The sequence below is a fragment of the Oncorhynchus nerka genome, linkage group LG22, assembly GCF_034236695.1.
Source record: "Oncorhynchus nerka isolate Pitt River linkage group LG22, Oner_Uvic_2.0, whole genome shotgun sequence".
Classification (NCBI taxonomy): Eukaryota; Metazoa; Chordata; class Actinopteri; order Salmoniformes; family Salmonidae; genus Oncorhynchus; species Oncorhynchus nerka.
Genome location: NC_088417.1, coordinates 95611352 through 95899709, shown reverse-complemented (window position 1 = coordinate 95899709; position 288358 = coordinate 95611352). Strand labels below are relative to the sequence as shown.

General features: G+C 44.7%; 3 protein-coding genes and 1 long non-coding RNA gene across 8 annotated transcripts in view; 1 reads left to right on the top strand and 3 right to left on the bottom strand.

Annotated features, from left to right (window-relative positions):
* Positions 1–34259: 34259 nt before the first annotated feature.
* esm1 (endothelial cell-specific molecule 1) lies at positions 34260–36645 on the bottom strand. Its single transcript, XM_029626106.2, has 3 exons — positions 36131–36645; positions 35313–35462; positions 34260–34991 (listed from the first exon to the last, which is right to left on the bottom strand). The coding sequence occupies exons 1-3, from the start codon at positions 36435–36437 to the stop codon at positions 34909–34911; spliced, it is 540 nt and encodes a 179-aa protein (XP_029481966.1). The 5' UTR covers positions 36438–36645; the 3' UTR covers positions 34260–34908.
* An 18817-nt stretch (positions 36646–55462) lies between these two features.
* LOC115106027 (probable E3 ubiquitin-protein ligase HERC1) lies at positions 55463–179871 on the top strand. 5 transcript variants are annotated; one of them, XM_065007608.1, is made up of 81 exons: positions 55463–55744; positions 60900–61099; positions 61357–62148; positions 68754–68849; positions 69150–69335; positions 69789–69944; positions 70243–70398; positions 75661–75757; positions 76307–76450; positions 78505–78632; positions 79535–79679; positions 80216–80387; positions 80794–80928; positions 82261–82426; positions 82671–82796; positions 83266–83493; positions 83980–84132; positions 84836–84968; positions 91853–92053; positions 92629–92844; positions 94270–94443; positions 94960–95074; positions 95658–95784; positions 101945–102140; positions 102262–102559; positions 103096–103214; positions 104204–104460; positions 105105–105308; positions 108511–108631; positions 108959–109199; positions 109539–109705; positions 109966–110127; positions 110299–110396; positions 110918–111016; positions 111746–111913; positions 112557–112796; positions 112988–113071; positions 113243–113471; positions 117688–117997; positions 125033–125767; positions 125974–126137; positions 127535–127748; positions 128377–128555; positions 129703–129786; positions 131637–131823; positions 132052–132179; positions 137797–138005; positions 138267–138532; positions 140145–140197; positions 140463–140660; positions 140927–141107; positions 143425–143689; positions 143960–144185; positions 144373–144644; positions 144886–145013; positions 145225–145349; positions 145598–145816; positions 146031–146158; positions 149492–149691; positions 151546–151660; positions 151946–152077; positions 152227–152328; positions 152613–152786; positions 153912–154211; positions 154555–154620; positions 157211–157336; positions 157494–157632; positions 157712–157893; positions 158728–158883; positions 164336–164458; positions 164549–164651; positions 164935–165104; positions 165598–165736; positions 166654–166823; positions 167735–167904; positions 169733–169898; positions 170175–170251; positions 172648–172900; positions 175257–175409; positions 175497–175802; positions 176370–179871. In XM_065007608.1, exons 2-81 carry the CDS (start codon positions 60938–60940, stop codon positions 176553–176555), a joined length of 14670 nt encoding a protein of 4889 aa, XP_064863680.1. In that variant the 5' UTR covers positions 55463–55744; positions 60900–60937; the 3' UTR covers positions 176556–179871. The 5 variants fall into 5 exon arrangements, with proteins under 5 accessions (XP_064863680.1, XP_064863682.1, XP_064863681.1 ...); XM_065007610.1 differs by having other exon boundaries at positions 117685–117997; positions 125057–125767; XM_065007609.1 differs by having other exon boundaries at positions 117685–117997; positions 140466–140660.
* LOC115106028 (uncharacterized) lies at positions 94162–110957 on the bottom strand. The gene is made up of 2 exons (XR_003859962.2): positions 110875–110957; positions 94162–94406 (listed from the first exon to the last, which is right to left on the bottom strand). It is a non-coding gene; the product is annotated as an uncharacterized LOC115106028 (long non-coding RNA).
* Positions 179872–272443: 92572 nt separating the features above from the next.
* LOC115106026 (potassium/sodium hyperpolarization-activated cyclic nucleotide-gated channel 1) overlaps positions 272444–288358 on the bottom strand; it is a 197882-nt gene continuing 181967 nt past the window's right edge. The window contains exon 8 of the mRNA XM_065007613.1: positions 272444–278767. Coding sequence (XP_064863685.1) covers positions 277674–278767 — 1094 coding nt within the window. The 3' untranslated portion in view covers positions 272444–277673. The remainder of the gene's footprint in view (positions 278768–288358) is intronic.

Sequence of the window (288358 nt, the reverse complement as noted above, 5' to 3'; positions counted from 1 at the left end):
ACCCTTCTTGGCATTTTTCCTATTTTGTTGCCTTACAACCTGTAATTCAAATATATTTTTATTTGGATTTCATGTAATGGACATACACAAAATAGTCCAAATTGGTGTAGTGAAATAAAAAATAAAAAACTTGTTTCAAAATTAAAAATTAAAAAATGTAATGGAAAAGTGGTGCCTGCATATGTATTCACCCCCTTTGCTATGAAGCCACTTTAAGGACCACTTTATAGGACCACTTTAAGCTGTACACTCCACAGAGCTGCGCTTTACGGAAGAGTGGCCAGAAAAAAATAAGCAAACATGTTTGGTGTTCGCCAAAAGGCATGTGGGAGACTCCCCAAACATATGGAAGAAGGTACTCTGGTCAGATGAGGCAAAAATTTAACTTTTTGGCCATCAAGGAAAACGCTATGTATGGCGCAAACCCAACACCTCACATCACCCCAAGAATACCATCATCACACTGAAGAATGGTGGTGGCAGTATCATGCCGTGGGGATGTTTTTCATTGGGAAATTCTTGAGGGAAACCTGTTTCAGTCTTCCAGAGGTTTGAGAATGAGATGGAGGTTCACCTTCCAGCAGGACAATGACCCTAAGTATATTGCTAAAACAACACTCGAGTGGTTTAAGGGGAAACATGTACATGTCTTGGAATGGCCTTGTCAAAGCCCAGACCTCTATCCAATTGAGAATCTGTGGTATGACTTAAAGATTGCTGTACACCAGCGGAACCCATCCAAATTGAAGTAGCTGGAGCTGTTTTGCCTTGAAGAATGGGCAAAAATCCCAGTTGCTAGATGTGCCAAGCTTATAGAGACATACCCCAAGAGACTTGCAGCTGTAATTACTGCAAAAGGTGTCTCTACAAAGTATTGCTTTGGGGGGGTGAATAGTTATGCACACTCAAGTTTTCAGTTTTTTTGTCTTGTTTCTTGTTTGTTTCACAAGAAAAATTATTTTGCATCTTCAAAGTGGTCGGCATGTTGTGTAAATCAAATGATACCACCTCTCCAAAATTCTATTTTAATTCCAGGTTTTAAGGCAACAAAATAGGAAAAATGCCAGGGGGGGTGAATACTTTTGCAAGCCACTGTATCAGTTGGCTTTTCATAGCTGAGCATTCAGAGGTCGAGATAGCAGGTGTGGGACAAGGTAGCTGGTCAGGGTTCCATAGCTGCATTCACAACAGCAGACACTGGATCAGCAGAACGACAACGTTGACTTGGGACAGCCAGGAGGTTTTCAGGCCAGGTAGTTCTGAGACATGGTCCTATGGCTCCGGGACGGGAGAGAGATAGAAACATTAGAGGAAGCATCCCTAAGATCACACAGGACACCAGATAAGACAGACTGACCCTAGACCCCCGGCACAGACTATTGCTGCTGGAGACTGAGATAGGGGGGGTCGGAGGACACTGTGGCCCCATCCAAAGATAACCCGGGGCCAACTAGGCAAGAAATAACCCCACCCACTTTTCCAAAGCACAGCCCCCACACAACCAAAGGCATATCAACAGACGACTAACTTTCTACCCTGAGACAAGGCCGAGTATAGCCCAGGAACATCTTCCACGAGGACAGGAAGGATGTAAGAGCATGAGCAAGCCAGTGACTCAGCCCTTGTGATAGGGTCGGAGGCAGAGAATCCCAGTGGAGAGAGGGGAACCGGCCAAGCAGAGACAGCAAGGGGGGTTTCTCACTCCAGTGCTTTGCCGTTCACCTTCGCACCCCTGGGCCAGACTACACTCAATCATAGGACCTACTGAAGAGATGAGTCTTCAGTAAAGACTTAAAGGTTGAGTCTGCTTCTCTCACATGGATAGTCAGACCATTCTATAAAAATGGAGATCTATAAGAGAAAGCTCTGCCTCCAGCAGTTTGCTTAGAAATTCTAGGGACAGTAAGGAGGCCTGTGTCTTGAGACTGTAGAGTGTAGGTATGTACGGCAGGACCAAATCGGAAAAGGAGCAAATCCATGTAATGCTTTGTAGGTTAGAAGTGAAACCGTCGCTGGTGAAACCATTTCTGGAGCCATTTCTTCACTCTGGGAGAAGCAACCTCTTCTCTGGGAGTGTAGAGAAGCCAAATACATTTGTAGCCAGTTGTGAGGACCTGGAACGCTGGCGCTAGACCCTTCTCCAGTTGTGAGGACCTGGAACGCTGGCGCTAGACCCTTCTCCAGTTGTGAGGACCTGGAACGCTGGCGCTAGACCCTTCTCGGCCTCTCCCTCAGAGAGGATTTCGGCGTCTGGCATGACTTGAACAACACAGAAAGCAGAGACTGCCAGATGAAAACTATTGCTGAAAATCAGCAAATGAAATAACATGGGTAAGTTGACATATAAATACATTTTTATTTTTTTATTTCACCTTTATTTAACCAGGTAGGCTAGTTGAGAACAAGTTCTCATTTGCAACTGCGACCTGGCCAAGATAAAGCATAGCAGTGTGAACAGACAACACAGAGTTACACATGGAGTAAACAATTAACAAGTCAATAACACAGTAGGAAAAAAAGGGGAGTCTATATACATTGTGTGCAAAAGGCATGAGGAGGTAGGCGAATAATTACAATTTTGCAGATTAACACTGGAGTGATAAATGATCAGATGGTCATGTACAGGTAGAGATATTGGTGTGCAAAAGAGCAGAAAAGTAAATAAATAAAAACAGTATGGGGATGAGGCTATTTACCGATAGACTATGTACAGCTGCAGCGATCGGTTAGCTGCTCAGATAGCAGATGTTTGAAGTTGGTGAGGGAGATAAAAGTCTCCAACTTCAGCGATTTTTGCAATTCGTTCCAGTCACAGGCAGCAGAGAACTTGTACATCCCAAGGGACCAATTTGATTGAGAAAGAGGAAAACAATCATTGCACAAGTGAGCCCATAGGTTAAACCTCTCTGGGATATGTGGGACGATAGCGTCCCACCTGAACAACAGCCAGTGAAAGTGCAGGGCGCCAAATTCAAAACAACAGAAATCCCATAATTAAAATTCCTCAAACATACAAGTGCACCATTTTACAGTGGCTGTTGCTGGTTCAAAAATATATTCCTCCACAATCGCTAAATGAATCCTCCTACAACAATCTCTGTCTCAGCTCATCAATTTATTCTAAAATTGTGTGTTCATCTGTATATCTAGAATTAGATTTAGCTTTCCCTGACTTAGTCGCCATAATGATTGATATATAAACAGCTGAATCTGCGCGTTTACCAAACAATGCAATGCGTAGTATGTGTTTCTCCTTCCGGTATGAAACTTCAATTGGGAATGACTCACTTAAGCTGGAGATTACCACATGGGTTGGTCTTGCAACACATAAACAAGGCCTATTGCTGTTTAGCTCAGCTCATTGGCTATCTACCCAGCTAGATTTCAAGACGATCAGTGGTCATTGGGTTAAAAGACAGTCAATCAACAAAACAGCGGGCAAATCATTGGTGCACAATGATGTCATGACTTGTTGTCTTCAAATCGGTTTCTTTCAGTCAATACGTCCCGCGAAATGGCCCATCTTTTTGATTGTGTTACAAACAAACCAGTTGATTGCAGTGAAACCAAACTTGACTGGAAAAGTCACGTTCTGTGTGGGTGATTTACCTGGAATGTGTCGTCGAAAATGGAATGAGACGGAATTCACGACACAAGCGGTTCACAAAATGTTTCGTGTTAGGCTATAAAAACGGATTTTATCAAACAAAATATCTTTCATTGTGTAACAATGAGCATTGGGATTGCAAACAGACGAAGATCGTCAAAGGTAAACGATTTGTTTTAATGCAGTTTGTGAATATGTTACGCCTGTGCTGGTTAAAATTGTTGTTTTTTATGGGGCTCTATGCTTAGATAATCGCAACGTATTCTTTCACAGTAAATCCTTTTTTAAATCTGACAACGCAGTTGGATTAGCAAAATTCTAGGCTTTCGATACATGTGAGACACTTGTATTTTCATGAATGTTTAATATGACTATTTATGTAGCGATCAGCGTATGTTGTGGAATTTCAGCCCGCTAGCGGGTTCCGTGCGCAGGGAGGTTAACATAAATCTTCAATAATGTTTCAACCGGAGAATTCCTTTGTCTGTAGAAATGAAATGGAACGCAGGTCGCTCTCACGTGAGCGCGCATGATCAGCTCATGCCACTCTGGCAAACCTCTGACTCATTCAGCTCCCATTCCCCCCTCCTTCACAGAAACATCAAACAAGGTTCTAAAGACTGTTGACATCTAGTGGAACCCTTGGGAATTGCAATATGACCCCATGGACACTGTATTTTCGATAGGCAATGACTTGAAAAACTTCAAACCTCAGATTTACCCACTTTCTGGTGGTTTTATTTCTCAGGTTTTTGCCTGCCATATGAGTTCTGTTATTCTCACAGACATCATTCAAACAGTTTTAAAAATGTCAGAGTGTTTCCCATCCAAATCTACTAATTATATGCATATTCTAGCTTTTAGGACTGAGTAGCAGGCAGTTTACTCTGGGCACCTTTTTATCCAAGCTACTCAATACTTCCCCCCAGTCCTACAGAAGTTAAACAGCTTGCTTACATAGGATTGAATCCAGGTGGTGGGTCACATTTGTCATTTAGCAGACACTCTTATCCAGAGCAACTTACGAGTGCATACAGTTTTCATAATTTTACGTACCTCTAAGTCATAGGAAGAAGAGGATGAACCCTACACATAGATCCAACCCCTGAGGTCCTGTTCTGTCTGACAGCAAAACAAAGTGACGTGACACCAGAGATACACTTCCTACAGTTATGTGGACTACAGCTGCCTGAGAAACATGTGTCCTTGAGATCATGTCTAAGATGTTTCTTGCAGGCTCCACAAATCTACACCTTTAAAAATGTCATTGACAGCAGAACACACTACTTGTTTGGTAATAGCTCTCCCTTTAAAAAGAAAATACATTTGACTAAAATGACATGCCCAAATCTAACTGCCTGTAACTCAGGCCCTCTTGATACCATTTGAAAGGAAACACTTTGAAGTTTGTGGAAATGTGAAGGAAATGTAGGAGAATATAACACATTAGATCTGGTAAAAGATAATATGATGATGTACCATCATATTTGAATTGCATGAGAAAGGGCATCATGACTTTGTCTAGCCAAGGTGCAATTGAGACTTTGGCCGCTAGATGGCAGCACCACACGGGCAAAGTTTTAGAGTGAATCAGTGAAATTTTGCATATCTATTCAAAATGTTGTATCAAGACTGCCCAAATGTGCCTAATTGTTTTATTAATACATTTTCAAGTTCATAATTGTGCACTCTCCTCAAACAATAGCATGGTTTCTTTCACTCTAATAGCTACTGTAAATTGGACAGTGCAGTTAGATTAACAAGAATTTAAGCTTTCTGCCAATATCAGACATGTCTATGTCCTGGGATTTTTGTTTGTTTCTTACAACCTCATGCTTGTTTCTTACAACCTCATGCTAATCACATTAGCCTACGTTAGCTCAACCATCCCACGGACGGGATACCGATCCTGAATAATTAAATCCAAGATGTGCTGCTCTGTTTTGAGCCGGCTGCAGCTTTGCTTGGTCTTTCCTCGCTGCACTTGACCCTATTACCAGACAGTAATCATGATGGGACAAGACCAGAGTCTGAACACTTAGTAAAGTAGATTTTTGCATCAAAAACACCAAAGATAATTTTATAACCGACATACCCCTCCCCATCTTCACAACAACTTTGTCAATATGACTTGACCATGATAATTGACTGTCCAATTTTATATCTAGGAGTTTAGCTTCCTCAATTTGCTCAATAATCCCACCTTTTATAGACAACTCCAGTTGAGGTTTAGGTCTTCGAGAATGTTTTGAACCACATACAATGCTTTTAGTTTTAGATATATTAAAGACCAGTCTATTATTTATCACCCATTCTGATACTGACTGTAACTCTGTGAGGTCATTGGGTTTGGGTGCTGGATTGTAGAGTTTGGAATCATCCGCACACATAGTCATTATAGCTTTGTGTAAGACCAGTGTGAAATCATATGTAAAAATAGAAAAACGTAATGGCTCAAAGCAGGTGCCCTGAGGGACACCACACTGAACATACAGTATCTGATGTTCGAGAAGCTTCCATTGAAGAACACTCTCTGGATTATATTGGATAAATAACAATCCAACCATGTGATAGCAGGTGATGTAAAGCCATAGCAAGTTAGTTTCATGTATTAGGGAAGACACACATGCAGACAGTGTTGAAGTAACAAAGGTGTTTTACAAGAACAGGGGCAGACAAAACAACAGGTCAAGGGCAGGTTAGAGGTCGGTAATCCAAATCCGAGTCCAAAAGGTATAGAAAGGCAGGCAGTCTCCGAGTCAGGGCAGGCAGAGGTCAGTAATCCAGTGTGATGTGACAAGGTACAGAACAGCAGGCAGGCTCAGGGTCAGGGCAGGCAGTATGGTAAAAACCAGGAGAACTAGAAAACAGGAACTAGAAACAGACAGGAGCAAGGGGGAAACGCTGGTAGGCTTGACGAACAAAACTAACTGGTAAGAGACAAACAAAGAACACAGGTATAAATACACTGGGGATGATGGGGAAGATGAGCAACACCCGGAGAGGGGTGGAGACAATCACAAAGACAGGTGAAACAGATCAGGATGTGACAGTCAGTTTCTTCAATAAAATTGTATTATCAATAACATCAAAGACTGCACTGAAATCTCACAACAGAGCTCCAACTATCATTTTGTTATCCATTTATTTTAACCAATCATCAGTCATCTGGGTCAGTGCAGTACAAGTTAAGTGCCCATCTTTACTGTATATGCATGCCAACAGACAGTTAACTTGTTCTCTGAAAAATAACATTGTTTATGGTGAAACACAATTCTCTCCATCAGTTTACTAAGAAAAGGCAGCGAAGAGATTGGGCGGCTGTTAGAGCCAGCAAAGGGTACTTTAATATTTTTACGCAGTGGAATTACTTTAGCATCTGCTAAATATGTGTATGCGAAGCAATAAAATTGGATTTGATTTGATAGTCTGCTACCATTCTGAATAGTTTCCCATCAAGGTTGTCTATACCTGGTGGCTTGTCATTATTGATGGATAACAGTTTTCCACCTCTCACACGCTGACTTGACCAAATTCAAAACAGCAATCCTTCTCTGTCATTATTAGATATTTTACACAAAAATATGATGGTGCGCTGTTCCATGTTTTCATTTCACTTCTGAGTTTTTCCACTTTACTAGTGAAAGTAATTGAAATGATTGGCTAACATCGAAAGGTTTTGTTATAACTGACACATCAACTTCAATGAACGATGGAGATTAATTGGGTTTTCGGTACTCCAATTTTATAATTTTCGGTACTCGGTACTTTTTCCATTGTGTTTTATGTCATTTATCTTGGTTTGGTAATATAATTTATTTTTGTTAAGTTTAATCACAAAATGTCTTAATTCACTGTATGTCAACCAATCAGCGGAGCATCCTGACTCGTTTGCCAGCTCCATCATACCATTGTTCACTTCATCATCAATCCAAATTGCTCTAACAGTTCTACCAGTTAGTTTCTTAACAGGTGCATGTTTGTCAACAAATGGCAAGAATAATTGCACAAATACTTCCAGTGATGCATCTAGATTCACTTCCTCATACACATCAGACCAACATAGATGTTGTACATTTTCAAATCAAATCAAATTGATTTATATAGCCCTTCGTACATCAGCTGATATCTCAAAGTGCTGTACAGAAACCCAGCCTAAAACCCCAAACAGCAAGCAATGCAGGTGTAGAAGCACGGTGGCTAGGAAAAACTCCCTAGAAAGGCCAAAACCTAGAGAGGAACCAGGCTATGTGGGGTGGCCAGTCCTCTTCCGGCTGTGCCGGGTGGAGATTATAACAGAACATGGCCAAGATGTTCAAATGTTCATAAATGACCAGCATGGTCCAATAATAATAAGGCAGAACAGTTGAAACTGGAGCAGCAGCACGCCCAGGTGGACTGGGGACAGCAAGGAGTCATCATTGTCAGGTAGTCCAGAGGCATGGTCCTAGGGCTCAGGTCCTCAGAGAGAGAGAAAGAAAGAGAGAAAGAGAGAATTAGAGAGAGCACACTTAAATTCACACAGGACACCGAATAGGACTGGAGAAGTACTCCAGATATAACAAACTGACCCTAGCCCCCCGACACATAAACTACTGCAGCATAAATACTGGAGGCTGAGACAGGAGGAGTCAGGAGACACTGTGGCCCCATCCGAGGACACCCCCGGACAGGGCCAAACAGGAAGGATATAACCCCACCCACTTTGCCAAAGCACAGCCCCCACACCACTAGAGGGATATCTTCAACCACCAACTTACCATCCTGAGACAAGGCTGAGTATAGCCCACAAAGATCTCCGCCACGGCACAACCCAAGGGGGGGGGGGGGGGCGCCAACAAAAGAGTCCTGAAAAAACATTTTGTATGATCTCATATGAATAACTTTACGCCCAACCTTTGGCACCTTGGCTTTCCTTATTATTGCCACAATGTTATGGTCACTACAGCCAATGGGAACATGGGTGAAGATATGAACAATACAAGCGGATGTCACAGATCCAACACTATTGGTCTTGCACTCTAATTGGTTGATTGATAACCTGGGTCATATCACAGGCATCAGTCACACTTAGAAGCTTCCTCTTGAGAGGACAGCCAGTTGCTAACCAGTCAATGTTCAGGTCACCCAGAAAATAGACCTCTCTGTTAATTAACATCACATACACTATCAAGCATTGACACACAAATGATTCAAATACTGACTGCTAGCACTTGGTGGCCTATAGCAACACCTCAAAATAATAGGCTTTAGAGGAGGCAGCTGAACCACAACATTTCAACATTTGACATGAGATCCTCTCTAAGCTTTACATGTCTCTGAACATATACAGCAACACCTCCCCCATAGGCATTCCTGTCTTTTTTGGAGATGTTATATCCTTGTATTGCTACTGCTGTATCATCAAAGGGATTATCTAAGTGAGTTTCAGAGATAACCAGTATATGAATGTTATCTGACAAGTTACTGTTTTCATGAATTTAACTTCCAATGCTACATATATTGATATGGGCTATTCTTAGGCCGGTCCTAGATAACTCATTGGAGAAAGACACAGTAATATGGAGGGGGAAAGTCAAGTAACAACATTGTTTGGCTAATAGAGTCAGTCAGGAACTTGTGAGAGTCAGCTGATGGATGTCTGTATGTGTGTGTGTGTATGTGTGTGTGTATGTGGTATGTGTATGTGTGTATGTGTGTGTGTGTATGTGTGTATGTGTGTATGTGTGTGTGTGTGTATGTGTGTGTGTATGTGGTATGTGTATGTGTGTATGTGTGTATGTGTGTGTGTGTGTGTGTGTGTGTGTGTGTGTGTGTGTGTGTGTGTGTGTGTGTGTGTGTGTGTGTGTGTGTGTGTGTGTGTATGTGTGTGTGTATGTGGTACGTGTATGTGTGTATGTGTATGTGTGTGTGTGTGTGTGTGTGTGTATGTGTGTGTATGTGTGTACGCGTGTGTATGTGTATGTGTGTATGTGTGTATGTGTGTGTGTATGTGTGTTTGTGATGTTAGGCTGAAGCTACTACGACACCCTGGAGGCTTGGCTCTCTCACTCCTCCCAGGCTGTTGCGAAGGAGGGTGGACTTGTCGCAGCAGATGTAATCAATATCCCAACACTCTCTGGCAGCGTTTATAGCTGCGATAAATTATTTCCGCCTCTGGAGCGCAGTTTCAGAGAAGTCCTCGTTGAGGAAGATGTTGGTTCCTGTCAAGTTCTTGGCTCTCTCCAGAACAGCCATCTTGTCCTTCAACTTCAACTATCGGCCTGAGTCTGTCACCTGGGCTGGCTACTGGTTTTCCAGTCCTGTGGATCCACCTTGATATTCCTCTTCCTCCGCCTACAGGTTTACAGTGATCATTTTGCCCACTTTCTCCTCAGACTCAGTCCAGGTCTCATGTGGAGACTCTGGTATGCCCCATGGCAACAGAACACAGGAGGGGCCCATGGCAACAGAACACATTTCACTGACAGACAGTTACAGCTACTCATCTAGTCACATGATCATATTTCATATGTTTACATGAGTGTTAAACTCTGACAGGTTCATGCTTGATGAATGCTACTAACTGTACAGCTGTTACAACTCGCTACTCGCTCAAACCTACTCAGGTTACAGGGATCCTATAGTATCTTATATTGTTAATGAGAAACATACAGTATTTCCTGCAGCAGGGGGACACAACAATATTTATGATTCTTGCAGGGATTAAACCCATAATCTTGGTGTTGCTAGCTTCACGCTCTTACCAACTGGACGACTAGGAGATTACACTCTAATAACCTTCTTCCTGAATCATGCCCAGCCACAGCTATGATGTTTTGCTGTCATTTCAGTAATGGTTGAAGAGACAGTACGGTATGGAAGAGCTAGCATAACGTTACGACTACAGGCTATTTGCACTGCTGACTTGGAGGCACATTGAGGCACATTCCCTGAAGGAAATGAAGAGAGAACGATAAGTTAAACTATGACAGGCCAGCACCTTGAAAGAGTGGAGGGAGGAAACAAGCACAAACAAACCTGCACATATTTCAACATGACCTCAACTGGCCTCTACTGTCCTACAGAGCCAGCGAGAGGGGGGAGGGAGGGAGAGAGAGAGAGAGACAGGGATGGAGGGAAGGAGAGAGAGAGAGAGAGAGAGAGAGAGAGAGAGAGAGAGAGGAGGGAGAGTAAGAGAGAGAGAGAGATAGAGAAATGGGGGACAGAGAGAGAGAGAGAGAGAGCGAGAGGCGAGAGAGAAAGAGAGAGAGAAAGAGAGAGAGAGGTAGGTAGGGGAGAGCGAGAGAGAGGTAGAGAGAGAGAAGCGAGAGAGAGAGAGAGAGAAACATGAAGAAAGAGTGACCTTAAAGCAAGTGAATCTGATACATTTTCATTCAGGAAATATGTTGCTAAACAGAAAAGTCAGCTCACAAAAAACGCACAACATTGCAGTTTCTCAAGGGCAATACTGGCTATATGTTCTTAAGAGATAGGGAGAGAGAATGATAGAGGGAGAGAGATACTGTATGAACAATCAATCAATCAAATTTATTTATGAAGCCCTTTTTACATCAGCCGATGTCACAAAGTGCTATACAGAAACCCAGTCTAAAACCCCAAACAGCAAGCAATGCAATCAATGTAGAAGCACGGTGGCTAGGAAAAACTCCCTAGAAAGGCCAGAACCTAGGAAGAAACCTAGAGAGGAACCAGGTTATGAGGGGTGGCCAGTCCTCTTCTGACTGTGCCGGGTGGAGATTATAACAGAACATGGCCAAGATGTTCAAACGTTCATAGATGACCAGCAGGGTCAGATAATAATAATCACAGTGGTTCTAGAGGGTGCAACAGGTCAGCACCTCAGGAGTAAATGTCAGTTGACTTTTCATAGCAGATAATTCAGAGTTAGAGACAGCAGGTGCGGTAGAGAGAGAGTCCAAAACAGCAGGTCTGGGACAGGTAGCAAGTCCGGTGAACAGGTCAGGGTTCCATAGCCGTAGGCAGAACTGTTAACTGGAGCAGCAGCACGACCAGGTGGACTGGGGACAGCAAGGGGTCCTCAGGCCAGGTAGTCCTGAGGCATGGTCCTAGTGCTTAGGTCCTCCGAGAGAAGAGAGAGAGAAAGAGAGAACAAGATAGAGAAAATTAGAGGGTGCATACCTAAATTCACACAGGACACCAGATAAGACATGAGAAATACTCCAGATATATCAGACTGACCCCCGACACATAAACTATTGCAGCATAAATACTGGGGGCTGAGACAGGAGGGGTCCGACGATACCCCTGGACAGGGCCAAACAGGCAGGATATAACCCCACCCACTTTGCCAAGGCACAGCCCCCACACCACTAGAGGGATATCTTCACCCACCAACCTACTACCCTGAGACAAGGTCGAGTATAGCCCACAAAGACCTCCCCCACGGCATGAACCCTTAGGGGGGCGCCAACCCGGACAGGAAGATCACGTCAGTGACTCCACCCACTCAAGTGACGCACCCCTCCTAGGGACGGCATGGAAGAGCACCAGTAAGCCAGTGACTCAGCCCCTGTAATAGGGTTAGAGGCAGAGAATCCCAGTGGAGAGAGGGGAACCGGCCAGGCAGAGACAGCAAGGGCGGTTCATCGCTCCAGTGCCTTTCCGTTCACCTTCACACCCCTGGGACAGACTACACTCAATCATAGGACCTACTGAAGAGATGAGTCTTCAATAAAGACTTAAAGGTTGAGGCCGTGTCTGCGTCTCTCACATGGATAGGCAGACCATTCCATAAAAATGGAGCTCTATCGGAGAAAGCCTTGCCTCCAGCTGTTTGCTTAGAAATTCTAGGGAAAGTAAGGACAGTAATGAACACATATACTTCTAATGTTCATATTGGGTGTCACCCCAGTCCCCAGCTCAGTACTCTTTCTGAGTACTACAGCCTGCTTGTTCTCACTCAAGACAAATAACAGGAGACAGATTCACACACGTACTTAGACAGACACACTCACATGTATGCATACAGACAGACAGACAGACAGACAGACAGACAGACAGACAGACAGACATGTACAACTAAACTATCTGCATTGTGTCCCTCCACCCGCCAACCCCCTCTTTTACGCTGCTGCTACTCTCTGTTTATCAATCCTACATGTACATATTACCTCAATCAGCCCGTCTAACCGGTGCCCCGCACATTGACTCTGTACCGGTACCATCTGTATATTGACTCTGTACCGGTACCATCTGTATATTGACTCTGTACCGGTACCACCTGTATATTGACTCTGTACCGGTACCACCTGTATATAGCCTCCACATTGACTCTGTACCGGTACCACCTGTATATAGCCTCCACATTGACTCTGTACCGGTACCACCTGTATATAGCCTCCACATTGACTCTGTACCGGTACCACCTGTATATTGACTCTGTACCGGTACCACCTGTATATTGACTCTGTACCGGTACCACCTGTATATTGACTCTGTACCGGTACCACCTGTATATAGCCTCCACATTGACTCTGTACCGGTACCACCTGTATATAGCCTCCACATTGACTCTGTACCGGTACCACCTGTATATTGACTCTGTACCGGTACCACCTGTATATTGACTCCGTACCGGTACCACCTGTATATTGACTCTGTACCGGTACCACCTGCACATTGACTCTGTACCGGTACCACCTGTATATAGCCTCCACATTGACTCTGTACCGGTAACACCTGTATATTGACTCTGTACTGGTACCACCTGCACATTGACTCTGTACCGGTACCACCTGTATATTGACTCTGTACCGGTACCACCTGTATATAGCCTCCACATTGACTCTGTACCGGTAACACCTGTATATTGACTCTGTACCGGTACCACCTGCACATTGACTCTGTACCGGTACCACCTGTATATTGACTCTGTACCGGTACCACCTGTATATTGACTCTGTACCGGTACCACCTGCACATTGACTCTGTACCGGTACCACCTGTATATTGACTCTGTACCGGTACCACCTGTATATTGACTCTGTACCGGTACCACCTGTATATTGACTCTGTACCGGTACCATCTGTATATTGACTCTGTACCGGTACCACCTGTATATTGACTCTGTACCGGTACCACCTGTATATTGACTCTGTACCGGTACCACCTGTATATAGCCTCCACATTGACTCTGTACCGGTACCACCTGTATATTGACTCTGTACCGGTACCACCTGTATATTGACTCTGTACCGGTACCACCTGTATATTGACTCTGTACCGGCACCACCTGTATATTGACTCTGTACCGGTACCACCTGTATATAGCCTCCACATTGACTCTGTACCGGTACCACCTGTATATTGACTCTGTACCGGTACCACCTGTATATTGACTCTGTACTGGTACCACCTGTATATTGACTCTGTACCGGTACCACCTGCACATTGACTCTGTACCGGCACCACCTGTATATTGACTCTGTACCGGTACCATCTGTATATTGACTCTGTACCGGTACCACCTGTATATTGACTCTGTACCGGTACCACCTGTATATTGACTCTGTACCGGTACCACCTGTATATAGCCTCCACATTGACTCTGTACCGGTACCACCTGTATATTGACTCTGTACCGGTACCACCTGTATATTGACTCTGTACCGGTACCACCTGTATATTGACTCTGTACCGGTACCACCTGTATATTGACTCTGTACCACCACCTTGACTCTGTACCGGTACCACCTGTATATAGCCTCCACATTGACTCTGTACCGGTACCACCTGTATATTGACTCTGTACCGGTACCACCTGTATATTGACTCTGTACCGGTACCACCTGTATATTGACTCTGTACCGGTACCACCTGTATATTGACTCTGTACTGGTACCACCTGTATATTGACTCTGTACCGGTACCACCTGCACATTGACTCTGTACCGGCACCACCTGTATATTGACTCTGTACCGGTACCACCTGCACATTGACTCTGTACTGGTACCACCTGTATATTGACTCTGTACCGGTACCACCTGTATATTGACTCTGTACCGGTACCACCTGCACATTGACTCTGTACTGGTACCACCTGTATATTGACTCTGTACCGGTACCACCTGTATATTGACTCTGTACTGGTACCACCTGCACATTGACTCTGTACTGGTACCACCTGTATATTGACTCTGTACTGGTACCACCTGTATATTGACTCTGTACTGGTACCACCTGTATATTGACTCTGTACCGGTACCACCTGTATATAGCCTCCACATTGACTCTGTACCGGTACCACCTGTATATTGACTCTGTACCGGTACCACCTGTATATTGACTCTGTACCGGTACCACCTGTATATAGCCTCCACATTGACTCTGTACCGGTACCACCTGTATATTGACTCTGTACCGGTACCACCTGTACATTGACTCTGTACCGGTACCACCTGTATATTGACTCTGTACCGGTACCACCTGTATATTGACTCTGTACCGGTACCACCTGTACATTGACTCTGTACCGGTACCACCTGTACATTGACTCTGTACCGGTACCACCTGTATATTGACTCTGTACCGGTACCACCTGTATATTGACTCTGTACCGGTACCACCTGCACATTGACTCTGTACCGGTACCACCTGTATATTGACTCTGTACCGGTACCACCTGTATATTGACTCTGTACCGGTACCACCTGTATATTGACTCTGTACCGGTACCACCTGTATATTGACTCTGTACCGGTACCACCTGTATATTGACTCTGTACCGGTACCACCTGTATATTGACTCTGTACCGGTACCACCTGTATATTGACTCTGTACCGGTACCACCTGTATATTGACTCTGTACCGGTACCACCTGTATATTGACTCTGTACCGCACCACCTGTATATTGACTCTGTACCGGTACCACCTGTATATTGACTCTGTACCGGTACCACCTGTATATTGACTCTGTACCGGTACCACCTGTATATTGACTCTGACTCCACCTGTATATTGACTCTGTACCACCTGTATATTGACTCTGTACCGGTACCACCTGTATATTGACTCTGTACCACCACCTGTTATTGACTCTGTACCGGTACCACCTGTATATTGACTCTGTACCGGTACCACCTGTATATTGACTCTGTACCGGTACCACCTGTATATTGACTCTGTACCGGTACCACCTGTATATTGACTCTGTACCGGTACCACCTGTATATTGACTCTGTTATTTTCACTGTCATTTTACTGGTTTCTTTTTATTCTGTATTTCTTTACTTATCTATTGTTCAACTAATACCTACGTTTTACTTTAAAAATGACACTGTTGGTTAGAGCCTGTAAGTAAGGTCTAACTCTGTTGTACTCACTTTGATTTAACACACTTTGATTTAATTTGATGTACACACACACACACACACACACACACACACACACACACACACACACACACACACACACACACACACACTTACCTCTCCTTTCCGTTCACTATCGGACAATGGCCTGGTTGATATGTCTCACAAGACCATAGAAGCGTCCTTTGGAGGAAGGACATTTGACATTTGTATCTTAAAAGCATAATTGAGAAGTAATTAATTGAAGTTTAGTGACTTTTTGGCCTTACCCAGGCCTCTATTAAGACAGCATACTTGTTAACTTGGATGTGCTACAAATTGATGAAGGAATGTTAAATGAAGCTTTACTGCTTGCTATATAATATTAGTAGCATTTGTATTTAAATAAAACATTAATTCATGAAATTTAAAAAAAATATAAACATGAATATTCAAAATACACAAAAAAGAACGTTTGGCAAATGTTTCTATATATTGTTGGACATAATATACTCTACGGACATATCATAATTGCAGAGTGGGATGTCTGCTAGTTGTGAAGATATTGGTATAGTAGGCAAGATAACCAATCACTCCTTTTACTTGTATCAATGCACATCTTGCAAATCACCAGCAGAGGGCGACCATTTTGAATGCATCATTTAAATTTAAAAAATACACCTCAAATTACAACGCAAGGAAATACATTTCCTGCTTTGTAGCACCCACAAAGTAAACATTATGCTGTCTTAAAGGAGGCCTGGGGTATGCCAAAGTGTCACAAATATTCCAACTTCAATTAATTATTTCTCAATTATGCTTTAAGATACAAATTTCAAATCAACTAAGCAAAAATATAAACGCTGTATGTAAAGTGTTGCCCCCATGTTTCATGAGCTGAAACAAAATATCCCAGAAATGTTCCATACGCACAAAAATATTAATTCTCTCAAATATTGTGGACACATTTCCCTGTAAACAGAGCATTTCTTCTTTGCCATGATAATCCAAGACAAATCCAAAGCATTTTTGTGCTTCCTTTCCATTCTATAAGTAACATCATTGAGTTACACAACATATTTTAAGATACTTTAGGATGATTTGGACATGAAGTGTGAAAATGCTGAACATCCAATCAAATCAAATCTTATGTGTCACATACACACGGTTAGCAGATGTTAATGCGAGTGTAGCGAAATGCTTGTGCTTCTAGTTCCGACAATGCAGTAATAACCAACGAGTAATCTAACTAACAATTCCAAAACGACTACCTTATACACACAAGTGTAAAGGGATAAAGAATATGTACATAAAGATATATGAATGAGTGATGGTACAGAACGGCATAGGCAAGATGCAGTAGATGGTATTGAGTATAGTATATACATATGAGATGAGTAATGTAGGGTATGTAAACAAAGTGGCATAGTTTAAAGTGGCTAGTGATACATGTATTACATAAAGATGCAGTAGATGATATAGAGTACAGTATATACATATACATATGAGATGAGTAATGTAGGGTATGTAAACATTATATTAAGTAGCATTGTTTAAAGTGGCTAGTGATATATTTTACATCAATTCCATCAATTCTATCCTATTATATCCTATTCTATCCTATTCTATTCTATTCTATCCTATCCTATTCTATCCTATCCTATTTTATTCTATCCCATCCTATCATATCATATCCTATCCTATTATATTCTATCATATTATATCCTATTCTATTCTATTCTATCATATTATATCCTATTCTATTCTATCCTATCCTATTATATTCTATCCTATTCTATCATATTCTATGCGGACACCTGCTTGTCAAACATCTCATTCCATAATCATCTGCATTCATATGGAATTGGTCCCCACCTTTGCTGCTATAACAGCCTCCAGTCTTCTGGGAAGGTTTTCCACTAGATGTTGGAACATTTGGTGCGGGGACTTCCAACATCTAGTGGAAAGCCTCTATACCAGGCGGTGTGAATCAAATCAAATCAAATCAAATGTATTTATATAGCCCTTCGTACATCAGCTGATATCTCAAAGTGCTGTACAGAAACCCAGCCTAAAACCCCAAACAGCAAGCAATGCAGGTGTAGAAGCACGGTGGCTAGGAAAAACTCCCTAGAAAGGCCAAAACCTAGGAAGAAACCTAGAGAGGAACCAGGCTATGTGGGGTGGCCAGTCCTCTTCTGGCTGTGCCGGGTGGAGATTATAACAGAACATGGCCAAGATGTTCAAATGTTCATAAATGACCAGCATGGTCGAAAAATAATAAGGCAGAACAGTTGAAACTGGAGCAGCAGCATGGCCAGGTGGACTGGGGACAGCAAGGAGTCATCATGTCAGGTAGTCCTGGGGCATGGTCCTAGGGCTCAGGTCAGTTGAAACTGGAACAGCAGCATGGCCAGGTGGACTGGGGACAGCAAGGAGTCATCATGTCAGGTAGTCCTGGGGCATGGTCCTAGGGCTCAGGTCCTCCAAGAGAGAGAAAGAAAGAAAGAAAGAGAGAAGGAGAGAATTAGAGAACGCACACTTAGATTCACACAGGACACAGAATAGGACAGGAGAAGTACTCCAGATATAACAAACTGACCCCAGCCCCCCGACACATAAACTACTGCAGCATAAATACTGGAGGCTGAGACAGGAGGGGTCAGGAGACACTGTGGCCCCATCCGAGGACACCCCCGGACAGGGCCAAACAGGAAGGATATAACCCCACCAACTTTGCCAAAGCACAGCCCCCACACCACTAGAGGGATATCTTCAACCACCAACTTACCATCCTGAGACAAGGCTGAGTATAGCCCACAAAGATCTCCGCCACGGCACAACCCAAGGGGGGGGGGCGCCAACCCAGACAGGATGACCACAACAGTGAATCAACCCACTCAGGTGACGCACCCCCTCCAGGAACGGCATGAGACAGCCCCAGTAAGCCAGTGACTCAGCCCCTGTAATAGAGTTAGAGGCAGAGAATCCCAGTGGAAAGAGGGGAACCGGCCAGGCAGAGACAGCAAGGGCGGTTCGTTGCTCCAGAGCCTTTCCGTTCACCTTCCCACTCCTGGGCCAGACTACACTCAATCATATGACCCACTGAAGAGATGAGTCTTCAGTAAAGACTTAAAGGTTGAGACCGAGTTTGCGTCTCTGACATGGGTAGGCAGACCGTTCCATAAAAATGGAGCTCTATAGGAGAAAGCCCTGCCTCCAGCTGTTTGCTTAGAAATTCTAGGGACAATTAGGAGGCCTGCGTCTTGTGACCGTAGCGTACGTGTAGGTATGTACGGCAGGACCAAATCAGAGAGATAGGTAGGAGCAAGCCCATGTAATGCTTTGTAGGTTAGCAGTAAAACCTTGAAATCAGCCCTTGCTTTGACAGGAAGCCAGTGTAGAGAGGCTAGCACTGGAGTAATATGATCAAATTGTTTGGTTCTAGTCAGGATTCTAGCAGCCGTATTTAGCACTAACTGCCCAGGAAATCGTCAGACCCCAACCACCCAAGCCATAGATCTGATACCAACAGGCTCTTGAACAGCTTCTATCCCCAAGCTATACGACTGATAAATCGAATCAAATTTATTTGTCACATACACATGGTTAGCAGATGTTAACGCGAGTGTAGCGAAATGCTTGTGCTTCTAGTTCCGACAATGCAGTAATAACCAACGAGTAATCTAACCTAACAATTCCAAAACTACTACCTCATACACACAAGTATAAAGGGATAAAGAATATGTACATAAAGATATATGAATGAGTGATGGTACAGAACGGCATAGGCAAGATGCAGTAGATGGTATCGAGTACAGTATATACATATGAGATGAGTAATGTAGGGTATGTAAACATAAAATTGGCATAGTTTAAAGTGGCTAGTGATACATGTATTACATAAAGATGGCAAGATGCAGTAGATGATATAGAGTACAGTATATACATATGCATATGAGATGAGTAATGTAGGGTATGTAAACATTATATTAAGTGGCATTGTTTAAAGTGGCTAGTGATACATTTTTTACATCAATTTCCATCAATTTCCATTATTAAAGTGGCTGGAGTTGAGTCAGTATGTTGGCAGCAGCCACTCAGTGTTAGTGGTGGCTGTTAACAGTCTGGTGGCCTTGAGATAGAAGCTGTTTTTCAGTCTCTCGGTCCCTGCTTTGATGCACCTGTACTGACCTCGCCTTCTGGATGATAGCAGGGTGAACAGGCAGTAGCTCGGGTGGTTGTTGTCCTTGATGATCTTTATGGCCTTCCTGTGACATCGGGTGGTGTAGGTGTCCTGGAGGGCAGGTAGTTTGCCCCCGTTGATGCGTTGTGCAGACCTCGCTACCCTCTGGAGAGCCTTACGGTTGTGGGCGGAGCAGTTGCCGTACCAGGCGGTGATACAGCCAGACAGGATGCTCTCGATTGTGCATCTGTAGAAGTTTGTGAGTGCTTTTGGTGACTAGCCCGAATTTCTTCAGCCTCCTGAGGTTCAAGAGGAGCTGCAGCGCCTTCTTCACAACGCTGTCTGTGTGGGTGGACCAATTCAGTTTGTCCGTGATGTGTACACTGAGGAACTTAAAACTTACTGCCCCGTCGATGTGGATAGGGGTTGCTCCCTCTGCTGTTTCCTGAAGTCCACAATCATCTCCTTTGTTTTGTTGACATTGAGTGTGAGGTTATTTTCCTGACACCACACTCCGAGGGCCCTCACCTCCTCCCTGTCATTGTTGGTAATCAAGCCTACCACTGTAGTGTCTTGATGATTGAGTTGGAGGCGTGCATGGCCACGCAGTCGTGGATGAACAGGGAGTACAGGAGAGGGCTCAGAACGCACCCTTGTGGGGCCCCAGTGTTGAGGATCAGCGGGGAGGAGATGTTGTTACCTACCCTCACCACCTGGGGGCGGCCCGTCAGGGAGTCTAGTACCCAGTTGCACAGGGCGGGGTCGAGACCCAGGGTCTCAAGCTTAATGATGAATTTGGAGGGTACTATGGTGTTAAATGCTGAGCTGTAGTCGATGAACAGCATTCTCACATAGGTATTCCTCTTGTCCAGATGGGTTAGGGCAGTGTGCAGTGTGGTTGCGATTAGGTACCATAACCAAAGCAACCAAAGCTGAGGTTGCTGTCACACCCTGTCCATAGACAGCTTACAGGGTAAGGAAACCAACATGTCATTTTGTAATTTGGGTGAAATATCCCTTTAAAAAATGACCTACTAGCAGGACCAGAACCATCTAATGGTCAGACCCTGGTAATATCAGGATGTACATTGGGACATAAACCTAACAACTTCAATGACTAGTAGAAAAGAAGGGAGGAAGGGAATCGCTGCTAAGTAGATTTTGGTGGACAGAAGGTGCTCTTTGGTAAAAGGGGTAAATTGGTCATCAAAAAGAAAGGAGGACCAGGGCACGTTTCATATAATTAATTAAAATGCCTTTAATTGTATGGCATGTTCATTGGAAACAAAGTTTTAAAACTCTGAGGCGTTTAGGCTGCATTGCCTTCGTCAAAGAGTACTTCAATGTCTAATTTCTCTGAATAGGGGAAAATAGTGAATATTACATTGTATACTACAGTCATGTCTGCAAAAACACTACAGCATATACTACAGTATACTACAGTCATGTACGTGAAAACACTGCCTTAAGTACTACACTATACTAGTCATGTCCGCAAAAACACTACAGTGAATACTAGTATATAAATATAGTAATACTACTGTATTTAGACTATAGCATACTATAGTATCTTTTCATGTGGGTTAGCCGTAACATTTCGCTGTTTGAATTTCTAAATGCATTTTTTTTAAACAGGCAAGTCAGTTAAGAACAAATTCTTATTTTCAATGACGGCCTAGTAACAGTGGGTTAACTGCCTTGTTCAGGGGCAGAACGACAGATTTTTACCTTGTCAAGTCAGGGATTCAATCTTGCAACCTTGCGGTTAACTAGTCCAACGCTCTAACCACCTGCCTCACGAGGAGCCTGCCTGTTACGCGAATGCAGTAAGAAGCCAAGGTAAGTTGCTAGCTAGCATTAAACTTATCTTATAAAAAACAATCAATCAATCATAATCACTAGTTATAATACACATGGTTGATGATATTACTAGTTTATCTAGCGTGTCCTGCATTGCATGTAATCGATGCGGTGCTCATTCGCGAAAAAGGACTGTGGTTGCTCCAACGTGTACCTAACCATAAACATCAATGCCATTCTTAAAATCAATACACAGAAGTATATATTCTTAAACCTGCATATTTAGCTAAAAGAAAGGTTAGCAGGCAATATTAACCAGGTGAAATTGTGTCACTTCTCTTGTGTTCATTGCACGCAGAGTCAGGGTATATGCAACAGTTTGGGCCGCCTGGCTCGTTGCGAACTAATTTGCCAGAATTTTAGGTAATTATGACATAACATTGAAGGTTGTACAATGTAACAGCAATATTTAGACTTAGGGATGCCATCCGTTAGATAAAATACGGAACGGTTCCGTATTTCACTGAAAGAATAAACGTTTTGTTTTCGAAATTATAGTTTCCGGATTCGACCATATTAATGACCTAAGGCTCGTATTTCTGTGTGTTATTATATTATAATTAAGTATATGATTTGATAGAGCAGTCTGACTGAGCGGTGGTAGGCAGCAACAGGCTCGTAAGCATTCATTCAAACAGCACTTTCGTGCGTTTAGCCAGCAGCTCTCCCGCTGTGCTTCAAGCATTGCGCTGTTTATGACTTCAAGCCTATCAACTCCCGTGGATTAGGCTGGTGTAACCGATGTGAAATGGCTAGCTAGTTAGCGGGGTGCGCGCTAATAGCGTTTCTAACGTCACTCGCTCTGAGACTTGGAGTAGTTGTTCCCCTTGCTCTGCATGGATAACGCTGCTTCGAGGGTTGTCGACGTGTTCCTGGTTCGAGCCCAGGTAGCGGTGAGGAGAGGGATGGAAGCTATACTGTTACACTGGCAATACTAAAGTGCCTATAAGAACATCCAATAGTCAAAGGTATATGAAATACAAATCGTATAGAGAGAAATAGTCCTATAATTCCTATAATAACTACAACCTAAAACTTCTTACCTGGGAATATTGAAGACTCATGTTAAAAGGAACCACCAGCTTTCATATGTTCTCATGTCCTGAGCAAGGAACTTAAACGTTAGCTTTCTTACATGGCACATATTGGACTTTTACTTTCTTCTCCAACACTTTGTTTTTGTATTATTTAAACCAAATTGAACATGTTTCATTATTTTATTTGAGGCTAAATTGATTTTATTGATGTATTATATTAAGTTAAAATAAGTGTTCATTCAGTATTGTTGTAATTGTCATTATTACAAATAAATGTTAAAAATCGTCCGATTAATCGGTATCAGCTTTTTTGGTCATCCAATAATCGGTATCGGTATCGGCGTTGAAAAATCATAATTGGTCGACCTCTAGTGTCTAGTATAGTATTCTACACAACTATAAAACATCATAGGAAGCAGTGCATGATCGATGGGGATACTACAATGTGTAGCATAGAATTCTACAGAATACTACACAATTCTTAAGTAAGTACTACATATGATGAAGGGATAGTACAGTGTGTAGTATACTATTCTACAGTATACTACAGTTTACTACAGAATTCTATAAAATTCTATATTAAGTACTAGAGTATTCTATTGTAAACTGTATTTTTTTTTATGTGGGCACAGTCTATGATGTGGCACGCAACCATTGGCTGAAGCATGCAACGTCTGAGCAGGAGAACGCGACTGCTCGACACTTTCTCTCCTCCTCCTCCACCGATGCGACACCCCACTCGCTGTTTGTTTCTGGTTCAATGAAAGTGAATGAACTAAGTAGAGCAGACCCAGCAGCTACTAAATGGATGTCTCTGGGAGACACATCCAGTTAAGAAACAATTATTTTTCAAAGGTAAACGACCTGAGTGAGCTGTCTTCATTTATCCACCGTCTTTGGCACGTCTCTTGCCTTGTCCAGTCAATGTGCCTGATAGACTGTAAAAAGACTCCACAAAATACTTCTGACAGATATTTTTTATAAATATCTATGATCCCCAGATTTTGTGTTAAACGCTCTATAACAAATCTTTCTTAGTGTCCAACACGCTTTCTCTACCTTTAACCTTGTTCTGAACACCTCCAAATCAAAGGTAATGTGGTTTGGTAAGAAGAATGCCCCTCTCCCCACAGATGTGATTACTACCTCTGAGGGTTTAGAGCTTGAGGTAGTCACCTCATACAAGTACTTGCGAGAATGGCTAGATGGTACACTGTCCTTCTCTCAGCACATATCAAAGCTGCAGGCTAAGGTTAAATCTAGACTTGGTTTCCTCTATCGTAATCACTCCTATTTCACCCTGCCAAACTAACCCTGGTTCAGATGATCATCCCATGCTAGATTACAGAGACATCATTTATAGATCGGCAGGTAAGGGTGCTCTCGAGTGGCTAGATGTTCTTTACCATTCGGCCTTCAGATTTGCCACCAATGCTCCTTATAGGACACATCACTGCACTCTATACTCCTCTGTAAACTGGTCATCTCTGTATACCCGTCGCAAGAATCACTGGTTGATGCTTATTTATAAAACCCTCTCAGGCCTCACTCCCTACTAACTGAGATATCTACTGCAGCCCTCATCCTCCACATTCAACACCCATTCTGCCAGTCACATTCTGTTAAAGGTCCCTAAAGCACACATATCACTGGGTCGCTCATCTTTTCCGTTCGCTGCAGCTAGTGACTGGAACGAGCTGCAAAAAACACTCAAGCTGGACAGTTTTTATCTCCATCTCTTCATTCGAAGACTCAGTCATGGACACTCTTACTGACAGTTGTGGCTGCTTTGTGTGATCTATTATGGTCTCTACCTTCTTGCCCTTTGTGCCCAATATTGTTTGTACCATGTTTTGTGCTGCTACCATGTTGTTGTTGTTATGTTGTGTGGCTACCATGCTGTGTTGTCATGTGCTGCTACCATGGTGTGTTGCTACCATGTTGTTGTTATGTTGTGTTGCTACCATGTTGTTGTTATGTTGTTATTTCTACCATGCTGTGTTGTCATGTGTTGCTGCCATGCTATGTTGTTGGTTTTAGGTTTCTCTTTATGTAGTGTTGTCTCTCTTGTCATGATGTGTGTTTTGTCCTATATTTTTATTTTTAATCACAGCCCCGTCCCTGCAGGAGACCTTTCACCTTTTGGTAGGGCCGTCATTGCAAATAAGAATTTGTTTTTAACTGACTTACCTAGTTAAATAAAGGTTCAATCAAATAAAACAAATTTTAAAATGATTAAACTTGGGCTTAAAAATTAAGTAATTAATTTTACATCTGAAAAATAATAATAAATTGGAAAATGTGAGGCGGCATGTCCTTGTCTATGGGCATGGCGCTTCTGTGTTCAACTTATTCACATCTGGAATGAGAAGAAGTAACTGCAGAACTACAGCTCCATTTGATGTTGTTGGACAGCTCCTGTTTTCTGGTACTCTCTGCTACCCCCTGGTGGTGACTCACATAACTTCTATTAGTGGACCTTTTCAAAACGGGCCTCTCTTTGCTTTCCTGGCAATGACAAACTCTATAGAATGAAGAAATCTTGGAAGGAACTATTAGACAGAGTAGAGGACCATCCTCCTCAGGCTGTATCATGATACAGACATGCAGTAGTTATTCACTCTTCTCACTGATTCACAGTCAGACATCCATTAGGCTGAAGTGGACCCTGTGATCCCAGATCAGGTCTGTTCTGGTCTACTCTATTCTGCCACAGGTACAGCATGTCCCCACTAGGTGGTCCCATTAGACCGAAATATAAAGCAAGGGACCTAAAGGACACTACTGTAAGCAACATTAACCACACACACACACACACACACACCATGTCAAGGGATATTGTTTCTAACAAAGATATCTATGTATTTTTCAGGATGTTTTTGTATCCCTGGAAATAATCTGAATTCTTGTAAACATTCAGTTTTGAAAACATAGCATGCTAAAACATAGCATTTACCCATAGCCCCTGGTATGGGGTAATTTGAACATAAGGACGGGGTAAATTGAGCCGCCTTGGGTTATGTGGGTGACGGTGTCCTGTGACAGTGGGTGATGGTGCTGGTAGGTCAAAGTGTAATTAATGGAATGGGGGTGTGGCATATTGTATATCTTAAATGTATTATTTCATCAAGCTGTCCACTCAAGAAAAAGCTTCAAACTGTATCCAGTGCCTGCAATCTGGTTCAGTGCCTGCAATCTGGTTCAGTGCCTGCAACCTGGTTCAGTGCCTGCAACCTGGTTCAGTGCCTGCAACCTGGTTCAGTGCCTGCAATCTGGTTCAGTGCCTGCAACCTGGTTCAGTGCCTTCAACCTGGTTCAATGCCTGCAACCTGGTTCAGTGCCTGCAATCTGGTTCAGTGCCTGCAACCTGGTTCAGTGCCTGCAACCTGGTTCAGTGCCTGCAATCTGGTTCAGTGCCTGCAACCTGGTTCAGTGCCTGCAACCTGGTTCAGTGCCTGCAATCTGGTTCAGTGCCTGCAACCTGGTTCAGTGCCTGCAACCTGGTTCAGTGCCTGCAACCTGGTTCAGTGCCTGCAACCTGGTTTGGGAATGAAATCATCCACATGTATTGATCACAGCTTTACTAAAGCTTCAGACATCTGCTCTAAAGCAGTATCCACACCCATCAGATTATCATAATTTAGTAGCCATATCTAGAGAAAACCAAAGTTCCAAAGGATGGGCCTACTGTAGAGATCATACAAGACGTTCTGTAGTGATTCATATTTTCTAGTCTGTTGTGTGTAAGGAGAAGCAGCCAGACGTTGTTCTTAACGCATGCTTATTCCGGTTAATAATGAGTAACCAATAAGAACATTTCTGTAAAAACAGTTACATTTTTTTGTGGATCGCTGAGTGATTGAAACATTTTATGATTGAGAAGGATGAGGCAAAAGGAATGGCAAATAAGTGTGGCTGCAGAGCTAAAAGTATTGTATATTGAGAAATTATGTGACTAAACTAAACAAAAAGAAGAAGAAACTGTAATATAAATGATACATTATACAAAGAATGATAGGAAAAAGCTGTGGAGCACCTTAAATGACATTTTGGGTAAAAAGGCAAACTCAGCTCCGTCCTTCATTGAATCAGATGGCTCATTCATCACAAAACCCATTGATATTGTCAACTACTTTATTAATGATTTTGTTCTTTGGCAAGATAATCAAATTCAGGCATGACATTCCAACAAGAAATTCTGAATAAGTGACCAAATTATAAAAGACAAGCATTGTAATTTTGAATTCCGTAAAGTGAGTGTGGAATATGTCAAAATAAATGTTGTTGTTGTCTAGCAACAATGACAAGCCAAATGGGTCTGACAACTTGGATGGAAAATGATTGTGGACTACATTGCCACTACTATTTGCCATCTCTTCAATTTTAGCCTACAGGAAAGTTTGTTCCCTCAGGACTGACATTCAGCATGTTTATAGGTGGGGCTGTACGGCTCTTACACAAATGACTGATGATTGGCTGAAGGAAATGTATAATAAGAAGCTTGTGGGACCTGTTCTGTTAGACTTCAGTCAGTCTTTTGACATTATCGACCGTAGTCTGCTGCTGTAAAAACAAATGTGGTACGATTTTACATCCCCTGCTATAGTGTGTATGAGGAGTTACCTGTCTAACAGAACACAGAGTGTGTTCTGAATGGAAGTGGCAGGGTAGCCTAGTGGTTAGAGCGTTGGACTAGTAACCGGAAACCCCCGAGCTGACAAGGTACAAATCTGTCGTTCTGCTCCTGAACAGGCAGTTAACCCACTGTTCCTAGGCCGTCATTGAAAATAAGAATTTGTTCTTGCCTGGTTAAATAAAGGTACAAATATTATTTTTTTTAAAAAGCCTCTCCAACATAATCCAGGTAGAGTCAGGCATTCCCCAGGGCAGCTTTCTAGGCCATTTACTTTTTTTCAATCTTTACTAATGACCTGCCACTGGCACTGAGTAAATATTGTGTGTCTATGCATGCTGATGACTCAACACTATACTCGTCAGCTTCCACAGCAAGTCAAATCACTGCAACACCTGGTACACGTTAGCGTAACAAATTCCTCATCAACCTATCATAAACATTTCTTAAAATAGATCACCTCAGCCACCAGATGGATAAATGTAGAGTATACATGTAAACCTCCACATTAAAGCATTGGTTTGTGGAGAAAAAGTTTAAGATCTGTGATAGGCTGATGAGGAATTTGTTAAATAATCCCTTCCACCTGGTGAGGTTAGCATAGGGCTAACATCTCACATGTTATCTGATGAGACCAGCTACATTTATCACGTGACACTACAGTGCCAATTTTAATTGCCGGGTGCTTGAACTTCAACTTTCTTAAATAATCTTTGCAAGTATGGCCCTGGGGTCATCAGATAAGACCTTGTGTGCCTCTGCTGCTCTATAGTTAAGCCTCACTTTCACACAGATACACGTTTCTTTTCTTGTTTGCCAGCGTACCTCTTCAGTATCATTCAGTCTCTTGTTTTCATCCCTTTGCGGCTGCTCAAATGGACACATTCCTTTCTCGTACTTCCTTGGCTGCTCTCTCAAGAACCTCAAGGGGGGCTAGACCCTTTGCTTGTTTTACATTTGTATGTAGACATATACTGTATATGTTCCAATAAATCGAGAAATAGGTATAGGTCCCTGATCTGTCTGTGCTTGCTATGGCTTGAGATGGCAATTTTTTTTTTTAATTTAAAGTTTTTTTAACTAGGCAAGTCAGTTAAGAACAAATTCTTATTTTCAATGACGGCCTAGGAACAGTGGGTTAACTGCCTTGTTCAGGGGCAGAATGACAGATTTGTACTTTGTCAGCTCGGGGATTTGAACTTGCAACCTTCCGGTTACTAGTCCATCGCTCTAACCACTAGGCAACCTGCCACCTCTACACTCTAACCACTAGGCTACCCTGCCACCTCTACACTCTAACCACTAGGCTACCCTGCCGCCTCTACACTCTAACCACTAGGCTACCCTGCCGCCTCTACACTCTAACCACTAGGCCACGCTGCCGCCCTATACAGCAAGACATATACTCTAGGTTAGATTTACCAAAACGTAGGCCTACATTCTTTTCAGTTCCTGCCCTGACACAAAAAGATCAATTTATTCAAAGAAAAACATAATAATAAACTGTGAGAAAGAGATGTATGATTGTATAATGTCCGATATTTTCTGGAATTTGCATTTTGCGATCACCTCGAACAAGAAACATAGCCTAGAGTTTATGGTGAAACGTGCCGAAACCTCTTTCTAATCATGCGTTTAATGATTACAAGTTGTTAGGCTACTGAACCGTGCATACGTTTAATAATGAACTTGCTACCATCAAACATAAGCCTAAAGTAGGCTATTTAGTAGCTCTTATTGCCCCTTTATTGAAGAGCCTATCTGGCAGCTTCATGGTTTGACAGTCAACCAGTGTGCACTGTGCACTCATGAACGTACGTCTTCATTGACCATGATTGATTGTGATTGGTTTAAAATTGACGAAAATGTTAAATTTCAAACTAATCACAATCAAACCTGTGAGCACTAACATGTGAAAACCTCCAACCAGGATGCGCACAAATGCCTCTTTCACGTGCTAGTCGGACCTCTGGAATCTCCGACTTGCTAACTGGTTGTAGTTATAGGACACATGTGCTACGTTCAAGTAGTTAGCAAGTCGGATATTTCAGAAAGTACCAATGCTCCAATTGGTTCTCAGACTTTAAGGTCAAAAGTTCATCAGTGGGTCATATGGGTGAACTGTTGAAGAGCTCCAGGACTGTGTTCATTAGCCACCAAACTGAAGAAAACTGACTGAAACAGAGTAGGATCTACTTTTCAATGAGAAAAGCACATTTTTGTTTTCTGTTGAGGCATAGCCATCCCATATAGGAGTAGTATCACACCAGGCTAAGCCTGCGTGCAAAAATGTCACTTGTCACTTCAAAGCTAGACTGAAAATTGTTCAATGGCATGTTGTGCGTAAGCCAACTACCCTGGAATTCAAAACCACCTAATCAGTTTAAATGTTCTTTTGATTCCTGAATTAGACATCCGTCCGATTCATTGTTGTATTTAGTGGGAGACCCAGACATCAGTTAATTTCCTAGAAGGTCACGACATGTTGCCTTTTATTATCCACTTGACTGTGCTAATAAACAACCTGTTGTAGTGAACGTCAGGGGCGGACTGGGACCAGGAACCAGCCCAGGCATTTCTGATGCATCATTTTTTTTCTGGACCTGTGTCTGTGTAATGGGACAGCAGCCATTTGGCTTAATTCGTGCTCGCAATCCTTTCTCTCTCTCTCTCTCTCTCTCTTTTAAACAATGTTTTTTTTCTCCCGTGAGACCGGCCCATTAGCCAAATGATGGAATAGCCCACCGGGCAGTTGCCTGAATTGCCCTATTGCCAGTCCACTTCTGAAGTAAGTCCACTGTAAGTAATAGAAAGGAGGGCATTGGCCATAAATCAGAGATCTTTACTGCTGCGTTCACACACCTTTGTGTCTGTGAGGCGGCGCTGACGTGCTCGGGGAGTCAGATAAAGGCTATTTCTCACCAACACTTTCCTGTTATTTTGCATGGCCCTTTGTTTGGTTGTGAAGTCTCAGTGTGTTGGTTCTCAGGGGAATGACAGGAACATGCAAGGCTGAACACTCACAGCCCTCACCCCTCACAGATCAGTCTCTTATCAGACCTGCATCGTGGCCATTAGGCACCAAATGGAGAAGACAAAACACTGGCTGAAACAGGGAGGGAATAAGTGGACTACCTGATATAATAAGAAATACTAGTTTTTTCCGTTTCTGATTAATTGTGTTTTTTAAAAACGTTTTCTGTTGCAACCCTGAACTGTCTGGCTGTCACAGTTTGAGGCTTGTTGTTCTGGCATTGCATCCTGACATGCAACACGTCCTGTTTCATTGGCTCTTACCTTGACATGGCCCTTGACCAGGTCAAGGCTATCCACTCCTTAGCATTCAATAAAGTCTATGCTATCTTTGTCATGGGTGGCTGAGTTTAGACCATAAGAAGCTCTAAAGCTTTGTAGGTCTACATGAAAAGCTGGAAAACTTTGGATAGCCTACATACTCTGCCATCTTGACACGCTTCATGCTGTTTCTATACATATAAAATTCAGTATTAATTTTGTCTACTGAAAGAAACTGGTGATAATTAGATGTCACACGAGTCACACCCTTCAACAAACGTGTATGGTGTGTGCCCTCCAATAGCAAAAACAGAGATGCATTGACTGAAATTATGTCCTTGAAGTACATGATGGGTTCAGATACCTTTATTCATAACCAAAGGAGTCTATGTTAGCCTTACTGTAGCCTATGTGACTGCTGCTGCTGAGGGTTTGTAAGAGACTGTCCAGTCCTCCTTCCATGGAATTGTTGATGGTAAGAATAATGAAAAATTGGACCGGAATATGTCAAAAAGGAAAATGCCTTCCATCTGAACACAACATTTACATTTAAGTCATTTAGCAGACGCTCTTATCCAGAGCGACTTACAAATTGGTGCATTCACCTTATGACATCCAGTGGAACAGTAGTGCATCTAAATCTTTTAAGGGGGTGAGAGGGATTACTTTATCCTATCCTAGGTATTCCTTAAAGAGGTTATACAAGTACATTGTCTTTGTATAATAGAATAATATTATATCCTATTCTATTCTTCCTATTCTTTCTATTGTATTATATCCTATTCATTCTATTCTACCCTATTCTATCCCATTCTATTCTATCCTATTCTATCATATCCTATCATATTCTATCCTATTCTATCATATCCTATCATATGCTATCCTATTCTATCATATCCTATCATATCCTACCATATTCTATTCTATTCTATCCTATACTATCCTACCCCTATCCTATCCTATTCTATCCTATTCTATTCTACCCTATTCTATCCCATTCTATTCTATCCTATTCTATTCCATTCTATCCTATTCTATCCTATTCTATTCTAGCCTATCCATATCAAATCAAATCCAATTTATGTGTCACATACACATGGTTAGCAGATGTTAATGCGAGTGTAGCAAAATGCTTGTGCTTCTAGTTCCGACAATGCAGTAAAAACCAACGAGTAATCTAACCTAACAATTCCAAAACTACTACCTTATACACACAAGTGTAAAGGGATAAAGAATATGTACATAAAGATATATGAATGAGTGATGGTACAGAACGGCATAGGCAAGATGCAGTAGATGGTATTGAGTACAGTATATACATATGAGATGAGTAATGTAGGGTATGTAAACATAAAATTGGCATAGTTTAAAGTGGCTAGTGATACATGTATTACATAAAGATGCAGTAGATGATATAGAGTACAGTATATACATATGCATATGAGATGAGTAATGTAGGGTATGTAAACATTATATTAAGTAGCATTGTGTAAAGTGGCTAGTGATATATTTGACATCAATTCCATCAATTTTATTCTATCCTATTATATCATATTCTATTCTATTCTATCCTATCCTATTATATCCTATTCTAATCTATTCTATCCTATCCTATTATATCCTATACTATCCTATCTTATCCTATTCTATTTTATTCTATCCTATCATATTCTATCACATTATATCCTATCAAATTCTATCATATCCTATTCTATTCTATCAAATTCTATCCTATCCTATCCTATCCTATCATATCCTATCCTATTCTATCCTATCAGATTCTATCATATTCTATCCTATCCTATTCTATTATATCCTATCCTATCCTATTCTATCATATCCTATCCTATCCTATTCTATCCTATCCTATCCTATCCTATCCTATCCCATTCTATCATATTCTATTCTATCCTATTCTATCATATTATATCATATCCTATTCTATCCTATCCTATTCTATCATATTCTATCCTATCCTATTCTATCCTATTCTATCCTATCCTATTCTATCATATTATATCCTATCCTATTCTATCCTATCCTATTCTATCCTTTTCTATCCTACCCTATCCTATCCTGTCCTATTCTATCCTATCCTATCCTATTCCTATTCTATTCTATCATATTCTATCCTATTCTATCCTATCCTATCCTATCCTATTCTATCCTATCCTATTCTATCCTATCCTATTCTATCCTATCCTATCCTATTCTATCCTATCCTATTCTATCCTATCCTATTCTATCCTATGATGTGCCTTCTCACAACATTCCAATACGGTTATTGCAGACACTGCCGTGCAACATGTCTTTGCTCCCTGTGAGTGTGAGAACTTGTTTGTGTTTAGGTGTTGACTTGAAGTTGTTTCAGGAAAGAATTCAGATAAACTCAAGCAGCCAGGGAGGAAGCACGGTGTCTCCAGCTCTGCCGGGATGACGGTCCGACAGTCACACCAGTGACGTGTGTCACTTGACAAATTCCAAGCCTTTTAAATTCCTGGGCAGGCACAACAACAACAGGAAGAAGGACCATTTTCACAGGTGTCAGGAAGCCCAGGAATAGGAAACAAACAAGCCTGATGCTGGAAAACAGTTGTGTTGTGTACCGTGCTGATTCTCGGAGGTGAGGGCTAGGCTAATAACAGGCTATTTTTAACCCTGACTGGGGTATTTTCAGAGTCAGGGTGGACATAGGCCACTCAATGGAGGTCCAAGAGTTCCATGAGTTCCAAAGTGATTCAATTGAGAGACAATAATAGGCTTTTAACTTGGCTATAAACGGTGTCAATAAAGTTGGTAATTGGGAGACTTTTCAACCCTTTCTGTGTTTTTTTTTCAAGTAAACTTCATTAGCCCCAGAATCTACATGTTTTTTTTAAAGATGTGCCGTATGACCACAAACGTTTCTGTACATTATGAACATACACTTCATGTTATCCATTTGGGCCAAATCTTTAGCATTTGTCAAAAAGTAGTGTGACAACTGCAGTTTTGCAGCTTCCATTGTCAGGCATCGAACGCCTCGTGATATCAATATAATAATGTTGCATTCAGATAAGACATAGCTTTGCAGATTCATTTCATGTCCTTGTGGTTTTTCTAGAAAAGGTAGCCTAGCGGTTAAGAACGTTGAGCCGGTAACCGAAAGGTCGCCGAATCGAACCTCCAAGCCGACCATGTGCCCTTGAGCAAGGTACCTAACCCTAATTGCTCTTGTAAAAGACGCTCTGCTAAATGTATCTTTCTCTTTATGTAGACAGACATCTTTAATAACAGAGGAGGGAAATAAACCGCAATGACTAAACACAGGGCTTCAAACTGATTTTTTTACAGGTCAACTTTGGTTTATTTGTAAGACCATACTGTACATTGGCAGGTGTTATGACATATATATATATATATATAATATATATATTTATTTATCCATGTGGTCACAGGTGAAAGAAAAATAAGATATTCTCAGTAAATAACAATCAATCAATCAATCAAACAAACAAACAATTAAAAAGTGCAGATCACAGTAGATACTTCTAGAAGAAAAGGATGAGACAATATATGATTTATTATTTTATATCCCTGGGGGGGGGGGGGGTCATATCATATCAGCACAACATTTTCACATCATTTGATTGAACCAAATGATCTCAATTATGAAGAAGTGAATGCAGCATTGCTAGAATGTTAGCTCATCATAGACATTCTAGATATATTCATACTTTGTATAAAAGTAGAATAAACATATATTTGAACTTTGGTACATTTGACCTCCCTTCGTTTGGTACAACACAACTCTTATGACATGATGAGGCACCGGTACAGAATAGAAACACCACAACCGAGATGCTCAAAACATTCAATCATCTTGTAGAAAATGTGTTTTCTTAATAATACATAATAAAATATATCCTTCAATCATTTAATTTACTACTATGCTTTCTACATTTCCACAGAATAAACTAAGTCTTGATAATGAGTGTCAGCGAGGTGTTAACCACTTTGGAGCAGTGGGTCGTTCCCCATTCAGACTGGTGCCGTCATCTCCTGAACCAATCTCACCTCCTGAAAATGAGAAATATCACCAGGTCAATATCTATTTCATGTCATATGACAACTGCAAATACTTCACAGAGATACACAGGCTGCGTTTCTTTAACTGGGTTGCTTTTAATTGTGTCGTTGCTTTAGTGCTACTCCACATTGTGTATCCAAAACATGCTCAAATTAATTTGCTGTTTTAGCTCTACAGTTTCTCAGACAAAGACAAGACCTTTCAACCCGGATTTAAAAGCACTGGATAATCTCCATAGGAAGTGCTTCATAGTCCAGAATCTGTGTCCCATAAGGTGGCTCTCACATTGAAGTATTTTCTCAATCTCTTACCTGCATTGGGGTGCTGTGTCTTCAGCTTGCTGGCGATTTTGGTGAAGAATTTGAAGGTGAGGCAGGCTCCTGTCTCTCTGTCACAGATACCTCCAGCTTTGCAATGGCATGTTTTACCACACCCTATCCCATAGGTTCCATACATGCAATCTGTAAGGAAGGGAATACCATTCAATGTTATTGCACTTGCAGGAGAGGGACATGATATGTACTTACAGTAGGCAATTAAATGATCATCCATTAGACAAACAAAGTACAGAGTGGGGATGACAACGGGCCACATAGATGTATTTTCTATTCTATTCTGTTCTGTTCTATAGGTCCATGATCCTTTGCTCTTTATCAGATCTGCATTATAGTGATGTAAGACTACAGATACAGTTCTCTTCACCACTATCATCATGAGCAGAAATAGTAAACATTCCAAATTCGAAAAACTTTGCATCCAAAAAGGCCACAGTGAAAGCTAAGCATAGCTTGATGTAAATACTCATATTCTACATGAAGCGTGTCATAGTAGGCGTCGTTTTCATTACGGTAACTTTTAGGAATGCTATGAACACAGAAACTGTAGATTCCTTTGGAAAAACAGCAATGAAACAGTCAGGCTAAGCGTGAACGAAATGAAGCTTCCAGGGTTCCTTGGAATCGTTTTGGGAAGAAATAAACAGACGTAATAGTCAATATGTAACACAATATAAATAGGTATCACATGTATCTAGCCTGTTATGGCATATGTATGGACTATGTACAGATTAATCACACAATTTATGATGCGCAATTGCGCATTTGATGTGTCATGGTGAATATTAGCCTACCTTTGCAGATGCCATATTCATCTCCATAGTCGTCCTCATCTTTGTAGAACTCGCAGAATAATCCCGGTCCGCACTTGACTCCGTGCATCCCAGACACAGTGCGATAGCAGTGTTCCCCTCTGTCTGCCGCACAGACCTGGCAACAACCGCAGTCATCCAGCACTGTCCGTCTGCAGCGCTGCGTCAAGCCGCACAGATCCACATTGCACCGCTCCGGGCAGTTCACCGCGTACTTGACACTTGCTCCCCAAGCCTCAACATTACGCACTATGAATATGGAGAAGACTGTGAAAAGGAGAAAATACATCTTTGGATAAGATTTAGCACGGGGCGCCTTGGATGTTCAGAAGAGCTGTTCTGGGCTGACGACGTCGCTGCTTGGATGGAGTGGCTTAATACACGAGGTTGCATGGTTATATCGGCTTAAAAACAAGTTTGTTTTTTCCCCACATGGTTTGCCCTCGTCAATTTCCTCAATCCGGTGTTGTCATCTAGTCTAGTTGCCAGCCTGTCCCCCTGTTTTAGAAATCCGGCATGGAAGTGGGAATTACACTAAACTGCCATCCAGGAATTGAAGTCTGTACAAACTGATGTCATAGTTTGTTTGTGTAGAGGAGACAGTAAGATGCCCCTTTGACCCCCCAAAGTTCCTGGTTCCTTACTTGACCCCAAGGAGACAGACAGTCAATCTAACACATACACACACACACACACACACACTTCCCCCTCTCTCTCTTTTTCTGTCCTTCTGTCCGTCTGTCTATCTGCCTCTCTGTCTGCCCACCTGTCTGTCTGTCTGTCAGTCTGTCCTGTCCGCATGTCTGTCTGTCTGTCTGTCTGTCTGTCTGTCTGTCTATCTACCTCTCTGTCTGCCCACCTGTGTCAGTCTGTCCGCATGTCTGTCTGTCTGTCTGTCAGTCTGTCTGTCATGTCTGTCCGTCATGTCTGTCTGTCAGTCTGTCCGCATGTCTGTCTGTCTGTCTGTCCGTCTGTCCGTATGTCTGTCAGTCTGTCCGTATATCTGTCTGTCTGTCTGTCTGTCTGTCTGTCTGTCCGTCTGTCTGTCTGTCTGTCTGTCTGTCTGTCTGTCTGTCTGTCTGTCTGTGTGCATGTCTGTCCACCCGCCTGTCTGTTTCTCTGCCTTACTCTCTTACACAGACACTCTTTGTATCATAAGCGGTCACCGATCCTTAACAGTAGATGGCAGTATCATATAGAAATCTGTCGTTCTGCCCCTGAACAGGCAGAACCCACTGTTCCTTGAAAATAAGAATTTGTTCTTAACTGACTTGCCAAGTTAAATAAAGGAAAAATAAAAAAATGGGGCATGTAGGCTATAGCAGCTGTGCCGGAGACTTGTTAGAGAGAATCAAATGTTAATAGTCACATGCTTTGTAAACAACAGGTGTAGACTAACAGCAAAATGCTTTCTTACAGGCCCTTCCCAAAAGTGTAGAATACAATAAAAAATACAATTGAAATAATAATAATAATAGAACTGTTGATATGACACATGCTGCACAGGTATGTGCACATGTAGCCAGCAGATCTGACACACTTTCTTACAGCTGCACTAGGGCTTGCTTTGAAGATTAAGACACTGTGGAGCCATAGTTTGTGCGGATTAATGTTAATTTTCTCTTCCCTCTAGTAGAATGTACATTTTTTTTGTGTAATTTTAAAAAAAAAAAAATTAACCCCTGTCCAGTTGGTGGCGACAATGCACCTTTTGACAGGCCGCCCCCAGGGTTTAAGGGTAGGAAACAACACATCCACTACGCTGATCCTCAACACAGTGGCCCTTCAGGGGTGAGGGCTCAGCACCTTCCTGTACTCCTTGTTCACTCCTGACTGCACGGCCAGGTACAACTCCAACACCATCATTAAGTTTGCCGATGACACAACAGTGGTAGGCCTGATCACCAACAACGACGAGACAACCTATAGGGAGGAGGTCAGAGACCTGGCCATGTGGTGCCAGGACAACAAGCTCTACCTCAATGTGATCAAGAGAAAGGAGATGATTGTGGACTCCAGGAAAAGGAGGACCGAGTGCATCCCCAGTCTCATCGACGGGGCTGCAGTGGAACAGGTTGAGAGCTTCAAGTTCCTTGGTGTCCACATCACCAACAAACTATCATGGTCCAAACACACTAAGACAGTTGTGAAGAGGGCACGACAAAGCCTATTCCCCCTCAGGAGACTGAAAAGATGTGGCATGGGTCCTCAGATCCTCAAAAGGTTCTACAGTTGCACCAATGAGAGCATCCTGACTGGTTGCATACCTGCCTGGTATGCCAACTGCTTGGCCTCCGACCGCAAGGCACTACAGAAGGTAGTGCATACGGCTCAGTACATCACTGGGGTCAAGCTTTCCGCCATCCAGGACCTCTATACCAGGCGTTGTGAGAGGAAGGCCATGAAAATGGTCAAATACGCCAGTCACCCTAGTCAGTCTGTTCTCTCTGCTACCGCACGGCAAACGGTACCGGAGTGCCAAGTCTAGGTCCAAAAAGCTTCTTAACAGTTTCTACCCCCAAGCCATAAAACTCCTGAACAGCTAATCAATAGGCTACCAAGACCCCTCTTGTACGCTGCTGCTATTCTTTTCTTATTATCTACGCATGGTCATTTTATCTCTACCTACATGTACATATTACCTCAATTACCTCAACTAACCGGTGCCCCCGCACATTGACTCTGTACCAGTACCCCCTGTATATAGCCTCCACATTGACTCTGTACCGGTACCACCTGTATATAGCCTCCACATTGACTCTGTACCGGTACCCACTGTATATAGCCTCCACATTGACTCTGTACCGGTACCCACTGTATATAGCCTCCACATTGACTCTGTACCGGTACCCCCTGTATATAGCCTCCACATTGACTCTGTACCGGTACCCCTGTATATAGCCTCCACATTGACTCTGTACCGGTACCTCCTGTATATAGCCTCCACATTGACTCTGTACCGGTACCCACTGTATATAGCCTCCACATTGACTCTGTACCGGTACCCCCTGTATATAGCCTCCACATTGACTCTGTACCGGTACCCACTGTATATAGCCTCCACATTGACTCTGTACCAGTACCCCCTGTATATAGCCTCCACATTGACTCTGTACCGGTACCCACTGTATATAGTCTCCACATTGACTCTGTACCAGTACCCCTGTATATAGCCTCCACATTGACTCTGTACCAGTACCCCTGTATAGCCTCCACATTGACTCTGTACCGTAATACCCTGTATATAGCCTCCACATTGACTCTATACCGTAATACCCTGTATATAGCCTCCACATTGACTCTGTACCGTAATACCCTGTATATAGCCTCCACATTGACTCTGTACCGGTACCCCCTGTATATAGCCTCCACATTGACTCTGTACCGGTACCCCTGTATATAGCCTCCACATTGACTCTGTACCAGTACCCCTGTATAGTAGCTCCACATTGACTCTGTACCGGTTCCCCTGTATATAGCCTCCACATTGACTCTGTACCGGTACCACCTGTATATAGCCTCCACATTGACTCTGTACCGGTACCCCTGTCTATAGCCTCCACATTGACTCTGTACCGGTACCCCACTGTATATAGCCTCCACATTGACTCTGTACTGGTACCCCCTGTATATAGCCTCCACATTGACTCTGTACCGGTACCCCCTGTATATAGCCTCCACATTGACTCTGTACCGGTACCCCTGTATATAGCCTCCACATTGACTCTGTACCGTAATACCCTGTATATAGCCTCCACATTGACTCTGTACCGGTACCCCTGTATATAGCCTCCACATTGACTCTGTACCGGTACCCCCTGTATATAGCCTCCACATTGACTCTGTACCGGTACCCCCTGTATATAGCCTCCACATTGACTCTGTACCGGTACCCCTGTATATAGCCTCCACATTGACTCTGTACCGGTACCCCCTGTATATAGCCTCCACATTGACTCTGTACCGGTACCCCTGTATATAGCCTCCACATTGACTCTGTACCAGTACCCCTGTATATAGCCTCCACATTGACTCTGTACCAGTACCCCTGTATATAGCCTCCACATTGACTCTGTACCGGTACCCCCTGTATATAGCCTCCACATTGACTCTGTACCAGTACCCCTGTATATAGCCTCCACATTGACTCTGTACCAGTACCCCTGTATATAGTCTCCACATTGACTCTGTACCGGTACCCCCTGTATATAGCCTCCACATTGACTCTGTACCTGTACCCCTGTATATAGTCTCCACATTGACTCTGTACCTGTACCCCCTGTATATAGCCTCCACATTGACTCTGTACCAGTACCCCTGTATATAGCCTCCACATTGACTCTGTACCTGGTACCCTGTATATAGCCTCCACATTGACTCTGTACCAGTACCCCTGTATATAGCCTCCACATTGACTCTGTACCAGTACCCCCTGTATATAGTCTCCACATTGACTCTGTACCGGTACCCCCCGTATATAGCCTCCACATTGACTCTGTACCTGTACCCCTGTATATAGTCTCCACATTGACTCTGTACCTGTACCCCCTGTATATAGCCTCCACATTGACTCTGTACCAGTACCCCCTATATAGCCTCCACATTGACTCTGTACCTGTACCCTGTATATAGCCTCCACATTGACTCTGTACCAGTACCCCCTGTATATAGCCTCCACATTGACTCTGTACCAGTACCCCTGTATATAGTCTCCACATTGACTCTGTACCGGTACCCCCTGTATATAGCCTCCACATTGACTCTGTACCTGTACCCCTGTATATAGCCTCCACATTGACTCTGTACCAGTACCCCTGTATATAGTCTCCACATTGACTCTGTACCGGTTCCCCTGTATATAGCCTCCACATTGACTCTGTACCGGTACCCCCTGTATATAGCCTCCACATTGACTCTGTACCGGTACCCCCCTGTCTATAGCCTCCACATTGACTCTGTACCGGTACCCACTGTATATAGCCTCCACATTGACTCTGTACCGGTACCCCTGTATATAGCCTCCACATTGACTCTGTACCGTAACACCCTGTATATAGCCTCCACATTGACTCTGTACCGTACCCCTGTATATAGCCTCCACATTGACTCTGTACCGGTACCCCTGTATATAGCCTCCACATTGACTCTGTACCGGTACCCCTGTATATAGTCTCCACATTGACTCTGTACTGGTACCCCCTGTATATAGCCTCCACATTGACTCTGTACCGGTACCCCCTGTCTATAGTCTCCACATTGACTCTGTACCGGTACCCCTGTATATAGTCTCCACATTGACTCTGTACCGGTACCCCTGTATATAGTCTCCACATTGACTCTGTACCGGTACCCCTGTATATAGTCTCCACATTGACTCTGTACCGGTACCCCTGTATATAGCCTCCACATTGACTCTGTACCGGTACCCCTGTATATAGCCTCCACATTGACTCTGTACCGGTACCCCCTGTATAAAGCCTCCACATTGACTCTGTACCGGTACCCCTGTATATAGCCTCCACATTGACTCTGTACCGGTACCACCTGTCTATAGCCTCCACATTGACTCTGTACCGGTACCCCTGTATATAGCCTCCACATTGACTCTGTACCGGTACCCCTGTATATAGCCTCCACATTGACTCTGTACCGGTACCCCTGTATATAGCCTCCACATTGACTCTGTACCGGTACCCCTGTATATAGCCTCCACATTGACTCTGTACCGGTACCCCCTGTATATAGCCTCCACATTGACTCTGTACCAGTACCCCTGTATATAGCCTCCACATTGACTCTGTACCGGTACCCCCTGTATATAGCCTCCACATTGACTCTGTACCGGTACCCCTGTATATAGCCTCCACATTGACTCTGTACCGGTACCCCTGTATATAGCCTCCACATTGACTCTGTACCGTACCCCTGTATATAGCCTCCACATTGACTCTGTACCAGTACCCCTGTATATAGTCTCCACATTGACTCTGTACCGGTACCCCTGTATATAGTCTCCACATTGACTCTGTACCGTACCCTGTATATAGTCTCCACATTGACTCTGTACCGTACCCCCTGTATATAGTCTCCACATTGACTCTGTACCGGTACCCCCTGTATATAGCCTCCACATTGACTACTGTACCCACATTGACTCTGTACCCCCTGTATATAGTCTCCACATTGACTCTGTACCGTACCCCTGTATATAGCTCCACATTGACTCTGTACCAGTACCCCTGTATATAGTCTCCACATTGACTCTGTACCGGTACCCCCTGTATATAGCCTCCACATTGACTCTGTACCGGTACCCCTGTATATAGTCTCCACATTGACTCTGTACCGGTACCCCTGTATATAGTCTCCACATTGACTCTGTACCGGTACCCCTGTATATAGTCTCCACATTGACTCTGTACCGGTACCCCTGTATATAGCCTCCACATTGACTCTGTACCGGTACCCCCTGTATATAGTCTCCACATTGACTCTGTACCGGTACCCCCTGTATATATAGCCTCCACATTGACTCTGTACCGGTACCCCCTGTATATAGTCTCCACATTGACTCTGTACCGGTACCCCTGTATATAGCCTCCACATTGACTCTGTACCGGTACTCCCTGTATATAGTCTCCACATTGACTCTGTACTGGTACCCCTGTATATAGCCTCCACATTGACTCTGTACCAGTACCCCTGTATATAGCCTCCACATTGACTCTGTACCAGTACCCCTGTATATAGTCTCCACATTGACTCTGTACCGGTACCCCCTGTATATAGCCTCCACATTGACTCTGTACCGGTACTCCCTGTATATAGCCTCCACATTGACTCTGTACCGGTACCCCTGTATATAGTCTCCACATTGACTCTGTACCGGTACCCACTGTATATAGCCTCCACATTGACTCTGTACCGGTACCCCTGTATATAGCCTCCACATTGACTCTGTACCGTACCCCTGTATATAGCCTCCACATTGACTCTGTACCGGTACCCCTGTATATAGCCTCCACATTGACTCTGTACCGGTAGCCCCTGTATATAGTCTCCACATTGACTCTGTACCGGTACCCCTGTATATAGCCTCCACATTGACTCTGTACTGGTACCCCCTGTATATAGCCTCCACATTGACTCTGTACCGGTACCCCTGTATATAGTCTCCACATTGACTCTGTACCGGTACCCTGTATATAGCCTCCACATTGACTCTGTACCGTACCCTGTATATAGTCTCCACATTGACTCTGTACCGGTACCCCTGTATATAGTCTCCACATTGACTCTGTACCGCAATTTCTGTATAGCCTCCACATTGACTCTGTACCGGTACCCTGTATATAGTCTCCACATTGACTCTGTACCGGTACCCCTGTATATAGCCTCCACATTGACTCTGTACCGGTACCCCTGTATATAGTCTCCACATTGACTCTGTACCGGTACCCCTGTATATAGCTCCACATTGACTCTGTACCGGTACCCCTGTATATAGTCTCCACATTGACTCTGTACCGGTACCCTGTATATAGCCTCCACATTGACTCTGTACCGGTACCCCTGTATATAGTCTCCACATTGACTCTGTACCGGTACCCCTGTATATAGCCTCCACATTGACTCTGTACCGGTACCCCCTGTATATAGTCTCCACATTGACTCTGTACCGGTACCCCCTGTATATAGCCTCCACATTGACTCTGTACCGGTACCCCTGTATATAGCCTCCACATTGACTCTGTACCGGTACCCCTGTATATAGCCTCCACATTGACTCTGTACCGGTACCCCTGTATATAGCCTCCACATTGACTCTGTACCGGTACCCCTGTATATAGCCTCCACATTGACTCTGTACCGGTACCCCTGTATATAGTCTCCACATTGACTCTGTACCGGTACCCCTGTATATAGCCTCCACATTGACTCTGTACCGGTACCCCTGTATATAGCCTCCACATTGACTCTGTACCGGTACTCCCTGTATATAGCCTCCACATTGACTCTGTACCGGTACCCCTGTATATAGCCTCCACATTGACTCTGTACCGGTACCCCTGTATATAGCCTCCACATTGACTCTGTACCGGTACCCCTGTATATAGCTCCTGTATATAGCCTCCACATTGACTCTGTACCGGTACCCCTGTATATAGCCTCCACATTGACTCTGTACCGGTACCCTGTATATAGTCTCCACATTGACTCTGTACCCTGTATATAGTACCCCTGTATATAGTCTCCACATTGACTCTGTACCGGTACCCCCTGTATATAGCCTCCACATTGACTCTGTACCAGTACCCTGTATATAGCCTCCACATTGACTCTGTACCGGTACCCCTGTATATAGCCTCCACATTGACTCTGTACCAGTACCCCCTGTATATAGCCTCCACATTGACTCTGTACCGGTACCCCTGTATATAGCCTCCACATTGACTCTGTACCGGTACCCCTGTATATAGTCTCCACATTGACTCTGTACCGTAATACCCTGTATATAGCCTCCACATTGACTCTGTACCGGTACCCCTGTATATAGTCTCCACATTGACTCTGTACTGGTACACCCTGTATATAGCCTCCACATTGACTCTGTACTGGTACACCCTGTATATAGCCTCCACATTGACTCTGTACCGGTACTCCCTGTATATAGCCTCCACATTGACTCTGTACCGGTACCCCTGTATATAGTCTCCACATTGACTCTGTACCGGTACCCCTGTATATAGCCTCCACATTGACTCTGTACCGGTACCCCTGTATATAGTCTCCACATTGACTCTGTACCGTACCCCTGTATATAGCCTCCACATTGACTCTGTACTGGTACCCCTGTATATAGTCTCCACATTGACTCTGTACCGTACCCCTGTATATAGTCTCCACATTGACTCTGTACCGGTACCCTGTATATAGTCTCCACATTGACTCTGTACCGGTACCCCTGTATATAGTCTCCACATTGACTCTGTACCGTAATACCCTGTATATAGCCTCCACATTGACTCTGTACCGGTACCCCTGTATATAGTCTCCACATTGACTCTGTACCGGTACCCCTGTATATAGTCTCCACATTGACTCTGTACCGTAATACCCTGTATATAGCCTCCACATTGACTCTGTACCAGTACCCCTGTATATAGCCTCCACATTGACTCTGTACCGGTACCCCTGTATATAGTCTCCACATTGACTCTGTACCGTAATACCCTGTATATAGCCTCCACATTGACTCTGTACCGGTACCCCTGTATATAGTCTCCACATTGACTCTGTACTGGTACACCCTGTATATAGCCTCCACATTGACTCTGTACTGGTACACCCTGTATATAGCCTCCACATTGACTCTGTACCGGTACTCCTGTATATAGCCTCCACATTGACTCTGTACCGGTACCCCTGTATATAGTCTCCACATTGACTCTGTACCGGTACCCCTGTATATAGCTCCACATTGACTCTGTACCGGTACCCCTGTATATAGTCTCCACATTGACTCTGTACCGGTACCCCTGTATATAGCCTCCACATTGACTCTGTACTGGTACCCCTGTATATAGTCTCCACATTGACTCTGTACCGTACCCCTGTATATAGTCTCCACATTGACTCTGTACCGGTACCCTGTATATAGTCTCCACATTGACTCTGTACCGTAATACCCCTGTATATAGCCTCCACATTGACTCTGTACCGGTACCCTGTATATAGCCTCCACATTGACTCTGTACCGGTACCCTGTATATAGCCTCCACATTGACTCTGTACCGGTACCCCTGTATATAGTCTCCACATTGACTCTGTACCGGGTACCCCTGTATATAGTCTCCACATTGACTCTGTACCGGTACCCTGTATATAGTCTCCACATTGACTCTGTACCGTAATACCCTGTATATAGCCTCCACATTGACTCTGTACCGGTACCCCTGTATATAGCCTCCACATTGACTCTGTACCGGTACCCCTGTATATAGTCTCCACATTGACTCTGTACCGGTACCCCTGTATATAGTCTCCACATTGACTCTGTACCGGTACCCCTGTATATAGTCTCCACATTGACTCCCACCGTAATACCCTGTATATATAGCCTCCACATTGACTCTGTACCGTACCCCTGTATATAGCCTCCACATTGACTCTGTACCAGTACCCCTGTATATAGTCTCCACATTGACTCTGTACCGGTACCCTGTATATAGCCTCCACATTGACTCTGTACTGGTACCCCCTGTATATAGTCTCCACATTGACTCTGTACCGTACCTGTATATAGTCTCCACATTGACTCTGTACCGCACCCCTGTATAGTCTCCACATTGACTCTGTACCGGTACCCTGTATATAGTCTCCACATTGACTCTGTACCGTACCCTGTATATAGCCTCCACATTGACTCTGTACCGGTACCCCTGTATATAGCCTCCACATTGACTCTGTACCGGTACCCCCTGTATAGCCTCCACATTGACTCTGTACCGGTACCCCTGTATATAGTCTCCACATTGACTCTGTACCGGGTACCCCTGTATATAGTCTCCACATTGACTCTGTACCGGTACCCCCTGTATATAGTCTCCACATTGACTCTGTACCGTAATACCTGTATATAGCCTCCACATTGACTCTGTACCGGTACCCCTGTATATAGCCTCCACATTGACTCTGTACCGGTACCCCTGTATATAGTCTCCACAATGACTCTGTACCGGTACCCCTGTATATAGTCTCCACATTGACTCTGTACCGGTACCCCTGTATATAGTCTCCACATTGACTCTGTACCGTAATACCCTGTATATAGCCTCCACATTGACTCTGTACCGGTACCCCTGTATAAAGCCTCCACATTGACTCTGTACCAGTACCCCTGTATATAGCCTCCACATTGACTCTGTACCGTAATACCCTGTATATAGCCTCCACATTGACTCTGTACCAGTACCCCTGTATATAGCCTCCACATTGACTCTGTACCGGTACCCCTGTATATAGCCTCCACATTGACTCTGTACCGGTACCCCTGTATATAGCTTCCACATTGACTCTGTACCAGTACCCCTGTATATAGCCTCCACATTGACTCTGTACCGTACCCCTGTATATAGCCTCCACATTGACTCTGTACCGGTACCCCCTGTATATAGCCTCCACATTGACTCTGTACCAGTACCCCTGTATATAGCCTCCACATTGACTCTGTACCAGTACCACCTGTATAGCCTCCACATTGACTCTGTACCGTAACACCTGTATATAGCCTCCACATTGACTCTGTACCGCAACTTCCTGTATATAGCCTCCACATTGACTCTGTACCGGTACCCCTGTATATAGCTCCACATTGACTCTGTACCAGTACCCCCTGTATATAGTCTCCACATTGACTCTGTACCAGTACCCCCTGTATATAGCCTCCACATTGACTCTGTACCAGTACCCCTGTATATAGCCTCCACATTGACTCTGTACCAGTACCCCTGTATATAGCCTCCACATTGACTCTGTACCAGTACCCTGTATATAGTCTCCACATTGACTCTGTACTGGTACCCCTGTATATAGCCTCCACATTGACTCTGTACCAGTACCCCTGTATATAGCCTCCACATTGACTCTGTACCGGTACCCCTGTATATAGCCTCCACATTGACTCTGTACCGCACCCCTGTATATAGCCTCCACATTGACTCTGTACCGTACCCCTGTATATAGCCTCCACATTGACTCTGTACCGGTACCCCTGTATATAGTCTCCACATTGACTCTGTACTGGTACACCCTGTATATAGCCTCCACATTGACTCTGTACTGGTACACCCTGTATATAGCCTCCACATTGACTCTGTACCGGTATGTATAGCCTCCACATTGACTCTGTACCGGTACCCCTGTATATAGCCTCCACATTGACTCTGTACCGGTACCCCTGTATATAGCCTCCACATTGACTCTGTACCGGTACCCCTGTATATAGCCTCCACATTGACTCTGTACCAGGCACCCCTGTATATAGCCTCCACATTGACTCTGTACCAGTACCCCTGTATATAGTCTCCACATTGACTCTGTACCGGTACCCTGTATATAGTCTCCACATTGACTCTGTACCGGTACCCTGTATATAGCCTCCACATTGACTCTGTACCGGTACCCCCTGTATATAGTCTCCACATTGACTCTGTACTGGTACACCCTGTATATAGCCTCCACATTGACTCTGTACTGGTACACCCTGTATATAGCCTCCACATTGACTCTGTACCGGTACTCCTGTATATATAGCCTCCACATTGACTCTGTACCGGTACCCCTGTATATAGTCTCCACATTGACTCTGTACCGGCACCCCTGTATATAGTCTCCACATTGACTCTGTACCGGTACCCTGTATATAGTCTCCACATTGACTCTGTACCGGTACCCCTGTATATAGTCTCCACATTGACTCTGTACCGGTACCCCTGTATATAGCCTCCACATTGACTCTGTACCGGTACCCCTGTATATAGCCTCCACATTGACTCTGTACCGGTACCCCTGTATATAGCCTCCACATTGACTCTGTACCAGTACCCCTGTATATAGCCTCCACATTGACTCTGTACCGGTACCCCTGTATATAGCCTCCACATTGACTCTGTACCGGTACCCCTGTATATAGTCTCCACATTGACTCTGTACCGTAATACCCTGTATATAGCCTCCACATTGACTCTGTACCGGTACCCCTGTATATAGTCTCCACATTGACTCTGTACTGGTTCACCCTGTATATAGCCTCCACATTGACTCTGTACTGGTACACCCTGTATATAGCCTCCACATTGACTCTGTACCGGTACCCCTGTATATAGCCTCCACATTGACTCTGTACCGGTACCCCTGTATATAGTCTCCACATTGACTCTGTACCGGTACCCCCTGTATATAGCCTCCACATTGACTCTGTACCGTACCCCTGTATATAGTCTCCACATTGACTCTGTACCGGTACCCCCTGTATATAGCCTCCACATTGACTCTGTACTGGTACCCCCTGTATATAGTCTCCACATTGACTCTGTACCGGTACCCCTGTATATAGTCTCCACATTGACTCTGTACCGGTACCCCTGTATATAGTCTCCACATTGACTCTGTACCGTACCCCTGTATATAGTCTCCACATTGACTCTGTACCGTAATACCTGTATATAGCCTCCACATTGACTCTGTACCGGTACCCCTGTATATAGTCTCCACATTGACTCTGTACCGGTACCCCCTGTATATAGTCTCCACATTGACTCTGTACCGTAATACCCTGTATATAGCCTCCACATTGACTCTGTACCAGTACCCCCTGTATATAGCCTCCACATTGACTCTGTACCGGTACCCCCTGTATATAGCCTCCACATTGACTCTGTACCGGTACCCCCTGTATATAGTCTCCACATTGACTCTGTACCGTAATACCCTGTATATAGCCTCCACATTGACTCTGTACCGGTACCCCCTGTATATAGTCTCCACATTGACTCTGTACTGGTACACCCTGTATATAGCCTCCACATTGACTCTGTACTGGTACACCCTGTATATAGCCTCCACATTGACTCTGTACCGGTACTCCCTGTATATAGCCTCCACATTGACTCTGTACCGGTACCCCCTGTATATAGTCTCCACATTGACTCTGTACCGGTACCCCCTGTATATAGCCTCCACATTGACTCTGTACCGGTACCCCCTGTATATAGTCTCCACATTGACTCTGTACCGGTACCCCCTGTATATAGCCTCCACATTGACTCTGTACTGGTACCCCTGTATATAGTCTCCACATTGACTCTGTACCGGTACCCCTGTATATAGTCTCCACATTGACTCTGTACCGTACCCCTGTATATAGTCTCCACATTGACTCTGTACCGTAATACCCTGTATATAGCCTCCACATTGACTCTGTACCGGTACCCCTGTATATAGCCTCCACATTGACTCTGTACCGGTACCCCTGTATATAGCCTCCACATTGACTCTGTACCGGTACCCCCTGTATATAGTCTCCACATTGACTCTGTACCGGTACCCCCTGTATATAGTCTCCACATTGACTCTGTACCGGTACCCCCTGTATATAGTCTCCACATTGACTCTGTACCGTAATACCCTGTATATAGCCTCCACATTGACTCTGTACCGGTACCCCCTGTATATAGCCTCCACATTGACTCTGTACCGGTACCCCCTGTATATAGTCTCCACATTGACTCTGTACCGTAATACCCTGTATATAGCCTCCACATTGACTCTGTACCGGTACCCCCTGTATAAAGCCTCCACATTGACTCTGTACCAGTACCCCCTGTATATAGCTCCACATTGACTCTGTACCGTAATACCCTGTATATAGCCTCCACGTTGACTCTGTACCAGTACCCCTGTATATAGCCTCCACATTGACTCTGTACCGGTACCCCTGTATATAGCCTCCACATTGACTCTGTACCGTACCCCCTGTATATAGCCTCCACATTGACTCTGTACCAGTACCCCCTGTATATAGCTTCCACATTGACTCTGTACCGGTACCCCCTGTATATAGCCTCCACATTGACTCTGTACCGGTACCCCTGTATATAGCCTCCACATTGACTCTGTACCAGTACCCCTGTATATAGCCTCCACATTGACTCTGTACCAGTACCACCTGTATATAGCCTCCACATTGACTCTGTACCGTAACACCCTGTATATAGCCTCCACATTGACTCTGTACCGGTACCCCCTGTATATAGCCTCCACATTGACTCTGTACCGGTACCCCTGTATATAGCCTCCACATTGACTCTGTACCAGTACCCCTGTATATAGTCTCCACATTGACTCTGTACCAGTACCCCTGTATATAGCCTCCACATTGACTCTGTACCAGTACCCCTGTATATAGCCTCCACATTGACTCTGTACCAGTACCACCTGTATATAGCCTCCACATTGACTCTGTACCGTAACACCCTGTATATAGCCTCCACATTGACTCTGTACCGGTACCCCTGTATATAGCCTCCACATTGACTCTGTACCGGTACCCCCTGTATATAGCCTCCACATTGACTCTGTACCAGTACCCCTGTATATAGTCTCCACATTGACTCTGTACCAGTACCCCTGTATATAGCCTCCACATTGACTCTGTACCAGTACCCCCTGTATATAGCCTCCACATTGACTCTGTACCAGTACCCCTGTATATAGCCTCCACATTGACTCTGTACCAGTACCCCTGTATATAGCCTCCACATTGACTCTGTACCGGTACTCCCTGTATATAGCCTCCACATTGACTCTGTATCAGTACCCCTGTATATAGTCTCCACATTGACTCTGTACCGGTACCCCCTGTATATAGTCTCCACATTGACTCTGTACCAGTACCCCTGTATATAGCCTCCACATTGACTCTGTACCGTAACACCCTGTATATAGCCTCCACATTGACTCTGTACTGGTACCCCTGTATATAGCCTCCACATTGACTCTGTACCAGTACCCCTGTATATAGCCTCCACATTAACTCTGTATCAGTACCCCCTGTATATAGCCTCCACATTGACTCTGTACCAGTACCCCCTGTATATAGCCTCCACATTGACTCTGTACCAGTACCCCTGTATATAGCCTCCACATTGACTCTGTACCAGTACCCCTGTATATAGCCTCCACATTGACTCTGTACCGGTACCCCCTGTATATAGCCTCCACATTGACTCTGTACCAGTACCCCTGTATATAGCCTCCACATTGACTCTGTACCGGTACCCCTGTATATAGCCTCCACATTGACTCTGTACCTGTACCCCCTGTATATAGCCTCCACATTGACTCTGTACCGGTACCCCTGTATATAGCCTCCACATTGACTCTGTACCTGTACCCCTGTATATAGCCTCCACATTGACTCTGTACCGGTACCCCTGTATATAGCCTCCACATTGACTCTGTACCGGTACCCCTGTATATAGCCTCCACATTGACTCTGTACCGGTACCCCCTGTATATAGCCTCCACATTGACTCTGTACCTGTACCCCTGTATATAGTCTCCACATTGACTCTGTACCGGTACCCCCTGTATATAGTCTCCACATTGACTCTGTACCGTACCCCCTGTATATAGCCTCCACATTGACTCTGTACCGGTACCCCTGTATATAGCCTCCACATTGACTCTGTACCGGTACCCCTGTATATAGCCTCCACATTGACTCTGTACCAGTACCCCCTGTATATAGTCTCCACATTGACTCTGTACCAGGTACCCCTGTATATAGCCTCCACATTGACTCTGTACCAGTACCCCTGTATATAGCCTCCACATTGACTCTGTACCGGTACCCCCTGTATATAGTCTCCACATTGACTCTGTACCGGTACCCCTGTATATAGTCTCCACATTGACTCTGTACCAGTACCCCTGTATATAGCCTCCACATTGACTCTGTACCAGTACCCCTGTATATAGCCTCCACATTGACTCTGTACCGTAACACCCTGTATATAGCCTCCACATTGACTCTGTACCGTAACACCCTGTATATAGCCTCCACATTGACTCTGTACCAGTACCCCCTGTATATAGCCTCCACATTGACTCTGTACCGTAACCCTGTATATAGCCTCCACATTGACTCTGTACCGTAACACCCTGTATATAGCCTCCACATTGACTCTGTACCGGTACCCCTGTATATAGCCTCCACATTGACTCTGTACCAGTACCCCTGTATATAGCCTCCACATTGACTCTGTACCGTAACACCCTGTATATAGCCTCCACATTGACTCTGTACCGTAACACCCTGTATATAGTCTCCACATTGACTCTGTACCTGTAGTAACACCCTGTATATAGCCTCCACATTGACTCTGTACTGGTACCCCTGTATATAGTCTCCACATTGACTCTGTACCGTACCCCTGTATATAGTCTCCACATTGACTCTGTACCGCTACCCCCTGTATATAGCCTCCACATTGACTCTGTACCGTACCCCTGTATATAGCCTCCATATTGACTCTGTACTGGTACCCCCTGTATATAGCCTCCACATTGACTCTGTACCAGGTACCCCCTGTATATAGCCTCCACATTGACTCTGTACCGGTACCCCTGTATATAGTCTCCACATTGACTCTGTACCAGTACCCCTGTATATAGTCTCCACATTGACTCTGTACCGCTACCCCCTGTATATAGCCTCCACATTGACTCTGTACCGGTACCCCTGTATATAGCCTCCACATTGACTCTGTACTGGTACCCCTGTATATAGCCTCCACATTGACTCTGTACCGTAATACCCTGTATATAGTCTCCACATTGACTCTGTACCGTAATACCCTGTATATAGCCTCCACATTGACTCTGTACTGGTACCCCCTGTATATAGCCTCCACATTGACTCTGTACCAGTACCCCCTGTATATAGTCTCCATATTGACTCTGTACCAGTACCCCCTGTATATAGTCTCCACATTGACTCTGTACCGGTACCCCCTGTATATAGTCTCCACATTAACTCTGTACCGGTACCCCCTGTATATAGCCTCCACATTGACTCTGTACCGGTACCCCCTGTATATAGCCTCCACATTGACTCTGTACCAGTACCCCCTGTATATAGTCTCCACATTGACTCTGTACCGGTACCCCCTGTATATAGTCTCCATATTGACTCTGTACCGGTACCCCCTGTATAAAGTCTCACTATTGTTATTTTACTGCTGCTGTTTAATTATTTGTTACTTATATTTTCTATTTTTCTACATATCTATTTTTTTTTAACTTAACACATTTTTATTCTTAACTTCTTTAAGCATTGTTGGTTAAGGGCTTGTATTTCACTGTAAGGTCTACTACACTTGTTGTATTCAGTATTTCACTGTAAGGTCTACTACACCTGTTGTATTCAGTATTTCAGTGTAAGGTCTACCTACACTTGTTGTATTCAGTATTTCAGTGTAAGGTCTACTACACCTGTTGTATTCAGCATTTCACTGTAAGGTCTACTACACCTGTTGTATTCAGTATTTCACTGTAAGGTCTACTCCACCTATTGTATTCAGCATTTCACTGTAAGGTCTACTACACCTGTTGTATTCAGTATTTCAGTGTAAGGTCTACCTACACTTGTTGTATTCAGTATTTCAGTGTAAGGTCTACTACACCTGTTGTATTCAGCATTTCACTGTAAGGTCTACCTACACTTGTTGTATTCAGTATTTCAGTGTAAGGTCTACCTACATCTGTTGTATTCAGTATTTCAGTGTAAGGTCTACCTACATCTGTTGTATTCAGTATTTCAGTGTAAGGTCTACCTACACTTGTTGTATTCAGTATTTCAGTGTAAGGTCTACCTACATCTGTTGTATTCAGTATTTCACTGTAAGGTCTACTACACCTGTTGTATTCAGTATTTCAGTGTAAGGTCTACCTACACCTGTTGTATTCAGTATTTCAGTGTAAGGTCTACCTACACTTGTTGTATTCAGTATTTCAGTGTAAGGTCTACCTACATCTGTTGTATTCAGTATTTCAATGTAAGGTCTACCTACACTTGTTGTATTCAGTATTTCAGTGTAAGGTCTACTACACCTGTTGTATTCAGTATTTCAGTGTAAGGTCTACTACACCTGTTGTATTCAGTATTTCAGTGTAAGGTCTACTACACCTGTTGTATTCGGCGCATGTGACAAATAAAGACAAATGAGATTTTTTGCGTATATTTTGTATTTGTAATTATTGTGGCTCTCCATTATCTACCCTTCCTGTGATCCAGCAAAATTAACTTAAGGCAGTTTTATACAATTTAAAAACATTAGCTACAATACATTTCACAACAGATTTCACAAAACATTAAGTGTGCCCTCAGGCCACTACTCTACTACTACCACATATTGGGTTCCCAAGTGGCTCAGCAGTCTAAGGCATTGCATCTCAGTGCTAAAGGTGTCACTGCAGAAAGTGGTGCAGCAGTCTAAGGCACTACAGACCCTGGTTCAAATCCAGGCTGTATCACAGCTGGCTTTGATTGGGAGACCCGTGGGTGCATTTGGCCCAGTGTTGTTAGGCATGGGTAGGCTGTCATTGTAAATAATAATTTGTTAGTTAAATATAGGTTAAATAAAACATACAGTATGTGTATTTTGCCAATAAACCCGAAGAAGAATCTTGGTCTCGCGTTACTTTTTCCGTGTGTTCTCGCTGACGCCCAGGCATGAAGGGCTGTGCTTTTCATGGCAACCAGGCACAATACTGTTGTTTCGTCCTGGCGAGACCGAAAACATTTTGCCGGTGCCGTGTCGGAGACCGACTTAATGGAAACCTGGATGTCTTAACTTGTTACTCATTTGTATTCATTAATTCTGGATAAATAATTATTTGTAAAACTTGTTTTTTCCCGTTAGCTGTCAACTGCAGTGGCACTGTAACGTTAGTTGCCAGCTGTAGCTAACGTTAGCTAACTGAGCGTACGAGGAAAGCAGAGACCGGGTGTGAATAACACTAACAACAGAGGTAGGGTTTTATTTTGAATGCATTTGTGTATGCAGCGTGTGTAGCTATGCCAATAGAAAATCACTGTTACACAACATTTTGTGTTACAAAAACAACAATTGTTGATAGCTAGCTAACTTGGCTTGTTGCTAGCTAGCAATGCTGTCTAATGTCAGAATGACACAGTGCAGTCTGTACAGCCGTGTCCTATTAGTCAAGATGGCTAACTATAGCTAGGTTGAGTTTGGTTAAAGAGCAGTTGTCAACCTAGCTAGATAGAAAGCTAAGACCTGATAGGACAGTAGCTAGCTACTAGTTTGCTGCAACATTATACAGAGCTGCTAACGTTACACAATGCAGATCTGGTGCTGATTAGAAGATGACAGCTGTCACTCTACCACATCTGTGAGTAGTTTATGTATTGTATTGTACCTATGCAAGTTAGCTAGCTTTTACTGTAGCTAACTGTTTAGAATACCCAGCTAGTCAATGTGATTGCAAGGATAAAAGCGACCAGAATCCACTTTAGTCACCCTGTGCCGTGTATGCCTTGCAAAACAACTGTGATTTTTTTCCCCAGCTGAATTTGTTTTCAGGAGCACATGGTCATCTTCTAGTAGATTAGCTACACTTTGAAACAGAGGTGATACAGTATGTAAACACTTCCATACAGTCATTACACAGTAGGTAGTGTAAAACATAGAACACAGCATTTTAGTCCAACCCATCCTTCCTAAATTCGCCCACCTTTCTCAATCAATGAGAGAAGATTTGAAATAGTCAAGATGGCGGCATCTACTACATGTCTACTACATTAGCAGATGACATTTTCTCACACTCACTGATTGTTTTCTGCTTACTGAAAGCCTGTCTTCAATGCCAGGATACCTGCGGGAATAGCTGTCAAATTCAAACCTGTCTTTCAAGTCACAGTCATGTTTGTTTTTGAATGTTAGTCATGCACTCTCATATTGTGGTCTTCTGATGACAGAAGACTATTCAGAGAAAAGTGATCAGCTTTCCACAAACCTCTGTCACAGATTATTTGCTTCATGTGGCCTCAAGGTTAGAGCATTGGGCCAGTAACTGAACGTTTGCTGGTTCAAATACTGGAGCCGACAAGGTAAAAAATAAAAATAAAATAAAAATCTGTTTTAGTGCCCTCTAGCAAGGCTTAACACTAGTTGCTCCAGGGGTGCTGTCCAATAGTGACCCTGGCTGTGACCCCACTCGGGTGTCTCGGGGAGTTGGAATATGCAAAAATTTTTTTTTTAAATACAAGTTTTTTTATTACACACTTATAAATAAAGGCACCTCTCTAATAATAATAATAATTGTTATCTCAGTTGTTACAGTTGCCACTGGTTTGTTGACAATTAGAAATCATGCCATTGTTGTCGTGTCATTCGTCCCACCCCATCATGCATTGATTTTAGGCCATTTTGCAGCTGAATTTAACCGTACTGTAGCTTACTGTTGCATCTCGGCTTAGTAACTGTTAGCTAGTCCTAGGGTATGTTGAAATCTGACATAGGGATTGAGTGATAGACATTATTTACTGCTGTATGAGGCAATTCTCGTATGAAAGGCTTGCTTCCCGCTTATGGCTAGAAAGAAGCTTGTTCGGGCCACTGTTCTCTCTGTAATGGTTTATGGTGACTTGTTGTATATGCATGCAACCTCCTCCATCTTACAGAGACTGGACTCTGTTTATTATGCGCTTTATTACAAATGCCAAGTCACTCACCCACCATTGCACCTTCTACCAAATGGTGGGTTGGACCTCACTTTATATGCGCAGAAAGATACATTTGTATGTGTTCATCTACAAAGTCCTTTTGGGTCGACTCCCTCTTCACCTCTGTAGTTTGGTTTCCTTCACCACCAGCAGTTACCATACCCGGTCTGCTAGGTAAGTCCCCAGGACATTCACAGTATTAGACAAGACTACCTTCTCTTCTTGTGCACCAGAGGCATTGAATAATCTACAATCCATGCTTCATCTAGATCTGTTAGTGCCACTGAATGAATTTAATATATTGATGGGAGACGGGAGTTTTTTTTAGGCTGGATCATGTTGTTGTATTGTTGTATGTTTTAGTTCTGTAATGTACTGATTGTTGCTGCCTTCTTGGCTAGGTCTCCCTTGAAAAAGAGACTCTGGGTCTCAATGGGCTTTTCCTGGTTAAATATAATATATAAATAAAACTAACTCCATTAGCTAGTTTCATGAACACCAATTATGCCTGGTTCTAGACAATTATGCCTGGTTCTAGACAATTAGGCCTGGTTCTAGACAACAACAAAACAAAATACGTCGCTCCAATTGACAATTTGTATTGAACATACTTTTTAGGACTAGGCCTAATTAGTGTCTGTGAAACCGGCCCTACGGTCTGTTATTTCAATACTCTGTGTATGACGACCTAAGTGTTATTGCCACCGGTCATTATTAGTAACATGTAACCTAACCTGCACATTTTGCTCTTGCATATAGTAAATAATCAGAGACCGCCTGACCAGTCTGGAGCTGTAGGTCAACCTGATACTAGACAAAGTGTGAGGCCTCTCCAATTCACATTCATTTTAATAATGATACCCCCCCGCCCCCCCATGCCCAATATAGGTCTGTCTGTTGATCCAGATGGTTGGTCAGGTGCTGGTTCAGGGATGTGGCAGAGTCAGCCAGGGAGGGCTAGGTTAGGCCCGACTAGCTATGTCAAGAACTTTACTGTAACGTTGTTGCCTCTCTTAAAAGACGCTACCTGTTATTTTTGTCCACTGGAAACCATAAAGGCTCAGTCCTAGGGCTGTGCTCTAGGCAAGCTGCCTGCCTCATGCCTGGCTGTTGAGCTGCAAAAGAGAGAAGAGGCTCACTCTCAGACATTAGTCGGCCCATAGCTAGCTCTCACTTCACTAATGCTGCATCATGTTAATGTATTACAGTAAGAGTTCAAGTTCTATGAAGGCTGATGAAAGTCTTAATGCACTGTGCTGTGCAATTGTCTGTTGTGATGTTGCTGAGGAATCTCAACACTCCGCGTACAAGTACAAGGCAGAGTTGAGTGGCAACGAGTGTGGGTGGACTGAAGCTCCGACTATATCGAGTCACTGTCAGTCGATACTTGAAAAAAAAAAAGTCAAATCTTAAACCCTTACTTGTGTACCTATGTTTATCCTGTTTAAAGCTGGGCTCGTATTTGTTTGCTGAAATCCATAGTTTAAAAAATAAACTTGAGTCAAATACAATCACTGACTGTTTCCTAGTTTCTGTTGCTCTTAAATGGCTCTAAGACACAGTGTAATCGATGTAATCTGACAATCAGTTGACGCATTTACTGAGTTGTCATTTTAGAGCGAGGAAAACAAGGAAATGGTCGGTGGTTGTATTTGATGCCCCATAACCTCCGCTAGACCAGAGAGAGACTACTGTGCTGCACTGTCTCATCCAAGCTACTGTGTTGGCCTCTGGGCATTGTAGAGACTGAGGTAACCATTGAAAGGTTTGACTTTTATCTGTCTAATGGGAAATTAAGAGACTCTCAAGCTATTGACCAGTTCAAGGGGATGGTTGCAATATTACCCTAGGTGTTGGCAGCACTTGGAAAACAAGTATACTCCAAGACTAACAAAAACACAATTAAACTCTTATTAGCCTGCTATTACCTTATCAGCAATAATAACATCATTTGACATGCTTTGTTTGCTCACATGATCACGTCTTAGGCCTATTATCAATATTATCAATAGGCCTGCTGTGGTGTTTTGTTGTGTAGCTTAATGGAGTTCAAGGCTTGTGATCAGAGAGGGGTGTTGTGCTAAGCAGTGTTTGTAAGCAGTAGATTGTAGAACAAGACGTCTGGAAGGTTAGTTGGCTAGACATAGAGGGTTAAGAAGGGACTGGGTTCAATGGGATAGTGTGTCATACATTCATGGTCATGTGCCTACTGCCCTGCTGCTAGACGAAGCCTTGCTGTGCTGTGGCGTGACACTGAAACAGAATGTATTTAAAATGGAGAATCATATTTCCGTACTACTGGTACTTTCCAGCTGCTGACCAGTGACTGCTGCCACCAACTGTAATGTAAATGAATTATTTACAAGTCACAGCCCCATATCGATCAGATCAAGACGAGGGATTCCTTTACTGAAAGGCCTTGACTCCAAGGACATTTCAGTTAAGCTATTTTCATGTCATCTCATGTCCTAAGAAGACTTTCAGACCACTTTAAATCAGATTCAAGTTTCAGTGTTTTAATTAAGGATCCGCCCCTTCCTCCCCCTATTTTCGCCTAAAATTACATACTCAAATCTAACTGCCTGTAGCTCAGGACCTGAAGCAAGGATATGCATATTATTGGTACCATTTGAAAGGAAACACTTTGAAGTTTGTGGAAATGTGAAATGAATGTAGGAGAATATAACACATTAGATCTGGTAAAAGATAATACAAAGAAAAAACATGTACTTTTTTGTATTTTTTTTTGTACCAACATCTTTGAAATGCAAGAGAAAGGCCATAATGTATTATTCCTGCCCAGGTGCAATTTAGATTTTCTCCACTAGATGGCAGCAGTGTATGTCCAATATTTTAGACCGATCCAATGAACCATTGCATTTCTGTTCAAAATGTTGTATCAAGACTGCCCGAATGTGCCTAATTGATTTATTAATACATTTTCAAGTTCATAACTGTGCACTCTCCTCAAACAATAGCATGGAAATCTTTCACTGTAATATCTACTGTAAATTGGACAGTGCAGTTAGATTAACAAGAATTTAAGCTTTCTGCCAATATCAGATATGTCTATGTCCTGGGAAATGTTCTTGTTACTTACAACCTCATGCTAATCGCATTAGCCTACGTTAGCTCAACCTTCCCGCTGGGGGAGCCACTGATCCTGTAGAGGTTTTAATGTGCTAAGCTTTCGTTCAACACAACTTTCGTCGGGGCATACAGCCAAATACAGTGATAGGCCATAGCTTTTATAGCGGCAGTGTTTAATAATTTTACCTTTTATAACCTAATTATACTGTATGAACCAAGGTGTTTTCTCTCTCTCCTTCGGTCCCGTCCCTGACAGCTGCGATAACTCCAGTGTAGATAATGCTGCCTTGATTTTACCTTTATTAACCAAGGTGCTTTCTCTTTCTCCCCTTCATCTGTTCCTGACAGCTGTAATAACTCCACAGTGTAGATAATGATCAGGAGAAATGGTGCCTTGCCAGACCCACGTGATGCTGAAGTGGCAGGAGCATCTGAACAGCTCCTGGGCGGCGGAGGACAGCCAGACGGCCACGCGCCAGGGGGCTGCAGGACTCTACGCCAAACTGCTACACAATAAGGAGGTGGTGGGGGTGGCCCAGCCTGTAATGGTAAAGGGACAGAACGTGCTCAACTCCTATCCTCTTGCATATATTATATAGCCTGAGTTCCAGTCCGTTTGTGTTCTCATGCCAAACCCCCTGTCACTCATTGTCATGACAATAACAGCAATGGAGCAGGCAAGAGCACAGACTGATCTGGGACCAGGCTCAATATTAGGAAGGTGTTCCCAATGTTTGGTGTACTCTGTGTATATTAAAAATGCTTGAATATAAGTTGCAATTGAAGGGTTTGTTTTTAATTTCAGGACTTGATTGGCCCGCGCCTGCCAGACTTCCAGTATGAGTCCAGTGCTGCTGAGGAGCGGGAGGAGTACCTGTCGTCGTTACTCCACAGCCAGCGCTGCCTGGCCCACCGAGTGCTGGCCCGGACCCCCTATGCCCTGGGCCTGCACCACCGCCTTGTGGTCCTCCAGCGGATATACTACGCCCTCCACAGCAAGTACCACGACCGCTTCCGGGCACCTGCTCCCCCTCAGACCATGACTAGCCAGGACAGCGGGGCCATGGAGCCTGCCTCAGAGCCCTGGCTGCCTGGAGGAGGGTCCAGAGTTAAATCAGGGACGGACGTTCTGATCGAGATGGGCGTACGGACAGGACTGAGTCTCCTCTTCGCCCTGCTGCAGCAGAACTGGCGGTACGCCCGTGAGGACCCCGGAGTGGCGCTGTGTAACGATGTGTTGGCTACCGCTTCCTCTGTCCTAGCCTCCCTGCCCCCTCTCTCTCTGGCCAACGAGAACAAGATTCCAGCGGTGGGGTTGGACTGCCTGGCTCAGGTGGCAGACTTCCTGAAGAAGACGTCTGTGAGCTCTGGGAGTGGAGGGGCAGATCGGGCGGGACGCAGGCTGGCTCTGGAGCTGCTGCTGGGCCTGGCTGTACAGAGGGGCTCCCTGAGATTCCTGCTGGAGTGGGTGGAAGTGGCCCTGGCTGCCTCCTCTTCCTCTATAACTTCCTCCACGGGGTCACAACAGTTACAGTCAGAGGGAGGAGTAGGCTATGACCTCATCTATCAAACACTTCTTCAAATGAGGCAATACTCGGTACGTATGTTCCCTCACCTTGACCTTCTCCTTTCTATTCAGGGTAGGTTTAATCAATAATAGCAGTGATCATGTTCTGTTATTTATATAGATTATGGGGGCATCCCAAATGGTATAGCGGCTCAGGTAAAAAGACGTGTACTATATAGTGAGTGGGACTCTGGTCAAAAGTATTGTACTATATAGTGAGGGGGGCTCTGGTCGAAAGTATTGTACTATATAGGGAATAGGGGGCCATTTGGTACCCCTAAAGTCTAATCCTGGGGGGGTGTTCTACTAAGCTAACATATGGAATTATTTTACGATGGTCATACCCAAGGATCATTTAGCGGTTTAATTTAGTATTTTAGGACCCCTTTAGGTACAGTGGGGAGAACAAGTATTTGATACACTGCCGATTTTGCAGTTTTTCCAACTTACAAAGCATGTAGAGGTCTGTAATTTTTTATCATAGGTACACTTCAACTGTGAGACGGAATCTAAAACAAAATTCCAGAAAATCACATTGTATGATTTTTAAGTAATTAATTTGAATTTTATTGCATGACATAAGTACTATTAATTATTATTATTATTATTAACTATATAATACATACATACAAATACATATGGAATCATGTAGTAACCAAAAAAGTGTTGAACAAATCTAACAAAAATGTATATAATTTATTCTACAATGTAGAGAATAGTAAAAAGGAAACCCCTTGAGTAGTTATGTTCAAACTTTTGACTGGTATAAAAAAAATCTAAATAAAATATATATATTATAATAATTTGATCAAACATTGAATTTTGGCTTACTGCTATTAGCCAATAGAAACGCAATGAATAACAGATTCGTAGATAGAAAAACATAGTCAAAATCAAATCAAAATGATGTTATTTTTTAAATGTCTGTCCTATACCTGAGCGATTATAAGACGGATCAGTAAATTATTTATATACAGTGCTTTCGGAAAGTATTCTAAAATGTATTACATTTTTAAAAATCCTCATCAATCTACACACAATAGCCAATAATAAAGCTTAGACAGGTTTTTAGAAATGTTTGCCAACTATAACTATTCAGACCTTTTGCTATAAGACTAAACATTTGGCTCAGGTGGATCCTGTTTACATTGATCATCCTGAAGTTGTTTCTACAACTTGGTTGGAGTCCACCTGTGGTAAATTCAATAGATTGGATATGATTTGGAAAGGTACAGGTCTGTATGTGGTCCCACAGTTGACAGTGCATGTCAGAGCAAAAACCAGGTCGAATGAATTGTCCGTAGAGCTCTGAGACAGGATTGTGTCAAGGCACAGATCTGGGGAAGGGTACCAACTAGAGGTTGACAGATTATGATTTTTCAATACCGATACCGATAATTGGAGGACCAAAAAAGCCGGTACCGATTAATCGGCCGATTTTAAATAAATAATAAAATAAAAAACATTTTTATTTGTAATAATGACAATTACAACAATACTGAATGAACACTTATTTTAACTTAATATAATACATCAATAAAATCAATTTAGCCTCAAGTAAATAATGAAACATGTTCAATTTGGTTTAAATAATGCAAAAACAAAGTGTTGGAGAAGAAAGTAAAAGTGCAATATGTGCTTTGTAAGAAAGCTAACGTTTAAGTTCCTTGCTCAAAACATGAGAACATATGAAAGCTGGTGGTTCCTTTTAACACAAGTCTTCAATATTCCCAGGTAAGATGTTTTAGGTTGTAGTTATTATAGGAATTATAGGACTATTTCCCTCTATGCCATTTGTATTTAATTAACTGTTGACTATTGGATGTTCTTATTGTCACTTTAGTATTGCCAGTGTAACAGTATAGCTTCCATCCCTCTCCTCGCTCCTCCCTGGGCTCGAACCAGCAACACAACGAAAACAGCCACCATCGAAGCAGCGTTACCCATGCAGAGCAAGGGGAACAACTACTAGAAGGCTCAGAGCAAGTGACGTTTGAAACGCTAGTAGCGCTCGCTAACTAGCTAGCCATTTCACTTCGGTTACACCAGCCTCATCTTGGGAGTTGATAGGCTTGAAGTCATAAACAGCGCAATGCTTGAAGCACAACGAAGAGCTGCTGGCAAAACGCACGAAAGTGCTGTTTGAATGAATGTTTACGCGCCTGCTTCTGCCTACCACCGCTCAGTCAGATACTTAGATACTTGTATGCTTGTATGCTCAGTCAGATTATATGCAACGCAGGACACGCTAGATAATATCTGGTAATATCATCAACCATGTGTAGTTAACTAGTGATTATGATTGATTGTTTTTTATAAGATAAGTTTAATGCTAGTTAGCAACTTACCTTGGCTTACTGCATTCGCGTAACAGGCAGTCTCCTTGTGGAGTGCAACGAGAGCGAGACAGGTCGTTATTGCGTTGGACTAGTTAACTGTAAGGTTACAAGATTGGATCCCCCGAGCTGACAAGGTGAAAATCTGTCGTTCTGCCCCTGAACGAGGCAGTTAACCCACCGTTCCTAGGCCGTCATTGAAAATAAGAATGTGTTCTTAACTGACTTTTAAATAAAGGTATAAAAAAAAAATGGAAATTGGCGGCCAAAAATAGCGATTTCCAATTGTCGGCCCTAAATAATCAGCCATTCCGATGAATCGGTCGACCTCTAGTACCAACACATTCCTGCAGCCTTGAATGTCCCCAAGAACACAGTGTCCTCCATCATTCTTAAATGGATTCATTTTGGATCCACTAAGACTCTTCCTAGAGCTGGCTGTCCGGCCAAACTGAGCAATCGGGAGAGAAGGCCTTGGTCAGGAAGGCTAGAGTTCCTTTTTAGAGATTGGAGAACCTTCCAGAAGGACAGCAATTTCTGCAGCACTCCACCAATCAGACCTTTATGGTAGAGTGGCCAGACGGAAGCCGTTCCTCAGTAAAACATTTACATTTAAGTCATTTAGCAGACGCTCTTATCCAGAAAAAAAGACATGACAGCCCGCTTGTAGTTTGCCAAAAGGCACCTAAAGGACTCTGACTATGAGAAACAAGATTCTCTGGCAGCATCATGCTGTGGGGATGTTTTTCAGCCACAGAGACTGGGAGACTAGTCAGGGTCGAGGGAAAGATGAACAGAGCAAAGTATAGAGAGATCCTTGATGAAAACTTGCTCAGGACCTCAGACTGGGGCGACGGTTCACCTTCCAATAGGACAACGACCCTAAGCACACAGCCAAGAAAACGCAGGAGTGGCTTCGGGCCAAGTCTCTGAATGTCCTTGAGTGGCCCAGCATGAGCACGGATTTGAACCGGATCGAACATCTCTGGTGAAACCTGAAAATAGCTTTGCAGCAGCTCTCCCCATCCAACCTGACAGAGCTTGAGAGGATCTGCAGAGAAGAATGGGAGAATCTCACCAAATACAGGCGTGCCAAGCTTGTAGCGTCACACCCAAGAAGACTCGAGGCTGTAGTCACTGCCAAATGTGCTTCAACAAAGTACTGAGTAAAGGGTCTGAATACTTATGTAAATGTAATATTTGTTTTGTATTTGTAATACATTTGCAAAAACTACCCCATATGCCATTATGGGGAATTATATGTAGATTGTTTAGGGAAAAAACTACTTAATCCATTTAAAAATAAGGATTTAACAAGTGACATCCATAAGGAATCACATCTTTCACCTGGACTCACCTGGTCTGTCTCTGTCATGGAAAGAGCAGGTGTTCTTAATGTTTTGTACACTCAGTGAGTCTATTGTGGAGGGTACTAATGCAGCGAGTGGCAGCATAACATGTCCCCTCGTTGTAAATCATATTTACTTTTTCATTTGACTGTGTATCCTGGCCTGATGCCTGGAGCTAAAAGCCTGGGCCATTCCTCAGTGTGGTGGTGCTGCCTCGTCTGTCTGTGTGTCCACTTGATTTACTAGTCACTTAATCAATAGGAAAGGTTCCACAGAAAGCTTTTATCTTCTGGGTGATAAAGAACTCCACCAGCAACTTTTCAAGTGGATCTCGAAATGTAGATATATATGACAGGGTGGTAATGTCCCAACAGACTGATATTGAGATGTTATTTCTGTGGTACTGTTTTATGGTCTTCCAAACAGACTGGTATTGAGATATTATTTCTGTGGTTATTGTTTTATGGTCTTCCCAACAGACTGGTATTGAGATGTTATTGTTTTATGGTCTTCCCAACAGACTGGTATTGAGATGTTATTGTTTTATGGTCTTCCCAACAGACTGGTATTGAGATGTTATTGTTTTATGGTCTTCCTAACAGACTGGTATTGAGATATTATTTCTGTGGTTATTGTTTTATGGTCTTCCCAACAGACTGGTATTGAGATATTATTTCTGTGGTTATTGTTTTATGGTCTTCCCAACAGACTGGTATTGAGATATTATTTCTGTGGTTATTGTTTTATGGTCTTCCCAACAGACTGGTATTGAGATATTATTTATGTGGTTATTGTTTTATGGTCTTCCCAACAGACTGGTATTGAGATATTATTTCTGTGGTATTGTTTTATGGTCTTCCCAACAGACTGGTATTGAGATATTATTTCTGTGGTTATTGTTTTATGGTCTTCCCAACAGACTGGTATTGAGATATTATTTCTGTGGTTATTGTTTTATGGTCTTCCCAACAGACTGGTATTGAGATTTCTTTATGTGGTATTGTTTTAGTGTGTTTTCTATAATTGGCGGAAGGCTATGAGAAGTGGTAACTGAAGGATGTCAGTTGTGAACTGTTAAGGCTTCTCTTTGTAGTAAAACAGTACCTGTACCTCTTTGTCATTGTCCTTCGAGCCAAATGGGCTCAATTGTCCTGGAACAGTAGCCTATAATGTTCTGTTAGTGTCCTGGAACAGTACCCTCTAATGTTCTGTTAGTGTCCTGGAACAGTACCCTCTAATGTTCTGTAATTGTCCTGGAACAGTAGACTCTAATGTTCTGTTAGTGTCCTGGAACAGTACCCTCTAATGCTCTGTTAGTGTCCTGGAACAGTAGACTCTAATGTTATGTTAGTGTCCTGGAACAGTACCCTCTAATGTTCTGTTATTGTCCTGGAACAGTACCCTCTAATGCTCTGTTAGTGTCCTGGAACAGTAGACTCTAATGTTCTGTTAGTGTCCTGGAACAGTACCCTCTAATGCTCTGTTAGTGTCCTGGAACAGTACCCTCTAATGTTCTGTAAGTGTCCTGGAACAGTAGACTCTAATGTTCTGTTATTGTCCTTCAACAGTACCCTCTAATGATCTGTTAATGTCCTGGAACAGTACCCTCTAATGTTCTGTTAGTGTCCTGGAACAGTACCCTCTAATGTTCTGTTAGTGTCCTGGAACAGTACCCTCTAATGTTCTGTTAGTGTCCTGGAACAGTACCCTGTTATTGTCCTGGAACAGTACCCTCTAATGCTCTGTTAGTGTCCTGGAACAGTAGCCTATAATGTTCTGTTAGTGTCCTGGAACAGTACCCTCTAATGTTCTGTTAGTGTCCTGGAACAGTACCCTCTAATGTTCTGTTAGTGTCCTGGAACAGTACCCTCTAATGTTCTGTTAGTGTCCTGGAACAGTACCCTCTAATGTTCTGTAATTGTCCTGGAACAGTAGACTCTAATGTTCTGTTAGTGTCCTGGAACAGTACCCTCTAATGCTCTGTTAGTGTCCTGGAACAGTAGACTCTAATGTTCTGTTAGTGTCCTGGAACAGTACCCTCTAATGTTCTGTTATTGTCCTGGAACAGTACCCTCTAATGCTCTGTTAGTGTCCTGGAACAGTAGACTCTAATGTTCTGTTAGTGTCCTGGAACAGTACCCTCTAATGCTCTGTTAGTGTCCTGGAACAGTACCCTCTAATGTTCTGTAAGTGTCCTGGAACAGTAGACTCTAATGTTCTGTTATTGTCCTTCAACAGTACCCTCTAATGATCTGTTAATGTCCTGGAACAGTACCCTCTAATGTTCTGTTAGTGTCCTGGAACAGTACCCTCTAATGTTCTGTTAGTGTCCTGGAACAGTACCCTCTAATGTTCTGTTAGTGTCCTGGAACAGTACCCTCTAATGTTCTGTTATTGTCCTGGAACAGTACCCTCTAATGCTCTGTTAGTGTCCTGGAACAGTAGACTCTAATGTTCTGTTAGTGTCCTGGAACAGTACCCTCTAATGCTCTGTTAGTGTCCTGGAACAGTACCCTCTAATGTTCTGTAAGTGTCCTGGAACAGTAGACTCTAATGTTCTGTTATTGTCCTTCAACAGTACCCTCTAATGATCTGTTAATGTCCTGGAACAGTACCCTCTAATGTTCTGTTAGTGTCCTGGAACAGTACCCTCTAATGTTCTGTTAGTGTCCTGGAACAGTACCCTCTAATGTTCTGTTAGTGTCCTGGAACAGTACCCTCTAATGCTCTGTTAGTGTCCTGGAACAGTAGACTCTAATGTTCTGTTAGTGTCCTGGAACAGTACCCTCTAATGTTCTGTTATTGTCCTGGAACAGTACCCTCTAATGCTCTGTTAGTGTCCTGGAACAGTAGACTCTAATGTTCTGTTAGTGTCCTGGAACAGTAGACTCTAATGTTCTGTTAGTGTCCTGGAACAGTACCCTCTAATGTTCTGTTCTTATTCCCTTAGGGTTTCCGTGGAGACTCTCTCAATTCTCAGGCCCTGAAGAAGGATGCAGATGGACTCTGCAGTCTCTCCCACGTTGCTCTCTGCCTGTTTGAAGAGGTTGGTTGGACTAAAGCAATTAAGAATATCTGTGTTTTCTAGTTCTGGATCTGCATGATGACTGACAGTGTAAAGCTATGGCAGTATTGTACGGTTCAGTGAACTTCATTCATTCCCTGAGGGCTTATTATTTCTGTCAGTTATACTGTAGGATACGGATCGAAAGACAAACATACAGTAACACTTACTAAATATAATACATCAAGCAAGACAGACGGTTTATCTGTGACTTTTAGTTTAAGATTGACAGATTAAAGACACTGCAGCACTGTATGTAAATGTCCTTCCTTTCCCCATCAGATCTGTAACCTGGCGTCCAACTGCTTGTGTTCGTGCAGCGCGGGCTCGGCCACCCCTGGTGGAGTTGAGAACGATGCTGTCATGGTGTATGTGTGGGGCAGCAACAGCTCTCACCAGCTGGCTGAGGGCACCTTGGAGAAGATCCTACAGCCCAAACTGGCACAGGGCTTCAGCGACGCTCAAATGGTACTCTACAACCCTGTCGATCCTCTTTCACACTGTACGGTCAAATAACATCAAGCCGAGCTGTACTGGGCTAGCCTGGCTATGAATCCACCATAGTTACTGGAACTTTGCTGGAAAGGACAATGTGAAAAAGCAAATATTTGAGCCAGCACAGGACAGTACGGTTCAGGTGGGCTCTCTAGTGTGAATCGGGCATCTGTCTGACATAATGGACCGCAATCTGTTCTGTCATCTCCGAGTTATAGTATACACTTACCAAAGCGTATATTAAAAACACAGCTTCATCTGTCTCTTTGATCAGCTCACGGAAACAGGACAATAAGTTGATTACTTGCAGCTAAATGCATTTGAATGAATCAGAAATAATGTCATAAATGTCATGTCCAGTTTGAGATGATTAGTTCTGTTGAATGACATGTTTTCTCTTTCCACTTCCTCTTTCCTCCGTTCTAGATTGAAGCGGGACAGTACTGCACGTTCTCTGTGTCCGCGGACGGCTCAGTGAAGGCTTGTGGGAAGGGCAGCTATGGCCGGCTGGGTCTGGGGGACTCCAACAACCAGTCCATGCCCAAGAAGCTGGCCCTGGAGCCCCCGAGGAACATGTGTAAGGTAAAAGACTCACCATAACATTGGCCCTGTACAGTAGATCACCTGTTGCGTGTCGACGAACTCCGGAGATTCAACGTGTAGAATAGTTGGTAAATGTACAGAACATGACTGTGGATGGTCTGTGGTCAGAGGTGATTTTTGTCACTAAAATGACCACCGTTGTGATGAATCTTGCATTAGTAATATCACATTTGAAGTAAAACATAATCCAGTGGAGGTGCTGGACTAGTTAGACTGCATCTGTCTTGAGCTATGCTGATTTGAACTGTTTGTTGTGCTGTTCTGTTTTGTGCTTTAGGTTTCCTCGTCCAAGGGCTCTGATGGCCACACCCTGGCTGTCACAGGGGAGGGAGAGGTCTTCAGTTGGGGCGACGGAGACTATGGGAAGTTGGGACATGGAAACAGTGCCACTCAGAAATACCCCAAGATAATACAAGGACCTCTGCTGGGCAAAGTAAGCCTGCAATGGAGACTAACCCGTGCTCATTGTGTTTTAGGATGGATGTAGTCTCGTGGTACAAGACGTCACAGCGCGGTCTCGAGGTACAAGTCGTCACAGCGCGGTCTCGCGGTACAAGACGTCACAGCGCGGTCTCGAGGTACAAGTCGTCACAGCGCGGTCTCGAGGTACAAGACGTCACAGCGCGGTCTCGCGGTACAAGATGTCACAGCGCGGTCTCGCGGTACAAGATGTCACAGCGCGGTCTCGCGGTACAAGACGTCACAGCGCGGTCTCGCGGTACAAGACGTCACAGCGCGGTCTCGAGGTACAAGACGTCACAGCGCGGTCTCGAGGTACAAGACGTCACAGCGCGGTCTCGAGGTACAAGACAAGACGTCACAGCGCGGTCTCGAGGTACAAGACGTCACAGCGCGGTCTCGAGTACAAGACGTCACAGCGCGGTCTCGAGGTACAAGACGTCACAGCGCGGTCTCGAGGTACAAGACGTCACAGCGCGGTCTCGAGTACAAGACGTCACAGCGCGGTCTCGAGGTACAAGACGTCACAGCGCGGTCTCGAGGTACAAGACGTCACAGCGCGTCTCGAGGTACAAGACGTCACAGCGCGGTCTCGAGGTACAAGACGTCACAGCGCGGTCTCGAGGTACAAGACGTCACAGCGCGGTCTCGAGGTACAAGACGTCACAGCGCGGTCTCGAGGTACAAGACGTCACCTCGAGGTACAAGACGTCACAGCGCGGTCTCGAGGTACAAGACGTCACAGCGCGGTCTCGAGGTACAAGACGTCACAGCGCGGTCTCGAGGTACAAGACGTCACAGCGCGGTCTCGAGGTACAAGACGTCACAGCGCGGTCTCGAGGTACAAGACGTCACAGCGCGGTCTCGAGGTACAAGACGTCACAGCGCGGTCTCGAGGTACAAGACGTCACAGCGCGGTCTCGAGGTACAAGACGTCACAGCGCGGTCTCGAGGTACAAGACGTCACAGCGTCTCGCGGTACAAGACGTCACAGCGCGGTCTCGAGGTACAAGACGTCACAGCGCGGTCTCGAGGTACAAGACGTCACAGCGCGGTCTCGAGGTACAAGACGTCACAGCGCGGTCTCGAGGTACAAGACGTCACAGCGCGGTCTCGAGGTACAAGACGTCACAGCGCGGTCTCGAGGTACAAGACGTCACAGCGCGGTCTCGAGGTACAAGACGTCACAGCGCGGTCTCGAGTACAAGACGTCACAGCGCGGTCTCGAGGTACAAGACGTCACAGCGCGGTCTCGAGGTACAAGACGTCTGGCGCGGTCTCGAGGTACAAGACGTCACAGCGCGGTCTCGAGGTACAAGACGTCACAGCGCGGTCTCGAGGTACAAGACGTCACCTCGAGGTACAAGCGTCTGGTCTCGGTACAAGGTACAAGACAAGACGTCACAGCGGTCTCGAGGTACAAGACGTCTCGCAGACGCGGTCTCGAGGTACAAGACGTCACAGCGCGGTCTCGAGGTACAAGACGTCACAGCGCGTCTCGAGGTACAAGACGTCACAGCGCGGTCTCGAGGTACAAGACGTCACAGCGCTGGTCAGCGCAAGTCTCGAGGTACAAGACGTCACAGCGCGGTCTCGAGGTACAAGACGTCTGGCGCGGTCTCGAGGTACAAGACGTCACAGCGCGGTCTCGAGGTACAAGACGTCACAGCAAGACGGTCTCTCGAGGTACAAGACGCTGGCGCGGTCTCGAGGTACAAGACGTCTGGCAGCGCGTCTAGAGGTACAAGACGTCACAGCGCGGTCTAGAGGTACAAGACGTCTGGCAGACGGTCTAGGGTACAGCGCGGTCTAGAGGTACAAGACGTCACAGCGCGGTCTAGAGGTACAAGACGTCACAGCGCGGTCTAGAGGTACAAGACGTCACAGCGCGGTCTAGAGGTACAAGACGTCACAGCGCGGTCTAGAGGTACAAGACGTCACAGCGCGGTCTAGAGGTACAAGACGTCACAGCGCGGTCTAGAGGTACAAGACGTCACAGCGCGGTCTAGAGGTACAAGACGTCACAGCGCGGTCTCGAGGTACAAGACGTCACAGCGCGGTCTCGAGGTACAAGACGTCACAGCGCGGTCTCGAGGTACAAGACGTCACAGCGCGGTCTCGAGGTACAAGACGTCACAGCGCGGTCTCGAGGTACAAGACGTCTGGCGCGGTCTCGAGGTACAAGACGTCACAGCGCGGTCTCGAGGTACAAGACGTCACAGCGCGGTCTCGCGGTACAAGACGTCAGCGCGGTCTCGCGGTACAAGACGTCTGGCGGTCTCGAGGTACAAGACTGCGTCACAGCGCGGTCTCGAGGTACAAGACGTCTACAGCGGTCTCGAGGTACAAGACGTCACAGCGCGGTCTCGAGGTACAAGACGTCACAGCGCGGTCTAGAGGTACAAGACGTCACAGCGCGGTCGTCACAGCGCGGTCTAGAGGTACAAGACGTCACAGCGGTCTAGAGGTACAAGACGTCACAGCGCGGTCTCGAGGTACAAGACGTCACAGCGCGGTCTAGAGGTACAAGACGTCACAGCGCGGTCTAGAGGTACAAGACGCCACAGCGCGGTCTCGAGGTCACAGCGCGGTCTCGAGGTACAAGACGTCACAGCGCGGTCTCGAGGTACAAGACGTCACAGCGCGGTCTCGAGGTACAAGACGTCACAGCGCGGTCTCGAGGTACAAGACGTCTGGCGCGGTCTCGAGGTACAAGACGTCACAGCGCGGTCTCGAGGTACAAGACGTCACAGCGCGGTCTCGAGGTACAAGACGTCACAGCGCGGTCTCGAGGTACAAGACGTCACAGCGCGGTCTCGAGGTACAAGACGTCACAGCGCGGTCTCGAGGTACAAGACGTCTGGCGCGGTCTCGAGGTACAAGACGTCACAGCGCGGTCTCGAGGTACAAGACGTCACAGCGCGGTCTCGAGGTACAAGACGTCACAGCGCGGGTCTCGAGGTACAAGACGTCACAGCGCGGTCTCGAGGTACAAGACGTCACAGCGCGGTCTCGAGGTACAAGACGTCACAGCGCGGTCTCGAGGTACAAGACGTCACAGCGCGGTCTCGAGTACAAGACGTCACAGCGCGGTCTCGAGGTACAAGACGTCACAGCGCGGTCTCGAGGTACAAGACGTCACAGCGCGGTCTCGAGGTACAAGACGTCACAGCGCGGTCTCGAGGTACTCGAGGTACAAGACGTCACAGCGCGGTCTCGAGGTACAAGACGTCACAGCGCGGTCTCGAGGTACAAGACGTCACAGCGCGGTCTCGAGGTACAAGACGTCACAGCGCGGTCTCGAGGTACAAGACGTCACAGCGCGGTCTCGAGGTACAAGACGTCTGGCGGGTCTCGAGGTACAAGACGTCTGGCAGCGGTCTCGAGGTACAAGACGTCACAGCGCGGTCTCGAGGTACAAGACGTCACAGCGCGTCTCGAGGTACAAGACGTCACAGCGCGGTCTCGAGGTACAAGACGTCTGGCGCGGTCTCGAGGTACAAGACGTCACAGCGCGGTCTCGAGGTACAAGACGTCTGCAGCGCGGTCTCGAGGTACAAGACGTCACAAGACGCTGGCACAGCGTCTCGAGGTACAAGACGTCACAGCGCGGTCTCGAGGTACAAGACGTCACAGCGCGGTCTCGAGGTACAAGACGTCACAGCGCGGTCTCGAGGTACAAGACGTCACAGCGCGGTCTCGAGGTACAAGACGTCACAGCGCGGTCTCGAGGGACAAGACGTCACAGCGCGGTCTCGGGGACAAGACGTCTCGAGGGACAAGACGTCACAGCGCGGTCTCGAGGGACAAGACGTCACAGCGCGGTCTCGAGGTACAAGACGTCACAGCGCGGTCTAGAGGTACAAGACGTCACAGCGCGGTCTAGAGGTACAAGACGTCACAGCGCGGTCTAGAGGTACAAGACGTCACAGCGCGGTCTAGAGGTACAAGACGTCACAGCGCGGTCTAGAGGTACAAGACGTCACAGGGCGGTCTAGAGGTACAAGACGTCACAGCGGTCTAGAGGTACAAGAGGTACAAGACGTCACAGCGCGGTCTAGAGGTACAAGACGTCACAGCGCGGTCTAGAGGTACAAGACGTCACAGCGCGGTCTAGAGGTACAAGACGTCACAGCGCGGTCTAGAGGTACAAGACGTCACAGCGCGGTCTAGAGGTACAAGACGTCACAGCGCGGTCTAGAGGTACAAGACGTCACAGCGCGGTCTAGAGGTACAAGACGTCACAGCGCGGTCTAGAGGTACAAGACGTACCACGTACCTTCACTCACGCCGCTAAACTTACCCTAGTAAAACTGACTATCCTACAGATCCTCGACTTCGGCGATGTCATCTATAAAATAGCTTCCTACACTCTACTCAACAAACTGGATGCAGTCCATCACAGTGCCATCCGTTTTGTTACCAAATCACCTTATACCACCCACCACGGTGACCTGTATGCTCTAGTCGGCTGGCCCTCGCTACATATTCGTCGCCAGACCCACTGGCTCCAGGTCATCTATAAGTCTATGCTAGCTAAAGCTCCGCCTTATCTCAGTTCACTGGTCACGATGGCAACACCCACCCGTAGCACACACTCCAGCAGGTGTATCTCACTGATCATCCCTAAAGCCAACACCTCATTTGGCCACCTTTCCTTCCAGTTCTCTGCTGCCGGTGACTGGAACGAATTGCAAAAATCGCTGAAGTTGGAGACTTTTATTTCCCTCACCAACTTTAAACATCAACTATCTGAGCAGCTAACCATTCACTGCAGCTATACATAGTCCATCTGTAAATAGCCCACCCAATCTACCTACTTCATCCCCATATAGTTTTTATTTAATTTTCTGCTCTTTTGCACACCAGTATCTCTACTTGCACATCATCATCTGCTCATTTATCACTCCAGTGTTAATCTGCTAAATTGTAATTATTCGCTCCTATGGCCTATTTATTGCCTACCTCCTCATGCCTTTTGCCACACTGTATATAGACTTTCTTTTCTCTACTGTGTCATAGACTTGTTTGTGTTATTGGCTTGTTTATTGTTTACTCCATGTGTAACTCTGTGTTGTTGTCTGTGTCATACTGCTTTGCTTTATCTTGGCCAGGTCACAGTTGTAAATGAGAACTTGTTCTCAACTAGCCTACCTGGTTAAATATAGATTAAATAAAATTAAAATAAAACTACTGCCCACTTTTCATATGATTCGTCAATGTTTTCTACTTTCAGGTTGTGGTGTGTGTCTCTGCTGGCTACAGACATAGTGCTGCTGTAACCAACGATGGAGAGCTGTACACCTGGGGAGAAGGTGACTTCGGCAGACTGGGTAGAGTTCCTGTCATTTTCATTTCAAACCTTCATTTCAAACGTTGTATGGAATTGACACTGCAAGCCAATTCATATATCATCATCAGACAGAGAAATTTTCAGTGACTTCTAGATGTATTTGAAAACTGCTTTAGAAATTAAATGTATGATTATTATTATCAGACAAGTAAAAGTGATGATGGACGAGGACCATCTTTCCCTCTGTCTCTCCAGGCCACAGTGACGGACACAGCCTTTCTCTGTCTCTCCAGGCCACAGTGACGGACACAGTCATGACAACCTTTCTCTGTCTCTCCAGGCCACAGTGACGGACACAGCCTTTCTCTGTCTCTCCAGGCCACAGTCATGACAACCTTTCTCTGTCTCTCTAGGCCACAGTGACGGCCACAGTCATGACGATGTTTCTCTGTCTCTCCAGGCCACAGTGACGGCCACAGTCATGACAACCTTTCTCTGTCTCTCCAGGCCACAGTCATGATAATGTTTCTCTGTCTCTCCAGGCCACAGTGACGGCCACAGTCATGACAATGTTTCTCTGTCTCTCCAGGCCACAGTGACAGCCACAGTCGTAACGTGCCTACGCTGGTGAAGGATATCAGTGGAGTGGGTCAGGCGGCCTGCGGTAGCTCTCACACCATGGCTGTGGCTCAGGACGGACGCATGGTGTGGTCTTTCGGAGGGGGAGATAACGGTATGATACAGAGATTATGATGTAATTCGGGGGGATAATGTCCTTCTGAGGGGGAGATAATGGTATGATACAGAGATTATGATGTAATTCGGGGGGATAATGTCCTTCTGAGGGGAAAATAACGGTATGATACGATACGGAGCTGACAATGGTTCTCTGAGGGGAAGATAACAGTTTGATACAGCGATGATAATATCCTTCTGAGGGGGAGATAGCGGTATGATATGGAGATGACAATGGTTCTCTGAGGGGGAGATAACGGTTTGATATGGAGATGACAATGGTTCTCTGAGGGGGAGATAACGGTTTGATACGGAGATGACAATGGTTCTCTGAGGGGAAGATAACAGTTTGATACAGCGATGATAATATCCTTCTGAGGGGGAGATAGCGGTATGATATGGAGATGACAATGGTTCTCTGAGGGGGAGATAACGGTTTGATATGGAGATGACAATGGTTCTCTGAGGGGAGATAACGGTTTGATACGGAGATGACAATGGTTCTCTGAGGGGAAGATAACAGTTTGATACAGCGATGATAATATCCTTCTGAGGGGGAGATAGCGGTATGATATGGAGATGACAATGGTTCTCTGAGGGGGAGATAACGGTTTGATACGGAGATGACAGTGGTTCTCTGAGGGGGAGATAACGGTTTGATACAGCGATGATAATATCCTTCTGAGGGGGTGATAGCGGTATGATACGGAGATGACAATGGTTCTCTGAGGGGGAGATGACAGTATGATACAGAGATGATAATGTTCTTTGGCGAGGGAGATGACAGTATGATACAGAGATGATAACGGTTTGATTCAAATCAAATGTGATTAGTCACACGCGCCGAATACAACCGGTAGTAGACCTGTGACCTGTGTCTCCTGAGGGGGAATAGGTTTTGTTGTGCCCTATTCATGACTGACTTGGTGTGCTTGGACCATGTTAGTTTGTTGTTGATGTGGACACCAAGGACCTTGAAGCTCTCAACCTGCTCCACTACAGCCCCGTCAATGAGAATGGGGGTGTGCTCGGTCCTCTTTCTCCTTTATCTTGATCATGTTGAGGGAGAGGTTGTTGTCCTGGCACCACACTGCCAGGTCTCTGACCTCCTCCCTATAGGCTGTCTCATCGTTGTCGGAGATTCAGGCCTACCACTGCTGTGTCATCGGCAAATTGAATGATGGTGTTGGAGTCGTGCCTGGACGTGCAGTCATGAGTGAACAAGGAGTATAGGAGGGGCCTGAGTACGCACCCCTGAGGAACCCCCGTGTTGAGGATTAGCGTAGCGGGTGTGTTGTTACCTATCCTTACCATCTAGGGGCGGCCCGTCAGTAAGTCAGAGACGATAATGTCCTTCAGAGGGGGAGATGAACAGTTGAGACAGAGCTGATAATGTCCCTGGGCTGGTCCAATCACTTGTACAGTATATGACATTTCACTTAATCTCTCCTCTAAATACCAGACACTAACAGGACACATTATTGAAATACTCTTATCACGCATTCTCCCTTCCTCCATTTCACACAGTCTGTTTTACAGTAGCTATGGTCATGGTTAGTCTGGGCGCCAGTCTGGAATTGTCGTGTCAAACAACAATCTGCAACGGAATTGGCAAAAACCACAAACTGATCTGGGACCAGGTTACCAAATCAAATCCAAATCAAATCAAATTTATTTGTCACATACACATGGTTAGCAGATGTTAATGCGAGTGTAGCGAAACGCTTGTGCTTCTAGTTCCGACAATGCAGTAATAACCAACGAGTAATCTAACCTAACAATTCCAAAACTACTACCTTATACACACAAGTGTAAAGGGATAAAGAATATGTACATAAAGATATGTGAATGAGTGATGGTTCAGAACGGCATAGGCAAGATGCAGTAGATGGTATCGAGTGCAGTATATACATATGAGATGAGTATGTAAACAAAGTGGCATAGTTTAAAGTGGCTAGTGATCCATGTATTACATAAAGATGCAGTAGATGATATAGAGTACGTTATACCACGTTGTTCAGGGTGACTGATTTTGCTGTATTTGTGTGGCAGGTAAACTGGGTCACGGGGACACTAACCGTGTGTACCGGCCCAAGGTGATCGAAGCACTGCATGGGTTCATCATCAGGAAGGTGTGTGCCGGGAGCCAGTCATCTCTGGCTCTGACCTCTGCTGGACAGGTACGGTACTGCACACTCAACGCCCCCTAGTTCATGTTTTTCTACACATGTGATATCTGCTCATCCTGCTACAGTATGTCAGCTTTAAACCAGCTAAATAAACACTGTGTTAGGTCAAATATGAACATACATTTTACATGAACACATTCGGTCTTATTTTCACATGCAAAATCACAGCTAAAGGCCTCGTAATAATTTTGTCTACTGTTCTTGAACCGTGATCTCATTGTTCCCTCTCAGTCATTTTGTCTACTGTTCCTGAACCGTGACCTCATTGTTCCCTCTCAGTCATTTTGTCTACTGTTCCTGAACCGTGACCTCATTGTTCCCTCTCAGTCATTTTGTCTACTGTTCCTGAACCGTGACCTCATTGTTCCCTCTCAGTCATTTTGTCTACTGTTCCTGAACCGTGACCTCATTGTTCCCTCTCAGTCATTTTGTCTACTGTTCCTGAACCGTGACCTCATTGTTCCCTCTGTCATTTTGTCTACTGTTCCTGAACCGTGACCTCATTGTTCCCTCTGTCATTTTGTCTACTGTTCCTGAACCGTGACCTCATTGTTCCCTCTGTCATTTTGTCTACTGTTCCTGAACCGTGACCTCATTGTTCCCTCTCAGTCATTTTGTCTACTGTTCCTGAACCGTGACCTCATTGTTCCCTCTCAGTCATTTTGTCTACTGTTCCTGAACCGTGACCTCATTGTTCCCTCTCAGTCATTTTGTCTACTGTTCCTGAACCGTGACCTCATTGTTCCCTCTGTCATTTTGTCTACTGTTCCTGAACCGTGACCTCATTGTTCCCTCTCAGTCATTTTGTCTACTGTTCCTGAACCGTGACCTCATTGTTCCCTCTGTCATTTTGTCTACTGTTCCTGAACCGTGATCTCATTGTTCCCTCTCAGGTATTTGCGTGGGGCTGTGGTTCATGTTTGGGCTGTGGTTCCTCTGAAACCACATCTCTGAGACCCAGGTTCATCGAAGAGCTCAGTGTGACCAAGATTATTGATATTTCCTGTGGGGACAGCCACTGTCTGGCTCTGTCTCATGGTGAGAGACTAACAGATGGCCATGTTTGTAAAAGTTCTTCATGGGTCTACAATGATACCGTTTAGCCTACCATCCATCCTCCTCGTCATACGGATTCAGTAAATACCGACAATAACACATTATAAACTTTATTATTAACTGGATGGTTCGAGCCCTGAATGCTGATTAGCTGACAGCCGTGATATATCAGGCCGTATACCACGGGTATGACAAATTACGTTGGTAACCAGTTTATAATAGCAATAAGGCACCTCGGGGGTTTGTGGTATATGCCCAATATACCACGGCTAATGGCTTTATCCAGGCACTCCGCGTTGCGTCGTGATTAAGAACAGCCCTTAGCCGTGGTATATTGACCATATACCGCACCTCCTCGTGCCTCATTGCTGAATTATAACACATTTTAAAGCCTCCTAACATTAAAGTGTTTAGCAAAACGCATTACTTTTTCGGCTACTTGTAATAACATAAACTTGACTTGAAGACATTGAAAAATTGGACACATGCACATTCTTCTATTCCCTTCCTCCTGTCAGAAAACGAGGTGTATGCTTGGGGGAACAATGCCATGGGGCAGTGTGGCCAGGGACACACCTCTACACCCGTCACCAAGCCGAAGAAAGTGATTGGTCTAGAAGGAGTGTCAATCCAGCAGATCACCGCTGGCACTTCCCACAGCCTGGCCTGGACCGCTGTCCCCACCGACAGGTATGAAGAAGGACCTCGGGGTCTTTGTTCATTTGGAAAACAAGTATTTATTGGACAAGTTCAAATGGGTTTTTACCTCCCTGTTTCAGCGTTTTCTCTTCCAGTGATGACTCCTGAACACTACCCAGAAAGAGTAACCGTTTGAATTGAAAACAGTCAAGCTAGCTATATGCATTCAAAGCCACATTCTATCCTTGTTTGATGGATGAAAAAAACACAAAAAATATCTTCCGTCTGACAGCTATTTGTCCTCTTGTATCTGTGTTCTTCTGATCTTATCTTGCAGCTCAGGCATTGCATTATTCATTGATTTGTTTATAAAAATGAGTTATTCCTGGACAGGCAGGTTGCTTGTTTCATTATTTATTTCCTTATTAAATGTTTTATTTTCTCCTGGGCTGGACAGGCAGTTGGTGGCATGGCATAGACCGTTCTGTGTGGACCTGGAGGAGAGCACCTTTACCTACCTTCGTAGTTTCCTGGAGAGATACTGTGACGGGATAGGAGGAGAAATGCCCGCTGCACCCTTCACTTCCAGGAGGTAAAACAACATGCCCCCTGCACTCATCCCCTCCAGGAGGTAAAACAACATGCCCCCTGCACTCATCCCTTCCAGGAGGTAAAACAACATGCCCCCTGCACTCATCCCCTCCAAGAGGTACAACATGCCCCCTGCACCCATCCCTTCCAGGAGGTGAAACAACATGCCCCCTGCACCCATCCCCTCCAGGAGGTAAAACAACATGCCCCTGCACTCATCCCTTCCAGGAGGTAAAACAACATGCCCCCTGCACCCATCCCCCAGGAGGTAAAACAACATGCCCCCTGCACTCATCCCTTCCAGGAGGTAAAACAACATGCCCCCTGCACCCATCCCCTCCAGGAGGTAAAACAACATGCCCCCTGCACTCATCCCTTCCAGGAGGTAAAACAACATGCCCCCTGCACCCATCCCCTCCAGGAGGTAAAACAACATGCCCCTGCACCCATCCTCCAGGAGGTTAAACCACATGCCCCTTCCCCTCCAAGAGGTTAAACCACATGCCCCCTTCCCCTCCAAGAGGTTAAACCACATGCCCCCCTCCAAGAGGTTCCACATGCCCCCTCCAAGAGGTTAAACCACATGCCCCCTTCCCCTCCAAGAGGTTAAACCACATGCCCCCTTCCCCTCCAAGAGGTAAAACCACATGCCCCTTCCCTCCAAGAGGTAAAACCACATGCCCCCTTCCCCTCCAAGAGGTAAAACCACATGCCCCCTTCCCTCCAAGAGGTAAAACCACATGCCCCCTTCCCCTCCAAGAGGTAAAACCACATGCCCCCTTCCCCTCCAAGAGGTAAAACCATGCCCCCTTCCCTCCAAGAGGTAAAACCACATGCCCCCTTCCCCTCCAAGAGGTAAAACCACATGCCCCCTTCCCCTCCAAGAGGTAAAACCACATGCCCCCTTCCCCTCCAAGAGGTAAAACCACATATCCCTTTCCTCTCCAAGAGGTTCAATTTCTGCAGTGGTCCACAAACCTACTTGTGTATGTCAAAACAGAATAAGCATTTACACCTTGTCTTACTGTAATCACTTTCGGGATAACAGGGCCAATGATCTTACCAACACAACATTAGCACAAAGGCCTCTCCTGAGAGGAGTGATCGTTTTATATGGTTATGAACGCTCCCTCTGTCTCTTCCTCGCTCCCTCCCTCTATTCAAGGGGGAACTTGGCACAAGTCTAGAGGCATGTAGTGAAGCTGGAGGACATATGGCCTCATCTGAAGGGCAGTTACTGAGACTCACTATCTCTTGCTCTCTCTCCTCTCTCTCCCCTCTATCTGCCTCTCTCTTCTCTTTCTATCTTTATCTCTCTCTGTCTCTCTCTCAGGGAGCACCACCAGTTTGTCTTGCTGTGTATGAAGCTGCTGTCCATACACCTCTCTCTAGCCCATGCTGGGGGCACAGGGGCCACAGTACTAGGGGCCCAAGGGAGGCCCCTCCGAAACCTGCTCTTCAGGCTCATAGACTCCAGTGTACCTGAATCCATACAACAGGTACAACTGACACGATCAATGTCACCATATCAAGCATATCTTAATAAAGACACCGTAGCTAGATTTGTCAAAGAAGTAACTAAAATGGTAGTAAATATTCTAAGCTTTTCAATAGACTCATTAGAACTACTAATGCAATTGTTTGCAGGCATTCAGAGTCTACTATTTTCTGTTGTATATATCCCCAGAGGTACCCAGCCTGTGCTGATCTATCACTAAGGTGTGTGTTGTGTGTGTTCCCCAGGCGGTGATGAACACTCTGTCCATCGGAGCGTCTCTGCTGTTGCCCCCCCTCAGGGAGAGAACTGAACTGCTCCACTCACTGCTACCTCAGGGCCCAGAGAGCTGGGAGAGCCTCTCTAAAGGACAGGTAGCTAAACACACCTAGCCTAGCCTACTGCTACCTCAGTGCCCAGAGAGCTGGGAGAGCCTCTCTAAAGGACAGGTAGATAAACACACCTAGCCTAGCCTACTGCTACCTCAGGGCCCAGAACTGGGAGAGCCTCTCTAAAGAACAGGTAGCTAAACACACCTAGCCTAGCCTACTGCTACCTCAGGGCCCAGAGCTGGGAGAGCCTCGCTATAGGACAAGCAACTTAGCACACCTAGCCTAGCCTACTGCTACCTCAGGGCCCAGAGAGCTGGGAGAGCCTCTCTAAAGGACAGGTAGCTAAACACACCTAGCCTAGCCTACTGCTACCTCAGGGCCCAGAACTGGGAGAGCCTTTCTAAAGAACAGGTAGCTAAACACACCTAGCGCTACAGAGAGCCTCTCTAAAGGACCGGTAACTAAACACACCTAGCCTAACCCTTCATGTCCTACCGCCCTCTCCCCCTAGCGTCTGCAGTTGGACATGGTTCTGAACAGCCTCCAGGAGCAGTCCCATGTGGCCTCTCTGCTGGGGTACTCCTCTCCTGGGGAGCTGACTGCTGGGGCTGGCCCCCTGGGGCCACCCCTGACCTCCAGCCCAGACCGGCCCAGCCCCAGCCCAGAGGCCCTCCACGACCAGCTCCACCTGGCTGAGATGCTGCTCAAGACTCTGTTGCTCAGCATCGGATTCTACACGGTACAACTGCCATTTATTTATTTATTTATTTTACCTTTATTTAACTAGGCAAGTCAGTTAAGAACAAACTCTTATTTTCAATGACGGCCTATGACGGCCTGTTCAGGGGCAGAACGACAGATTTGTACCTTGTCAGCTCGGGGATATGAACTTGCAACCTTTCGGTTACTAGTCCAACGCTCTAACCACTAGGCTACCCTGCCGCCTCTACACTCTAACCACTAGGTGTACAGCATTAACACTTATTTGTGTGGAATAGATTAGAAACGTTGGTTGTGAGATCTATTAAATAGTTTGTGGACCATCACAAGTATGCGGTAGTTTTTCCCTTTTGTATGAATGAAACCTGATGGGTGTTTGTTAAAAACACCATGTCTCCAGCTTCTCATCTATACATGTGTCAGCAAAAGTTTAATAGAGGGTTGTATGTAAACTGGAGCTGGGTAATAATGAACTATCTCCTGCTGCTTCCTGCCTGCCCTGCAGGAGCGGGCGTTTGGTGAGCTGGAGAAGAACAGTGACAAGCAGCAGTCCAGCCAGTCCCAGAGACAGACAGATCCTCCCTCTCACTTCCACCACCTCTTGTCAGCCCTGCACAAGCACCTGCTGGCCCATTGTTACAGCCAGACCAACACAGAGGTACTGGTCCATTGTTACAGCCAGATGGAACAGAGGTACTGGTCCATTGTTACAGCCAGACCAACACAGAGGTACTGGTCCATTGTTACAGCCAGATCAACACAGAGGTACTGGCCCATTGTTACAGCCAGATGGAACAGAGGTACTGGTCCATTGTTACAGCCAGACCAACACAGAGGTACTGGTCCATTGTTACAGCCAGATGGAACAGAGGTACTGGTCCATTGTTACAGCCAGACCAACACAGAGGTACTGGTCCATTGTTACAGACAGACCAACACAGAGGTACTGGTCCATTGTTACAGCCAGACCAACACAGAGGTACTGGTCCATTGTTACAGCTAGACCAACACAGATGTACTGGCCCATTGTTACAGCCAGACCAACACAGAGGTACTGGTCCATTGTTACAGCCAGACCAACACAGAGGTACTGGCCCATTGTTACAGCCAGACCAACACAGAGGTACTGGTCCATTGTTACAGCCAGACCAACACAGAGGTACTGGCCCATTTTTACCTTCTACTGTACATGGTTAGATCTTCTTTAGTTTGACATTCTACAGATTTAGCGTGAGATACGTTGCTGCTGTGTCCTGGAGCCATCTTGGAAAAGTGATGTAATATATTATTGAATTCTAAAAGAGTATGCGAGTTGCTGTGAGGCGCTCAATTCCTTATTTCCGCCTGTCTTACCCCTCTAGGATGACAGCAGTGTGACGTTGCTCCACAAACACCTGTGTCTGCTGCTACCCTACACTGCAGAGACCTTCAGGAGGTCCACCATCTTACTGGAGGAGAGCTCTCTGGACAAGCACGTCATCCACAAGCTACACAGTAAGAGATCGATGCCTTATACACCCGTATGAATATAAGGGTTTATCCATATGTATAGGGCCTATATATGAGCCCAAGCCTGAAAAAAAAAAAAAACAGAATCAAATAATGATTGTGCCATTATACAATTACATAACCCCACCGCATATTACACCTGGCAGAGAAACATTTTTAAAAAAAAAGTCTGATTGAAGATATATTTGCTACATGAATGGTCTAGCCTAAATTAAATTCAGAGTTCGCCTACAGTTTTAGTGAATTAGTATTTGATTTTTGAATACCCTAGTAAATAGGGCATTTTTTGTAGTTTTCATAATGAATAGGCTGACCCAATGATGACCTTTAGCAACAGAATATCTCACCACCGTGCGTTTCCATCTACTCTCTGTCCTTCATTCCTTTCTCCAGTGTGCAGAGAGAGGGGATATCAACAGTTGTATTCTTCCCCTTGCCCTGTCCTTTTCCAGTGCGTACGGATTACATGTATTCTTCCCCTTGCCCCTGTTCCTTTTCCATGAAATATCTTTCTTTATGAAAACATGTTACAATCGATGTTCCTGAGCAGATTTCACTTAGTTTCCCAAATTAAGCGCTGGGTAGCTTCAGGAGCAGAGTTTTTTTAGAACACATGGCATAAAGAGTTTGGATGCGATTTATTTATTTTAATTTTATTTTACCTTTATTTAAATAGGCAAGTCAGTTAAGAACAAATTCTTATTTTCAATGACAGGAACAGTGGGTTAACTGCCTGTTCAGGGGCAGAACGACAGATTTGTACCTTGTCAGCTCGGGGGTTTGAACTTGCAACCTTCCGGTTACTAGACCAACGCTCTAACCACTAGGCTACCCTGCCGCCTCTACACTCTAACCACTAGGCTACCCTGCTGCCTCTACACTCTAACCACTAGGCTACCCTGCCGCCTATTCACCTGTACACTCTAACCACTAGGCTACCCTTCCCCTTGCCCCTGCCGCTTCCCCTCTAGTGCACTCTAACCACTAGGCTTACCCCCCTGCCCCTGCCTTTTCTACACTCATGTATTCTTCCCACTAGGCTACCCCCTTGCCCCTGTTCCTTTTCCAGTGCGTATTACATGTATCACCCCTGTCGCTCCTTTTCCACTTCCCCTGCCCCTGCTCCTTTTCCAGTGCGTAATTACATGAGTGAATTACATGATTCTTCCCCTTGCCCCTGAGGGAAATTCTTCCCCTTGCCCCTGTTCCTTTTCCAGTGCGTGGCATCCAGTCGCTCCTTTTCCAGTGCGTACGGATTACATGTATTCTTCCCCTTGCCCCTGCTCCTTTTCCAGTTCCATGTATTCTTCCCCTGCCCCTGCTCCTTTTCCAGTGCGTAGTGCGGGATTACATGTATTCTTCCCCTTGCCCCTGTTCCTTTTCCAGTGCGTACGGATTACATGTATTCTTCCCCTTGCCCCTGCTCCTTTTCCAGTTACATGTATTCTTCCCCTTGCGTACGGCCCCTGCTCCTTTTCCATTACATGTATTCTTCCCCCTGCTCCTTTTCCAGTGCTTGCCCCTGCTGTATTCCCTTTTCCAGTGCGTACGGATTACATGTATTCTTCCCCTTGCCCCTGTTCCTTTTCCAGTGCGTACGGATTACATGTATTCTTCCCCTTGCCCCTGCTCCTTTTCCAGTGCGTACGGATTACTTTTCCCCCTTGCCCTGCTCCTTTTCCAGTGCGTACGGATTACATGTATTCTTCCCCTTGCCCCTGCTCCTTTTCCAGTGCGTACGGATTACATGTATTCTTCCCCTTGCCCCTGCTCCTTTTCCAGTGCGTACGGATTACATGTATTCTTCCCCTTGCCCCTGCTCCTTTTCCAGTGATTACATGTATTCTTCTTCCCCTTGCCCCTGTTCCTTTTCCAGTGCGTACGGATTACATGTATTCTTCCCCTTGCCCCTGCTCCTTTTCCAGTGCGTCCTTTTCCAGTGCGGATTACATGTATTCTTCCCCTTGCCCCTGTTCCTTTTCCAGTGCGTTACGGATTACATGTATTCTTCCCCTTGCCCCTGCTCCTTTTCCAGTGCGTACGTATTCTTCCCTTGGATTACATGTATTCTTCCCCTTGCCCCTGCTCCTTTTCCAGTGCGTACGGATTACATGTATTCTTCCCCTTGCCCCTGCTTTACCTTTTCCAGTGCGTACGGATTACATGTATTCTTCCCCTTGCCCCTGCTCCTTTTCCAGTGCGTTTTCCAGTGCGGATTACATGTATTCTTCCCCTTGCCCCCTGTGCTCCTTTTCTTCCCTTGCCCCTGCTCCTTTTCCAGTGCGTACGGATTACATGGCCCCTGCTCCTTTTCCATTATTACATGTATTCTTCCCCTTGCCCCTGTTCCTTTTCCAGTGCGTACGGATTACATGTATTCTTCCCCTTGCCCCTCTTCCCCCCCCTGCCCCTGCTCCTTTTCCAGTGCGTACGGATTACATGTATTCTTTCTTCCCCTGCTCCTTTTCCAGTGCGTACGGATTACATGTATTCTTCCCCTTGCCCCTGCTCCTTTTCCAGTGCGTACGGATTACATGTATTCTTCCCCTTGCCCCTGTGCTCCTTTTCCAGTGCGTATTCTTCGGAGTTACATGTATTCTTCCCCCCTGCTGCCCCTTCCCCTTGTTCCTTTTCCAGTGCGTACGGATTACATGTATTCTTCCCCTTGCCCCTGCTTTTCCTTTTCAGTGCTTCCCCTTGCCCCTGCTCCTTTTCCAGTGCGTCCACGGATTACATGTATTCTTCCCCTTGCCCCTGCTCCTTTTCCAGTGCGTATTCTTCCCCTGCCCCTGCTCCTTTTCCAGTGCGGATTACATGTATTCTTCCCCTTGCCCCTGCTCCTTTTCCAGTGCGTAGTGCGGATTACATGTATTCTTCCCCTTGCCCCTGCTCCTTTTCCAGTGCGTACGGATTACATGTATTCTTCCCCTTGCCCCTGCTCCTTTTCCAGTGCGTTTACATGTATTCTTCCCCTTGCCCCTGCTCCTTTTCCAGTGCGTACGGATTACATGTATTCTTCCCCTTGCCCCTGCTCCTTTTCCAGTGCGTACGGATTACATGTATTCTTCCCCTTGCCCCTGCTCCTTTTCCAGTGCGTACGGATTACATGTATTCTTCCCCTTGCCCCTGCTCCTTTTCCAGTGCGTACGGATTACATGTATTCTTCCCCTTGCCCCTGCTCCTTTTCCAGTGCGTATTACATGTATTACATGTATTCTTCCCCTTGCCCCTGCTCCTTTTCCAGTGCGTACGGATTACATGTATTCTTCCCCTTGCCCTTTTCCAGTGCGTACGGATGCTTCCTTTTCCAGTGCGTACGGATTACATGTATTCTTCCCCTTGCCCCTGCTCCTTTTCCAGTGCGGATTACGGATTACATGTATTCTTCCCCTTGCCCCCCTGCTCCTTTTCCAGTGCGTACGGATTACATGTATTCTTCCCCTTGCCCCTGAGTTACATGTATTCTTCCCCTTGCCCCTGCTCCTTTTCCAGTGCGTACGGATTACATGTATTCTTCCCCTTGCCCCTGCTCCTTTTCCAGTGCGTACGGATTACATGTATTCTTCCCCTTGCCCCTGAGTTACATGTATTCTTCCCTTGCCCCTGTTCCTTTTCCAGTGCGTTTTCCACGGATTACATGTATTCTTCCCCTTGCCCCTGCTCCTTTTCCAGTGCGTACGGATTACATGTATTCTTCCCCTTGCCCTTTTCCAGTGCTCCATTTTCCCCTTGCCCCTGCTCCTTTTCCAGTGCGTACGGATTACATGTATTCTTCCCCTTGCCCCTGCTCCTTTTCCAGTGCGTACGGATTACATGTATTCTTCCCCTTGCCCCTGCCTTTTCCAGTCCTTTTCCAGTGCGTACGGATTACATGTATTCTTCCCCTTGCCCCTGCTCCTTTTCCAGTGCGTACGGATTACATGTATTCTTCCCCTTGCCCCTGCTCCTTTTCCAGTGCGTACGGATTACATGTATTCTTCCCCTTGCCCCTGCTCCTTTTCCAGTGCGTACGGATTACATGTATTCTTCCCCTTGCCCCTGCTCCTTTTCCAGTGCGTACGGATTACATGTATTCTTCCCCTTCCCTTTTCCAGTGCGTACGGATTACATGCCCCTGCCCCTGTTCCTTTTCCAGTGCGTACGGATTACATGTATTCTTCCCCTTGCCCCTGCTCCTTTTCCAGTGCGTACGGATTACATGTATTCTTCCCCTTGCCCCTGCTCCTTTTCCAGTGCGTACGGATTACATGTATTCTTCCCCTTGCCCCTGCTCCTTTTCCAGTGCGTACGGATTACATGTATTCTTCCCCTTGCCCCTGCTCCTTTTCCAGTGCGTACGGATTACATGTATTCTTCCCCTTGCCCCTGCTCCTTTTCCATTCTTCCCCTTGCCCCTGCTCCTTTTCCAGTGCGTACGGATTACATGTATTCTTCCCCTTGCCCCTGCTCCTGTCGATTTGATAATGGCCCCTTTTATAAATCATTCCCCTCCTTGCCCCTGTTCCTTTCCAGTGTGTACGGATTACATGTATTCTTCCCTGCTCCTTTTCCAAAACTCATTTGACATATTAGTAAAGACGAGATTAAAGTGAGAATAGTCTGATGGGTGAAAATATGATCACTTGATTAGAGAACAGCGTGTGCAGCCAGAGGCAAGGAGCAGAGAGCAAGCTTTTTTTTGTTGCTACTTTCTCAAATCCTCAATAGCCTGTAGTCAGACCATACAGTGCCTTGCAAAAGTATTCATCCCCCTTGGCGTTTTTCCTATTTTCTTGTATTACAACCTGTAATTTAAATATATTTTTTATTTGGATTTCATGTAATGGACATACACGAAATAGTCCAAATTGGTGAAGTGAAATGAGAAAAAAACCAATGCATATGTATTCACCCCCTTTGCTATGAATTCCCTAAATAAGATCTGGTGCAGCCAATTACCTTCAGAAGTCACATAATTAGTTAAATAAAGTCCACCTGTTTGCAATCACATGATCTGTCACATGATCTCAGTATATATACACCTGTTCTGAATCTGCAACACCACTAAGCAAGGGGCACCACCATGCAAGCAGCACCATGAAGACCAAGGAGTTCTCCAAACAGGTCAGGGACAAAGTTGTGGAGAAGTACAGATCAGGGTTGGGTTATACAAAAATATCAGAAACTTTGAACATCCCATGGAGCACAATTAAATCCATTCTAAGAAAGTTAAAGAATATGGCACCACAACAAACCTGCCAAGAGAGGGCTGCCCACAAAAACTCACAGACCAGACAAGGAAGGCATTAATTAGAGAGGAAACAAAGAGACCAAAGATAACCCTGAAGGAGCTGCAAAGCTCCACAGCGGAGATTAGAGTATCTGTCCATAGGACCACTTTAAGCCATACACTCCACAAAGCTGGGCTTTACAGAAGAGTGGCCAGAAAAAGCAATTTCTTAAAGAAAAACATAAACACACACGTTTGGTGTTCGCCAAAAGACATGTGGGAGACTCCCCAAACATATGGAAGAAGGTACTCTGGTCAAATTGAGCTTTTTGGCCATCAAGGAAAACACTGTCTGGTGCAAACCCAACACCTCACATCACCCAGAAACCACCATCCCCACAGTGAAGCATGCTGTGGGGATGTTTTTCATCAGCTGAGAATTGGAAACTGGTGAGAATTGAAGGAATGATGGATGGCGCTAAATACAGGGAAGTTCTTGAGGGAAACCTGTTTCAGTCTTTCAGAGATTTGAGACTGGGACAGAGGTTCACCTTCCAGCAGGCCAATGACCCTAAGCATACTGCTAAAGCAACACTCGAGTGGTTTAATGGGAAACATTTAAATGTCTTGGGATGGCCTAGTCAAAGCCCAGACCTCAATCCAATTGAGAATATGTGGTATGACTTAAAGATTGCTGTACACCAGCGGAACCCATCCTACTTGAAATGGCTGGAGCAGTTTTGCCTTGAAGAATGGGCAAAATCTCAGTGGCTAGATCTACCAAGCTTATAGAGACGTACCCCAAGAGACTTGCAGCTGGAATTGCAGCAAAAGGTGGCTCTACAACGAATTGACTTTTGGGGGGGTGACTGTGTCAATAGTTATGAACACTCAACTTTTCAGTTTTTTTTTTGTCTGATTCCTTGTTTCACAATAAAAAAATATTTTGCATCTTCAAAGTCGTAGGCATGTTGTGTAAATCAAATGATACGACCCGGTGGATACCTTTGCAAGCCACTGTATAGGTTTTGATTTCTAAGACATTCTAAGGTTTGTATCATTCACAACTAAAGTTTCCAAATAACTCTAAATCTAGCAAATAGAACCAGTTTCAAATCATCTATTTTTTTTGTTGCTCAACATAGTAACTTCATATGCGGATTCTCGCTCAGGAATGGGGAAAAATATCCTTCATTTCATTCTTCTTACTTTAAACTACATTTACATTTACATTTAAGTCATTTAGCAGACGCTCTTATCCAGAGCGACTTACAAATTGGTGCATTCACCTTATGACATCCAGTGGAACAGTAGTGCATCTAAATCTTTTAAGGGGGGTGAGGGATTACTTTATCCTATCCTAGGTATTCCTTAAAGAGGTGGGGTTTCAGGTGTCTCCGGAAGGTGGTGATTGACTCCGCTGTCCTGGCGTCGTGAGGGAGTTTGTTCCACCATTGGGGGGACGTAAACTAATTTAAAATAATGGCACAGGACTTATAAGCATATCTCATCTGGTGTTGTAGTAATACGGTCACTGCAACAGCCCTAAATACAACTTTTCCCTCATTTGTGTTACTCAACTGGAGACGTAGCAGCCTTGACGTACCACATAAACTGACAAAGCTCTTCTGAATCTCCCTCCCTCCTCTCTCCCTCCTAGCGGTGCTCCTAAGCTCTGTAGCGGGCAGCCTGCTGTGCCAGGTCATGTATTCCCTGTTGCTGCTACCCCTGTGGGTGGTACGCCCGCTGCTCACCCACCTGCTCTGTCTGCTGGAGCACCTCAATGAGTTCAACTGCCTGCTGCCAGACACTGCCCTGCTGGAAGAGAGGGAGCTGGAGGCAGCATGTTCCGGACAGCTGGGTAGGTGTCGACTGGGGGCCGTGTGTTCAGGACCGCTGGGTAGGTGTCGACTGGAGGCCGTGTGTTCAGGACCGCTGGGTAGGTGTTGACTGGAGGCAACATGTTCAGGACAGCTGGGTAGGTGTCGACTGGAGGCCGTGTGTTCAGGACCGCTGGGTAGGTGTTGACTGGAGGCAACATGTTCAGGACAGCTGGGTAGGTGTCGACTGGAGGCCGTGTGTTCAGGACCGCTGGGTAGGTGTTGACTGGAGGCAACATGTTCAGGACAGCTGGGTAGGTGTCGACTGGAGGCCGTGTGTTCAGGACTGCTGGGTAGGTGTTGACTGGAGGCAACATGTTCAGGACCGCTGGGTAGGTGTCGACTGGAGGCCGACACCCCAATGGCATTGTTCTGTTGGGACACTGAGAGACAGGAAGAAAGATGGAGATCATTTAATAAACAGGAAGGGAAATAACTTTTTGTGTGTTAACAGAATGTCTGATTTTAAGATGATTGCTGCTAAGAAGTAGAACATGTAGGAGAGTCCAGGAGCTCCTTAGTGTCATGATGTTATGGATTCATTCTGTGCTTCCAGATGACGCTGAAAGGGCAGGCCCTAGCCACGGAGGGGCGGAGGACGACGGATGGGTATGGCTTCTGGACCTGGAGAGATCTGTGGCGCTGGCGATTGGACGCTGCCTGGGTGGGATGCTGCAGGGACCGCCCCCCTCTGTCCAAGAGAGGACATCAGAATACTGGCTGTGTAACCCTCTCCTCAGGAACGGACTGGAGATGGACTTTGAACAACTGGGTGTGTAATGACACACACACAAACATTGACCTGTATGGGAATGTTTGTTCTAGTAATTATATTTCTATGACATGACACACGCCAACCATGATGACCAGCATCCGTTCAATCTTTAAAAAGATTTCAATCTCAAGTCGGCAGAGTATCCTAGTGGTTAGAGTGTAGAGGCGGCAGAGTATCCTAGTGGTTAGAGTGTAGAGGCGGCAGGTAGCCTAGTGGTTAGAGTGTAGAGGCGGCAGGTAGCCTAGTGGTTAGAGTGTAGAGTCGGCAGGGTAGCCTAGTGGTTAGAGTGTAGAGGCGGCAGGGTAGCCTAGTGGTTAGAGTGTAGAGGCGGCAGGGTAGCCTAGTGGTTAGAGTGTAGAGGCGGCAGGGTGGCCTAGTGGTTAGAGTGTAGAGGTGGCAGGTAGCCTAGTGGGTAGAGTGTAGAGGAGGCAGGGTAGCCTAGTGGTTAGAGTGTAGAGGCGGCAGGGTAGCCTAGTGGTTAGAGTGTAGAGGTGGCAGGGTAGCCTAGTGGTTAGAGTGTAGAGGCGGCAGGTAGCCTAGTGGTTAGAGTGTAGAGGTGGCAGGGTAGCCTAGTGGTTAGAGTGTAGAGCCGGCAGGGTAGCCTAGTGGTTAGAGTGTAGAGGCGGCAGGTAGCCTAGTGGTTAGAGTGTAGAGGTGGCAGGTAGCCTAGTGGTTAGAGTGTAGAGGCGGCAGGGTAGCCTAGTGGTTAGAGTGTAGAGGCGGCAGGGTATCCTAGTGGTTAGAGCGTTGGACTAGTAACCAGAAGGTTGCAAGTTCAAACCCCTGAGCTGACAAGGTACAAATCTGTTGTTCTGCCCCTGAACAGGCAGTTAACCCACTGTTCCTAGGCAGTCATTGAAAATAAGAATTTGTTCTTAAATGACTTGCCTAGTTAAATAAAGGTAAAATAAAAAAATTTAAAAAAAATCCTGGTCAAGTACAGTAGTAGATCAGAAAATAAACTAGTTGTGGGGTGTTTAGGTTGTATTTTTAAAATGTATTTTATTTAACTAGGCACGTCAATTAAGAACAAATTGTTATTTACAATGACAGCCTACCGGGGAACAGTAGGTTAACTGCCTCGTTCAGGGGCAGAACGACAGATCTTTGCCTTGTCAGCTCGGGGATTCGATCCAGCAATCTTTCGGCTTACTGGCCCAACGTTATGGATAACCACTAGGCTACCTGCCACCCCAAATTCTTCTTTCAACTCCTCACCATGGTATTAATACCAGTATTGTCCCCTCAGCCAGTAACTTGCAGGTAACAGGGTAAAAAAAAGTCATATTGAGACAAATACGTGTCCACACAGTGTTGAATTCTTCTACAGTTTATTGAGTGCAGAATTTCACCCCGAAGGCCTTCGTCAGGCTTTTCATTGTAATAATAAATGCCTGTGTTATTGTGTGTCTGTCCCTGCAGACTCCAGCACAGCGTGGCTCACCGAGGCAGTGCTGCTTGGTTGTCCTGATGCCAAGCTGGCAGACCTGTGTTTGAGCGAGGAGAACAGCATGTTGATGGAGCTGGCTCTAGGATCGTCTAGGGAGCCTGCCGGAGGCCTGTGGAGGAAGATGAAGGAGTACGCCATCAGCAGGGGTAGGGCTAAGAGGAGACAGATGCATGCACACACGCACGCACACACACACACACGCACATACGCACGCACGTACACACAGATGCATGCACATTCGCATGTACGCACACACACACAGATGCATGCACACACACACACAGATGCATGCACACACACACACACACACAGATGCATGCACATTCGCATGTACACACACACACACACACACACACACACAGTAACACTGTGACATCCTGTGTGGGTGATAATGACTTCAGTGACTGTGAGGGGCTATTCATAAAGTGTGTTGTTTCCAGAGGAAGGACGCTTTATCAGATTATAAAATCATAAAAGCATTATCTCTGGTCTACAGTGTCTTGTTCTTGGGTACCGTCATTCATTAGAGTTATCCTGAATGAATATGATGCTGACGTCACCATCAACCCAATACCTTTTTGAGACTTCTGATTTAGAGAGGTCGTAGGTCATTTGTGGCGTTGTGGTTTTGAATAAACCGTTCTGTGTTATAACCTTGGCAGACTGGGATAACAGCGGTCCCTCGGGTGACTCCCTGTTAGAGACGGCGTGTCGCTGCAGCCTGGCTGCTCTCCTCAAACACACAGGGCTACAGGATGAGGCCTACTGGCAGGACAAGTGAGTGGAGCTGCTTAAATATGCTGTGATAGGATTTTCAAATACAGAGATACAAGTTTTTCTTAAAGGGATACTTCAAGATTTTGGCAATGAAGCCATTTGTCTACTTCCCCAGAGTCAGATGCACTCGTGGATACCAATTTTATGTCTCTGCGTTGCCCAATTGCTGGCTAGCGTTAGCACAATGACTGGGAGATTATGGGTATCTGCCAGAATGGTAGTAGATCCCCATAGACTTCCAGTCATTGCGCTAATGCTAGTTAGCTTTGGCTCACCAAACAAACTCTATCTTCCTTCATACTGGACACAGAGACATACTAATCGCATCCATTAGTTCATCTGACTCTGGGGAAGTAGACAAAGGGCCTCGTTGCCAAAATACCAATGTATCCCATTAATTCTCAGGTACTGAAACCCTACATTTGATCCATTTCTGACTTCATTTCAATCTGTGGCTGGATATTTTATGAGATGTATCCAACATGGGTCTCTAGAGCAGATGAAATGGCTCCAGTCCTTCAATGTGTATTGTGTGTGCCAGGAGAAGGATGTATCATAACGTAATACCTCTTCTCCTTGTCAGGTACGAGCCGTGTGAGATGCTGATAGAGATCTATGAGATGGTGTATAAGATCAGGAGTGCTCTGCTGGCACACAAAGACTCTCCAGTGACTACAGCCAACACACAGGCCCTGGATAACAGTAAACAGGTAGGACTACAGCCAACACACAGGCCCTGGCTAACAGTAAACAGGTAGGACTACAGCCAACACACAGGCCCTGGCTAACAGTAAACAGGTAGGACTACAGCCAACACACAGGCCCTGGCTAACAGCAAACAGGTAGGACTACAGCCAACAACACACAGGCCCTGGCTAACAGCAAACAGGTAGGACTACAGCCAACACACAGGCCCTGGATAACAGTAAACAGGTAGGACTACAGCCAACAAGTAGGCCCTGGCTAACAGCAAACAGGTAGGACTACAGCCAACACACAGGCCCTGGATAACAGTAAACAGGTAGGACTACAGCCAACAAGCAGGCCCTGGCTAACAGTAAACAGGTAGGACTACAGCCAACACACAGGCCCTGGCTAACAGCAAACAGGTAGGACTACAGCCAACACACAGGCCCTGGCTAACAGCAAACAGGTAGGACTACAGCCAACACACAGGCCCTGGCTAACAGCAAACAGGTAGGACTACAGCCAACACACAGGCCCTGGCTAACAGCAAACAGGTAGGACTACAGCCAACAAGCAGGCCCTGGCTAACTGCAAACAGGTAGGACTACAGCCAACAAGCAGGCCCTGGATAACAGCAAACAGGTAGGACTACAACCAAACACACAGGCCCTGGCTAACAGCAAACAGGTAGGACTACAGCTAACACACAGGCCCTGGCTAACAGTAAACAGGTAGGACTACAGCCAACACACAGGCCCTGGCTAACAGCAAACAGGTAGGACTACAGCTAACACACAGGCCCTGGCTAACAGTAAACAGGTAGGACTACAGCCAACAAGCAGGCCCTGGCTAACAGTAAACCGGTAGGACTACAGCCAACAAGCAGGCCCTGGCTAACAGCAAACAGGTAGGACTACAGCCAACACACAGGCCCTGGCTAACAGCAAACAGGTAGGACTACAGCCAACACACAGGCCCTGGCTAACAGCAAACAGGTAGGACTACAGCCAACACACAGGCCCTGGCTAACAGCAAACAGGTAGGACTACAGCCAACACACAGGCCCTGGCTAACAGTAAACAGGTAGGACTACAGCCAACACACAGGCCCTGGCTAACAGTAAACAGGTAGGACTACAGCCAACACACAGGCCCTGGCTAACAGCAAACAGGTAGGACTACAGCCAACAAGCAGGCCCTGGCTAACAGTAAACAGGTAGGACTACAGCCAACAAGCAGGCCCTAGCTAACAGCAAACCGGTATTACCCATGAACAGATAGCTACTGGACAGATGTGCAGGACTGTTAGCCAGGATTCTTCCTATGGCATTGAGGAGTACACCACATCAGTCATTGGCTTCATCAATAAGGGCATCAATGACGTCGTCCCCACAGTGACCGTACGTACCCCAACCAGAAGCCATGGAGCAACATCCACACTGAGCTAAAGGGAGGAGCTGCCGCTTTCAAGGAGCGCGACCCGGAAGCCTATAAGAAATCCCGCCATGCCCTCTGACGAACCATCAAACAGGCAAAGTGTCAATACAGGACTAAGATCGAATCGTACTACACCGGCTCCGATGCTCGTCGGATGTGGCAGAGCCTGCAAACCATTACAGACTACAAAGGGAAGCACAGCCGAGAGCTGCCCAGTGACACGAGCCTACCAGATAAATTACTTCTATGCTCGCTTCGAGGCAAAAAACACTGAAACATGCATGAGAGCACCAGCTGTTCCCGGAAGACTGTGTGATCACGCTCTCCAAAGTCGATGTGAGTAAGACCTTCAAACAGATCAACATTCACAAGGCCGCAGGGCCAGACGGATTACCAGGACGTGTACTGCGAGCATGCACTGACCAACTGGCAAGTGTCTTCACTCCCTGTCCGAGTCTGTAATACCAAGATGTTTTAACAGACCACCATAGTCCCTGTGCCCAAGAACACTAAGGTAACCTGCCTAAATGTCTACCGACCCGTAGCACTTACGTCTGTAGCCATGAAGTGCTTTGAAAGGCTGGCCATGGCTCACATCAACACCACCATCCCAGAAAACCTAGACCCACTCCAATTTGCATAACACCCTAACAGATCCACAGATGATGCAGTCTCTATTGCACTCCACACTGCCCTTTCCCACCTGGACAAAGGAACACCTATGTGAGAATGTTTTTCATTGACTGCAGCTCAGCATTCAACACCATAGTGACATCAAAGCTCATCACTAAACTAAGAACCCTGGGACTAAACACCTCCCTCTGCACCTGGATCCTGGACTTCCTGACGGGCCACCCCCAGGTGGTAAGTGTAGGTAACAACACATCCACCACGCTGATCCTCAACACATGGCCCCTCAGGGATGCGTGCTCAGTCCCCTCCTGTACTCCCTGTTCACTCATGACTGCACGGCCAGGCATGACTCCAACACCATCATTAAGGTGAAAGCACCAATTTGTAAGTCGCTCTGGATAAGAGCGTCTGCTAAATGACTTAAATGTAAATGTTTGCCGATGACACCACAGTGGTAGGCCTGATCAACAACGAGACAGCCTATAGGGAGGTGGTCAGAGACCTGGCCATGTGGTGCCAGGACAACAACCTCTCCCTCAATGTGATCAAGAAAGATGAGATGATTGTGGACTACAGGAAAAAGAGGACCGAGCACGCCCCTATTCTCATCGACGGGGCTGCAGTGGAGGAGGTTGAGAGCTTCAAGTTCCACGTCCACATCACCAACAAACTAACATGGTCCAAGCACACCAAGACAGTCGTGAAGAGGGTACGACAAAACCTATTCCCCCTCAGGAGACTGAAAATATTTGGCATGGGTCCTCAGATCCTCAAAAGATTCTACAACTGCATCGTCGGTTGCATCACTGCCTGGGATGGCAACTTCTCAGCCTCTGACCGCAAGGCACTACAGAGGGTAGTGTGTTCATCCCAGTACATCACTGGGACCAAGCTTCCTGCCATCCAGGACCTCTATACCAGGCGGTGTCAGAGGAATGCCCTAACAAAAGACCCTAGCCACCCTAGTCATAGACTGTTCTAGCGGTACCGGAGTGCCAAGTCTAGGTCCAAGAGGCTTCTAAAACAGCTACTACCACCCAAGCCATAAGACTTTTGATAATCTAATCAAATGGCTACCCAGACTATTCGCAGACTATCCTCCCCCTCTTATACTCCGCTGCTACTCTCTGTTGTTATGATCTATGCATAGTCACTTTAATAACTCTACCTACATGAACATATTACCTCAACTAACCGGTGCCCCCACACATTGACACTGTACCGGTACCTCCTGTATATAGTCTCGCTATTGTTATTTTTGTTATTGTACTGCTGCACTCAAACTACTTGTTACTTTTATTTCTTATTCATATTTTTGTAACTGCATTATTGGTTAGGGGCTTGTAAGCAAGCATTTCACTATAAGGTGAAATGTGACTAACATTTGATTTGACTTAATGTCAAGACAGTTTTCTGAATGATATCTCCATTCAACCTGAAGAGCTAACCTGAAGAGCTGTCTCATGCTGTCTCTCATGTAACTGTCTCATGCTGTCTCTCATGTCACTGTCTCATACTGTCTCTCGTCACTGTCTCATGCTGTCTCATGTAACTGTCTCATGCTGTCTCTCATGTAACTGTCTCATACTGTCTCATGTAACTGTCTCATGCTGTCTCATGTAGCTGTCTCATGTAACTGTCTCATGCTGTCTCTCATGTAACTGTCTCATACTGTCTCTCATGTCACTGTCTCATGCTGTCTCTCATGTAACTGTCTCATGCTGTCTCTCGTCACTGTCTCATACTGCCTCTCATGTAACTGTCTCATGCTGTCTCATGTAGCTGTCTCTCATGTAACTGTCTCATGCTGTCTCTCGTCACTGTCTCATGCTGTCTCTCGTCACTGTCTCATGCTGTCTCTCGTCACTGTCTCATACTGTCTCTCGTCACTGTCTCATACTGCCTCATGTAACTGTCTCATGCTGTCTCTCGTCACTGTCTCATGCTGTCTCATGTAACTGTCTCATGCTGTCTCATGTTACTGTCTCATGCTGTCTCATGTTACTGTCTCATACTGTCTCTCATGTAACTGTTTCATGCTGTCCCATGTAACTGTCTCATACTGTCTCATGTTACTGTCTCTCATGTAACTGTCTCATGCTGTCTCATGTTACTGTCTCATACTGTCTCTCATGTTACTGTCTCATACTGTCTCTCATGTCACTGTCTCATACTGTCTCTCATGTAACTGTTTCATGCTGTCCCATGTCACTGTCTCATGCTGTCTCATGTTACTGTCTCATGCTGTCTCATGCTACTGTCTCATGCTGTCTCTCATGTAACTGTCTCATGCTGTCTCTCATGTAACTGTCTCATGCTGTCTCTCATGTAACTGTCTCATGCTGTCCCATGTCACTGTCTCATGCTGTCCCATGTCACTGTCTCATGCTGTCTCTCATGTAACTGTCTCATACTGTCTCATGTTACTGTCTCATGTTGTCTCTCATGTTACTGTCTCTCATGTTACTATTTCATGCTGTCTCTCGTTACTGTCTCATGCTGTCTCTCGTTACTGTCTCATGCTGTCTCATGTCACTGTCTCATGCTGTCTCATGTCACTGTCTCATGCTGTCTCATGTCACTGTCTCATGCTGTCTCATGTAACTGTCTCATGTCACTGTCTCATGCTGTCTCATGTAACTGTCTCATGTCACTGTCTCATGCTGTCTCATGTCACTGTCTCTCATGTAACTGTCTCATACTGTCTCATGTAACTGTCTCATACTGTCTCTCGTTACTGTCTCATGCTGTCTCTCATGCTGTCTCTCATGTAACTGTCTCATACTGTCTCATGTAACTGTCTCATGCTGTCTCATGTAGCTGTCTCTCATGTAACTGTCTCATGCTGTCTCATGTAACTGTCTCATACTGTCTCTCATGTAACTGTCTCATACTGTCTCTCATGTCACTGTCTCATGCTGTCTCTCATGTAACTGTCTCATGCTGTCTCTCATGTCACTGTCTCATGCTGTCTCATGTAGCTGTCTCATGTAACTGTCTCATGCTGTCTCTCGTCACTGTCTCATACTGTCTCTCGTCACTGTCTCATACTGCCTCTCATGTAACTGTCTCATGCTGTCTCATGTAACTGTCTCATGCTGTCTCATGCAGCTGTGTCTCATGCTGTCTCATGCAGCTGTCTCTCATGTAACTGTCTCATGCTGTCTCTCGTCACTGTCTCATACTGTCTCTCGTCACTGTCTCATACTGTCTCTCGGCACTGTCTCATACTGTCTCTCGTCACTGTCTCATGCTGTCTCTCGTCACTGTCTCATACTGTCTCTCGTCACTGTCTCATACTGTCCCATGTCACTGTCTCATGCTGTCCCATGTTACTGTCTCATGTTGTCTCATGTTACTGTCTCTCATGTTACTATTTCATGCTGTCTCTCGTTACTGTCTCATGCTGTCTCTCATGTCACTGTCTCATGCTGTCTCATGTTACTGTCTCTCATGTCACTGTCTCATGCTGTCTCTCGTCACTGTCTCATACTGTCTCTCGTCACTGTCTCATACTGTCTCTCGTCACTGTCTCATGCTGTCTCTCGTCACTGTCTCATACTGTCATGTTGTCTCATGTTACTGTCTCTCATGTTACTATTTCATGCTGTCTCTCGTTACTGTCTCATGCTGTCTCTCATGTCACTGTCTCATGCTGTCTCATGTCACTGTCTCTCATGTCACTGTCTCATGCTGTCTCTCGTCACTGTCTCATACTGTCTCTCGTCACTGTCTCATACTGTCTCTCGTCACTGTCTCATACTGTCTCTCGTCACTGTCTCATGCTGTCTCTCGTCACTGTCTCATACTGTCTCATGTTGTCTCTCATGTTACTGTCTCTCATGTTACTATTTCATGCTGTCTCTCGTTACTGTCTCATGCTGTCTCTCATGTCACTGTCTCATGCTGTCTCATGTCACTGTCTCATGCTGTCTCATGTTACTGTCTCTCATGCTGTCTCATGTTACTGTCTCTCATGTCACTGTCTCATGCTGTCTCTCATGCCACTGTCTCTCATGCTGTCCCATGCCACTGTCTCTCATGCTGTCCCATGTAACTGTCTCATGCTGTCTCTCATGTCACCGTCTCATACTGTCTCTTCTATTCCTTCCAGAGTCCCAGTGGGCAGGACCGGCAGGAACCGGGTCCCTCTGGTAGGGAGCAGCAGGCGGACCGGGGGAAAGATCAGGACCCTGAGATGGGGGGTCACAGTGGAGGTCACGGGACTCACCAGGGAGGGCAGTTCCTCCCCACGACTGCAGAACACAACCAGGAGGAGGGGCCAGAGGAGGACACACCCAGCATCAGCAGTATGTACCTGCCGGGTAAACTGGGCCATGTCCTTGGTCTTTGTTTGTCGCATGATGATTTTGAAGTGTAGTACACACACACTCTCCTACCTAAATCTCCCCATCCCTGTTTGCCAAATAGAGGTTCTCCAGTGCTTCCTGGCCACGCGGGAGGCCATGCAGCTACAGCAGAACGAGACTGTCTACGAGTCTTCCGGGACCTCCACCCTCCCCAGCAGCATAGAGAGCCCCGGTACCCCAGAAAGAGAGCCCCCTAACACGCAGGGCTGGGAGTGGCGGAGGGGGTCTGAAGAGGGCATGTCATTCCCTGTAGCCTGCCACCTGGTTGTGTCTCGCTGTGTGTTTCTCCTCTTGGGGGTCCGGCCCGCGTGGCAGGAACAGAGTGAAGAGACAGGGCAGGCGGAGAGCACTGGAGCCAGGTGAGTGGGTCTGTGGATGGGGGGAAGGAGTCGGGTGTGTGTCGTGGGTGGGGTTGTGGGTTTGGGCATTGGTGTCAATGTGTGTGTGTGGGTGGGGTTGTGGGTTTGGGCATTGGTGTCAATGTGTGTGTGTGTTGTGGGGTTGTGGGTTTGGGCATTGGTGTCAATGTGTGTGTGTGTTGTGGGGTTGTGGGTTTGGGCATTGGTGTCAATGTGGGTTGTGGGTGGGGTTGTGGGTTTGGGCATTGGTGTCAATGTGTGTGTGGGTTGTGGGTGGGGTTGTGGGTTTGGGCATTGGTGTCAATGTGTGTGTGTGTTGTGGGTGGGGTTGTGGGTTTGGGCATTGGTGTCAATGTGTGTGTGTGGGTTGTGGGTGGGGTTGTGGGTTTGGGCATTGGTGTCAATGTGTGTGTGTGTTGTGGGTGGGTGGGGTTGTGGGTTTGGGCATTGGTGTCAATGTGTGTGTATTTCAGTACATTAGCCCTAGTATTCATTGTTGTTTAATCTACTATAAATTACTGCTCTGCTTTCTACAGGAAATCAACTTCATCTACAGATTCCCTACTCAGCCCAAAGGCCGAACAGAGCAGATTCACCTTGGGCAGTAGAAAACCATCTGCAGGCCAGTCCAGAAACTCCTTCAAGAATAGAATGGGTACTAAATCACTCACCGAATATGATCTAACTATCAATCCAGGAAGTACAGTCACACACAATAGAAGATGGAATGAGAGGTCTAGGCCCAGTTTCTGTAAAGCACTTTGGGACAACTGAGGATGTAGAAAGGGCTTTATAACCACATTTGATTGATTGATTGATTGATTGGATGAGAGGTCTAGGCCCAGTTTCTGTAAAGCACTTTGGGACAACTGAGGATGTAGAAAGGGCTTTATAACCACATTTGATTGATTGATTGATTGATTGATTGGATGAGAAGTCTAGGCCCAGTTTCTGTAAAGCACTTTGGGACAACTGAGGATGTAGAAAGGGCTTTATAACCACATTTGATTGATTGATTGATTGATTGGATGAGAGGTCTAGGCCCAGTTTCTGTAAAGCACTTTGGGACAACTGAGGATGTAGAAAGGGCTTTATAACCACATTTGATTGATTGATTGATTGATTGGATGAGAAGTCTAGGCCCAGTTTCTGTAAAGCACTTTGGGACAACTGAGGATGTAGAAAGGGCTTTATAACCACATTTGATTGATTGGATGAGAAGTCTAGGCCCAGTTTCTGTAAAGCACTTTGGGACAACTGAGGATGTAGAAAGGGCTTTATAACCACATTTGATTGATTGATTGATTGATTGGATGAGAAGTCTAGGCCCAGTTTCTGTAAAGCACTTTGGGACAACTGAGGATGTAGAAAGGGCTTTATAACCACATTTGATTGATTGATTGATTGGATGAGAGGTCTAGGCCCAGTTTCTGTAAAGCACTTTGGGACAACTGAGGATGTAGAAAGGGCTTTATAACCACATTTGATTGATTGATTGATTGATTGGATGAGAGGTCTAGGCCCAGTTTCTGTAAAGCACTTTGGGACAACTGAGGATGTAGAAAGGGCTTTATAACCACATTTGATTGATTGATTGGATGAGAAGTCAACTATTATAACCCCTGACCTCTGACCCTCCCTCAGGTCTACCACTGTGTTCCCTGGGCATCATGAAGGATGCGTGGGAGCGGCTACGCCAGTGCATCAGCCCCACCACCAGCTCCATGTGCCAGGGCGGGGCGGGCAGCTCGTCCAGCGTGCTCAGCCAGGTCTTTCACTTTCTGTGTGGGAGCCTGCTCCGTCCGACCCCACCCTCCTCGTTACTGGAGAGAGAGGCAGGCAGCCAGGCAGACCCCAAGGCCATCACATTGGCCATGTACCAACAACAGCAGAGGGCAGAGGTAAGTATTTATAAAAACCGATACAGTTACACATCGCAATATTATTTTTGGACAATATTATTATTGATATTTGTCTGCAAGTAAACAATCAGTAAAAAATAATCAATAAAACTACTGTAGGCAGCGTTTGCTAGAGCTAGTCGGCTTTAGCAACGCCACTATTTCTCATCCCATTGCTTGTTTTCCAGCTTGTTTATAAATAGCGAGCTAATATGTTTTCAGCACTTTTAATTCCATGGCTGATCAAAACATGCTCTATCTTGTTTCTCTGCAGCAGACTTGGTGAGCGATTAAATTGTAATAAATACAAATTGCAGTATTGTACCGAAAAAAAAACATAGAATTGTGAGAAATGCAATACATATCGGTACCTAAGTATTTTTGATATATCGTAAGGTCCCTGGCAATTCCCAGCCCTAGAAACTAAATACCTTATTTTAAGTGACTGCGCTAAGTGGAGGGGCTATTCTCCCTGCTGCAGCATTGTAGAATCATGATCAAAGACTTGAATATAAGGATATTTATTTATTTTAACAATTTATTGAGAGCACATTCTCTTTTACAAAACAACCTTAGTTGTCCGTTCGTTCAACATGGAGGGTTACAATAATGCTAGTAAAACACTATGATTCTCTTGTGCTCAGGTCCGTCTAGAGGCGTTGTGCCAGATCTCTTCCTTCCTGTCTGAGATGGAGGAGAAGAGTAGTGGTTCAGGCTCCTCTCCTCCCTTGCGGTTCCCTGGCTTGTTACAATCTGTTCAACTGCAGTTCCTGTCTGGCTGCTTCGGACTGGGGACACCTATCACAGGAGGCCAGTCTGGAGACAACGACCAGATGTACCACTACACTGTGAGTTAGACCAGATGAACCACTACACTGTGAGTTAGACCAGATGAACCACTACACTGTGAGTTAGACCAGATGAACCACTACACTGTGAGGTAGACCAGATGAACCACTACACTGTGAGTTAGACCAGATGTACCACTACACTGTGAGTTGGACCAGATGAACCACTACACTGAGTTAGACCAGATGTACCACTACACTGTGAGTTAGACCAGATGAACCACTACACTGTGAGTTAGACCAGATGAACCACTACACTGTGAGTTAGACCAGATGAACCACTACACTGTGAGGTAGACCAGATGAACCACTACACTGTGAGTTAGACCAGATGTACCACTACACTGTGAGTTGGACCAGATGAACCACTACACTGAGTTAGACCAGATGTACCACTACACTGTGAGTTAGACCAGATGAACCACTACACTGTGAGTTAGACCAGATGTACCACTACACTGTGAGTTAGACCAGATGAACCACTACACTGAGTTAGACCAGATGAACCACTACACTGTGAGTTAGACCAGATGAACCACTACACTGTGCGTTAGACCAGATGTACCACTACACTGTGCGTTAGACCAGATGAACCACTACACTGTGAGTTAGACCAGATGAACCACTACACGGTGAGTTAGACCAGATGTACCACTACGCTGTGAGTTAGACCAGATGAACCACTACACTGTGAGTTAGACCAGATGAACCACTACACTGTGAGTTAGACCAGATGAACCACTACACTGTGAGTTAGACCAGATGCACCACTACACTGTGAGGTAGACCAGATGAACCACTACACTGAGTTAGACCAGATGAACCACTACACTGTGAGTTAGACCAGATGAACCACTACACTGTGAGTTAGACCAGATGAACCACTACACTGTGAGTTAGACCAGATGAACCACTACACTGTGAGTTAGACCAGATGAACCACTACACTGTGAGTTAGACCAGATGAACCACTACACTGTGAGGTAGACCAGATGAACCACTACACTGTGAGTTAGACCAGATGAACCACTACACGGTGAGTTAGACCAGATGAACCACTACACTGAGTTAGACCAGATGAACCACTACACGGTGAGTTAGACCAGATGAACCACTACACGGTGAGTTAGACCAGATGCACCACTACACTGTGAGGTAGACCAGATGAACCACTACACTGTGAGTTAGACCAGATGCACCACTACACTGTGAGGTAGACCAGATGAACCACTACACTGAGTTAGACCAGATGAACCACTACACTGTGAGTTAGACCAGATGAACCACTACACTGTGAGTTAGACCAGATAAACCACTACACTGTGAGTTAGACCAGATGAACCACTACACTGTGAGTTAGACCAGATGAACCACTACACTGTGAGTTAGACCAGATGAACCACTACACTGTGAGGTAGACCAGATGAACCACTACACTGTGAGGTAGACCAGATGAACCACTACACTGTGAGTTAGACCAGATGAACCACTACACGGTGAGTTAGACCAGATGAACCACTACACTGAGTTAGACCAGATGAACCACTACACGGTGAGTTAGACCAGATGAACCACTACACGGTGAGTTAGACCAGATGAACCACTACACGGTGAGTTAGACCAGATGAACCACTACACGGTGAGTTAGACCAGATGAACCACTACACGGTGAGTTAGACCAGATGAACCACTACACGGTGAGTTAGACCAGATGAACCACTACACTGTGAGTTAGACCAGATGAACCACTACACTGTGAGTTAGACCAGATGAACCACTACACTGTGAGTTAGACCAGATGAACCACTACACTGTGAGTTAGACCAGATGAACCACTACACTGAGTTAGACCAGATGAACCACTACACTGAGTTAGACCAGATGAACCACTACACTGTGAGTTAGACCAGATGAACCACTACACTGTGAGTTAGACCAGATGAACCACTACACTGAGTTAGACCAGATGAACCACTACACTGTGCGTTAGACCAGATGAACCACTACACTGTGCGTTAGACCAGATGAACCACTACACTGTGCGTTAGACCAGATGAACCACTACACTGTGAGTTAGACCAGATGAACCACTACACTGTGAGTTAGACCAGATGAACCACTACACTGTGAGTTAGACCAGATGAACCACTACACTGTGAGTTAGACCAGATGTACCACTACACTGTGAGTTAGACCAGATGAACCACTACACGGTGAGTTAGACCAGATGAACCACTACACTGTGAGTTAGACCAGATGAACCACTACACTGTGAGTTAGACCAGATGAACCACTACACTGTGAGTTAGACCAGATGAACCACTACACTGTGAGTTAGACCAGATGTACCACTACACTGTGAGTTAGACCAGATGAACCACTACACTGTGAGTTAGACCAGATGAACCACTACACGGTGAGTTAGACCAGATGAACCACTACACTGTGAGTTAGACCAGATGTACCACTACACGGTGCGTTAGACCAGATGTACCACTACACTGTGAGTTAGACCAGATGAACCACTACACGGTGAGTTAGACCAGATGTACCACTACACTGTGAGTTAGACCAGATGAACCACTACACTGTGAGGTAGACCAGATGAACCACTACACGGTGCGTTAGACCAGATGTACCACTACACTGTGAGTTAGACCAGATGAACCACTACACGGTGAGTTAGACCAGATGAACCACTACACTGTAAATTCAGTTACGTATCATCACTGCACAGGGACACGCACCATAGTAGTAGATAGTAATTACTTGAGCAAACACAAACAAGCTGGGTCAGCAGGTAGTCTAGTGGTTCGAGCGTTGAGCCAGCCAGAAAGGTTGCTGGATCGAATCCCAGAGCTGACAAGGTAAAAATCTGTCGTTCTGCCCCTGAACAAGGCAGTTAACCCACTGTTCCTAGGCCGTCATTGTAAATACGAATTAGTTCTTAACTGACTTGCCTCGTTAAATAAAGGTAAAATAAAATGCATTTTAAAATGTTGACGTTGGTAGTATGAACAATGCGTTAAGGAAGGGGACCCATCACATGTAGAAAAGTAGTTCTTTCCTGTGTGCTGACAAGGACGAGAGTCACTGGCACGCGCTAAATACTGCTGAGATCTAGTTCTGCCGGGTGACAATCGTCATTTCAAGTTGATCGTGTAGTATTTTAATGTTACGCCGATTGTATTTCTGTCCCCAGTCTGGGACCCAGTCGGCGTCTATGTTTACCCAGAGAGAGCTGCAGTCTGCTGCCCACACCCTCTACCAGCAGGTGGTCCGAGTCCTGAGACAGAAGGTCCTCACGGAGAGGGAACAGACAGGTTGGGGTCCAAATATATTATAGAACACATTTACTTTAGACTGGTTCAAGATCTGTTTGTTTCCCGGATAGCCAACTCTTTTGGCCATTGGCCAGACGGCACGAACAGATCTGGCTACAGTAACATGACTCCAGGGTCTGCTTCCGTACATTCATAAATCCATCCCTAACAGGGATTTTCTCTTGCCTGATCCCAGATATGTTTGTGATGTCTTACCATCTCGGTCATAGGAGTTGCCTCCACGGCATAAACAGGTCTGGGATCAGACTAGCAGTGTGTCCACCCAGACTTTATCTCTTTTTTTTGTGTATTCCCTCTCTTTCTCAGGCTCCTACCAGCCTCTACTGTTGGCCACAGTGTTTGCCTTGAATTTCCACTACCAGCCAGTAGATCTGGTGGTGGTCTGTAAGTCTGGCATCCTGGAGATCCTGTCGTTGCTGACAGACAACACGTGTGTTCTGATGAACCAGCGCTGGCTAGTAGCCTCTGTGTCAGGAAGCATGCTGCTGAATGGAGCCGTAAAACTGGCCTGTGCCCGGCTACTGCAGATACTGGCCATCGCTGCTAGGTGAGTAGACTCGACAGGGATGAGGAAAGGAAATAGGAAAGGAACTAGGACGCCAGGTGAGAATGCTGCCGAGTGGAGGTGTCGAGCTGGCCTGCTGGAGATGCTGGCCAACGCTGATCGTTATATAGCTGCCTTGTTTAGTGCACAACAGCAGGACATGACATCTAGGATACTTAGAATCCCACCAGATGTATTTATTTAACCAGCGACCTTCTAGTTGCAGACCTGGCTTCTCTAACCTCTAGACTACCTCCCGCCTAACTGATGTGTGTGTGTGTGTGTGTGTGTGTGTGTGTGTGTGTGTGTGTGTGTGTGTTGTGTGTGTGTTCTGTCCCCCAGTTCGTGTGAGGACTCCCTGCCTCTGGACGTGTCTCAGGCCCTGCTGGATGTGATGTGTGAGCAGCTCCAGAGTCTGTTACACATGGTCCACCAGCAGGAGGCGCTGGAGAACACGGCAACAGAGGAAGCAGACCAGGACACCTCCACCAAGAGGATCCGGATAGAGGGTGAGGCAACGTTAGAGGGGGAAATACTTACTTGTACTTAGGCCTTTAAATTCCATGGCCACATAGGGGGAGATGACCTATTTGTTGCATAGAGTAGGCTGGTTATGACTTTAATGTGTGTTTGTTCTGAGTAAAAAATAAAATAAAAAAGTATTCACTGTTCCTTATGAACGCCATTGTTGTGGCCCAGTATGAGATGTTAGCTGGAGTGGACATAATGTCAGGTGGGATGAACCTTCACAGTTTACATTTCTCTGTAGGGATGGAGATGGTGCGGAGCAGTAGGGTCATTGAGTCTCAGCTCGCTGACTTCTTGGTATTCCTGAGGCGTATCCTGTCGCTAAGGGTGACCAAGAGAGTCTCTGCCTTCATCAAGTGGATCGATCCACTCATGACCATCATCTCACATAAGTGCTCTTCTGGTAAGGGCTGAACGCAGTCAACTCCGTTCTGTTTCTCTTTACACTGCGGAAAATTGTAATTCAGAAGATTGTGGGGATGTGTCATGTCTCTGCACTTGTATCACCTTTTAAAATGTTTATCAAATATAACTTGATCACCTGCTTGAAATGGAGATGTGACCTTTCTATTAGGTTCTCCACGATTCCGGAACTTGAGAACCAAACTGTTAGCCTTCCACATTCTGGAAGGTCTGTTACCGGCCTGTTCTGATACAGCACAGATTGAACAGGTGAGACCACATATTAGTCTACTGTCTCTGTCTGTCTGAGACCACAGAGTAGTCTACTGTCTCTGTCTGATAAAGACCACAGAGTATTCTACTGTCTGTCTGATAAAGACCAGAGTATTGTACTGTCTCTGTCTGTCTGATAAAGACCAGAGTATTGTACTGTCTCTGTCTGTCTGAGACCACAGAGTATTATACTGTCTCTGTCTGTCTGAGACCACAGAGTATTGTACTGTCTCTGTCTGTCTGAGACCACAGAGTATTGTACTGTCTCTGTCTGTCTGAGACCACAGAGTATTCTACTGTCTCTGTCTGATAAAGACCACAGAGTATTCTACTGTCTCTGTCTGATTAAGACCACAGAGTATTCTACTGTCTCTGTCTGTCAGACCACAGAGTAGTCTACTGTCTCTGTCTGATAAAGACCTCAGAGTATTGTACTGTCTCTCTGTACCTACCAGTTATAAAGCATGGAACTTACTTGTTTTCTCCTCTTCCATTTTTCCCCTCCCTCCCCTTTTCAGATAGTTGATCAGCTGTTTGGGCTTCTCTCAGTGTGTATGTGGGAGGAGCCTTTAGCTGTGAAGAAGAACCAAGAGAAAACAGCAGAGAGCTCCAACAGGGTATTCACAGTTACAATATCATGGACATTTTATGAACTTTGTGTGGTGTTTGTTGAGTTTGAGTAATGTGGTCCTGTGTATCTCAGTTGGTAGCTTAATGGTCGTGGGTCAGGAACGTACTGTAAGGTCGTGGATTAGGAACCTACTATAAGGTCGTGGGTCAGGAACGTACTGTAAGGTCGTGGGTCAGGAACGTACTGTAAGGTCGTGGGTCAGGAACGTACTGTAAGGTCGCGGGTCAGGAACGTACTGTAAGGTCGCGGGTCAGGAACGTACTGTAAGGTCGCGGGTCAGGAACGTACTGTAAGGTCGCGGGTCTGGAACGTCCCTGTAAGGTCGCGGGTCAGGAACGTCCCTGTAAGGTCGCGGGTCAGGAACGTACTGTGAGGTCGCGGGTCAGGAACGTACTGTGAGGTCGCGGGTCAGGAACGTACTGTGAGGTCGCGGGTCAGGAACGTACTGTGAGGTCGCGGGTCAGGAACGTACTGTGAGGTCGCGGGTTAGGAACGTACTGTGAGGTCGCGGGTTAGGAACGTACTGTGAGGTCGCGGGTTAGGAACGTACTGTGAGGTCGCGGGTTAGGAACGTACTGTGAGGTCGCGGGTTAGGAACGTACTGTGAGGTCGCGGGTTAGGAACGTACTGTGAGGTCGCGGGTCAGGAACCTACTCTAAGTCACTTAGGATAAAAGCGTATGCTAAATGGTATACATGTTCATGCTGTGTTCCAGGTCCCAGGAAGTGAAGATGAGTCTATTCCTATTGGAGACTTCTCCTTTGACCCCTACAAGCTGATCTGCTGCTCGTTGGAGAGCGGCAACGTCCTGTCTCATGGATCAGGAGGGAAGGGGTATGGCCTCGCCACCACAGCCATCAACTCCGGCTGCTTCATATGGAAGGTAAGGGGGGGGGTATTAAAGTACTTTATTTAATGAGGAAAATGTACAGGATAATATAAGATGGCTCAGAAGGGAAGGTGTACGGCCTCGTCGCTACCGCCTTGCCACTTCATCACCTCAGGCTGCTTTTTATGGACGGTAGACTGTCTGTACTAGTTAATCAGTGTGTTTGAGAGGATCCATTTGAGCAAGGTGAGGCACAGCATCTCTAATCTGGATCGTACTGAGTAGTAGTAGTAGTATTTTAGGATTCAAGGTGAGGCACAGAATCGCTAATCAAAAATCGAATCAAATGTGATTTGTCAGATGCACAGAATACAACATGTGTAAACCTTACTGTGAAATTCTTACTTACAAGCTCTTAACCAACAATGCTTTAAGAAAAAAAGTAACAAATAATCAAAGAGCAGCAGTAAAATAACAATAGCGAGGCTATATACAGGGGGTACTGGTACAGAGTCAATGTTATGGGGCCACAGGTTAGTCTAGGTAGTCTTGATCATACTGAGTAGAAGTATTTAGGATGCAATGTGATTTGTAGATAAGTGATTCTGTACAGTTTGACTACAATGTCAATGATTAAATCATGAAATCGGGCAACATTGTATCCTCCTAATTCCACTTCTTCATCACCCTCCTCCAGTTCAACATCACCAAGGAGAACAAAGGGAACGAGGGCACTTGTATCGGAGTGTCTCGCTGGCCCATCCGGGACTACAACCACCGCACCACCACAGACATGTGGCTGTACCGGGCCTACAGCGGTAGTCTGTATCACGGAGGGGAGCTGGGCCGGGCCCTGCCATCTTTCACTCAGGGAGACACCATCACCTGCATCCTGGACATGGAGGCTAGAACCATCTCTTTTGCCAAGAACAACAAGGTCTGTATACTTTACAGCCTGGGGAGGAAAGGAATTCAATTCAACCCAATTAAATTCAGTTTATTATTATTAATTATTACGATACAATAAAATACTTTTATTGTCGATTTCCATGACATTTGTTGCTGGCAGGCATAGGATATTCGTCTGAATATCATTAGGACATGCCTAATATTGTGTCTTGTTGACAGGAGCCTAAGTTGGCTTTTGAAGGTGTGGAGGCCACGGAGTTGTACCCTTGTGTGTTATTCTACAGCAGCAACCCTGGAGAGAAGGTGTGTGTGTGTGTGTGTGTGTGTGTGTGTGTGTGTGTGTGTGTGTCTTTAATTGGCTCTTTTAATACAAGGTAGATGTCTATGTAACATTTTGAAGTTACAAGCATAATGCTATCAGTCTGCTTTCAATGGACTAAAGTAGGACTCACCACTACCCTGCTCTACCCCTAGGTGGCGCTGTGTGACCTCCAGATGAGAGGCATGCCCAGTGACCTGCTGCCTGGCGAACCACTGTGTTCCCCCCGCACCACAGTACTGCTGGAGGCCACGGTGCAGCTCCTCCGCAGGCTGCACCAGTGTGACGGCTACTGGACACAACACATCAACCAGCACATGCAGAGCCGGCTGGAGCTCATAGGACCGCTCATGAAGGAGGGAGGCCTGGGGACCGTCAAACATGGTCAGCCACTGGGCGCACACACTATAGCAGTATGATACATTTAGCATTTTAGTCATTTAGCAGACGCTCTTATCCAGAGTGACTTAGTTAGTACATTCATCTTAAAATAGCGAGGTGGGACAACTACATATCACAGGCATAGAAAGTACATTTTTCATCAATAACGTATCTATCAAATGCTGGTTGTTAGTTTTTGATTTGAGGGAGGGGGGTCGCGATGAGGAGGATTATTTAAGATACTGTTTGAAGAGGTAGGGTTTCAGATGTTTTCGGGGAGATGGGCAGAGACTGTGCTGTCCTAGCTTCAGGGGGAAGCTGGTTCCAACATTGGGCTGCCGGGACAGAGAAGAGCTTGGACTCGGCTGGAGGGTCAAGAGAACTGAGGTGGCAGAACGGAATGCTCAGGTTGGGGTGTAGGGTTTGAGCTTAGTCTGAAGGTAGGGAGAAGGGGCAGTTCCTCTCGTTGTTCTGTCGGTAAGCACCACGGTCTTGGTTGTGTGGAGTGTGCGCAGGAACGAGGTTACAGAACCTGGGAAGGTTGAAAACCAAGAGCGCTGCAGCGTTCTGGATCAGTTTCAGGGTTTGATGGCGCAAGCTGGGAGCCCAGCCAACAGCGAGTTTCAGTAGTCCAGACGGGAGAAGACAAATGCCTGGATTAGAAACCTGTGCCACTTCCTGTGAGAGGTAGGGTGGTACTCTACGGATGTTCCTCTTCCTGTGTGAGGTCGGGTCGTACTCTACTGATGTTGTAGAACATGAACCTGCAGGAACTGCTTTGATGTTTGCAGAGAACGACAGGGTGTTGTCCAGGGTTACGTCAAAGTTCTTTGCACTCTGGGAGGGTGACACTGGAGTTGTCAACAGTGATGGAGAGGTATTTAAGCGAGAAGGCATTCCCCCCCCCCCCCCGAGGAAGAGCAGTTCCGACATCCAAGTTGGGTGTCAGAAGGAGAAAAATATTTAAGTGTCACCCGCATAGCAATGATAGGAGAGACCATGTGAGGATATGACTGACTTGGTGAGAAGTGAAGAGGGACTAGAACCGAGCCCTGGGGGACACCAGTAGTGAGAGTACGTGGGGCAGACACAGATCCTCTCCATGTCACCTGGTAGGAGAGACCTGCTAGGTTGGATGCAATACAGGAGTGTGCAGAGCCTGAGACACCCAGCCCTAAGAGGGAGGAGGATCTGATGGTTCAGGGTGTTGATGGCAGCGTATAGATGTAGGAGGATGAGAGGAGAGAGAGTCAGCTTTGGCAGTGCGGAGAGCCTCCGTGACAAAGAGAAGAGCAGTCTCAGTTTAGTGACCCGTCTTGAAGCCTGACTGGTTAGGGTCAAGAAGATCATTCTGAGATGAGAAAGTTGATTAGAGACAGCACCCTCAAGTGTTTTGGAAAGAAAAGGATACAGGTCTATAGTTTTTGACGTCAGAGTGTTGGTTTCTTGAGGGGACGCAGCGCCAGTGGTGAGGGATGAGTTGAGGGAATTCAGGAATGGGAGAAGGTCTCCAGAGATAGTCTGGAGAAGGGAGGATGGCAGGTTGTCTGGAGGCCAGACCTCACTAGTCAAGAGAGAGTGGGAGAAAGAGGTCAAGGCTTAGGGTAGTTCTGTGTGAGTTGAGACCAGTGGACTCAGTAGACTGAGTAGCAGATGTCAGGGGGGGTGGAAGATTAAGGTAGGAGGAGAAAGTAGAAAAGAGTTTCCTAGGGTTCGAGGCAGAAGCTTGAAATGTAGTGATATAAAGTGGCTTTAGCAGCAGATCCAGAGGAAGAGAAGGTAGAGAGAAGGGACTGAAAGGATTATAGGTCTTCTGGAAGTTTAGTTTTCCTCCATTTCTACTTCCCTCAATTTTTGCTCAGCTACCCGCAGCCCTGTTCTGTAAGCTCGCAATCAGTCACTCAGCCATGGAGCAGGAGGGGAGGCCCGAGCCAACCTGGAGGAAAGGGGACAGTGCAAATCATGGGATGAGAAGTGTCGATGAGGTAGAATCAGGAGACAGGAGGGAGAAGGATTTAGCAGAAGGGAGAGATGATAGAAGAGGAAAGAGTAGTGGGAGAGAGAGAATATTGCGTCCGCACACGCCCATCTGCGTAGCCAGGATTGGAGGAATGGGAGACAGAAAAGGAAATCAAAGTAGTGATCAGAGACCTGGAGAGGCATTGCAGTGAGATTAGTAGGCGATCAGCCTCTAGTAAAGATTGTCAAGCGTATTGCCTGCTTTTTGAGTTGGAGGGGATTGGGAAAGGGTGAGGTCAAGAGGCAAGAAGGGGAAATAAATTAATCAAAGGCAGATGTCGGGAGGTTGAAGTCGCCAAGTACGATGAGCGGTGAGCCATCTTCAGGAAATTAGCTTATCAAGGTGTTAACTCTCCCAGGGTACCTGGTGGTCGATAGATGACAACGTTAATCTTGAGTGGACCCGTGACAGTGTGGAATTCAAATGAGGAGATGAGGTGAGGGAGAAAGAAATCTCCACTGAGGAGAAATGAGTTAGCCTGTGCCACCACTGCGACGACCAGATGCTCTCGGACTATGAGAGAAAACAATCAGATGAAGAGCAGCTGGAGTAGCAGTGTTCTCTGGGGTGATCCATGTCAGGAACAAGTCAAGAGACTGAAGGGCAGCATAGGCTGAGATGAACTCTGAGTTCTTGATCGCAGATCGGCAGTTCCAAGCGCTGCCAGGGACCTGAGAATTCCATGGTTGGTGCGCGCGGGGTACACTAAATTATAAGGGTAGCAGCCGAGAGATGTGGAGCGTCTGGAAAGCCTTCAGGTAGAGGAGCGAACAGTTATAGAAAACACACAGAGCTCCAAAAGATCAAAATGAGAATCTATAAATAACTAGGTAAGATACTGAGAGAGTGGTGTGGAGCCTTCCACGAACAACTCGGATGAACTTACAGCTGCCACTGCGAAACCAGTGGAGAATGAAGAACTAACACTAATTGCCAAATGCCTAGCAGCCGAGGAGAGAACACCTCCCTGTACTAATTGCTGATTGCCTAGGAGAGGTGAAACCACTCCCCCCTCCAATACAGCTACTGGTTACCAAAACAAGTCACACATTGCCCTGCCCCTTGATCCTGGTTGATGTGTCTATCAGCCAATGATGAGCAGTCAGCAGTTTATACACCAAAGTAGACCACTGGGAAGACAGTCAGCAGTTCATACACCAAAGTAGACCACTGGGAAGACAGTCAGCAGTTTATACACCAAAGTAGACCACTGGGAAGACAGGCAGCACTTTAAGTAGTTGGTCCTAGCTAGGAAAAAGACAGTACGAGACCACAACAAATAATCACTCCTGGAGATATCAGGAGTCCTCTAGATATAGTATATATATATTCTAGATATAGAATGAAGTACGCTGAGATGGGGGCTGAGAAGTTGATTATATATACTCAGAAAAGAGATGAAACCCCTCCCTCTCCAATACAGCCACTGATCACCAAAACAAGTCACACATTTACACACCTGAATACGTTCACAGAATAGAGAAAGAGCTCAAACTAACTGTAGCTATTCAGCATTGTCTGGAAGGCTAGTGGTATTTGAAGACGTTTTTACTATGCTGTGATCGTGATGTGGCTGTTGTACCTATTTTAGTTGAATACACTGATTTAAGTCTGTATGTTCTGTTTCAGTCTATATCTGACTAAAATGTAAATGTAGCCTTAAAAAGATGAAAAGTAACTGATTTTAAATTATTATTATTTTTAAAAAGTATTATTTATTTTTTTACCCCCTTTTTCTCCCCAATTTCGGAGTATTCAATTATTTGTAGTTACTATCTTGTCTCATCGCTACAACTCCCGTACGGGCTCGGGAGAGACGAAGGTCGAAAGTCATGCGTCCTCCGATACACAACCCAACCAAGCCGCACTGCTTCTTAACACAGCGCGCATCCAACCCGGAAGCCAGCCGCACCAATGTGTCGGAGGAAACACCGTGCACCTGGCACTGCACTGCGCCCGACCCGCCACAGGAGGCGCTGGTGCGCGATGAGACAACGATATCCCTACCGGCCAAACCCTCCCTAACCCGGACGACGCTAGGCCAATTGTGCGTCACCTCACGGACCTCCCAGTCGCGACCGGCTCTGGGCGGCCTGGGCGCGAACCCAGAGTCTCTGGTGGCTGCGATGCAGTGCCTTAAACTCCCAGGTGGCGCAGTGGTCTATCTGATTTCTTATCTGTCCCTGTTAAATCCAGCAGGCCCAAGACCTAAAGGAATTGATGAAAGGGAGAAGAACAAGGAGCAGGTCAGAACTTGTGTTGGGGAGGATACTGTAGAACCAGGAGACTTGGTGACGGGACCCTCAGGCCTCTCTGAGACCCAGCTGGGTGCTTTGTGCTCTGAAGTGTGGCCGGTGCTGGCCCTGATCGGAGGAGTGGACAGTGGGCTCCGGGCAGGGGGGCTCTGCCTGCACAAACCCAGTGGGAGAAGGGCTACCCTGCTGGGGGTACTGAAGGAAGGAAGCCCCCTAGCCAAGCTTCAATGGGAGGAGGCTGACCTCTCTGTCAGGTATTACAGTAGAGATTACACACACACACACACACTCAACTGTAGATAATTGTTTTCATGCACAGTGCTGTTTATTTCCAGACTTTTGTGTTCCATCCTGTTCTGTTGTGTCTGTCTCTCTACAGTTCCATCCTGTTCTGTTGTGTCTGTCTCTCTACAGTTCCATCCTGTTCTGTTGTGTCTGTCTCTCTACAGTTCCATCCTGTTCTGTTGTGTCTGTCTCTCTACAGTTCCATCCTGTTCTGTCTCTCTACAGTTCCATCCTGTTCTGTCTCTCTACAGTTCCATCCTGTTCTGTCTCTCTACAGTTCCATCCTGTTCTGTTGTGTCTGTCTCTCTACAGTTCCATCCTGTTCTGTCTCTCTACAGTTCCATCCTGTTCTGTCTCTCTACAGTTCCATCCTGTTCTGTCTCTCTACAGTTCCATCCTGTTCTGTCTCTCTACAGTTCCATCCTGTTCTGTCTCTCTACAGTTCCATCCTGTTCTGTCTCTCTACAGTTCCATCCTGTTCTGTCTCTCTGCAGTTCCATCCTGTTCTCTCTCTACAATTCCATCCTGTTCTGTCTCTCTACAGTTCCATCCTGTTCTGTCTCTCTACAGTTCCATCCTGTTCTGTCTCTCTACAGTTCCATCCTGTTATGTCTCTCTACAGTTCCATCCTATTCTGTCTCTCTACAGTTCCATCCTGTTCTGTCTCTCTACAGTTCCATCCTGTTCTGTTGTCTGTCTCTCTACAGTTCCATCCTGTTCTGTCTCTCTACAGTTCCATCCTGTTCTGTCTCTCTACAGTTCCATCCTGTTCTGTCTCTCTACAGTTCCATCCTGTTCTGTCTCTCTACAGTTCCATCCTGTTCTGTCTCTCTACAGTTCCATCCTGTTCTGTTGTCTGTCTCTCTACAGTTCCATCCTGTTCTGTTGTCTGTCTCTCTACAGTTCCATCCTGGTCTGTCTCTCTACAGTTCCATCCTGTTCTGTCTCTCTACAGTTCCATCCTGTTCTGTCTCTACAGTTCCATCCTGTTCTGTCTCTACAGTTCCATCCTGTTCTGTCTCTCTACAGGTCCATCCTGTTCTGTTGTCTGTCTCTCTACAGTTCCATCCTGTTCTGGTGTGTCTGTCTCTCTACAGTTCCATCCTGTTCTGTCTCTACAGTTCCATCCTGTTCTGTCTCTCTACAGTTCCATCCTGTTCTGTCTCTCTACAGTTCCATCCTGTTCTGTCTCTCTACAGTTCCATCCTGTTCTGTCTCTACAGTTCCATCCTGTTCTGTCTCTATACAGTTCCGTCCTGTTCTGTCTCTACAGTTCCATCCTGTTCTGGTGTGTCTGTCTCTCTACAGTTCCATCCTGTTCTGTCTCTCTACAGTTCCATCCTGTTCTGTCTCTCTACAGTTCCATCCTGTTCTGTCTCTCTACAGTTCCATCCTGTTCTGTTGTGTCTGTCTCTCTACAGTTCCATCCTGTTCTGTCTCTACAGTTCCATCCTGTTCTGTCTCTACAGTTCCATCCTGTTCTGTCTCTCTACAGTTCCATCCTGTTCTGTCTCTCTACAGTTCCATCCTGTTCTGTCTCTCTACAGTTCCATCCTGTTCTGTCTCTATACAGTTCCATCCTGTTCTGTCTCTCTACAGTTCCATCCTGTTCTGCTCTCTACAGTTCCATCCTGTTCTGTCTCTCTACAGTTCCATCCTGTTCTGTCTCTCTACAGTTCCATCCTGTTCTGTCTCTATACAGTTCCATCCTGTTCTGTCTCTACAGTTCCATCCTGTTCTGTCTCTCTACAGTTCCATCCTGTTCTGTTGTGTCTGTCTCTCTACAGTTCCATCATGTTCTGTTGTGTCTGTCTCTCTACAGTTCCATCCTGTTCTGTTGTGTCTGTCTCTCTACAGTTCCATCCTGTTCTGTCTCTCTACAGTTCCATCCTGTTCTGTCTCTCTACAGTTCCATCCTGTTCTGTCTCTACAGTTCCATCCTGTTCTGTCTCTCTACAGTTCCATCCTGTTGTCTCTCTACAGTTCCATCCTGTTCTGTCTCTCTACAGTTCCATCCTGTTCTGTCTCTATACAGTTCCATCCTGTTCTGTCTCTACAGTTCCATCCTGTTCTGTCTCTCTACAGTTCCATCCTGTTCTGTTGTGTCTGTCTCTCTACAGTTCCATTCTGTTCTGTTGTGTCTGTCTCTCTACAGTTCCATCATGTTCTGTTGTGTCTGTCTCTCTACAGTTCCATCCTGTTCTGTTGTGTCTGTCTCTCTACAGTTCCATCCTGTTCTGTCTCTCTACAGTTCCATCCTGTTCTGTCTCTCTACAGTTCCATCCTGTTCTGTCTCTCTACAGTTCCATCCTGTTCTGTCTCTCTACAGTTCCATCCTGTTCTGTCTCTCTACAGTTCCATCCTGTTCTGTCTCTCTACAGTTCCATCCTGTTCTGTCTCTCTACAGTTCCGTCCTGTTCTGTCTCTCTACAGTTCCGTCCTGTTCTGTCTGTCTCCAGTTCCGTCCTGTTCTGTCTCTCTACAGTTCCGTCTCTCTACAGTTCCGTCCTGTTCTGTCTCTCTACAGTTCCGTCCTGTTCTGTCTCTCTACAGTTCCGTCCTGTTCTGTCTCTCTACAGTTCCGTCCTGTTCTGTCTCTCTACAGTTCCGTCCTGTTCTGTCTCTCTACAGTTCCGTCCTGTTCTGTCTCTCTACAGTTCCGTCCTGTTCTGTTGTGTCTGTCTCTCTACAGTTCCGTCCTGTTCTGTCTCTCTACAGTTCCGTCCTGTTCTGTTGTGTCTGTCTCTCTACAGTTCCGTCCTGTTCTGTCTCTCTACAGTTCCATCCTGTTCTGTTGTGTCTGTCTCTCTACAGTTCCGTCCTGTTCTGTTGTGTCTGTCTCTCTACAGTTCCATCCTGTTCTGTCTCTCTACAGTTCCATCCTGTTCTGTCTCTCTACAGTTCCATCCTGTTCTCTCTCTACAGGTCCATCCTGTTCTGTCTGTCTCCAGTTCCATCCTGTTCTATTGTGTCTGTCTCTCTACAGTTCCATCCTGTTCTGGTGTGTCTGTCTCTCTACAGTTCCATCCTGTTCTGGTGTGTCTGTCTCTCTATAGTTCCATCCTGTTCTGTCTCTCTACAGGTCCATCCTGTTCTGTCTGTCTCCAGTTCCATCCTGTTCTATTGTGTCTGTCTCTCTACAGTTCCATCCTGTTCTGGTGTGTCTGTCTCTCTACAGTTCCATCCTGTTCTGTCTCTCTACAGTTCCATCCTGTTCTGTCTCTCTACAGTTCCATCCTGTTCTGTCTCTACAGTTCCATCCTGTTCTGTCTCTCTACAGTTCCATCCTGTTCTGTCTCTCTGCAGTTCCATCCTGTTCTGTTGTGTCTGTCTCTCTGCAGTTCCATCCTGTTCTGTTGTGTCTGTCTCTCTACAGTTCCATCCTGGTCTGTCTCTCTACAGTTCCATCCTGGTCTGTCTCTCTACAGTTCCATCCTGTTCTGTCTCTCTACAGTTCCATCCTGTTCTGTCTCTCTACAGTTCCATCCTGTTCTGTCTCTCTACAGTTCCATCCTGTTCTGTTGTGTCTGTCTCTCTACAGTTCCATCCTGTTCTGTCTCTCTACAGTTCCATCCTGTTCTGTCTCTCTACAGTTCCATCCTGTTCTGTCTCTCTACAGTTCCATCCTGTTCTGTCTCTCTACAGTTCCATCCTGTTCTGTCTCTCTACAGTTCCATCCTGTTCTGTCTCTCTACAGTTCCATCCTGTTCTGTCTCTCTACAGGTCCATCCTGTTCTGTTGTGTCTGTCTCTCTACAGTTCCATCCTGTTCTGTCTCTCTACAGTTCCATCCTGTTCTGTCTCTACAGTTCCATCCTGTTCTGTTGTGTCTGTCTCTCTACAGTTCCATCCTGTTCTGTCTCTCTACAGTTCCATCCTGTTCTGTCTCTCTACAGTTCCATCCTGTTCTGTCTCTCTACAGTTCCATCCTGTTCTGTCTCTCTACAGTTCCATCCTGTTCTGTCTCTCTACAGTTCCATCCTGTTCTGTCTCTCTACAGTTCCATCCTGTTCTGTCTCTCTACAGGTCCATCCTGTTCTGTTGTGTCTGTCTCTCTACAGTTCCATCCTGTTCTGTCTCTCTACAGTTCCATCCTGTTCTGTCTCTACAGTTCCATCCTGTTCTGGTGTGTCTGTCTCTCTACAGTTCCATCCTGTTCTGTTGTGTCTGTCTCTCTACAGTTCCATCCTGTTCTGTCTCTCTACAGTTCCATCCTGTTCTGTCTCTCTACAGTTCCATCCTGTTCTGTCTCTCTACAGTTCCATCCTGTTCTGTCTCTCTACAGTTCCATCCTGTTCTGTCTCTCTACAGTTCCATCCTGTTCTGTTGTGTCTGTCTCTCTACAGTTCCATCCTGTTCTGTTGTGTCTGTCTCTCTACAGTTCCATCCTGTTCTGTCTCTCTACAGGTCCATCCTGTTCTGTTGTGTCTGTCTCTCTACAGGTCCATCCTGTTCTGTCTCTCTACAGTTCCATCCTGTTCTGTCTCTCTACAGTTCCATCCTGTTCTGTCTCTCTACAGTTCCATCCTGTTCTGTCTCTCTGCAGTTCCATCCTGTTCTGTTGTGTCTGTCTCTCTACAGTTCCATCCTGTTCTGTCTCTCTGCAGTTCCGTCTCTTTTTGTTGTGTTTGTCTCTCTACAGTTCCATCCTGTTCTGTTGTGTCTGTCTCTCTACAGTTCCATCCTGTTCTGTCTCTCTGCAGTTCCGTCTCTTTTTGTTGTGTTTGTCTCTCTACAGTTCCATGCTGTTCTGTTGTGTCTGTCTCTCTCCAGTTCCATCCTGTTCTGTCTCTACAGTTCCATCCTGTTCTGTCTCTACAGTTCCATCCTGTTCTGTCTCTCTCCAGTTCCATCCTGTTCTGTCTCTCTCCAGTTCCATCCTGTTCTGTCTCTCTCCAGTTCCATCCTGTTCTGTCTCTCTCCAGTTCCATCCTGTTCTGTCTCTCTACAGTTCCATCCTGTTCTGTCTCTACAGTTCCATCCTGTTCTGTCTCTCTACAGTTCCATCCTGTTCTGTCTCTCTACAGTTCCATCCTGTTCTGTCTCTACAGTTCCATCCTGTTCTGTCTCTACAGTTCCATCCTGTTCTGTCTCTACAGTTCCATCCTGTTCTGTCTCTACAGTTCCATCCTGTTCTGTCTCTATACAGTTCCATCCTGTTCTGTCTCTATACAGTTCCATCCTGTTCTGTCTCTCTACAGTTCCATCCTGTTCTGTCTCTACAGTTCCATCCTGTTCTGTCTCTCTACAGTTCCATCCTGTTCTGTCTCTCTACAGTTCCATCCTGTTCTGTCTCTACAGTTCCATCCTGTTCTGTCTCTACAGTTCCATCCTGTTCTGTCTCTATACAGTTCCATCCTGTTCTGTCTCTCTACAGTTCCATCCTGTTCTGTCTCTCTACAGTTCCATCCTGTTCTGTCTCTCTACAGTTCCATCCTGTTCTGTCTCTCTACAGGTCCATCCTGTTCTGTTGTGTCTGTCTCTCTACAGTTCCATCCTGTTCTGTCTCTCTACAGTTCCATCCTGTTCTGTCTCTCTACAGTTCCATCCTGTTCTGGTGTGTCTGTCTCTCTACAGTTCCATCCTGTTCTGTTGTGTCTGTCTCTCTACAGTTCCATCCTGTTCTGTTGTGTCTGTCTCTCTACAGTTCCATCCTGTTCTGTCTCTCTACAGTTCCATCCTGTTCTGTCTCTCTACAGTTCCATCCTGTTCTAGTGTGTCTGTCTCTCTACAGTTCCATCATGTTCTGTTGTGTCTGTCTCTCTACAGTTCCATCCTGTTCTGTCTCTCTACAGTTCCATCCTGTTCTGTCTCTCTACAGTTCCATCCTGTTCTGTTGTGTCTGTCTCTCTACAGTTCCATCCTGTTCTGTCTCTCTACAGTTCCATCCTGTTCTGTTGTGTCTGTCTCTCTACAGTTCCATCCTGTTCTGTTGTGTCTGTCTCTCTACAGTTCCATCCTGTTCTGTTGTGTCTGTCTCTCTACAGTTCCATCCTGTTCTGTCTCTCTACAGTTCCATCCTGTTCTGTCTCTCTACAGTTCCGTCCTGTTCTGTCTCTCTACAGTTCCGTCCTGTTCTGTCTCTCTACAGTTCCGTCCTGTTCTGTCTCTCTACAGTTCCGTCCTGTTCTGTCTCTCTACAGTTCCGTCCTGTTCTGTCTCTCTACAGTTCCGTCCTGTTCTGTCTCTCTACAGTTCCGTCCTGTTCTGTCTCTCTACAGTTCCGTCCTGTTCTGTCTCTCTACAGTTCCGTCCTGTTCTGTCTCTCTACAGTTCCGTCCTGTTCTGTCTCTCTACAGTTCCGTCCTGTTCTGTTGTGTCTTTCTCTCTACAGTTCCGTCCTGTTCTGTTGTGTCTTTCTCTCTACAGTTCCGTCCTGTTCTGTTGTGTCTGTCTCTCTACAGTTCCGTCCTGTTCTGTCTCTCTACAGTTCCGTCCTGTTCTGTCTCTCTACAGTTCCGTTCTGTTGTGTCTGTCTCTCTACAGTTCCATCCTGTTCTGTTGTGTCTGTCTCTCTACAGTTCCATCCTGTTCTGTTGTGTCTGTCTCTCTACAGTTCCATCCTGTTCTGTTGTGTCTGTCTCTCTACAGTTCCATCTTGTTCTGTCTCTCTACAGTTCCGTCCTGTTCTGTTGTGTCTGTCTCTCTACAGTTCCGTCCTGTTCTGTTGTGTCTGTCTCTCTACAGTTCCGTCCTGTTCTGTTGTGTCTGTCTCTCTACAGTTCCATCTTGTTCTGTCTCTCTACAGTTCCGTCCTGTTCTGTTGTGTCTGTCTCTCTACAGTTCCATCCTGTTCTGTTGTGCCTGTCTGTCTTTCTTTTCTGTTTATTTCTGTTCTGTTTTAATCATGTCTTTCCCTCAGTTACCTAATTCACCCTTCTTACCTTTCCCTTTTCTTTTCTTCCTTCTTTTTGTTTCTCTTCTTCTTTTTTTGTCCTCCCTCCTTCATTTCCTCCCTTCCTCTCCATCTGTTTCATGTCCTGGTTCTCTCACCACTAACCAAAGCTTCCTGAATTCTTGGTCACCCAGCGACACCCCACTCTCCTCCTTGGAGCCCTGTGACGTGCCCCAGTGTGACGTCAGCAGATTCCGAGGCCTCAAACCCTCTGTCCTCTTAGACCTGATCTTCCTGACCGGCCTCCTGGAGGAGCAGGAGGAGGCCCGGGGACGAGGAGGAGGCGCAGGGAGAACCAGGAAGAACTGCTCCTCCGAGCAGGAAGAGGAGGGATGGAGCATCCCCCGGAGCGTGCTGGAACGCAGGCTAGATGAAGACATCGCCCGTGTCATGATGGACGATGATGACATTGAAAGAGGCACTGGGCTAACAGAGGAGAGGGAGGAGAGGGAAGGAGAGAGGGAGAGGAACAGTCACCCGTCCCCAACTAGAGCGCTCTCAGAGTCCTGTGACGATCCAGAGGAGGGTAGTACCTCGTCCTCCTGCCCCCCAACTCCAACCCCAACCCTACCGACCCCCTCCCCCCATCAGACCAAGCCCCAGCCAGATGTCTTCTCCCTGGAGCTCCGGGCTGTAAGGGTTTCCTACCTCCTGCTGGGAGCCTTAAAGTCCCTGGCTGTCATCCTCAGCTGTGGGAAGTTTACTGACCTGCTGCTGGTGCCAAAGCATCAAGACCCCTCTACTGCTGCCATCCTGACCAGTAGCAGCCCTGACCAGGCTAAGCCAGGGGACTCTGGTTTGAGCCCTGCCCTAGCCGGAGAAGACGGCAGCGCTGCTGAAATGAGGTATATTGATTTTGAATTTATTTTTCAAAAACAAATTCAGAATATAATACATATATATATATATGATTCATATAGTGCTTTTCAAATACCCAAATAAAATTACATTTACATATACAGTTAAAAACAAGCAATTATTTAAAATAAAATAAAACTATCTAGCATAACTCTGTCGTTGAATTCCAGTATTTCCATGATGGTGTTCCTAGGTCTGTGCTACAGTTTATGGTGCGGAGCATGGTGAAGTGGGCTGTGCGACCCTGCCCTATCAAACAGAGTGTGTCCCTGTCAGACCTGGAGAGAGCTCAGGTCCTAATCTTCAAAGGAACTCTCAACAGACTGCAGGAGGACAAAGGAACCAAAGACCGGAAGGGTACTAGTACTGTTATTATTGGGTTATAGAAAATGTCATGTTCAGAATAGACGTATAGTCCTCTGTTTTGGCCAGTCGAATATGGCTTCGTATTTCTCTCCGGGTTATTGTGTGAAAGGTTCAACTTAACTTCTTGCGTCGAGCCATCCCGGATCCGGTATCGTGACTACAGCCTCAAGCTCATTACCATAACGCAACGTTAACTATTCATGAAATGAAATTAATCTATTTGCTCTCAAGCTTAGCCTTTTGTTAACAACACTGTCATCTCAGATTTTCAAAATATGCTTCTCAACCATTGCAAAACAAGCATTTGTGTAACAGTATTGATAGCTAACGTAGCATTTAGCGTTAGCATTCAGCAGGCAACATTTTCACAAAAACCAGAAAAGCATTCAAATAAAATCATTTACCTTTGAAGAACTTCGGATGTTTTCAATGAGGAGACTCTCAGATAGCAAATGTTCAGTTTTTCCTGAAAGATTATTTGTTTAGGACAAATCGCTCCGTTTTCTGCGTCACGTTTAGCTACGAAAAAAAACCTGTATCCAGGATTGTGTAAATCTATCCGCAAGCTCATTAGCATAACACAACGTTAACTATTCATGAAAATCGCAAATGAAATGAAATTAAACTATTTCCTCTCAAGCTTAGCCTTTTGTTAACAACACTGTCATCTCAGATTTTCAAAATATGCTTTTGAACCATAGCTAAACAAGCATTTGTGTACCAGTATTAGTATTAGCCTAGCATAGGATTATGCCTCTATTTCAGCATGCAACATTTTCCACAAAAACCAGAAAAGAATTCAAATAAAATCATTTACCTTTGAAGAACTTCAGATGTTTTCAATGAGGAGACTCTGTTAGATAGCAAATGTTCCGTTTTTACAAAAAATATTATTTGTGTCGACTAATCACTCCGTTTTGTTCATCACGTTTGGGTGAGGAATTTTTTTAAAAGTCATTAAAACGCGAACTTTTTTCCAAATTAACTCCATAATATCGACAGAAACAAGGCAAACCGATGTTTAGAATCAATCCTCAAGGTGTTTTTCACATATCTATCGACGATAAAATCCATCGTGGCAGTTGACTTTCTCTTCTGAAGAAATGGAACGCGCATGGACCTACAGATTACGCAATAATTTCGACACAGGACACCGGGCGGGACACCAGGTAAATGTAGTCTCTTATGGTCAATCTTCCAATGATATGCCTACAAACACGTCACAATGCTGCAGACAATGGGGGGAAACGACAGAAAGCGCAGGCTCATTCCTGGCGCATTCACAGCCATATAAGGAGACTTGTTCAAAATTGAAGTTTGTGCAATTTAGCTTGTTGTTGCCGCTGAAGAATAATTTAAAATAATTTATTTCTAATTTCTCCCTGTAGAGCCTGGTCACCACTCCTCGTCCCAGCCGCTGTCAAAGACTTCCAGCTCTGTGTCTCTCTACAGCACGGGGTCAGAGGGCACCGCCATCTTCGGTCAATCAAACGGAGCCTCTGCCTCGTCATCCACCAATGACCTGGCTGCTTCTCTGCTCTCTGCGCTGCAGGCCGATGGCCTGGAGAACTTTAACCCCTTCCTCCCCATCAACCTCCTGCAGTGAGTACAGATCCATACATAGGAATAGAATCTATGTCATTCTATTTCTATGTTATGGTATGTTTAGTGATTAATGAAGGTTAATGTCCGAATCACAGTAGTTCTTAGTCCTTTTCAGGGTACACACACACACACACACACACACACACACACTTTCCATTGACAGCCTGGGTTGTTGATGTTCCTGCTCCAGATCCATATCAGTCGGCAGCTCGTCTGAGACACAGAAGACTCAGAGTGGTGGTGAGTGTGTGAAATGAGACTGTGCTCTGTCTAACCCTCCCAAGGCTTCAGCTCTGCTGCAACTCCTCCTGGTTCTGATCTAACTGCTGGCTTCCCAAAGACGAGCAGACTTACAGCACAGTTCAACTCTATGAGTCGGTTTCCTGGACATTTTCAATGGAGCAATCGGCCCTACATGTTAAATGTAACAAACGTTTTCTACCTCTGATGATGAGGCTATGAAGAGAATTGGAAGCCTCTAATTGTCACTGTACTCCATTCTGTGGGCTCCCTCTGTCCAGGAACTTCTAGTCCTAACACACAACCAGTGGTGCCACTGTATCTCAGCTGTCTTTGTGCTAAATGCAGCCCACTACCACTGTGTTGTTGGCTTGGCTTCCTCTAGGCGGATGGTGTTAGCACGGTTCCCTACCCTGGCTGGCCTGGTTAATAACCCCCCCATGTTGCACGGTCCTGGCCCAGGCTTCGGCCTGGCCACCTCGTCTTCCTGTGAGGGCTTCACAGAGCAGCAGACCAGCTTCATGGAGCCCTGCGCTAATTCTCAGGCCAGGAACCGTGGCGCGGGTAAGAAAAACAAATACATGGAAGATTGAAGGCAATTTGGCTGGGTTTAGACAGGCAGCCCAATTCTGATTTTTTTTTGCCCAATTATTGGCAAAAGATCTGATCTGATTGGTTAAAAGACCAATTAGTGGCAAAAGATCAGAATTGTTCTGCATGTGTAAACAGCCTTTTATGGTGTGCTGCCCATCTCATTCAATAAGAGAACCAGTCACACAGCAACACGGACCAACTAGCCTGGTCCCAGATATGTTTGCAGTTGGCTATACAGCGCAGACAGATCTGAGAGCAGGCTATAGATCAACTCCTCTCCGTCAATAACAAGCCAGAATAGATACTGTATTGCTCACGGGGAACTTTATGTCTGGCTGTTGCATGTCATGGCATGTTGAATGACATGTCCGGCTAATGTTCATTGTCCAGCTGGTTATTTCTGTTATGGGTGCTTGATTTTGACAACCAGAGCTTGTGTATTTGTATATGAAGAGTTGATTGATTGCATGCATGAAATCAGTTTGTCATCTACTCACATTGCTTGAATGGAACCATGAATTTGTGTTGAAAATGAACAGTCCTAAATAGAGCAACAGGAAGCCCTCTTACATAGAGAATTCATCCAGTTCTTTCTGTATAAAAACCAAATCATTTTTTAGGATGGTGACAATTTTTTTGGGAAAGGTGCAGCCTGCTCAATGAGTTCACACTGTTCTGCAAATCAATTTAGGGACTTCCTGTGGTAAAATACGTAAACTTTGGTTTGTTTGTAAGGACTTTGAGTGCTGTTACTGCAATAGTACTTACAGTGCATTCGGGAAAGTATTCAGACTCCTTCCCTTTCTCCACGTTTTGTTACTTTACAGCCTTATTCTAAAATTGATTAAATATTTTTTTCCCCCTCATCAATCTACACACAATACCTCATAATGACAAAGCAAAACCAGGTTTTTATACATTTTTGCAAATTTATTCAAAATAAAAATCAAAAATAGCTTATTTACAGTATATTACTACTGAAAGACTTTTGCATTTCAGCCCGATAGGAAGTTGTCGTTGCCTTCATTGTATGATGACATGTCAGACATTTTACTGTCGATGACAGATTTGTTGGCTTGTTTTTCTTTTACCTTTTTTTTGTCTCCTCAATTTCTAGAACGGCCTCAAATGTTTGTCCCAGTCCGCTTACTAGAAATGGGCTTCTCTATGAGACATATCTACAAGGCCATGGAGGCAGCAGGTATTGCTGTCGCTGCGCTCTGTGTGTTAAGTGTGGTGTGTACTGTGCTCCATCCGCTTTCTGTGTTGTAAGACTTGTTCCTGCTTTTCCAGAGGGGTCTGGGTTTCTTTCTTTTAGGCCTACTGTCTTTCCTCTGTGCATGCGGTCTATGGAAACGGGTCGTAGTATAGACACTAGTATTTTACAAATCAGGGGTTGGAACCAAAATTATTTCCCAATCGTTTCGTTCTGAAAATAACTATTATTTTATTAATTCCATTCCACTGTTCTGACAAGGAAAATAACGTTTTGAACCGTTTCGGACCCCCCAAAAAGTTCGTTTATATATATATATTTTTTTTAAACCTTAAATTACTTCACTAATCAGTGCGGATAGAGCAGCTTGCTATGGTGCGGGCCAGCTATAGTTGTTTACGTGCATGATAGATAGACAAGTGTAGGGCACGAGATGCAACTTTTTTTCTGGTGGGGAGAGAGCGAGAGAGGTTGGAGGAGAAGGCTTGGTGCGCTGGGCATCTTGTTATGACATGCATTATATGAATTTGGCCCGCAGAATAATACCTATGGAAGAGTGACTTCTATGGAGGAACTTAAAAATGTCTTTGAACTCCTGAGAGTTGGCTTAATGTTGGACAACAGCTACTGTAGCTAGCTAACGAGCGTGTGTGTGTGCAGAGCGGCACCAGAATTAAAAACACATCTTACCTTTTTGTAGTTAATAAATCCAATGTGAAACGTGATAGCTATAGTATCCTTAACGAGCATTGAGAAAGTTAATTCCGTTCTTCTCCACAAAAAAATCTCTCTAATTATGAATCACGCTGCTACGTCAGTAGGATACAGTAGCCTATGCTTCGGAGAGGGAGGGGCAGGTAACACGCACACACACTGGCAAAGATTTTCAGCTGGCAGGCAGACACTGGAAGAAGTTTCTGAGTGACAGAGTGAGAGCTTTGCATAGGCGCTTTGTTGCGTTTTTTTGTGGACTTGAAAACATAAAATAACGTTATTAACCGGTTCCCATGCTTTTAAAAAAAAAACTGTTCTGTTCCGGGAACAGGATAGATCACTTTCATTCCCGGTTCTGATTCTGTTATTATACCATTATACCAAAATGTTATTTTCTGGTTTTTGATTTTGTTCCCTGAACTGGTTCCAACTCCTGATTTACAATAGACATAGATGTTGTTAGGCATTTTTTTCATTAGATTATAATCGAAAAATTATATATCGTGATTCAAGAATTTAACTTTTTCAAACCAGCCAGCAAATATGTGAAATGATAGGCTCATGGTGATACAAATGGTAATTTTCTGTTCCCTCTCCTTGGCATACTGTACCCCACTCAAATCTGTCTGGCTCCTCTCAATTAAGCCCTGTTAACCAGGTTTCTGGACTACTTTACCTCATTTTTCTGTATAGTGAGAAAGCATTTTTAGATATTGATATGGATTCATATACAGTTCAGGTTAGTTGTAAATACCACTGTTTGGTTAAGCACATGAATCCGCACGTGCATGTTTTCAATACAAATGATATTTTATACTTATACTATGAACCTAGTCGTTGAATTAGATTGAATAGGACCCTCACTCTCCGTTTCTCTCACACTTTTGTTTCTTTACTCCTTGGCTAGTACTGTCGTCTTTCTTCCCCATATCAGTTTGGATTGAGTGTACTTCCATCACAAACTTTCCAATCTAACACTCTGTATAATGTGTCCCTTTCAAATTATTGACTTTGACTTCTATTGTCATTGCCTTAATGCAATATCCCCCTTTTATTTTTAAAGGGCCTGTGTCCCCTCACTTGGACTTGATCTCTTACCTCTCCTTGACCTTTGACCCCAGGTGTGGCAGGTGAAGTAGACTCGCGGACCATCGAGGTGCTGGCTAGCTGGATGTTGGAGCACCCCCTGACTGAGGAGCTGCAGATGGAGAGCCAGCCAGCAGGAGCCTCCACCACTGAAACCCCCTCCCCTGACGGACCGGAGACCGTACAGTGCCCCGAGGCCCCAACCAGCGAACCCAACGAAAGGTCAGACACAGAAGCAACCTTTTTTGTTTTCTTTTTTTAATCAGTTGAGTTAAGGGTAGTAGGGCTGTGTCGATTAATCAGTCATAAATTCAATATAATTGTTTCAAGAAAAATTAAAGACACAAGTCAGTTCGAGAGATTGAGATCAACAGATTATTCACAGAAACAAAGATTGTGTTAGCTTGGTTGAGTTGGAAGATTAGTTACTGTTATGTTATTGTGTTGCAGTCTGCTGGCGGGCCTGGACCTGGTGGAGAGGGAGAACTTCTTAGATGTCCACCTGACCAGGAACAGGCCGCCTCCGGCCAGACGCCAACGCTCCAGTTTGGGGCACAGAACATCCTTTAGGAGAGCAGGTCAGCACAACCTCCAACAGGAAGATATTTGGGTAGCTGACCTGAAGCTCTCTGTCTGTGACATTGATGGGATTCTATCTGAGACTAAGGGGATATCATGTGGTGTCCCTCGGGCCTCATACTAGGACCCCTACTGTTCCTGTTACATGTAAATGAAATACCTGCAGCAGTGAAATGTAAACTCCTGCTGTATGCAGACAACTCTGCCTTGCTGGTGTTAGGAAAGGATTCTGTGTGGATTGAGGGGCATTAAGCAAAGTGCAGTACAATGCTTTCCTATGTTATCCTCTTTAAGGATTCACATGAGAGGCCATGTACTAAACATCCAAAGATTTCAAGACTAAAGGCTGGTTTATACTACGGGTGTTTTCAGAAAAGTAATCTGGAGTTAATCTGGATTGCCTAAGTGCGCTCTGAGAGTTAGTAAACTCAGAGCGTTGTCAGATTGGCCGTTAGTAAACTCAGAGCGTTGTCAGATTGGCCCTTAGTAAACTCAGAGCGTTGTCAGATTGGCCGTTAGTACACTCAGAGCGTTGTCAGATTGGCCGTTAGTAAACTCAGAGCGTTATCAGATTGGCCGTTAGTAAACTCAGAGCGTTATCAGATTGGCTGTTAGTAAACTCAGAGCGTTATCAGATTGGCTGTTAGTACACTCAGAGCGTTGTCAGATTGGCCGTTAGTAAACTCAGAGCGTTATCAGATTGGCCCTTAGTAAACTCAGAGCGTTATCAGATTGGCCGTTTGTAAACTCAGAGCGTTATCAGATTGGCCGTTAGTAAACTCAGAGCGTTATCAGATTGGCCGTTAGTAAACTCAGAGCGTTATCAGATTGGCCGTTAGTACACTCAGAGCGTTATCAGATTGGCCGTTAGTAAACTCAGAGCGTTATCAGATTGGCCGTTAGTAAACTCAGAGCGTTATCAGATTGGCTGTTAGTAAACTCAGAGCGTTATCAGATTGGCTGTTAGTAAACTCAGAGCGTTGTCAGATTGGCCGTTAGTAAACTCAGAGCGTTGTCAGATTGGCCGTTAGTAAACTCAGAGCGTTGTCAGATTGGCTGTTAGTAAACTCAGAGCTTTTTCACTCTCGGAGCACCCACTGGACGCTCTGGCCCGAAAAGTAGGTTTGATCCGAGCGTTCTGACCTAACGGCAGTCAAGCACCCAAGCTAACTGGCTAACGTTGGCTAGCTTGTGAGCTACTTCCAGACACAAATTAGAGAACTGACCATTTTACTTGTCCCAGCAAAACTGGTAAGGCTTATGTTATCCAGAGCATTGGTGACTGCAACTGTGCTGCTGGCAACAATATAATAAAAAATGTATTTTGCCAATGTTTACTGACACCGGCCATATTCAACGGGTGTTGAGCATTTGTGTATTCGTCAGTTATTCTGCGCTCTGGCACCCTCAGACGAGAGTGCTCTGAAATCGGAGCAGATAGCCAGAGCGAATTTACTAGCTACGTCTATAGACAGTTGTCGCAATGACATCATAAACATTCTATTGAAATAGTTAGTTGCATAGTGGAGTCTTTTGTTTACATGTTGCTAGCTAGCTAAACAATGAACCATACACTCGTAACGTTAGTACCCTGCATGAATCTGCAGGAAGCTAACCAACCATAGCCTAATGTTAGCTAGCTAACATTGACCATAACTAGCAATGCAAATGGATTTCTGAGGTACAAATAATATTACTACACAGATCATTCATGTAATGTTAGCTAGCCAGCCAGCTAACGTTAGCATGCTAGCTAACACTTTACCTTGAAAGGAAAACTACTTTCTGACAAAATTAGAAACGTGTAATATCTGAAAATGTAGCTAGCTAGACTCTTACCCGTATATATGGATGGACGCTTCTCCCTCTCTTTCACGGATGCCATGGTTTCCCTTAGTTTGAAGATGTAATCCGGAGCCTTCTGTGTTCTCTTTTTGACGCCGTCTGCATATTTGCAATCAAACGCCAGAATTTTCTCCATCTTTTTAATTTATTTATTTATTTTACCTTTATTTAACTAGGGCAAGTCAGTTAAGAACAAATTCTTAATGACGGCCTAGAAACAGTGGGTTAACTGCCTTGTTCAGGGGTAGAACGACAGATTTGTACCTTGTCAGCTCTGGGATTTGAACTTGCAACCTTCCGGTTACTAGTCCAATGCTCTAACCACTAGGCTACTCTGCCGCCCCACTTAGCTATCATACTCTAATTCTACTGATTTCAAAACTCGGTCCTCCAGAAAGTGGAGAGCAACAGTTATGCAGTTCTACTACGTGATATCTTTCAAAAAAGCTGCATTAGAAATGATTACGGACACATACTGACTAGCTCATGTTATAGACAGAAGCGTGCTACATGGCAGACCAATCCGAACTCATCTCGCGGCATGTCCAGCCCACTCATTATCTCAGCCAATCATGGCTAGCGGGAAGGTTGCCTGCTTTTCCGTAGCTAAACCAACTCGGCTCGTAATTTAACAATGTTATTTGTATTTACAGATGGCATACAAGTTTGTTATTAAGGCACATGAAAGTTCATGTTCCACAAGGCATTACTGCCAAAAAACACATACTTAAAAATAAAAAAAAGTTCAAATGTCTCTCCTGTGAAGTAGTGACGCGCAACATACGCCTAGTTTCCTGAAAAGAGTCACATACTGTTGAAGTCGGAAGTTTACATACACCTTAGCCAACATTTAAACTTAGTTTTTCACAGTTCCTGACATTTAATCCTTGTAAAAATTCCCTGTCTTACGTCAGTTAGGATCACCACTTTATTTTAAGAATGTGAAATGTCAGAATAATATTACAGAGAATTATTTATTTCAGCTTTTATTTCTTTCATCACATTCCCAGTGGGTCAGAAGTTTACATACACTCAATTAGTATTTTGTAGCATTGCCTTTAAATTCTTTAACTTGGGTCAAATGTTTCGGGTAGCCTTCAGCAAGCTTCCAACAATAAATTGGGTGAATTTTGGCCCATTCCTCCTGACAGCTGGTGTACCCGAGTCAGGTTTGTAGGCCTCCTTGCTCACACGTGCTTTTTCAGTTCTGCCCACAAATGTTGTATAGGATTGAGGTCAGGGCTTTGTGATGACCACTCCAATACCTTGACTTTGTTGTCCTTAAGACATTTTGCCACAACTTTGGAAGTATGCTTGGGGTCAGTGTTCATTTGGAAGACCCATTTGTGACCAAGCTTTAACTTCCTGACTGATGTCTTGAGATGTTGCTTCAATATGATGACATCTATTTTGTGAAGTGCACCAGTCCCTCCTGCAGCAAAGCACCCCCACAACATGATGCTGCCACCCCTGTGCTTCACGGTTGGGATGGTGTCTTCTGCTTGCAAGCCTCCCCCTTTTTCCTCCAATCATAACGACGGTCATTATGGCCAAACCGTTCTATTTTTGTTTCATCAGACTAGAGGACATTTCTCCAAAAAGTATGATCTTTGTCCCCATGTGCAGTTGCAAACCGTAGTCTGGCTTTTTTTTAATGGGTGTTTTGGAGCAGTGGCTTCTTCCTTGCTGAGCGGCCTTTCAGGTTATGTCAATATCGTTTTACTGTGGATATAGATACATTTGTACCTGTTTCTTCCAGCATCTTCACAAGGTCCTTTGCTGTTGTTCTGGGATTCCTTTGCACGTTTCGCACCAAAGTATGTTCATCTCTAGGAGACAAAACGTGTCTCCTTCCTGAGCAGTATTTTTTTTTTTTAAGTATTTAACCTTTATTTATTAACTAGGCAAGTCGGTTAAGAACAAATTCAAATTTTCAATGACGGACTAGGAACAGTGGGTTAACTGCCAGTTCAGGGGCAGAACGACGTCTGCGTTTTCCCATGGTGTTTATACTTGCATACTATTGCGTACTATTTTTTGTTCAGACGAACGTGGCACCTTCAGGGGTTTGGAAATTGCTCCCAAGGATGAACCAGACTTGTGGAGGTCCACAATTCTTTTTCTGAGGTCTTGGCTGATTTCTTTGATTTTCCCATGATGTCAAGCAAAGAGGCACTGAGTTTGAAGGTAGGCCTTGAAATACATCCACAGGTACACCTCCAATTGACTCAAATGATGTCAATTAGCCTATCAGAAGCTTCTAAAGACATGACATCATTTTCTGGAATTTTCCAAGCTGTTTAAAAGGTACAGTCAACTTAGTGTATGTAAACTTCTGACCCACTGGAATTGTGATACAGTGAATTATAAGTGAAATAATCTGTCTGTTACAGTTGTTGGAAAATGACTTGTGTCATGCACAAAGTAGATGTCCTATCCAACTTGCAAAAACTATAATTTGTTAACAAGAAATTTGTGGAGTGGTTGAAAAACGCGATCTGTCTTTCACGTTCTCCTCTGGGGGGGGGGCTATCTGCCTTTCATATGTTATCCCCCCCTCCCAGAGGATATCTGTCTATCATGTGTTATCCTCTGGGAGGGCTATCTGTCTTTCATATGTTATCCTCTGGGAGGGCTATCTGTCTTTCATATGTTATCCTCTGGGGGGGCTATCTGTCTTTCATATGTTATCCTCTGGGGGCTATCTGTCTTTCATATGTTATCCTCTGGGGGCTATCTGTCTTTCATATGTTATCCTCTGGGAGGGCTATCTGTCTTTCATATGTTATCCTCTGGGGGCTATCTGTCTTTCATATGTTATCCTCTGGGGGGCTATCTGTCTTTCATATGTTATCCTCTGGGGGCTATCTGTCTTTCATATGTTATCCTGTGGGGGCTATCTGTCTTTCATATGTTATCCTCTGGGGGCTATCTGTCTTTCATATGTTATCCTCTGGGAGGGGCTATCTGTCTTTCATATGTTATCCTCTGGGAGGGCTATCTGTCTTTCATATGTTATCCTCTGGGAGGGGCTATCTGTCTTTCATATGTTATCCTCTGGGAGGGGCTATCTGTCTTTCATATGTTATCCTCTGGGAGGGGCTATCTGTCTTTCATATGTTATCCTCTGGGGGGCTATCTGTCTTTCATATGTTATCCTCTGGGGGCTATCTGTCTTTCATATGTTATCCTCTGGGAGGGCTATCTGTCTTTCATATGTTATCCTCTGGGAGGGCTATCTGTCTTTCATATGTTATCCTCTGGGAGGGCTATCTGTCTTTCATATGTTATCCTCTGGGGGGCTATCTGTCTTTCATATGTTATCCTCTGGGAGGGCTATCTGTCTTTCATATGTTATCCTCTGGGGGGGCTATCTGTCTTTCATATGTTATCCTCTGGGAGGGCTATCTGTCTTTCATATGTTATCCTCTGGGAGGGCTATCTGTCTTTCATATGTTATCCTCTGGGAGGGCTATCTGTCTTTCATATGTTATCCTCTGGGAGGGCTATCTGTCTTTCATATGTTATCCTCTGGGGGGGCTATCTGTCTTTCATATGTTATCCTCTGGGAGGGCTATCTGTCTTTCATATGTTATCCTCTGGGAGGGCTATCTGTCTTTCATATGTTATCCTCTGGGAGGGCTATCTGTCTTTTTAAGTGTAACAAAGAAGTTGGAAAAGACTAGGCAGAGACAGTCATGTACTGTTCATTGTGACTCTTTTCGTCTTGCTAACCTACTATATTTCCACCACCATCCTTTCTTCAACCAGACTCTCCGTCCCCCAACCCCATCCCACCGCTGTACAGGCAGGACCCAGGGGTGTCTGAGTGGCCAGAGAGGGCGGAGACGCACCCGTTTGCTGCTGAGGAGGAGTCCGAGTTGGGGTACATGGATGACCCCTACCATGAAGAGCCCTATGAGGAGCTACAGTTTAGAGAGTTCATCAGCTCGGAGAGAGACACCCTCTGGATGGTCGAGGTACTACATCACATTTCACAATCACAGACCCGGGAAATATATATAAGCGCAATGACTTTTAGTTTAAAAACATGACGTTTTGGCCTCCAAACGGCCTTCATTAAATTGAGCAAACAGTAGGATAGGACTAGAAAAAAAGGTTTAGGCCAGGGTTGGAATCAATTCCATTTCAAATCAGTCAATTTCAGGCAGGTAACTGTAAAAGTTGAATTGATCCCAACCCTGGTTCGGTCCAGTTAATATGGCTGTTGTTTCTCTCAGGGGGGCGAGGAGCACCAGCCCCATGACATGGTACAGTGTGAGCTGTGTAACACCCTGACTCTGCAGTTCAACAACCACATGAAGAGGCATCACCCGGGCTGTGGCCAGAGCGCTGGGCGGCGAGGGTACCGCTCTACTGGGGCATACGTGGACGGGTGGTTCGGAGGGGAGTGTGGGTCCGGTAGCCCTTACTACCTGCTCTGTAGCACCTGTAGAGAGAAGTACCTGGCAGCTAACCTAGGGGAGATTGGATCCAAACATGACCGGTGAGTAAGAGCTGCACTTTATGCTTAAGCCTTATTTGTGCAGGAGTCACACACACATATGCACTTTATGCCTTATGCTTAAGCCTTATTTGTGCAGGAGTCACACACACATATGCACTTTATGCTTAAGCCTTATTTGTGCAGGAGTCACACACACATATGCACTTTATGCTTAAGCCTTATATGTGCAGGAGTCACACACATATGCACTTTATGCTTAAGCATGCCTTATTTGTGCAGGAGTCACACACACATATGCACTTTATGCTTAAGCCTTATTTGTGCAGGAGTCACACGCATATGCACTTTATGCTTAAGCCTTATTTGTGCAGGAGTCACACACACATATGCACTTTATGCTTAAGCCTTATTTGTGCAGGAGTCACACACATATGCACTTTATGCTTAAGCCTTATTTGTGCAGGAGTCACACGCATATGCACTTTATGCTTAAGCATGCCTTATTTGTGCAGGAGTCACACACATATGCACTTTATGCTTAAGCCTTATTTGTGCAGGAGTCACACACATATGCACTTTATGCTTAAGCCTTATTTGTGCAGGAGTCACACACGCATATGCACTTTATGCTTAAGCCTTATTTGTGCAGGAGTCACACACGCATATGCACTTTATGCTTAAGCCTTATTTGTGCAGGAGTCACACACATATGCACTTTATGCTTAAGCCTTATTTGTGCAGGAGTCACACACGCATATGCACTTTATGCTTAAGCATGCCTTATTTGTGCAGGAGTCACACACATATGCACTTTATGCTTAAGCATGCCTTATTTGTGCAGGATTCACACACGCATATGCACTTTATGCTTAAGCCTTATTTGTGCAGGAGTCACACACATATGCACTTTATGCTTAAGCCTTATTTGTGCAGGAGTCAGCACTTTATGAGTCAGGAGTCACACGCATATGCAGTTTATGCTTAAGCATGCCTTATTTGTGCAGGAGTCACACACATATGCACTTTATGCTTAAGCATTTGTGCAGCCTTATTTGTTATTTGCAGGAGTCACACACATATGCACTTTATGCTTAAGCCTTATTTGTGCAGGAGTCACACACATATGCACTTTATGCTTAAGCCTTATTTGTGCAGGAGTCACACACATATGCACTTTATGCTTAAGCCTTATTTGTGCAGGAGTCACACACGCATATGCACTTTATGCTTAAGCATGCCTTATTTGTGCAGGAGTCACACACATATGCACTTTATGCTTAAGCCTTATTTGTGCAGGAGTCACACACATATGCACTTTATGCTTAAGCCTTATTTGTGCAGGAGTCACACACATATGCACTTTATGCTTAAGCCTTATTTGTGCAGGAGTCACACACATATGCACTTTATGCTTAAGCATGCCTTATTTGTGCAGGAGTCACACACATATGCACTTTATGCTTAAGCCTTATTTGTGCAGGAGTCACACACATATGCACTTTATGCTTAAGCTTTATTTGTGCAGGAGTCACACACGCATATGCTCTTTTTCATAGTCCTTCGAGCTGCATAGTAACACTGTATATGCTTGTTAAAAGTACTACAACAGTTGAGTCTGTCAGTTACTCCTAGGCTGTTTGTCTCTCCTCAGAATGAAAGGACTTGCTTCTGATTTAATTGGACGACTGGACAGCACCTCCGATGGTAAAGATTTTGACCCTCTATTTGTTACGGTTTCTTCTGCTCTGTGAATCATATGTTTAAGTGACTCCCAGTGAACCAATGTTTTCTTATAATAAATTCACCATGTGCTCGAAGACAGCGAATCATCTGGTGAATCATATCCAGGTCCCCCTCACAAAAGAGGTTTCTAACCTCAAGGGTCTTAAATAAAGATTAAATGAAAATATAAATACATTAAAAACAAATAAAAAGATGACTCATGACGGTATCTGCTTCTTCCAACCAGAAGACTGGGAGCTGGGCCCTCTAGACGACTCTGACCCAGACCGGCTGACTGGGCTGGAGGACTTTGGGGTGTTGCTGAGGCCTCTGGGTCTTAGTGAGAAGAAGCTGGTGCCAGACCCCATCCCCTTCATAGAAAACGACCCGCTGGGAGCGCTGGTCAACAGCACCAGTAACCCTGACGGGTCAATGATCCAGAAAGGTACTGTACTTCACATACAGCATTATGCAGCAAACTAGGGTTGCAGGATCCCCGAATTATACCAAAACTCCACGGTTGGAGAATTTCTGTAATCAACAGGGAATAAGTTGCAAGGAAGTCCTCCAACCTACAATTCTTCAACTGGGATTTCTAAAAAAAATCTGAGAATTCGTGGGAAAGTTTCAAACTAACTCAAACATAATATTTGAAATATTTTCAAATGCTCACACAGATGTTGTAATGTATTGTGTATCTCTGGTATACAGGTGTGGTCAGCACTGACACTAAGGGGATAGGTTCCTCCGGCCCTCTGACTCTGGGGGAGCAGGCTGCATCGCTGAGAGACCCTCAGGACAGACTGCAGGCTCTAAGGAGAGTCACCTCTACAGCCCAGATACTACTGGCATACAGCATGGTGATGAGAGCACTCTCCCAAACATCCTCTAGGTTGGTTTGTTTAATGGGATCGGTATCTCACAATGTGGGGTAGTCTAATGTTCAGAGAGTCCATCAACAACATATTCCATTCTACTGTACAGTGGCTACATTCCAGGATCCTCCTCTGATGAGGTATTTCAATACACATTTGCTACTGAGAAGTAGCTTGTTATTTCACCTCCAAAACGTTATTTTGTTAGTCTTATGAAACCTTTTAAATTGGTCTGAAAACAGTGAGCTGGAAGCTTCTGTTATTGTTTTTCTGACAATCAAACATCAAACAATTCCTGTGCCGTTGTTCTAGTGATAAAGTGGTTTATATGTTACGGTTGATTGTGATGTTACGGTTACAGGGCCGTTATCTGTTAACTGTAGAACACTACAGGGCTGTGATCTGTTACTGTAGAACACTACAGGGCTGTGATCTGTTACTGTAGAACACTACAGGTCTGTGATATGTTACTGTAGAACACTACAGGGCTGTGATCTGTTACTGTAGAACACTACAGGGCCGTTATCTGTTACTGTAGAACACTACAGGGCCGTTATCTGTTAACTGTAGAACACTACAGGGCTGTGATCTGTTAACTGTAGAACACTACAGGGCTGTGATCTGTTACTGTAGAACATTACAGGGCTGTGATCTGTTAACTGTAGAACACTACAGGGCCGTTATCTGTTAACTGTAGAACACTACAGGGCCGTTATCTGTTAACTGTAGAACACTACAGGGCTGTGATCTGTTAACTGTAGAACACTACAGGGCTGTGATCTGTTAACTGTAGAACACTACAGGGCTGTGATCTGTTAACTGTAGAACACTACAGGGCCGTTATCTGTTAACTGTAGAACACTACAGGGCCGTTATCTGTTAACTGTAGAACACTACAGGGCCGTTATCTGTTACTGTAGAACATTACAGGGCTGTGATATGTTACTGTAGAACACTACAGGGCTGTGATATGTTACTGTAGAACACTACAGGGCTGTGATCTGTTACTGTAGAACACTACAGGGCTGTGATCTGTTACTTGTAGAACACTACAGGGCTGTGATATGTTACTGTAGAACACTACAGGGCTGTGATATGTTACTGTAGAACACTACAGGGCTGTGATATGTTACTGTAGAACACTACAGGGCTGTGATCTGTTACTGTAGAACACTACAGGGCTGTGATCTGTTACTGTAGAACACTACAGGGCTGTGATCTGTTACTGTAGAACACTACAGGGCTGTGATCTGTTACTGTAGAACACTACAGGGCTGTGATCTGTTACTGTAGAACACTACAGGGCTGTGATATGTTACTGTAGAACACTACAGGGCTGTGATCTGTTACTGTAGAACACTACAGGGCTGTGATATGTTAACTGTAGAACACTACAGGGCTGTGATATGTTACTGTAGAACACTACAGGGCTGTGATATGTTACTGTAGAACACTACAGGGCTGTGATCTGTTACTGTAGAACACTACAGGGCTGTGATCTGTTACTGTAGAACACTACAGGGCTGTGATATGTTACTGTAGAACACTACAGGGCTGTGATCTGTTACTGTAGAACACTACATGGCTGTGATCAGTTACTTGTAGAACACTACAGGGCTGTGATCAGTTACTTGTAGAACACTACAGGGCTGTGATATGTTACTGTAGAACACTACAGGGCTGTGATATGTTACTGTAGAACACTACAGGGCTGTGATCAGTTACTTGTAGAACACTACAGGGCTGTGATATGTTACTGTAGAACACTACAGGGCTGTGATATGTTACTGTAGAACACTACAGGGCTGTGATCTGTTACTGTAGAACACTACAGGGCTGTGATCTGTTACTGTAGAACACTACAGGGCTGTGATATGTTACTGTAGAACACTACAGGGCTGTGATATGTTACTGTAGAACACTACAGGGCTGTGATATGTTACTTGTAGAACACTACAGGGCTGTGATATGTTAACTGTAGAACACTACAGGGCTGTGATATGTTACTGTAGAACACTACAGGGCTGTGATCTGTTACTGTAGAACACTACAGGGCTGTGATATGTTACTGTAGAACACTACAGGGCTGTGATATGTTACTGTAGAACACTACAGGGCTGTGATATGTTACTGTAGAACACTACAAGGCTGTGATATGTTACTGTAGAATACTTCAGGGCTAGATTGTAATCTGTTACACTCCTTTGGTCCCCAATTGTGTAGAAAATGGGAATACAATTGTGTTCCCTTCATATCACACATATATCTCTCCTCCTCTCCCTCCCTCCCTCTCTTCTTTTTCTTTATTTCTACTTCTCTCCCTCTCTTGCACAGTGTGTCAGTGTGCAGTGCTTCTAGTGGTCTGGAGGGCTTGGGCCTGGCAGACATCCGTATCCTGGTGCGTCTGATGTGCCTTGCGGCGGCAGGCCGGGTCCATACCAGTGTTGACCAGCAAGGGGTAGCAGGGGGTAGCAGAGGCTGTGGTGGGGCTACAGAGAGCAGCAGCTCTGCCTTCCTCTCCTTCCTTAGCTCAGCTATAGGCAGCCTGGTCTCACACAGCCCCACAGCATACAGGGAGCTGGTAGACATCTGCACTCAGGTGTGTGAGTCTGTACTCGTGGCTGGCTCCATATGTCTTAGACTGTTTACCAAGGTTGGGGTAATTCCGTTTAAAAAAAAAAACTCCAACTCCAATTGTATGTCTTACAAATGTCTTACGTTTGGCGTAGTCGGCAGGATATGGAATTTCGGTTTTCTTCTTGAATTGACCCCAACCTTGGTGTCTACATTTTTCCATCACCGTCTGTAGAATGTTCTTGTAACTGTAATCTTTCTCTACTTACACTGTCACCCTTTGGCCCGGTTCTAGGATCTGATGGCGGCTGCCACAGGCATGAACCTTGGTGCCATCAGTGATCCTGCACAGAGAGTTCGTCTGACCTCCACCCTGAAGAGGGCGCCACAACAAGATGTCACACCCCTCACACCTCCCACCTTCCTGGTCACACAGAGTCTGGTCTCCCTGCTCACAGAGAAGGGCATCCGCTACCGCTATTCTCCAGACAGAACCGTTACCGAGCAGCACGAGTCTAAAGGTGAGAGGAAGGTACTTTTATGCCAAAGTCACAGAATAAGTTATGTTTGGTATGGTACATATTTTTCAGGTAGTACATCCACATTGCACTCTGTAGTATTTCCCCCCTACTGGACACAACCCTGTAGAGAGGTTTGATTGGTTGGTGCTACCTCATGACGGCTGTTGTGTTTCCCCGATTGGTCCAGGTCCAGAGGCTGGTAGCCCGTCTGCTGCAGTACCTCCTCCCCAGGTGGGGGCGAGAGTGGGCCCTCTGGAGCTGGCCAACGCCCTGGCTGCCTGTGCCCTGTCTGCCAGGCTGACCAGTAAACATCGTCAGTGGGCAGCCCAGCAGCTGGTCCAGGCCCTGGCAGCCTCAGAGAGGGAGAGGGACAACCCCATCCGGCCTCAGACCTACAGCGACATGGCTGGAGACCTGAGGAAGTGTCCTCTGAAGAAGCTAGAGGGACATCACGGCAGGGTACGGGACTAAGATATTTATGCTTGAATATTCGTATCCTCTCTCCTCACATCCTTCTCAAAGCGCATTGACGGAGACGGTCTGAGGGAAGGGACCTTGGACTATCTCTTCCAATGCGGTTTGAGGAGAGAGGAAAGACCAATTGAAAAAGCCAGAGTGAAAGTGATGCTTACTAATGAGGTTCCTATGATCAGTTCCTGTTTGTTGGATACTGATGTTGACCCGGTTGTTGTTGTTGTAGGTGACTAGCTGTACTTGGAACAATGAGCAGGGTCTGTTGGCCACTGGAGCTCAGGACGGGACAGTCAGATTGTGGGACGTCAACCAGAACACTGCTGACCTGCAGTGCACACATTCCTGTAGCATCAGGTATCATCATGACATACAGTATGGGCCAATACTTCCGAAATGTTTCAGTCTTTGTTGCCTTGAGGTAAGCACAGCTCACATAAATGCAAGGTTCCGCCAATGCAACCAAGGTTGAAAAGAAGGATGCTTTTCTAAAGTATTGGAACAGGGACATGAAAGATGTGGTGCTGTTGGGAGTAGAGCTAATGCCAATCCTGTCCTATTGCCCCAGTGATGACAGACGGGGCTCTGAGGCAGCAGGTGGAGCTCACCTGGTGTCTCCTGTCTACTGGAGCTCTGGAGGTACCCTCCTCGCTGCCTTCCAAAACAAGATCATCAACATCTGGACTGTCAATGGTATGTACAGTAGTAACTGGTCCTCAAACCTTTTAACAATGTGTGTAGTTCAGCTGTGTTCGGATGCTCTGATGAAGGTCAACCGTGACCGAAAGCTTGGCACAAAAAAAAGGGTTTCCGTTGCTCTTCATTTCATATGTTGAAAGTATTAAATATGTATCTTATCTGAGATTCTGATCTAAAAATAAAAAATTAATAAAAAATCAAATTATCATTCATTTATAATCTCTCTGTTGTGGTTCATTCAGGAGCCCAGGGCCATGTGGAGGCCCAGCCGTCCTGGGTGACAGCCCTCTCCTGGGTGCAGACCTCCAGCCCCTTCCCCACCCAGGGGGGCATCGCCGGGAAGGATGCCCAGCCAGAGAGCCTGTTGGTGGGGCGTCTGGACGGATCACTCTGCTGGTTGCAGGTCACTGAAGACTTCTCCATTGAGAGCACCGAGCTCACCCGCTGCCACAGGAAGGAATGTGAGTTACATTTATACTGACTGACTGATTTTTTAATTATTATTATTATGTAGAGGAAACAAGTGGTCAAATATAGCTGCCAGCAGCCACAACATGAGTCCAAGCCAAGTTGCCGTTAAGTCAGAAGTGGCTTTGTTTATGACAATAAGTAGTGTTCTCAGTGGTCATGGACTGGTTGATGTGTGATATCTTGCTCCTCTCGCTCCCCTCCCAGCTCCTCAGTGTGTGGCGTGGCACAGTGTGGACAAGCCCTTTGCTGTGGGTTACCCTGATGGGAAGATCCTACTGGCTACCGCTGAATCCTACGAGACTGAACAGCCCCTACTACTGTCTGCCTTCCCTGTAAGTCAACACAGACTTTTACATCCATATAATTGTGTCGTCGTTTACAGGCCACTCTTTAACCAACTCGGTCGCGTCGTCACCATTGTTATCAACGTTCTACAGACGCTGTAGCCATGTCCTAAAGTAGAACGGGGGCTAATGACTCCTTCGTTTAATTTACACAATATGGGCTTCGGAATATGACACGATTCTAGTAGGAAGAAACTTTGCCGTCATGATCATGTTGTCAAATTTACTTTAGACAGTTGGCGACGTCATTAGCAAGCAAAGTTCGTCAAAAATAGCTAGCAATGCTAACATTAGCTCGCTAAAATCTGGAGGTCTCCTCTCAATCTTAGCTAGCTAGCTAGTGTTCTACTAAAGTCAATCTGGCAACATCAAAATGACGACAAAAGGGTTTTCTACTAATTAAAAAGAGAAATGTCCTCTCGCTGCCAACTGCATTTATTTTCAGCAAACCTAACATGTGTAAATATTTGTATGAACATAACATTCAACAATTGAGACACAAACTGAACAAGTTCCACAGACATGTAACTAACAGAAATTGAATAATGTGTCCCTGAACAAAGGGGGGGTCAAAATCAAAAGTAAGTCCGTATCTGGTGTGGCCACCAGCTGCATTAAGTACTGCAGTGCATCTCCTCTTCATGGACTGCACCAGATTTGCCAGTTCTTGCTGTGAGATGTTACCTCACTCTTCGACCAAGGCACCTGCAAGTTCCCAGACATTTCTGGGAGGAATGGCTCTAGCCCTCACCCTCCGATCCAACAGGTCCCAGATGTGCTCAATGGGATTGAGATCCAGGCTCTTCGCTGGCCATGGCAGAACACTGACATTCCTGTCTTGCAGGAAATCACGCACAGAACGAGCAGTATGGTTTGTGGCACTGTCATGCTGGAGGGTCATGTCAGGATGAACCTGCAGGAAGGGTACCACATGAGGGAGGAGGATGTCTTCCCTGTAACGCACAGTGTTGTGATTGCCTGCAATGACAACAAGCTCAGTCCGATGATGCTGTGACACACCGCCCCAGACCATGACAGACCCTCCACCTCCAAATCGATCCCACTCCAGAATACAGGCCTCGGTGTAACGCTCATTCCTTCAACGATAAACGTGAATCCGACCATCACCCCTGGCGAGACAAAACCGCGACTCATCAGTGAAGAGCACTTTTTGCCAGTCCTGTCTGCTCCAGCAACGGTGGGTTTGTGCCAATAGGCAACGATCCTGTGCAGGTGTTGTTACACGTGGTCTGCCACTGCGAGGACGATCAGCTGTCCATCCTGTCTCCCTGTAGCACAGTCTTAGGCGTCTCACAGTACGGACATTGCAATTTATTGCTCTGGCCACATCTGCAGTCCTCATGCCTCCTTGACCGCATGCCTAAGGCACGTACACGCAGATGAGCAGGGACCCTGGGCATTTTTCAGAGTCAACAGAAAGGCTCTTTAGTGTCCTAGTTTTTATAACTTTGACCTTACTTGCCTACCGTCTGTAAGCTGTTAGTGTCTTAACGGCTGTTCCACAGGTGCATGTTCATTAATTGCTTATGGTTCATTGAACAAGCATGGGAAACAGTGTTTAAACCCTTTACAATGAAGATCTGTGAAGTTATTTGGATTGTTACGAATTATCTTTGAAAGACAGGGTCCTGAAAAAGGGACATTTTTTTTTTGCTTAGTTTATTTGCTCTTAGAAATGTCATCTTGTTTTCAAGCCACAGGAAGGCACTCTAGACCAAATCTTCACCAGCGCCCAATGAGGATACATTGAGTAGAATGCTCAGCAGGTCATCAGTCCTAAAACAAACTTGCCATCAATGAATACTTGAAAATATAGTAAATTATTTCAATTCAGCAAACTAAGGTGAAAAACAACACATCCAGGAAATCCAAGATTACAAGCAAAACATTTGTCATTCTCTCTCTCCCTCCCTCTCTCTCTCCCTCCCTCCATCCCTCTCTCTCTCCCTCCATCTCTTTCTCCCTCCCTCCATCTCTCTCTCCCTCCCTCCATCTCTCTCTCCCTCCCTCCATCCCTCTCTCTCTCTCTCCCTCCATCCCTTTCTCCCTCCCTCCATCTCTCTCTCCCTCCCTCCATCTCTCTCTCCCTCTCTCCCCCTCTCTCCCTCCCTCCCTCCCTCCCTCCCTCCCTCCCTCCCTCCCTCCCTCCCTCCCTCCATCTCTCTCTCCCTCCCTCCATCTCTTTCTCTCTCCCTCCCTCCATCTCTTTCTCCCTCCCTCCCTCCATCTCTTTCTCCTTCCCTCCATCTCTTTCTCCCCTCCCTCCATCTCTTTCTCCCTCCCTCCATCTCTCTCTCCCTCCCTCCATCTCTCTCTCTCTCCCTCCCTCCATCTCTCTCTCCCTCCCTCCCTCCATCTCTCTCTCCCTCCCTCCCTCCATCTCTCTCTCCCTCCCTCCATCTCTCTCTCCCTCCCTCCCTCCCTCCATCTCTCTCTCCCTCCCTCCCTCCCTCATCTCTCTCTCCCTCCCTCCCTCCCTCCATCTCTCTCCCTCCCTCCCTCCATCTCTCTCTCCCTCCCTCCCTCCATCTCTCTCTCCCTCCCTCCCTCCATCTCTCTCTCCCTCCCTCCCTCCATCTCTCTCTCCCTCCCTCCCTCCATCTCTCTCTCTCTCCCTCCCTCCATCTCTCCCTCCCTCCCTCCATCTCTCTCTCCCTCCCTCCATCTCTTTCTCCCTCCCTCCATCTCTTTCTCCCTCCCTCCATCTCTTTCTCCCTCCCTCCATCTCTCTCTCCCTCCCTCCCTCCATCTCTCTCTCCCTCCCTCCCTCCATCTCTTTCTCCCTCCCTCCATCTCTTTCTCCCTCCCTCCATCTCTCTCTCTCTCCCTCCCTCCCTCCCTCCATCTCTCTCTCCCTCCCTCCCTCCATCTCTCTCTCCCTCCCTCCCTCCATCTCTTTCTCCCTCCCTCCATCTCTCTCTCCCTCCCTCCATCTCTTTCTCCCTCCCTCCATCTCTCTCTCCCTCCCTCCATCTCTCTCTCTCTCCCTCCCTCCATCTCTCTCTCCCTCCCTCCCTCCATCTCTTTCTCCCTCCCTCCATCTCTTTCTCCCTCCCTCCATCTCTTTTTCCCTCCCTCCATCTCTCTCTCCCTCCCTCCCTCCATCTCTCTCTCCCTCCATCTCTCCATCTCTCTCTCCCTCCATCCCTCCCTCAATCTCTCTCTCTCTCCCTCCATCTCTCTCTCCCTCCATCCCTCCCTCAATCTCTCTCTCTCTCCCTCCATCTCTCTCTCCCTCCCTCCATCTCTCTCTCCCTCCCTCCATCTCTCTCTCTCGCAATCCTCCCTACCTCTCTCCAGGAGAGTGTCAGCATCCTGCGCTGGGACCCCACGGGCCACCTCCTCCTCTCCACGGGCCGCTCTGAGGTGGTGAAGATCTGGGGGCGGGCGGGAGGCACCTGGATCACCCTCCACTCCCTGTTCCACACAGGCACCGTCAACACGGCCGAGTGGTGCCCTTTGCCTGGCAGAGGTCCCGAACCACGCCTTATGATGGCTGTGTGAGTACCAGGGAATAAGGGGAGAGTGTGAGTACCAGGGAATCAGGGGAATGTGTGAGTACCAGGGAATAAGGGGAGAGTGTGAGTACCAGGCAATAAGGGGAGTGTGTGAGTACCAGGGAATAAGGGGAATGTGTGAGTACCAGGGAATAAGGGGAATGTGTGAGTACCAGGCAATAAGGGGAGAGTGTGAGTACCAGGCAATAAGGGGAGTGTGTGAGTACCAGGGAATAAGGGGAATGTGTGAGTACCAGGGAATAAGGGGAGAGTGTGAGTACCAGGGAATAAGGGGAATGTGTGAGTACCAGGGAATAAGGGGAGAGTGTGAGTACCAGGCAATAAGGGGAGTGTGTGAGTACCAGGGAATAAGGGGAATGTGTGAGTACCAGGGAATAAGGGGAGAGTGTGAGTACCAGGCAATAAGGGGAGTGTGTGAGTACCAGGGAATAAGGGGAATGTGTGAGTACCAGGGAATAAGGGGAGTGTGTGAGTACCAGGGAATAAGGGGAATGTGTGAGTACCAGGGAATAAGGGGAGAGTGTGAGTACCAGGGAATAAGGGGAGTGTGTGAGTACCAGGGAATAAGGGGAATGTGTGAGTACCAGGGAATAAGGGGAGAGTGTGAGTACCAGGCAATAAGGGGAGAGTGTGAGTACCAGGCAATAAGGGGAATGTGTGAGTACCAGGGAATAAGGGGAGAGTGTGAGTACCAGGCAATAAGGGGAGAGTGAGAGTACCAGGCAATAAGGGGAATGTGTGAGTACCAGGCAATAAGGGGAGAGTGTGAGTACCAGGCAATAAGGGGAGTGTGTGAGTACCAGGGAATAAGGGGAATGTGTGAGTACCAGGGAATAAGGGGAGAGTGTGAGTACCAGGGAATAAGGGGAATGTGTGAGTACCAGGGAATAAGGGGAGAGTGTGAGTACCAGGCAATAAGGGGAGTGTGTGAGTACCAGGGAATAAGGGGAATGTGTGAGTACCAGGGAATAAGGGGAGTGTGAGTACCAGGCAATAAGGGGAGTGTGTGAGTACCAGGGAATAAGGGGAATGTGTGAGTACCAGGGAATAAGGGGAGAGTGTGAGTACCAGGCAATAAGGGGAGAGTGTGAGTACCAGGCAATAAGGGGAATGTGTGAGTACCAGGGAATAAGGGGAGAGTGTGAGTACCAGGCAATAAGGGGAGAGTGAGAGTACCAGGCAATAAGGGGAATGTGTGAGTACCAGGCAATAAGGGGAGAGTGTGAGTACCAGGCAATAAGGGGAGTGTGTGAGTACCAGGCAATAAGGGGAATGTGTGAGTACCAGGGAATAAGGGGAGAGTGTGAGTACCAGGGAATAAGGGGAATGTGGGAATGGGGAGTACCAGGGAATAAGGGGAGAGTGTGAGTACCAGGCAATAAGGGGAGTGTGTGAGTACCAGGGAATAAGGGGAATGTGTGAGTACCAGGGAATAAGGGGAGAGTGTGAGTACCAGGCAATAAGGGGAGTGTGTGAGTACCAGGGAATAAGGGGAATGTGTGAGTACCAGGCAATAAGGGGAGTGTGTGAGTACCAGGCAATAAGGGGAGTGTGTGAGTACCAGGGAATAAGGGGAGAGTGTGAGTACCAGGGAATAAGGGGAGAGTGTGAGTACCAGGGAATAAGGGGAGTGTGTGAGTACCAGGGAATAAGGGGAGAGTGTGAGTACTAGGGAATAAGGGGAGAATGTGAGCTGTGTACACCGAGTAATTAGTACATTATTAGCTATATTTAACGGTGGCAATGCACATTGATCAACATTTCTGCATATGGGTCAAATGTAGTCCCTGTAGACATTAGATTGAGTTATTCCCTACATTTCCTCTGTCTTTTTAGAGGGAGCCAGAATGGTCTTCTGAATGTGTGGACTCTGCCACAGGGGGGCACTAATGTGTCAGTTCCTAAGTTCCTGGGCAGCTCATCCAGTCAGGAGAACAACAGTGGCATCAAGGTCAGTACAGTCAGTGTGTTCTGTAGCGCTCAGTTATGGCTGAGATAAGCGGCTTCGGTTATGTCTCCTTTCTTTCCCCCATTTCCTCTGACACCTAAAATGGGAAGTAGAAAATCGTCAGTTGTCTTTGTGGAGGAACAGAAATTCATCATTTTCTATTATTCTATTCTTTTTCTTCTTCTTATCCTTTTGGATTCTTCTAATAACTACTGTATTTGTCAATTCAATTCCAGTTACTCTTTTAATTCACTGTGTCCTGATCTATGTGGCGTTTGGCCTCCCTAGCGTGGCAGTGCCAAGTGTGTGTTCAGACTGAGTGGTCACATCACAGCGGTGAAGACCCTGTCGTTCTGCCCCAGTGGTCTGGCCCTGGTGTCTGGAGGTATAGGAGGACTACTCAACATCTGGTCTCTACAGGTGAGAGCTGTAGCATGACGGACTACGCTACTAATAATGCGCTGTTTAATAACATAATAGAGTTAGCCAAACTCCTTATCAATACAACATCCTCTGTCTATTATCAGTGCCGTGTGTTCTAATCTTATCCCGGTTCCCCCCTCCTACAGGATGGTTCCATCCTACAGACAGTGGTGACAGGCCTAGGCTCAGTGGTCAGTACCACCTGGATACCAAATGTAGGGGTGGCTGCCTGCTCCGGGAGGTCGAAGGTGAGTCCAGTATGCCTTTCATTGCACTAGGCCTCAGGCTCTATCTCTTTACGATCTGTCCTGTCCTCGTCTGTTCTCGTCTCCCCCTTCATCTCCACTGATTGGAACAGACTTGGCAGGTGGAAACAGAATGGTGGGAGATCATCATTAGGCTGTCTTTCACTTGGTCACTTCTTTCAGATCAGTGCAGTTGAAAGAGAGGGGAGGAGATGATAGGACAGCTTTTTAGACTGAGAAAGAGACCTAAATGAACAGGGTCTGATGTCTGACCTCCCCTCCAACAGGATGCTCTGCTGATCCGCTGTACGTCAGACTGGATCTCCCAGAACCACGTGTTGGCATCCTGCCGCACCGTCCTCAGAACACAGGGCATTCTGGGTCTGAACCGTGCACCCTGCATGGCCGTCTTCCTGGAGAGACTTCCCACACTGCTGCAGGAACAGTACAGCTACGAGAGGGTTAGTACAGTACAGCAGTACAGCTAGTTAGTTAGTAAACTACTTATTTAGATATCTACTTGGTTAGTTATCTAGTTAGTTAGTTATCTAGTTAGTTAGTTATCTAGTTGGTTAGTTATCTACTTGGTTAGTTATCTACTTATTTAGATATCTACTTGGTTAGTTATCTAGTTAGTTAGTTATCCACTTCGTTATCTAGTTAGTTAGTTATCCACTTCGTTATCTAGTTAGTTTGTTATCTAGTTAGTTAGTTATCTACTTGGTTAGTTATCTACTTGGTTAGTTATCTACTTGGTTAGTTAACTACTTAGTTAGTTATCTACTTAGTTAGTTATCTACTTGGTTAGTTATCTACTTGGTTAGTTATCTACTTGGTTAGTTATCTACTTGGTTAGTTACCTACTTGCTTTGTTATCTACTTAGTTTGTTAACTAGTTAGTTATCTACTTGGTTAGTTATCTAGTTAGTTGTCTAGTTGGTTAGTTATCTAGTTGGTTAGTTATCTAGTTGGTTAGTTATCTAGTTGGTTAGTTATGTAGTTGGTTAGTTATCTAGTTGGTTAGTTATGTACTTGGTTAGTTATCTAGTTGGTTAATTATCTAGTTAGTTAGTTCGTTAGTTTGGCCGTCTTCCTGGAGAGACTTCCCACACTGCTGCAGGAGGCTGCTTGGATTTACATTCCTACACTTACTCTGTAGAGGCTCGCCTAACAGCTTTTGACTTGTGATTTCGGTGCATTCCAGAGGTTGTAACTTTATGCAAGCGTCTTTCTGCAATTTTATGCAAGTTTTACTACAGGGAACGCTTGGTGGATATAATCCAGCCTTCGCTAGTGCTGCTGACCTCAACAAACTGTCACTGAAGGCCAATTTACAGACAAATGTCCCGTCTCTCTGCAAGGTTATTGAGCCCAGAGGAACATCAGCTAATGCAGTAGTTTTCCACCTCATTGGATCTTGAGGATTAATCCGTGTGTCTGTGTGTCTGTCTGTCTGTGTGTGTGTCTCTCTTCTCTTCTCTCCTCTCTCTTTCTCTCTCTTTCTCTCTTTTTCTTTCTCTTTCTCTTTCTCTTTCTCTCTCTCTCTCTCTCTCTCTCTCTCTCTCTCTCTCTCTCTCTCTCCCCAGAGTCACGTGACAGCGGGTGACCAGTTGGTCCACAGTGCCTTCCTCCAGAGTCTGGCCTCTCTGACCGTCGGCCTTTCCCTGGAACAGTACCTGTGTCGGCCCTGCCGACCCCCCCACCACCAACCTGCCAGCCTCAGCCTCGACCACACACACTCCTGCCCCATGGAGTGGAGCTGGCTCCAAACCTTCTCCACCACTGTGAAGAGCGCGGAGGCCATCGCCAGGGGAACAGCGTTCCCAGAATCCTTCACTGTCCCAGAGTTCCAGCAGGCAGGAACCACAGAACTCACCAAGCCCCTGGTGAGCAGAAAGTAGAAGCTTCCTGTAGCTTCCTCAGACTAGGATGATGTCTGAAATGACACCCTATTCCCTATTAGTGTGTGCTGCATAGAGAATAGGGCACTTGGGAGTGTGTGGGGTTGTGTTATTGGAGAAACAGGCTAGCTGCCAGCCAATTATGGTGTTCATTCAACTGTTTTTTTCTTTTTACTTTTAGTGTTATTTGTTCATCTTTCCATTTACTGTGATGTATGGCAGCTCACACAGTTTGTTGTTGCACTCTCTTCACTTCAATTCACTTCTTCTCTTCGCTTCTCTTCTTCGCTTCTCTTCTTCGCTTCTCTTCTTCGCTTCTCTTTCTCAGGACAATAGTAAGTGGAGCTTCATGATGGACGAACAACTCATGTCCTGGGCCACCACCAGACCTGAGGTAAGATTTCTGTCTCCAGTACCATATCTACATCCCAAATGGCACCCTATTCCCTATATAGTGCACTACTATTGACCAAGGCCTACATAGGGCTCTATTCCCTATATAGTGCACTACTATTGACCAGGGCCTACACAGGACTCTATTCCCCTATATAGTGCACTACTATTGACCAGGGCCTACACAGGGCTCAGGTCAATAAGTCCACTATATAGGGAATAGGGTGCCATTTCTGATGCAGGCCATATCTCCTGAGGTATGGTTTCTGTCTGTAAAACCATATATCCTATTATCTTAATGTCATTACTGTATCACTTGACATACCCTCAGCAGCTCTGGGAACCCACACCCTGGGTCAGGCCAGCCTCATGACACAGCTCCATCACTTCATGTTCAGATAGCTGTATCACTTGACATACCCTCAGCAGCTCTGGGAACCCACACCCTGGGTCAGGCCAGCCTCATGACACAGCTCCATCACTTCATGTTCAGATAGCTGTATCACTTGACATACCCTCAGCAGCTCTGGGAACCCACACCCTGGGTCAGGCCAGCCTCATGACACAGCTCCATCACTTCATGTTCAGATAGCTGTATCACTTGACATATCCTCAGCAGCTCTGGGAACCCACACCCTGGGTCAGGCCAGCCTCATGACACAGCTCCATCACTTCATGTTCAGATAGCTGTATCACTTGACATACCCTCAGCAGCTCTGGGAACCCACACCCTGGGTCAGGCCAGCCTCATGACACAGCTCCATCACTTCATGTTCAGATAGCTGTATCACTTGACATACCCTCAGCAGCTCTGGGAACCCACACCCTGGGTCAGGCCAGCCTCATGACACAGCTCCATCACTTCATGTTCAGATAGCTGTATCACTTGACATACCCTCAGCAGCTCTGGGAACCCACACCCTGGGTCAGGCCAGCCTCATGACACAGCTCCATCACTTCATGTTCAGATAGCTGTATCACTTGACATACCCTCAGCAGCTCTGGGAACCCACACCCTGGGTCAGGCCAGCCTCATGACACAGCTCCATCACTTCATGTTCAGATAGCTGTATCACTTGACATACCCTCAGCAGCTCTGGGAACCCACACCCTGGGTCAGGCCAGCCTCATGACACAGCTCCATCACTTCCTGTTCAGATAGCTGTATCACTAGCTATTGTTCACACTGTTCAGTGTTATGACTGTCCCCATAACGATATCCTGTCTGTTATTAGTCATTTTGAAGGTGTCAATAATGCTGTCTTGCCAACTGTTTTGGTCATTGTTAGAAAGACTGGACGAAGCGATCTGAAACCAGGCTACTTTAAGCTACTTTAACAGGCTACTTTAAGCTACTTTAACAGGCTACTTTAAGCTCCTTTAACTGGCTACTTTAAGCTACTTTAACAGGCTACTTTAAGCTACTTTAACAGGCTACTTTAAACTCCTTTAACTGGCTACTTTAAGCTACTTTAACAGGTTACTTTAAGCTCCTTTAACAGGCTACTTTAAGCTCCTTTAACAGGCTACTTTAAGCTCCTTTAACAGGCTACTTTAAGCTACTTTAACTGGCTACTTTAAGCTCCTTTAACAGGCTACTTTAAGCTCCTTTAACAGGCTACTTTAAGCTCCTTTAACAGGCTACTTTAAGCTCCTTTAATAGGCTACTTTAACAGGCTACTTTAAGCTCCTTTAACAGGCTACTTTAAGCTCCTTTAACAGGCTACTTTAAGCTACTTTAACTGGCTACTTTAAGCTCCTTTAACAGGCTACTTTAAGCTCCTTTAACAGGCTACTTTAAGCTCCTTTAACAGGCTACTTTAAGCTCCTTTAATATGCTACTTTAACAGGCTACTTTAAGCTCCTTTAACAGGCTACTTTAAGCTCCTTTAACAGGCTACTTTAAGCTACTTTAACAGGCTACTTTAAGCTCATTTAACAGGCTACTTTAAGCTCCTTTAACAGGCTACTTTAAGCTCCTTTAACAGGCTACTTTAAGCTCCTTTAACAGGCTACTTTAAGCTACTTTAACAGGCTACTTTAAGCTCCTTTAACAGGCTACTTTAAGCTCCTTTAACTGGCTACTTTAAGCTCCTTTAACAGGCTACTTTAAGCTCCTTTAACAGGCTACTTTAAGCTCATTTAACAGGCTACTTTAATCTACTTTAACAGGCTACTTTAAGCTACTTTAACAGGCTACTTTGAGCTACTTTAACAGGCTACTTTAAGCTACTTTAACAGGCTACTTTAAGCTCCTTTAACAGGCTACTTTAAGCTCCTTTAACAGGCTACTTTAACAGGCTACTTTAACAGGCTACTTTAAGCTACTTTAACAGGCTACTTTAACAGGCTACTTTAACATGCTACTTTAAGCTACTTTAACAGGCTACTTTAACAGGCTACTTTAAGCTACTTTAACAGGATACTTTAAGCTCCTTTAACAGGCTACTTTAAGCTCCTTTAACAGGCTACTTTAAGCTACTTTAACAGGCTACTTTAAGCTACTTTAACAGGCTACTTTAAGCTCCTTTAACAGGCTACTTTAAGCTCCTTTAACAGGCTTTCCCACCTCCTCTTACTGTATTTGACAGGACTGGCAGCAGGGAGGGAAGAGTCAGGTGTTTCTGTGGGGCAACGGGCGTCACGGACAGCTGGCAGACGCAGGGACCAACCTGATGGTGCCTACCATCGCCCCGTCTCTGTCCCAGACACATCAGGTAGAGTTCATAACCTACTAATACACCGGGGTCACGTTACATTACAGCACACGTCGTGAGCATCTCTGATTAGCCAGCTCCAGATTCTACTTAGGCTTCTTACATTTTGAGCCCGAAGATTCTCTGTTGTTGACCTGTGATACTCTACTCTCTGCAGGTTGTGTGTGGGCAGAACTGTACATTCCTGGTACAGGCTAATGGTACGGTGCTGGCTGTAGGAGAGGGTAGCTATGGGAGACTGGGCCAGGGCAACTCTGATGACCTATATACCCCCACAGTCATCTCAGCCTTGCAAGGTAACATCTTTATCTCGGGTTGATCTATAACCTTGGACACCTTTGACACCTTTGTCCCCCTTGTTGACCCCCTCCCCAGGCTACGTGGTGACCCAGCTGGTGACCTCTTGCGGTTCTGACGGCCACTCCCTGGCCCTGACGGAGACGGGGGAGGTGTTCAGCTGGGGTGACGGGGACTATGGGAAGCTGGGACATGGGAACAGTGAGAGACAGAGACGACCCAAACAGGTGGAGGCCCTGCAGGGAGAGGAGGTGGTGCAGGTATGACTGGAGATGAGGCTCTGCAGGGAGAGGAGGTGAGGCGGGTATGACTGGAGATGAGGCTCTGCAGGGAGAGGTGGTGGTGCAGGTATGACTGGAGATGAGGCTCTGCAGGGAGAGGAGGTGGGGCGGATAGGACTGGAGATGAGGCTCTGCAGGGAGAGGAGGTGGTGCAGGTAGGACTGGAGATGAGGCTCTGCAGGGAGAGGAGGTGGTGCAGGTATGACTGATGAGGCTCTGCAGGGAGAGGAGGTGGTGCAGGTATGACTGATGAGGCTCTGCAGGGAGAGGAGGTGGTGCAGGTATGACTGATGAGGCTCTGCAGGGAGAGGAGGTGGGGCGGGTAGGACTGGAGATGAGGCTCTACAGGGAGAGGAGGTGGGGCAGGTAGGACTGGAGATGAGGCTCTGCAGGGAGAGGAGGTGAGGCGGATAGGACTGGAGATGAGGCTCTGCAGGGAGAGGAGGTGGGGCGGATAGGACTGGAGATGAGGCTCTGCAGGGAGAGGAGGTGAGGCGGATAGGACTGGAGATGAGGCTCTGCAGGGAGAGGAGGTGGGGCGGATAGGACTGGAGATGAGGCTCTGCAGGGAGAGGAGGTGGGGCGGATAGGACTGGAGATGAGGCTCACCTGACAGGTCACACCTAACATTTCTGGGATGTTAAATGACATTATATGAATCCCTCTTACTGTAGATTACATACCCTTCGTTGTATTTACATTAGATGTATAATGCTTCATTCTAAGTGGTAGGCCAGCACGGAATCATTCTTGGTGTCATTTATCCTGAATAGTTTCTCTGTCTCTGTCATTCATCATTCCTTCACACAACAGTTGGCGTGTGGGTTCAAACACTCAGCCGTGATCACAACAGACGGGAAGCTGTTGACCTTCGGTAGTGGAGACTCTGGTCGTCTGGGTCAAAGATCAACGTCCAACAAGATGCTGCCAGAGAGAGTCACGGCACTGGAGGGATATCACATTGGACAGGTATGATCCGTCATATCAGACACACCAAAACGTATTAGCACACTACATGGTTGCCATTGCACTCAGGCCAGGTGCATCAACAACGAGACTGCTGCGCAGGCCTACTAATAACAGAGCGAAAGCACCTTAATAACAGAAATATATAGGGATACTTAAAACATGAACCTAACAAGACAGGTAACATCCATCATATCAGACAGGTAACATCCATCATATCGGACAGGTAACGTCCATCGTATCAGACAGGTACCGTCCATCATATCGGACAGGTAACATCCATCATATCGGACAGGTAACATCCATCATATCAGACAGGTAACATCCATCATATCGGACAGGTGGTACCGTCCATCGTATCAGACAGGTAACATCCATCATATCAGACAGGTAACATCCATCATATCGGACAGGTAACATCCATCATATCAGACAGGTAACATCCATCATATCAGACAGGTAACATCCATCATATCGGACAGGTAACGTCCATCGTATCAGACAGGTACCGTCCATCATATCGGACAGGTACCGTCCATCATATCGGACAGGTAACGTCCATCGTATCGGACAGGTAACGTCCATCGTATCGGACAGGTAACGTCCATCGTATCGGACAGGTAACGTCCATCGTATCAGACAGGTAACATCCATCGTATCAGACAGGTAACATCCATCATATCAGACAGGTAACATCCATCGTATCGGACAGGTAACATCCATCGTATCGGACAGGTAACGTCCATCGTATCAGACAGGTACCGTCCATCATATCGGACAGGTAACATCCATCATATCAGACAGGTGGTACCGTCCATCGTATCGGACAGGTGGTACCGTCCATCGTATCGGACAGGTGGTACCGTCCATCGTATCAGACAGGTGGTACCGTCCATCGTATCGGACAGGTGGTACCGTCCATCGTATCGGACAGGTGGTACCGTCCATCGTATCGGACAGGTGGTACCGTCCATCGTATCGGACAGGTGGTACCGTCCATCGTATCGGACAGGTGGTACCGTCCATCGTATCGGACAGGTGGTACCGTCCATCGTATCGGACAGGTGGTACCGTCCATCGTATCGGACAGGTGGTACCGTCCATCGTATCGGACAGGTGGTACCGTCCATCGTATCAGACAGGTGGTACCGTCCATCGTATCAGACAGGTAACGTCCATCGTATCAGACAGGTGGTACCGTCCATCGTATCAGACAGGTAACGTCCATCGTATCGGACAGGTAACGTCCATCGTATCGGACAGGTAACGTCCATCGTATCGGACAGGTAACGTCCATCGTATCGGACAGGTGGTACCGTCCATCGTATCAGACAGGTAACGTCCATCGTATCAGACAGGTAACGTCCATCGTATCAGACAGGTGGTACCGTCCATCGTATCAGACAGGTAACGTCCATCGTATCGGACAGGTAACGTCCATCGTATCGGACAGGTAACGTCCATCGTATCAGACAGGTAACGTCCATCGTATCAGACAGATGGTACCGTCCATCGTATCAGACAGGTAACGTCCATCGTATCAGACAGGTAACATCCATCGTATCAGACAGGTGGTACCGTCCATCGTATCAGACAGGTAACGTCCATCGTATCGGACAGGTGGTACCGTCCATCGTATCAGACAGGTGGTACCGTCCATCGTATCAGACAGGTAACGTCCATCGTATCAGACAGGTAACATCCATCGTATCAGACAGGTGGTACCGTCCATCGTATCAGACAGGTAACGTCCATCGTATCAGACAGGTGGTACCGTCCATCGTATCAGACAGGTAACGTGCATCGTATCGGACAGGTAACGTCCATCGTATCGGACAGGTAACGTCCATCGTATCGGACAGGTAACGTCCATCGTATCGGACAGGTAACGTCCATCGTATCGGACAGGTAACGTCCATCGTATCGGACGGGTAACGTCCATCGTATCGGACAGGTGGTACCGTCCATCGTATCGGACAGGTGGTACCGTCCATCGTATCGGACAGGTGGTACCGTCCATCGTATCAGACAGGTAACGTCCATCGTATCGGACAGGTGGTACCGTCCAACGTATCGGACAGGTGGTACCGTCCATCGTATCGGACAGGTGGTACCGTCCATCGTATCGGACAGGTGGTACCGTCCATCGTATCGGACAGGTGGTACCGTCCATCGTATCGGACAGGTAACGTCCATCATATCAGACAGGTAACGTCCATCGTATCAGACAGGTAACGTCCATCGTATCAGACAGGTGGTACCGTCCATCGTATCAGACAGGTGGTACCGTCCATCGTATCGGACAGGTAACGTCCATCGTATCGGACAGGTAACGTCCATCGTATCAGACAGGTGGTACCGTCCATCGTATCGGACAGGTGGTACCGACCATCGTATCGGACAGGTAACGTCCATCGTATCGGACAGGTGGTACCGTCCATCGTATCAGACAGGTGGTACCGTCCATCGTATCGGACAGGTGGTACCGTCCATCGTATCGGACAGGTGGTACCACCGTCCATCGTATCGGACAGGTGGTACCACCGTCCATCGTATCGGACAGGTGGTACTGTCCATCGTATCGGACAGGTGGTACCACCGTCCATCGTATCGGACAGGTGGTACCGTCCATCGTATCGGACAGGTGGTACCGTCCATCGTATCGGACAGGTGGTACCGTCCATCGTATCGGACAGGTGGTAAGGTCCATCGTATCGGACAGGTGGTACCGTCCATCGTATCGGACAGGTGGTACCGTCCATCGTATCGGACAGGTGGTAAGGTCCATCGTATCGGACAGGTGGTACCGTCCATCGTATCGGACAGGTGGTACCGTCCATCGTATCGGACAGGTGGTACCGTCCATCGTATCGGACAGGTGGTAAGGTCCATCGTATCGGACAGGTGGTACCGTCCATCGTATCGGACAGGTGGTACCGTCCATCGTATCGGACAGGTGGTACCGTCCATCGTATCGGACAGGTGGTACCGTCCATCGTATCGGACAGGTGGTACCGTCCATCGTATCGGACAGGTGGTACCGTCCATCGTATCGGACAGGTGGTACCGTCCATCGTATCGGACAGGTGGTAAGGTCCATCATGATAACATGTTTGATTCTCTGTCCTGTGATCTGTGATGCTGCCAATGTTGCCTAAGGAGCTAAATGTTTTAAAGCAGGGGTCTCAGTCAGGGCTGGTGTTTTAAAGCAGGGGGTCTCAGTCATGGCTGGTGTTTTAAAGCAGGGGGTCTCAGTCAGGGCTGGTGTTTTAAAGCAGGGGTCTCAGTCAGGGCTGGTGTTTTAAAGCAGGGGTCTCAGTCAGGGCTGGTGTTTTAAAGCAGGGGGTCTCAGTCATGGCTGGTGTTTTAAAGCAGGGGGTCTCAGTCAGGGCTGGTGTTTTAAAGCAGGGGTCTCAGTCAGGGCTGGTGTTTTAAAGCAGGGGGTCTCAGTCAGGGCTGGTGTTTTAAAGCAGGGGGTCTCAGTCAGGGCTGGTCTTTTAAAGCAGGGGGTCTCAGTCAGGGCTGGTGTTTTAAAGCAGGGGGTCTCAGTCAGGGCTGGTGTTTTAAAGCAGGGGGTCTCAGTCAGGGCTGGTGTTTTAAAGTAGGGGTCTCAGTCAGGGCTGGTGTTTTAAAGCAGGGGGTCTCAGTCAGGGCTGGTGTTTTAAAGCAGGGGTCTCAGTCAGGGCTGGTGTTTTAAAGCAGGGGGTCTCAGTCAGGGCTGGTGTTTTAAAGCAGGGGGTCTCAGTCAGGGCTGGTGTTTTAAAGCAGGGGTCTCAGTCAGGGCTGGTGTTTTAAAGCAGGGGGTCTCAGTCAGGGCTGGTGTTTTAAAGCAGGGGGTCTCAGTCAGGGCTGGTGTTTTAAAGCAGGGGTCTCAGTCAGGGCTGGTGTTTTAAAGCAGGGGTCTCAGTCAGGGCTGGTGTTTTAAAGCAGGGGGTCTCAGTCAGGGCTGGTGTTTTAAAGCAGGGGGTCTCAGTCAGGGCTGGTGTTTTAAAGCAGGGGTCTCAGTCAGGGCTGGAGTTTTAAAGCAGGGGGTCTCAGTCAGGGCTGGTGTTTTAAAGCAGGGGGTCTCAGTCAGGGCTGGTGTTTTAAAGCAGGGGTCTCAGTCAGGGCTGGTGTTTTAAAGCAGGGGTCTCAGTCAGGGCTGGTGTTTTAAAGCAGGGGTCTCAGTCAGGGCTGGTGTTTTAAAGCAGGGGGTCTCAGTCAGGGCTGGTGTTTTAAAGCAGGGGGTCTCAGTCAGGGCTGGTGTTTTAAAGCAGGGGTCTCAGTCAGGGCTGGTGTTTTAAAGCAGGGGTCTCAGTCAGGGCTGGTGTTTTAAAGCAGGGGGTCTCAGTCAGGGCTGGTGTTTTAAAGCAGGGGTCTCAGTCAGGGCTGGTGTTTTAAAGCAGGGGTCTCAGTCAGGGCTGGTGTTTTAAAGCAGGGGGTCTCAGTCAGGGCTGGTGTTTTAAAGCAGGGGTCTCAGTCAGGGCTGGTGTTTTAAAGCAGGGGTCTCAGTCAGGGCTGGTGTTTTAAAGCTGGGGTCTCATTCAGGGCTGGTGTTTTAAAGCAGGGGGTCTCAGTCAGGGCTGGTGTTTTAAAGCAGGGGGTCTCAGTCAGGGCTGGTGTTTTAAAGCTGGGGTCTCATTCAGGGCTGGTGTTTTAAAGCTGGGGTCTCATTCAGGGCTGGTGTTTTAAAGCAGGGGTCTCAGTCAGGGCTGGTGTTTTAAAGCTGGGGTCTCATTCAGGGCTGGTGTTTTAAAGCTGGGGTCTCATTCAGGGCATGGTGTATGCATGCTGCATAAGTCAGTTAAGAACAAATTCTTATTTACAATGACGGCCTACACCGGCCAAACCCAGACGACGCTGGGCCAATTGTGCGCCGCCCTATCCCAATCATGGCCGGATGTGATACAGCCTGGAATCGACCCAGGGACTGTCGTGACTCCTCTTGCATTGAGATTGCAGTGCCTTAGACCACTGCGCCACTCGGGAGCCCTATTAATAACCTTTATTGAATTCAATCGGGCCCCCTGCTCTGCTTCCTATTGGCCCCCAGATGTATATCTTATTCCTATTGGCCCCCAGATGTATATCTTATTCCTATTGGCCCCCAGATGTATATCTTATTCCTATTGGCCCCCAGATGTATATCTTATTCCTATTGGCCCCCAGATGTATATCTTATTCCTATTGGCCCCCAGATGTATATCTTATTCCTATTGGCCCCCAGATGTATATCTTATTCCTATTGGCCCCCAGATGTATATCTTATTCCTATTGGCCCCCAGATGTATATCTTATTCCTATTGGCCCCCAGATGTATATCTTATTCCTATTGGCCCCCAGATGTATATCTTATTCCTATTGGCCCCCAGATGTATATCTTATTCCTATTGCCATTGGATCTCTGTCAGCTTCGGTCAACGGTTACCTATGTGTTGACTATGTGTTGACATTGTCTTTCTCCCATTGTGACTAGGTATCCTGTGGTATCAACCACACCCTGGTGCTGTCCTCCGATGGGATGAGTGTCTGGTCCTTTGGTGACGGAGACTATGGGAAGCTGGGGACCGGTCCCTGCACTGTGAAGTCTTATCCTCAGGTAGGCTACAAGTGCTCCTCTCACGTTTCAACAACAACAACTTCCACAACGGGTTATTATTCCTCTTTTTCATTATTCTTTACTTTGTAGAAAGTGGAGCAACTGTGTAACAAGGGAATCAAGAAGGTTGGCTGCGGGACCCAGTTTTCTGTTGTCCTGGCCAAAGATGGGCATGTTTACACCTTTGGACAAGGTAATGAATGTAGTTTATCATGTGAAGCTCCACACAGCAGACTTGACTACAGTAGTAGACTTGTTGTTCTGTTTTTGTGGTGGCACAGCAGCTACATAATAATATGTGTCAGTTCCCCCACCTATTGTAAAACATCCGTATCAAAGTGGTCTCATGTGCATTGATTATGTGGTGCTTGAGCTAGATTTTTTTTTTTTTAAATTGACAGAACTTTAAGACCTATTTCAAGCTGTCTTATCTCTCCTTCCTTCCTTCCTACCTTCCTTCCTTCCTCTCCCCTCAGAGCGGTTGATCGGCCTGCCAGACTCTCTGTTGAAGAACCACAACCGTCCCCAGGTGGTGCCAGCCCTGGAGGGGGTGTTTGTAGAGGACATAGCTGTGGGCTGTGAGCATGTCCTGGTTTTGTCTTCTACCGGAGATGTCTATGCCTGGGGCTGTAACTGTGAGGGACAGGTAGGAACATAGCTTCTCTACCGCAGTATTACACAAGTTCTTCATTCAGCTTTCCTCAATTCCTTGCATCCTCTCCTCGACCTCTGAGAGTGTGGAGCTGAGGGTGTGGAGCTGAGGGTGTGGAGCTGAGGGTGTGGAGCTGAGGGTGTGGAGCTGAGAGTGTGGAGCTGAGGGTGTGGAGCTGAGGGTGTGGAGCTGAGGGTGTGGAGCTGAGGGTGTGTAGCTGAGGGTGTGGAGCTGAGGGTGTGGAGCTGAGGGTGTGGAGCTGAGGGTGTGGAGCTGAGGGTGTGGAGCTGAGGGTGTGGAGCTGAGGGTGTGGAGCGTGGACCTTTTCCTCCAATGAGGAGGTGGTAACTAGATAAGATGTGAGGAATCACTGAAAGAATGAGATGGAGCCTAAGACTAGTGGTGGTGGTGTATAGATTTGTCCTCTCATTCAGAATGTGACTTTCCATTGAAGTCAGTCTTTGTTTTGTGTTGATCTGTCTTTCAGCTTGGCCTGGGTCACTCAAGCCCAGTGAAGGAGCCCACCCTGGTGACAGGCCTACAGGGGAACAACGTCAGACAGATCTCTGCTGGTCGCTGCCACAGCTCAGCCTGGACCACACCCTCCCCCTCTGTCAAACCCTCAGGTAAACACACAGCTCAGCCTGGACCACACCCTCACCCTCTGTCAAAGCCTCAGGTAAACACACAGCTCAGCCTGGACCACACCCTCCCCCTCTGTCAAAGCCTCAGGTAAACACACAGCTCAGCCTGGACCACACCCTCACCCTCTGTCAAAGCCTCAGGTAAACACACAGCTCAGCCTGGACCACACCCTCCCCTCTGTCAAAGCCTCAGGTAAACACACAGCTCAGCCTGGACCACACCCTCCCCTCTGTCAAAGCCTCAGGTAAACACACAGCTCAGCCTGGACCACACCCTCCCCCTCTGTCAAAGCCTCAGGTAAACACACAGCTCAGCCTGGACCACACCCTCCCCCTCTGTCAAAGCCTCAGGTAAACACACAGCTCAGCCTGGACCACACCCTCACCTTCTGTCAAAGCCTCAGGTAAACACACAGCTCAGCCTGGACCACACCCTCCCCCTCTGTCAAAGCCTCAGGTAAACACACAGCTCAGCCTGGACCACACCCTCCCCTCTGTCAAAGCCTCAGGTAAACACACAGCTCAGCCTGGACCACACCCTCCCCCTCTGTCAAAGCCTCAGGTAAACACACAGCTCAGCCTGGACCACACCCTCCCCCTCTGTCAAAGCCTCAGGTAAACACACAGCTCAGCCTGGACCACACCCTCCCCCTCACCCTCTGTCAAAGCCTCAGGTAAACACACAGCTCAGCCTGGACCACACCCTCCCCCTCACCCTCTGTCAAAGCCTCAGGTAAACACACACACACACACACTGATGGCATGTCTCAGCTCTATGTGCTTAGAGACCAGATGTTATCCATAATGTCTCCTGGGGTTGGACATATCCCAGGACTGTTACCCAGTCTGACCTCTTCTTCACCTTCCATAAACCGTGTCTGCTGATCTCTCTTTTCCAGGTGCCTCAGCCAACCTGCAGCTGGGTCTGCCCCAGTCTATCCCTCCCCAGTATAACGCTCTGAAAGACTGCAGCCCTGACGTCCTCAACACCCGCCTCCGGGTGCTCTACCACTTCTCTGACCTCATGTACAAGTCCTGGAGGCTGCTCAACCTTCACCCCAGGAACCAGGTAATGAACAAGCTGCTCTCAGTTTATCTTGTCAACCTCATATTATCTCTGATTGATGTCAGGGAATGAGTTACACAGTCTTACCGTAAATCTCATGTCTTACCCGTTACCCGGTCTTTCTGTCACACACACACACACACACACACACACACACACACACACACACACACACACACACAGAGCTGGTTCTATGTTTACTGTGTCGATCTAGATTGAGATGTCATTAAGACCTTGTGATGATGCATATCAAAAAACAGTTTAACCTGACTTGACGTTTCTCTCTCTCTTTCTCTCTTTCTCTCTCTCTCTCTTTCTCTCTCTCTCTGTCTCTCTCTCTCTCTCTCTGTCTCTCTCTCTCTCTCTCTGTCTCTCTCTCTCTTTCTCTGTCTCTCTCTCTGTCTCTCTCTCTCTTTCTCTCTCTCTCTCTTTCTCTCTTTCTCTCTATCTCTCTCTCTCCTTCTCTCTGTCTCTTTCTCTATCTCTCTCTCTTTCTCTCTGTCTCTCTTTCTCTCTCTCTCTTTTTCTCTGTCTCTCTCTGTCTGTCTCTCTCTCTCTTTCTCTGTCTCTCTCTTTCTCTCTCTTTCTCTCTTTCTCTCTATCTCTGTCTCTCTCTCTCTCTCTCTCTCTTTCTCTCTGTCTCTCTTTCTCTCTGTCTCTGTCTGTCTCTCTCTTTCTCTGTCTCTCTCTCTTTCTCTCTCTCTTTCTCTCTCTCTCCTTCTCTCTATATCTGTCTCTCTTTCTCTATCTCTCTTTCTCTGTCTCTCTTTCTCTCTCTCTCTTTCTCTCTTTCTCTCTGTCTCTCTCTGTCTCTGTCTGTCTCTCTGTCTCTGTCTGTCACTCTCTGTCTGTCTCTCTCTCTCTTTCTCTCTCTCTTTCTCTCTCTCTTTCTCTCTTTCTCTCCCTGTCTCCAGGTGTCTTCATCTCGCTACAGCTCAGGGACAGCAGCCATCGTCCAGGGCCAGCTGAGAGGCCTCCTGTCCCCCAAGGTCAACACTCTACCCCTGGTCAGATCAATAGGGAGGACCATGACCCAGGGCAAGACCTACGGACCCCAGATCACTGTCAAGAGGATCTCAACCAGGTACCTTTTTTGGGGGGGGTGAAACGGTTTTTTACAGACACACATCCATTGTTTCTGAGTGGATCCTGATCCCCTGGGGTTCCATATTGAGATTACATAGTGGATCCTGATCCCCCGGGGTTCCATACTGAGATTACATAGTGGATCCTCATCCCCCGGGGTTCCATACTGAGATTACATAGTGGATCCTCATCCCCTGGGGTTCCGTACTGAGGTTACATAGTGGATCCTGATCCCCTGAGGTTCCATACTGAGGTTACATAGTGGATCCTCATCCCCCGGGGTTCCATACTGAGATTACATAGTGGATCCTCATCCCCCGGGGTTCCATACTGAGGTTACATAGTGGATCCTGATCCCCTGAGGTTCCATACTGAGATTACATAGTGGATCCTGATCCCCTGAGGTTCCATACTGAGGTTACATAGTGGATCCTGATCCCCTGAGGTTCCATACTGAGGTTACATAGTGGATCCTGATCCCCTGGGGTTCCATACTGATGTTACATAGTGGATCCTGATCCCCTGAGGTTCCATACTGATGTTACATAGTGGATCCTGATCCCCTGGGGTTCCATACTGATGTTACATAGTGGATCCTGAGGTTACATAGTGGATCCTGATCCCTGTAACATGTTAGTTGAAGATGATTGACATTACATTACCCTTGGGTTAGTCCCCCATGCATCGTACTGTAACATGTTAGTTGAAGATGATTGACAGTACATTACCCTTGGGTTAGCCCCCCATGCATCGTACTGTAACATGTTAGTTGAAGATGATTGACAGTACATTACCCTTGGGTTAGCCCCCCATGCATCATACTGTAACATGTTAGTTGAAGATGATTGACAGTACATTACCCTTGGGTTAGTCCCCCATGCATCGTACTGTAACATGTTAGTTGAAGATGATTGACAGTACATTACCCTTGGGTTAGTCCCCCATGCATCGTACTGTAACATGTTAGTTGAAGATGATTGACAGTACATTACCCTTGGGTTAGCCCCCCATGCATCGTACTGTAACATGTTAGTTGAAGATGATTGACAGTACATTACCCTTGGGTTAGCCCCCCATGCATCGTACTGTAACATGTTAGTTGAAGATGATTGACAGTACATTACCCTTGGGTTAGTCCCCATGCATCGTACTGTAACATGTTAGTTGAAGATGATTGACAGTACATTACCCTTGGGTTACTCCCCCATGCATCGTACTGTAACATGTTAGTTGAAGATGATTGACAGTACATTACCCTTGGGTTAGCCCCCCATGCATCGTACTGTAACATGTTAGTTGAAGATGATTGACAGTACATTACCCTTGGGTTAGTCCCCCATGCATCGTACTGTAACATGTTAGTTGAAGATGATTGACAGTACATTACCCTTGGGTTAGCCCCCCATGCATCGTACTGTAACATGTTAGTTGAAGATGATTGACAGTACATTACCCTTGGGTTAGCCCCCCATGCATCGTACTGTAACATGTTAGTTGAAGATGATTGACAGTACATTACCCTTGGGTTACTCCCCCATGCATCGTACTGTAACATGTTAGTTGAAGATGATTGACAGGTCATTACCCTTGGGTTAGCCCCCCATGCATCGTACTGTAACATGTTAGTTGAAGATGATTGACAGTACATTACCCTTGGGTTAGTCCCCCATGCATCGTACTGTAACATGTTAGTTGAAGATGATTGACAGTACATTACCCTTGGGTTACTCCCCCATGCAAGGCTGCATTTTAGTTTCCGATGCTGATTGATATTAGTACTTCTCAATGATTAACAGTAACAATGCCCATTGTCCCCCACACCACAGGGGGCGCTCCAGCAAGCCCATCTTTGTGCAGATCGCCAAGCAGGTGGTCTCTCTGAACCCCCTGGAGCTGAGGCTGCCCTCCAGGGCCTGGAAGGTCAAGCTGGTGGGGGAGGGGGCTGACGACGCAGGGGGGGTGTTTGATGATACCATCACGGAGATGTGTCAGGTAGGACCCTGGTTCAAGGTCAGCTTTTTTTTAACAAAGATGCTACTTCAATTTCTACTCCCTATATTCAGAAACTTAACTGAAATTATAATTATTTTATTGAGGTTTTTTGGAATTTCAGTTCACTTTCTGAATTCATTGATATGAAATGGACCTCAACCCTGCTCATTGTACTTTCTGAATTCATTGATATGAAATGGACCTCAACCCTGCTCATTGTATGTGCATGTTTGATGTGAAAAGATGAATATGTATGTCTTGCTGTGACATTCTCAGGAGTTGCAGTCTGGTGTGGTTGATCTGCTCATTCACACCCCCAACAGCTCTACTGACGTGGGAAGTAACACCGACAGGTACGTCATGAGACTTTGCTCTCCACATGGTCTCATATTATCTCTGCTCTCCACATGGTCTCATATTATCTCTGCTCTCCACATGGTCTCATATTATTTCTGCTCTCCACATGGTCTCATGTTATCTCTGCTCTCCACATGGTCTGATATTATCTCTGCTCTCCACATGGTCTCATGTTCTCTCTCTGCTCTCCACATGGTCTCATATTACCTCTGCTCTCCACATGGTGTCATATTATCTCTGCTCTCCACATGGTCTCATGTTCTCTCTCTGCTCTCCACATGGTCTCATATTATCTCTGCTCTCCACATGGTCTCATATTATCTCTGCTCTCCACATGGTCTCATGTTCTCTCTCTGCTCTCCACATGGTCTCATATTATCTCTGCTCTCCACATGGTCTCATATTATCTCTGCTCTCCACATGGTCTCATGTTCTCTCTCTGCTCTCCACATGGTCTCATATTATCTCTGCTCTCCACATGGTCTCATATTATCTCTGCTCTCCACATGGTCTCATGTTCTCTCTCTGCTCTCCACATGGTCTCATATTATCTCTGCTCTCCACATGGTCTCATATTATCTCTGCTCTCCACATGGTCTCATGTTCTCTCTCTGCTCTCCACATGGTCTCATATTATCTCTGCTCTCCACATGGTCTCATATTATTTCTGCTCTCCATGTGGTCTCATGTTCCCTCTGCTCTCCACGTGGTCTCATGTTCTCTCTCTGCTCTCCACATGGTCTCATGTTATCTCTGCTCTCCATGTGGTCTCATGTTCTCTCTCTGCTCTCCACGTGGTCTCATGTTCTCTCTCTGCTCTCCACGTGGTCTCATGTTCTCTCTGCTCTCCACGAGGTCTCATGTTCTCTCTCTGCTCTCCACATGGTCTCATGTTCTCTCTCTGCTCTCCATGTGGTCTCATGTTCTCTCTGCTCTCCACGAGGTCTCATGTTCTCTCTCTGCTCTCCACATGGTCTCATGTTCTCTCTCTGCTCTCCACATGGTCTCATCTTCTCTCTCTGCTCTCCATGTGGTCTCATGTTCTCTCTCTGCTCTCCATGTGGTCACATGTTCTCTCTCTGCTCTCCACATGGTCTCATCTTCCCTCACTGCTCTCCACGTGGTCTCATGTTCTCTCTATGCTCTCCACGTGGTCTCATGTTCTCTCTCTGCTCTCCACGTGGTCTCATGTTCTCTCTCTGCTCTCCACGTGGTCTCATGTTCTCTCTCTGCTCTCCACGTGGTCTCATGTTCTCTCTCTGCTCTCCACGTGGTCTCATGTTCTCTCTCTGCTCTCCACGTGGTCTCATCTTCTCTCTCTGCTCTCCACGTGGTCTCATCTTCTCTCTCTGCTCTCCACGTAGTCTCATGTTCTCTCTCTGCTCTCCACGTGGTCTCATGTTCTCTCTCTGCTCTCCACGTGGTCTCATGTTCTCTCTCTGCTCTCCACGTGGTCTCATCTTCTCTCTCTGCTCTCCACGTGGTCTCATGTTCTCTCTCTGCTCTCCACGTGGTCTCATCTTCTCTCTCTGCTCTCCACGTGGTCTCATGTTCTCTCTCTGCTCTCCACGTGGTCTCATGTTCTCTCTCTGCTCTCCACGTGGTCTCATGTTCTCTCTGCTCTCCACATGGTCTCATATTCTTTGTCTTGATATTCCTTTTCATGGTAAAGCCATCGATCTTACCAGCTGTGAGTTCCTTTAAATCTAAGCTCTGCCTACCATGTGCATAGTGAAGCAATAGACCTGGGGCTGGATGCATTAACCATCCTAAAGTTACATCCTTCCTTTTCCTTTAAAGTTCCACACATCATTTGAAGGATAACCTACTCTGTAATCTAGTTTGATGTGAAATGTATTTTATTATCTTCTGAATCAATTTGTTTTTCATGTCTTGAATGTAGAAGCTCTATTTTGCGATCTCCCCAAATAAATATTATCTCTTTGACGAGAGATTCAGTCAGTGAAGGTTGTCTCCACGGTAACCAGGAGACTCTTTCTGCCGTACATGCCTTCAAACTACCGTAAAACCACTTAAATGATGACCTTACCTAAGGACATGTTTTATGGGCTCTATGCAACACCCTTAAAAACATTTCCTCGGGTAAGGGAAAAGTATTCCTTAAGGGAAACACTTATGATGTTTTATGCAACCAGGCCCTGTCCCTGGGAAAGTTTCTGCTTGTGATGACGTACTTTACTTCGGCTTTGCCCGCTGGGGTCTGGTGTCTCCCGGGGTTCGATTGGATTATGTGACGTAATGACATCATTTCAGCCACCTTTGCCTGCTGCGAAAGCTCCTACTGTGTGTGAAGTGAACCAATAGGCCTTTCCTGTCTTGTGTTTCTCCTGGAGTTTTGGTTAAACAATCTGATTCTAATTCCCCCTGTCAGGTTCCTGCTGAACCCAGCGGCAGTCTCTGAAGACCACATGGTCCAGTTCCGTTTCCTAGGCATCCTGATGGCGGTGGCCATCCGTACCAAGAAGCCCCTGGACCTGCACCTGGCCCCCTGGGTTTGGAAGCAGCTGTGTTGTATTCCCCTGGGTGGGCCGGACCTGGAGGAGGTGGACCTGCTTACCTACCGCTCCCTGCACGGCATCCGGCACCTGGACAACAGCGGCATCACAGAGGACAACTTCCACGTGGTGAGGGAGGATATGATGCATACAGGGGTTGTTTCCCAGACAGAGATTAACCTGAAAAGCTATTCGTTTGCAATGGGTGTTCTCTATCGAACACAATGGGTGTTCTCTATTGAACGCAATGGGTGTTCTCTATCGAACACAATGGGTGTTCTCTATTGAACGCAATGGGTGTTCTCTATTGAACGCAATGGGTGTTCTCTATCGAACACAATGGGTGTTCTCTATTGAATGCAATGGGTGTTCTCTATTGAACGCAATGGGTGTTCTCTATTGAACGCAATGGGTGTTCTCTATTGAACGCAATGGGTGTTCTCTATTGAACGTGCTTTTTAGTCCATGGCTATAGGCTTAATCTGTTTCTGGGAAACTGGTTTATAGAGCTAGATCCCGCTCTTCGCTGACTTTAGCCAGTGGCATGTTCAAACTGACCTGCATCACCAGGTTCCTGCTGCAGGGATGTCATTTTTCCTGACTACTTAGCAATTTCTCTTTTCAGTTTGTTTTCATACACAATAAAAAGGGATCACATCTGTCACTGTGTTCTGAGAGTTATGTGTAATGTGTTCTGAGAGTTATGTGTAATGTGTTCTGAGAGTTATGTGTAATGTGTTCTGAGAGTTATGTGTAATGTGTTCTGAGAGTTATGTGTAATGTGTTCTGAGAGTTATGTGTAATGTGTTCTGAGAGTTATGTGTAATGTGTTCTGAGAGTTATGTGTAATGTGTTCTGAGAGTTATGTGTAATGTGTTCTGAGAGTTATGTGTAATGTGTTCTGAGAGTTATGTGTAATGTGTTTTGAGAGTTATGTGTAATGTGTTCTGAGAGTTATGTGTAATGTGTTCTGAGAGTTATGTGTAATGTGTTCTGAGAGTTATGTGTAATGTGTTCTGAGAGTTATGTGTAATGTGTTCTGAGAGTAATGTGTTCTGAGAGTAATGTGTTCTGAGAGTAATGTGTTTAATGTGTTCTGAGAGTAATGTGTTCTGAGAGTAATGTGTTCTGAGAGTTATGTGTTCTGAGAGTTATGTGTTCTGAGAGTTATGTGTTCTGAGAGTTATGTGTTCTGAGAGTTATGTGTTCTGAGAGTTATTTGAGAGTTATGTGTTTTGAGAGTTATTTGAGAGTTATGTGTTTTGAGAGTTATGTGTTTTGAGAGTTATGTGTTTTGAGAGTTATGTGTAATGTGTTTTGAGAGTTATGTGTAATGTGTTTTGAGAGTTATGTGTAATGTGTTTTGAGAGTTATGTGTAATGTGTTTTGAGAGTTATGTGTAATGTGTTCTGAGAGTTATGTGTAATGTGTTTTGAGAGTTATGTGTAATGTGTTCTGAGAGTTATGTGTAATGTGTTCTGAGAGTTATGTGTAATGTGTTCTGAGAGTTATGTGTTCTGAGAGTTATGTGTTCTGAGAGTTATGTGTTCTGAGAGTTATGTGTTCTGAGAGTTATGTGTTCTGAGAGTTATGTGTTCTGAGAGTTATGTGTTCTGAGAGGTATGTGTTTTGAGAGTTATGTGTAATGTGTTTTGAGAGGTATGTGTAATGTGTTTTGAGAGGTATGTGTAATGTGTTTTGAGAGGTATGTGTAATGTGTTTTGAGAGGTATGTGTTTTGAGAGGTATGTGTTTTGAGAGGTATGTGTAATGTGTTTTGAGAGGTATGTGTAATGTGTTTTGAGAGGTATGTGTAATGTGTTTTGAGAGGTATGTGTAATGTGTTTTGAGAGGTATGTGTAATGTGTTTTGAGAGGTATGTGTAATGTGTTTTGAGAGGTATGTGTAATGTGTTTTGAGAGGTATGTGTAATGTGTTTTGAGAGGTATGTGTAATGTGTTTTGAGAGGTATGTGTAATGTGTTTTGAGAGGTATGTGTAATGTGTTTTGAGAGGTATGTGTAATGTATTTTGAGAGGTATGTGTAATGTGTTTTGAGAGGTATGTTTGAGAGGTATGTGTAATGTGTTTTGAGAGGTATGTGTAATGTGTTTTGAGAGGTATGTGTAATGTGTTTTGAGAGGTATGTGTAATGTGTTTTGAGAGGTATGTGTAATGTGTTTTGAGAGGTATGTGTAATGTGTTTTGAGAGGTATGTGTAATGTATTTTGAGAGGTATGTGTAATGTGTTTTGAGAGGTATGTTTGAATGTGTATTGTGTAATGTGTTTTGAGAGGTATGTGTAATGTGTTTTGAGAGGTATGTGTAATGTGTTTTGAGAGGTATGTGTAATGTGTTTTGAGAGGTATGTGTAATGTGTTTTGAGAGGTATGTGTAATGTGTTTTGAGAGGTATGTGTAATGTGTTTTGAGAGTTATGTGTAATGTGTTCTGAGAGTTATGTGTAATGTGTTCTGTCTGTCTCCAGATGATTCCTCTGGACTCTTTCATGGCCCACAGTGCAGATGGGAAGCTGGTGCCGGTGGTCCCTGGAGGACACAACATCTCTCTCACCTTCTCCAACAAGAGTGACTACGTAGAGAGGACTCTGGACTACCGTCTGCACGAGATGGACAGACAGGTAGTGCTGTTGTACACTGCTGTATCGTTGTGCTGTTGTGATGGTTCCAGCTGGTCTGCGCTCGGTCACGTTGTTGTTTATCTGTAGGTAGCAGCGGTGAGAGAGGGGATGTCCTCCATCATCCCGGTGCCTCTCCTCTCTCTTCTCACGGCGCGCCAGCTAGAACAGCTGGTCTGCGGTCTGCCCGAGGTCTCCGTGGAGATGCTCAAGAAAGTAGTCCGATACCGCGACATCACAGACAGTCACCAGCTGATTGGCTGGCTGTGGCAGAGTCTGGAGGAGTTTGCCAATGAGGAGCGGGTTCTATTCCTGCGCTTCGTGTCCGGAAGGTCCAGACTGCCCTCCAACCCTGCTGACATCACTCAGAAGTTCCAGATCATCAAGGTTGACAGGGTAAGTACTCAGTTTTATTTCAGTTTGAGTGACATTAATCCCTAGCCTGGTCCCAGATCCAGGGGTGCTGTCTCGCCAATGACCATAAGAGTTGGCAAGATGATATGAACAGATCTGGGACCAGGCTAATTAATCAGGTTACTTGTGTTGTATATAACACATACAGTATTTGGGTCATCTGTGTACTCCACTCTCAGTATTTTTTTCACTACTTAATAAAAGGTAAAAACAACCCCTCTTCCCTCTTCTTCATTGTGAACCCCTCTTCTCCTTCACTGTGAACCCCTCTTCCCTCTTCTCCTTCACTGTGAACCCCTCTTCCCTCTTCTCCTTCCCTGTGAACCCCTCTTCTCCTTCACTGTGAACCCCTCTTCCCTCTTCTCCTTCCCTGTGAACCCCTCTTCTCCTTCACTGTGAACCCCTCTTCTCCTTCACTGTGAACCCCTCTTCCCTCTTCTTCACTGTGAACCCCTCTTCTCCTTCACTGTGAACCCCTCTTCTCCTTCCATGTGAACCCCTCTTCCCTCTTCTCCTTCCCTGTGAACCCCTCTTCCCTCTTCTCCCCAGCCTGTGAACGGGCTCCCCACAGCCCAGACGTGTTTCTTCCAGCTGCGTCTGCCTCCCTACACCAGCCAGGCCATCCTGGCCGAGAGGCTGCGTTACTCCATCCACAACTGTCCCTCCATCGACATGGACAACTACATGCTGTCTCGAAACACCGATCCGGCCGACGGATCCGACACAGAGTATTGATGATACTGGTGATGCTGGTAGTAATAATACTGGTGGTGTTGATAGTAATGATACTGAGTACTGATGAGACCCCCTGCTCAATAACAACAATAACAACAACATGGCTCAACATTACTTGAAAGCTCAAAGTGTTTGTCATGTCGTTTCTTCTTCCTCCTCGTATCTTTATTTGAACTTTTCTTTGGTACAATAGTCAGTGCTAGCCTCTGGCTCCGGGCTCTATGTGGCTGAATGAATGACTGGCTGAATGAATGACTGGCTGAGTGAATGACTGGCTGAATGAATGAATGACTGGCTGAGTGAATGACTGGCTGAGTGAATGACTGGCTGAGTGAATGACTGGCTGAGTGAATGACTGGCTGAGTGAATGACTGGCTGAGTGAATGACTGGCTGAATGAATGACTGGCTGAATGAGGTGATCACTCTTATCGCTCGCTCTGAGAGAAACATTTTTAGTTTTTAAGCCTTTTGTTTTGAATTCACAGTTTCTGCATGGTATAGAATATTTGTTAAAGAAGAACAACTTAGTTTAAAGAGAGTGCATAATCTACTGAGACGTATTGATTTAGGATAAACCTTGTTGCATTAAGCGGCTGAATAACCTTTATGCTACAGGAAGTATGAGTAATATGACTGTTGTAGGCAGAAAGAAAAAGTCTGTGAATAATAATTAATAATAGTTCAAAGTTGGACAGACGTAAAGGCCATCTTTCATTCAGACGATGATACCACAGCTTCCTGTCTGGAGTGAGTTACATACACACATATGGTGTTAGCTAGCTAGCTTTATTTGGTTTGAGCTGGTGTGCTCTAAACCGCCAGTGGACTGCTGTCTGGCTGGCTGTCTGGCTGGCTGTCTGGCTGGCTGTCTGGCTTGCTGGGAAATGTTACTCTAGTAGTGGGTAGGCTAGCTGTTAGGGCTCTGTTCAGATGTCTATACTAGCACACCATTTACAATGAAGCAATGTATTGGGCCTGCATTCTGCCTGGATATTGAAATGTAGCCTACATTAAGATGTATAGCTAATACTCTATTTGACCAGAGTATTTTTAAGTAATGTTACTGTCAGAGCTGTGTCTGAGAGAGAGAGAGAGAGAGAGAACAGAGACTGTGATAAAATTATGATTATACTCGAGCCCTGAATGCTGATTGGCTGACAGCTGTGGTATATCAGACAGTATACCACGGGTATGACAAAACATTTATTTTCCCTGCTCTAATTACGTTGGTAACCAGTTTATAATAGCAATAAGGAACCTCAGGGGTTTGTGCTATATGGCCAATATACCACGGCTAAGGGCTGTATCCAGGCACTCCGCGTTGCGTCGTGCATAAGAACAACCCTTAGCCGTGGTATATTGGCCATATGCCACACCTCCTCGGGCCTTAATGGTTAATAATAATGGAGTCCCAAATGGCACCTTATTTCCTTTTCTAGTGCACTTGGTTTGACCTGTAGTGTACTATATAGATGCCATTTGGGATGGAGACTAAGTCAGAGTCCCAAAACAAGCCTCAATCTGTGTCCATATAGAGCACCCACTCATGTATTGTCTTGGATGAATGTAATGCCACCTAATGAACAATGCACTCGACAGATTTAAACATTTGCCAAACTTGAACTGTACTGTACTATGTTGCTGCGTATTTATAAATGGGTTTGTGTTTTTTTGCAGTTTGTGAAAAGTGTAGTGTTTTAAATTGCAGTGCTTTCTCCCTGAAACAAAGTACAGGGATGCGATGGTAGGTTTTTGAAACGCATAGGTCAAAGATTTAGACAGACCACTAATGTAGTGTTCTGAATTACATGCTTTAGTTTTTTTTTTTTTTTTGCTTGGCCTAAAACACTAGCGCATGAACTCTTGGAGAGAGACAAAGACCCTCCCAGACTTCTGACTCTTGGAGAGAGACCATCCCAGACTTCTGACTCTTGGAGAGAGACCATCCCAGACTTCTGACTCTTGGAGAGAGACCACCCAGACTTCTGACTCTTGGAGAGAGACCATCCCAGACTTCTGACTCTTGGAAAGAGACCATCCCAGACTTCTGACTCTTGGAGAGAGACCACCCAGACTTCTGACTCTTGGAGAGAGACCACCCAGACTTCTGACTCTTGGAGAGAGACCATCCCAGACTTCTGACTCTTGGAGAGAGACCATCCCAGACTTCTGACTCTTGGAGAGAGACCACCCAGACTTCTGACTCTTGGAGAGAGACCATCCCAGACTTGTGACTCTTGGAGAGAGACCATCCCAGACTTCTGACTCTTGGAGAGAGACCACCCAGACTTCTGACTCTTGGAGAGAGACCATCCCAGACTTCTGACTCTTGGAGAGAGACCATCCCAGACTTCTGACTCTTGGAGAGAGACCACCCAGACTTCTGACTCTTGGAGAGAGACCCTCCCAGACTTGTGACTCTTGGAGAGAGACCCTCCCAGACTTGTGACTCTTGGAGAAAGACCACCCAGACTTGTGACTCTTGGAGAGAGACCACCCAGACTTCTGACTCTTGGAGAGAGACCACCCAGACTTCTGACTCTTGGAGAGAGACCCTCCCAGACTTGTGACTCTTGGAGAGAGACCCTCCCAGACTTGTGACTCTTGGAGAGAGACCACCCAGACTTCTTTGTCGAGGGCAAGGCGTCAGTGAACTACTGACTGTGTGCTGTGGATTACAGTAGCATATAGCTACATTATTCTACTTTTTAAAAGGTGTTTCTTCCCTTAAAGATGTTGGATTCGAGGAGCATCGTTGTAAAGCTTGGGACTACGTTAAGAAGTTCTTCGGGGATAAGGAAAACATGATTTAAACTAAAAAGTTAAATAAAAAGGTGTCATGATTGGTTGTTGTGATGTTTTCGCACTTTATAGACCTGTATACATTGTTGCTTGTGCAAAGAAAATATATTAAAGGGGATTTCTTGCAGAAAATCATAATTGAATATCCTGTTCCTCACCCCCTGGAATACTGGAGTGTAACTTGTTCCTCATGCCACATCAAATTGTCTAGTCTAAATGTCGATAAGATGAGAACCTGCAATACCACTCTTTCAGGGACGAACTGTGCAACACTTTCACAATAACAGCAATCCTCAATTAAGAGGATCTGAAACTATATGAAAATAATAAATGATGTTTCTCCATAGATGTGCTGTGATGATATAGCCTAGTTTTGAATGTTTTCATTTGATAGCTATAACATTTGTTGTATTTAAGGTGGGGAGGAATGATATACAAATACTTTTTCTGTTGGACTGTCTCATTTAAGAGCAGGCGGTATTATGTAGATTAAACCATGTGATTAAATATGAACGTTGGTGTCATTTATTATTATTTTTTCAGTCTCAATGCTGGCCTCTTGTTAGACTTTATTTGGACAATTCCCAGACTTGGAAATCAGTTACTCCAGACCCTTTTCAGGCTGGGTTGTAAAAATAAGGTGTTCTGTATTCTGCTTCTAGAATGGGGAAACATTCTAATTCTATGTTCTACCTTAATGCAAGGAAGTCATTTCCATCTTTTCTAGGAATCAGGAACATAACTAGACATTTGACAGACCCGTCGCTGTTTGCGGTCAGGCTGTATTTTGGTGATACTAGCATCACTGTCTTGTAGAATGTGGGCTTCTCAAGGTGTGTCCACTGCAGTATTCTATTCTGATATTATATTCTTCAATACTTGACAGGAAAACTGAAAATATATCACTAAAAAGTACATTTTTTTTATGTCAATATATTATTTACATTCATTGTGAAATTAAGTGTTACAGACCATGTATACAATTAATCCCTCCATTCTCCGGTCCCAACCATAACGTCTCACGGTTGCTTAATTTAACCAACAGACTGCTCTGCGCTACGAATGTATGACAATATCAAATCAAATCAAATGTTATTTGTCACATGCAGATGTTAATGCGAGTTTAGCGAAATGCTTGTGCTTCTAGTTCCGACAATGCAGTAATAACCAACGAGTAATCTAACTAACAATTCCAAAACTACTGTCTTATACACAGTGTAAGGGGATAAAGAATATGTACATAAAGATATATGAATGAGTGATGGTACAGAGCAGCATAGGCAAGATACAGTAGATGGTATCGAGTACAGTATATACATATGAGATGAGTATGTAAACAAAGTGGCATAGTTAAAGTGGCTAGTGATACATGTATTACATAAGGATGCAGTAGATGATATAGAGTACAGTATATACGTATGCATATGAGATGAATATTGTAGGGTATGTAACATTATATAAGGTAGCATTGTTTAAAGTGGCTAGTGATATATTTTTACATAATTTCCAATCAATTCCCATTATTAAAGTGGCTGGAGTTGAGTCAGTGTCAGTGTGTTGGCAGCAGCCACTCAATGTTAGTGGTGGCTGTTTAACAGTCTGATGGCCTTGAGATAGAAGCTGTTTTTCAGTCTCTCGGTCCCTGCTTTGATGCACCTGTACTGACCTCGCCTTCTGGATGATAGCGGGGTGAACAGGCAGTGGCTCGGGTGGTTGTCGTCCTTGATGATCTTTATGGCCTTCCTGTAACATCGGGTGGTGTAGGTGTCCTGGAGGGCAGGTAGTTTGCCCCCGGTGATGCGTTGTGCAGACCTCACTACCCTCTGGAGAGCCTTACGGTTGTGGGCGGAGCAGTTGCCGTACCAGGCGGTGATACAGCCCGCCAGGATGCTCTCAATTGTGCATCTGTAGAAGTTTGTGAGTGCTTTTGGTGACAAGCCGAATTTATTCAGCCTCCTGAGGTTGAAGAGGCGCTGCTGCGCCTTCTTCACGATGCTGTCTGTGTGAGTGGACCAATTCAGTTTGTCTGTGATGTGTATGCCGAGGAACTTAAAACTTACTACCCTCTCCACTACTGTTCCATCGATGTGGATAGGGGGGTGTTCCCTCTGCTGTTTCCTGAAGTCCACAATCATCTCCTTAGTTTTGTTGACGTTGAGTGTGAGGTTATTTTCCTGACACCACACTCCGAGGGCCCTCACCTCCTCCCTGTAGGCCGTCTCGTCGTTGTTGGTAATCAAGCCTACCACTGTTGTGTCGTCCGCAAACTTGATGATTGAGTTGGAGGCGTGCGTGGCCACGCAGTCGTGGGTGAACAGGGAGTACAGGAGAGGGCTCAGAACGCACCCTTTTGGGGCCCCAGTGTTGAGGATCAGCGGGGTGGAGATGTTGTTGCCTACCCTCACCACCTGGGGGCGGCCCGTCAGGAAGTCCAGTACCCAGTTGCACAGGGCAGGGTCGAGACCCAGGGTCTCGAGCTTGATGACGAGCTTGGAGGGTACTATGGTGTTGAATGCCGAGCTGTAGTCAATGAACAGCATTCTCACATAGGTATTCCTCTTGTCCAGATGGGTTAGGGCAGTGTGGTTGAGATTGCATCGTCTGTGGACCTATTTGGACCCATAGGACCCATAGGGCAGCGCACAAGTGGTCCAGCACTATCCGGGTTAGGGTAGGCCGTCATTGTAAATAACAGTTTGTTCTTAACTGACTTGCCTGGTTAAATAAAGGTTACAATATCAAACCTATTGTAAGATGCAGACATGTAAGTGTGTGATGCAATGCAGCTGAAAGCTTCTCTCTGGTACATGTAGCACGCTCTGCTTCTCTCTGGTACATGTAGCACGCTCTGCTTCTCTCTGGTACATGTAGCACGCTCTGCTTCTCTCTGGTACATGTAGCACGCTCTGCTTCTCTCTGGTACATGTAGCACGCTCTGCTTCTCTCTGGTACATGTAGCACGCTCTGCTTCTCTGGTACATGTAGCACGCTCTGCTTCTCTCTGGTACATGTAGCACGCTCTGCTTCTCTCTGGTACATGTAGCACGCTCTGCTTCTCTCTGGTACATGTAGCACGCTCTGCATGCAGAACGGTCAGGTAGATTACAATGCAGCTGAAAGCTTCTCTCTGGTACATGTAGCACGCTCTGCTTCTCTCTGGTACATGTAGCACGCTCTGCATGCAGAACGGTCAGGTAGATTACAATGCAGCTGAAAGCTTCTCTCTGGTACATGTAGCACGCTCTGCTTCTCTCTGGTACATGTAGAACGCTCTGCTTCTCTCTGGTACATGTAGCACGCTCTGCTTCTCTCTGGTACATGTAGCACGCTCTGCTTTTCTCTGGTACATGTAGCACGCTCTGCATGCAGAACGGTCAGGTAGATTACAATGCAGCGCTTAGTTCTTCTTGCTCTGCGATAATGATCAGTCATTTGATGAATGGTGCTTGGCAGAGACCCAACGAGAGAAGAGGAAGATGATGGAGATTATTATGGGTATCCTTAAAGCGCTGCTATGAATCATGGGTAGGGAAAAGAGTCGGGCCAGGTTGGCACGTTAGATAACTGAGCTGAGGTAATGTTGTGCTGAAAGAGTAATCTTAATGTAGTGTTGTTATGTACAGTAAAGATGTATCTGGGTTTTTTAATCCATTTTTTGGTTTTTTGAGTGGAATATGTATAGCTACAATATACACCAATTGTATACAAATTGTCATTGTTAGTATCGTCAACTAAAGGGCTGTTTTCCTCAGACACAGCTCTTCCTTTACAGGTGTTTGTTAGCCCAGGACTAGGCTGAATCTGTGAAACCAGCACTGATTTGTATTACTCTGAATCAGCACAGCTGTAGGTGTATCTCTCGTCTGTGATGTGATTTTGTCTGCTGCAGAGAGAGGTGATGCTACATCTTCTGTTCTTTCTCTGCCGTGACCTTATTGCCCATCTGTTTTCTGTGTGCCGTGCAGCCGAGCAGGCCGTTCTACAGAAATCCCAGAGTCGCCAGTAAAGTAACCTAGTAGAGCAGCTGGGATGGGAGTGGACTGTTTAGTCAGCACACCCTGTACTGTATAAATAGAACCATCAATATATCAATGGAAATAGAGGGTATAATTTATTTTTTAAGTCAATTGTTTTCTAGTCTAGAAAATAATATTGCTAAATTGGGATGCTAAACTACATGGTATAACATGAGTTTTAGGGTAACATTGTCCAGGTATCCCTCCCTCTCTGAATTCACAAAATGAGAGAGGGGGAGGGAGGGAGGGAGGGGGAGAGAGGAGGGAGGGAGGGATAACTACATGGTATAACATGAGTTTTAGGGTAACATTGTCCAGGTATCCCTCCCTCTCTGAATTCACAAAATGAGAGAGAGGGAGGGGGAGAGGGAGGGAGGGATAACTACATGGTATAACATGAGTTTTAGGGTAACATTGTCCAGGTATCCTACTCTCCCCCTTCTGGAGCTGGGTAGAATCCTGGGTTGTGATCATGAAAATGAAAGGAAACCTGGTGGTACTGTCTGAGCCAATAAGAAAGACTTGTTTTCATTAGGTCTGAACACAACCCAGGATAAACACTAGCCTCCAATAGTCTCTCTCTCTAGAGCAGACTGCACAGACAACCCACCTGCTTCTCCCCACAGAGTGGACTGGCGCAGCCGTGCCGTATCTTTGGAGAAGAAAGGTCTGTCTGTCTGCCCTGAGATAAAGTGGGATTTAGGCCTGATCAAGATGTAAAAGGTTGTGCAACACAGACAGACAGGTGGATAGAGACTGACAGACAGACTGAGAGAAGGAGAGAGAGAGGGATAGAGACAGACAGACTGAGAAAAGGAGAGAGAGAGGGATAGAGACAGACAGACTGACTGACTACTGAGAGACGGATAGAGTGAGAGGAGAGACAGACAGACAGATATGGATAGAGACTGACTGACTAACAGACTGACTGAGAGGAGAGAGAGACAGACAGATATGGATAGAGACGGACTGACTAACAGACTGACTGAGAGGAGAGAGAGACAGACAGATATGGATAGAGACAGACTGACAGAGGAGAGAGAGACAGACCGATATGGATAGAGGCAAACTGACTGACTGAAAGAAGGATAACGAGAGGAGAGGAGTATAGAGAGAGAGGTGAGAAGAGAGAAGGATAGAGGTGAGAAGAGAGAAGGATAGAGAGAGGTAAGAAGAGAGAAGGATAGAGAGAGAGGTAAGAAGAGAGAAGGATAGAGAGAGAGGTAAGAAGAGAGAAGGATAGAGAGAGGTAAGAAGAGAGAAGGATAGAGAGAGGTAAGAAGAGAGAAGGATAGAGAGAGGTAAGAAGAGAGAATGATAGAGAGAGGTAAGAAGAGAGAATGATAGAGAGAGGTAAGAAGAGAGAATGATAGAGGTAAGAAGAGAGAAGGATAGAGAGAGAGGTAAGAAGAGAGAAGGATAGAGAGAGAGGTAAGAAGAGAGAAGGATAGAGAGAGTGAGTGAGAAGGAGAGAGACGGACAGACATGGATAAAGAGAGGAGAGGAGTATAGAGAGAGAGAAGGATAGAGAGAGTGAGTGAGAAGGAGAGAGACGGACAGACATATGGATAGAGACTGACTGACTGAAAGAAGGATATAGATGAGAGAGAGGTAAGAAGAGAAGGATAGAGAGACAGGTAAGAAGAGAGAAGGATAGAGAGAGACGGACAGACATATGGATAGAGACTGACTGACTGAAAGAAGGATAGATGAGAGAGAGGTAAGAAGAGAGAAGGGGTCAAATATCTTCTGATCAGATGATGTGTCATCTATAGATTAGTGTGGCCAGCAGGGAACACACACCCACTGGCAATACACAAATACATTATACATTTACAAGTTTTCTAATTGTTTGAATGCCAGAAGAGGATGAGAGAGAGGGGGACACAAGGGAAGGTTTGATAAGCCCGGCTTAACACCCCTTGACTGTACCAATGTGAACCTTCAATACCTTGAAGGAACTCTTTTAAATATTGATATTTCATGATATTTCATTTTTAAAAAACGGATGTATTATTTAGGCAAGAAGAGTTGCTAATGGGCAGTAAGCTACAGCGGCACAACCTTCGTGTTACGGTGGAGATTGTTCTCTGGAGTTATTAACTGAGTTGCTAATGGGCAGTAAGCTACAGCGGCACAACCTTCGTGACGCGGTGGAGATTGTTCTCTGGAGTTATTAACTGAGTTGCTAATTGGCAGTAAGCTACAGCGGCACAACCTTCGTGTTACGGTGGAGATTGTTCTCTGGAGTTATTAACTGAGTTGCTAATGGGCAGTAAGCTACAGCGGCACAACCTTCGTGTTACGGTGGAGATTGTTCTCTGGAGTTATTAACTGAGTTGCTAATTGGCAGTAAGCTACAGCGGCACAACCTTCGTGTTACGGTGGAGATTGTTCTCTGGAGTTATTAACTGAGTTGCTAATTGGCAGTAAGCTACAGCGGCACAACCTTCGTGTTACGGTGGAGATTGTTCTCTGATGTTATTAACTGAGTTGCTAATGGGCAGTAAGCTACAGCGGCACAACCTTCGTGTTACGGTGGAGATTGTTCTCTGGAGTTATTAACTGAGTTGCTAATGGGCAGTAAGCTACAGCGGCACAACCTTCGTGACGCGGTGGAGATTGTTCTCTGATGTTATTAACTGAGTTGCTAATGGGCAGTAAGCTACAGCGGCACAACCTTCGTGTTACGGTGGAGATTGTTCTCTGGAGTTATTAACTGAGTTGCTAATGGGCAGTAAGCTACAGCGGCACAACCTTCGTGTTACGGTGGAGATTGTTCTCTGGAGTTATTAACTGAGTTGCTAATGGGCAGTAAGCTACAGCGGCACAACCTTCGTGACGCGGTGGAGATTGTTCTCTGGAGTTATTAACTGAGTTGCTAATTGGCAGTAAGCTACAGCGGCACAACCTTCGTGTTACGGTGGAGATTGTTCTCTGGAGTTATTAACTGAGTTGCTAATGGGCAGTAAGCTACAGCGGCACAACCTTCGTGTTACGGTGGAGATTGTTCTCTGGAGTTATTAACTGAGTTGCTAATTGGCAGTAAGCTACAGCGGCACAACCTTCGTGTTACGGTGGAGATTGTTCTCTGGAGTTATTAACTGAGTTGCTAATTGGCAGTAAGCTACAGCGGCACAACCTTCGTGTTACGGTGGAGATTGTTCTCTGATGTTATTAACTGAGTTGCTAATGGGCAGTAAGCTACAGCGGCACAACCTTCGTGTTACGGTGGAGATTGTTCTCTGGAGTTATTAACTGAGTTGCTAATGGGCAGTAAGCTACAGCGGCACAACCTTCGTGACGCGGTGGAGATTGTTCTCTGATGTTATTAACTGAGTTGCTAATGGGCAGTAAGCTACAGCGGCACAACCTTCGTGTTACGGTGGAGATTGTTCTCTGGAGTTATTAACTGAGTTGCTAATGGGCAGTAAGCTACAGCGGCACAACCTTCGTGTTACGGTGGAGATTGTTCTCTGGAGTTATTAACTGAGTTGCTAATTGGCAGTAAGCTACAGCGGCACAACCTTCGTGTTACGGTGGAGATTGTTCTCTGGAGTTATTAACTGAGTTGCTAATTGGCAGTAAGCTACAGCGGCACAACCTTCGTGTTACGGTGGAGATTGTTCTCTGGAGTTATTAACTGAGTTGCTAATGGGCAGTAAGCTACAGCGGCACAACCTTCGTGACGCGGTGGAGATTGTTCTCTGGAGTTATTAACTGAGTTGCTAATTGGCAGTAAGCTACAGCGGCACAACCTTCGTGTTACGGTGGAGATTGTTCTCTGATGTTATTAACTGAGTTGCTAATGGGCAGTAAGCTACAGCGGCACAACCTTCGTGTTACGGTGGAGATTGTTCTCTGGAGTTATTAACTGAGTTGCTAATGAGCAGTAAGCTACAGCGGCACAACCTTCGTGACGCGGTGGAGATTGTTCTCTGGAGTTATTAACTGAGTTGCTAATGGGCAGTAAGCTACAGCGGCACAACCTTCGTGTTACGGTGGAGATTGTTCTCTGGAGTTATTAACTGAGTTGCTAATGGGCAGTAAGCTACAGCGGCACAACCTTCGTGTTACGGTGGAGATTTTTATTTTTATTTTTATTTTTTATTTCACCTTTATTTAACCAGGTAAGCAAGTTGAGAACAAGTTCTCATTTACAATTGCGACCTGGCCAAGATAAAGCAAAGCAGTTCGACACATACAACGACACAGAGTTACACATGGAGTAAAACAAACATACAGTCAATAATACAGTAAAAAAAAAACAAGTCTATATACAATGTGAGCAAATTAGGTGAGAAGGGAGGTAAAGGCAAAAAAGGCCATGGTGGCAAAGTAAATACAATATAGCAAGTAAAACACTGGAATGGTAGTTTTGCAATGGAAGAATGTGCAAAGTAGAAATAAAAATAATGGGGTGCAAAGGAGCAAAATAAATAAATAAATTAAATACAGTTGTGAAAGAGGTAGTTGTTTGGGCTAAATTATAGGTGGGCTATGTACAGGTGCAGTAATTTGTAAGATGCTCTGACAGTTGGTGCTTAAAGCTAGTGAGGGAGATAAGTGTTTCCAATTTAAGAGATTTTTGTAGTTCGTTCCAGTCATTGGCAGCAGAGAACTGGAAGGAGAGGCGGCCAAAGAAAGAATTGGTTTTGGGGGTGACTAGAGAGATATACCTGCTGGAGCGTGTGCTACAGGTGGGAGATGCTATGGTGACCAGCGAGCTGAGATAAGGGGGGGACTTTACCTAGCAGGGTCTTGTAGATGACATGGAGCCAGTGGGTTTGGCGACGAGTATGAAGCGAGGGCCAGCCAACGAGAGCGTACAGGTCGCAATGGTGGGTAGTATATGGGGCTTTGGTGACAAAACGGATTGCACTGTGATAGACTGCATCCAATTTGTTGAGTAGGGTATTTGAGGCTATTTTGTAAATGACATCGCCAAAGTCGAGGATTGGTAGGATGGTCAATTTTACAAGGGTATGTTTGGCAGCATGAGTGAAGGATGCTTTGTTGCGAAATAGGAAGCCAATTCTAGATTTAACTTTGGATTGGAGATGTTTGATATGGGTCTGGAAGGAGAGTTTACAGTCTAACCAGACACCTAAGTATTTGTAGTTGTCCACGTATTCTAAGTCAGAGCCGTCCAGAGTAGTGATGTTGGACAGGCGGGTAGGTGCAGGTAGCGATCGGTTGAAGAGCATGCATTTAGTTTTACTTGTATTTAAGAGCAATTGGAGGCCACGGAAGGAGAGTTGTATGGCATTGAAGCTTGCCTGGAGGGTTGTTAACACAGTGTCCAAAGAAGGGCCGGAAGTATACAGAATGGTGTCGTCTGCGTAGAGGTGGATCAGAGACTCACCAGCAGCAAGAGCGACCTCATTGATGTATACAGAGAAGAGAGTCGGTCCAAGAATTGAACCCTGTGGCACCCCCATAGAGACTGCCAGAGGTCCGGACAGCAGACCCTCCGATTTGACACACTGAACTCTATCAGAGAAGTAGTTGGTGAACCAGGCGAGGCAATCATTTGAGAAACCAAGGCTGTCGAGTCTGCCGATGAGGATGCGGTGGTTGACAGAGTCGAAAGCCTTGGCCAGATCAATGAATACGGCTGCACAGTAATGTTTCTTATCGATGGCGGTTAAGATATCGTTTAGGACCTTGAGCGTGGCTGAGGTGCACCCATGACCAGCTCTGAAACCAGATTGCATAGCAGAGAAGGTATGGTGAGATTCGAAATGGTCGGTAATCTGTTTGTTGACTTGGCTTTCGAAGACCTTAGAAAGGCATGGTAGGATAGATATAGGTCTGTAGCAGTTTGGGTCAAGAGTGTCCCCCCCTTTGAAGAGGGGGATGACCGCAGCTGCTTTCCAATCTTTGGGAATCTCAGATGACACGAAAGAGAGGTTGAACAGGCTAGTAATAGGGGTGGCAACAATTTCGGCAGATAATTTTTAGAAAGAAAGGGTCCAGATTGTCTAGCCCGGCTGATTTGTAGGGGTCCAGATTTTTCAGCTCTTTCAGAACTTCAGCTGAATGGATTTGGGAGAAGGAGAAATGGGGAAGGCTTGGGCGAGTTGCTGTTGGGGGTGCAGTGCTGTTGACCGGGGTAGGAGTTGCCAGGTGGAAAGCATGGCCAGCCGTAGAAAAATGCTTATTGAAATTCTCAATTATGGTGGATTTATCAGTGGCGACAGTGTTTCCTATCTTCAGTGCAGTGGGCAGCTGAGAGGAGGTGTTCTTATTCTCCATGGACTTTACAGTGTCCCAGAACTTTTTAGAGTTAGTGTTGCAGGAAGCAAATTTCTGCTTGAAAAAGCTAGCCTTGGCTTTTCTAACTGCCTGTGTATAACGGTTTCTAGCTTCCCTGAACAGCTGCATATCACGGGGGCTGTTCGATGCTAATGCAGAACGCCATAGGATGTTTTTGTGTTGGTTAAGGGCAGTCAGGTCTGGAGAGAACCAAGGGCTATATCTGTTCCTGGTTCTAATTTTCTTGAATGGGGCATGTTTATTTAAGATTGTTAGGAAGGCATTTAAAAAAAATATCCAGGCATCCTCTACTGATGGGATGAGATCAATATCCTTCCAGGACACCCCAGCCAGGTCGATTAGAAAGGCCTGCTCGCTGAAGTGTTTCAGGGAGCGTTTTACAGTGATGAGTGGAGGTCGTTTGACCGCTGACCCATTACGGATGCAGGCAATGAGGCAGTGATCGCTGAGATCTTGGTTGAAGACAGCAGAGGTGTATTTAGAGGGGAAGTTGGTTAGGATGATATCTATGAGGGTGCCCGTGTTTAAGGCTTTGGGGGGGTACCTGGTAGGTTCATTGATAATTTGTGTGAGATTGAGGGCATCAAGTTTAGATTGTAGGATGGCTGGGGTGTTAAGCATGTTCCAGTTTAGGTCGCCTAGCAGCACGAGCTCTGAAGATAGATGGGGGGGAATCAGTTCACATATGGTGTCCAGAGCACAGCTGGGGGCAGAGGGTGGTCTATAGCAGGCGGCAACGGTGAGAGACTTGTTTTTAGAGAGGTGGATTTTTAAAAGTAGAAGTTCAAATTGTTTGGGTACAGACCTGGATAGTAGGACAGAACTCTGCAGGCTATCTTTGCAGTAGATTGCAACACCGCCCCCTTTGGCAGTTCTATCTTGTCTGAAAATGTTGTAGTTTGGAATTAAAATTTCTGAATTTTTGGTGGTCTTCCTAAGCCAGGATTCAGACACAGCTAGAACATCCGGGTTGGCAGAGTGTGCTAAAGCAGTGAAAAGAACAAACTTAGGGAGGAGGCTTCTAATGTTAACATGCATGAAACCAAGGCTATTACGGTTACAGAAGTCATCAAAAGAGAGCGCCTGGGGAATAGGAGTGGAGCTAGGCACTGCAGGGCCTGGATTCACCTCTACATCGCCAGAGGAACATAGGAGGAGAAGAATAAGGGTACGGCTAAAAGCAATAAGAATTGGTCGTCTAGAACGTCTGGAACAGAGAGTAAAAGGAGGTTTCTGGGGGCGATAAAATAGCATCAAGGTATAATGTACAGACAAAGGTATGGTAGGATGTGAATACAGTGGAGGTAAACCTAGGTATTGAGTGATGAAGAGAGATATTGTCTCTAGAAACATCATTGAAACCAGGAGATGTCATTGCATGTGTGGGTGGTGGAACTAATAAGTTGGATAAGGTATAGTGAGCAGGACTAGAGGCTCTACAGTGAAATAAGCCAATAAACACTAACCAGAACAGCAATGGACAAGACATATTGACATTAAGGAGAGGCATCCTTAGTCGAGTGATCAAAAGGGTCCAGGGAGTGGAGAGGTTGGTTTGGGGGTCACGGCGATTTAGACAGCTAGCCAGGACATCGGTAGCAAGCTAGCATAGGATGGAGGTCTGTTGTTAGCCACCTCTTGCGTTCCGTCAGTAGATTAGTGGAGTTCCGTGTTGTAGAGGGGATTAGTCCAAATCACACAACAACAACAAAAAAAAAACAATAGATATAGTTATAGAGGCCCAAGAAGAAACGTAATAATAATACAAATAAATAAATTGTCCGATTGTCTATTCTGAGAGCAGCCGGTAAGACAGCTAACGGTTAGCAGGCCGCAGATGGGCGTTCAGGTAACGTCGCGACGGAGGAGCCAGCCGGATCTCCTTCGGGTAGATAACGTCGGCAGTCCAGTTGTGAAGGCCTGGTGGGGCTCCGCGTAGGCAGTAAAACGGGTCCGGATAGGTGACTGCAGCCCAGGAGTGATTGACGTAGCTCAGGAGTGATTGACGGAGCTGGCTAGCTCCGGAGTAATTGATGTTTGCTCCGGAATCGACGAAAGCAGATAGACACACGGATAGCAGCCAGCTAGCTGTGAGATCCGGGAGTGAATGTCCAGAGAGCAGTTGAAATCCAGGGACATGGAGAGAAAAATCGGTCCGGTATGTTCCGTTCCGAGCCGCGCTGCGCCGTACAAAACTGGCGATAGATTTTCGAGTTAAAGGATAGCTGATGACCACAAACCGTGGTTAGCTGAATACTAACGAGTTGCCAGTAAAGAAGCTAACTAGCTTCTGATTAACTTCTGGGAGATTGTTCTCTGGAGTTATTAACTGAGTTGCTAATTGGCAGTAAGCTACAGCGGCACAACCTTCGTGTTACGGTGGAGATTGTTCTCTGATGTTATTAACTGAGTTGCTAATTGGCAGTAAGCTACAGCGGCACAACCTTCGTGTTACGGTGGAGATTGTTCTCTGGAGTTATTAACTGAGTTGCTAATGGGCAGTAAGCTACAGCGGCACAACCTTCGTGTTACGGTGGAGATTGTTCTCTGGAGTTATTAACTGAGTTGCTAATTGGCAGTAAGCTACAGCGGCACAACCTTCGTGTTACGGTGGAGATTGTTCTCTGGAGTTATTAACTGAGTTGCTAATTGGCAGTAAGCTACAGCGGCACAACCTTCGTGACGCGGTGGAGATTGTTCTCTGGAGTTATTAACTGTCGTTGATGTATGATTGAAAAGGTTCAGTCTTATTTTCACTGTTGACTGACTGTGACACTGCTTTGATTTGAAAGCCCAGACTTAACTGTAGCTATGAATAATTCAAGCTTGGGCTTGGAGGGGGGGGGGGACTCACTCTAACAGCATAAAGGATTATCACAGACTGTGGTTCCATGGATGGCCACTGGGTGACAGTGTTGCTATTGCTCTCGGGTTCACTGCTGTGTCACTAAGCAAGGTTTGAGCTGGGGAAAAACAGTGGCTTGACAATCCAGAGCTCCAGCTTTCCACTGCAGCCCAGATCATGACCGTGTGAACATGTGGGTTTGATCAGCCAGGGGAATAGCCTGGTATATATGTCACAGAGAGTACAGAGCATACAATATCCTCTGTTCTGAACTCTAGCTTTGAATCTGTAACAGCTAGGCCCTCTGCCTGCCTCTCTTTTACAGGCTCACATTCTCTCTCTCTTCCCCTCTCTCTCATTCTCTATTCTCCCCCTTTCATTATCTCTCTCTTTCTGTCTCTCTCATTCTCTCTATTCTCCCCCTTTCATTCTCTCTCTCTCTCTTCCTATCTATTCTCCCCCTTTCATTCTCTATTCTCCCCCTCTCATTCTCTATTCTCCCCCTTTCATTCTCTCTCTCTCTCTTCCTATCTATTCTCCCCAGTCTCATTCTCCCCTTTCATTCTCTCTCTCTCTCTTCTCTCTCTCTCTCTCTCTCTTCCTATCTATTCTCCCCAGTCTCATTCTCCCCCTTTCATTCTCTCTCTCTTCCTCTCTATTCTCCCCCTTTCATTCTCTCTCTCTTCCTCTCTATTCTCCCCCTTTCATTCTCTCTCTCTTCCTCTCTATTCTCCCCCTTTCATTCTCTCTCTCTTCCTCTCTATTCTCCCCCTTTCATTCTCTCTCTCTTCCTCTCTATTCTCCCCCTTTCATTCTCTCTCTTCCTCTCTATTCTCCCCCTTTCATTCTCTCTCTCTTCCTCTCTATTCTCCCCCTTTCATTCTCTCTCTCTTCCTCTCTATTCTCCCTCGTTCATTCTCTCTCTCTTCCTCTATTCTCCCACTTTCATTCTCTCTCTTCCTCTCTATTCTCCCACGTTCATTCTCGCTCTCTCTCATGTTCTCTGTTCCCCCCCTCATTCTCCCCCTTTCGTTATCTCTCTCGATCTTCCTCTCTCATTATCTCTATCTTTCTCTCTTCTCCCTCTTTCATTCTCTCTCTATCTTCCTCTCTCTCATTCTCCCCCTTTCATTATCTCCATCTCTCTCATTCTCTCTATTCTCTCCCCTCTCTTATGCTCCCTCTTTCATTCATTCTCTCAGTCTCACTCACCCCCCTCCCTGTTGAGTTAAAAATGCCGTTGATTGACAGGCCCACTGAACTCTGATTCTTCTGTTTCACCCTGCCAGTTCATTTCATATTGACAAATGAGATCCCCCGTAATGGGGCAGCCTTTTCACAATAATGGGCTTTATTGATATTATGTTCCTATAAAATGTGTACTTTGTTCAGTAGAAATAATTGTCTGCAATGACGCAAAACCCAACAGGAGATTTATCAACAATGCTAGTTTGTTGCCATTTGATTGTGTGTGTAGTTGGATAAATCTCAATTATGTGTAGGTGGCCTGGGGAGCACGTATAGGTATTGTAAATCATTTTGAAGATGTTGGAAGTGGTTTTGTGCATGCAAATAAGAATATGCAACACATAACACATGCATTACTAGGATCCATGGTTTATCAGTCATAAAGAGCTGAAAGGCAGCAGTGGTTGGCAGACAGTTATGAAACATCTTGTGATATCTGATCCGGTATCAAGACTGTTTCTCTCTAAACGTCTGGGTAGAGATGAGCCTCTTCATCAACCCTGAAAGCATGACTCCACACTGTCATTATTCATTCACAATCCACACAGCTAACAGAATCAGGAGATACAGTGAATCTTTTTAATTCAGTTTATTCGTCAGGTTTTACCCTTCCTGCTAGTGGAACAGATGGTGGGAGCTCTACTGCTTGGTGAGAGGGGAGAGGAGGAGAGGGGGAGAGAGGGGAGAGGAGGAGAGAGGGGAGAGGAGGAGAGAGGGGAGAGGAAGAGAGAGGTGAGAGGGGAGAGGAGGAGAGAGGGAAGAGGAGGAGGAGAGGACGGAGGGAGAGGGAAGAGAGGATAGCACATCCACAGATCAGCATTCATTCCTTCTCACCTCTCTCTTCTCTGCCTCTCTCCCCTCTCCTCTCCTCTCTCTCTCTGGGAGTCCCTCCCTCTTCTCACTCTCTCAGTACGCTACCAGGTTAACCCTCTCAACTCCTTAATAAGGATTTCTCAGGATCATTAGAATTGTTCAACAGTCTATCTTCACCTACTCTTAGCTCCACCTCTTCAATCGTTCACTGGTTCCATTGGAGAGGGTTCAATCCCCGTAGTGACCACCAACTAAAAATGGATACGCTCACTGTACCGAGTAGCTTTGAATAAATGTGTCTGCTAAGTGGCAGTGTGAGTGGATGACACAGTAGGTAAAGTATGAATACAAGACAGTAATCTGGTTGGATCCATAAAAATTACTTCAGCACGGCAGTGACCTTGAGGTGACCACCTACCACACACACACACACACCCTCCTCGACTGGCTCTCCTCTTCCTCTTCTGCTTCCACCGTCGCCGGCCTCTTCTCCTCCAATCAAATTGCAGCGTCTTCATGTTGTGGCACACCATTGGCTGTGTCCGTGTGTCTCTGTGGCTGTGTCCCCTAGTCGCAGCCAGCCAACCAGCCAGAGTGTGGGTGGGGGTGTTGAAGTTGCTGAAGTGTAACAGGTCTGTCAGAGAGAAAGTGACGTCTAATCATGACAGAGAATCTGAACAACACCCAACCGTGTGTGTATGTGTGTGGCACTGATCAACACTCACACACAGAGACCAGGCTCAGGTTGAGGCAGACTCTATATGAAATTGAAGGCATCAATCCTAGTCAGTGAGAGCTCTCTCTCTTCTCTCTTTCTTGACCTCTTATCCTCTTCAGGCTCAGCTGATATATGGCGCCTGTCTCTCCAGGTCTCAGACCTGGTTTATTTACTATTTGTAATGATTTAAAATACTGTATCTGTGCTTGATTGAACTTGTCTGTTGCAATGGAATTGATAGAAAAGTACCGGTACTTCAGACAGGCTAAAGAAACACAAAGTATTGGAAAGATTTGAAAAGGTATGTGAACCCAGGTGTGCTCCTCTCTCTATCTAGACCTGAGTGTTGATAGGACAGATGGCCAATGTGAACCCAGGTGTGCTCCTCTCTCTATCTAGACCTGAGTGTTGATAGGACAGATGGCCAATGTGAACCCAGGTGTGCTCCTCTCTCTATCTAGACCTGAGTGTTGATAGGACAGATGGCCAATGTGAACCCAGGTGTGCTCCTCTCTCTATCTAGACCTGAGTGTTGATAGGACAGATGGCCAATGTGAACCCAGGTGTGCTCCTCTCTCTATCTAGACCTGAGTGTTGATAGGACAGATGGCCAATGTGAACCCAGGTGTGCTCCTCTATCTATCTAGACCTGAGTGTTGATAGGACAGATGGCCAATGTGAACCCAGGTGTGCTCCTCTCTCTATCTAGATCTGAGTGTTGATAGGACAGATGGCCAATGTGAACCAAAGGGAAGCATGTGCCAAAACTGAGAGAATGTTGCCTTGAGTTCTGCTAGAGCCACTCTGGTTCTGCTAGAGCCACTCTGGTTCTGCTAGAGCCACTCTGGTTCTCCTAGAGCCACTCTGGTTCTGCTAGACCCACTCTGGTTCTGCTAGACCCACTCTGGTTCTCCTAGAGCCACTCTGGTTCTCCTAAACCCACTCTGATTCTGAGTATCTTGCCTTACCTCATCCAGAACCAGAGTGGTTCTAGGAGTCTTGCCTTACCTCTCCTAGACCCACTCTGGTTCTGAGTATCTTGCCTTACCTCATCCAGAACCAGAGAGGTTCTAGGAATCTTGCCTTACCTCTCCTAGACCCACTCTGGTTCTGAGTATCTTGCCTTACCTCTCCTAGACCCACTCTGGTTCTGCGTATCTTGCCTTACCTCTCCTAGACCCACTCTGGTTCTGAGTATCTTGCCTTACCTCTGCTAGACCCACTCTGGTTCTGAGTATCTTGCCTTACCTCTCCTAGACCCACTCTGGTTCTGAGTATCTTGCCTTACATCTCATAGACCCACTCTGGTTCTGAGTATCTTGCCTTGAGCTCCCCTAGAGCCATCCGTCCCTCCCTCTACACCCCCCCTCCTCTACACCCCCCACACACACACACACATACTCTCCACCTCCCTCTCTCCCTACCTCCCCTCTCCAGGCAATTCTCATATGATGTCCTTTGATAGAGACAACAGGGTTTGAGATGCTGATATGCCTCATCATATACAGTATATTAGTACTGAGGCAGTAGACAGAGATGACCTACAGTATCTGTGAATTTCTGGGCCTAAAGCTGAGACCATGCACCACTACACCAGGGCTGTGTCCCAAATAGCAACCTATTAAAACCTTATGTTGTACCCTATGTAGTCCCTATGGGTCGTGGATGAAAGTAGTGCACTATGTAGAGAATAGGGTTCTATAGGGCTCTGGTGTAAAGTAGTGCACTATGTAGAGAATAGGGTTCTATAGGGTCTAAAGTAGTGCACTATATAGGGAATAGGGTTCCATAGGGCTCTGGTCTAAAGTAGTGCACTATATAGGGAATAGGGTTCCATTTGGGACACAGACAAAGGTTTTTTTTTGTTTAGTGGGGTAGACATAATCTCAGAACCGTATTACCTGAGCTTTCAATGTTGTTGGGGGGGGGGGATTTTTAGCAATGAAAAAGGTTTATTGATTTTCTCTCCCCTCACAGCAACTAGTGTGAAATTAAATGTGGTGGTTTTCTGATGAACTCACCAGTTTAGACCAGTTCAGTTTAGACCCGTTCAGTTTAGGCCAGTTCAGTTTAGACCAGTTCAGTTTAGACCAGTTCAGTGTTTCTCTATTTGTCACTCCTGCCAAACTTCAAAGATCTGTAGTCGTGTGTGTGTGTGTGTGTGTGTGTATGGTTTTACTTTCCTTGTGGGGACCAGAAGTCCTAAAAAGCCAACTGGGTACATTTCACCGGTCCCCACAAGGAAAAAGGCTGTTTCAGTCTTAGGGGTTAGGTTGAGTAGGATGAGCTGCAGCATTAGGTCTCTATGGATGCAAAATCCATCTGTGCCTTGGGCCTCACTATGGTAATAAATAGGGCCTGGAGCAACCAGCTCCGTCTCTCTCTCTCTCAAGATCATCTTACAGGAGCATCAATTGCCAAAAAAAAAGTGTCTGGGAAAAATCTTTCTTCCTTCCTAAAAATCAGTCATCATTGGAGCTGGGCTGCAGACTACAGTTGTGTGTCTCTGTGGATCCAGAATCTATCTGTGTTCAGCCTGGCTGTGATGGTTATGAATGTGTAGCTCCGGGCCTGTGGATCCATCCGTGCTTCTAGCTTCGCTGTGGTAGAATAGAATATAAGCCTCAGAGAGACTCGGTCTCACAGGAACGCCCATCCCATCTCCCAGCAGCCCCATGACTCATCGTCCTCCTCCTCTTTTATGTTGGGACTGCCAGACAGAGGATCTGAGAAGACGAAACGTCTAAGGATTATGGGTCTGGATTTAACTGCTGTTGTGTGGTCTAATTTGGTCTAACAACACTGTCTGTTAGATGGCTTGATTGTTATCGGTAGTGAAAGACACATTCAGAAAAGTGGATGTCTAGACTGTGTAGTTCTAATTTTTTTAAAAGACCTTTGGAGCACCAAGGGTTGGCTACAATGGAATCTTGATTTCCTGCTTGAATTCTCTGAGTGAATATGAGTGTTAAGAACTGTGGTAAAGCTAGAATGACCACAGTAGAAAGACTTATTTGCCATCCTTCCACTGTGTAATGGTTAAATAAACACTAGTTCTACAGTAGTTGTGTTCGCCACAAGCAATTATAGTTGTTTATCTGAAGTGCTTTTTCTGAGTGCTATGATGCCTTTGTTCGTTTAACCTATTCTATTCAATTTGACCGATCAGTATGATTCTTTTTAATTGCTTTCAACACCTCATGCGCGTTCCCATTGTATAGTGGTGAGTGCACTGTAGCGGTGGCAGCCTATCAGAAGAGTTGGGGGCATGGCTTTCAGTTTGTTATTTTTGGCCACCCGTGAGAGTGAATGTCATTCCAGGTAACGTGAGATGGTCACCATTTGGTTACAATATCGTAACCAGTTAATGTGAAAGTATTATGTAAAGGTGTTTGGAATCATTATTTCATGTTATGGAACCAACTTAATACTGTATCTTGAGTTGCTAAGTAACCCAATTGAAGAAATTTGGATAGGTAATTCCAAACTGAGAAAAACTTTGCACAACATGAAAAAATGGACTATATATATATATATATATATATATATATATATATATAATTTCTGTTAGTATTGATGTTATTTATTGTTAAATCAAAAGGAAAAAGTAAGTTGAGTGTTGAATGAAATAGGATGCAACTTGAAATATAGGTTAATTAAATATAACAGTTGGCATTGAATCATATATTTGGTTCCAACAGAGAAAGCCTAACTAATTTACTTGTAACCAGTTGACACTATTGTTTTATTAGGTTGATTCATAGAGTCATTGTTTTATTAGGTTGATTCATAGAGTCATTGTTTTATTAGGCTGATTCATAGTCATTGTTTTATTAGGCTGATTCATAGTCATTGTTTTATTAGGCTGATTCATAGAGTCGTTGTTTTATTAGGCTGATTCATAGAGTCGTTGTTTTATTAGGTTGATTCATAGAGTCATTGTTTTATTAGGTTGATTCATAGAGTCATTGTTTTATTAGGCTGATTCATAGAGTCATTGTTTTATTAGGCTGATTCATAGTCATTGTTTTATTAGGCTGATTCATAGTCATTGTTTTATTAGGCTGATTCATAGTCATTGTTTTATTAGGCTGATTCATAGAGTCATTGTTTTATTAGGTTGATTCATAGTCATTGTTTTATTAGGCTGATTCATAGTCATTGTTTTATTAGGCTGATTCATAGAGTCATTGTTTTATTAGGCTGATTCATAGAGTCATTGTTTTATTAGGCTGATTCATAGAGTCGTTGTTTTATTAGGCTGATTCATAGAGTCGTTGTTTTATTAGGCTGATTCATAGAGTCGTTGTTTTATTAGGTTGATTCATAGAGTCATTGTTTTATTAGGTTGATTCATAGAGTCATTGTTTTATTAGGCTGATTCATAGTCATTGTTTTATTAGGCTGATTCATAGTCATTGTTTTATTAGGCTGATTCATAGTCATTGTTTTATTAGGCTGATTCATAGAGTCATTGTTTTATTAGGCTGATTCATAGAGTCATTGTTTTATTAGGTTGATTCATAGAGTCATTGTTTTATTAGGTTGATTCATAGAGTCATTGTTTTATTAGGCTGATTCATAGAGTCATTGTTTTATTAGGCTGATTCATAGAGTCATTGTTTTATTAGGTTGATTCATAGAGTCATTGTTTTATTAGGTTGATTCATAGAGTCATTGTTCTATTAGGTTGATTCATAGAGTCATTGTTTTATTAGGCTGATTCATAGAGTCATTGTTTTATTAGGTTGATTCATAGAGTCATTGTTTTATTAGGCTGATTCATAGAGTCGTTGTTTTATTAGGTTGATTCATAGAGTCATTGTTTTATTAGGTTGATTCATAGAGTCGTTGTTTTATTAGGTTGATTCATAGAGTCATTGTTTTATTAGGTTGATTCATAGAGTCATTGTTTTACAGTGTGGAACATATGCTAGTGTTAGATGTTAGCCGGGCCAGCTTGGACTGCATGTTACTCCAGACATGAGTTTTTACCATTACACAGTCACACATAACAGTGTAGGAATTTACATCAAATATCACTCCACCAACACACACTCTCTTAATATACAGAACACTTACAGTCCTCAACTGTCATGAATAAAGCATTGAACTGGGAGTAGCAAGACCCTGGATACAACATCAATATGGATTAGGGGGAGTGTGTGTGTGGTGTGTGCGCATGTGTACGTACGTGCGTGTGTGTGTGTAGCCGTTGGGTCTGTTTTCCTCCTCCTGCTGCTTCCTATTCTACATTATGTAATCATGTTTTTTTTATGCATCTCTCAGAGGCTAGGCATTAACCCACGATGCACCTTGGTGATACCTCAGTCAGACAACCCTCCAGAGTGTCTAAGGCCCAACTACCAGGCGGAGCCCAAAAGGTAGACCTTTCTCACCTTGGTCCTTCATATAACTATTTCTGTTCCTCTTCTTTTAACAACGTAACCATTCTTTTTGTGTGTCAGCCTGTAAGTCCCTGTAAAGCCACTGGGATCCTTTTTTAAAAATATTCTTTTATTTTACCGTTACACCAAACCACATATTGTTTGATTGTTTACTAACACCCTTGGGGATGTTTAGAGGTACAGAACACTGTATGTATGGGTACTATATTACCTGACATAAGCTTGTTGATGCTCTATAATTAACCAATAAGGCACGAGGGGGTGCGGTATATGGTCAATATACCACAGCTAAGGGCTGTTCTTATGCACAAAGCAACGCAGAGTGCCTTGATACAGCCCTTAGTCGTGGTATATTGGCCATATACCACAAACCCGAGGTGCCTTATTGCTATTATAAACTGGTTACCAATGTAATTAGAGCAGGAAGAACAAATGTTTTGTCATACCCGTGGTATACAGCTGTCAGCCAATCAGTATTCAGGGTGCAAACCACCCAGTTTATAATTCAGCCTAAGGGCCCTATTCATATTTATACAAGTACCTGTATATGAGATAAAACTAAGGGTCCTATTCATATTTATACAAGTACCTGTATATGAGATAAAACTAAGGGCCCTATTCATATTTATACAAGTACCTGTATATGAGATAAAACTAAGGGCCCTATTCATATTTATATACAGTACCTGTATATGAGATAAAACTAAGGGCCCTATTCATATTTATACAAGTACCTGTATATGAGATAAAACTAAGGGCCCTATTCATATTTATACAAGTACCTGTATATGAGATAAAACTAAGGGCCCTATTCATATTTATACAAGTACCTGTATATGAGATAAAACTAAGGGTCCTATTCATATTTATACAAGTACCTGTATATGAGATAAAACTAAGGGCCCTATTCAATCACCACCTTCCGGAGACACCTGAAACCCCACCTCTTTAAGGAATACCTAGGATAGGATAAAGTAATCCTTCTCACCCCCCTTAAAAGATTTAGATGCACTATTGTAAAGTGGCTGCTCCACTGGATGTCATAAGGTGAATGCACCAATTTGTAAGTCGCTCTGGATAAGAGCGTCTGCTAAATGACTTAAATGTAAATGTAATGTATTTATACAAGTACCTGTATATGAGATAAAACTAAGGGCCCTATTCATATTTATACAAGTACCTGTATATGAGATAAAACTAAGGGTCCTATTCATATTTATACAAGTACCTGTATATGAGATAAAACTAAGGGCCCTATTCATACAAGTACCTGTATATGAGATAAAACTAAGGGCCCTATGCATATTCATACAAGTACCTGTATATGAGATAAAACTAAGGGCCCTATTCATATTTATACAAGTACCTATATATGAGATAAAACTAAGGGCCCTATTCATATTTATACAAGTACCTGTATATGAGATAAAACTAAGGGCCCTATTCATATTCATACAAGTACCTGTATATGAGATAAAACTAAGGGTCCACTTCAGTCTACGACCACTGATCGGTTTCCAGGACATGAGTATATATGTTTATTTATATGTAGACTTATACACACAAACACCTTTCTGTTGATGACAATGTGGCTGACTTTGTCTTTGTTACATTATAAAGCCCTTTAACTCAGGGGGCTCTCACCTGCCTGCAGTAACTTTTGACATCTGTATAAGGGTTAGAGTACCTGAGTGACCTATTCTGTTAGTTCAGTCCAATCACTGAGCCTATTCTGTTAGTTCAGTCCAATCACTGAGCCTATTCTGTTAGTTCAGTCCAATCACTGAGCCTATTCTGTTAGTTCAGTCCAATCACTGAGCCTATTCTGTTAGTTCAGTCCAATCACTGAGCCTATTCTGTTAGTTCAGTCCAATCACTGAGCCTTGCTCAAGGGTAGAGGAGGAAAAGGAGAGTGGTACACTTGGGATTTGGAGCTTGAGACATTCGCCTTGATCGCGACCCGGATGCAAATGACTTGAACTCTTTCAAATACTTTGAGCCTTTGCTCTATCCTACCTGGAGTGCCAGTTGTTCACAGCTGTGGGACGATTTTATTGGTTCCATTAAACCAGTCAAACTCAATGAAGAATATGGTAAAGGATTTATACTATTTGAATGCCTGTCTTCATCACAACCTATCACAGCAGCCATCCAGCTAGATAGCCAGCTATTCAGCCATCCATCTATCTATCCAGTCAGCCAGTCAGTCATTTTCAGTCAGTCAGCCAGCCAATCATTTCCAGCCAGTCATTTTCAGTCAGTCAGCCAGCCAGCCAGCCAGCCAGCCATTTCCAGCTAGTCATTTTCAGTCATTTCCAGCCAGTCATTTTCAGTCAGTCAGCCAGCCATTTCCAGCTAGTCATTTTCGGTCATTTCCAGCCAGTCATTTTCAGTCAGTCAGCCAGTCATTTCCAGCTAGTCATTTTCAGTCAGTCAGTCAGCCACCCAGTCATTTTTAATCAGTCAGCCAGCCAACCAGTCATTTCCACCCAGTCATTTTCAGTCAGTCAGTCAGCCACCCAGTCATTTTTAATCAGTCAGCCAGCCAACCAGTCATTTCCACCCAGTCATTTTCAGTCAGTCAGCCAGCCACCAAGCCAGTCAGAGATGATGTGCTGTGCTGTGCGGTATTGCTGAAGCAGAGCAGTGGTATGATTGTCTAATTATGAAACAGCTTCAGCACATTTGCTATCAGGTGACCATGAATGTTATGAGTGTGTAATTGCCTTCTGACTTCAAAAGGCCTTTGCTACCCATCTGTTCTCAGTGGCCCACATACATGAGATGAGAGAGTTATGTAAAAGGGAGAGAGGAGAAAGAAAGATTCCCACTTGGACAGAGAGACCTACAGGGAAAGAAAAACATACAAATGTCCTTTTAGTCAATTATGCTCCTGTTGATGTTGAATGTTTAACATCAGCCAATGAAATTAGGAAGAAATCTCATTGAGAGTAAATGCCATCTTGAAATGCATGGCGTGGTACAACAAGTCAAAGAGATAGCGGACAAAATACCACCGTATTTATAGACGTCTTGCACTGACAGTCATCACACGGTAGTTCCAGAGAAACCACACCACTTCACCATACCATCATATGTAGGAGGAGCATGCTGTCCAACACATTAGCCAATGAAAAACAAGCTTTTTTTGTACAAGAGCTTTGGGAATGAAAAGAGAGCGGTGTATCGATCTACGTGACTTCAATGAAGGCCAGCCTACTTTCTGGTAAAGAATTCAGTGATGTGTACTGAACCTGTAGTACACTATGGCAAACTGCATCTCATGACTTTAATGAGTTGGCAGCTGCATTCATGTAGATGATGATGTCATCCCAATGACTTTATAATCCAGCGCTCTTCGATGATGTCATCCCAATGGCTTTATAATCCAGCGCTCTTCGATGATGTCATCCCAATGGCTTTATTATCCAGCGCTCTTCGATGATGTCATCCCAATGGCTTTATAATCCAGCGCTCTTCGATGATGTCATCCCAATGGCTATATAATCCAGCGCTCTTCGATGATGTCATCCCAATGGCTTTATTATCCAGCGCTCTTCGATGATGTCATCCCAATGGCTTTATAATCCAGCGCTCTTCGATGATGTCATCCCAATGACTTTATAATCTAGCGCTCTTCGATGATGTCATCATTATTAAGTGTACTTTTATTCAATAATAAAGGTGAACAAGAAAGAGTAAGTCTGATTGAATATCTATGATGAATTCAACTGCATTTTTTTTTGCATCTTTACTGTATTCTAAATACCTTTAGGGTAGGCATAAATCTCTGTCATTCGTGTCTGGATTGATTTAGCTTTTTTATCCTTGAGAGTCTGGAAAAATGCACGGAAGGCTGAACAAAATGAATGCCATTATGAAAATAAAATGCTTTCAGTCTGAGATTGAGGGACTGCCCCTCAAAAACAACTAATCCCTTTGAAAACGGCCTGTGTTGAATCGATATGAGTCAAACATTTATTCTAGTGTCAATTGACTACAAAGTGAAAATAGGATAATTTTGTTCGTAAAGTCAGTCTCGTCTAAAATGGAGTTCGGAACTTCAGTGTGTAAATGGAAGTAAATGGAAGGTTGGGTTTGGATTACAATTATGTCAACAAATGATTCCCCCTTTTGCCAACCACCACGTGGAAATCGCCCTTCCGCCCACCTCGATTCCCTTCACTGAATGGGGCTCTGTTGTTTCCTCGCCCCCAACCAATGCTTTCAAAGGATCAAGGCTGTTTGAGACTGAAAAGCTCCATACAGATTGACCACGTAATGCATGTTTCCAGGAGGATGCACAGGCTTAAAACTGGTTTTCATGTCCTGTCGAAGGACCCTATCATCAGTAATAAGTGGTTGGAGTTCAGTATACCAAGTAGCTAGCTAGATGCCGAACTAGCTACCTAGCTACCTGGCTAATATTAGCCTACCTCAATACAACTTGGATTTGGCTCGGAAACAATAACATTTAAAAAAAATAACACAAATAGTTCGTAGGAAAAGCTTGACGTCCCCAGATTGACTTTAGGTGCAGCATAACTTTTAGCCAGCTAACTAAAAATGGAGGGAACCAATGTATTTGAAATTTTGTTTTTAACATTTGATAAAAGTACAGACTTGGAGCTTCAAAATGGTATATAATAGACTGCAATTGGAGGAACAATGGGATAGTAATGCTGCTCTGAAAGTTGATAAACTTGTAACCTCACTGTATAGAAATAGCCCTTGAAAAGTTGTGGAGTGGATGAATGGGCTGCACTAGGAGATAGTAAGCCAGCGACCAGTGCTCCGGTGTTGTGCCTGCCGACTTCAAGTGCTTGAGATACTGGGTATCATCGTCGGGTCGCCGGCGGTAACTACATGGACATTTTGTGTAGGATAGAAGCCTATACAAGTAATAACTAATGTTGATAGCCATCTAGATGTCACTTTGATACATAGACTACATACAGTTTACTAGTCAATGGGGATGGCATGAATGACAACAACACCGGGACACAGTGCCCTTTGCTCTGTTTGACAAGCACCAGTGTCCGGCAGCTGTGTGGGAAGTAGCTACCTAGTAGCCAATATCAGGGTGACAATCACAGTAAGCACACACATACAACACAAGAAGCAACAGTACGCCCATCATCAGTACTTTTTCATAGTTTAATAATAAACTAAAAAATGTACAAGGTTGTGTAAAACGCTCAGTGAAATATGATTCAGACTCATCCTTCAAAACACAAGTCCAAACTCTGGCGGTATGGTAGCTCAATGTACGGTAGTTGTATGGTAGCTCAATGTACGGTAGTTGTATGGTAGCTCAATGTACGGTAGTTGTATGGTAGCTCAATGTACGGTAGTTGCATGGTAGGAAACTAAGAAAGAAAAACAGCTCAATCAAAACCATCTAACTCTAACCTATAGCAGAGCATTTTTGACACACCCACTCCTTTCGATAGCCACTCGCTCATACTCCGTTTAGCATACCCCCTTATCGATCATACACATAGCTAGCGAGCAAGACAGCTAATTAGCTAGCAAGCCTTAACTTGCAATGAAAAAGACATTCTGACAAAAATGAGAAACATATAGTATCTGAAAATGTAGCTGGACTCTTGCATATATACATGGATGAATTCTTTGCGGTCATAGTTGCCCTTAGTTTGAAGACTTCGGTGTTTTATACACCAGCCTTCTGCATTCTCTTTTCCACTCCCTCCGCATTGTAACGGATCTCGTCCTCTTCTGAGGAGGAGGAGTATGGAGTGAATCAATTAAAATATCTGATTTACATTCTGAAAATTATAACTCTGTAAATCTCAACATTTTCCGTGGTGCCCTGACTTCCTAGTTAATTAATGTTTTCATTAATCTTCACATTTAATGATAGTCCAGACACGACAGGTGTGGTGAGTCTCTTACCGCTCAATGGGGCAGTTTTCACTGACACAGATTAAGGCCTCTGTTCAGTCAGATCCGCTTTAGCCGACATCCGCATAGCGGTTGTTTTGGCCGTGTTGGAGGTGGAACTGCATTAGAGTGGTCAAATCCACAAATGGCTCAAGGCATTATACATAAAGCAGACGGTCACATTAACGGAAATCACACTAAACTCTCTGACACCACCAGACCGTTCTGACACCGCCAAACCGTTCTGACACCACCAAACCATTCTGATACCGCCAAAACACCTGACACCACCAAAACGTCTCTGACACCGCCAAACCATTCTGCCACCACCAAAACACAGAGCTATATGGAATTGTTTTAATTAAGGTCATACCAAGGATCATTTTGCTATTAGATTTTGAATTTTAAGACCGACCCCTTGAAATATCCCTCAAAAATATATACAACATGATGAAAAAAACGTTGGGGCCTTACTGCTATTAACCCATTCAAACAAATTGAACAACAGATTCACTACATGTAACAACAAATCAAATAAATCAAATCAAATTTTATTTGTCACATACACATGGTTAGCAGATGTTAATGCGAGTGTAGCGAAATGCTTGTGCTTCTAGTTCCGACAATGCAGTGATAACCAACAAGTAATCTAACTAACAATTCCAAAACTACTGTCTTATACACAGTGTAAGGGGATAAGGAATATGTACATAAGGATATATGAATGAGTGATGGTACAGAGCAGCATACAGTAGATGGTATCGAGTACAGTATATACATATGAGATGAGTATGTAGACAAAGTAAACAAAGTGGCATAGTTAAAGTGGCTAGTGACATAAGAATGCAGTCGATGATCTAGAGTACAGTATATACATATGCATATGAGATGAATAATGTAGGGTAAGTAACATTATATAAGGTAGCATTGTTTAAAGTGGCTAGTGATATATTTACATCATTTCCCATCAATTCCCATTATTAAAGTGGCTGGAGTTGGGTCAGTGTCAATGACAGTGTGTTGGCAGCAGCCACTCAATGTTAGTGGTGGCTGTTTAACAGTCTGATGGCCTTGAGATAGAAGCTGTTTTTCAGTCTCTCGGTCCCAGCTTTGATGCACCTGTACTGACCTCGCCTTCTGGATGATAGCGGGGTGAACAGGCAGTGGTTCGGGTGGTTGATGATCTTTATGGCCTTCCTGTAACATCGGGTGGTGTAGGTGTCCTGGAGGGCAGGTAGTTTGCCCCCGGTGATGCGTTGTGCAGACCTCACTACCCTCTGGAGAGCCTTACGGTTGAGGGCGGAGCAGTTGCCGTACCAGGCGGTGATACAGCCCGCCAGGATGCTCTCGATTGTGCATCTGTAGAAGTTTGTGAGTGCTTTTGGTGACAAGCCGAATTTCTTCAGCCTCCTGAGGTTGAAGAGGCGCTGCTGCGCCTTCTTCACGACGCTGTCAGTGTGAGTGGACCAATTCAGTTTGTCTGTGATGTGTATGCCGAGGAACTTAAAACTTGCTACCCTCTCCACTACTGATCCATCGATGTGGATAGGGGGGTGTTCCCTCTGCTGTTTCCTGAAGTCCACAATCATCTCCTTAGTTTTGTTGACGTTGAGTGTGAGGTTATTTTCCTGACACCACACTCCGAGGGCCCTCACCTCCTCCCTGTAGGCCGTCTCGTCGTTGAAATCTAAAGGAAGTTCTGAAGTGTCTGTCCAATATCTAAGAGACATAAAAAAGATCAACCCCTTCTTTTTGGCACTAAACAGTCTCCATAAACTCCATAAACCGGGGGCAAACTACCTGCCCTCCAGGACACCTACACCACCCGATGTCACAGGAAGGCAAAAAATAACATTAAGGACAAAAACCACCCGAGCCACTGCCTGTTCATCCCGCTACCATCCAGAAGGTGAGGTCAGTACAGGTGCATCAAAGCTGGGACTGAGAGACTGAAAAACAGCTTCTATCTCAAGGCCATCAGATTGTTAAACAGCCATCACTAGCACAGAGAGGCTGCTTCCCTCATACACAGACTTGAAATCTCTGCCACTTTAATAAATGGAACAATAGTCACTTTTAATAATGTCAAATTAATTATGTTTACATATCTTGGACTACTCATCACATATGTATACACTGTATTCTATACTATTCTACTGTATCTTAGTCTATGTATTACTCATCTCATATGTATATACTGTATTCTATCCTATTCTACTGTATCTTAGTCTATGTATTACTCATCTCATATGTATATACTGTATTCTATACTATTCTACTGTATCTTAGTCTATGTATTACTCATCTCATATGTATATCCTGTATTCTATACTATTCTACTGTATCTTAGTCTATGTATTACTCATCTCATATGTATATACTGTATTCTATACTATTCTACTGTATCTTAGTCTATGTATTACTCATCTCATATGTATATACTGTATTCTATACTATTCTACTGTATCTTAGTCTATGTATTACTCATCTCATATGTATATACTGTATTCTATCCTATTCTACTGTATCTTAGTCTATGTATTACTCATCTCATATGTATATACTGTATTCTATCCTATTCTACTGTATCTTAGTCTATGTATTACTCATCTCATATGTATCTACTGTATTCTATACTATTCTACTGTATCTTATTCTATGTATTACTCATCTCATATGTATATACTGTATTCTATCCTATTCTACTGTATCTTAGTCTATGTATTACTCATCTCATATGTATATACTGTATTCTATACTATTCTACTGTATCTTAGTCTATGTATTACTCATCTCATATGTATATACTGTATTCTATCCTATTCTACTGTATCTTAGTCTATGTATTACTCATCTCATATGTATATACTGTATCCTACTCTACTGTATCTTAGTCTATGTATTACTCATCTCATATGTATATACTGTATTCTATACTATTCTACTGTATCTTAGTCTATGTATTACTCATCTCATATGTATATACTGTATTCTATCCTATTCTACTGTATCTTAGTCTATGTATTACTCATCTCATATGTATATACTGTATCCTATTCTACTGTATCTTAGTCTATGTATTACTCATCTCATATGTATATACTGTATTCTATCCTATTCTACTGTATCTTAGTCTATGTATTACTCATCTCATATGTATATACTGTATTCTATCCTATTCTACTGTATCTTATTCTATGTATTACTCATCTCATATGTATATACTGTATTCTATACTATTCTACTGTATCTTAGTCTATGTATTACTCATCTCATATGTATATACTGTATTCTATCCTATTCTACTGTATCTTAGTCTATGTATTACTCATCTCATATGTATATACTGTATTCTATACTATTCTACTGTATCTTAGTCTATGTATTACTCATCTCATATGTATATACTGTATTCTATTCTACTGTATCTTAGTCTATGTATTACTCATCTCATATGTATGTACTGTATTCTATTCTACTGTATATTAGTCTATGTATTACTCATCTCATATGTATATACTGTATACTATTCTACTGTATCTTAGTCTATGTATTACTCATCTCATATGTATATACTGTATTCTATCCTATTCTACTGTATCTTAGTCTATGTATTACTCATCTCATATGTATATACTGTATCCTATTCTACTGTATCTTAGTCTATGTATTACTCATCTCATATGTATATACTGTATTCTATACTATTCTACTGTATCTTAGTCTATGTATTACTCATCTCATATGTATATACTGTATTCTATCCTATTCTACTGTATCTTAGTCTATGTATTACTCATCTCATATGTATATACTGTATACTATTCTACTGTATCTTAGTCTATGTATTACTCATCTCATATGTATATACTGTATACTATTCTACTGTATCTTAGTCTATGTATTACTCATCTCATATGTATATACTGTATTCTATCCTATTCTACTGTATATTAGTCTATGTATTACTCATCTCATATGTATATACTGTATTCTATCCTATTCTACTGTATCTTAGTCTATGTATTACTCATCTCATATGTATATACTGTATTCTATACTATTCTACTGTATATTAGTCTATGTATTACTCATCTCATATGTATATACTGTATTCTATACTATTCTACTGTATCTTAGTCTATGTATTACTCATCTCATATGTATATACTGTATTCTATCCTATTCTACTGTATCTTAGTCTATGTATTACTCATCTCATATGTATATACTGTATACTATTCTACTGTATCTTAGTCTATGTATTACTCATCTCATATGTATATACTGTATTCTATACTATTCTACTGTATATTAGTCTATGTATTACTCATCTCATATGTATATACTGTATTCTATCCTATTCTACTGTATCTTAGTCTATGTATTACTCATCTCATATGTATATACTGTATACTATTCTACTGTATCTTAGTCTATGTATTACTCATCTCATATGTATATACTGTATTCTATCCTATTCTACTGTATCTTAGTCTATGTATTACTCATCTCATATGTATATACTGTATTCTATCCTATTCTACTGTATCTTAGTCTATGTATTACTCATCTCATATGTATATCCTGTATTCTATCCTATTCTACTGTATCTTAGTCTATGTATTACTCATCTCATATGTATATACTGTATTCTATCCTATTCTACTGTATCTTATTCTATGCCGCTCTGACATTACTCATCTCATATGTATATACTGTATTCTATTCTACTGTATCTTAGTCTATGTATTACTCATCTCATATGTATATACTGTATTCTATACTATTCTACTGTATATTAGTCTATGTATTACTCATCTCATATGTATATACTGTATTCTATCCTATTCTACTGTATCTTAGTCTATGTATTACTCATCTCATATGTATATACTGTATTCTATTCTACTGTATCTTAGTCTATGTATTACTCATCTCATATGTATATACTGTATTCTATACTATTCTACTGTATCTTAGTCTATGTATTACTCATCTCATATGTATATACTGTATTCTATCCTATTCTACTGTATCTTAGTCTATGTATTACTCATCTCATATGTATATACTGTATACTATTCTACTGTATCTTAGTCTATGTATTACTCATCTCATATGTATATACTGTATACTATTCTACTGTATCTTAGTCTATGTATTACTCATCTCATATGTATATACTGTATTCTATACTATCCTATTCTACTGTATCTTAGTCTATGTATTACTCATCTCATATGTATATACTGTATTCTATACTATTCTACTGTATCTTATTCTATGCCACTCTGACATTGCTCGTCCATATATTTATATATTCTTAATTCCATTTCTTTACTAGATTTGTGTGTGTTAGGTATTTGTTGTGAAATTGTTAGATATTACTTAGATATTGCTGCACTGTCGGAACTAGAAGCACAAGCATTTTGCTACACCCACACTAACATCTGCTAAACACGTGTATTTGGCCAATAAAATTAGATTTGTAATGAATAACTTTTCGTGTTTACACATGGCATTTCATCTTGTTTGTCCTGCTCTTCTTTTAATCACTAAGATAATTATACAATATTATAAAACAATTTGATTTGATTTGTAAGGAAAGAGGAAAATACCCTATTTTCTCTTCTAACCTCTATATCTCCTAGACCTCCCTCCCTCCTTATCTCCCCTCCATCCCTCTCCCTCCCTCCCTCCACCCATCCCTCCACCTCCCTACCTTCCTCCCTCCCTCCCTATCTCCCCTCCCTCTCTCCATCCATCCCTCTCTCCATCCATCCCTCCCTCCATCCTTCCCTCTCTCCTTCCCTCCATCCATCCCTCCATCCTTATCTCCCCTCCATCCCTCCCTCTCTCTCTCTCCCTCCCTCTCTCCCTCCCTCCATCCCTCTTCCATCCCTCCACCCATCCCTCTCCCTCCCTCTCTCCCTCCATCCCTCCTACATCCCTCCCTCCCTCATCTCCTTTCACATTAATTTGCAAATACCTGAACAATGATGCTGTAACATCTGCCACATACATCTGTGGAGCAAACAACTGCATGTAGAAAAGCCTGGTTGGGATTAGCTGCTGAGAACAGGACAGCACCTCTGGCTCTGAGGATCAACCTAATGCTGTGTGTGTGTGTGTGTGTGTGTGTGTGTGTGTGTGTGTGTGTGTGTGTGTGATTAAGCCTCAGTTCAGACTAATGCTCCAGGAGCTCAACCTTGTTATGTAGAGGTCGTAGAAGAGAGGGGCGAGACGAACCAGCAGTGTGTGTACGTGTGTCCATGCGCGTGTGTGTGTGTAGGTCGTAGAGTAGCAGCCGTCTCAGGTCAGTAGGATAGCAGGGCTAAGGGTAGCATGGCAGCAGATTTGAGGGTAGCATGGAAGCAGGGCTCAGGGTAACAGGGCAGCAGGTCTCAGGGTAGAGAGGCAAAAAGGCAGCAGGTTTCAGGGTAGCAGAGTTGAGGGTAGCATGGAAGCAGGGCTCAGAGTAGCAGGGCAGCAGCCTCAGGGTAGCAGGGTAAAAGGGTAACAGGTTTCAGGGTAGCAGGGTAAAAGGGTAACAGGTTTCAGGGTAGGAGGGTAACATGTCTCAGGGTAGCATGGAAGCAGGCTGAGGGTAGGAGGGTAGCATGGAAGCAAGGCTGAGGGTAGGAGGGTAGCATGTCTCAGGGTAGTATGGAAGCAGGGCTCAGGATAGCATGGAAGCAGGGCTCAGGGTAGCATGGAAGCAGGGCTCAGGGTAGCATGGAAGCAGGGCTCAGGGTAGCATGGAAGCAGGGCTGAGGGTAGCATGGAAGCAAGGCTGAGGGTAGCATGGAAGCAGGGCTCAGGGTAGCATGGAAGCAGGGCTCAGGGTAGCATGGAAGCAGGGCTCAGGGTAGCATGGAAGCAGGGCTGAGGGTAGCATGGAAGCAGGGCTGAGGGTAGCATGGAAGCAGGGCTCAGGGTAGCATGGAAGCAGGGCTCAGGGTGGAAGCAGGGCTCAGGGTAGCATGGAAGCAGGGCTCAGGGTAGCATGGAAGCAGGGCTGAGGGTAGCATGGAAGCAGGGCTGAGGGTAGCATGGAAGCAGGGCTGAGGGTAGCATGGAAGCAGGTCTGAGGGTAGCATGGAAGCAGGTCTGAGGGTAGCATGGAAGCAGGTCTGAGGGTAGCATGGAAGCAGGTCTGAGGGTAGCATGGAAGCAGGGCTGAGGGTAGCATGGAAGCAGGGCTGAGGGTAGCATGGAAGCAGGGCTCGGTCAAGGAGCTTGTCTCGGCCATACATGCACTCTTCTTTTGGCTTTAAGCCCGACAATCCTCAGATCGACAGCATGATTATTTGATATGCATCTGCACAGCACGTCACAAGGGGCTCAGACAGACAGACACATACACACATACACACACACACATACATACATACCTACCTACCTACCTACCTACCTTCCTTCCTTCCTTCCTTCCTTCCTTGGCCAGCAGCCCTTCTCTGTGTAGTGCTGGCATTTTGACCTGGCTGGCTCAGTAGGGTCAGACTTCATCTCAGGAAGACACAGGGGAGTCAAGTGGAAAATGAGTTGGATTCTAATGGCAGTAGGCATTTTAATGTGAATATTCATATTAAAAGTGCAAAATGGAAGAGTCAATGTTGGTATCAAGAGGTGCACTCAACACACATAGATCCACAGACACGCATGCATAGACACGCGCATATTCAATAAATAAACTGTCATTTAGAAGAAAACAAATATCTTCCACTAAATGAATGTTATTCTACATCTGTTTTTTAATCCTTTACAAATCGGATTGAAAATACATGAGCATTTATGTAATGGATTTATCTAATTAGCTAGTACCTATAAAATAAAACCCAGCAGTGTCACAGAGGACATGACCCTATAATACCCAATTGGTAATTAGTGATTTTCCAATTTCGTTCCGAATTGGAAAAAATAAATAAATTATATATATATTTATATATAATATATATGTTCTACAAAAAAAGATATATATATATATATATATATATATATCTATATATATCTATATATATATATATATTCTACTGTTCCAACCAGCATAATACAATTCTGAACCGGTTCGAAACAGAAAAAAGTTACAGGTTTATATCGTTGCTTTCTGTTCCTTTAAAATAAATGTAGCTGATTGAACTACTCCACCAATCAGTGCAGATAGAGCAGCTTTATATGGCCCTGTTGTTTACATGCTTGATGGACAGACAAGTGTAGGGTGAGAGATGAGACTGAAATTTAGCAGGGTAGGGAGAGCACAAGAGAGTGTTGTAGATCTCATTACAATCTCATTACTTAACTGAATTACATCATTTTAGAATAGCTAGAGACCTATGGAGGAACTTTGAACGTCTGAGAGGCTGCTCAACGCCGAGGCTAGCTTAAAACTTCTTATGGCTTGAATCCTGCTAACGGGATAGATATGACAACAGCCAGTGAAAGTGCAGGGCGCCAAATTCAAAACAACAGAAATCTCATAATTAAAATTCCTCAAACATAGAAGTATTTTACACCATTTTAAAGATAAACTTGTTTTTAATCCCACCACAGTGTCCGGTTTCAAAAAGGCTTTACGACGAAAGCACACCAAACGATTATGTTAGGTCTGCACTTAGTCACAGAAAAACACAGCCATTTTTCCAGCCAAAGAGAGGAGTCACAAAAAGCAAAAATAGTGGTAATATTAATCACTAACCCACTAACCTAACCTATGTTTTGTTCGATAAAGTTCATATTTATATCCAAACATCTGAGTTTAAATTGGCACGTTATGTTTAGTAGTTCCAAAACATCCGGTGATTTTGCAGAGAGCCACATCAATTTACAGAAATGCTCATAATAAACATTGATAAAAGATGTTATGCATGGAATTATAGATACACTTCTCCTTAATGCAACCGCTGTGTCAGATTTCAAAAAAGCTTTACCGAAAAAGCACACCATGCAATTATCTGAGTACATCGCTCAGACAACAAAATCAAGCCATACAGATATCCGCCATGTCGTGGAGTTAACAGAAGTTAGAAATAGCATTATAAATATTCACTTACCTTTGATGATCTTCAACAGAATGCACTCCTAGGAATCACAGTTCCACAATAAATGTTTGATTTTTTCGATAAAGTCCATCATTTATGTCCAAATACCTCCTTTTTGTTTGCGCGTTTAGCCCAGTAATCCAAATTCATGACGCGCAGGCCAGATGAGTCAAAAAGTTCAGTTACAGTCCGTAGAAACGTGTCAAACGATGTATAGAATCAATCTTTAGGATGATTTTAACATAAATCTTTAATAATGTTCCAACCGGAGAATTCCTTTGTCTGTAGAATCGCAATGGAACGTAAGCTAACTCTCACGTGAACGTGCGCGGTCAGCTCATGCCACTCTAGCAGACCTCTGACTCAATCCCCTCCCATTCCCCCCTCCTTCACAGTAAAAGCATCAAACAAGGTTCTAAAGACTGTTGACATCTAGTGGAAGTCGTAGGAAGTGCAATATGACCCCATAGACACTGTGTATTCGATAGACAATGAGTTGAAAAACTACAAACCTCAGATTTCCCACTTCCTGGTTGGATTTTTTCTCAGGTTTTTGCCTGCCATATGAGTTCTGTTATACTCACAAACATCATTCAAACTGTTTTAGAAACTTCAGAGTGTTTTTGATCCAAATATAATAATATGCATATATTAGCAACTGGGCCTGAGTAGCAGACAGTTTACTCTGGGCACCTTATTCATCCAAGCTACTCAATACTGCCCCCAGCCATAAGAAGTTAATAAATCCTCTTTGGGATAGGGGCAGTATTTTGACATCCGGATGAAGGGCGTGCCCAAAGTAAAGTGCCTGCTACTCAGGCCCAGAAGCTAGGATATGCATATAATTTGGATAGAAAATACACTAAAGTTTCTAAAACTGTTAAAATAATGTCTGTGAGTATAATATAATTGATAAGGCAGGTGAAACCCAGAGGACAAACCATCCCCCCAAAATGGTATTTTATCCTACCGCTGTTTCCAATGGCTGTCATTTTAATTATGGGGCAAAATTCTCCCAGATTTCAGTTCCTATGGCTTCCACTAGATGTCAACAGCCTTTACAAAGAGATTCATGCTTGTTTTAGAAAAAATTAGCTAGAAATTGTAGTTTTTCTAGGTAGCTCCCATTTTGGCTGTAGTGTTTTCATGCTCGTGGATGAGAGCGCGTTCTTTGCTGTTTATCTCCAGTAAAGACAATAGGATTCTCCGTCTTAAATTGTATAGTTTATTTACATATTAAGGTACCTGAGATTTGATTATAAACATTGTTTGACAAAGTTTATTAATAACGTTTGGGATTAATTGTGTATGCATTTTGATGGAGGGAAACCGGTGGATTATTGACTGAAGTGTGCCAGCTAAACAGAGTTTTTGGGGATCTAAAGAAGCACATTATCGAACAAAAGGACCATTTGTAATGTATCTGGGACCTTTTGGAGTGCCAACAGAAGAAGATCATCAAAGGTAAGGCATTTATTATATCGCTATTTCTGACTTTTGTGGCGCACCTGCCTGGTTGAAAAATGTTTTTCATGCTTTTTTTGCGGGACGCTGTCCTCAGATAATCGTAATGGAATGGAATGGAAGGGTTATCTCCATAGTAGAACATAATGGAAGGGTTCCCTCAGTAGCAGAACATAATGGAAGGGTTATCTCCATAATAGAACATAATGGAAGGGTTATCTCCATAGTAGAACATAATGGAAGGGTTATCTCAGTAGCAGAACATAATGGAAGAGGTCCCCTCAGTAGCAGAACATAATGGAAGGGTTATCTCAGTAGCAGAACATAATGGAAGGGTTCCCTCAGTACACTGTGTTCTCATTTACATGTCTGTACACTTTGACACTGATATCGTTTGAAATATTTTGACAGGAATTGAACATGTATCCAAACGGCGTAAAACTAAATAGTAATGAAATGATCTGATAATATTGATAGTATCAGGTGGCCAGTGCAGCTAGACAGCAGAGTGAATATCGGTGTTAACTTTTGGGTTAAACCTGGCAACTGTCCATCCTCTTTTTTTTCTTCCTGCAATGATAATTAGCAATGTTAAAGGTAAAGAACACTAGGAGAGACAACTCAGAAATACACAGAATCCAGTAAAACGAGGAGACGTTCCACCAGAGTAGCCGACTGTAGGGATTCTCTGATGCTGTGTATTTCATTTGTCCAAAATTGAGCTGTCTATCGGTAAACATAGCTAGGTAATCCTCTTTCATCCTGGGACTGATAAAAAGAGCAGAAATGGCAGCTGTGTTATTCGCTTTGTGTGTGTGTGTGTGTGTGTGTGTGGGGGGGGGGATTATATGATCATTAAAAATGGTTATGGAAATGAAACAAAACCCTATCTGATTTGTTTAATCTGGGTTAACCCATCTCTGCTGGAATATGTGCTGTTATGCAGTCAGTAGAGGTTGGCTGTCACATGTATGGACATGGCTGGGCCTGGACACAGCCTGACATCAGAGAAAGGAAAGGGAAGGCCTTGTGATCTGTCTGGACTGACCAGTGAGAAACCAGCTTGGAAGGCATTGTGATCTGTCCTCGACTGACCAGTGAGAGACCAGCTTGGAAGGCCTTGTGATCTGTCCTGGACTGACCAGTGAGAGACCAGCTTGGAAGGCCTTGTGATCTGTCTGGACTGACCAGTGAGAGGCCAGCTTGGAAGGCCTTGTGATCTCTCTGGACTGACCAGTGAGAGACCAGCTTGGAAGGCCTTGTGATCTGTCCTGGACTGACCAGTGAGAGACCAGCTTGGAAGGTCTTGTGATCTGTCCTGGACTGACCAGTGAGAGACCAGCTTGGAAGGCCTTGTGATCTGGACTGACCAGTGAGAGACCAGTTTGGAAGGCCGTGTGATTAACCGGGATTAACCGTGTGATCTGGCCGGGATTAACCGATGTCACAAAGCAGCACTTGATTTGTGAAGGCAATTTCCAAGACGTTCGCTGAGATCACATACGATTCACGGTTAACACACTGGATGTTGGCTGAAACATAAATGACCTTTTAAAAGTGAAGCACTGTATATTACACTGTGGATTCATTGCTGTTTGTTTCAGTCACAGTGTTAATTAATTTAAAATCGACCAAAAAAAGCTTTCCACCAAGAAAACATCTTGTATTGTGATCGTTGGAACCATATACACATAATTGAACAGTATATCAGTAGAATGACATACCTGTTCAGGCTGATCGTCCCCTCAGTTTAGCTCACCTCTTACTCAGCTCTTGCCTAACCTAGTAGCTTTTATTCATTGTATTGTTTTATTCCTGTTTTGTTTTATAATCTTTGCTTCACAGTGTCCTTGGTTTTTTTGACAGGCACTTAAATCCCTTGTCACTGTCAGACGTACTCAAACTATAATCGCTGTGGTATTCCTGTCAGACATGCTGAAACTATAATCCCTGTGGTGTCCCTGTCAGACATCTTGAAACTATAATCCCTATGGTGTCCCTGTCAGACATGCTGAAACTATAATCCCTGTGGTGTCCCTGACAGACATGCTGAAACTATAATCCCTGTGGTGTCCCTGTCAGACATCTTGAAATTATAATCCCTGTGGTGTCCCTGTCAGACATGCTGAAACTATAATCCCTGTGGTGTCCCTGTCAGACATGCTGAAACTATAATCCCTGTGGTGTCCCTGTCAGACATGCTGAAACTATAATACCTGTAGTGTCCCTGACAGACATGCTGAAACTATAATCCCTGTGGTGTTCCTGTCAGACATGCTGAAACTATAATCCCTGTGGTGTCCCTGTCAGATAATCTGAAACTATAATCCCTGTGGTGTCCCTGACAGACATGCTGAAACTATAATCCCTGTGGTGTCCCTGACAGACATGCTGAAACTATAATCCCTGTGGTGTTCCTGGCAGACATGCTGAAACTATAATCCCTGTGGTGTCCCTGTCAGACATCTTGAAACTATAATCCCTGTGGTGTTCCTGTCAGACATGCTGAAACTATAATCCCAGTGGTGTCCCTGACAGACATGCTGAAACTATAATCCCTGTGGTGTCCCTGTCAGACATGCTGAAACTATAATCCCGGTGGTGTCCCTGACAGACATGCTGAAACTATAATCCCTGTGGTGTCCCTGTCAGACATGCTGAAACTATAATCCCTGTGGTGTTCCTGGCAGACATGCTGAAACTATAATCCCTGTGGTGTCCCTGTCAGACATCTTGAAACTATAATCCCTGTGGTGTTCCTGTCAGATAATCTGAAACTATAATCCCTGTGGTGTCCCTGTCAGACATCTTGAAACTATAATCCCTGTGGTGTTCCTGTCAGACATGCTGAAACTATAATCCCTGTGGTGTCCCTGACAGACATGCTGAAACTATAATCCCTGTGGTGTCCCTGTCAGACATGCTGAAACTATAATCCCTGTGGTGTTCCTGTCACATAATCTGAAACTATAATCCCTGTGGTGTCCCTGTCAGACATCTTGAAACTATAATCCCTGTGGTGTTCCTGTCAGATAATCTGAAACTATAATCCCTGTGGTGTCCCTGTCAGACATGCTGAAACTATAATCCCTGTGGTGTCCCTGTCAAATCAAATCAAATCAAAATCAAATCTGATTTGTCACATACACATGGTTAGCAGATGTTAATGCGAGTGTAGCGAAATGCTTGTGCTTCTAGTTCCGACAATGCAGTGATAACCAACAAGTAATCTAACTAACAATTCCAAAACTACTGTTTTATACACAGTGTAAGGGGATAAGGAATATGTACATAAGGATATATGAATGAGTGATGGTACAGAGCAGCATACAGTAGATGGTATCGAGTACAGTATATACATATGAGATGAGTATGTAGACAAAGTAAACAAAGTGGCATAGTTAAAGTGGCTAGTGACATAAGGATGCAGTCGATGATCTAGAGTACAGTATATACGTATGCATATGAGATGAATAATGTAGGGTAAGTAACATTATATAAGGTAGCATTGTTTAAAGTGGCTAGTGATATATTTACATCATTTCCCATCAATTCCCATTATTAAAGTGGCTGGAGTTGGGTCAGTGTCAATGACAGTGTGTTGGCAGCAGCCACTCAATGTTAGTGGTGGCTGTTTAACAGTCTGATGGCCTTGAGATAGAAGCTGTTTTTCAGTCTCTCGGTCCCAGCTTTGATGCACCTGTACTGACCTCGCCTTCTGGATGATAGCGGGGTGAACAGGCAGTGGTTCGGGTGGTTGATGTCCTTGATGATCTTTATGGCCTTCCTGTAACATCGGGTGGTGTAGGTGTCCTGGAGGGCAGGTAGTTTGCCCCCGGTGATGCGTTGTGCAGACCTCACTACCCTCTGGAGAGCCTTACGGTTGAGGGCGGAGCAGTTGCCGTACCAGGCGGTGATACAGCCCGCCAGGATGCTCTCGATTGTGCATCTGTAGAAGTTTGTGAGTGCTTTTGGTGACAAGCCGAATTTCTTCAGCCTCCTGAGGTTGAAGAGGCGCTGCTGCGCCTTCTTCACGACGCTGTCAGTGTGAGTGGACCAATTCAGTTTGTCTGTGATGTGTATGCCGAGGAACTTAAAACTTGCTACCCTCTCCACTACTGTTCCATCGATGTGGATAGGGGGGTGTTCCCTCTGCTGTTTCCTGAAGTCCACAATCATCTCCTTAGTTTTGTTGAGTGTGAGGTTATTTTCCTGACACCACACTCCGAGGGCCCTCACCTCCTCCCTGTAGGCCGTCTCGTCGTTGTTGGTAATCAAGCCTACCACTGTTGTGTCGTCTGCAAACTTGATGATTGAGTTGGAGGCGTGCGTGGCCACGCAGTCGTGGGTGAACAGGGAGTACAGGAGAGGGCTCAGAACGCACCCTTGTGTCAGACATGCTGAAACTATAATCCCTGTGGTGTCCCTGTCAGACATCTTGAAACTATAATCCCTGTGGTGTTCCTGTCAGACATGCTGAAACTATAATCCCTGTGGTGTCCCTGTCAGACATCTTGAAACTATAATCCCTGTGGTGTCCCTGTCAGACATCTTGAAACTATAATCCCTGTGGTGTCCCTGTCAGACATGCTGAAACTATAATCCCTGTGGTGTTCCTGTCAGACATCTTGAAACTATAATCCCTGTGGTGTCCCTGTCAGACATGCTGAAACTATAATCTCTGTGGTGTCCCTGTCAGACATGCTGAAACTATAATCCCTGTGGTGTCCCTGTCAGACATGCTGAAACTATAATCCCTGTGGTGTCCCTGTCAGACATCTTGAAACTATAATCCATGTAGTGTCCCTGACGAACATGCTGAAACTATAATCCCTGTGGTGTCCCTGTCAGACATGCTGAAACTATAATCCCTGTGGTGTCCCTGTCAGACATGCTGAAACTATAATCCCTGTGGTGTCCCTGTCAGACATGCTGAAACTATAATCCCTGTGGTGTCCCTGTCAGACATGCTGAAACTATAATCCCTGTGGTGTCCCTGTCAGACATCTTGAAACTATAATCCATGTAGTGTCCCTGACGAACATGCTGAAACTATAATCCCTGTGGTGTCCCTGGCAGACATGCTGAAACTATAATCCCTGTGGTGTTCCTGTCAGATAATCTGAAACTATAATCCCTGTGGTGTCCCTGTCAGACATGCTGAAACTATAATCCCTGTGGTGTCCCTGTCAGACATCTTGAAACTATAATCCATGTAGTGTCCCTGACGAACATGCTGAAACTATAATCCCTGTGGTGTCCCTGGCAGACATGCTGAAACTATAATCCCTGTGGTGTTCCTGTCAGACTTGCTGAAACTATAATACCTGTGGTGTTCCTGTCAGACAAAATGAAACTATAATTCATGTGGTGTCCCTGATCAGATATATAGTTGAAGTCAGAAGTTTACATACACCTTAGCCAAATACATTTACATTTAAACTCAATTGAACTATTCCTGATATTTAATCCTAGTCAAAATTCTCTGTTTTAGGTCAGTTCTGATCGCCACTTTATTTTAAGAATGTGAAATGTCCGAATAATACTAGAGAGAATGATTTATTTATTTCATCACATTCCCAGTGGGTCAGGAGTTTACATACACTCAATTAGTATTTGGTAGCATTGCCTTTAAATTGTTAAACTTGGGTCAAAACACCTTGGGTAGCCTTGCACAAGCTTCCCACAATAAATTGGGAAGACCCATTTGAGACCAAGCTTTTACTTCCTGACTGATGTCTTGAGATGTTGCTTCAATATGATGACATCTATTTTGTGAAGTGCACCAGTCCCTCCTGCAGAAAAGCACCCCCACAACATGATGCTGCCACCCCCGTGCTTCACGGTTGGATGGTGTTCTTCGGCTTGCAAGCCTCCCCTTTTTTCCTCTTAACATAACAATATTATTATGACCAAACAGTTCTATTTTTGTTTCATCAGACCGGAGGACATTTCTCCAAAAAGTACGATCTTTGTCCCCGTGTGCAGTTGCAAACCGTAGTCTGGCTTTTTTTATGGCAGTTTTGGAGAAGTGGCTTCTTCCTTGCTGAGCAGCCTTTCAGATTATGTCGATATAGGACTAATTTTACTGTGGATATAGACACTTTTGTACCTGTTTCCTCCAGCATCTTCACAAGGTCATTTGCTGTTGCTGGGATTGATTTGCACTTTTCGCACCAAAGTATATTCATCTCCAGGAGACGGAATGCGTCTCCCTACTGAGCGGTATTACGGTTGCGTGGTCCCATGGTGTTTATACATGCGTACTGTTGTTTGTACAGATGAATGTGGTACCTTCAGGCATTTGGAAATTGCTCCCGAGGATGAACCATTTTTTTCTGAGGTCTTGGCTGATTTCTTTTGATTTCCCCATGATGTCAAGCAAAGAGTTTGAAGGTAGGCCTTGAAATACACCTCCAATTGACTCAAATTATGTCAAGAAGCTTCTAAAGCCATGACATAATTTTCTGGAATTTTCCAAGCTGTTTACAGGCACAGTCAATTTAGTGTATGTAAACTTCTGACCCACTGGAATTGTGATACAGTGAATTATAAGTGAAATAATCTGTCTGTAAAAAAATAAATTCATGCACAAGTAGATCTCCTAACCGACTTGCCAAAACTATAGTTTGTTAACAAGAAATTTGTGGAGTGGTTGAAAAATGACTCCAACCTAAGTATATGTAAACAGCCGACTTCAACTGTGGATAGCAGGGTAGGCCGGAGCTGTGCTCCCCAGTACCATATGTTTAGCTAGAGGGGTACATCACGCATGTTGAATGCGGAGTTTAATCAAGCTGGATTATTTAATGCTACACACAGTTAGAGGGTTGGAGAAGATACTGTATCTCTCCAATAGGGAGTGTTGAGGCAGCAGAAGGTCTGTATCTCCCCAATAGGGAGTGTTGAAGCAGCAGACGGTCTGTATCTCTCCAATAGGGAGTGTTGAAGCAGCAGAAGGTCTGTATCTCTCCAATAGGGAGTATTGAAGCAGCAGAAGGTCTGTATCTCTCCAATAGGGAGTGTTGAAGCAGCAGAAGGTCTGTATCTCTCCAATAGGGAGTATTGAAGCAGCAGAAGGTCTGTATCTCTCCAATAGGGAGTGTTGAGGCAGCAGAAGGTCTGTATCTCCCCAATGGGGAGTGTTGAAGCAGCAGAAGGTCTGTATCTCTCCAATAGGGAGTGTTGAGGCAGCAGACGGTCTGTATCTCTCCAATAGGGAGTGTTGAAGCAGCAGAAGGTCTGTATCTCTCCAATAGGGAGTGTTGAAGCAGCAGAAGGTCTGTATCTCTCCAATAGGGAGTGTTGAAGCAGCAGAAGGTCTGTATCTCTCCAATAGGGAGTGTTGAGGCAGCAGAAGGTCTGTATCCCTCCAATAGGGAGTGTTGAAGCAGCAGAAGGTCTGTATCTCTCCAATAGGGAGTGTTGAAGAAGAATAATAAAGGTAAAAAGTATTGTTGTAAATGTTTTCCTTCTTAGAAAATATTTTGTCTTAGTGTGATTTCCGTGGAGTTGGGCTGTGTGTCATGGTAAGAGGACAAGGTCACACAACAGGATTTGAAAAAAACATATTTTGAAGTGGAGTATTTCCATCTCATTTGCATCGGGAAGGCAGACAGTCGGGCATTCAAGTATTCAAGCCACAAGTGTGAGACCGGAACGAGAGCTAACTGGATTGATTACCTGCTCAGAACTGTCTGGTAGGGAGCTCAGGCACTGACAAATACAGCCACCTCCAAAAGACATTCGGAAGATTTTCAGACCCCTTGACTTTTTCCACATTTTGTTAAGTTACAGCCTTATTCTAAAATGGATTTTTCGAAATTAAATCCTCCTCAATCTACACACAAAATAGTTTTTTTAGGCATTTTTGCACATTTTTAAACATAAATAACATATTTACAGAAGTGAAGCAGGAGGAAGATACCTTATTTACAGAAGTGAAGCACGAGGAAGATACATTTACATTTACATTTAAGTCATTTAGCAGACGCTCTTATCCAGAGCGAGATACCTTATTTACAGAAGTGAAGCATGAGGAAGATACCTTATTTACAGAAGTGAAGCATGAGGAAGATACCTTATTTACAGAAGTGAAGCATGAGGAAGATACCTTATTTACAGAAGTGAAGCATGAGGAAGATACCTTATTTACAGAAGTGTTCAGACCCTTTGCGATGAGACTCGAAATTGAGCTCAGGTGCATCCTGTTTCCATTGATCATCCTTGAGATGTTTCTACAATTTTACTGGAGTCTGCCTGTGGTAAATTCATTTGATTGGACATGATTTGGAAAGGCACACACCTGTCTACGTAAGGTCCCATAGTTGACAGTGCATGTAATAGCAAAAGCCATGAGATCAAAGGAATTGTCTGTAGAGCTCCGAGACAGGATTGTGACGAGGCACAGATCTGGGGAAGGGTACCAAAAGATTTCTGCAGCATTGAAGGTTCCCAAGAACACAGTGGCCCTCATCATTCTTATATGGATGAAGTTTGGAACCACCAAGACTCTTCCTAGAGCTGGCTGTCCGGCCAAACTGAGCAATCGGGAGAGAAGGCCTTGGTCAGGAAGGTGACCAAGAACCTGATGGTCACTCTGACAGAGCTCCAGAATTCCTCTGTGGAGATGGAAGAACCTTCCAGAAGGACAACCATCTCTGCAGCACTCCACCAATCAGGCCTTTATGGTAGAGTGGCTAGACGGAAGACACTCCTCAGTAAAAGTCACAAGACAGTCTGCTTGGAGTTTGCCAAAAGGCACCTAAAGACTCTCAGACCATGAGAAACCAGATTCTCTGGTCTGATGAAACCAATATTGAAAGGACAACAACCCTAAGCACGCAACCAAAACAACACAGGAGTGGCTTCGGGACAAGTCTCTGAATGTCCATGAGTGGCCCAGCCAGAGCCCGGACTTGAACCCAATTGAACATTTCTGGAGAGACCTGAAAATAGCTGTGCATCAAAGCTCCCCACCCAACCTGACAGAACTTGAGAGGATCTGCAGAGAAGATTTGGAGAAACTCCCAAAAAACAGGTGTGCCAAGCTTGTTGCGTCATACCCAAGAAGACTCAAGGCTGTAATTGCTACCAATGGCACTTCAGCGAAGTACTGATTAATGGGTCTGAAAACTTATGCAAATATAATATATATATATATATATATATATTTTTTTTTTTTTGGTATACATTTGCCAAAAATTGTCAAAACTGTTTTTGTTTGTCATTATGGGGTATTGTGGGTAGTCTATTTAATCCAACTGAGTATGAGGTTTAAAAGGAACAAAATGTGGAAAAAGGGATCTGAATGCTTTCCAAATGCACTGAATCTCCATCCCAGCAGGCTATTTGGAAGGGTTGCCAGTAAACATCCTTTACTGAGAGCAAACAACAACTGTAAACGCCTGGAGTTTTCTAAACGGCATTGACACTTGACACTTGAATTGGAACCGCGTACTATGGTCATTTGAGATGAAAATAGAGCTCTTTGACTACACACAACAATGGTGAGTTTGGCCTTTTGAAATAGGAATGCATATGCAGAAAATAACCTCATGGCTACTATAAAACATGGTGGTGGATCTTTGACACTATGGGCTGTTTTACCTCCACTGGTCCTGGGACCCTTGATAAGGTCCACGGCATCGTGAACTCTACCAGGACATTTTAGCCAAAAACCTGGTTGCCTCTGCCAGGAGGCTGAAAATTAGTGGCAAGTCAATCTTCCAGCAAGACAATGACCCCACACACACATCAAAAATCTACAAGAAATGCTTAATTGACCACACAATTGGGGTTTAACTAGGGGTCTAAACATTGGCCCGCAGCATACCATCCAATTGGCTTGCCTATGAAACTAAGAAGGGATGGTCCTTGATACACACAGGAAACTGTTGAGCATGAAAAAACCCAGCAGCGTTGCAGTTCTTTAACACAAACTGGTGCGCCTGGCACCTACTATCATACCACGTAGAAGGATGTTTAAGCCTAGAGACAATTGAAACATGGATTGTGTTATGTGTGCCATTCAGAGGGTGAATGGGCGAGACAAACGTTTGTGATTTTGAACGGGGTAAGTGCCAGGCAACACCGGCTTGCGTTTTTCACGCTCAACAGTCCCGTGTGTATCAATAATGGTCCACCATCCAGAGGTCATCCAGCCAACTTGACACAACTGTGGGAAGCTTAGGTGTCTACATGGGCCAGGATCCCTGTGGAATGCTTTCGACACTTTGTAGAGTCCATGTTTGGCATACTCAGTGTATGTACAGTATGTATATAAACATTGTCAGGACTCCACATATACAAGAACATTCAGATGCACCACATGGTGGCGCTATAACAGGCACACATTATATCTCTAGATCTGTTTGACTCAGAGTCATGGCTAACCTGTAGAGTATGGCTCTGTTTGGCCACATGTAGGTGCTGTTGAACAGGAAAAACAATTAATGCAAGCTCATTGGCTTACACCGGCCATGTTGTTTGAACTTGTCTTGAGTTCTGATATTTGGCAAGCGTGTTAAGGAGTACAGAAGTAGATCATCCTAGGCCGATTTGTCCTGATGGTGGCACAGTGGGCCCACAGCTTGAACCCACTGCTTGCAGCTATATTCTTTATGTAGTGTTCTGTCTCTTTGTTGCATGTTTCTCTGCGTGATTGACATGTAGGATCCCTCTCTGTGCTAGATGTCCCCCACGGGAGAGAATAACACTGAATAACACTCCTTCAAAGGTGAGTCAGCACACACACACAGTCTATGACTCTATGGGAACAACATAATCAATCGATTACCACACTATCAGCACACACACACAGTCTATGACTCTATGGGAACAACATAATCAATCGATTACCACACTATCAGCACACACACACAGTCTATGACTCTATGGGAACAACATAATCAATCGATTACCACACTATCAGCACACACACACAGTCTATGTCTCTATGGGAACAACATAATCAATCGATTACCACACTATCAGCACACACACACAGTCTATGACTCTATGGGAACAACATAATCAATCGATTACCACACTATCAGCACACACACACAGTCTATGACTCTATGGGAACAACATAATCAATCGATTACCACACTATCAGCACACACACAGTCTATGACTCTATGGGAACAACATAATCAATCGATTACCACACTATCAGCACACACACACAGTCTATGACTCTATGGGAACAACATAATCAATCGATTACCACACTGCATGGCACTTTAATGAGACCGGTCATGCCATCCTTTTCTTAATAACGGACTTTCCATCTCCATAGTAACCCCTTTATCATTATAAAAGGACTATATTTATTCTGAAAATATTACATTTTTCTGCAGTTAATTGGAAGCTCATTAGCAGTCAAATGTATGATTTGAAGTAGGCATATTCACAGGGAGATGGGCATTGTGTCTTAACTTGACATTGTCATTGATTAAAATATGCTGTTTATTTACCCTCCTGAGAGGGGTTGTCTTTGATCCAATGGGGCTCCTGATGACGGTGCCACACTGCGATGCTCTTCTCTTTTATTCAGTACCAATCACTTTGGAGTGCAATAGAATAATATAGTGCTTAATAACATGATATGTTAAGCATTATATAGTTTCTTTATTTTTTACAATTTTCTACATTGTAGAATAATAGTGAAGACATCAAAACTATGAAATAACACATATGGAATCATGTAGTAACCAAAAAAGTGTTAAACAAATCAAAATATATTTAATATTTTAGATTCTTCAACGTTGCCACCCTTTGCCTTGTTTACGGGGCGGCAGGGTAGCCTAGTGGTTAGAGCGTTGGACTAGTAACCGGAAGGTTGCAAGTTCAAACCCCCGAGCTGACAAGGTGCAAATCTATCGTTCTGCCCCTGAACAGGCAGTTCACCCACTGTTCATAGGCCTTCATTGAAAATAAGAATTTGTTAATGGCTCAAACGCATTTAGAAGGAAAGAAATTCCACAAATTCACATTTAACAATGCACACCTGTTAATTGAAATACATTCCAGGTGACTACCTGGTTGAGAGAATGCCAAGAGTGTGCAAAGCTGTCACCAAGGTAAAGGGTGGCTAGTTTGAAGAATCTCAAATATAAAATATATTTAGATTTGTTTAACACTTTTTTGGTTACTACATGATTCCATGTGTGTTATTTATTCACTATTATTCTACAATGTAGGAAATAGTCAAAATAAAGAAAAACCCTGGAATGAGTAGGTGTGTCCAAACTTTTGACTGGTACTGTATATCATGGAATAGTGTGAAATATTTAAAGAATAATGTAGCTGTGAGCTAGGACTGACCTCTGAAAGTGACAGTGTACAGGCCAACCACATCACCGTGTTCATCACATGAGTGTGCAGTACAGTTCTGTGAAAGCATTATCTGACGGATTACAGTCAAGAATGTTTGGGATTGGGCTGTAATCTGTTCTATGCTAGCCATGCTAGCCCATAGGCTATTATAGGATAATCTGACCTCTCCAGACCTCTTCACCCATCTGGGTGAACCAGAGCCCTCTGCCTGAGGCAGACAATCAGTGACTATCATTCTGTTTGAATGGGCTGGAAACAATTACCCTGTAATATGTCCAATTAACATGTGGCATCAGAAAGCTATTATTTATTCTTGCACATCTCCTTTGGTGTTAGTGTCAACGCGCATGCCCCGCCCACCTGAGGATCAGCCATCTATTTCCTGTGTTTGAGGGGTGCAAATTCCACTTGTCACTTAAATTTTGCTGGATTGGTTGCTTTCATTTTTACTCCTGCAACTGTTTCCTACTCTTGCTTGGCTTGTGCCTGTTTGGTGTTTTCCCGTTAACATTATGGACTGTGGAGAATGTTTGTAACGATCTGTCACACACACCCCGGTAAAGGCTGAAATGGGCTCAGTTGGATACTTTGGCTTAGCAGTTCTGCTAACACATCCTGCTGCTGCCGATTGCTACTACTGCTAGTATGAGTCTGCCTCTTTTTCTCCCACCTGCACTCCAGCCATCCACCTGTTAGACTCTGTTTTACTGCTGGCTGATAGGTATACAGTAGCTTGACGCTCTCATTGCTTGTTGGTAATTGTATCCATTGACGCTTTGCTTGGGAAGTGAGCTACCCTGAAGGAGCAGAACCTATATTGTCAAGATTTGCATTATTCATTACTTAACAAATGGTTGAACATATTTCTATGTGGTGTTTCCCTTTCTGAAGTCCACTCATTATTTGTCCAGTAAAATGTTTTATGTGCTATTATTCAGTCAATATCGTTTGGAGTAACTTCATCCGTTATCCAACTGTTGCGTTTATTAGCATCGTTAACAAACAAAAAACGTTTAATAATTTCAATGAACGTTGAGCATGTTATAGTATCTGTGCAGTCCCTTGTTTCTAGCTTTTTTCATCTGATTGATAGCTAATGTCAGATGGAGTAAGTTCTCCTCTTTCCTCCCACCAGCCACCTCTGGAAACCCAGCTAAGGCAGACTGACCTCAAGGAGACTACTCATCTTTATAATTTACATGTTATTTATTTAGCTGACGCTCTTATCCAGAGCCACTTACAATTAGCACATTGAACTTAGCAAGGTGAGATAGCTAGGTGAGACAACAACACAATTAGCACATTGAACTTAGCAAGGTGAGATAGCTAGGTGAGACAACAACACAATTAGCACATTGAACTTAGCTAGGTGAGATAGCTAGGTGAGACAACAACACAATTAGCACATTGAACTTAGCGAGGTGAGATAGCTAGGTGAGACAACAACACAATTATCACATTGAACTTAGCGAGGTGAGATAGCTAGGTGAGACAACAACACAATTAGCACATTGAACTTAGCTAGGTGAGATAGCTAGGTGAGACAACAACACAATTAGCACATTGAACTTAGCGAGGTGAGATAGCTAGGTGAGACAACAACACAATTAGCACATTGAACTTAGCTAGGTGAGATAGCTGGGTGAGACAACAACACAATTAGCACATTGAACTTAGCTAGGTGAGATAGCTAGGTGAGACAACAACACAATTAGCACATTGAACTTAGCTAGGTGAGACAACAACACATCATATACTCTTCAAAGAGGTAGGGTTTCAGACATTTTTTGGGAAGTTGAGGCAGAGACACCGCTGTCCCGACTTGTTCCAACATTGGGATGCCAGAACACAGAAGAGCTTTGACTGGGCTGAGCGGGAGCTGCCCTCCTGTAGGGTTGGGAGGGCCAAGAGACCAGAGGGGGTGGAATGGAGTGTTCGGGTTGGGATGTAGGGTTATGAACATAGCCTGAAGGTAAGGAGCAGTTGTTCACCTTGATGCTCCGTAGGCAGGCACCAGGGTCTTGAAGATGATGCAAGCTTCGACTGGAAGTCAGTGGAGTGTGCTAACATGGGAGAATTTAGGAAGGTTGAAAATAAGATAAGATAAGATCCAGATTTTTTTTAACCTTTATTTAACTAGGCAAGTCTGTTAAGAACAAATTCAGTTAAGAACAAATTCTTATTTTCAATGACTGCCTAGGAACAGTGGGTTAACTGCCTGTTCAGGGGCAGAACGACAGATTTGTACCTTGTCAGCTCGGGGATTTGAACTTGCAACCTTTCGGTTACTAGTCCAATGCTCTAACCACTAGGCTACCCTGCCGCCCAGGCAACAAGGCACAAGTGGGGTGCCCAGCCAACAAGGCACAAGTGGGGTGCCCAGCCAACAGGGAGTTGTAGTAGTCCAGATGGGATATGACAAGAACCTAAGCAAATCAAGTCAAGAGAAGCAGGGCAGAAACCTGTGGCCTTGAGTACCCTCAGCCCTGTCTGTCTGTCCGTCCGTCCAAAGCCTGTCTCTTCAATCCTCTAGATGTGTCCATGCAAGGATGAACAAGTCATCCATCTTTGCCACTCTATTCTGACATATAGGTTGCATCTGAAATGGCATTCTATTCCCTACATAGTGCACTGCTTTTGACCAGGGCCCATAGGGAATGGAGTGCCATTTGGAATGCAGCCAGGGTCAAAGGTGTAATTTACATATTTAATCTGAGCTTCACTACACGACGTGGGGAACAAAGGAGCCTGACTGTCAGGTCCGGAACAATAAGTGAAATTTTAAAGGTGGAGAATATTTGCCGATTCCACAACATTAGGAAGGGCACTTTCTATTGTTCAACATGGCCAGAGGACAAGGAGTTAACATGCAGATATTCACTGACATGGCATCTCTCGCGCCCTCTTCCTCTTCCCCTCTCTTGCTATCCCTCTCTCCCTCCCCCTCATTCCCCTCTTCCCTTCTCCCTCTATGAGGACACAGCTTTAGCACCTGATAAGCAGTAGAGACAGTGGATAGATGGCTAGGGAGAGGGGCTCAGTTATGCTGTGGGAGTCTGTCTCTAAACCTGAATCCCAAGTAACACCCTATTCCCTTAGTGCACTACTATTGACCAGGACCCTGCTGGGATGCAGCCTGAGTGTATACTGATGCTGGGAGTACAGGGTGGATAACGAAGAGCCTCTGACCCCTCTTGAGCTGTGCCAGTGGAGGTCTACAGACCCCTCTTGAGCTGTGCCTGATGAGGTGTCATGTACTCACAGCAGAGGCAAAGTGTTTTGGGGACGACGGGGGAAGGTTAGAGTGACTAATAGACTCAGGCATCTTGAAGACACACAAACGCATGCACATTTGAAAGGTCCAGCACAGTCATCCTATTTCCCAAGTAAAAATAGCCTTTGAATGACCAAAACAATACCCATAATATTTTTAGGCTATTAAAATGCTCAGAATTCAACAAATTGTACCATTTCTCTACATCTCTAACTATCAGGAAGTCTGAAAGAACATGCTGAGTGGGCGGGGAGCATATATTCATGCGCTTGCCTTGACTGACAGCTCTTTGAAACACCTTTTGTGGTTGTTGCCAGGTAACAAGGCAAACAAATGGGCCACGTCAGTCCGTGCCTAACTGGCATGCTTCAACCCATTTTCTCTGCAACATGTTCTCATGGTCAACAGAACTGATCATAGACTGTTGGATATCAGACAAACAGCAGCAATACACAACTTTCTTTCTATTGTTTTGTAACTAATTACAGAATACAGTTCACTGATACACTTCTTCACAAGAATTAGTAAAGCCTGAGACACGTTAGAAGCTTAGACATAAGGGAATGTACATGAAATCAGCATACAATAAGTGTACTGGACAATGTATTGGTGCCTCTGCATTAGCATTAGAAAGCCAGGAAGCCTTGGAAGAATGGCGCCGGAAGGGATGGCTGCCGTTTTACGGGCTCCTAACCAATTATGCTATTTTGTGTGTTTTTTGGCATTATTTGTAACTTATTTTGAACATAATGTTGCTGCTACCGTCTCTTCTGGATATCAGAACAGCGATTACTCACCTCGAACTGGACATTCACTTAGAGAAAATAAGGAAATATAAGGGGGCGGAGATCAGGGTGCCTTGTGACAATTCGTTGGCAAGTGGGTAACCCGCCTCTACCATTTGTTCTGTTGGCAAACGTGCAATCACTGGAGAATAAACTGGATGAGCTCCGTTCGAGACTATCCTACCAACGGGACATTAAAAACTGTAATATCTTGTGTTTCACAGAGTCGTGGCTGAACTACGACATGGATAATATACAGTTGGCTGGGTTTTCCGTGTATCAGCAGGCAGAACAGCTACATCTGGTAAGACGAGGGTTGGGGGTGCGTGTCTATTTGTCAATAACTGCTGGTGCGCCATGTCTAATATTAAGGTAGTCCCGAGGTATTGCTCATGCTAAGCTTTAGACCACACAACCTACCAAGAGAGTTCTCATCTATATTATTCATAGCCATCTATTTACCACCACAAACCGATGCTGGCACTAAGAACGCACTCAACGAGCTGTATAAGGCCATAAGCAAACAAGAAAATGCTCATCCAGAAGCGGCGCTCCTAGTGGCCGGGGACTTTAATGCAGGCAAACTTAAATCTGTTTTACCTCATTTCTACCAGCATGTCACATGTGCAACCAGAGGGGGAAAAACTCTAGACCACAATTCATCCACACACGGAGACGCTTACAATGCTCTCCCTCGCCCTCCATTTGGAAAATCTGACCATAATTCTATCCTCCCGATTCATGCTTACAAGAAAAAATGAAAGCAGGAAGTACCAGTGACTCGCTCAATACGGAAGTGGTCAGATGATGCGGATGCTACGCTACAGGACTGTTTTTCTAGCACAGACTGGAATATGTTTCAGGGTTCATCCAATGGCATTGAGAAGTATACCACCTCAGTCACCGACTTCATCAATAAATACATTGCCAACGATGTCACCACAGTGATCGTACGTACATATCCCAACCAGAAGCCATCAATTACAGGCAACATTCGTACCGAGCTAAAGGCTAGCGCTGCCGCTTTCAAGGCGGAGGACACTAATCCGGACGTTTATAAGAACTCCCACAATGCCCTCAGATGAACTATCAAACGGGCAAAGTGTCAATACAGGACTAAGAGTGAATGGCACTGACGCTCGTCGGAGGTGGCAGGGATTGCAAACTATTACTGCCTAGAAAGGGAAACCCTGCCGCGAGCTGACCAGTGACGCAAGCTTACCAGATTGGCTAAATGCCTTTTATGCTCGCTTCGAGGCAAGCAACACTGAAGCATGAATGAAAGCACCAGCTGTTTCGGACGACTGTGTGATCACGCTCTCCGTAGCCGATGTGAGCAAGACCATCAAGCAGGTCAACATTCACAAGGCCGCGGGGCCAGATGGATTACCAGGACATATACTCAGAGCATGCTGGCAAGTGTCTTCACTGACATTTTCAACCTCTCCCTGACTGAGTCTGTAATACCTACATGTTTCAAGCAGACCATCATAGTCCCTGTGCCCCAGAATGCGAAGGTAACCTGCCTAAATGACTACCACCCTGTAGCACTCACGTCGGTAGCCATGAAGTGATTTGAAAGGCTGGTCATGGCTCTGACATCAACACCACCATCCCGGAAACCCTAGATCCACTCCAATTCGCATACCGCCCCAACAGATCCATAGATGAGGCCATCTCAATCGCACTCCACACTGCCCTTTCCCACCTGGACAAAAGGAACACCTATGTGCTAAGGACCCTGGGACTAAACACCTCCCTCTGCAACTGGACTTCCTGATGGGCTGCCCCCAGGTGGTAAGGGTAGGCAACAACACATGTGCCACACTGATCCTCGACACGGGGGCCCCTCATGGGTGCGTGCTTAGTCCCCTCCTATACTCCCTCTTCACCCACGACTGCGTGACCAAGTACGACTCCAAAACCATCATTAAGTTTGCTGATGACACAATGGTGGTAGGCCTGATCACCGACAACGATGAGACAGCCAATAGGGACGAGGTCAGAGACCTGGCAGTGTGGTTCCAGGACAACAACCTTTCCCTCAACGTGAGCAAGACAAAGGAGATGATCGTGGACTACAGGAAAAAGAGGGCCGAACACGCCCCCATTCACATCGACTGGTCGAGAATTTCATGTTCCTTGGCGTCCACATCACCACCAAACTATCATGGTTCAAACACACCAAGAAAGTTGGCCTATATACTGGGCTATGTCAGAGGAAGGCCCAAAAACTCCAGTCACCCAAGTCATAGACTGTTCTCTCTGCTATCGAACGCAAGTGGAACAGGAGCGCCAAGTATAGGTCCAAAAGGCTCCTTAACAGCTTCTACTCCCAAGCCATAAGACTGCTGAACAATTACACTGCTGCTACTCGCTGTACCCCCACACATTGACTCGGGACCGCTGTATAATAGCCTAATTATTTTATTGTGTTACTTTTTATTTTTAAAATTAACTTTAGTTAATTTAGTAAATATTTTCTGAACTATATTTTCTTAAAAGTACATTGTTGGTTAAGGGCTTGTAAAGCAAGCATTTCACGGTAAGGTCTACACTTGTTGAATTCGGCATATGTGACAAATACAGTGCCTTGCGAAAGTATTCGACCCCCTTGAACTTTGCAACCTTTTGCCACATTTCAGGCTTCAAACATAAAGATATAAAACTGTATTTTTTTGTGAAGAATCAACAACAAGTGGGACACAATCAGAAAGTGGAACGACATTTATTGGATATTTCAAACTTTTTTAACATTTCAAAAACTGAAAAATTGGGCTTGCAAAATTATTCAGCACCTTTACTTTCAGTGCAGCAAACTCTCTCCAGAAGTTCAGTGAGGATCTCTGAATGATCCAATGTTGACCTAAATGACTAATGATGATAAATACAATCCACCTGTGTGTAATCAAGTCTCCGTATAAATGCACCTGCACTGTGATAGTCTCAGAGGTCCGTTGAAAGCGCAGAGAGCAATGACTTAAATGTAAATGAAGAACAAGGAACACACCAGGCAGGTCCGAGATACTGTTGTGAAGAAGTTTAAAGCCGGATTTGGATACAAAAATATTTCCCAAGCTTTAAACATCCCAAGGAGCACTGTGCAAGCGATAATATTGAAATGGAAGGAGTATCAGACCACTGCAAATCTACCAAGACCTGGCCGTCCCTCTAAACTTTCAGCTCATACAAAGAGAAGACTGATCAGAGATGCAGCCAAGAGGCCCATGATCACTCTGGATGAACTGCAGAGATCTACAGCTGAGGTGGGAGACTCTGTCCATAGGACAACAATCAGTCGTATATTGCACAAATCTGGCCTTTATGGAAGAGTGGCAAGAAGAAAGCCATTTCTTAAAGATATCCATAAAAAGTGTTGTTTAAAGTTTGCCACAAGCCACCTGGGAGACACACCAAACATGTGGAAGAAGGTGCTCTGACCAGATGAAACCAAAATTGAACTTTTTGGCAACAATGCAAAACATTATGTTTGGTGTAAAAGCAACACAGCTCATCACCCTGAACACACCATCCCCACTGTCAAACATGGTGGTGGCAGCATCATGGTTTGGGCCTGCTTTTCTTCAGCAGGGACAGGGAAGATGGTTAAAAATGATGGGAAGATGGATGGAGCCAAATACAGGACCATTCTGGAAGAAAACCTGATGGAGTCTGCAAAAGACCTGAGACTGGGACGGAGATTTGTCTTCCAACAAGACAATGATCCAAAACATAAAGCAAAATCTACAATGGAATGGTTAAAAAATAAACATATCCAGGTGTTAGAATGGCCAAGTCAAAGTCCAGACCTGAATCCAATCGAGAATCTGTGGAAAGAACTGAAAACTGCTGTTCACAAATGCTCTCCATCCAACCTCACTGAGCTCGAGCTGTTTTGCAAGGAGGAATGGGAAAAAATGTCAGTCTCTCGATGTGCAAAACTGATAGAGACATACCCCAAGCGACTTACAGCTGTAATCGCAGCAAAAGGTGGCGCTACAAAGTATTAACTTAAGGGGGCTGAATAATTGTGCACGCCCAACTTTTCAGTTTTTGATTTGTTAAAAAAGTTTGAAATATCCAATAAATGTCGTTCCACTTCATGATTGTGTCCCACTTGTTGTTGATTCTTCACAAAAAAATACAGTTTTATATCTTTGTTTGAAGCCTGAAATGTGGCAAAAGGTCGCAAAGTTCAAGGGGGCCGAATACTTTCGCAAGGCACTGTAACATTTGATTTGATTTGACAATATGTTCAGAATTGTATGTATTGATCAGACATTTATTTGATCATTTACAATAGGCCAGCATAGGTGAAATATTGATCAACATGAACAGTTGTGAGAAATAATTTGACATAAAAAAAACAAATAATTAGAGCCATAAGCCTAATTTAGGCACCCGGCCACCCTACAGGGGCAGGATCGCCATTGATTTGTATAATTTGAAACACTCATCATCTCCCTTCCGAATGCTTGAAAAGACAATACTAAGCAACAATATCATGTCATATCACGTAAAAGTGAATTACTTGGGCTTTAGGAAATGCAACCAAATACAGAGATTGATGGGGAGGGGAGCAGGAGAGGGGGGTTACTCATGTACCGTGCTTCAATCAAGCAGGCTTCAGTCAACCACTTAGCTTCAGTCAACCCCAAGACTGAAGCGGCAGACAAATTCTGCAATGGTCTCCTCCTTGTCAGGCGTCTCACACTGGGCAGATAGGTGTCCTAGGATGGACAGCTCCCACAGCTTCCCCACATAAAACGCTGGATTAAGGGTGGCCTTGTTAAAGTGGAAATCCAGGAGCCTATCTACGTAGCCCGTAATGTTTTTGAAAAAGGAAATGTTGGCGATCCCGAGTGACGCAGCGGTCTAAGGCACTTTGATCCCAGGCTGTATCACAACCGGCCGTGATCGAGAATCCCATAGGACGGCGCACTATTGGCCCAGCGTCGTCCGGGTTAGGGGAGCGTTTGGCCGGGGGGCTTTACTTGGCTCATCACACTCTAGCAACACCTTATGGTGAGATGTGCGCCTGCAGGCTGACCTCGGTCGTCAGGTGAACGTTGTTTCTGGATTACAAGTTAAGCGTGTGGGTGTGTGGGTGTTAAGAAGCACGGTTTGGCGTGTAAGAAAAATGTTTGGGGTAATGTTTGTTAAATGGGTTGTGAATTTGACTTCCTTTTAATTACTGTTCTGAGTTGTGATGCAATCAATTTATTGATGTTGTGATCTTACTTTCAAGTACTCAATTTGAAAAATGCTATATTTAATCATGCACTTTTTAATGAAATGATTCAATGTTTGTGTCTTGGAATTTTTGTGTGTCTGAAATGCTCAATTGATTGTAAATGAATAACTATGACTTACAAAATGTTGGCTCGGTCTTCACAGGCTTCACAGCATATCCCCTCTTCTTTGCCTCGGGAAAGATGATTTTGTATCACAACATCCTGCTGCGGTGGTTGCCTGGGAAGCTGTGCAGACAGCGTAGATGTAGAATATTCTTAAATGTCTATCATTATAGCTTGATGATAGCGGAAAGTGAAATACTAAATCCCCCCCCCGACTCCCTCTAATCATCATGATTAGCCCCAAGCTACATCAACTGTAAGACAACAATCACAGAATATGACTTTCCAGGGGTAGATTACAAACATCATACACACCGTAACTCCTTTTGGGAACACAGTTCCTTTGTGTCACCTATGTGCTGGCAGGAAGGAGGAACAACACCCATATAGTGACTATCAGGTGTGTTACAGTCAAAAACAGCCACAGTTGCATTATCTAACGTTAGCCCCACGATCTCCACAAAAAATATTGGCTAACGTGTCAGACTCATCAAAACTGATACTTACATTATGGTCAGCGCTTGCAAGATCCACTGATCCACTGTCAATGAGGGTACAGCATCCGTCTTCAGGATTAGCTTCCTGGCAAGACGCGCGCACACACACACACACACACACACACACACACACACACACACACACACACACACACACACACACACACACACACACACACACACACACACACACACACACACACACACACACACACACACACATAGAGAAAGAGAAGTCCAAGGCACTCAACACAGTTACAGACACACGTCTGCCTCTGCTAAAGTACCCTCCACTCTATAGATTCTGTAGACAGGTTTGCATTACAATTTCTGCTATTTCAGCATCCCTTAGAGACAACAAAAAACAACCTCTTTCCTTTCCTCCAATTGAAGATTCACTCTTGCGTCGGTGGTGCTCAAGGGATCCCAAGGCGGGGCTAATCTTGTTTGACTTCTGTGTGTACAGACTTTATTATCGAGCTCAGATCACCGAACATCACAGAAACACAGAGCCCGGCCTCCTACTGCGTCCTTCTGAAGAAGCAGTTTTAATCTGGTGCCTGCCCCGCCGTTGCTGCTTCTACCTCCTCCTCCAACCCTGCTGCTTCTACCTCCTCCAACCCTGCTGCTTCTACCTCCTCCAACCCTGCTGCTTCTACCTCCTCCTTCCACCCTGCTGCTTCTACCTCCTCCAACCCTGCTGCTTCTACCTCCTCCAACCCTGCTGCTTCTACCTCCTCCTCCAACCCTGCTGCTTCTACCTCCTCCTCCAACCCTGCTGCTTCTACCTCCTCCAACCCTGCTGCTTCTACCTCCTCCAACCCTGCTGCTTCTACCTCCTCCAACCCTGCTGCTTCTACCTCCTCCAACCCTGCTGCTTCTACCTCCTCCAACCCTGCTGCTTCTACCTCTTCCTTCCACCCTGCTGCTTCTACCTACTCCAACCCTGCTGCTTCTACCTCCTCATCCAACCCTGCTGCTTCTACCTCCTCCTCCAACCCTGCTGCTTCTACCTCCTCATCCAGCCCTGCTGCTTCTACCTCCTCCAACCCTGCTGCTTCTACCTCCTCATTCAGCCCTGCTGCTTCTACCTCCTCCAACCCTGCTGCTTCTACCTTCCCCTCAAACTGTACCGCTTTTACCTCATCCGCCAACCCTGCTGTTACTACCTCCTCCTCCAACACTCTAATCCTGCTACCACTGCCACCTCCTCATCCAACCCTGCTGCTTATAGCTCCTCCTCCAGCACTCCAACCCTGCTTCTACCACCACCTCCTCCTTCAACCCTGCTGCTTCTACCTCCTCCTCCAACCCTGCCGCTTCTACCTCCTTCCTTCTCCAAAACTCCAACCCTCCTGCTATTACCTCCTCCTTCAACCCTGCTGCTACTACTTTCTCCTCCAACCATCCAACCCTGCTGCTTCTACCTCCTCCAACCCTGCTGCTTCTACCTCCTCCAACCCTGCTGCTTCTACCTCATCCAACAACCCTGCTGCTTCTACCTCATCCAACAACCCTGCTGCTTCTACCTCATCCTCCAAACCTACTGCTTCTACCTCCTCCTCCAACCGTCCAAACCTACTGCTTCTACCTCCTCCTCCACCCCTCCAACCTCTGAAGTCAATATGGCTGTGTTTACACTGTGTTATAAACTGTTTAATCCATACACACACACACCCACACACACAGAGGAGTTAGCTACTAGGACAGTAATGCGACTGTCTGCTGTATCTACAAGAACAGAACACTCAAATGACAATCTGACTGAAGAATTCACACGGTTTTCTAGGATGTTAAAGTATGAAATTAGTATATTTCCACCATGTAAATTACCTTAGTTTTTAATGGACTATGTGGTTGAACGGTTCACGGTCCTAACCAAGGAATCTCAGACATTCCATAGGTTATCCCCATTGGCGTAAATCACAAGTTATCCCCAGAGATCTTGATCAAATGTGATAAACAGAAATGTCCGTTGTTAGTTTCTATCAATGCTGAATGTTACTGAAATGTCTGCTTCCAGCCCACACCCTCAAACACGGAGATTCCCTGAACGCAGCTCACTTTCCAGGCCATTTTCCAGCTCACACTCTCAAACACCTAGAACCCCTGAATGCAGCTCACTCTCCAGATCCCAAATACCTGAATTCTAATCACCTGTTCACACACTATTTAGTTCAAATCAAATCAAATGTTATTTGTCACATACACATGGTTAGCAGATGTTAATGCGAGTGTAGCGAAATGCTTGTGCTTCTAGTTCAGACAATGCAGTAATAACCAACAAGTAATCTAACTAACAATTCCAAAACTACTGTCTTATACACAGTGTATGGGGATAAAGAATATGTACATAAAGATATATGAATGAGTGATGGTACAGAGCAGCATAGGCAAGATACAGTAGATGGTATCGAGTACAGTATATACATATGAGATGAGTATGTAAACAAAGTGGCATAGTTAAAGTGGCTAGTGATACATAGTGATACACATAAGGATAAAGTAGATGATATAGAGTACAGTATATACGTATACATATGAGATGAATAATGTAGGGTATGTAAACATTATATTAGGTAGCATTGTTTAAAGTGGCTAGTGATATATTTTACATCATTTCCCATCAATTCCCATTATTAAAGTGGCTGGAGTTGAGTCAGTGTGTTGGCAGCAGCCACTCAATGTTAGTGGTGGCTGTTTAACAGTCTGAAGGCCTTGAGATAGAAGCTGTTTTTCAGTCTCTCGGTCCCAGCTTTGATGCACCTGTACTGACCTCGCCTTCTGGATGATAGCGGGGTGAACAGGCAGTGGCTCGGGTGGTTGTTGTCCTTGATGATCTTTATGGCCTTCCTGTAACATCGGGTGGTGTAGGTGTCCTGGAGGGCAGGTAGTTTGCCCCCGGTGATGCGTTGTGCAGACCTCACTACCCTCTGGAGAGCCTTACGGTTGTGAGCGGAGCAGTTGCCGTACCAGGCGGTGATACAGCCCGCCAGGATGCTCTCGATTGTGCATCTGTAGATGTTTGTGAGTGCTTTTGGTGACAAGCCGAATTTCTTCAGCCTCCTGCGCTGCTGCGCCTTCTTCACGATGCGGTCTGTGTGAGTGGACCAATTCAGTTTGTCTGTGATGTGTATGCCGAGGAACTTAAAACTTACTACCCTCTCCACTACTGTTCCATCGATGTGGATAGGGGGGTGTTCCCTCTGCTGTTTCCTGAAGTCCACAATCATCTCCTTAGTTTTGTTGACGTTGAGTGTGAGGCTGGCCCTCGCTTCATACTCGTCGCCAAACCCACTGGCTCCATGTCATCTACAAGACCCTGCTAGGTAAAGTCCCCCCTTATCTCAGCTCGCTGGTCACCATAGCATCTCCCACCTGTAGCACACGCTCCAGCAGGTATATCTCTCTAGTCACCCCCAAAACCAATTCTTTCTTTGGCCGCCTCTCCTTCCAGTTCTCTGCTGCCAATGACTGGAACGAACTACAAAAATCTCTGAAACTGGAAACACTTATCTCCCTCACTAGCTTTAAGCACCAACTTTCAGAGCATCTTACAGATTACTGCACCTGTACATAGCCCACCTATAATTTAGCCCAAACAACTACCTCTTTCCCAACTGTATTTAATTTATTTATTTATTTTGCTCCTTTGCACCCCATTATTTTTATTTCTACTTTTCACATTCTTCCATTGCAAAACTACCATTCCAGTGTTTTACTTGCTATATTGTATTTACTTTGCCACCATGGCCTTTTTTTCCTTTACCTCCCTTCTCTCCTCATTTGCTCACATTGTATATAGACTTGTTTATACTGTATTATTGACTGTATGTTTGTTTTACTCCATGTGTAACTCTGTGTCGTTGTATCTGTCGAACTGCTTTGCTTTATCTTGGCCAGGTCGCAATTGTAAATGAGAACTTGTTCTCAACTTGCCTACCTGGTTAAATAAAGGTGAAATAAATAAAATAAAATAAAAGGTTATTTTCCTGACACCACACTCCGAGAGCCCTCACCTCCTCCCTGTAGGCCGTCTCGTCGTTGTTGGTAATCAAGCCTACCACTGTTGTGTCGTCCGCAAACTTGATGATTGAGTTGAAGGCGTGCGTGGCCTTGGGTGAACAGGGAGTACAGGAGAGGGCTCAGAACGCACCCTTGTGGGGCCCCAGTGTTGAGGATCAGCGGGGTGGAGATGTTGTTGCCTACCCTCACCACCTGGGGGCGGCCCGTCAGGAAGTCCAGTACCCAGTTGCACAGGGGTCGGGGTCGAGACCCAGGGTCTCGAGCTTGATGACGAGCTTGGAGGGTACTATGGTGTTGAATGACGAGCTGTAGTCGATGAACAGCATTCTCACATAGGTATTCTTCTTGTCCAGATGGGTTAGGGCAGTGTGCAGTGTGGTTGAGATTGCATCGTCTGTGGACCCATTTGGGCGGTAAGCAAATTGGAGTGGGTCTAGGGTGTCAGGTAGGGTGGAGGTGATATGGTCCTTGACTAGTCTCTCAAAGCACTTCATGATGACGGAAGTGAGTGCTACGGGGCGGTAGTCGTTTAGCTCAGTTACCTTAGCTTTCTTGGGAACAGGAACAATGGTGGCCCTCTTGAAGCATGTGGGAACAGCAGACTGGTATAGGGATTGATTGAATATGTCCGTAAACACACCGGCCAGCTGGTCTGCGCATGCTCTGAGGGCGCGGCTGGGCATGCCGTCTGGGCCTGCAGCCTTGCGAGGGTTAACAAATTTAAATGTTTTACTCACCTCGGCTGCAGTGAAGGAGAGTCCGCATGTTTTCGTTGCAGGCCGTGTCAGTGGCACTGTATTGTCCTCAAAGCGGGCAAAAAAGTTATTTAGTCTGCCTGGGAGCAAGACATCCTGGTCCGTACCGGGGCTGGTTTTCTTTTTGTAGTCCGTGATTGACTGTAGACCCTGCCACATACCTCTTGTGTCTGAGCCGTTGAATTGAGATTCTACTTTGTCTCTATACTGACGCTTAGCTTGTTTGATAGCCTTGCGGAGGGAATAGCTGCACTGTTTGTATTCGGTCATGTTACCAGTCACCTTGCCCTGATTAAAAGCAGTGGTTCGCGCTTTCAGTTTCACGCGAATGCTGCCATCAATCCACGGTTTCTGGTTAGGGAATGTTTTAATTGTTGCTATGGGAACGACATCTTCAACGCACGTTCTAATGAACTCGCACACCGAATCAGCGTATTCGTCAATGTTGTTATCTGACGCAATACGAAACATATCCCAGTCCACGTGATGGAAGCAGTCTTGGAGTGTGGAATCAGCTTGGTCGGACCAGCGTTGGACAGACCTCAGCGTGGGAGCTTCTTGTTTTAGTTTCTGTCTGTAGTCAGGGATCAGCAAAATGGAGTCGTGGTCAGCTTTTCCGAAAGGAGGGCGGGGCAGGGCCTTATATGCATCGCGGAAGTTAGAATAACAATGATCCAAGGTTTTTCCCGCCCTGGTTGCGCAATCGATATGCTGATACAATTTAGGGAGTCTTGTTTTCAGATTAGCCTTGTTAAAATCCCCAGCTACAATGAATGCAGCCTCAGGATGTATGGATTCCAGTTTGCAAAGAGTCAAATAAAGTTCGTTCAGAGCCATCGATGTGTCTGCTTGGGGGGGAATATATACGGCTGTGATTATAATCGAAGAGAATTCTCTTGGTAGATAATGCGGTCGACATTTGATTGTGAGGAATTCTAAATCAGGTGAACAGAAGGATTTGAGTTTCTGTATGTTTCTGTGATCACACCACGTCTCGTTAGCCATAAGGCATACGCCCCCGCCCCTCTTCTTACCAGAAAGATGTTTGTTTCTGTCGGCGCGATGCGTGGAGAAACCCGCTGGCTACACCGCCTCCGATAGCGTCTCTCCAGTGAGCCATGTTTCCGTGAAGCAGAGAACGTTAGTCTCTGATGTCCCTCTGGAATGCTACCCTTGCTCGGATTTCATCAACCTTGTTGTCAAGAGACTGGACATTGGCGAGAAGAATGCTAGGGAGTGGTGCACGATGTGCCCGTCTCCGGAGTCTGACCAGAAGACCGCCTCGTTTCCCTCTTTTACGGAGTCGTTTTTTTGGGTCGCCGGCTGGGATCCATTCCGTTGTCCTGGTTGAAAGGCAGAACACAGGATCCGCTTCGTGAAAATCATATTCTTGGTCGTACTGATGGTGAGTTGACGCTGATCTTATATTCAGTAGTTCTTCTCGACTATATGTAATGAAACCTAAGATGACCTGGGGTACTAATGTAAGAAATAACACGTAAAAAAACAAAAAACTGCATAGTTTCCTAGGAACGCGAAGCGAGGCGGCCATCTCTGTCGGCGCCGCTGTTCAGTTCTTTGCACCCCGTCACTGTGAGGTATTGTTTGTTTTGTGACACACGTCTTTCAGAGCGCTGGGTTTCCTGTGTACGCCTCCTGTGTATGATACTTTTTGCCTGCCTCACCAACGACGCCTATCTGCCTATTCTCTGCCTGTACTTTATCGGATTTCCTGTTATCAACCTATTGCCTGATCTCCCGAACTTCACTACTAGCCTTTTCCCTGCCTGTACTGTTGCCCTTTTGGAACGCCTGTGTATGACCTTCTGCCTGCCCCTGGACCCAGCTACCTGCCTGCTCCTGTGGTCCTTTGCAATAAACACCTTCTGCGCCCTGCAATTGAAACCAGCTCTCTGTCTCCTCTCGTGTTCATTACAGTTACCCAGGCCTAGTGCAATAAAATTAGACATCTAGAGAAATACCATTACATTATCAGACATCTAGAGAAATACCATTACACTATTTTAATATAGGCTTGAAAATATATATTTTTAATGATTTAGCAAGTCAGTTAAGAACAAACTCTTATTTACAATGATGACCTACCAGGGAACAGTGGGTTAAGTGCCTTGTTTAGGGGCAGATCCAGCAGATTATTATCTTGTCAGCTCGGAGATTCGATCCAGCAACTTTTCAGTTACTGGCCCAACGCTCTAACCACTAGTCTACCTGGCCCAACGCTCTAACCACTAGTCTACCTGGCCCAAAGCTCTAACCACTAGTCTACCTGGCCCAAAGCTCTAACCACTACCTGGCCCAAAGCTCTAACCACTAGGCTACCTGGCCCAACGCTCTAACCACTAGGCTACCTGGCCCAACGCTCTAACCACTAGTCTACCTAGCCCAACGCTCTAACCACTAGTCTACCTGGCCCAAAGCTCTAACCACTAGTCTACCTGGCCCAACGCTCTAACCACTAGTCTACCTGGCCCAAAGCTCCAACCACTAGGCTACCTGGCCCACAGCTCTAACCACTAGTCTACCTGGCCCAACGCTCTAACCACTAGTCTACCTGGCTCAACGCTCTAACCACTAGTCTACCTGGCCCAAAGCTCTAACCACTGAGCTACCTGGCCCAACGCTCTAACCACTAGGCTACCTGGCCCAAAGCTCTAACCACTAGTCTACCTGGCCCAAAGCTCTAACCACTAGTCTACCTGGCCCAACGCTCTAACCACTAGGCTACCTGGCCCAAAGCTCTAACCACTAGGCTACCTGGCCCAAAGCTCTAACCACTAGTCTACCTGGCCCAAAGCTCTAACCACTGAGCTACCTGGCCCAACGCTCTAACCACTAGGCTACCTGGCCCAAAGCTCTAACCACTAGGCTACCTGGCCCAAAGCTCTAACCACTAGTCTACCTGGCCCAAAGCTCTAACCACTAGTCTACCTGGCCCAAAGCTCTAACCACTAGTCTACCTGGCCCAAAGCTCTAACCACTAGGGTACCTGCTGCCCCATGAAGATGATTGAATTAAACATACAGTTGAAGTTGGAATTTTACATACACCTTAGCCAAATACATTTAAACTCAGGTTTTCACAATTCCTGACATTCAATCCTAGTAAAAATCCCCTGTCAGTTAGGATCACCACTTAATTTTAAGAAAGTGAAATGTCAGAATAATAGGAGAGAGAATTATTTATTTCAGCTTTTATTTCTTTCATCACATTCCCAGTGGGTCAGAAGTTTACATACACTCAATTACTATTTGGTAGCATTGCCTATAAATTGTTTAACTTGGGTCAAATGGTTCGGTTAGCCTTCCACAAGCTTCCCACAATAAGTTTGGTGAATTTTGGCCCACTCCTCCTGACAGAGCTGGTGTAACTGAGTCAGGTTTGTAGACCTCCTTGGTCGCACGTGCTTTTTCAGTTCTGCCCACCCATTTTCTATCGGATTGAGGTCAGGGCTTTGTGATGGCCACTCCAATACCTTGACTTTGTTGTCCTTAAGCCATTTTGCCACAATTTAGGAAGTATGCTTGGGGTCATTATCCATTTGGAAGACCCATTTGTGACCAAGGTTTTACTTCCTGACTGATGTCTTGAGATGTTGCTTCAATATATCCACATACTTTTCGTGCCTCATGATGCCATCTATTTTGTGAAGTGCACCAGCCCTCCTGCAGCAAAGCACCCCCACAACATGACGCTGCCACCCGCGCGCTTCACAATTGGGATGGTGTTCTTTGGCTTGCAAGCCTCCCCCTTTTTCCTCCAAACATAACGATGGTCAATATGGCCAAACAGTTCTATTTTTGTTTCATAAGACCAGAGGACATTTCTCCAAAAAGTACGATCTTTGTCCCCATGTGCAGTTGCAAACTGTAGTCTGGGTTTTTTATGGCGGTTTTGGAGCAGTTGCTTCTTCCTTGCCGAGCGGCCTTTCCGCCTATGTCGATTATAGGACTCATTTTACTGTGGATATAGATACTTTTGTACCTGTTTCCTCCAACATCTTCACAAGGTCCTTTGCTGTTGCTGGGATTGATTTGCACTTTTCGCACCAAAGTACGTTAATCTCTAGGAGACAGAATGCGTCTCCTTCCTGAGCGATATGACGGCTGCGTGGTCCCATGGTGTTCATACTTGCGTACTATTGTTTGTACAGATGAACGTGGTACCTTCAGGCATTTGGAAATTGCTCCCACGGATGAACCAGCCTTGTGGAGGTCTACAATATTTTTTCTGAGGTCTTGGCTGATTTCTTTTGATTTTCCCATGAAGTCAAGCAAAGAGGTACTGAGTTTGAAGGTAGGCCTTGAAATACATCCACAGGTACACCTCCATTTGACTCACATGATGTCAATTGGCCTATCAGAAGCTTCTAAAGCCATGACATCATTTTCTGGAATTTTCCAAGCTGTTTAAAGCCACAGGCAACTTAGTGTATGTAAACTTCTGACCCACTGGAATTGTGATACAGTGAATTATAAGTGAAATCATCTGTCTGTAAACAATTGTTGGAAAACTACTTTTGTCATGCACAAAGTAGATGTCCTATCCGACTTGCCAAAACTATAATTTGTTATCAAGAAATTTGTAGTGGTTGAAAAACGGGTTTTAATGACTCCGACCTAAATGTATGTAAACTTCCGACTTTAACTGTATATTCCACTCTACGAATGCAGTGCTGATTAAATGTACAGTGTACAATAATCTAATTTAGCCTGTGGTATAGGAAAATACCTTGGATGCAATTAAATCCATTTACTCAAAATGCTATACGTAATCGTACGTGAGTTTGGCAGGTTGTCTGGTTAAGTATATGGCTTCCAATAACATTATAGTTTTATCAGAATTTTCGGGGCAGGAGTCTGCTATTAATTAAATGAATTAATGTTGTATTTTCAACACAACATATACAATTATAAATTTAGCCATACTAAATGCAACATGTATCATATGAAGAGTTTCATTCCAAAATGCCATGTATCTATTTTTCTGAAGTGTTGTTGTAATAAGGTGCCAGAGGCATCCAATAATGTATATTTTCCAAATGTCCATCCCATCTGGTATTAATGCCCAATTTAGAATGCCCTTCTAGCCAATCAGAAACGAGTTTTCAACAATGCTGTGCTAATGTTCTAAATATATGGCTCTATATTAGGTTTCCCAGAATGCCCAGGTTTACCAAAACTCCCGGTTGGAGGATTTCTTGATTTCTTGCTTATTACCTTCTGATTCCAGAAATATTCCAACTGGGATTTCTGGAAGTTAGACACATTTTGCTACCCTAATACAGAGCTATATATTTAAGAAATGAGGCCCGGTCTGCCCAACGCTTCACAGGTGGCACACTCCGAAGGGGTGTGGTATTTGGCCAATATACCACGGCTAAGGGTTGTTCTTAGGGTGATGCAACGCGACGTGCCTAGATACAGCCCTTAGCCGTGGTTTATTGGCCATATACCACAGACCCCCAAGGTGCATTATTGCTATTATGAACTGGTTACCAACGTAATTAGAGCATTAAAAATAAATGTTTTGTCATACCTGTGGTATACGGTCTGATATACCACGCCTGTAAGCCAATCAGCATTCAGGGCTTGAACCACCCAGTTTATAATTAGAATTAAACAACAAATTTAGGATTGGCCAGAAGGGCATTCTAGAGGGAATTCTAGAAGGGCATTCTAGAAGGGAATTCTAGAGGGCATTCTAGAGGGCATTCTAGAAGGGCATTCTAGAGGGCATTCTAGAAGGGCATTCTAGAAGGGCATTCTAGAGGGAATTCTAGAGGGCATTCTAGAAGGGCATTCTAGAGGGGAATTCTAGAAGGGCATTCTAGAGGGAATTCTAGAGGGCATTCTAGAGGGCATTCTAGAAGGGCATTCTAGAGGGCATTCTAGAAGGGCATTCTAGAAGGCATTTGGAAATCCTGGGAGTTTTGGGAAAGTTATTAGAATTTGGGAACCTGTTTGTCACTGTTGTCCACTGTCATCTACAACCCAAACACAGTACCCTCTGAGCCAGGCCACTGTTGAACTAAGCCCAAGTGTTGTTGGTGGATGCTTCAAATACAGTTGTTCTGAGTGCCATGGTCTGTTGTATCAGTCTGTCATTCCACTCATTCAGCACTATAAACTGTACTATTCATATCAATAAATAATAGGATGCCTGCTGTTTAACCAACTCAATGGAAGGCTACTGGATGTTGTAACTCTAATGTATAAGTCTAATGTACAATCTAGTAAAAACAACCAGTACAGTAACTCACTGTGGGCTCTTGAAACCTGTCATAATTTTACATTTACATTACATTTAAGTCATTTAGCAGACGCTCTTATCCAGAGCGATTTACAATTTTGTAGAAATACGGTGTCTTTGGAAAGTATTCAGACCCCTTGACTTTTTCCACGTTTTGTTACATTTAGGGTTGCAAAAGGTCGGAAACTTTCCATTGGAAGTTAAGCCCTGGAATTTGGGGAATGTTGCTTAAATTCATCAAAAAAGTTTGCTTATAACAGTGAACCTTTTTTTGTGGGATACACATACGGCAATTCTAGGTCTTGTGGCATATTTTGGTTAAACTATCCCCAATTCAATGGAATTGCAACCCTCTGCATGCACAGTGCATTCTTCCATCACATGTACAGCTGATTCTCAAGATCTTGCACACTAATGAGATGCTATTGAGCCCACACTACTACACTGTCTGAGCCAAAGACGACATGCTTTCTGGTAAGTTTTGATTACAATACTGGGTGGGGTGAATATATTTTATATGACATACATGATTTTTTTGTTAACTAGTAAATAGTAGCCTACAGCAAAGTGTGTTTAAATCATTTCTAACTTGTTAACAATTTCTGATAGTTTGTTTTTGCTACCATGTGGGTTTTAGCTTGCTTGAGCCTGCTAACTGAGGAGTGTTAATTAACCTGTTTCCATATATGTTTCATTTTAAAACATTTTTCTTTCAAAGCAGTTGTTTAACCTCTTCAGTCGACCCTCTACTTTTTTGAACATTCTGTTAAAAATCGCGCAACATTTCAGCGCCCTGCTACTCATGCCAGGAATATAGTATATGCATTTGCTTAGTCTGTGTGGATAGAAAACACTCAGATGTTTAAAAAACTGGTTAAATCACTGCTGTGGCTTTACCAGAACGGCATTTACATCGAAAAGCACAGGAAAAACTGATCACTGAAAATGGGGAAAATATATCCATGCGTTACTTGAACCCATTGATAAACGTGAACCACAATTAATTGACTGAGGTTGCAGTACCTACAGCTTCCACAGGGTGTCTAGAGTCTTGTCATTTCCCTTCGAGTTTTTTCTTGGTCAAACACATACAGGACACCGTATCTAATCCGGTCTAGGACCGGATATTTTCGTTGAGTTTCTAGCCGGACATTTTTCCAGACGGACAGCTAATAATCTTTACATCGCCTCCTGGTGAATTTTATCGCTTATTAACGTTTACTAATACCTAAAGTTGCATTACAAACGTATTTCGAAGTGTTTTGTGAAAGTTTATCGTCGACTTTTTGAATTTTAAAAAATGACGTTACGTTTTGAAACAATGTTTTTTTCGTTTATCACACAGTCTACATATAACGATATCTAGGCTTTATATGGACCGATTTAATCGAAATAAAGACCCAAATAGTGTTTATGGGACATCTAGGAGTGCCAACAAAGAAGATGGTGAAAGGTAATGAATGTTTTCTATTTTATTGTGCGGTTTGTGTAACGCCGAAATGCTAATTATTTTGTTTACGTCCCCTGTGGGTCTTTTGGGGTGTTGCATGCTATCAGATAATAGCTTCTCATGCTTTCGCCGAAAAGCATTTTAAACATCTGACTTGTTGCCTGGATTCACAACGAGTGTAGCTTTAATTCGATACCCTGCATGTGTATTTTAATGAACTTTTGAGTTTGAACTAATACTATTAGCATTTAGCGTAGCGCATTTGCATTTCCAGAGCTCTAGTTGGGACGCAAGCGTCCCGGGTAGAAGCAACAGGTTAATCTAACTGTTTAACTATTTATCTGTACATGGAATTGTATTTGTTGTTTTTTTTTTACAATTTTTTCGAATCTTTACAGGAAAATGCCACGGGCACTATCTGATGTGTGGAGACATTTCACTGCAGCTAATGTAGAAGGAAAAGCTGTGTACATTTGCTAATGCTGTGCCAAATCATATGTGGAGAATGCAACAAAGATGCAGAATCATCTGGCCAAGTGCATAAAGTTCCCTCAGCGCTCACAACAAGCAAACTCTGACAAAAGTCCCTCTACTTCGATTCGAGGTGAAAATGATGAATCATACACCTTATCGACAGCAACAGTTAACGGTCCTCCTGGAATCAGATGTTTTTTTGACTCAATGGAGGAACGTAGTCAGAGAAATGCTGATGAATGTCTTGCTCGAACTGTGTACGCAACTGGTTCACCTCTGATGCTCACAGGCAATGTGTATTGGAAGAGATTTCTGAATGTTCTTCGCCCAGCATACACCCCTCCAACCAGACATGCTTTATCTAATAATTTGCTGGATGCAGAGTTCAACAGAGTTCAAGTGAAGGTCAAGCAAATCATAGAGAAAGCAGACTGTATTGCAATCCTCTCTGATGGGCGTTTGAATATTCGTGGGCAAGGAATAATTAACTACATCATCTCCACCCCTCAACCAGTATTCTACAAGAGCACAGACACAATGGACAACAGACACTCCGGTCTCTACATTGCAGATGAGCTGAAAGAAGTCATCAATGACCTTGGACCACAGAAGGTATTTGCACTGGTGACAGAAAATGTTGCGAACATGAAGGCTGCTTGGTCTAAAGTCCTACCCTCAGATCACACCCATTGGCTGTGCTGCTCATGCATTGAATCTGCTCCTCAAGGATATCATGGCACTGAAAACAATGGATACACTCTACTAGAGAGCCAAGGAAATTGTTAGGTATGCGAAGGGTCATCAGCAATCTACCTCCCCAAGCAAAGTGAGAAGAATAAGAGCACCACATTGAAGCTGCCCAGCAAGACCCGTTGGGGTGGTGATGTCATCATGTTTGACAGTCTCCTGGAGGGGAAGGAGTCTCTCCAAGAAATGGCCACATCACAGTCCGCCAATATGGACAGCCCCATTAAGAGGATCCTCCTGGATGATGTATTTTGGGAGAGTGGTAAGCAGCCTGAAACCCATACATGCCGCAGGGTACATGTTGGACCCTAATCATGCTGGCAAGAGCATCCTGTCTGGTGCAGCGATCAACAAGGCCTATGGTGTCATCACTACCGTGTCTAGCCACGTTGGCCTGGATGAGGGTATGGTTCTTGGCAGTCGTGCCAACATATCTCATCAGCCACCTGGTGGAAGGGACATTGTGGATCTGAGGCTCTTTCCCCTGTTGCCTCAATCATCCTTCAAATCCCACCAACATCAGCCGCATCAAAACGCAACTGGTCCTTGTTTGAAAACACACACACTAAAGCACGCAACAGGCTGGCCAATACAAGGGTTGAAAAGTTGGTGGTCATCCGGGCAAATTTGAGGCTTTTTGAGCCTGACAACGAGCCATCCTCAACAAGGTTGGAAAGTGACAGTGAAGATGAGGCCTCAGAGTCTGATGTTCAAAAGGTGGACATTGAGGTGGTCCAGGGAGAAGACATGAAAGCCTGAGAGGAAGACAACCAAAGCTTTAGTTTATAGACTGTCATTTTACGGATGTATGTTGAATTCAGCCTAATTTACTGCCTTTTAAATAAACATAGCTGATATGGTTGACTTGCTTAAGCCTGAGGTAGGGGGAGCGGGGGAATCTATCAAATAGCTCACCTCTAACTTTGTACAGTACTAATGCAATTAGTAAAATCAGTCACACTACAAAATGTTACCAAATAAACCACAATTCATTCATAATACTGTGAATGTATAGTTTCAGACATATTGCTGCATTTTTTTCTGGTTTGTGTGAAATCGTTAAGAATAATATAAAGCCAATCTGCACACCACCAAGGTGAATTGGTTTAGTTTTGACTCTTGGTTGACAGTGTTGGGGGATGGGTAATGTAGTCTTGACTCTTGGTTGACAGTGTTGGGGGATGGGTAATGTAGTCTTGACTCTTGGTTGACAGTGTTGGGGGATGGGTAATGTAGTTTTGACTCTTGGTTGACAGTGTTGGGGGATGGGTAATGTAGTCTTGACTCTTGATTGACAGTGTTGGGGGATGGGTAATGCAGTCTTGACTCCTAGTTGACAGTGTTGGGGGATGGGTAATGTAGTCTTGACTCCTGGTTGACAGTGTTGGGGGATGGGTAATGTAGTCTTGACTCCTGGTTGACAGTGTTGGGGGATGGGTAATGTAGTCTTGACTCCTGGTTGACAGTGTTGGGGGATGGGTAATGTAGTCTTGACTCTTGGTTTGACAGTGTTGGGGGATGGGTAATGTAGTCTTGACTCCTGGTTGACAGTGTTGGGGGATGGGTAATGTAGTCTTGACCCCTGGTTGACAGTGTTGGGGGATGGGTAATGAATTGATGCTCGAGTGCCAAATCAACACAAATGGATAAGAAAGGGTCTAAGCCTTCAGGTGCCCAGTTTAGGAAAAATAGGAAAGAAGAAGAGGAGAAATGCGCAAAAGATAAACGTACGCAGCTAGTATAATATTATGCATGTAATGAAATAGGCTGGTATAACACTTATGTTTGTTAGTCTATGTTGCTATGCTGCTTGCTATGCTAACTTACATAACATTGGATATAATTTCACACAGTTTCATCATGATAATGTGTGTAGCCTGCGGCAAAACGATTACAACCTAACTAGCACATTATTGATTTGGTTAACTTTCATTGAGGTGACATCATAAAAAAAATATGTGATTGTAATGACTAGGTCCTGAGCTCAGGAAGGGGAATTTCCAATGCTGTAGGCTAACTTAAAAGACGTCTATATTATGCTGATATTTTGTATATTCTGTGATATATTGAGTCTTTTCGGGTGTCTTACGCCTAGAATTAGCCAAGGAGGTTGTATGGTTCATTTGGTTCCCATTCTGAAAGTTTAATAAATTGTTCATAATGACATGTATATGAGGGCCAAGTGAGGAACCACCTAACTTTGTTTTTCCAAGGAACGAGAGTGAAGTAAGAAGTTGCCACCACAAGTATTTCAGGAAGACCTTGGTGAGTGGTGAATTCTGAAAGAAACATCAGCCTCTTCTGCTGCAAACTCTTTTCTAAGAAGAAAATGAACTTTAGCAAACACAGGACAGACAGACTGGAAACATGCATGTTCTTTGCTGACTTCACACATCAGCAGTCCAGAACACCAAAACTGCATGAAAAAATGAAAAGAACTGGCAATGCGGCCAACAAAGAGAGTCAAAAACAAAGGTGTCAAAGCCAGACTCCTGGAAATGAATCCAAGAGCTCGATTTGGGGCTCACACATTGAACCTGGTCGTGGCTAATGTTGCTAAAAGTTATGTCGATACCACAGGTTACTTTGGCATCTTACAATAAACTGCAGCAGCAGTGAGAGAGGTACTGAGATATCAGGCAGCAGCAGTGAGAGAGGCACTGAGGTATCAGGCAGCAGCAGTGAGAGAGGCACTGAGGTGTCAGGCAGCAGCAGTGAGAGAGGCACTGAGGTATCAGGCAGCAGCAGTGAGAGAGGCACTGAGGTGTCAGGCAGCAGCAGTGAGAGAGGCACTGAGGTGTCAGGCAGCAGCAGTGAGAGAGGCACTGAGGTGTCAGGCAGCAGCAGTGAGAGTGAGGCACTGAGGTGTCAGGCAGCAGCAGTGAGAGAGGCACTGTACTGAGGTATCAGGCAGCAGCAGTGAGAGAGGCACTGAGGTAGGCAGCAGCAGTGAGGAGGCATGAGGTATCAGCAGCAGTGAGAGAGGCACTGAGGTGTCAGGCAGCAGCAGTGAGAGACTGGGTATCACTGAGGTGAGGTATCAGGCAGCAGCAGGCAGCAGGCAGCAGAGTGAGAGAGGCACTGAGGTGTCAGGCAGCAGCAGTGAGAGGTATCAGGCACTGAGGTATCAGGCAGCAGTGAGAGAGGCACTGAGGTATCAGGCAGCAGCAGTGAGAGAGACACTGAGGTATCAGGCAGCAGTGGAGAGGCACTGAGGTATCAGGCAGCAGCAGTGAGAGAGGCACTGAGGTATCAGGCAGCAGCAGTGAGAGAGGCACAGGTAGTGAGAGATTCACTGAGGTGTGAGGTATCAGGCAGTGAGAGAGGCACTGAGGTGAGCAGCAGTGAGAGAGGCACTGAGGTATCAGGCAGCAGCAGTGAGAGAGGCACTGAGGTATCAGGCAGCAGCAGTGAGAGAGGCACTGAGGTATCAGGCAGCAGCAGTGAGAGAGGCACTGAGGTATCAGGCAGCAGCAGTGAGAGGCACTGAGGTATCAGACAGCAGCAGTGAGAGAGGTACTGAGGTATCAGGCAGCAGCAGTGAGTGAGAGGGAGGTACTGAGGTATCAGAGGTACTGAGGTATCAGGCAGCAGCAGTGAGAGAGGCACTGAGGTATCAGGCAGCAGCAGTGAGGCAGAGGCACTGAGGTATCAGACAGCAGCAGTGAGAGAGGCACTGAGGTATCAGGCAGCAGCAGTGAGAGAGGTACTGAGGTATCACAGCAGCAGTGAGAGAGGCACTGAGGTATCAGGCAGCAGCAGTGAGAGAGGCACTGAGGTATCAGGCAGCAGCAGTGAGAGAGGCACTGAGGTATCAGACAGCAGCAGTGAGAGAGGGTACTGAGGTATCAGGCAGCAGCAGTGGTATCAGAGCAGCAGTACACTGAGGTATCAGGCAGCAGCAGTGAGAGAGGCACTGAGGTATCAGGCAGCAGCAGTGAGAGAGGCACTGAGGTATCAGGCAGCAGCAGTGAGAGAGGCACTGAGGTATCAGGCAGCAGCAGTGAGAGAGGCACTGAGGTATCAGGCAGCAGCAGCAGCAGTGAGAGAGGCACTGAGGTATCAGAGCAGCAGTGACTGAGGTATCAGGCAGCAGTGAGAGAGGCACTGAGGTATCAGGCAGCAGCAGTGAGGTATCAGGCAGCAGCAGTGAGAGAGGCACTGAGGTATCAGACAGCAGCACTGAGGTATCAGTGAGAGTGAGAGAGGTATCAGGCACTGAGGTATCAGGCAGCAGCAGTGAGAGAGGCACTGGCAGGCAGCAGAGGTGAGGTCAGGCAGCAGCAGTGAGAGAGAGGCACTGAGGTATCAGGCAGCAGCAGTGGTGAGAGAGGCACTGAGGTATCAGACAGCAGCAGGGAGAGAGGCACTGAGGTATCAGAGCAGCAGCAGGTGAGAGAGGCACTGAGGTATCAGGCAGCAGTGAGAGAGGCACTGAGGTATCAGGCAGCAGTGAGAGAGGCACTGAGGTATCAGGCAGCAGTGAGAGAGGCACTGAGGTATCAGGCAGCAGTGAGAGAGGCACTGAGGTATCAGGCAGCAGTGGTGAGGTAGGCAGCAGCAGTGAGAGAGGCACTGAGGTATCAGGCAGCAGCAGAGGTGAGAGAGTGAGAGAGGCACTGAGGTATCAGGCAGCAGTGGTGAGAGAGGCACTGAGGTATCAGACAGCTGAGAGAGGCACTGAGGTATCAGGCAGCAGCAGGTGAGAGAGGCACTGAGGTATCAGACAGCAGTGGTGAGAGAGACACTGAGGTATCAGACAGCAGCAGTGAGAGAGGCACTGAGGTACAGGCAGCAGCAGTGAGGTATCAGACAGCAGGTATCAGTGAGAGAGGCACTGAGGTATCAGGCAGCAACAGTGAGAGAGGCACTGAGGTGTCAGACAGCAGTGAGAGAGGCACTGAGGTATCAGGCAGCAACAGTGAGAGAGGCACTGAGGTATCAGGCAGCAGCGGTGAGAGAGGTACTGAGGTATCAGACAGCAGCAGTGAGAGAGGCACTGAGGTATCAGGCAGCAGCAGTGAGAGAGGCACTGAGGTGTCAGACAGCAGTGAGAGAGGCACTGAGGTGTCAGGCAGCAGTGAGAGAAACACTGAGGTATCAGGCAGCAGCAGTGAGAGAAACACTGAGGTATCAGACAGCAGCAGTGAGAGTGGCACTGAGGTGTCAGGCAGCAGTGAGAGAAACACTGAGGTATCAGACAGCAGCAGTGAGAGAAACACTGAGGTATCAGACAGCAGCAGTGAGAGAGGCACTGAGGTATCAGGCAGCAGAGGTGAGAGAGGCACTGAGGTATCAGACAGCAGCAGTGAGAGAGGCACTGAGGTATCAGACAGCAGCAGTGAGAGAGGTACTGAGGTATCAGACAGCAGCAGTGAGAGAGGTACTGAGGTATCAGACAGCAGCAGTGAGAGAGGTACTGAGGTATCAGACAGCAGCAGTGAGAGAGGTACTGAGGTATCAGACAGCAGCAGTGAGAGAGGTACTGAGGTATCAGGCAGCAGTGGTGAGAGAGGCACTGAGGTATCAGGCAGCAGCGGTGAGAGAGGCACTGAGGTATCAGACAGCAGCAGGGAGAGAGGCACTGAGGTATCAGGCAGCAGCAGGGAGGCACTGATCAGGCAGCAGCAGTAAGGGCACTAGGTATCAGGCAGCAGCAGTGAGACTGAGGCACTGCAGCAGTGAGGTCAGGCAGCAGCAGTGAGAGAGGCACTGAGGTATCAGGCAGCAGCAGTGAGAGAGGCACTGAGGTGTCAGGCAGCAGCAGTGAGAGAGGCACTGAGGTATCAGACAGCAGTGAGAGAGGCACTGAGGTATCAGACAGCAGTGAGAGAGGCACTGAGGTGTCAGGCAGCAGCAGTGAGAGAGGCACTGAGGTATCAGACAGCAGTGAGAGAGGCACTGAGGTATCAGACAGCAGCAGTGAGAGAGGCACTGAGGTATCAGACAGCAGTGAGAGAGGCACTGAGGTGTCAGGCAGCAGCAGAGGTGAGAGAGGCACTGAGGTATCAGGCAGCAGTGAGAGAGGTACTGAGGTATCAGGCAGCAGCAGTGAGAGAGGTACTGAGGTATCAGGCAGCAGTGAGAGAGGCACTGAGGTATCAGACAGCAGTGAGAGAGGCACTGAGGTGTCAGGCAGCAGCAGAGGTGAGAGAGGCACTGAGGTATCAGGCAGCAGTGAGAGAGGTACTGAGGTATCAGGCAGCAGTGAGAGAGGTACTGAGGTATCAGGCAGCAGCAGTGAGAGAGGCACTGAGGTATCAGACAGCAGCAGTGAGAGAGGCACTGAGGTATCAGGCAGCAGGTATCAGGCAGCAGCAGTGACAGCAACAGTGAGAGAGGCACTGAGGTATCAGGCAGCAGCAGTGAGAGAGGCACTGAGGTATCAGGCAGCAGCACTGAGGTATCAGGCAGCAGCAGTGAGAGAGGCACTGAGGTTCAGACAGCAGTGAGAGAGGGAGGTATCAGGCAGCAGCAAAGACCCTGTGATAAAGAGTGAGAGAGGCACTGAGGTGAGGCAGCAGCAGTCACTGAGGTATCAGAGCAGTGGGATCACTGACAGGCACAGCAGTGAGAGAGGCACTGATTGAGGTGAGGGATCAAACCAAAGACCCTGTGATAAAGATTGAGGCCCAGTCCTTATCAGAGGTGGGATCATACCACTTCAGCATCTGTACAGTGGTGTGGTATGACACCTGGAGCCAGATCCAACATGTGAGCAAGCTGATGCAGTCTCCCAGTATGCATGTGGATGTAGGCAGTCAGTCTTCTCAGAAAGACAGAGAGGTCTCAATAACTACAGGTCAACAGGCTTTATGACTGTACAAACGTCAGCCAAGGATACTTGCTAAAGCACAAACGTCAGCCAAGGATATTTGCGAGGGTATGAATATAGAGGCCGTTCTGTAACAAAAAAGGTTGAGGTCCACAAAGTGGCACTTTTCATACAAATCATTTGATGAGCCTTTGAGTGATGCCCTGAAGAAGCTGGAGGTGACATTTTTCAATGTTGTTGTTGATGCTGCAACCTCAGCCCTTCAGGAAAGATTTTCCACATGGGACAATGTGGGAGACAAGTTTGGAGTGCTTTCAACCTTCAAGAAAGGCATTGATGTTCATGGTTAGGTACACTGGAGCAACGATACGTACCGCATCGATTGTATGCAACGCAGGACACGCTAGATAAACTAGTAATATCATCAACCATGTGTAGTTAACTAGTGATTATGATTGATTGATTGTTTTTTATAAGATAAGTTTAATGCTAGCTAGCAACTTACCTTGGCTTACTAGATTCGTGTAACAGGCAGTATCCTCGTGGAGTGCAATGAGAGGCAGGTGGTTAGTGTTGGACTAGTTAACTGTAAGGTTGCAAGATTGAATCCCCCGAGCTGACAAGGTGAAAATCTGTCGTTCTGCCCCTGAACGAGGCAGTTAACCCACCGTTCCCAGGCCGTCATTGAAAATAAGAATGTGTTCTTAACTGACTTGCCTAGTTAAATGAATATTAAATAAAGGTTAAAAAAATAAAAAATAAAAAATCTGATTAATCGGTCGACCTCTACACTCCAGAGGAACTAAAGAACTTGCCGGACTTGCCATCGAAGACCATGATCCTGCTTAAAGCTGCTGATATTTATACACGAAAGGGAGCTCTCAGAAATGTTTACAAATTTGTGGACTGCTCTCAGAATTTGTCTTACTCTTCCAGTGACCGTAGCTGAAGCTGAGACGAGCTTTTCAAAGGTCCACCACGTCACAGGAACGCCTTAGTGGCCTTGATGTCATCCGTATTAACAATGCAAATGCTGGGCAGATTTCTTAAGATGATGTAATTGATTACTTTGCATCAAGGAAGGCAAGAAAGTTCAGGGTTTAGATGGCATTTGTGTTTATCGTTTAAAGTGCAATAGTGTAATAATCAGGTTCTCTTCTTTATAAGTGTGTTATTCTATTTGTGTATTTGTGTATTTAAAAAAAGGGTTGGATCAGCTTACTATTGTGGAAAGATTGTTGCTTCCATCAACGTAATTGTCTGCATCATTTCCAATCCCCCATATCTTTTTTTGGTAAATATATATATCCATATACATACACATATGCATACATATACACATATATACATACACATACCTATATAGATATACACACTTTTTTTTTAAATATACCTTTATTATTCCCCGCAAACCCTACCACCCTTCCCCCAACTGGAGTGAACTAATAAACAACAACACTTAGGCTTCTACCTTCAGTTTATACCTACTATACACATTTTACAGACACAATCTATTTTACAATAGTTATATTTAGTTTGTTTTAAGTCCTTCCTCTATTTCTGATGTCCATTAGATTTCTATTTGTAACTGTGATATTTCACAACATTTCTTAACCTCTATACATTTGACATTTTTGTATTTGTGTGATATAGGATTTGTGACAATTTAGTTGTATTTGTGTGTTTTATGTTAGCAATAGGGTAATAGTGCAATAATTATATTATCTTTTTTAAATTTGTATTTATATACTACAATTTGTTTCTATTCGTCTTTGTTACATCTTTTTGATATTTATTAGTCTTATTTTTTGTATATATTTTTAGATTTATATAGTTTTAAATGTTATGATTATTTATTTGTTTTGTTCCAAATGTCTGACAGTTAGTGCAGAATGGTGTGTGTGGGGGGTTCTCCCAGGGAGCCATACTAGAACCGACGCATAAGGGGACGACAAGCGGATAAGAGGCGATGTGCAATTTCAATTGTGAGATTAATGAGCGAGCTAGGACGGACGTAGTCAATATAACTATTTGTTCAGCACTTTTGAAATGTACAGCGACAGTATTCAGAACATTGGCCGTTCTTACATGTAAACGGACAATGAAAGCTCTTACAATATTCATTGATTACATTTCTCTAAAACCAGTTATAGGCAAACAAGCACACACCGGCCACGAACGATGTGTTTACAATACCGCGTTGGTGAAAATAGACCAATTTATTAGCGTGAGGCACATGGGCTACTAACATTTTACTACACAACTTAATATTAATATTTAAAAATATTACTTTCTTAGCTACAGTATACATATCTCTCTGACATCCTACATAATTTATGGGGCAGCATAAAACATTTTTGGACTCACGTTGTTGTGATGTGCATGGACAGGAATGTGACGCGGCGGTCCTTCGTGGGCAATGTTTGTCATCAAAGAGAAAGATGCCGTATTTACAATTCCAAGTTGAATGACCATTCAAAACGTATTTTCCCAGTCGTAGCTCACTTTTCCCAAGTTCCCAGTTGTCTTGAACTCACAGATAGCCACTGATTCCTTTCCAAACCACTCATTGTTGAATTTGCGATTTCCAACTTGTTGTGTAGTGTTTAAATCCAATGGCTGATGAGCACGGAGACGTTTAATCTCTAATTTCTCTAAATATGACAAGGATTGAAAATAATTTGATTGTCGACTTGATTCATGGTGATGACTGCTAGCTTTCCAGCTAAGATTTTGAATGTATGATGTTGATATGATCAGTCCAAACAAAGCTACTGTAGATAGAGTGACATCAATTCACGTTATATCTGTGGACAATGACCTTGAGCCTTCTTGGATGGGTACTTCTAATATAACTCTATGGCAGAACCCAAGGGGCTAACATTTTTGAGCTCTAAACTTTGAATTGGGGATGACGTACTGTCCCATGAGTGACAGGAAACTGAGCCAATCATGACAAAAAACTGAGCCTAATAGGCACAATGCTCTATATTTTTCTGCTGACTAGCCCCACCACCACAGAAAGCACTGAGCTAGGCTGAAACACTTGAATTTTGGAGCTGCCTTACTCGAGAAAGCAAAAAAAAAGAAACCATGTTTGTTCACGGCATTATTAACTCAATTACATACATGTTTTTTTTTACATTGTTTGCAAACTAATATTAATATTAATGCCAAAATAACAAGCAAAATAGGCAACCCCTCAAAAACAAATGTTTTTGTTCATGGCTGGGCGTGAATGACGGGTTGCCACTGTCTCAGGTGCATCCTCTTATCGTTGATCAACATTGAGATGTTTCTACAACTTGATTGAAGTCCACCTGTGGTAAATTCAATTGACTGGACATGATTTGGAAAGGCACACACCTGTCTATATAAGGTCCCACAAACAGTGCATGTCAAAGCAAAAACCAGGCCATGAAGTCGAAGGAATTGTCCGTAGAGCTCCGAGACGGGATTGTGTCGAGGCACAGATCTGGGGAAGGTGCCAAAAAATGTCTGCAGCATTGAATGTCCCTAAGAACACAGTGGCCTCCATCATTCTCAAATGGAAGAAGTTTGGAACCACCAAGACTCTTTCTAGAGCTGACCGCCTGGCCAAACTGAGCAATCGGGAGAGAAGGGCCTTTGTCAGGGAGGTGACCAGAGCTCCAGAGTTCCTCTGTGTAGATAGGAGAACCTTCCTGAATGACAACCATCTCTGCAGCACTCCACTAATCAAGCCTTTATGGTAGAGTGGCCAGACGGAAGTCACTCCTCAGTAAAAAGGCACATCACAGCCCACTCGGAGTTTGCCAAAAGGCACTTAAAGGACTCTCAGACCATGAGAAACAAAATTCTCTGGTCTGATAAAACCAAGATTGAAATCTTTGGCTTGAATGCCAAGCGTGGAGGAAACCTGGTACCATCCCCACAGTGAAGCATGGTGGTGGCAGTGGCAGGGACTGGGAGACTAGTCAGGATCGAGGGAAAGATGAACAGAGGAAAATACAGGGAGGACTTCAGACTGGGGTGAAGGTTAACCTTCCAACAGGACAACGACCCTAAGCATACAGCCAAGACAACACAGGAGTAGCTTCGGGACAAGTCTCTGAATTTCCTTGAGTGGCCCAGCCAGAGCCCGGACTTGAACCCGATCGAACATCTCTGGAGAGACCTGAAAATAGTTGTGCAGCGACACTCCCCTTCCAACCTGACAGAGCTTGAGAGAATCTGCCCAAAACTCACCAAATACAGGTGTGCCAGGGCTTGTATACCCAAGAAGACTCAAGGCTGTAATCGCTACCAAGGGAGCTTCAACAAAGTACTCAGTCAAAGGTCTGAATACTTATGTAAATATTATATGTCAGGTTTTTATTTTCAATAAACTAGCAAATATTTCTAAAAACCTCTTTTTGCTTTGCCATTATAGGGTATTGTGTGTAGATTGTTGAGGCGTGGTTTAAAAAAATCCATTTTTAGAATAAGGCTGTAACGTAACAAAATGTGGAAAAGGTCAAATGGTCTGAATACTTATGCCCTGCATTCAGCAACGTGTCTCCATCTTCAGTTTTCTGCACCTTGGTTTGGAAGCAAGGTCGCTACAGCATTTATTTTTCTCTCTACTTTTCCAAAGTGCCTTGAATGGAGGCTTTATCCTTTACTGTGGTAAAAAGTGACTGCTAAAACTCCAGTACATACAGGCAGCTAGGTACCCGGGGAGATATTGAGACCAGGCAGCTAGGTACCTGGGGAGATATTGAGACCAGGCAGCTAGGTACCTGGGGGATATTGAGACCAGGCAGCTAGGTACCTGGGGAGATATTGAGACCGGGCAGCTAGGTACCTGGGGAGATATTGAGACCAGGCAGCTAGGTACCTGGGGAGATATTGAGACCGGGCAGCTAGGTACCTGGGGGATATTGAGACCAGGCAGCTAGGTACCTGGGGAGATATTGAGACCGGGCAGCTAGGTACCTGGGGAGATATTGAGACCAGGCAGCTAGGTACCTGGGGAGATATTGAGACCGGGCAGCTAGGTACCTGGGGAGATATTGAGACCAGGCAGCTAGGTACCTGGGGAGATATTGAGACCGGGCAGCTAGGTACCTGGGGAGATATTGAGACCAGGCAGCTAGGTACCTGGGGAGATATTGAGACCGGGCAGCTAGGTACCTGGGGGATATTGAGACCAGGCAGCTAGGTAACTGGGGGATATTGAGACCAGGCAGCTAGGTACCTGGGGGATATTGAGACCAGGCAGCTAGGTACCTGGGGGATATTGAGACCAGGCAGCTAGGTAACTGGGGGATATTGAGACCAGGCAGCTAGGTACCTGGGGGATATTGAGACCAGGCAGCTAGGTAACTGGGGGATATTGAGACCCTGATTTAACAAAGTCCTTGAGGTACTGCACACTCTCTAAAGAGGTGACATTGGTCTATGTTGCTGTTAGTTTATGGAGACGTTGTTGTCGTTGGTCTATTTTGCTTTTGGTCTATGGAGACGTTGTTGTCATTGAGTAGCTCTAAGTAATTCCTCTTGTTCAGAGGGTGGAAGGAGGCACTGTAGCTGGGCTGCAGATGGCTGTGATTAGAGTGGTGCAGTGCTATAAGGGGAGACTGACCTCAACAAGGCCACACACACAGGTGTGCTCTCCCTCTTCCCCCTCCTCTCCCTCTGCTTCCTCTGTTCCCTCTTCCTCTCCCTCTGCTTCCTTCTCTCCCTCTCTCCCTATGCTCTCTCTCTCCCTCTCACACTGTCTCTCTCCCTCACACTGTCTCTCTCCCTCTCCCTCTCTCTCTCTCTCCCTCTCACACTCTCTCTCTCTCCCTCTCACACTCTCTCTCTCTCCCTCTCACACTGTCTCTCTCTCTCACACTGTCTCTCTCCCTCTCCCTCTCACACTCTCTCCCTCTCACACTCTCTCTCTCTCCCTCTCACACTCTCTCTCTCCCTCTCACACTGTCTCTCTCTCCCTCTCACACTGTCTCTCTCTCCCTCTCACACTCTCTCTCTCTCCCTCTCACACTCTCTCTCTCTCCCTCTCACACTCTCTCTCTCTCCCTCTCACACTCTCTCTCTCTCCCTCTCACACTGTCTCTCTCTCTCTCACACTGTCTCTCTCTCTCTCACACTATCTCTCTCTCTCACTCTCACACTGTCTCTCTCTCCCCTCTCACACTGTCTCTCTCTCACACTGTCTCTCTCCCTCTCCCTCTCACACTCTCTCTCTCCCTCTCACACTGTCTCTCTCTCTCCCTCTCACTGTCTCTCTCTCTCCCTCTCACACTATCTCTCACTCTCACACTGTCTCTCTCTCTCTCTCTCTCTCTCTCACACTATCTCTCTCTCTCACTCTCACACTATCTCTCTCTCACTCTCACACTCTCTCTCTCTCTCTCTCTCTCTCACTCTCTCTCTCCCTCTCCCTCTCACACTGTCTCTCACTCTCACTATCTCTCTCTCACTCTCACACTCTCTCTCTCTCTCTCCCTCTCTCCCTCTCACACTCTCTCTCTCCCTCTCCCTCTCACACTGTCTCTCTCTCTCACACTGTCTCTCTCTCTCTCTCTCTCTCTCTCTCACTATCTCTCTCTCTCACTCTCACACTGTCTCTCTCTCTCTCCCTCTCACACTGTCTCTCTCTCTCTCCCTCTCACACTATCTCTCTCTCTCACACTCTCTCTCTCTCACTCTCACACTGTCTCTCTCTCTCTCTCTCTCACTCTCACACTGTCTCTCTCTCTCTCTCTCACTCTCACACTATCTCTCTCTCACTCTCACACTGTCTCTCTCTCTCTCCCTCTCTCCCTCTCACACTATCTCTCCCTCTCTCCCTCTCACACTATCTCTCCCTCTCTCCCTCTCACACTCTCTCTCTCCCTCTCACACTGTTTCTCTCTTCCTTCCTCTCTTTCCTTTTCTCTACCGTACACATACTCTCTTCATAATAAGGATGTTTCCATAATAAATTGTGATAGTTACACGCCCCCCCATTCCACACACACACACACACACACACACACACACACACACACACACACACACACACACACACACACACACACACACACACACACACACACACACACACACACACACACACAAGGGGAAGGCAAAGCAGCACTGCCTTGCCTTCCAGCTAACATGCAGAGAATCAACAAGGGGCTTGGTCATGACATAATATTAAAAGCAGGGAGCAGTAAGATATAAAGCATTCGAAATAAACAATCGTAATTAGAAATGTTAACCCCCTAGTCAACAACACTAGCATACTACAGGGGCTTCAGAAAGTATTCATACCCCTTGACTTATTCTACATTTTGTTGTGTTACAGCCTGAATTTAAAATTGATTTTTTTTAAATCCACACAGTACCCCATGATGACAAAATGACATACAAAAAAATATGAAATACAGAAATATCTAATTTACATAGTAGAAATGCACACTGCTGAGTCAATACATTGTAGAAGCAGCTTTGGGGGGTGATTACAGCTTTGAGTTGTCTTGGGTATGTCTGTATCAGCTTTGAGTTGTCTTGGGTATGTCTGTATCAGCTTTGAGTTGTCTTGGCTATGTCTGTATCAGCTTTGAGTTGTCTTGGGTATGTCTGTATCAGCTTTGAGTTGTCTTGGGTATGTCTGTATCAGCTTTGAGTTGTCTTGGGTATGTCTGTATCAGCTTTGAGTTGTCTTGGGTATGTGTCTGTATCGACTTTGAGTTGTCTTGGGTATGTCTGTATCAGCTTTGAGTTGTCTTGGGTGTGTCTGTATCAGCTTTGAGTTGTCTTGGGTATGTCTGTATCAGCTTTGAGTTGTCTTGGGTATGTCTGTATCAGCTTTGAGTTGTCTTGGGTATGTCTGTATCAGCTTTGAGTTGTCTTGGGTATGTCTGTATCAGCTTTGAGTTGTCTTGGGTATGTCTGTATCAGCTTTGAGTTGTCTTGGGTGTGTCTGTATCAGCTTTGAGTTGTCTTGGGTATGTCTGTATCAGCTTTGAGTTGTCTTGGGTGTGTCTGTATCAGCTTTGAGTTGTCTTGGGTGTGTCTGTATCAGCTTTGAGTTGTCTTGGGTATGTCTGTATCAGCTTTGAGTTGTCTTGGGTATGTCTGTATCAGCTTTGAGTTGTCTTGGGTATGTCTGTATCAGCTTTGAGTTGTCTTGGGTATGTCTGTATCAGCTTTGAGTTGTCTTGGGTATGTCTGTATCAGCTTTGAGTTGTCTTGGGTATGTCTGTATCAGCTTTGAGTTGTCTTGGGTATGTCTGTATCAGCTTTGAGTTGTCTTGGGTATGTCTGTATCAGCTTTGCACATCTGGATTTGAGGATTTTCTCCCATTCTTCCTTTTTGCTTAAATTAGTTGGGGAGCAGCTGTGAACAGCGATCTTCAATTCTTTCCACATATTTTTGATGGGATTCATGTCTGGGTTTTGGCTGGGCAACTCAAGGATTTTCACATTCTTGTTCTGAAACTATTCCAGCGTTGCTTTGGCTGTTTTACACTCAGAAGCAGGTTCTCATTTTTTGGCTGTATTTGTCTCCATTCATTATTCCCTCTTGTTTGACCAGTCTCCCAGTCTCTGCCGCTGAACCGCATCCCTAGGGATGGTGTTAAATAGGTGCTGAGCTGTGCCTGGCTTTCTCCAGACGTAGCGCTTTGCATTCAGGCCAAAGAGAAACATTTTGTCTCGTCAGACCACATCATATTTTGCCTTATGATCTCTGAGTCTTTCACATGCCTTTTTGCAAACTCCAGGCATGCTGTCATGTGCCTTTTTCTCAGGAGTGGCTTCCGTTTGGTCACTCTGCCATGAAGCCCAGAGTGGTGAAGTGCTGTTGAGACTGTTGTCCTTCTGGCAGGTTCTCCCATCTCAGACAAGGAACTCGGTAGTCACCTCCCTGACCAAGGTCCTTCTTGCCCGTTTGCTCAGTTTGGTCAGACTGACAGCTCTAGGCAGAATCTGGGTAGTCCATCATTTTTTCAATTACCCAATGATGGAGACCACTGTGCTCTTGGAAACGTTCAACACTCTAGAAATGGTTTTATACCCTTCTCCAGATATATGCCTCACTACAATTTATATCTCAGAGATCTACGGACAGTTCCTCGGAAATTCACGTTATAGTTTTTGCTCCGAGATGCACTGTCAACTGTGGGACCTTATATAGACATGTATGTTACTTTCTAAATCATGTCCAATCAAGTTATAGTGCGGATGATCAATGGGAATTGGATGCACCTGAGCTTAATTTGGAGTGTCATAACAAAGAGTCTCAATACGTACATGATATATGAGATACTGTAGTGAGGGATAGCAGCGCGAGCAAACGAGCTGGGTACATGGATAGACATTTTTTTTACATGGAAATTTGATTGGATACAGCATTTGATTATTGGAAATATAACCCTCACTTTAATTTCAGAAATGCTTTTTTTCTGAGGGATAATTGGGGGAAAGGTCACCGGATATCCGGGGCTACTTTAGCCTATCATGCCTATCATCTACCATTCCAGTGTTTAATTGCTCTATTGTAATTACTTCGCCACCATGGCCTATTTATTGCCTTACCTCCATTATCTTACCTCATTTGCACTCACTGTATATAGACTTTTTTTTTCTTTTTTCTACTGCATTATTGACTGTATGTGTTGTTTATTCCATGTGCCACTGCCGATCCACTTTTGTTCTGTCATCCTTTGTTCTTTGTTCGAGCCATCCTGGACTCGAGGAGTCAGGCTAGGGGCCTTCAGTACCTCGTGGAGTGGGAGGGGTACGGTCTGGAGGAGAGATGCTGGGTGCCGGTGGAGGACGTCCTGGACCCTTCGTTGCTGCGGGATTTCCACCGTCTCCATACAGATCGCCCTGCGCCCCGTCCTCCGGGTCGTCCCCGAGGTCTGTGTCGGCGCACTGCTGGAGCCGCGCGTCAAGGGGGGGGGGGGGGGTGTACTGTCACGACTTCCGCCGAGGTCGGTCCCTCTCCTTGTTCGGGCGGCGTTGGTCGACGTCACCGGCTTTCTAGCCACCGCTGATCCACTTTTCATTTTCCATTTGTTTTGTCTTTGTCTTATCACACCTGGCTTCACTCAACCAATTAATGGTTTATTATTTAACCCTCTGTTCCCCATGTTGTATTTGTGAGTGATTGTTATTTGTTACGTGGATGATTGTCAGGTGTTGCACTTTTTAGATCGTGTTTTAGATCGTGTTTTTGGCACTTGTATGTGTTATGCGCTGTCATTTGGGAACCGGTATTAAAGTGAGCCTGTTTATTACACTCCGCTCTCCTGCGACTTCGCCTTCCATATACACGCATTACAGTGTCAAATTGCTATGCTTTATCTTTATCTCTTTGTTTATCCTGTATTATTGACTGTATGTTTGTTTTACTCCATGTGTAACTCTGTGTCGTTGTATCTGTCGAACTGCTTTGCTTTATCTTGGCCAGGTCGCAGTTGTAAATGAGAACTTGTTCTCAACTAGCCTACCTGGTTAAATAAAGGGGAAATAAAAAATGTAAATAAAACTTTAAAGAATGTTGAAGAACAGGGATAAGAAGTAGCCAAGGCTAGCTTTAGCTTTATGATATTATACATCAACTCAGACCTGATCTGATCTGTTATTATTGTCTTACAATACAGTTTATTTTGTGTTTTCTTCCCCTACAGGCCTGATCGAAATATATTATACTATAAGCAAGTGTAGTGTTTTAAATTGAAACATTGAAAATTTGAAAAACGTATAGAAATGGGACGAATCAAACCAAATGTTTGAATCGTTTAACAGCCCTAGTAAAAACACATGGTTAGTCTGTCATATCCATGTGCTTTAGGTCAAAGTACGTTACACTAAAGACATGTACCACTACATTACATAATACACATTCAAGTATAAGGTCAACCAAATGATCACATAGCGTGACTTGATTTTCTGGGATTATCAACAATCATTTAGTTTGTAATTTACCAAGGGAGCAACGTAACTACAACACAAATCAGTCTGCTGTGATTCCTCTGTATGTGAGTGGGAAAGCTTTAAAGCAGGATGAATTTCATAAAGGTATTTGAAACCTCCAATTCTCCATTCCCTCACATTGCTATGCCATCCAGATCCAGCTGGCCTTTCAACCTTCTGAAGAATCTAATTACCACAAATGATAATAACTATGAATATTTAAAACATTTCAGAAGCTGTTCATTGTCTCTCTGATATTTATAGGCAACGGTGCCAGGAGCAACATTAGTTACTTAACAACCCGATAATAAAACTGAACTAAATCCACTGTGTGTATACTATTACACACATTTAATGCAATTTGAATGTCTTACTTGAGGGCAGTGTTCCATTGAGAATGAAGGAGTAGATCAGCTGACTCGTACCTGACTTGAGAATAACCCCAGTAAGCTTATCTTTCAACTCGTAACCGGAAACCAGTTTCTTTTCTTCAACACAAGATAACTTACCATCTCGGCGCAGCGTTAACTATAAACAGACCATCCTTTCAGATATCAAGAGTTATATTTACATACAAATGTATTCCTTATCTCATAATATACATTAGTCTATATAGAATCATATTACATATAGCCTCTATAATACATGTTATAATCAATATAATCCAATATACTTAGACTCATGACAATATCAAAGGATATCTGTCATCACCTGAGTATGAAGCTCTGTTTTCCTATAGAGTAGCACTGTTTCAGTGCACTTCCATTGTAGATGACTCACTACTTTGTCAAATATAGTAGCCTAAATATACAATATTGTAGTATATTGTATACTCAATATTGTTAATATCTCTGAAGAAACTAATTTGATAGCTGTTAACCCTGCATGATGAATGTTTTGTTTACCAATAAAGTAGCAGTTATTTATATATATTTTTTAACTAGCCAAGTCAGTTAAGAACAAATTCTTATTTTCAATGACGGTCTACCGGGGAACAGTGGGTTAACTAACCACTAGGCTACCCTGCCGCCCCAGTTACAGTACACCTCCAGGTACATGAGTCACTTCATGCGTCCCAAATGACACCCTATTCAATATATAGTGTAATATATGATTAATGATATGTTTACCAATAAAGTAGCAGTCACAGCACACCTCCAGGTGCATGAGTCACAATATACTGGTCCCCTGGTCTGTCCTCAGCCGAAGTGCATTGTCAGGTGGAGGGGAATCTGTCTTAATGTATGAATACTTTATAAGTGATAACTGTATTATGGGGTAACGAATGGAAAACCCCAGAGCCCCAGAAAAGCCATCACTCATCTCCACGGTAACTACTGACAAGCTCTATTCCTGATGCCCATCCTCCTTCATTATATCGTCCCTCCATTCCTTCCTCTTACCACCCTCCTCTCTCTCAATCATTTATCCATCCACCACCACCTACCTCCTCCTCCATCATCACTCTATCCAACCACCCCATTCTATCAGTCATCTCTCCCTCTTTAGTTGTATTAAATAGGAAGGGGGAAAATGAGTGAAGTCACTGATGCGGTGACCTATGAGATGATTGATCGATTGAGATCATTGTCAAGATTATCTATCTATCTGTCTGTCTGTCTAGAAACATTCAGAAACAAAATTACACGTAAACTCAGCAGCTAAATGACAATATGTCTTTTATTTTCTACATGTTAAAGGTTTATTATTTACAAACAAAACAAAATTCAAACAGAAATCAAAATAATTTTTTTGACAAACACCATTTGTCTGCATATAGTTGTAAGAACTCTGTGTCAAGTAACCAACTAACTGTTCATTTTTTACCAAGCTTGTTTTATTAACATGAATCTGTCAGTGGGGTTTAAGAGGAACGTACGTGTGGCTCGTAACTTACAGCATTATCTACACCATAATCTCTCCAAGATGAACATTATCGCACATTATCAGTTAACATATTACACCTGCACTGTCAAGGTTCAGAACCCAAAAGTTCCGGGCCCGTATTCACAAAACAACCGTTTAGGAGTACTGATCTAAGATCAGTTTTTCCTTTTGTCCAAATAATCACATGAATTTATCCAAAAGGTCAAACTAATACTAGGTCAGCAGTCCTCCTCTGAGAGGCTTTGTGAATAAAGACCCTAGTTTCCTTTCTCTGGGCACTGGGCTTTGTTCATTTTAGCATTTTTATTTAAAAACAAAACTAAATTAAATGTACAAATATATGTGCTGGTTAATTGAGAGTTCTCCATACTGCTAAAACTGTAAGCTGATTCGTCCGTTCGTGTTGTACTACATACGTCATAATGCCCATTCCAGAATGCTAGATAGCTGTGGTCGGAATTATTGTGAGAAAAAAAGCACATAGCTGGGAAGCTTTCCCCTCCAAAGGCAAGTGTCAAAAACAGCACAAACCAACAGCGCTGCTATCCATCGGAACCGTGGAATAGTTCCTATTCATGGGTTGCACATTTCGTCACAATGTTGTTTTGAACGTTCGTTTTAGGACTGATGCCCGACCGCGCGCTCTACTCAATGCATTGTCAATTGGCTCTGATGAAGATTTCATCAAATGTGCATAACAGTGGCTTGAAAATACAATGACATTTGTAGAGGCAAATCATTTGCAGGTTTGTCATCATTGTCCAATTAGCTCATTCATCCCCCTTTCTCTACCTTGTAACTATTCACCAGGTCATTGCTGTAAATGAACATTTGTTTTCAGTCAATTTACCTGGCAGAATAAGGAGAAAATGGTGTCACCAGATTGACTTTAGATGCAGTATAATGCAGTATACTGACAGCTAGCTAAGATTGAGGGGAGACCACCGGATTTAAGATAGCTAAAGTTAGCTTTGCTAACTATTTTGGACAATCTTTGCTAGCTAATGACAACATTGTCATCTGTGTAAAGTAAGTTTGACTACATTAATGATGATGGCAAAGCTGATTCCTACTAAATATTTGCCTACTTTAGTAATGTCATCGTATTTCCCGGCCACTATAGTGTAATTTAGATGAAACAGTCATTAGCCCCGTTCAGAATGACTGGGCATCACTGTACTTTTTGGGCACCAGTATGGCTGTGGCATCTGTAAAACGTTCACAATGGCAACGACGTGACGGAGGTGCAACCCATGAATACATTCACCATGGCAGATCAGGATTAAGCAGTCTTGGAATAGAACATTTCTCCATGTTTAGAGAGTTCCAATCTAGATCATACATCTCCCTTTAAACCTTCTATTCACTTAAAATAACTGACTGAAGAGTCTGTATCGTATTTTTCTTTCATCAGAAAGTGCAATTCAAAACAAAGAAAATTACTTTGAATGTTTTGCTTTGGCCAGTTTCATTCCGCGCAACATTAACAATCAACAAAACATCAGTGGCTAGCTACAAAGGAAGTTACAAAAGGTGCTTCAAATTTTTTACAATGTCTCGTCAACGTGTTAGTATCCTCCCAGTTCTGTAGAGACTGTACTAGTCATTACTGTAATTCCGAGAGTTCTATATCAGAATGAGAGAGCCTTTTTCATAGGAATTCGCAATTCTCTTCAAAGATTCCAATTGTTAAACTGAGACATTTGGCTATCATCTTCATTGGTTACATCTTCCTCTCAAAAAAAAAATATTGAAACATAGAACACATATGATAAGTAATATATGTGTTGTATAGGTGCATATGCACATTATAGCTCCTCCCACTCAAAACAAACAAAAAAAGTATCGAACATGGCTACAGTTTTAGGCACAAATACTTAAGTGTCCTTTTGTGAAAATGTCAACGCTTTCGTTGCACACAAATAACGTCTAGACAGACAATGAACAAAACATAATCTCACAGTACATTTAACGTCAACCGTTTTTTTATATAGTATCTTTTTAAGTATTTGTGAGAAGTGCATGCTTTTTATGAGACGTATTTTTTTTGGGGGGGGGGGACTCTATCAGAAGAATGTTCACACACTCTGTATTGTATTGTTCTGTATTGAAGTACTGCTCATCTTTTTAGGTGTGTCTCTAAGGGGAGGGGGGGGGGGGCTTAGATACTCAGAGCCGACTGATGGAGCATGTTTGCCGCCATGAAGATTGTGACTCTAAAACCATGAGAGGTGGTTGTCTGTGAGAACATATCATACTAATTACTCACATGGTTACTATACACAATACATGGGGGGGAGGGGGTCTCTAGCAAACATACACATCAATTCATAAGCACGTCAAATAGTCTGCAACCACATGAGGGTAAGCTGTGTTAGAATGACTGACCTTAATGAATTATCTCAAAGTTTAGTCACATTTCTGGACCCCCCCCCAGGACACTAAATAAATAAGCTTAAACATTGTAATTTTGTTGATATTGTTACAGTTACTATGATGGATTCAGACACACAAGAGACAGAAACCTTAATGCAACCCAGCATATGTTGCTCTCGCTCTGATTCACACACAGTGATTGTTTTTAGAATGGGGCCCAAACACTTGACTTATAACATGACCTACTCAAAAAGAGAGGTGTCTGGAAAAGGTCATGTCAGTCTTCTTCAACATTAACTTTGACTGGAAAATTCATACGTCAAGATTGCAAACCTACAGCAGATGGGCATATTGCAGAAAAAGACTTGAATTCATAAATTTTCTGTCGGTATGAAAACTTTCCTTTCCATTCCACTGCCACACTAGACGATCACATTATTTGAAAACATGATATGGAAGGTGAGTCAATTAAATGAAATATGAAAAAGACATTAAAAAAAAAACAGAAAGCCTGACTAAAACATCCAAACAGGCCGTCCGTACCCTCGGAAATCAAAAGGTGTCAAAACTAACTAAAAGATTTGGAGTCAAGATGTGATAGATTCAACAATGATTCATATTTACAGTAATTCTAAAGTGTCACATTGTGTAACATACAAAATTGCTTAATTGCTGTAAGGAATGGGTAGGTTTACTCACCCAGCACACCCACAGTAAGAAAAGCACACTGTAAAAGGGTATTACTGTATTGTGTAGCGTGTGACTGAAATAAAATATAGCATCTCTACAAATAACATGTTTGCAAAGGAAATGTACAATACAGGGGAGACGTGTTTGAAGGTGTTACGGAGTCCATGCTACAAATGTGTTGAAAAGTGTTGAAACCTCAGCGTTAAATGTGTTGAAAAGTGTTGAAACCTCAGCGTTAAATGTGTTGAAAAGTGTTGAAACCTCAGCGTTAAATGTGTTGAAAAGTGTTGAAACCTCAGCGTTAAATGTGTTGAAAAGTGTTGAAACCTCAGCGTTAAATGTGTTGAAAAGTGTTGAAACCTCAGCGTTAAATGTGTTGAAAAGTGTTGAAACCTCAGCGTTAAATGTGTTGAAAAGTGTTGAAACCTCAGCGTTAAATGTGTTGAAAAGTGTTGAAACCTCAGCGTTAAATGTGTTGAAAAGTGTTGAAACCTCAGCGTTAAAGGTGTTGAAAAGTGTTGAAACCTCAGCGTTAAATGTGTTGAAAAGTGTTGAAACCTCAGCGTTAAATGTGTTGAAAAGTGTTGAAACCTCAGCGTTAAATGTGTTGAAAAGTGTTGAAACCTCCGCGTTAAATGTGTTGAAAAGTGTTGAAACCTCAGCGTTAAATGTGTTGAAAAGTGTTGAAACATCAGCGTTTAAAAAAACATTTAATCCCTCATTCGCTTCTCTTTTGATTGCTAGATGGTTAAAATGAAGAAAGAAACAAGGACTATGCAGACTAATGAAGATTCTCAGTATGACAGGCATTTCTCAGTGTCAAGTAGTGCTTGCTATTGCGTTAAGGTTTTCTTATCTCTAATGAATATATGCATTGTTGTCACTTATTAACTTTTTTTCTGACATATAGACGATGATGAAGATATCAAGGTTCCTGAAAGAAGTAAGACATTGTTATGATTGAGAATGCACCACACAGTATCTGTAAATACTAGATCTACAAAACTATTTACAACACACATATAGATAATCTTTATATCACAGTCTATTGCATAATGGTGATAATCTTTAGTTTATAAATATTATAAATGTACACATAGTTTTGTTAAGCAACATTACATAACGTCTATCACTGTCTGAAATTAGGACTAAAAACAGCATCATCCATTCTTCGCTCACAACATCATCCTTCTACAAACAAAAAAAAGAGCATCACTTCTATTTACATCATTCCTTTGGACCCATAACACTGTCGTGGTGTTCACCGACCATTGTGTGAGGACACTGTGGCTCAAGAGGATGTATTGCTGAGAGCAATGGAACACCTAGCTATTGTACCTGTGTTGGTTGCTAAGATTAAGGTCCCACGAGTTCTGTCATTAGATTTATGTTTGAGTGTGTGCTTCTTTTTTTTTTTGTTGACAGTTTCAAGGTTCGCTTGCGTCAGTTATTCCACAGTGGTGACAAAGCTGCGTAATGTGAGAAGATATTTTACTTCCTCTTCTCGCAGGTACAAAAAAAAAATAATCAAAAAGTCATCTGTCAGGATTCATCACGATGCATTCCAGTTTACAAAAACAGAAAATAACAAACAACCCCCCCTCTCTCCATACATTTGATATCTATATTTATATTTTTTGGAAAGGAAGACTCATGTTTATATACTAGAGCTTTTAAATAGTCTTTGCCAAATATTCTAGTTGGATTTACACACATACATATATATATATTTATTTAATATACATTCTTAAATGTAGGGGGAAAATGTGTCTAAAATATAATACAAGGGCAGTCTGTACAGGAATTCCTTTCGGCTAATTATTTTTCTGAAGAAAATTTTTGAGAAAACAAAAAAATACTCAAGTTCATCTTTATCTTTTTTTTGTATCTCCATTTAAAAATTAAATAAAACAGAAGTTTAAAAAAAAGAAAAATGGGATCATAAATTTGATGCGAACCGCATCTTATCTTGCTCGGTCTCTGTACTGCTTAAGGTAGAATCTCTTCTAGAATCTCTCCTAGAACCAGTGGAATCCCTGTGCTGGGCTGCAGAGGACACCGCTCGCACCGGAGGCAACGCTCCTGATGACATCTGGCGGAACAGGTTGACCCTCTGGGGCACTGTGGTGCGGAGACCGCTCTGTATACCCATACCCTGGACCGCAGCCACCGGCGGGGCAATGGAGGCCAGGGAGTCCCCGGACGCTGCAGGGTGCGCTCGGGGCCCCAGGGACGTGTCGTGGGGCAGGGAGGGCTGGGAGGCAGAGAGGTGGCGCACGTCTCGACTCAGGCTTCCCGACTGGAGAGCATGGCTGGCCTTGTGGAGGCTGTCACTCCTCTGAGGTGACGGGACTTGCTGCTGCTGTTGTGGTTGTTGTGTTGCTGAGGAGGCCGCAGCTCCTCCTGGTTGCTGTGGCTGTGGTAGTGGTTGCTGCGGTGGTAGAGCAGTAGGCAGCGGCTGCTGGATAAGGGAGAGCTGGGAGGCAGTGGGCGAGCCGTACTGGAAGCTGCGGCCCGCCAGCCCAGGGGTCTGCACGGGTGGACTGCACACCGCCGTGGTGAAGGATACCGGGGACATGATGGACGCTTGCTGATGGAGAGAGAGGGGAGTCTGGGGGACGGGCGAGGATGAGTTCAGGTTGCCGTGGATGACGCTGGGGACGGGATAGACACCCTGCGCCGAGGCAGGAAGGATGCGGGCGGTGGCTGCGGTGGAGGGGGCGATGACGGCCGAAGCACTGTAGGTCAAAGAGGTGGCTGACTGCTGGAACTGGTTGTTGCCCAGGGCAGTGGTGTAGGGCGGCTGAGCCGGCGAGTTAATGATGGAGTTTCCAGATATCGGGGTGGTGTTCATCCCTGTGACCGACATCCCTGTGACCGACATCCCTGTGACCGACTGCTTGCGGTCCACCATCATCACCATCTCCCTGTCCTGACGGATTATCTGCTTCAGTATTTCGTTCTCCTGCGTGTTGAACACCCCAGCGTTCAGATCCTTCTGGAACTTCTGGAGGAGCAGGCTGTTCTTCTTCCCTGTTAGGAGGAGATCAGTTAGAGGTTAGGTTGACTTAAGCCGTGATAGACATGGTAGCATATTAACACACCGCAGGGTGGATGTTATGGTGTGGGTTGTTATGGGGTAACAGTGAGTAGAAATGAGAGTGACTATGGTATGAGTATGAGGACATCTGAGTGAGAATGCTGTATTACCAAACTACTGTACATAGTTGATACCTAGTACATTGAGTTTTAAGAGGTAGTAGGTGAAAGGTAATATATTCATATAGATATATATTAGTATTAAGATTTAACAAACATTACCAGTCAGAAGTTTGGACACACCTACTCATTCAAGGGTTTTTCTTTATTTGTACTATTTTCTACATTGTAGAATACTAGTGAAAACATCAAAACTTTGAAATAACTCATATGGAATCATGTTGTAACCATAAAAAAGGGTTAAACAAATACAAATATATTGTATATTTGAGATTCTTCAAAGTAGCCACCCTTTGCCTTGATGACAGCTTTGCACATTCTTGGCATTCTCTCAACCAGCTTCATGAGGTAGTCACCTGGAATGCATTTCAATTAACAGGTGTACCTTGTTAAAAGTTAATTTGTGAAATGTCTTTCCTTAATGCATTTGAGACAATCAGTTGTGTTGTGACAAAGTAGGGTTGGTATACTGAAGATAGCCCTATTTGGTAAAAGACCAAGTCCATATTATAGCAAGAACAGCTCAAATAAGCAAAGAGAAATGACAGTCCATCATTACTTTAAAACATGAAGGTCAGTCAAACCGGAAAATGTAAAGAACTTTGAAAGTTTCTTCAAGTGCAGTCGCAAACACCATCAAGCGCTATGATGAAACTGGCTCTCATGAGGACCGCCACAGGAAAGGAAGACCCAGAGTTACCTTTCCTGCAGAGGATAAGTTCAATAGAGAAGCTGCACCTCAGATTGCAGCCCAAATACATTTTTCACAGATTTGAGGTTTTTGGTTCCAAACGATGTGTCTTCGTGAGACGCTGAGTAGGTGAACGGATGATCGCCGCACGTGTGCTTCCCACCGTGAAGCATGGAGGAGTAGGTGTGATTGTGTGGGGGTGCCTTGCTGGTGACACTCAGTGACTTATTTAGAATTCAAGGCACACTTAACCAGCATGACTACCAAAGCATTCTTCAGCGATACGGCATCCCATCTGGTTTGCGCTTAGTGGGACTATCATTGGAAAGCATTTCTCATGAAGCTGGTATGAGAATGCTAAGAGTGTGCAAAGATGTCATCAAGGCAAAGGGTGGCTACTTTAAAGAATCTAAAATATAAAATATATTTTGGTTTGTTTAACGCTTTTGTGGTTACTACATTATTCCATATGTGTTATTTCATAGTTTCGATGTCTTCACTATTATTCTGCAACGTAGAAAATAGTAAAAATAAAGAAAAACCCTTGAATAAGTAGGTGTATCCAAACTTTTGACTGGTAGTGTGCATTTGGAAAGTATTCAGACCCCTTGACTTTTTCCACATTTTGTTACGTTTTGTTGAATTGTTTTTTCCCCTCATCAATCTACACACAATATCCCATAATGACAAAGCAAAAACAGGATTTTAGACATTTTTGCAAATGTATTAAATATTAAAAACTGAAATATCACATTTACATAGACCCTTTACTCAGCACTTTGTTGAAGAACCTTTGGCAGTGATTACAGCCTCGAGTCTTCTTGGGTATGACATCACAAGCTTGTCAAACCTGTAATTGGGGAGTTTCTCCCATTCAAGTCCGGGCTCTGGCTGAGCCACTCAAGGACATTCAGAAGTCTCTCCTGCATTGTCTTGGTTGTGTGCTTAGAATCGTGGTCCTGTTGAAAGGTGAACCTTCACCCTAGTTTGAAGTCCTGAGCGCTCTGGAGCGGATTTTCATCAAGGATCTCTCTGTACTTTGCTCCGTTCATCTTTCCCTCGATCCTGACTAGTGTCCCAGTCCCTGCCGCTGAAAAACATACCCCACAGCATGATGCTGTCACCACCATGCTTCACCGTAGGGATGGTGCCAGGTTTCCTCTAGATGCAACGCTTGGCATACAGGCCAAAGAGTTCAATCTTGGTTTCATCAGACCAGAGAATCTTGTTTCTCATGGTCTGAGAGTCCTTTAGGTGCCTTTTGGCAAACTCCAAGTGGGCTGTCATGGGCCTTTTACTGAGGAGTGGCTTCCGTCTGGCCACTCTACCATAAAGGCCTGATTGGTGGAGTGCTGCAGAGATGGTTGTCCTTCTGGCAGGTTCTCCCATCTCCACATAGGAACTCTGGAGCTCTGTCAGAGTGACCATCGGGTTCTTGGTCACCTCCCTGACCAAGGCCCTTCTCTCGCGATTGCTCAGTTTGGCCGGGCGTCCAGCTGATGATAGAGGCCACTGTGTTCTCCACTGTGTTCTTCTGTAGCATCTTCAATGCTACAGAAATATTTTTGTACTGTTCCCCAGATCTGTGCCCCGACACAATCCTGTCTCTGAGCTCTACAGACAATTCCTTCGACATCATGGCTTGGTTTTTGCTCTGACATGCATTGTAAACTGTGAGCCCTTGTATAGACAGGTGTGTGCCTTTCCAAATCATGTCCAATCAACTGAATTTACCACAAGTGGACTCCAATCAAGTTGTATAAACATCTCAAGGATGATCAATGGAAACAGAATGCATCTGAGCTCAATTTAGAGTCTCATAGCAAAGGGTCTGAATACTTACGTAAATAAGGTATTTCAGTTTTTTTTATGTTTAATACGTAATTATTATTATTTTTATTTTGAAATACCTGTTTTCTCTTTTGTCATTATGGGCTATTGTATATAGATTGATGAAGGGAAACAATTATTGAATCAATTTTAGAATAAGGCTGTAACGTAACAAAATGTGTGAAAAGTCTAGGGGGTCTGAAGACTTTCCCAATGGACTGTACGCGTGTATGAAAATACACTCAAATAAAAGGTGACATTCTGTACTGCTGCATCATACTAAACATTTGATCTCACATCCAAAATGCTGGAGTATAGAGCCAAATGAAAAGTTTTAGCTTCTCTGTCAAAATCAATACTCAGGGGAGTGTACCTACCCAAGAATAAAGTGTATTAGATTCTAATAATTTTCACAAATACAATTATATAATATAATTCTAAAACACATTGAGTTCACGCCTTGGCTATACATTCAGTAGGACAACAGTTAGCTATGCACTACAGAATACACACTGGAAGGAATCAACCACCACTATTACAAATATTTCAACACAGTCCTTTAAAACTATAGGTCCCAACTACTAAACCATATTTCTTTAATGGCAGTTCAGTTTAGTGACATGAAGTTACCACAATAAAAAGAAAATTGCAACTCATAATCGTCAGTGTTTATTAATTTCGTCTTATTTTTTTTATATATATATTTTTTATATTCAAAAGCTTTTTTATGTTTGACTAATTCATTTCTTTAGTATGTTAATTTTAAAAGAATGGAATAGCTCTAGTCCTCCTGCCCGCTGGCTATGAATGAAGAGAGGTGTAAAGATTTATTTCTAGGATGTATTTGTTTTGGAGCGTTGACCTTTTCCTCACCATTGCTGAGAAACTCTCTTGGTTAGTAAGGATGACAGATTAAGATTCTGGAACTGCTGGTAGCTTTAACAAAGGCTCATCAATCTTTTAAACAGAGACGTTTTCTTTTCCTCTGTGTACTGCTAATGGTGCTAAGGCCTTACAACCTTCACTATTCACGGATGCAGACATTTTATACTGGCAGGTATGTCTATAACACTGGACTTCTTCGCTGATAGAGAGCACATCATAAAGCACATATCTGCAAGTTAGGCAGATGTATAGTGGGTACATAGTACCAGGTTAAGCAGATGTATAGTGGGTACATAGTACCAGGTTAAGCAGATGTATAGTGGTTACATAGTACCAGGTTAAGCAGATGTATAGTTGGTATATATCTGCAGGTTAAGCAGATGTATAGTTGGTACATAGTACCAGGTTAAGCAGATGTACAATTAGTACATAGTACCAGGTTAAGCAGATGTATAGTGGGTACATAGTACCAGGTTAAGCAGATGTATAGTTGGTACATAGTACCAGGTTAAGCAGATGTATAGTTGGTACATAGTACCAGGTTAAGCAGATGTATAGTTGGTACAGGAACTTTTCAAAGCAGCTATTTAGAATAAGAACAAATGTTGCGTTAACATACAGTAATTCACATATTGAAAATTAAAGGCGGATTTGAACAGTTTTCCCCTTTTCAGGGAACATTTTGACTAATGCTTTATTTTGGTATTCCATTTAATCTAAAGTAAGCCTTTTCGAAATGTCATCCTTTACAGAATACAGTGCTAGTGGCATTTTCATTACGCCCATATTCTGTACAGCCTCTCTGTTGACATATGGCCAGCTGTACAGACGGCTGGGTCAACGGCAGGGCAGAGGCAAACTGTTTGTGGCAGGCAGACGTATCCATAAGGACAGGATGTTAACATTCGTAGCTTTGTGTGAAAGAGAAGAAAGGGTCAAGGGGATCAATAGATTCCTTCGTGAAGGTAAGTGTTGGCTAGACGTGTCCTGGCAAAAATCCATCCCTAGGGTCAAAAGGAACCCTATTCCCTTCATAGTGCACTTCCCATAGGGCTCTGGTCAAAAGTTTTCTAGGTAATAAGGCACCATTTTGGGACGTAGCCCAACTCTCTGTTATGCCACACATAATGCCTCACCATCCAGCACAAAGCAATGACCGCCAGGGCCAGCCCTGGGATGAGCATTGGCAGGTGGATCAGGCGTGATTGATTCTGTCCTTAGACTGGGTAAGCTTTGTGTGAGAGACGATGAGTCCCTTATCAGTCATTCCAAGGAAGCCGATCAGTCATTGGCTTGGCCGTGATTCTCTTGGATGTGGACCAATGACAGCGCTGAACACTAGGGAAGTGGCTAGACGCTAACGCTAACACCAGACACTGACTGCAGGGTATACCATAGACTTACATGACGTCAGTATACATTGCTGAACAGAATGCTTCACGATTAAACTCTGGATGGGGAGGAGCACAACACAGACATGTTATTGTTGAAACACGAGGTCATGGGATGGAGGAGTGCCCTTGTAAGTCACGTACAGTATATTTACAGTCCAGTACAGTCACATCTCACACAGCTCAGTAAATGCTTTGACTCTGATCAAATGGAAGCTGAGGTCTGTGGAGATAATGTATTGGTGGAGCATAATAGAGTGATATTATGCAGTAAGACAAATAGGTTTAACCACTACCGTTAAACTGAGGGAATTGGACATGGAAATGACTAGAAACGTGGACTGCACTGACAGTGGAGGGATACAGTGAAAACCTTGAGCCACAAGAACACACTTGTTTTTCAATGGTTTCCTGTTCTTAAGTGTATTAATTATAGGTCACCGGGTGTGTTTAAACATGTAGATTTACAGTAGATCTACTGTTTAAACACTGCTTAAAACATTAAACTTTGAATACCCATATTTGTGTTACATTTTCTCTTTCTCAACATACTTAGTGTCTTTTTAGATGTACCTCCCCAGTTAATATTGAAATGAATAGGTGTTGTTTATTAAAGATGATCCTTCATTGTCTGTATACATGAACCGTACTGAAATGTCATGAACCAAACTGAAATGTGGCTATTTCAGTGGCTATTTCAGTGGCTATTTCAGTGGCTATTTCAGTGGCTATTTCAGTGGCTATTTCAGTGGCTATTTCAGTGGCTATTTCAGTGGCTATTTCAGTGGCTATTTCACAAAGCATTTTGTATTGTGCTGTATTGAACTAATGGTATGGTGACAAACTGGTTGAATAATGTTTTTTTCACTTCATTTCAATAACAAAAAAACATTGATGATGTTGAATCAACGTGGAAAACTAATTGGATTTGCAAAACGTCATTAACAAAACAGAATTTCATATTTTTTTCACCCAACTTATAACTTCAATGACATTGGATTTTTTAAAATAAAAAATGTAAAAATTGAATTCACGTTAGTTGACAACTCAACCAAATGTAAATCAAAAGTAGACGTTAAAACGACGTCTGTGCCAAGTAGGAACTGTCAATCCTGGATATGAGGGCCCAAGGGGAAATAAACACCACACCAATTAAGACGCGAACCGTTTAAAACTAAACTGAAACAGAAGGCGGTTAACAGAATTAACAACAATCAGAACAATACAAAACATTAACGCTGGTTCTAACCAACAAAGGAAAGAAATACAATCATCTTGTTATCTCTGTGTGGTGTCAAACTTGTAACTACTTTTGAACATAAAAATAAAAACCCAGAAACCTTTGCTGGTAGCTGATATCAAGAAAACAAACTTCAGTTGTTTCAAATAAGCAAAGAAACATTCTTGTTGCATCCCATTTGAAAAGCTACTTTTCCCCTGAGTGCCGCTATACTGATGAGATGTGTAGAGAAATAGTACACTAAACTAAGCCTATAGATTAATGCTCATGAACTTTATTTAGACTGTGGCTCTTAATCAATTAGGAGATTAATGATTACTGACCATAAGGCTCGTTAAATGTATACTCTAGGCTTTCACACATTTGATTGGTTATCTAACCGACTAGTCCGTGCAGGTAAATCCCTGCCCATGGTAATTACTGAGAAGGGACGTAACAGAACAGTGAGGCGTTTACGGAGCAGTACACAGAGCTGAAAAACCTCACCAGGTGGCTGCTCGGTGTGACGTCAGCCCAAACTCTAAAAATAGGAAAAGCATAAAGCTGCTTAGGTTTTCTCTCATGTCACTCTGACCTTTGTACTAAAACAAAGACAACGATCAGCTCAACAAATACACTGTAGTCATTTTCTCAATTATTCTATTTTTTTTTTCAACAAAAAAAAGGCTCCATCACAAAATTCACAATTCATGTCAAACTGGAATCAACTTGAACTGTAATAATTCTGAAATAATGAAAAACATGTATTTTTTTCAACAGATGAAAATGTATTCCTAGACTCAGCATATCGGTTTAGTTGCATTGATAGAATCCAAGTACTGTCCAAGGTGTCTACAGAAACAATATGGCAATATGGCATGTAACATTCAATCAATATTCCTTTGTTTTAGTTACCTCTGTCAAATGACTACTTAGAACATTTACCTGTATGTTGACAACAAAGATTATGTTAAACCTACTGTTGGGGGAAACCTTTGTCTAACTTTAGGTTTCTTTTCAATGGAGGAAGAAGGAATTCACCTTGGGAATGAATGTAACAATGTGAGTTCATGTTCTGGAAAATGTATTTGAGAACAAATTAATTTTAGTGCGTCTGGTTCATTTGCTCTGGCTGTGCGAATATTGAAATTGGAATAAAAGGGTTTACCTGCTGCCTATTCGTCGGCCAGGACACTCTTGAAAACGAGATGTGCTCATCTCAAGAGGGACTCCTGGTCAAATCATTTTTTTTTAGATAGAGATACAATCAATTGTGCAACATGTTATTTGTTCAAATGCATGGTTCTTTTTTCTTTAAAGAACCAACCAGACAAGCACTTGCAGTCCAAGTCCATATATAAACGAGACATCCAGCACTGATCATGACATTGTATTTTCCCTTGTATGAGACAAAACCCCCTTTTTTTTAAAAGTCCAAATGAATAAATTCATTTCATAACACTTACTGATTTAGGAGAAGTGTTTTTTTTAACAGCCGGCAGCCAGCTCTTGTATTGAAACGGAATATAATGTGACACATTGGTTGGTTGTTTCCAAAAGCCAACCATATTCTCTAGTGAAAAGGGCAAATGTAATTCACGACCACCACAGAGGTCAAAAGGGCAAATGTAAATCACGACCACCACAGAGGTCAAAAGGGCATACGTTTCAGAGGGTAGTGTAGACAGAATCTACAGGGCAATGGAACTGATGTACAGTACTATAGCCAGTTGGTCAAAGCTATGAGAGGAATCATTCACATTTCCAGAAGAAGGTACATTCAGCACTATGACAACGTACCATGTTTACCTAATAGACTATTGATTTGCTCTGATTGGTCTATCCCAACCATGTTTTATCGATTGATTAATTGACTTGCCTGTCACAATAGTATTGCAATGTTGAGTCAACACAAGGGGTGCAAAGCAATTCAATGTCAACATGCCTGAGACACAAACAAACATACCAACTAAAACCCAATAAACCAACAAAGAAGAAACAAACAAACATACCAACTAAAACCCAATAAACCAACAAAGAAGAAACAAACAAACATACCAACTAAAACCCAATAAACCAACAAAGAAGAAACAAACAAACATACCAACTTAAACTCAATAAACCAACAAAGAAGAAACAAACAAACATACCAACTCAAATTCAATAAACCAACAAAGAAGAAACAAACAAACATACCAACTAAAACTCAATAAACCAACAAAGAAACAAACAAACATACCAACTCAAACTCAATAAACCAACAAAGAAGAAACAAACAAACATACCAACTCAAACTCAATAAACCAACAAAGAAGAAACAAACAAACATACCAACTCAAACTCAATAAACCAAAAACAAAGAAGAAACAAACAAACAGGAAATAAATACAGACCACAAGCTTAATCAAGGTTTGAGACAACATTTGCACCCTATCGTTCTGCAAATTCAACTTGTTTTTATAAAAATCTTCTCACAGTATCTGTTATATTTAAAAGACACGGGGTACCTGTACACAAAAAAACTCCCATCATATCACCCCTTTTTGGTAATAGTTGTTGATAAAGTGCCTGAGCAAAATGGACGTTTGTTAAAGATAGAATTCACAATAACTTTCTGCTATTATATATCAAATGTTTGGCCATGCAATTCAAACAAATGTCCCAGAGTTCCAGTTGAATACCCCCACCATGCTTTATGCATGTGATGACAAATATCCCCAACCACTCCTATCTAATTCCTATATTCCTACGGTAATGATCCATGACTCTTTAATGCTTTACGCTCATAGTTTCAAACTACCGGTCATTTGAAAAACATTAGAATATTTGTTGATGTAATGTCATAATTGTAATGTTAACTTTAACATGCCATAAAGCATGTTTAGTAAATCATCTTAAGATTTATACTATTCTTTATATCTAGTCGTTATATCTATTCTTTTACAGAGGGGGAGATGGACGACTCCTTTCAATTATGTGTGATTTATTTAAAAAATATATAATTAGAATTTAATATTTGAAACAGCTAATGTTTCTTTAAATAAACTCCTTATAAGTTATTTTAAGTTATATGTTTCTCATTGGTTCAAACCAGGTGGGCCAAGTCTGGCTAAAATCCATCAAGAAAGTGAAGAAAGTGAAGAAAGTGAACCTTCTTTTATTTTTTAAATGGTGACAAAAAGAATGTGTACATTATAAAAGTTGACCTCACATGGAGAAACAAACAATTCTGACATCCCTACTAAGCTCACTTCAAAATTAAGCATATCTATGCAGAAACCAAAAGTTGAGAAAAAATAATATAGCTGATTTCTAAAACGTTGCATACGACATCAGTTAGTTAACTTTGAACTTCTGTCAAAATGTGAGACCTGACAAAAAGGCACTTG

Bases quoted from the DNA above. Each gene is read 5' to 3' on its own strand.
- LOC115106027 (XM_065007607.1), top strand. From the start codon at position 60,938: ATGGTGCCTTGCCAGACCCACGTGATGCTGAAGTGGCAGGAGCATCTG. The intron at 78,633-79,534 runs GTACGGTACTGC...GTTCCCTCTCAG, and splicing joins CTCTGACCTCTGCTGGACAG to GTATTTGCGTGGGGCTGTGG. The intron at 110,128-110,298 runs GTAAGGGCTGAA...CCTTTCTATTAG, and splicing joins CTCACATAAGTGCTCTTCTG to GTTCTCCACGATTCCGGAAC.
- esm1 (XM_029626106.2), bottom strand. From the start codon at position 36,437: ATGTATTTTCTCCTTTTCACAGTCTTCTCCATATTCATAGTGCGTAAT. The intron at 35,463-36,130 runs GTAGGCTAATAT...CCTTCCTTACAG, and splicing joins TGAATATGGCATCTGCAAAG to ATTGCATGTATGGAACCTAT. The intron at 34,992-35,312 runs GTAAGAGATTGA...TCTCATTTTCAG, and splicing joins GACACAGCACCCCAATGCAG to GAGGTGAGATTGGTTCAGGA.